General features: G+C 37.7%; 1 long non-coding RNA gene and 2 pseudogenes across 4 annotated transcripts; 1 reads left to right on the forward strand and 2 right to left on the reverse strand.

Moving 5' to 3' along the window:
• Nucleotides 1-1,678: 1,678 nt before the first annotated feature.
• LOC107978163 lies at nucleotides 1,679-237,785 on the reverse strand. 4 transcript variants are annotated; one of them, XR_003488342.2, is made up of 8 exons: nucleotides 237,649-237,785; nucleotides 166,103-166,241; nucleotides 142,176-142,372; nucleotides 141,367-141,442; nucleotides 139,529-139,665; nucleotides 125,788-125,842; nucleotides 6,537-6,670; nucleotides 1,679-5,123 (listed from the first exon to the last, which is right to left on the reverse strand). It is a non-coding gene; the product is annotated as an uncharacterized LOC107978163 (long non-coding RNA). The 4 variants fall into 4 exon arrangements; XR_004771440.1 differs by lacking the exon at nucleotides 166,103-166,241; XR_003488343.2 differs by lacking the exon at nucleotides 125,788-125,842.
• Nucleotides 157,649-159,052, reverse strand: LOC100754965 (annotated as a pseudogene).
• A 49,423-nt stretch (nucleotides 237,786-287,208) lies between the features above and the next one.
• On the forward strand, nucleotides 287,209-287,327 carry LOC113837677 (annotated as a pseudogene).
• Nucleotides 287,328-288,358: the final 1,031 nt, after the last annotated feature.

The raw sequence follows: 288,358 nt of genomic DNA on the forward strand, positions 1-288,358 counted from the left end.
TGGCACATGCCAAAAACTGGACATCCTGCTCCACAGATTGTTCAGTCATGGTCATTGCTGCTCTATTCACAGTATCTAGGAAATGGAAACAATGTCAATGTCCTACAGCTAACAAATGGATAATGAAAATCTGGTAGATAGTCCCTATGTAATACTATTCAGCAGTAAAGAAAAATGAAATTATGCACTATTCAGGTAATGGATGGAACTAGAAAAGATGATATTACATGAGATAATCCAGACCCAGAAAGACAAAGTTAAAATGTTTTCACTCATTGAAACTCCAAATCCTGCAGAAACAGGGAAAATATAAAGGGACTGATGCCAGTATAGCGACATGGGGAGAGACCATGAGGGGAACAGCAGGGTACAAGTGATTAGTTCACATAAATGGCAAAGGGGAAGGGGCCCTAATTAGGCAGAGATGGGAGATAAATATGTAATAAGGAGAAATAAGGGTAAAATCATAGTAATGGTGTCTGAAAACTTCTTTAAGGAATCATATATTAACTATCTTAAAAACCATACGTGCAAGTCTATGTATAAATATATGTATGTAATTTAAATGAAATTATAGTTTAAATTTTCTCATCTGGACTGAAAATGCTCCCTTGAAGAACCAAAGACACCTAACAAAACCCTCAACACCATACTTATGAAATCCTCTCTTAGTTTTGGTAATTGGTTGATCAGGGCTGTCCAAGAGAATCCCAATACGTGCATCCTATTGCTACTGCCTTAGTTGCCTCTAAGAGGTAGAAAGTAGGTTCTTATTGTTGTAGATACAATGCATTTCAGACTTGGAACCAAAAATGACCATGAGCTAGAACAGTCCTGAAAGTTTTCCCCCCAAAGACTTACTGTGCCAGACTCTGAACCCCCAAAATCACCAAGAAACCTGATTCAATGCAAAAGCAGAGTATTTATGATTAACGAGGTAACTGGAGTTCACTTGGGTCCTCTGTCCATCTGACACAGTGAGTGGAGCAGGAGGGATCCCGAGCAGCAGTGGGGCAGGGCATATATACGGGTAGAACAAAGGGAATGTCTGGGAGTCTGCTAGTTGGGTAGCAACAGTCTCAGGATTGGTGCACCTCCAGGTCTGGGCAATCTGTCCTGTGTTGAATGGTCAGCTGCTGTTGCAGGATGGTTGCTATGCCTAGAGGCCCTTCCAGGGCAGCTGCTACACCCTGCATTGCACAATTATCAATAAATCACATCCAGAGCCCGTCAGCTAACTTCTGATTGGTTCCTTGTCACATGGAGGGTGTAAGACCCCCCAAGAGGGAAGATCCTCACTCAAGTCTCAGGATGACTCGACCCCCCCCCAAGAACTCATGAGAGACCGTCCTTGCTTCAATCACACGAGGTTTATTGACAGGAACCAGCGCAATGGGGCCGAGACTCATATCCCACGCAGGGGTAGGAGAGTTTGACCCCAAATGGCTGGGAATAGGGGTTTTTAAAGGAAGAATCTACAACCCAAAATACAAAAAATACCAGTGAGGGAAGAAACCCCAACCCAAAATACCAAAAATACCAGTGAAAGTTCCTGGGGGAAATCACAAGGGGAAACTCCCTGTTCCTTAAGATTGTTTGTAAGATTCTAATCTAACTTTTTATGGCTAGCCTTTTCCTGGAACAGAGTTGCTGAACCGGCTAGCCACCCTATATCCTAGGCCTTATTTTGTCTGCTGAGGGGGTATTCTTTATCCTGGCCTTTCAGAGGTTATCTGGCTTCCTAGTGAATAGGGCAGGGTCAGGCAAGGTTGTGGGCTAAGAACATGTTACTGAGTCAGAGGCCTACATCTTGGTGGGTCTTTTCTGCAGCCTGTTATATCTGCCAAAGCAGGGGCTGGGTGAGGGTCTGGGCCTTTCAGACTAATTTTCATGGTATTAGAAGGTTCCAAGCAAGCTTTGAAAAGAGAGAAGCAACTGACATTCCTACTCAGCTATGATGACAATGAATCACAGCAAGCATGTCATGATAACGCTAAGGGTGTAGTAGTGGCTTGAATACCTTGGTGGTAACCAACAGCTCTCTAATTGGACTTAAGACCCACTCAACAAGAGGAAATCCATGCCCGGTACTGGAAACCTAGTGAACTACTCAGTACTAGAAAAATCATGGATTTTGAAAGAAAGCCTACAACTATCATTTTATTAAACCAGTATAATTCCTAACTAAATATTTATTCTTATATCCACAAATAAGTATAGTCAACACCCTTCATAAAAGAGATTTTTTTGCAATAGGAGATTATAACAGAAACTACACCCAAACAAAATGCAGAGTTGTGAAATCAGTCCTAATAAACACATCTACAAAACACTCCCACACCCGCAGCTCAGCAACAGTTCAGAAGAGGGGAAAGAAAGACTATAAGAGCCAGAGGATCAGGGAGTTTGGTGTGAAATTGGGTCATCTTGTGATGCCAGGAGCCACACCCATCAAGTCTCAACTTCCTAAATAAACATGAGCTAAACAAGAGCAACAACAATAGATATGCAAAAGTGCACAGGGGTGGGGAGGAAGCCATTCTGTGCAATTAACTACAAGCAGCTAAAGAATTCGGAGAGTGAGAGAAATAGTCTTTTCTTGGGAAGACCATATCAATTTATTATTAAAAACCAAGTGATTAGCATTGAAAATATGCATACTATTAACCTTATTGAAACTCATCATGTTAATTTTAGGAATGTATGCATACGTGTAACAACAACTTATAATAAAAAGATACCATGAATTTTAAAAGACATCAAGGAGAGGTGTATGGAAAAGTTTGGAGGGAAGAAAGGGAAGGGGAAAATGATGTAATTTTAATGTAGTCTTAAAAATAAAAGAAATAATTCAAAAATAAATCAGCATCTTTACAAAATAAGAGGTCTTCACTGATTTAAAGTTCAAACTTCATTGTACATGAAGATAAACACATAGTATCTATTCTCATAAATTAAATTGTTTAAAGAAGTGTTACACAAGTAAAATGTGTGATTTTCAGCAGAATACAATAGCATACATGTTTTAACAATGAGGTAATCAATTTATATTTTTATTATGTATATTACAAATATTTAATGCCTATAGTAAAAACACATTTCATAAAATCACCCATAGAATAACTTTTCAAAATACTCATAAAATGAAAATGTTCATTGTGAAATACATGAAACAGTCACAAACCATCCTCTTTCTGTATCTAAAATCCTTACCATCTCTAATATTGCAAATTGCAAACACATAAAAATGATCTCTACTTTTGAATAGTATTAAATGAAAATATTTTATGTATGAAATGAATTTGCTCTCTTCTAACTCCTCAGACCTGGATTCCACTTTATTGTTCTCTAACTTCTGGGAGCTAATTTATCTTTCCTGACATTACCTAAATCCTGTATTACTTATTCATTACCTCAACAATTAGTTCTAGTTGTTAACATATAGAAAGGCAGCTGATAAGTGCTATATTGACAAATGAATCTCTACTATCTGTCTAGTTGAGGCAGAGTGGTGTACTGTCTCTTTTTAACCATGTTAAAGAAGAGAGATGCAATACAATAGTAATAGCAGTTTTAGAATTAAATTTCTAAAGATCTAGACTACTGGAAGGGAGATAGCAGTTATTAAAGTGCCTACTGAACAAGCATGAGCACCTTAGTTAAGATCCACGACATTCAAATAATAGAGACAGAAACAAACATGAGAGTTTCTGCACATCTGTAATCTCACTGTTGATGAGTATGTTGAGAGTGTGGAAGGTGTGGACACAGGAAGATTTTTGGAGTTCGTTGGCCTATCCAAATCAATGAGCTCAAAGTTCAGTAAAAGACTCTGCTGTGAAGAACAGTAAGACAGGGAATGAATGAGGAAGACGCTCAGTGTGGATCTCTGTCCATCATGTGCACATACACACATATGCACATTTACCTATCTGAGCATATGCAAATAGCACACACATAACAAATTAATTAAATGGATTTTCATTCAGATGTCATTAAATTTTTGGCTTATTAGTATTGAACACTGTTGTTAAGCACAATATTGATTTAAATTATGTCACCTTATCAATTAGCCTAGATATGTTGTACTTTTCCTCTACATGCCATAATTATTTATATCTGCTATGCAGATAAGGTTTCAAATGTTTATTCAGATGTCTCTTACCAATAATAACAGCTTCTACCATTTTTCTTTATGTCTTTAGTAAGCAATCATTATTTAGTATCAGAAGTATATGAAAAGTATGCAAGAAATGACAAGGGATGAGAATGGAGAGCATATTGGATCCATAATAGACACATGTGAATATGTGAGTTTATCTCCCTGGTCATGGTTAACTCTATATACTATACACATGCTTAGTCAGCCAATCCTTTTCCTGGGAATTTAGAATCAGAACAAAAAAAGGTAAAATATCATCTGCAGGTGCTTACAATTGTAATATGTAAACCAAATAGCTTTACTGTAGTTATTTCAAATTAATGTCCCTGAGAGCGACAAAGAGGATAGGTAGCTCTGACTATCTTTCAATTGAATTCTTCTTTCATGCAATACATTCCAATCACAGTTTCTCCTCCCTCCACTCTTTCCCTCTCCCTCAGATCCACTTGCCCTCCATTTCTCTTCAGAAAAGAGCAGGCCTCCAAGACACAATATCCAAACATGACAAAACAAGATTCAATAAGACAAGGCAAAAGCCCTCATATAGGGGTTGAGCAAGGCAACCCAATAGGAGGAAAGGAGTCCCAAGAGCAGACAAAAGAGTCAGAGATATACCCCCTCCCACTGCCCAATGGGCATAGCATATACACAGAGGACTTGGTGCAGAGCCATGCAGGCCCCGTGCTTGCTGCTTCAATCTCTGTGAGCCCATGTGGAGACCTGCTTAGTTGGTTCTGTGGACCGTGTTCTCCCAGTATCTTCCATCCACTCTGACTCCATTCTGTTTCCTGCAATCTTTTCTTCTCCACTTCTGCAGGGTACCCTGAGTTCTTAGAGAAGGGACATGATTGAGACCTCCAATGAAGACAGTCTCTCTGCATGTCTGGCTGTGAGTCTCTGCACCTGCTCCAATCTGGTGCTGGAGGAAGCCTCTCTGACGATGATTGGACAAGACACCAATCTATGAGTACAGCAGAATACCATCAGGAAGCATTTCATTGATATTTTGCCAGTTATGTTTGTTTCTACCATCTACTAGAATGATATCTATTTAATAAGTAACCAATATTGGTGAAAATATGAAGAAATTAGAACTCCCAGGTATTACTGATCTGAATGGAAAATAGCACAGCTGTTGTAGAACAAAAATATGGTGGCCACCCATAAAAAGGAGGCAAGGAATTGTCAAATGAGAAATTCCATTAGGAGATATATACCCCATATAATTTATAGGAAATTCTTAAAGAAATGTGCACTCTGGCCGGGCGATGGTGGTGCATGCCTTTAATCCCAGCACTTGGGAGGCAGAGTCTGGAGGATCTCTGTGAGTTCAAGGCCAGCCTGGTATCCAGAGCGAGTTCCAGGACAGGCTCCAAAGCTACACAGAGAAACCCTGTCTCGAAAAAAAAACAAAAAACAACAACAAAAAAAGAAATGTGCACTCTGGTGTTCAAAACAGCATTGTTAATAAAAGGTAAAACCAAATCTGCCTTTTATCTATGGGTAAAAATGTGGAATATATGTATAAAATGGAGCATTATTCAGTCTTAAACAAAGAGGAAATTCTGACAGTTTATAAGTTGGAGGAGTCTTAAGAACATGATACTAAGAGGAGGATCCAGACACAAAACGAGTAATATTATTATATTCCAGTTTATATGAGGTACGTAAAGTAGTTATCTTTACAAACAGAATATGGAGTAAAGGCAGTAAACGGCAAAGGGGAAGGGGACTTGGGAAGTTGTTTAACTGATACAGAATTTCAGTTTTTCAAGGTGATAACACTTCTGGAGATGAACATAACATGAATGCATGCAATGCTGAGCAGTACACTTAAAATAAGCATGAAAGAGAAAGGTAAGAGAAAAACTAGAAAATCATCTTTTTCCTCACATTAAATAACACTCACAAGCCTTATGCTAGCAATTCATTTTCACAAAGTTAGTCAGTATTTTAAAAACATGAAATGGGAACGGTTCCTTGGTATTTTTTTCTATAAATTCCATGCATAAAGCTATTATGGGGTTTATGAGAATCATTTTCCCTTATCCTCATTGGTAATTTATTTTAACAATTAAATTTTAGTTTAGAATATAAGTGACTGAGTACTATTAAGATATTTCACATATTTTTTTTCATTTTTTTCTTTTTGAGATTACAATTAAAACATTTCCCCCTTCCCTTTCCTCCATTCAAACCCTCTGATATCCCCCTCCTCTCTCATGGCCTCTTTTTTCCCTAAGCACAGATTACATTTCTAAATATAACCTGCTCAATTGCTATATCATCACTAATATGTATGAATTCAGAACTGTTTAGTTTGTCCTTTTACACTGTCCTCCCCCAAATCCCTGCCTTCTCTTGCTGGTCTCACCTTTTCCCAAAGAAGCGCCTTCTGCGTTCATTGCATGTGCATCCCATCACTCTCTCTTTTCTTCATCCCCCCTTTTCTTTCCTTAATGTGTATTTCTTCCTCTTTGCAGTCCCAACTTTTGTTTCATGACCTACCTATAAACACAGAGAGAGGGTGTGGGGGGTTACTGACCAGGCTGACTCACACTTTAAAGAAATTTCAGCTTCACTGAACAGAATCTTCAGAGAAAGTACTTATAGAAACAGCATCATATTGCTTCTATGCCACCATGCTTCTTAGAAACACGTACCTAGGAGCAGAGCCACAAATTATTAAAGAAAGAATAATGGTTAGATTTTTTCTGTACAGTTTCCAGCATAGTAAGTTGTAAGATTAAGCATAATAACAATATAGTCTCTACTTGTCATGTCTTACGCAAGAATGGTGAAATCATGTTTTAAGTTTGATTCTCTGGATGTCATTTAGCACAGCATTACTTTGTTCTCCTCTGCATTCTAAATAAATGGAACTAGAGAATGAAGACATGGAAAGATCGCTCAAGAATGGTAGAGAGAAGTCTTGCTCCAACTACTACCCCAATTAAATTGCCTCAATACAAAAGTCACAGCCCCAACAAGAATAGACTTCTAAGAATCCCACAATGGTAAGTGAAGTGCTGGTTTATGAAGTTTAGAGGAGCTTAACTAATCTGAAAAAACAAACAAACAGAAACTTCTCAATTTTCAAACTTTCACTTTGATCATATAATCAAAAAAGAAACAAAAATTCACTTATGACCCTACTCTTCCCACTTGCCTGTTTCTAGACCTTCACATAGTTTCTCAATGCCTTTACTCTTTCTGTAACTGGGGGCCACTCTCATAACAACCTGCTTGTAGCCACCCTGAAGAGTAATGAATAGAAATGAGTTATAAATATAAAATGGTGTATAAATCTTTTAGCACCAGAGACTTGGGATGCTTTAAATACACAAAGGACAGGTTAATAAGACTATCAATCCTGTCTCTAAAGTATAGACATCTAAAAGTATGATCCCATCCATCTGACTGTTAAAGCCTCAGTTTAAAAGACAAAAGTCTTATGATTTCCATCAATGAATGTAGGGATGTGTGATCCTTTGCCTTTCTTTGTAGGGCCAATTAATAAATTTTCCTATGTGCCAAGACCACATCAGATAGGTTTACATTTTATCTCCAATGGAGCTGTGAACTCATTAAGGACTGCTTTCTTAGTTCAGAGGATTTACCTTTCTGCTTTTTTTATATCATCTGGATACATTACATTGGGGTGAAGGAATGTTGATTGTACAGTTGTCTGAATATTATATTAGCTAAAATACTAAAATAAACTTAATTCAAATATAAGAGACAAGGCTGACAGTTTTAAAACCTTCTGAAACAATATTTCAAATTGTGTTAATGTTAATACTGAATAATTTGGCTTTCCCTGAGGACCCAATATTTTTCATTGAAAAATTTTTTCATACACTATATTTTCATTAGTTTCCCTTTTTCTATGTCCAACATTCTCCTCAGCTCCCTATCCACTCAACTATTCTCTCTTTCTCTGTCACTTTAGAAAACAAAAGAGAACAGAAAGAAAATGCAGAAACACATACACAACACCCACAAATACACAAAATCAGAAACCATACCATACAAGCAAAAGACCAATAAGACAAAATATGCCAAAACAAAGTAATATGAGACAAATTTCTACAAAAATACCATTGAGGTTGTTTTGTGTTGGCTATCTACTGCTGGGCATGGGGCCTACCACTAAGTGTGATTAATATACTCAGTGAGACTTCATTGAAGAAAAATTTTTTTTTCTTGGCAACTGGTTGTCAATTACAGGTAGTTTCTTAGTTAGGGATGGAATCCCATGTCCACTTCTCTTCTCAATGCTGGGAGCTCGCCTGGCTTGGACACATGCAGGCCCTGTGTTTGCTGCCACAGTCTCAGTGAATTCAGAAGTGCAGCAATCCTACTGTGTCTGGAAGATACTGTTTCCTTAGAGTTATACATCACCTCTGCTTCTTAAAAATCTTTCTTCCTCCTCTTCAGTATAGCTTCCTGATCCCTGAGAGTAGCAAGCAGATGACTAAATCTCATTTAAGACTGATTCAAAAAAATCTCTCAGTCTCTGCAAATTGTCCAATTGTGGATCAACTAATGCAAGACTAATTTTCTCTCATGATGGCTGTATGGCAATGATTTATGGGTATAGCAAAATGTTAGGAATCATTTAAAATTGTATTTGGTTTTCCTCTAGGCCCATGGCCTATCCAATATTAGGATCCTGGCCACCAAACACTGTCAAGTATTGGTGCCATCTTGCTGAATGTGCCTTAAATCTAATTAGAGTGATTTGTTACTCCCACAATGTTTATGCCATTATTGTACCAGCATACCTTGCAGGGTCGTTACAGGTATAGATTGCAGCATTTTTAGCTAGGTTGATGATTATCGATTTCCTCTGGTAGCATGCAGAGTACCTTCAAGTACCACAAATGCTAGTTAATATTAGTGAAGCCTCCAGGTAGGCACCAACTCGACTTCATGGTGTTCAGTGAAATAGCTAATTAGTATCTTCAGCAAGAAGGCTTTACCACCAGATTGTGAAGAGTAACCAAAAGCCTTGGCAATAGCATGAGATGTTGGGGATGCCAACAACACAACTAGATGTAAACTGTTCCTGGCACTGGAGGCTTCATTTAGCTGTTAAAGATGTCTCCTTGGGACATCATCTCCCTTTTAGTGGCTTCATTTAGATGTTTTTACTTGTGTATATATTTTATGGGTTTTGATATGACCCCTAAAATTGCCCTTAATTTTGGTTATTCTTCCCCCATATTCACTCTGTTACCCCTGTCTTCCATAGCACTCCCCATTTAATCCTCATACTCCAGTTTTATGACTCTCCCTTCCTTGTGAGATTCTCCCATCACCAGTAGTTCCTTACTAGATACTTCAGTGGAGATATGGATTGAAATATACATATAGAAGACTTGAAATCTAGCATCCACATATAAGAGAAAACATAAAGTAGTTGTCTCTTGTAATCTGAGTTTCCTTACTCAGGATGACTTTTTTCTAGCTCCATCAATTTATCTGGAAATTACATAATTCCATTTTTAACAGCCAAATAATATCCCATTATATAAACATATCATATTTTCACTATCCACTCCTTGGCTGGTAGACAATTAGATGGTTTCCAATTTCTGGTAATTATTAACAGAATAGCAATGTACATGATAATGTAAGTGTCTCTGTAGTAGAATATACTCATTTGGGTATATGCCCAAGGGTGGCATAGTTGAATTTTGAGGTACATCAATTCTCAGTTTCCTGAAGAACTTTTAAAATGATTTCCACAGTCGCTATATAAGTTTACACTCCCACCAGAAATGAATGAGTGTTCCCCTTTCCCCACATCCTTCCCAAAATGTGCTGTAATTTATTTATTGAACTTTGTCATTCTAACTGTTGTAAGATAAAATCTCAAAGTAATCATGATTTGTATTTCCCTGGTGACTAAAGATGTTGAACATTTCTTTAAGTGTGTTTCAGCCCTTTGTGTTTCATCTTTTGTAAAGTCTGTTTAGTTTTACATCAGGTTTTAATTATGTTGTTTATTTTTCTGAGGTTCAGGATTTTTTTAGTTCTTTATATATTTCAGATACTAGCCTTCTATTGGAGGCACAATTGGTAAAGATTTTTTCCCATTCTGCAGCTTGCCACATTTTCCTAAGTTGTATAGCTGGATCGTGAGTTACATGGTGGTAGGACCGAATATTTTGAATTACATTGGTCTGGATATTCTCAAAATAAAGCAGTTTTGGATATTTTGTTTTTTTATTAGAAAGAAAATTATTTTACATGTCAATCGCAGTTCCTTCTCCCTCCCCTCCTCCCCTGCCGCCCCAAGTATCGCCCCACCCATCCCATACCCTTTGTGCTCCCAGGTAAGGTGAGGCCTTCCATAAGGGGTCTTCAAAGTCTGTCATATTCTTTGGGATAGGGTCTAGGCCAATCCCCTTGTGTCTAAGCTCAGGGAGTATCCCTCCATGTAGGATGGGCTCCTAAAGTCCATTCCTATGGCAGCCATAAGTACTGATCCACTACAAGAGGACCCATAGATTTCTAAGGTCTCCTCACTGGTTTCCCAGCTAGTAGTCTGAGGACCAAGAGTTTTCCCTTGCTCAGGTCAGCTGTTTCTGTGGGTTTCACCACCTGGTATGGACCCCTTTGCTCATCAGTCCTCCTTCTCTGCATCTGGATTTCAGTTCAGTTCAAGGTTTAACTGTGGGTGTCTGCTTCTACTTGCACCAGCTGCTGGATGAAGGCTAAACGATGGCATATGAATTAGTCACCAATCTCATTATCAGGGGAGGGCATTTAAGGTAGCCTCTCCTATGCTGCTTAGATTGTTAGTTGGTGTCATCTTTGTAGCTCTCCAGACATTTCCCTAGTGCCTGATTTCTCTTTAAACCTAAAACGTCTCCCTCTGTTACATTATCTCTTATTTTGCTCTCTTTTGTTCTTCCTCAAACTCAACCTCTCTGTCCCATTATGTTTTCCTCACCCCTCCTCTTCTCCCCTTCTCATTCTCCTAGTTCCCTCTCCCCTCCCCCATGTTCCCAATTTGCTCAGGAGATCTTGACCCTTTCCCCTTCTCCTGGGGACCATGTATGTCTCTACTAAGGTCCTCCTTAATTACCAGCCTTTCTGGGAGCCTGGGCTGCAGGCTGGAAATCATTTACTCTATGTCTAAAATCCACGTATGAGTGAGTACAAACAATGCCTGTCTTCTTGTGACTGGGTAACCTGGCCCAGAATGGTTTCTTCTAGTTCCATCCATTTGCCTGTTAATTTCAAGATGCCATTGCCTTTTTTCTGCTGAGTAGTACTCCATTGTGTAAATGTACCACATTTTCTCTATCCATTCTTCGGTTGAGGGGCATCTAGGTTGTTTCCAGGATCTGGCTATTACAAATAATGCTGCTATGGACATAGTTGAACAGATGTCCTTCTTGTAGGAATGTGCTTCTTTTGGGTATATGCCTAAGAGTGGAATTGCTGGATCTTGTGGTAGACTGATTCCCATTTTCCTGATGAATCACCATACAGATTTCCAAAGTTGCTGTATGAGTTGGCACTCCCACCAGCAGTGGAGGAGTGTTCCCCTTTCTCCACAATCTCTCGAGCATCAACTGTCATTGGTGTTTTTGATTTTAGCCATTCTGACAGATGTAAGATGATATCTCAGAGTTGTTTTGATTTGCATTTCCCTGATGTCTAAGGATGTTGAACACTTTCTTATGTGTCTTTCTGCCATTTTTGATTCCTCTATTGAGAATTGTCTCTTTAGTTCTGTACCCCACATTTCAATAGGATAATTTGGTGTTTTGGAGACTAGCTTCTTGAGTTCTTTGTAAATTTTGGAGATCAGCCCTCTGTGGGATGTGGGGTTGGTGAATATCTTTTCCAATCCGTGGGCTGTCATTTTTTCTTGTTAACTGTGTCCTTTGCCTTACAGAAGCTTCTCAGTTTCAGGAGGTCCCATTTATTAATTGTGGATCTCAGTGTCTGTGCTACTGGTATAATGGTCAGGAAGCGGTCTCCTGTATCAATTCCTTCAAGGTTATTTCCTATTTACTCTTATAATAAGTTCAGTGTGGCTGGGTTTATGTTGAGGTCTTTGATCTATTTGGACTTACATTTTGTGCATGGCAATAGAGATGGATCTATCTGCAGTCTTCTACATGCCAGCATCCAGTAATGCCAGCACCATTTGTTGAAGATGCTTTCTTCATTCCATTGTATAGCTTTGGCTTCTTTGTCAAAAATCAGGTGTTCATAGGGGTGAACATTCAAATTAACAAAATCAGAAATGAAAAGGGGGGCATGACAACGGACACTGAGGAAATCCAGAGAATCTTCAGGTCATACTTTGAAAACCTGTACTCCACAAAATTGGAAAATTTAAATGAAATGGACAATTTTCTGGACAGATATCACTTACCAAAATTGAATCAAGAACAGATAAGCAACTTAAACAGACCTATAACCGCTAAGGAAATAGAAGTAGTCATCAAACTTCTCCCAACCAAAAAAATCCCAGGGCCAGATGGCTTCAGTGCAGTATTCTACCAGAAATTCAAAGAAGAGCTAATACCAACACTCCTCAAATTGTTTCACACAATAGAAGCAGAAGGTTCATTGCCAAAGTCTTTTTACGAGGCTACAATTAACTTTGGTACCCAAGCCATACAAAGGCACAACTAAAAAAGAGAACTACAGACCAACATCCCTCATGAACATAAATGCAAAAATACTCAATAAAATACTGGCAAACTGAATCCAAGAACATATCAGAAAAATCATCCACCATGATCAAGTAGGCTTCATCCCTGGGACGCAGGGTTGGTTCAACATTCAAAAATCTGTCAATGTAATCCACCATATAAACCAACTGAAAAAGAAAAACCACGTGATCATCTCACTAGATGCTGAAAAAGCCTTTGATAAAATCCAACATCCATTCATGATAAAGGTCCTGGAGAGATCAGGAATAACAGGAACATACCTGAACATAATAAAAACAACGTATAGTAAGCCAACAGCCAACATCAAACTAAAAATAGAGAAACAATCCAATTCCTCTAAAATCAGGGACAAGACAAGGCTGTCCACACTCTCCATACTTCTTCAATATTGTCCTTGAAGTTCTAGCTAGAGCAATAAGAAAACAAAAGGAGATCAAGGGGATACAAATTGGAAAGAAAGAAGTCAAACTTTCACTGTTTGCAGATGATATGATGAAATGATAAAACTCTACTAGGGATCTCCTACAGCTGATAAACACCTACAGCAAATTGGCAGGATACAAGATTAACTCAAAAAATCAGTAGCCCTACTATATATGGATGATAAATGTGATGAGAAAGAAATCAGAGAAACATCACCCTTTACAATTGCCACAAACAACATAAAATACCTTTGAGTAATGCTAACCAAAAAAAAGTGAAAGACCTGTATCATAAGAATTTTGAGTCTTTAGAGAAAGAAATTAAACTTTTGGCTATTTTGAAATAATGAATTACCCTCAACTTTGCATAACTCTGTATATGTAATTAAAAGGAAACAATCTATTTGGTATTAACTTCTAAAACTTTCTGCATAAAAAATTTATGCTAAAAGGGGATTTACCTTTGTTTGGGACCTGGCACAGAATTATATATTTTAAAAAGCATTTAACAAGATGTCATGAAATGAAAAATGCTTGATTTTCATCAACTGGAGCATTACAAACAAATGCATTAATGATCACTTCTTAAATGTTCTCAAATGATCAGTTCAAATGAGATTTTGAAGAAATAATGGTCAGGAAACATATTGCTGTAAGTTTAGTTCCTGGAGTAAAGTTGGTTCCATTCCTCTCTAAATGCACCTCCTTCTCAATTCTCTCTCTCTCTCTCTCTCTCTCTCTCTCTCTCTCTCTCTCTCTCTCTCTCTCTCTGTGTGTGTGTGTGTGTGTGTGTGTGTGTGTGTGTCCTTCTCTGTCTCTCTCCTTCTCCCTCTCTCTTTCCTCTCTGAAAATAAAAATTTGAGGTAACAAAGGTGATTTCAAAAGGAGTAAGCTACTGTTGAATTCTCCTTTTTCTGTTCCAGGTTCATACTTCCTGGCTCCTGTAACTGGTATACTCCACAGATGTGTATAAAGATACATATTATACACTAACTGTAATTAAGTCTCAGCTTAGAGAAGCCATCATTTTTAAAGGCCAGTTTTCATTATGAGATCATGTTGAGCCACCTTCGCAATTGGGTAAAATCTATTCATAATCAGACTCAATAAAATCACAAAAGAATTAACTACAAACATTGAACTTCCTTAGGTTATCTACCAGAATTATAGAAAATTAACTTACTTGAAAAGTATCAGAGCCCATTATGAGGGAAATACACCTAGTTGTTGTTTCCATATTTCAGCACTGCCACCCAGAATGAAAAAGTGACTTAATCCCCACTGATTCATTGGGTGTTTCTTCAAAATAACAGTTCTCTCAGTATCATTTCAAAAGCAAATGAGCCTATTAAAATGCTAGTTACTTCATTATCTAGATGCATTAGATGGAGACCAGTACCAAGCAATCTCAAGTCTCTAGATCTTACTTAAGAGTTTCCATAATCCCTATAAAAATAGTCTAGTTCTTAATCATTAAAAGTAAACTTGGTATTTGCAAATCACTGCTCCTATTTCTTATTAAGATATTTTGTCTCTACTAATTCTCAACGGGAAGGGCATCAATGGAAATGCTCAGACACACATTAAAAAGATATCTTACTTGAGAGCTTATATGTGTTCTAAAGGATAAACTTTAAGGAATTTTTCTTTTAAAAAGGCAATAAACCAACCTGAAAACCTCAATATCACCTTCCAAGAGATTCTTCCTTCTTTCCTAGACAAACTAAAACATGTCAGTACCAGCTACAAAGTCTCGTCACATTCATTTTTACTAAGAACCTATCTCCTATCTTTATAACTTTGAAATGTTTTCAAGACATAATACACTAGTCCTGAGGAAGATTCCTTTGAGGGGCAATACGGTATGATTCTAAGCCAAAAACTATTTCACCTTCTGAAACCCAAGTCTTTGTGGCATCCCACAGAAATCTGGCTCTATCCCACAGCAGTTTATGGTCAGTGAAAACTGAATTAATCAATGACCTGGGCTTAGAAATGCTTCCCTCTCATTTCAGGGAGGGAAGAATGCCAGGACCACAAGTTGTCCCATTTGAAATGCTGCACATGCCACATTTTTTCATAGTAGTTAGATAATGCTGTAGGGCATAAATGCCGGTTTTGTTCTCCTTCATTTGTGATTTTGCCATACCTTTAAAACCATTTTTCTTTCCCATTTAATGTCTTTAAAAAGAACCATTCCCCTGAGTCATTCAAGAGAAGGAAGAAGTGTGTGAGCTCTAAACTACACCTAAGATCTCCCCAATCTGATTGGAGGTATGCTCTCCAATCCCCAATTACTTCCACTCACACTGTACCCCAATTTGTAAAAATGACAAATGGTCTTTGGGTATATAGCCTCAGTGTTTACTTCTGGAAATAACCAAAGACATGCCAATTTGATTATAGAAAGTATAAAAGTCATTTTGAAGGAATTTGTATGCCCTACACCCTTTTGTTCTGTTATAGAGAATAGTTAGGGAATATTATATAATACACAATACATAATATTTAGGGAATCTGAAAGAAGATGAAATCATATTGAAAGCCTGGATTCCTCCTGCATTTGATTTTATAAAAATTATCATGTAGTTAATTGTGAACTTTTCTTATCAACTATAGTGAATCTCCCTCATCTCTACTTATATACCAATCAGGCCTTTCAATCCCAATTGCCAACTTTTTTGTTTGGATTTCCTCTATTTTTAGGCTCCTTGACAGCTCAAATTTAACTTCTCTATATATACATGAGCTCAAAACCATTCTAAATCAATGCCTCCCACAACATTCTTTGACCAATCAATTTGGTATATAAAAATTCACCACCCTTGTCATTAGGGTGCAATAACTATTCTGGTGTACCTTGTGGACCTAAGCTCCAGTGGTAATAATACAGCCTTTATTTGCTATACTAAGACTACTTTGAAGGCATGCTATTTGGGGATGTGTGGTTTAAGACAGACAATGAGCATTTTTGCTCAGTGAGGCTCATGGATTCCACCCTTGTCTGTGCAGCCCTTGCTCACTTTCTTTACTGCGTTTACCTCCATTTACCTTACACACAGATTTAGCCACAATCAAATCCTGAATCCTTAGAGACAGAAAGACAGGGAGGTCTTAATATTTTTATGATATATTAGAATCCTGTAAACCTGTATCAGAAGGCTTCTAAATTCACAAAATAAAGTATGGGGTTCTCCAAGGAAAACAGTTGCAATAAAATGTACTTGAAAACATGGCTTCCAGTTGGGCATTTGTGGAACACTCCTTTAATCCCAGTACTCAGGAGGCAGTGGCAGGCAGATCTCTGTGAGTTCAAGGACAGCCTGGTCTTCAAAGAGAGTTCCAGGACAGTTCCCCAAACCTTCAGAGAATCCCTGTTTTGAAAACTCCCCACAAAATAAGAAAATATGATTTCATGTAAGACTATATTTCTATGTACTTGCATAAAGATTCAAGACAGTTCTAGTCTTCCTTTACTTCCACCAGAAGGCAGTGTGACTTGTAAGTAAATCATGGTTTTACCTAACTGCAGATGTCCAGGGTTTTTTCAGGCTTCTCAGTACCAAAATTAAAGATTCTGTATCCCATAGTGTGAATCATTATGGGACTCATAGTTTATCTAATTTTAGGTATTCTTTCATTTTATCTATTTTGTACCTAGAGACGTTCTCCTCAATTTGTGCTGATTCTAAGGAGGTGCTCAGTTGTATTTCCTGAACAGATATGAAATTTCTGCTTTCTTTGGTTACTAGGGTTTCAATCTTTTTTCAGTATTTTTTCCCGTCTGCCTCATCACATCTCTAGCCCCACTGGCTAAGGCCTTTCTTCTTATGAACACAGTATGTTAATGATGTCTATAATATTTTCCTTACACTGACATATATCATTGTCTATGGTGTTGAGCACTATAAAGACAATGTCTCTCAAGTGTATCAATCACTTTGATTACCTTCGCCATCCATATGCTCCCCTGTCTCACCCTCTTCCTCCTTCTTGTGCCTCCCTTTCCTAATCTTCCTTTTCTTTCTGATGGGGATGTCCTTCTGTATATATGTTTCTCTTATTGGTTGATGAATAAAACACTGTCTGGCCAATGAGGCAGGAAGATAGGTGGGACTAGGGCATGGGGAATTCTGGGAAAGGTAAGAAGAGAGAGCCTGCCAAAGATGGTTGCCATATGGAGACTGGAAGGATAGGATGCACCAAGCATTCTCTGGTAAAATAAGGCCATGGAGAAATACATAGATTAGTAGTTATGGGTTAATAATTAAGACAGAGCTAGCCAGTAAGAAGCCCTAGTCATTGGCCAACAGTTTATGATTAATATAGCATCTCTGTGTACTTATTTGGGGTCAAACAGTTGTGGGAAGCTACAGCTTTCAAACCATACGTGAATAGATATGTATATGTGTGTATATGTATAAGCACCTATATATGCATATAATTGTGTAGATCTATAGGTTCGACAACTAAAGAAATGATGACCTTTGTATTTCTGGTCTGGCTTATTTTTGTTAATATACTGTCAGCTGCACCTATCTTATAGAAAAATAATGTAATTTTCTGATTCTTTATAGTTAAATAAAAATCATACCTATATATAACATTTTCTTTATACATTCATCTGTTGATGGATACTCAAGCTGATTCCATAACTTAGCTATTGAGAATAGTTTTGCAATATACATGTATGTGTAGGTATCTCTGTAGTATGCTTATTTAGAATTCTTAGAGTTTGGTATATATACCCTAAAGTTTTATATTTGGGTCAAAGTAGTTTATCTTAATTTATTAAAGGAACTCCTTTCTGGTAACTCAGGAAACAATATCAAGAAATGACAAAAAAAAACCAGCCAATCAATGAATCAATAAATGGGTCAATGAAATGAAGAGAGGGCTCTCAAATGACAAAGCGTATGTCACCAATAAACATAAGAAGGAAAATGTTCAAAATCATTAGTTATCAGGAAAATGAAAACTAAAAATACAGTGAGATTCAGCTGTTTGCAAAAAAAGAAACTTCAACAAAGACTACATGATAGAAATATATTGATTTTACTCAAGCCTTAGGAGCAAAGAACGGTTGTAATCAGGAATCCATATGCATGGAATGAGGAAGAACAATTAATAAGAACTCACTCTAAGGGTGCTGTATACATGAATCTCCATTGTCTTTCTCTTCCATCAGCACTAAATCTTTGCTAATTATGTAATTAATAAAAATGAATTTATATTGGTGAAACTGTAGCTTGATAATGAGGGTTAAGAAATGTTAGAAGTGACTGCTAGTTGTTGCAGTCAGTGGTGCTTAAAATGTAAATTAGGTAAGGTACTTGAAAATCACACCTAATGTTAAATAAATAATTTAGGAAGTGTAAGAAGCTTTTTCTTTAATTTTCATTAGGTTTTGCACATTCTGTTTAGCTATTAACGAAGAACACAAAGATGTTTGGAATATTCTTTTTTGTTTTTTTTATTTAAATTAGAAAAAAGTGTGTTTTACATGCCAATCCCAATTCTCTCTCCGTCCCCTTCTCCCTTGCTCCCCACCAACGCCCTATCCCATCCCCATTCTGCTCCCCAGAGAGGGTGAGGCCTTCCATGAGGGATCTTCAAAGTCTGTCATATTGTTTAGAGCAGTGTCTAGGCTGAGAAAGTATCAATCTATGTGGAGTGGGCTCCCAAACTCCATTTGTATAATTAGGATAAATACTGATCCACTGACAGAGATCCCATAGATTGTCCAGGCCTCCTAACTGAGACCCACAGTCCTGTGCTGGTTTCCCAGCTATCAGTCTGGGGTCCATGAGAAACCCCTTGTTCATGTCAGCTGTTTCTGTGTGTTTCTCCAGCCTGGTCATGACCCCTTTGCTCATCACTCCTCCCTGTCTACAACTGGATTCTGATGTTTGGAATATTCTTGATGATATTTCTATAGTGGGTGGTTTGTCAAAGTCTACCACTACAATAACATTATACTTGCTTCAAGTAAACATTTCTTTTTTTCTTTTCTTTTTTATTTAGAAACAATCATTTCACATATCAATCCCCCATTCTCTCTCTCCCATCCTCCCATGGCCCTGCCAACCACCACAGCCCACCCACTACCCACCCTCCAAGGGTAGTGAGGCCTTTCATGGGGGATCATCAAAGTCTGTCACACCGCCCTCCTCCCTGTATCTGGAATGAAATAGTATCACTCCCTAGGGAATGAGCTCCCAAAGTCCATTTGTGCACTAGGGATAAATATTGGTGCCACTGTTAAAGGTCCTGCCCAGGTCTCCTAACTGGCACCCACATTCAGAGGGTTTGGTTCAGTCCAAACCTGGCTCCCCAGCTTTCAGACTGGGGTTCATGAGTTCCACTTTCTCAGGTCATTTATTACTGTGGATTTTCCTAGCATGGTCTTAACCCCTTTGCTCATCACTCCTCCCTCTGAAACTGGATTCCAGGAGTTGGGCTCAATGCTTAGCTATGGATCTCTGCTTCTGCTTCCAAGGCTCTAGAATGGCATTTAGGGTAGTCATCATTCTCATTAAAAGGGAAGGGCATTTAAGGTAGTCTCTCCACTATTTCTTAGGGTCCTAGTTGGGATCATCCATGTGGATCTCTGTACAATTCCATAGTGCCAGATTTCTCTTTAAAACTATAGTGGTTCCCTCTATTGATGTGTCTCTTTTCTTGCACTCCTCTATTCCTACCCCCTCTCAAGCTTCCTGATCCTTCATGTTCTCCTACCCCCTCCTCTTCTCCCTTTCTTTTTCTCTTTCTCCTCCTCCCCTGATGCTGCAAATTTGTTCAGGGACTCTTTTATCTTTTCTGCCTCACTTCGAGACCATGCATGTCTCTCATAGGTTCCTCCTTGTTCCTTGCTTCTCTGGAGTTGAGAATTATAGGCTAGCAATCCTTTGCTCTATGTCTAACATCCATATATGCATGAGTATATACCATGTTTGCCTTTCTGTGACTGGGCTACCTCACTTAGGATGGTTTCTTCTAGTTCCATCCAGTTGGAACTAGATTCTATTGGTTTTTCAAATTTCAAGATTCTACTGGTTTTTTTCTGCTGAGTAGTACTCCATTGTGTAAATGTATCCACATTTTCTCCATCCATTCTTTGGTTGAGGGGCATCTAGGTTGCTTCCAGATTCTGGCTATTATAAATAGTGCTGCTATGAACACAGTTGAACAGATGTCTTTATTGTATGAATGTGCATTTTTGGATATATCCTAGGAGTGGAATTGCTGGATCTTGAGGTAGACTGGTTCCCATTTTCCTGAGAAACCACCATACTGATTTTCAAAGTGGCTGTATAAGTTTGCACACCCACCAGCAATGAGGAAATTTTACCCTTTCTCCACATCCTATTCAGCATAAACTATTGGTGTTTTGAATTTAGCCATTCTATTTTTGTATAAGATGGTATCTCAGAGATGTTTTGATTTTCATTTTTCTTATGGCTAAGGATGTTGAGCAATTTCTTAAGTGTCTTTCAGCCTACTTTATTAAGAATTCTCTGTTTAGTTCTGTACCCCACTTTTTAATTGGATTATTTGGAGATTTGGTGACTAGCCTGTTTAGTTCTTTGTATATTTTGGAGATCAGCCCTCTGTCTGATGTGGGGTTGGTGAAGATCTTTTCCAATTCCGCAGGCTGCAATTTTGTCTTGTTGACTGTATCCTTTGCATTATATAAGCTTCTCAGTTTCATGAGGTCCCATTTATTAATTGTTGATCTAAGTGTCTGTGCTACTGGTGTTATGTTCAGGAAGTGGTCTCCTGTGTAATTTCATTCAAGGGTACATCCCACTTTCTCTTCTAAGAGGTTCAGTGTGGCTGGATTTATATTTAGGTCTTTGATCCATTTGGACTTAAGTTTTGTTCATGGTGATAGATATGGATCTATCTGAAATCTTCTATATGTCAGCACCATTTGCTGAAGATGCTTCCCTTTTTCCATTGTGTGGTTTTAGCTTCTTTGCCAAAGTCCTGGTGTTCATAGGTGTGTGGGTTAATATCAGGGTCTTCTTTTTTATTTCATTGGTCTACCTGTTTGATTTTTTGCCAATTATTATACAGGGTTGTTTTGGCTATTCTGGGTCTTTTGTTTTTCCATATAAAGTTGAATATTGTTCTTTCAAGGTCTGTGAAGAATTATTCTGGGATTTTGATAGGGATTGCATTGAATCTGCAGATTGCTTTTGATAAGATTGCCATTTTACTATATTGATCCTACCTATCCAAGAGCATGGGAGATCTTTCCATTTTCTGGTATCTTCTTTAATTTCTTTCTTTAATGACTCAAAGTTCTTGTCATATAGGTCGTTCACCTGTTTTTAGAGTTACCCTAAGATATTTTATGTTGTTTGTGGCTATTGTAAAGAGTGATGTGTCTCTGATTTTTTTTCTCAGCCCATTTATTGTCTGTATATAGCAGGGCTACTGATTTTTTTGAGTTAATCTTGTATCCTGCCACTTTGCTGAAGGTGTTTATCAGCTGTAGGAGTTCCCTGGTAGAGTTTTTCGGTTCACTTATGTAAACTATCATATCATCTGCAAACAGTGAAAGCCTGACTTCTTCATTTCCAGTTTGTATCCCCTTGATCTCCTTTTGTTGTCTTATTGCTCTATCAAGAACTTCAAGTACAATAGTAAAGAGATATGGAATGGACAACCTTGTCTTTTTCCTGATTTTAGAGGACTCACATTGAGTTTCTCTCCATTTAAATTGATGTTGGCTGTTGGTATGCTGTATACTGCCTTTATTATGTTATTGCTGAATTCTAATTTAATCCATGGTCATCTGATAAGATACAGGGGGTTATTCCATTTTTTTGTATCTGTTGAAGTTTTCTTTATTGCCAAGTATGTGGTCAATTTTAGAGAAGGCTCCATGTGGTGCTGAGAAGAATGTATGGTGATATTTTGTTTGTGCTCTAACAAATAAAGGTTGCCTGATGATCAGAGAAGTAAAGGAGCCAGCCACTAGAGGGGTTTCTTACTTCTACCAAATTCAGTCTCCACCTACCTTGTATTCCTATCTCTACCTCCCTAGTTCTGGGATTAATGATGTGTGACTCTCAAGTACTTGGATCAAAGGCATGAGACTCCAAGTGAAAGAATTAAAGGTGTGTGCCACAACTGCCTGGCCTCTATGGATAACAAGTGCTAGCTACTTCACCCTCTGATCTTCAGGCAAACTTTGTTAGAGCACAAATAATATATTACCACAGTACTACCGTATGACCAAGCTATATGATTTCTGGACATGTACCCAAAGGACTCCACAGAGATACTTGTTTATCCATGTAGATTGCTGCATTATTCATGAAAAATCAAAACTTGGCATACGTGAGCAATGGACTTTTACTCAACTATAAAGAAAAATGAATTTATGAAATTTTCAGGAAATGGGTGGGTTTCTAAAGTATTAATTTAGGTGATTTGAATTCAGAAAGATAAAGTCCCATTTTTCTCATATGCAGATGCTAGCTTATAAAATTATATATATATCAAATTATACTAGAGAGCTATGGTGAAAAAGACATCATGGTACTGTAACAGAAGTGTATGTATAGTCCCTATTTTGCATATGTGTATATATATGTATATGCAGACACATATATGCATACACACAGATAAAGAGGGGAAGAGAGAGAGAGTAGGCTATGAAACTAGATTGAAGGTCATGGGAAGAAAAACAACAAGTGTTTGTAAACGGAAAGGGAAATAGGACACATGAGACATAAAGGCAGAAAGGCAGTGGTGGGAGGGTAGAAGAGAGGGAAGAAGAGGAGACGTAGAAATAAGAAACACAAATTTTGTTTGAAAAAATGTTATGATGAAACAATTTTATTTGTATGTTAATGAATACAAATGTGAAAAAAGGAACAATAATAAAGTTTATGAACTTCTAGATCTAAAACAAGAAGTCAGAGATAAATAGAAAATCATGGGGGATTTCCCCCCATTTTTACATTTAATATTTAATACATTAATATTTATAATTAAGAATAGTTTATAACAAACCATCTTATAGTTAAAATGTTTATAGTTAAGTAGAAATATAAGCAGAAGGGCTTTGAATATTCAAAGTGGCCATGAGCATTTTGAGGTTAATTTTGTAGAGCTTGTTTTCTTTTTGGATATATGATTCTCACTATGGCTGTATTTACACTCCTATGAATAGTTGAATAGTGACTAGGAGTTCTTATTTTCTACATCCTCACCAGCATTTGTTGTCATTTTTTCCTGTTCATAGCTATTCTGATTGGGATAAGAGAGAAACTGAAAAGCTGATTTAATTTGCATTTCCATAATGACAAAGGATGTTGAACATCAAGAAAATTATTTGTCATTTGTGGTTCTTCTTTTGAGAACAGTCAGTTCATTAAATATTTTCTTTCTTTGCAGGGCTTTGGGGGAGAGTTGGTGTTTACATTTACTGTTCTTTATATATTTTAGACATCAAACCCCTGATGGAGGTACAGCTGGCAAAGATTTTCTCACATTCTGTCTGTTTACTCTGCTGATGGTTTCCCTTGATGTACAAAAACATTTAAATTGCATGTAACCCCATTTGCTGATTCTGGAGAGTATTTCCCGTGTAATTCTAATCCTGTTCAGAAAGTCCTTGCCTATACCTATAGCTTGAACTGATTCTGTATGTTCTAGCAGTTACAGGACTTCAAGTTTTTAATGAAGGTCTTTGATTAATTTTGATTTTATTTTTGTGCAGGCTGAAAGACGTGGATCTAGGTTCATGCTCCTGAAATTCTACCAGCACCATTTGCTGAGTAGGATGAATTCTTTCCAGTGTACATTCGTTATGCCTTTATCAAAAATTAGAGCCAGGCAGTGGTGGCACACACCTTTAATCCTAGCACTCAGGAGTAGAGACAGAAAGATCTCTGAGGATTCAAGGCCAGCCTGGTCTACAAAGCAAGTTCCAGGATAGGCTCCAAAACTACAGATAAACCCTGTCTTGAAAAGCCAAAAAAATAGGTGGCTCCAGCTATGTGGGTGAACTTCTGGTTCCTCCCTTTTGTTTCATTTTCATTCCATTGATTCTGCCAATCCTCTAAGAACATGGAAGGTCTATCTATAATATGGTACATTTTTAAATTCCTTTTGTTTCTTTTTGGTGTCATAATGTTTTCAATGTATAAAAGTACATCTTTCATATCCTTTATGGTAATATAACCTTCTTTTCCTAATTCCCCCAAGATTTTTATCATGAACTTTTATCATGTTGAATCTGTCAAATGCCTTTCCTGCATCTATGGGGATGACTGTGTGATTTCTATCTTTAAGTGGATCTATGCGGTGGATTGCATTTATGGTTTGCATATGCTGAACTAAGCTTACATATATAATAAGGCTACGTTATTATAGTGTATGATCTTTGTTTCTCGTTTTCATTAGTTATTTGAAAATTTTATACAATATACTTTAATCTTATTTACTCCCTTCCCACTCGTCTCAGATCCATCACCCTTTTCAACTTGTCTAACTATGTCCACTATTTATTTATTTGTTTGTTCGTTTGTTTGTTTGATTGGTTGGTTTATTGTGACAGGGTTTCTCTGTAGCTTTGGAGCCTACCTTGGAACTCACTTTGTAGACCAAGTTGGCCTTGAACTCACAGAGAAGCTTCCCAAGTGCCGGGATTAAAGGCATGTACCACCACTGGCTATGTTTATTTTTAATGTCTTTTGTTTGGTTTTTTTGAGATGGGGTTTCTCTGTGGCTTTGGAGGCTAACCTGGAACTAGCTCTTGTAGACCAGGCTGGTCTCGAACACACAGAGATCCACCTGCCTCTGCCTCCCTAGTGCTGGGATTAAAGGTGTGTGTGCCACCACCGCCTGACATGCACCGTTTATTTTTAAAAACACTATCAAGACTTATCAATCTTTCCCATATGCTCTTGTATGTGTGACCTTCACTGGAGGATGGTCAACTAACCAGGGACAACTGCTATAAATTCATATGTAAAATTTCCCTGCTGTGTGCAAAAACCAGTTTGTTTATAACCGTCTAACATCTCTGGCTCTTAGTATGTTTCCACTGCCTCTTCCACAGTGATTGTTGTGCCTCAGGAAGAGGGAATGTGATATAGATTTCTTGTTTAAGGATCAGCATTCCCTAGGGACTATGATCTGTCAACAGCCACAGGTTTTTAGCCCTTATAACATTGTCATGTAGAGGTTTCATCTTGTGAAGTAGAACTTAAATTCGAGAGTGATTGGTTATGCTAATGATACTTCTGCCATTACTGTACCGGTAGGTATATCTTGACAGGTTAGAAGTTATTGTAGCTCCCAAGATTCACAGCTGAGAAAGACTGGTGATTACTTTTCTCCTCTAGTAGCGTGAGTAACATCTTCCAGCACTATGTAAGCTAGCCAGCAGGGATGAAGCTTCTTGGTGAGTATCAGTTTGACTTTTTCCACATACTATGACTCAGATACATAGTGCCTTCAGCATTGGGATCTTGCCATCAAGTTCTAGAGGATAACCAAAGAGCACTGACAATGACCTGTAATGTTTGAGGATCTATCTCTCTGTGGGACCTTACTAACCAACAAGTCCAAAAGTAATATTCCTGCATTGGGCTTTTTATTTGTTCACCTATGTTGTACAGCAGAGGCATTGTTGCCCATCATAAGGTAATTCCATTTAATCTCTTTTTAATATGCACATATATGTATATATTTTATGAAGCTTCTACAGTAGAAAGTTCCCATTAGCTTATTTGAAGTCTTTAGTGATAGTTATCTCTCCCAGTTCTCCCTTCTCCACACATTTCCCTCTCACACCCACCCTATTTAACTCTTCTTACACCATTATTACTTTTTAACACTTTGTACTACTGAATTAAATCTTCTCAAGCTTGAAAAACCCACCAGGACACCTTATTAACTTCCTGACATCTATGTTTATTCCAAGTGAAATACAGATATCTGGAAATTCAATGTTTATATCCATAAATGTAAGAAAGCATATTATGCTTGTCTTTCTGAGTCCTGGTTACCTCACTCAGAATGACTGTCTCCAACTCTATTACCTGTGAATTTGATATTTTTTGTTTCCCTTAACAGCTAAATACTATTAAATTGCATAAATGAGCTACATTTTCATTGTCTATTCATCAGGTCATCTAACTCATCACACTATCTATTGATTATCATCTAGGCTGTTTCCTGTCCCTGGCTATTGTGACTAGAGTATAAATTAACATCAATGAGCAGGTGTCTCTATGGTAAGATATAGAGTCCTTTGAGAGTATTTCCAAGAGTATATCACTGGATCATATGGTAGATATATTTTTAAGTTTGTGAGGACCTCCAACACTGATTTCTGTAGTGGATGTACCAGTTTGCACATCATCCAGCAATGAATAAGTGTTCCACTTTCCCTGTACCCTCACCAGTATTTGTCCCCATTTGATTCTGTTGTTTGTTTTTCAACTGGTGAGGGAGAGATTTCCAGAGTCACCCTGTGGCAATTTCAGCAGTGGAGAAGACTGAAGCTAATTTGTAGGTCAAGATACAACCTTGTCTCACAGATACTGAACCTAGTGTGTGACAGGTTCAGTCAGGTGTGGAGCACTGAATATACTTCTCTTAAACTCTGCATTATATACCATTTCCACACTGCTGTGTAGCATCTATGTTGCATTTAGTGTCTAACAAAATATTCTCTTGAACCATTATTTTGTTAGTCTCTCATTTCTTAGCTGTTAGGATGATTTTGAATTTTTATTGTCATTTTAAAACTATTTTACTACATAAAACTTTTCTAGAATTTGGATTATTTCCTTAGGCTAAAGTCCCAAAAGTAAAATTATTACTCTAAAATTTTTGAATAGTTTTATAGTTATTAAAAACAAAAGCTATTTGTTTCTGTAAACTCTCTAAACTAATATTCAAGCAGCAACAGTAAAAAGACAGCACAAGATTTGATATGAATGTGCTCATATTCATTAACACTTTTTGTAAGGCTTCTTTGCTATTTCTTTTGGTTATGACTTGTCACATTTTCTCTCTTATGAATTGTCTTTCACATCTTTTTCTTTATAATTCTTTGATGTGAGAATTGCTTCATATGCTTTGACCCTTTCTGGAATGGAAATAGTCTGAGACATTTCTGCAGCAAATATTTTCCTAGAGCTCTTTTATTTCCTTTTGTACAAATTCTAAAAAGTTATTTAAATACCTTTTATTTTGTGACTACATATTTCCTGAGCTTAGTAAGTCAGCATCTTCTGCAATAATTTTGATAATATAACAAAATAATTCATTGTAAATTTTTATGTGTAGAAATGTGTTCCATTTTATTAAAAGCTTATTTGTTCAGAATGGTTTTTTCTAGTTCCATCCATTTTCCTGCAAATTTCAAGATTCCATTGTTTTTTTCCGCTGAGTAGTACTCCATTGTGTAAACGTATCACATTTTCTCTATCCATTCTTTGGTTGAGGGGCATCTAGGCTGCTTCCAGTTTCTGGCTATTACAAATACTGCTGCTATGAACATCGTTGAACAGATGTCCTTGAACCATTCTGAGTGAGGTAACCCAATCGCAAAAAGACAAACATGGTATGTACTCACTGACATGAAGATTTTAGACATAGAGTAAAGGATTACCAGTCTACAATCCACATGGCCCAAGAAGCTAATAAACAAGGAGGACCCTAAGAGAGACATACATGGTCCCCTGGAAAAGGGGAAAGGGTCAAGATCTCCTGAGCAAATTGGGAGCACGGGAAGAGGGAGGAGGGAGCTAGGAGAATGAGAAGGGGAGAAGAGGAGGGATGCAGAGGACATGAGGGAACAGAAAGTTTGAGTCAGGGGGAAGAATAGATGATAACAAGAATGGAGATACCATAATAGAGGGAGACATTTTCGTTTACAAAGAAATCAGGCACTAGGCAAATGTCTGGAGATCTACAAAGATGACACCAGCTAACAATCTAAGCAACAGAGGAGAGGCTACCTTAAATGCCCTCCCCTGATAATGAGATTGATGACTAACTTGTATGCCATCCTATAGCCTTCATCCAGCAGCTGGTGGAAGTAGAAGCAGACACCCACAACTAATCACCGAACTAAACTGGAATCCAAATGCAGAGAAGGACAAGTGAAGAGCAAAGGGGTCCAGACCAGGCTGGTGAAACCCACAGAAACAGCTGACCTGAACATCGGGGAACTCTTGCTCCCCAGACCGATAGCTGGAATACCAGCATGGGACTGATCCAGAACCCAGGAACATGGGTTTCTGTAAAGAAACCTCAGAAATCTACGGGACCTCCTGTATTAGTTCAGTACTTATCCCTAGCATAGTTGTGGACTTTGGGAGCCCATTCCATATAGAGGAATACTCCTTGAGGCAAGACACACATTGGTGGGCCTAGGCCCTATCCCAAAGGATACAATAGACTCTGATGACACCCTATGGAAGGCCTCACCATCCAGGGGGAGCAGAAAGGATATGTGATAGATAGGATTTTAGTTTGAGGGGTGGTAGAGGAGGAGGGGAGGGAGAAGGGAACTGGGATTGTCATGTAAAACAATCCTGTTTTCAATTCAAATAAAAAAAGTTGAAAAATAAATAAAAGCTTATTTGTTAATTTACTTACTGTCTTCATTTTTTAGTCAGGGTCTTGCCGTGTAGCTCTGGCTGTTCTCAACTTGTGACAACATATTTAAACTGTTTTTTGTAAGAGCTTGTATTTTTATCTACAACAATCACTACATATTAACTGTAGCATTTAGAACATTTACATACAATTTAATTATTTAATTTTAATCATTTCTTTGTTATATCTAGTATTGTTTCTTCTCTTCTTAGAATTAGTTGAATATTTTCATTGCATGTTATGTCCTTTGGGGGATTATTATCCTGCAATCATTGTTTATTTTGTTAATTACTTTGAGTTATATTACAGGCCTTCCATATATCTCTGTTTATCTTCAGCTGAATACTATGTCACATATAGTAAAAATTCCTCACTAAAATTATATATATATATATATATATCCCATCCTGGTGTTTGTGTGTACATGTGTGCTGTTGTAATATGTTGTTAATAAATTTGATAGTTCATATATTTTATTGTGGAAAATTTGCATACCATCTTAACCCTGTTTACTGCTACAAAGAAATTAGGCATATTCACAGTTTTGAGCTACTATCAATATCAACCATTTCCAAAATACTTTTATTTCTCCCTCCCAAATCTCTGTGCCCATTAAAGAGTAATTGCCAATTCTTTCACCCCAGGTTTTACTTTATGACTTTTTGAATTTCTTTAACTCATGTACTTCATCAAATCAGAGCATCCATTATGTTTTACTTTTGTGACTGACTTATTTTTCTTAGCATCCTGTTTTGGGGGCTCACTTATGTTTTAACATGTATCATATTTAGTTGATTTTTAAAGCTAGGTAATATTCTATTATGTAATATATCGCATATTTATACATTCATCTCTCTGTGGACAATTGGGTTGTTTCTCTTTAGGCTCTTGTGAATCATGTTGTGATGAACATTGGCAAGCAAACGTCTGTGAAAGTTTGTGCTCTCTACACTCTCCATTATATAGTTTATGCAGTTGTTGGTCTGTGTAGACCTTCCATGACAAATAGTCCTATAACTTTGAAAAAGTTTTCAATAAAAATTGAATTGCTGTATGTGTTCTCTTTCTATTTATAATCTGTTCTGGAGGTTGGCATTCTTTTGTGAAGATCCATATTTCCAAGTGTATTTATAAAGGTTAACTATTTGTTCTTACAGTTGACCTTTAGAATAAAATTGTCCATTTCCAGAAAAGTCATCTAGGATTAAGAATTGAATTTCAGACAGTATAAAACGTAACTCAGAGAGGAAATGTAGAAAATAGTCTTTCTATCTTATCATAGACAATACTTTTTCATTTCAATGCAGCAAGAAAATGTTTGTGATTTATGTATTCTGCTTCTATATATTTATTTGATTACATTTATGTATTGAGCAAGTGTAAATATGTATTCCATGGTGCACATGTACAGCTCAGAATCAAGTTAAAATTGATTCTCTCTTTCTACCATGTGAGTGTCTGACATTGAACTTGGGTCATCAAGCTCAACAGTGAAAAACTTTACCCACTGAGGAATATCCTGGCCCTATTTATATTTAATGTGATTTTTTTCCCTGTGGGAAAGTGTGTCACATCACTTGGGGAAGGGGCTAGGCCCTCTTCCATGTATCTGGGCTGCAATAATATCCCTCACTAGGGAAAAGGCTCCCAAAGTCCATTTGTGCACTAGGGAAAAATACTGGTTCCACTGTTAGAGGTCTCAGACTGTCCTGGCCTCCTAGCTGGAACTCACACTCAGAGGTTTCCCGGCTTTATGACTAGGGTCTCTGTGCTCTCATTAGGTCAGATCAACTGTTTCTGCAGGTTTCTCCAGCATGGTCTCGGCTCCTTTGCCTATCACTCCTCCCTCTCTACAATTGGATTCCGTGAGTATGGCTCAGTGTTTAGCTGTGGGTGCCTGCTTCTGCTTCGATCAGCAACTGGATGAAAGCTCTAGGAATGGCAACCAAGGTACAATCACATTATAGGGGAAGAGCATCAAAGGCAACCTCTATACTACTGTCTAGATTCTTAGTTGGGGTCAACTCTGTGGATACCTGAACATTTCCCTAGTGACAGACCTCTCTCTAGACCTTTACAGGCTCCCTCTATTCCCCTCAACTGAAGAATGGATAAAGAAATTGTGGTACATTTACAAATGGAGTACTACTCAGTGGAAAAAAAACAAAAACAATGAAGTCTTGAAATTAGCAGGCAAATGGATGGAACTAGAAGAAACCATCGTAAGTTAGGCAATCCAGTACAAAAAGACAAACATGGTATATTCTCACTCATATATGGATTTTAGACATAGAGCAAAGGATTACCAGTCTACAATCCATACTGCCAGAGAAACTAGGAAACAAGGAGGACACTAAGAGAGATATACATGGTCACCTGGAGAAGGGGAAATAGACAAGATCTCCTGAGCAAATTGAAAGCATGTGGGAGGGGAGAGAGAGCTAGGAGAAATAGAAGGGGAGAAGAGGGGAGAGGAGGACATGAGGGAGCAGGAAGTCTGAGTCAGGGAAAGAATAGAGAAGAGCAAGAAAAGAGATACCATAATAGAGGGAGCCATTATAGGTTTAAAGAGAATTCTGGCACTAGGAAAATGTCCAGAAATCTACAAGGATGACACCAACTAACAATCTAAGCAACAGTGGAGAGGCTACCTTAAATGCCCTTCTCCGATTATGAGATTGATGACTACCTTATATGCCATCCTACAGCCTTCATCCAGCAGCTGATGTAAGTAGAAGCAGACACCCACAGCTAAACACTAAACTGAACTCCTGGAGTCCAGTAGCAAAGAGGGAGGAATGATGAGTAAAGGGGTCAAAACCAGGCTGATGAAACCCACAGAAACAGCTGACCAGAACAAGGGGGAGTTCATGAATCCCAGAATGATAGCTGGAAAACCAGCATAGGACTGATCCAGCCCCCCTGAATGTGGGTGTCAGTGAGGAGGCCTCAGCAATCTATGTGGCTTATGGTAGTAGATCAGTATTTATCCCTAGCATACACGTAGACTTTGGGAGCCCATTCCACATAGAGTGATCGTCTCTCAGTATAGACACAGGAGGGAGGGTCTAGGCCCTGCTCCAAATGATGATAGACTTTGAAGATTCCCTCATGGAAGGCCTCACCCTCCCTAGGGAACAGTAAGGGGATGGGATATGGGGTAGGGCAAGCAGGGTAGGAGGGTAGGGAGAGGGAACTGGGATTGACATGTAAAACAATCTTGTTTCTAATTTAAATACAAAATAGAAAAAAGGTATCTCCTTTCTTGCTATCCTCTATTCTTCCCGTCTCAGTCTTCCTGGTCCCTCTTTTCCTCTTCCCTCCTCCTCTTCTCTCCTTCTCTTTTTCTTAACTCTATCCTCCCCCCCATTTTCCTAGTTTGCTCAGCGGTTCTTATCCCTTTCCCCTTTTTGGGGGGACCATGTGTTTTTCTCTTGGGATCCTCCTTGTTTCCTACTTTCTCTGGTGGTGTGGATTGTAGGCTGGTAGTCCTTTGCTCTATGTCTAACATCCATATATGAGTGAGTACATACCATGCTTGTCTTTCTGTGACTGGGTTACCTCACTCGGGATGTTTTCTTCCAGTTCCATCCATTTGCCTGCGAATTTCAAGATTTCATTTTTTTTCCGCTTAGTAATACTTCATTTTGTAAATGTACCACATTTTCTCCATCCATCCTTTGGTTGAAGGGCATCTAGTCTGCTTCCAAGTTCTGGATATTACAAACAATGCTGCTACAAACATAGTCCTTGTTGTATGAATGTGCATCCTTTGGATATATGCCCAAGAGTGTAATTTCTGGATATTGAGGTAGACTGATTCGCATTTTCCTAAGAAACCCCCATACTGATTCCGAAGTGGTCATATATTCCACCATTGCTGGTGGGAATACAAACTTGTATGACCACTTAATAATGTAATTTTTACAAATTTATTCATTTTCTTTTGTTGTATTTATCCTTCATTCTTGCTTTTAAGGGTATTTTATTTCTATGAATGCAGAGACTACCATGACTTCTGGTGTTTATCATTTGCTATTGCCATAAACAATCTTTCACAAAGACTAGCCATTGTTTTTAGCTGCATGTCTCTGATTTCTAGGTGTATAGCCATGTCACCTCATAATAATGATGCGGTATATTATTTTTATTCATTTCTTTTATATTAAGCACTTCATTCATAAAATGGTTCACCTATGATATTGCAATTAAAGTAATATACTAAAAGAAGATGGTGGAATATATGTGATATAAAAGAATAGGGGGAGAATACTGGGAACTAAACTATAAGCAGGATGGGGTTAAGGGAAAAGAAGGCTGGGGTGAGTTAAAACTAAAGTTGTATGGAAATGCCTCATGAAACTCCACTAGTTTGTAAGCAAATAAAACATAAGAAAGGTGTTTGGAGTGTGTTAGAGAGATTGCTCAATGGTTAAGAGCATTGGCTGCTCCTCAAGAGTACCTAGATTTTATATCCAGCACCCACATGCCAGCTCACAACTATCTGTAACTCCAGTTCCAGTACATCTAATGCTCTCTTCTAGGTATTGCACACATGTAATTGATATACATCTAGGCAAAATATCAATTGTGGCAGTTTGAAAGAAAATGACCACCAAGGGAAGAGGCACTATTAGGAGGTGTGGCCTTGTGGGGTAGGTGTGGTCTTTTTGGAGGAAGTGTGACTCTGTGGACCATGTAGGCTTTGAGGTCTCATATATGTTCAAAATGTCACCCAGTCTCTCAGACCACTTCCTGTTGCCTGCAAGATGCAGAACTTACAGCTACTTCTCCAACACCATGTCTGCCTGTATGCTGCCTTGTCTCATCATGATGATAGTGGATTGAACCTTTGTACTGTAAGCAAATTAAGTCACCACAATTAAATGTTTTCCTTCATAATAGTTTCTGTGGTCATGGTGCCTCTTCACAGCGATAGAAACCTGAACTAAGACACCCATACACATATATTTTCCTAACATTTGTATTAATTATTATGGAATTTCATACAATTTACCCCAATCACACTTGCTTCCCATTCCTCCCAGGTCCACTCTCCCACACTTGACAAAAAGAAGGAAGGAAGGAAGGAAGGAAGGAAGGAAGGAAGGAAGGAAGGAAGGAAGGAAGAAAGGAAGGAAAGAAGGAAGGAAGGAATGAAGGAAGGAAGGAAGGAAGGAAGAAAAAAAGAAATATACCAAGTCCAGTCCAGTTTGTTTTGCTCATATACTCATTGGTGCATGGTCAAACTCCTAGTGGCCAGTCCCTTAAAGAAAACTGAGTACTTATCCCTAGCATAGGAATGGACTTTGGGAGCCCATCCCACATGGAGGTATACTCCCTGAGCCTAGACACAAGGGGGTTGGCTTAGGCCCTATCCCAAAGGATATGACAGACTTTGAAGACCCCCTATGGAAGGGCTCACCCTCCCTGGGAGCAGAAAGAGTATGGGATAGGTAGAATGTTAGTTGGGGGGCAGGGGAGGAGGGGAGGAAGAGGGACCTAGGATTGACATGTAAAATACTCTTCTTTCTAATTAAATTTTTTTTAAAGTAACAAAAAAAGAAAACTGAGTACTTTCCCATCCCCTTACCAGAAGCCATCAACTGCAAGGAGCTATACTTCAAAATCTTTATTAGAATTTTTAAGAATTCTTTTCTATAGCTTCCTGTCTGGATTGCTTCCTTTGGGAGGCAGCAGGGGGTGGCAGGTTGTCTGTGGTCCATGCTGCAGCCAGTTGCTATGAATAAGGAAGCTTCTTTTACAGTGGTATTGATGACTATGGACTAATAACTGAGAATGAGAGACCTTGAAGGCTTTTGTCACATACATTTTAAAAATTAATTTATTTTAATTAAAATACAATGACATCTTTCCCTCCTTCCCTTTACTCCCCTCTCTAGCCTCTCCCTGATCCCTTATTGTCTTTCAAATAGATAATCTCTTTTCCTTTGATTATTTATATAATATATAGATACAATCTGCTGAATCCACTTAGTGTTGTCTGTGTGTATATGATTCCAGGGTTGGCCACTTGATATTTGTCTTAGTGTGGTGGCTTGAAAGAAAATGTCCCTAAAAAGGAGTAGCAATATTATGAGACATAGCCTTGATGAAGTAGGTATTGCCTGATTGGAGGAAGTGTGTCACTGTAGGGGTGGGCTTTGAGGTATCTTTTGCTCCAGCTTTGCTCAGCATGACAATCAGGCTACTTCAGATTGCCTTCTGATCAAGATGTAGCCAGCAACCTAATCTGCCTGCATGCCACCATGCTCCCCACCATGATGATAATGGACTAAACCTCTGAAACTGTCTTAGTTAGGGTTTCTCTTAGTATGAAGTGACACCATGATCATAATTCATATAAAGGAAAAAAAATTAATTGGAGTGACATACAGTTCAGAAGTTTAGTCCTTTATTATCACAGTGGGACATGGCAGTATGCAGGTAGACATGGTGCTGGAGAAGGAACTGAGAGTTCTACACTGATCCATAGACAACAGGAAGTGAATTTTACAACTGGGTGTAGCTTATACATAAGAGACCACCAAGCCCACCCCTACAATGACACACTTTCTCCAACAAGCCACATCTCCAACAAGCCACATCTCCTAATAGTAGCACTCTTTTGGGGGTTGATTTTCTTTTAAATCACCACAATGTTGAATAACTAGTAGGGGCTCATCCTAGAGAGAGGCTAATTTCCCTCTCTCTGCAGTCATTAGTTGTCTTTAGTTCTTTGTCCAGGGTGAGGCTCTTTTAACTGAATTTAAAGCCTGCTCCACTATTAGACATAAAGCAAAGGATAACCAGCCTACAATCAACAACCCCAGAGAAGCTAGGAAACAAGAGATATACATGGATCCCTGAGAAAGGGTAAGGGACAAAATCTCCTGAATAAATTGGGCACATGGAGGGAGGAGAAGGGAGGGTGGAGAAAGAGGAGGAGAGAAGGGGAGGGGGATGAGAGCATGAGGGATCAGGAAGGTCGAGTTAGGGGAAGAACAGAGAATAAGAGCAAGGAAAGAGATACCTTATTAGAGGGAGCCATTATGGGCTTATGGAGAAATCTGGCACTAGGCAAATCTCTAGGGATCCACAAGGATGACCGCAAATAAGAATCTAAGCAATAGTGGAGAGACTACCATAAATTCCCTTCCCCTATAATGAGATTGATGACTACCTTAAATGCCATCCTAGAGACTTCATCCAGTAGCTGATATAAGCAGAAGCAGATATTCACAGCTAAGCCCAGCTAAGCAGAACTCCTGGAATCTGGTTGTAGAGATGGAGGAGTGATGAACAAAGGGGTCAAGACCATGCTGGGAAAACCAATAGAAACAACTGACCTGAGTAAGTGGGAGCTCATAGACTCCAGACTGACAGCTGGGAAACCAGCATGGGCCCGAACCAGGCACCCTGGTGTCAGTTAGGGGGCTTGTATAGTCTATGGGGTCTCTGTCAGTGGAACCAGTATTTATCCATAGTGCACAAATGGGCTTTTGTAGCCCATTCCCTATGGAGGGCTACTCTCTCAGCCTAGATACAAGCAGGAGGGCCTAGGACCTGCCCCAAATGACGTGACAGACTTTGATGGTCCTCCATGGGAAACCTTGTCCTCTCTGAGGAGTGGATGGGAGTTGGGATGGGAGATGGTGGGGGAATGGTAGGACTGAAGGGAGAGGGAACTGGGATTGGTATGTAAAATAAGATTGTTTTTTAATTTAAATTTAAAAATTAATAAAAAGTAAAGCTGTTACGATAAATCTTTCTGCCATAAGTCGCTGAGCCCCACCACCACGTATATGCTTTACACCAGCTGCCTGCCCAAGTTAGGCCCAAATGAATACACAGAGAGACTTGTATTAGTTACAATGCTGCTTGGCCAATGACTAGGATTCTCATCTGTTAGCTCAGTCTCAATAATCATACATCTATATATTTTATAAGACTTATCTTATCGGACGCCTTATTGGCGTCCCTCCTAGCTGGTGGATCACATCGTGCCGCTGGAGCAGGAGCCGAGGGGAAAAGAGAGGGCCCTTCCTGTTTCTCTTTTGCTTAAATATGAGTCTCCTTGCTATGTCATTTCCTGCCTGGATCAGCACTTCTCTACTACATTTCCAAGAATCCTCTTTGACTCCTAGTTCAGTCTAACTTGCTGTCTCATTGGCCAAACAGTATTTTATTCAATAATCAATAAGATAAACATACACAGTAGTACATTCCCCATCATAAAGCCTGCTCCACAAGAAGGGGCTGATGCTTTTACTGTAAACATTGTCAAATCCCATTGCAAGGTCCCATAGACCACAGTAGAGAACCTACTAATGCTGATATTCTAAGTGGCCATGTTTTCAAACTGTTCTCTTGCTTCATCAGAGAAGTTTCTTATGGCAGTGGGTAGTGGTTATTCAGAAATATATTATTGTCCAAAGTGCTGAAATAGAAGGACTCTGAGTACTCAGCCATAGATAGAACATCTATGTTAACAACCAGCCCCATTGGGAAACATAACAGAAGAAATGCTAGAAAGGATGTAAAAGCTAGAGGATGAGAAGGAATATCACGAAATTGTATGTCCTAGACATGACATGGCTGTTGTACACATAGCTCATAGAAACAAACCATGGTTATCTACACAAGATATGTACCAAAAAAATAATGAAAAATTCCAACATGTCCCCATCTCTAGCTGAAAAATCTATTGGCATCTGATGGCTGGTGAAAGATGGAGAGTTAATTATCTTTGGGGTTGTGGACACTGGAATGTTGCTGATGGCCCAGTGAAAAGCTCCACATTCTTGCACAATATTGGCAGCACTCATTAGACTTGGTGCATTAAATGTAATTAACTAACTCAGTAAAATAAATGAATGAATGAATGAATGAATGAATGAATGAATGAATGAATAGTAAGGTGGACAATGAAGTTGGGAGTATATATGATGGGAGATCTTGGAGACAGCTGGAGGAGGGAGCTGAGAGGTGGATATGGTCAAGATATTTTGCATACATATATAAAATTTTCAAAGAATAACCAAATATTTTTTCAAAAACTTCAAAATGCTACTATATAAAACAGTGAATGTAAATATTTTCTATTATTCCTGAATTGACAAAATCAACTTAAAGAGATTAGACAATAACTATAATGGTGACAGGATTATAGATGTATGTGTGTTACATATGTGGAAAACTATTTTTAGAGTTCCATTAAATGCTCAGCTTTAGCAAATGTGTTTCAGTTTCTGCAGCTACTGTATTATCTATATGATTACATTAGTGTGTTTATCATTCCTGTATTTTTAAAGATAAGTCCAGTTTTACCATAGTAGGTTATTCCTGAATTGCACTGTTATACTCTTACTTAAGGTGTTAATGTGTGTGTTGTGGGAAGCAAAGAAGGAGGGAAATTTGTAATGTTCCACAAATAATAATATGGAACACAATTATCATAAAAGGGCAACAGCCTTATTAAAAAAGTGGAGAAAAAAGGTTATTCTTTGTAGGATTTTTCTTTTTACTGTAAGTCATTAAGGTATACATTCCTTAAATTTGTGATAATTAACACAACTATGGCACATAGATGATCCAGAGTAAAAAAACAAAAAAACTGGGAAATCATGTAGAATTGTAAAATGTAACATTAAATTAACTTTTTGGACAGTAGCAGGATCGCCTTTAGTAGCCATATTGACCTGTCTATACACTCTGGATAGAGTGGTAAGCAATGTCAAGAAAGCAATTTACATCTGCAGACTATGTCCTCTCTCAAAACTACGATTCATAAAATCAACTTTATTGAGAAGTTTTTCTCCAACAGCAATGTCCTAGATAATGAGATCTTTTAATGCTCTACCATATGGTGTATTTTTTCCCTTATTTTCTACTGCTTTATGGAATTTTCTAGAAAGCAGGGACCTGTGGGGTGTGTGTGTCTGTGTGTGTGTGTGTGTGTGTGTGTGTGTGTGTGTGTGTGTGTGTGTGTGTGATCTTCATAGCCTTGTGGCTAAGAACTCATTAAGTATTCTATAAATACCTGAATAAATTAAAAGAGTAATTGATTCCTAATAAGTGGTTACTAGAAATAGCAAAATAAGACTTCTGACAAAGCAGCAATAGAAACAACTGAAGGACAATTTGTTTTATCCTACAAAAAGAAATTGTTATCATTTTCTGTTCTGTGATTTTAATTTATCCATGTATATTTCATTCAGCCAGGGTTTGTGTCTATTTTTATACTGCTAATTTAGGAATACCTTTTTGATAATTGAAATTCAGTCCCTTTGGCAATCAAAGTTTCAAGGATAATATATCTTTGTTGACATTAACCATTGGAAGTTTACTTGCATGATTTCATTATCTGATTAAAGTTTTGGCTAAAATAATCTCTCAGAATGAGCACATTTTTTCTAACACACTTTATTTTGTAAAATGATTTTAGGCTCACAGAAAATCTGAGAAGAATATACAGATGTTTCCTATATACCACCAGCCACTAGACATACATAGATTCACCCATATCAATATCCCACCAGAGTAGTTAGTATATTTGTTATAATTGATTAACTGAATTGACATGTCATCATCATCAGACTCCATAGTTTACAAGGGTGTTTGCTGTTGGTGGCATTTATTTTTCACTTGCATTAGTGTGTAATGACATGTATTCATTATGATAGCATCATACAGTGTAGTTTTACTACTTTGAAATCTCCTTATGGTCATTTACTCTGTCTTCTATTTCTAACCACTGATCATTTTACTGTATTGTTTATTTTGCCATTTGAAGAATCTCATATAGTTGGAGACTGGTCTTTTACTCAATGTCAAAATTTAAGTCTTTTCATGATTTGAAAAACAGAATGAGCACTGTGGAAGAGTAATAACTCATAGGCTAAGACCAGAGTTATAGAAACAGACTTGCAAAATTATTCGTTAACCCTGACCTTTTTGTTGGATTTGCTCTGCTGTTTTCCATTAATACTTTAATTATTTTCTCATTAGGCAAGATAACATATTGGGATTGAAATTAGTTCTATGAATAAGGAATACCTTGGCTAATACTACTTGGACAGATGGCCTGTGAGTGAGCTATAGTGGATTATTTTACCTATTCTTCTACTAGGATCTATGACACCACAAGGAGTTCTGTCCTATAAGATGATCTCAAAGTAACTCTGGAATAGTCTTGTGGAAATCATCTATTTCATCATATCTTTGAAAGATTGACTGTGTTGTGCTTAGGTTGGAATGCACATTTTTTGAAGTTTATGGCAGTTGCCCCACAGTCTACATTTTTACTCTGATTCTCAAAACTAGAATAAAAATATCTTGGTAGATATTCCATACTGAACAAGTATACTATTATTGTACTTTTACTGAGATAATCTCATAGCATAAAAGTCATATTATTTGAGATACAGTCTTGCTATGTAGATCAAGATAGCCCCGAGATTATTATATCACACAGGCTGCTGGTCTTGATCCATAATCGTATTTGAATTTTTCAAATGCTAGTATCACAGGTATGTACCAACACATCTGTTTTACCCATGTAAAATTAAGAAACTGAATGCAGTTCCAGTTTAATAGTTGGCAACCATAAGCACAGTGTAATACCAAAATATTTACATCACTTTTAAAATAATTTTATAACATCAAATTTCCTATTGCCTTCATTCCCTAGCAACCACCAATCCAATTTTTCTCAAGTGATTTGCACATTTTAGACTTTAGCATAAATGGAATCTCACAAGTGGACCCTTTACATATTATTTCCTTTATTCACATGAAATATTTAAGGTTTATACATGTCACATGTATCAGGCTGTCATTTTTTTATGGCCAGAATTTTGTTTACTTATTTGTCAGTCATTTTCATTTGGATGATGTCTTATTAGATTTTCTTAACTGTAAAAACATAGATTACTCATGAAGAGAAATAACTTTATTTGGCATAGCAATGAGATAGCTGGAAGTCAAAATGACATATTGTAGGCTCAGTAGCCCTAACTATCTCTTGAGTATATCACCTCATGACATGGTTAGCAAAGGGAGGAGTAGATAGTCTTACACATTGGTAGGCCAATGTTACTTTGGGTGGAGGAAGTATAAGAAAGTATTCTCATTTCCTCAGCAGACTAGACATCAAGAGCTTGGCAGACTGTCTAGAACAGAAGTTCTCAACCTGTGGGTCATAACCCCTTTGAGGTCACACATCAGATATTTATATTACAAACTAGGAAACAAGGAGGACCCTAAGAGAGATATACATGGTCCCCTGGAGAAGGGGAATGGGACAAGATCTCCTGAGCTAAGGGGGAACATGGGGGGTGGGGAGAGGGAATTAGAAGAAAGAGAGGGGGAGAAGAGGAGGGGAGAGGAGGGCATGAGAGAGCAGGAAGAGCTAGTCAGGGGAAGAATAGAAGAGAGCAAGAAAAGAGATACCATAATAGAGGGAGCCATTATAGGTTTAAAGATAATTCCGGCACTAGGAAAATGTCCAGAGATCTACAAGTTTGACCCCATCTAACAATCTAAGCAATAGTTAAAAGGCTACCTTAAAAGCCCTTCTCTGATAATTAGATTGATGACTACCTTAAATGCCATCCTAGAGCCTTCATTCAGTAGCTGTTGAAAGCAGAAGCAGACAACCACAGCTAAACTGAGCTGAACACTGGAACTCAGTTGCAGAGAGGATGAGTTATGAGCAAGGGTCAAGACCAGGCTGAAGAAACTCACAGAAACAGCTGATGTGAACAAGTGGAAACTCTTGTCCCCAAGACTGATCACTAGAAAACCAGTATGGAACTGATCCAGACCCCCTGAATGTGGGTGTCAGTGAGGCGGCCTCAGAAATCTATGCAGCCTCTTGTAGTAGATCAGTACTTATCCCTAGCATAGGAATGGACTTTGGGAGCCCATTTCACATAGAGGGATACTCCCTCAGCTTAGACACATGGGGGAGAGCCTAGACCCTATCCCAAAGGATATGACAGACTCTGAAGACCCCCCCCCATGGAAGACCTCACTCTCCCTAGGAAGCAGAAATGGTATGGGATAGGAAGGGTGTTAGTAGGGATGAGGGGAGGGAGAGGGAACTGGGATTGACATGTAAACAATCTTGTTTCTAATTTAAATAAAAAATGGGGGAAGAAAGAGAGAGGAAAGAAAGGCTGTAGGGGTTGCTCAGTAGCTAGATGTGCATACTGCTCTTCCAGAGAACTTGTGTTCTGTTCCCAGCCTCCTTGTGGTGACTCAGAGCAACTTCTACCTTCAGGTTAAGGAGGACTGATGCTCTCTTCTTACTTTTCCAATTACACACACACACACACACACACACACACACACACACACACACACACAGAGAGAGAGAGAGAGAGAGAGAGAGAGAGAGAGAGAGAGAGAGAGAGAGAATATACATTCATGCAGGCAAACATGCATATACATAAAATAAAAAATAAATGTTTATTTAAAGGAAAAATTGACAAACCCTCAGCGGAATTAACAGAGGTGGGCGTAGACTCAAATTAATAAAATTAGAGATGAAGATGGAAACATTAAAACAGATACCAAATAAATTCAGAAAATCATAAGGACATACCTTACAAAACCTCTACTCCAGAGGTAGTTTACTTTACAAGACCAGAGGGATCAGTTCCCAGCACACATGATTGGATGCCTCCTATGTCAGTGGGAATATGTGCTCATGTACACACACACACACACACACACACACACACACACACACACACACACACCCCTAATAAAAATGAACACTTAAAAAACCTTCTCTAAATTGGAAAATCTAAAAAAAGAAAAGTATAAATTTTTAGATGCATACCACAGACCAAAATTAAACCAAGAATAAATAAATTATTTAAAGACTTAAAAACATCAATAAGATTGAAGAAGTGATAAAAGATTTCTCAGTTTAAAAGCATCCAATATCAAATGGATTTATCCTAGAGCTCTACAAGAACTTCAAAGAGGAAATTAAAGCAATATAACTCAAATCATTCCAAAAATAGAAAAGGGAAGAAGGCCCTAAACTCCTTATATGAAGTAAACAATACTAAAATAATGTAAAAGCACACTTGTCTCCTTGAACATAGATATATGTGGCTAAATTATATAATTAAATTTAAATAGAATTGAAATTTATTTTTTTAGTCAAACTAGTTACATTTTCAATGCTCAATACCCACATATGGCATGTGATTCTAATTCTTCACAATTTGATAATTTCTACTCTTGCAGACAGTTCTGTGAGGAATAAATGACAAGACATTGGGTAGTTCAAAAATTATGTGCAAATTGACTCCACCAGGCAATACAAGTGGAATATGATTATGAAGGAAACTTTGTACATCACAAATTTTGTGAAATTGCTTTTGAAATTTACCTTTGACATTTACAAATTCTGTAATTCTCAGGGAGTTTCTTAAACTTCCCAGGACTTGCTTTACTAAATGTGAAAATGTCTGTCACAAAATAGGTGTGAGCTATATGTGTATGTGTGAAAATGATTGTAGTGTCAGTAAATTTCCCAGGTCTCACCACTCATTGTCCCTTGTACTGTTGGGATCATTTGATCTATACTTGTAGCCTCACTCATTTTGAAATGAATTTGAAATTATAGCAGTATGGGTCACCTAGTCAATAGTTTCCTTGTTTATCCTTAACTTGAACCATTTATTAAAATTCTCATCATAGTAGTGAAATTCAGGAATTGATGTGGAGGATCTGGAATGTCCATGTTAAGAGGTCATTTTCCATTAGATAGGCAATACAAAGATAAAAATATTTTCAGCATATTCATATAAACAATGAGACATTTCTGGAAAGTTTAGTGAGCATTTTAGTGCAAGTTAGTTGTGATTAAAACAACTCAATAGGAAACCGGAGACCAAAATAAAGGCAGGTGAGCATATGAAATGGAAAGCCTTACATGACATGCTAAGATTGTACTTTATGCTATGAAATATGAGAAAAGAACAAGCTGCTCTAAAAAAGGGCATAACCACAACCTGGCCATCTGATTGAAGTGGGGAAAATTTTGAAGGAATTAAGGTTTGAAACAAGAAAGCTACTTAGAAACTTGCCATGGTTTGAGTCTGAAATATCACCCACACATTCAAGTGTTGAAAGACTTGGTGCCCAGATGATGTCACTGATTGAGGATGTTGTGGAACATTCAAGATCATGGACTAGCCAGTAAAAGTGGACAACTGGCAGGTGATATGAATGCTCATATCTGTCTTTGATTCTGTTCCGAGCTCTCTCTGCTTCCTGATCTGTCATGATGTGAACAAGTCACATTGCAAGCTTTATGTACCATGAGCTAAAATAAATCCTTTCTGCCATAAGTTGTTTCTGTGATGGTGTTGAGAAATATAACAAGACTATTTATTGCATTAGTCAAAGAAAACAAAATTCTGAATGGGAACAATAGTGGTAGGCTATTATGGAATTGAGGGAGTTTGAATAAATTATTATGAGGCAAAACCAACAAGATTTGGTGAGGAAACAATATGGGAAAATGAGAGAAGACTTGAATCTAAATCAAATGCTGAATGAAATGCTGTAGAAGAAAGAAGACTAGAGATCACCTTTGAACATCTTGAATCTGAAATACATGTGAATTATTCAGATAGACAGTTTTGTACGTGCATCATTTTCATATTTCAAAAGGATGTTTGTGAGTGGATATCTACTGAGCAAGTGAAAACATTGAACAGAGTTTGCCTGAATTTGTTACTTTAGAAAGCTTGGCATAGAAATAATGATAAAACTTAAAGGATGAATAATACTGACAATAATATGGATGTACTATGGAAGACAGAATATTATGAAAGAAGTATAAGTAATGATTAATGCATCAGCCAAGACAAGCCAGGTTTGAGTACTAATGGTAAAGAAATTTTTTAAGTTTTTTTTAAAGTTCATTTTGCATTCCAACCACAGTTCTCCCTCCCACCCCTCTTCTTGCCACCCCTTGCCTCCTCCCCAGTCCACCCCTATCTACTCATCACAGAGGGTAAGGGATCCCATAGGGGGTTGACAAAGCCAAGCCCATAACGTTGAGGCAGGACCAAGCCCCTCCACCCTGCAACAAGGCCAAGCATGGCATCTCACCATAGGGAATGGGATCCAACAAGCTGGGTCATGTACCATGGATAGATACTGAAAAAGTTATTTCCCACTTACACAAAGTCCCATGCAGTTTCTGTAATTCTTAGAGTTTTACTTGGGGTTTATGATGCTTCAAACAGCTAGGGCATTTTTTCATATTGTAGCTGATAAATATAATCCTCCAGCATCCCAGGGAAAAGAAATTTGGATATTGGGAGAAGTGGTTATCACTACAACATTCATTTAAGTAAATAAGAAGCAAACTATGGAAAGGTAGTTTGTAGCAGAAGAATGTAGACATGCCAAGGTAGAAGAAATGAAAAATGAAAACAATTAATGACAAAATGCTACAGTGAAAAGTTCACAATTGATTTTTGTTGTGTTTCTTTCTTTGTTTTGGGTTTAGGATTTTTGTGGTGTGGTGACTGAATCCATGGCCTTGTGTGCCCCATGCAAGCACTCTGTCTACCAACTGAGGCCTGTCTCCAGATTCCAGTAACGTTTTCTCTCCTTTTTGATTAAACTAAAAAGGAGGAGTAGCAACTGCTCCCAGTGTTGCTAGTGGCAGCCCACTGTTAACTCTTATGATTTCCCCAAGCCCCTCACAAAGCCTTACAAGCATAGGTACTTCTTTTTGCTAAACTCTCCTCTGTTATTAGGATTCTTGTCCCTTGCAGCATTGTGACTGATATGAACTCCGTACTGCAGTAAAAGTTTTGCACCCTTGATTCCCTGCCATTCACACCTTGTCAATTAATTTGCACAGGAGACTGCTTCCTGAACATAAAACCAGTAGCACAGACACTGAGATAGATAATTAATACATGGGACGTACTGAAACTGAGAAGCTTCTGTGAGGCAAAGAACACAGTCAAGAAGACAAAACAGCAGCCCACAGAATGTGAAAAGATATTCACCAACTCCACATCTGAGAGAAGGCTGATTTCCAAAATATACAAAAAACTCAAGAAGCTAATCTCCAAAACACCAACTAATCCAATTAAAAAGTGGGGTACCAAACTAAATAGAGAATTCTCAATAGAAAAATATAAAATGGCTAAAAGACACATAAGAAAGTGCTCAACATCCTTAGACATCAGGGAAATGCAAATCAAAACAACTCTGAGATACCATCTTATTTCTGTAAGAATGGTTAAAATCAATAACACAAATGACAGTTTATGCTGGAGAGGATGTGGAGAAAGGGGATCACTCCTCCACTCCTGGTGGGAGTGCAAACTGGTACAGCCACTTCTGAAATCACTCTGGTGACTCCTCAGGAAAATGGGAATCAGTCTAACACAAGATCCAGAAATTCCACTCTTAGGTATATACCCAAAAGATGCACATTCATACAACAAGGACATCTGTTAAACTATGTTCATAGCAGCATTATTTATAATAGCCAGAACATGGAAGTAACCTAGATGCTTCTCAACTGAAGAATGGATGGAGAAAATGTGGTACACTTACACAATGGAGTACTACTACTCAGCAGAAAAAAAAAAACATAAGAATCTTGAAATTCACAAGCATTTGGATGGAACTAGAAGAAACCATCCTGAGTGAGGTAACCCAGTCACAAAAAGACGAAAATAATATGTACTCACTCATATGGGGATTTTAGACCTAGGGTAAAGAAGTAGCAGCCTACAATCCACACCGCCAGAAAAGCTAGGAAACAAGGAGGACCCTAAGAGAAACATACATGTTCCACCAGAGAAGGGGAAAGCGAAAAGATCTCCTAAAGTAATTTGGAGCATGATGGAGGGAAGAGGGAGTTAGAAGAATGAGACGGGTAGAAGAGGAGGGGAGAGAAGGACATGGGGGCCAGGAAGATCTAGTAAGGGGAAGAATAGAAGAGAGCAAGAAAAGAGATACCATAATAGAGGGAGCCATGATAGTTTTAAAGAGAATTCTGGCACTAGGGAAATGTCCAGAGATCTACAAGGTTGACTCCAACTAGCAATCTAAGCAATAGTTGAGAGGCTACCTTAAATGCCCTTCTCTGATAATGAGATTGATGACTAACTTAAACACCATCCAAGAGCCTTCATCCAGTAGCTGTTGGAAACAGAAGCAGATAGCCACAGCTAAACACTGAGCTGAACTCTGGTATCCAGTTGCAGAGAGGGAGGAGTGATGAGCAAAGGGGTCAACACTAGGCTGGAGAAACCCACAGAAACAGCTGACCTGAACATGGAGTTGCTCATGGACCACAGACTGATAGCTGGGAAACCAGCACAGGACTGTTGAAGACCCCCTGAATGAGTATGTCAGTTTGGAGGTCTGGGCAATCTATGGAGCCTCTGGTAGTAGATCAGTATTTATCCCTAGCATACGAATGGACTTTGGGAGCCCATTCCACATTGAGGAATATTCTCTCAGCCTAGACACAGGAGGGAGGGTCCAGGCCCTGCTCCATATGATATGACCGACTTTGAAGATCCTTCATGGAAGGCCTCACCCTACCTGGGGAACAGAAAGAGGTTGGGATAGGGGGGTTGGTGGGGATCAGGGGAGGGAGAGGGAACTGGGATTGACATGTAAAAGAAGCTTGTTTCTAATTTAAATTAAAAAAGAAAAGAAAAAAACACACACAAAAGAGTCCTGAACCCACAGTTTTTTTTAATTTATTTTTATTGACAATAAAGTTATTTTACTACAGTATATTCTGATCATGGTCTGTCATCTCCTTCAAGATCCACCCACCCTACCAACCCCAGGCTTTCTTTCTCTCTGTCTCTCTTTTTAAAACAGGCAAATAAAAACAAACAAGCATAAAACAAAATGAAGAGACTAAGAAAATAGAAAAAAAAAAATCTATAAAAAAGCATGAGAAATTTACACACACTCTCTGTCTCACACATACACACCATAAAAACTCAAAACCAGAAACCATAATATATAACGAAAAAGCACTAAGTTTAAAAAAAATGCTCAAACCAAGAAATTTGAGACAGAAAATCTCCAAAAAGACTTTAGAGTTCATTTTGTGTTAGCCATCTCCTTCTTGGCATGATGCCTGCTCTTAAGTACGGTTTGTATACCCAGGGAGACTCTGTTGGAGAAACTAATTCCTTTGTGAACAGTTGTCATTTGGAAACAGCTCTTTGGTATGGGGTGGGTGCTCATGACTACTTTCCCATCTCAGCACTAGGATCCCATCTGGTTTGCATCTGGTGTGCATCAGTCCTCTTTTATTTGGAAAGCACTGTTTCTTTGGTATCATCCATCCCCTCCAGCTCTTACAGTCTTTCTGCCTCCTCTTCCACATAGTTCCCTGAAGCCTGAATGGAGAGATTTGATGGAGGCATCCCATTTAGAGCTGGCTGTTTCAAGGTCTCTCCCTCTTTGCACATAATCCAGTTTTGGATCTCTATATTTGTTCCCTATACTGCAAGAGGGAGAGTCTCTGATGATGGATGAACATGGCACTGACTTATGGGTATAGTAGAATGTCATTAGAAGTCATTTATTGCTATGTTCCTTTAGCATAATAATAGTATTGGTTTCCCCCTTAGGTGGATAGCCTATGTATAAAATGATAGAATCATCAGATTCAGATTTCTATAATCTTTACCGTATTTTATTAGATAGAAGCAAGTGATGAGTTCCATCCACACTTAAAGGGAGAGGATCATTACTGGTATGAACACCAGAAGACAAGGATTAGCGAAAGGTTACCTTAGGATCTCTCTACCATAGGAATTAACAAGGTGAGAATGGCAGGAATCAAAGTTACAAAAACATAGTGCAATGAAGAATTATTATTGGTCAATCAGGGTGCTGGCAGGAAATGGCTGATACTTTGAACCCCAGTAACTTAAGGGGAGTTTAGCAAAAATAAGTACCTGTGCTTGTAAGGCTTTGTGCAGGTTTTTTTTTTCAGGGTGGGGTGGGGAGACTGAACAATGAACTAGCACCAGCAACAGTGGATGCAGCTGTTACTCCTGTTGCAGTCTAGTCAGAAAAAGAGAGGATTGTAAGATCTGCAGAAGATGTGTATGGGTGCCTTTTAGGAAATCCAGGAACACAACTAACCTCTCGTGACCAAACAAAAGGAGCAGAGGGAATTTGGATCAGCATCTTATAGCAATGGAACAAAACAGAGAAGGTTGAGAAATGAGTTTATTAAGGAGAATGGCAGCTCTAAGGCATTCTCAAGTAATATCTGATCATACATTATCAGATGCAAACTGAATTCAGAATGAAAGAAGTGGGAGAAAGACAGAGAATGAAAATAGGAAGAGATTCAGAATAAATGAATGTAAAGGAGCCTCTAGGTGATTCGGTGGTGAGAATTTATAAAAGTCAGGACTTTATGAGTGATGACGATGACTCTTTATCTGTACAAGTACTAAAGAGAAATTAAATCAACTTAAATATAAATAAACACACTCGGTATTTGAGAAGGTAGGTGACATGGGCTTATTTGATTTTTAAAAAACAATTGTCAAGGAAAGAAATTCTCCAATGAAATATCCTGGGTTAGGCTTTCTAACATTAGGCTTTCTACAGGTGAATGTCAAGCACTATATAAATTGAGCTACTGGAGTTTTTTTTTTTTTTTCTAAGATGTTAAACCATCATTAGTTCTGTCTGTGTTTCTCAGCTGTTATTAAGGGAATTTTCTCCTAGAATTAGTTATCTCAGTCACAGGAAGCCAAATGCTTTCACACTGAGTGAGGGAAGATAGTCATTAATGGATGCTACCGGGGTGTGTATTAGCAAGTTGACATCTAAATATTTGTACATGGATTATCTGCCAGTAGGAGAAATGACAGCAGGTATTTAATTCCTTGAAGCCATTTCCCTCCTCCTTGAGCTGTTTCATTCCTTCAGTATCATCATTAAGTTTGCTCCCTCCCCATAATTGAGCAATGTCCTAAATTTGTATTGACTTGAAAGGAGTACTACTGAGAAGAAAATACAAAACTATAAATACCTTTAAATGGACCAAACACAAAACACAAAATTACGGGATCAGACTTCAGTCAGAATCATTTATCTCACCTCTCTTCTACTATTCAAAGGTGAGAAAACAATTATTTCTGCCTATTTTAGTCTTTTTTAAAATCTTCCTTTTTTCCCAATTTCCAAGCAGAGCTGTATGATGATGCTGTAATACACTGTACCATTTAAAAGAATGCAAAGAAGTACAGCAACCCTGACTACCAAGGGGGTGGTAATGTGAAAAGAAATCATTATTAGTTTGAGGATTACATTATTGTCTCGGTTTTAAATTAAAAGATTACTTTAGATTTAGGTAATATAGGTGCTGGAATCTGAACCCAAATATGTTGAACCAACCTACTGACTCATAGGGGTTTTATAAACAGCAAAGGAAATTTCCAACATTTTAGCTTTCAACTTGATCTTTTCCAAATTTATTTCAGCTTCTCCCAAACACTCGGCTGTTCAAGACATTCCCTGAATTATTAATGTCAGATATAGTTTCATGAATTCTAGTTGCACTTCTTGCACAGTGCAGAAGAACTCCTGGCCTTCCTTGTATTCAGCAGCAAACCAGGGGGCAGTGGATTGAAAACTACACTTCCTCCTTGCTTCCCACACAAAAATAAATACTCAGTGGAGATTACCATCTGCAAACTAATTCTCAAGTTGTTAATGACAAGATTCAGAGTAATTGGTATGTGTTGTAAAATGCGCACTTTGAGACACCTCCATTCATTTGGAAGTGCTCTGTGACTTTCTCTCTAGTGTATTATCTCTAGTGTCTTTCTGCCAAGTCTTCATTTCTGTTATTTTTACTTCCTCATGGAGTACAAGATTAACTTTCAAATAGCAAGAAGATCTGTTTCCTCTTCAAAAATGAGCAGGCCTTCAAGAGAAGACAGTCAAATGGGACAAAACAAGATGCAATTAGACAAGGAAAAAGCCCTCATTTCAACACCTGAGGAGGCAAACCAATATGAGGAAAAGAGTCCCGAGAGCAGGCAAAAGAGTCAGAGACAGCCCCTGCTCCCACTCTTAGGACTCCTACAAAACACAAAGCTAATAGCCATAACATATATGTGGAGAATATATGTTACAGATCCCTGCAGGTCCCAAACTTCCTGCTGTAGTCTCTGTGAGCCCATGTGAGCCCTGCTTAGTTGATTTAGTGGGATATGTTCTCCTGGATTTCTCCATGACCTCCAACTCCCATGATCTTTCCGCCCCCTTTACCATGGGACTCACCAATCTCTTAGGTGAGGGACCCAATGGAGACCTCCAAAATTTTTCTTGGTTTCTATCTTAGATTATTTAATATTAGCAGATAACAATACAACAACAGATAATAGATAATCATGCCTTTTGTGTATTTATTGATTTTTTTGGCTTTTCAAGACAAGGTTTCTCTGTGTAGCTTTGAAGTCTGCCCTGGAACTCAGAGAGATCTGCATGCTTCTGCCTCCAGAGTGCTGGGATTAAAGGTGTGGTACTTATTGCATTTTTACTGGTTGAAATATATTTGAGTGAGTACTGTGTGTGTGTGTGTGTGTGTGTGTGTGTGTGTGTGTGTGTGTGTGTGTGTGTATGATCATGCCATCTGAAAACAGTGATAAACTGGTAATTACTTCTCCAATTTAGGTCGCCTTTATTTTTCTTACCTAATGACTCTGGCTAACTCTTCCACAACCATATTGAACAAAAGTGGTGAAAATAGGCACTCTTGCTTTGTTACAGTGCTCACATTTTTTTTCCCATTTTCAGTATATGCTTATGTATTGACTTAGTTTTATTATCTTGAGAAGCATTTTTCTTTTCTTTTCTTTTCTTTTTTTGGTTTTTCAAGACAAGGCTTCTCTGTGTAGCTTTGAAGCCTGTCCTGGCACTCACTCTGGAGACCAGGCTGGCCTCGAACTCACAGAGATCTGCCTGCCTCTGCCTCCTGAGTGCTGGGATTAAAGGCATGCATCACCAATGCCCAAGGCTGAGAAGCATTTTTCAAAACTTAATTTGCTCAGCTTTTATCATAAAAGGATGTTGAATTTATCAAATGCTTTTGCTATATATATTGAGTTGACCATATATATGACTCACATACTTCATTCTGATTACATAGGGTATCACTTCTTTTGATTTCTCTGTACTGATCCACCTTAGTATCCCTGAGATGAATCAGCCTTAGTCACAGTGAATAATCTTTAAGTGTGCTTTTGGACTCAGTTGTCTTCTATCTTGTTGAGGATTTTTACATCTAAGTTGATCCATAATACTAGCCTGTATTCTTCTTTGAAAAACATATCATTAAGTTTTGGTATGAAAATAATTCTGGCCTCACAGAGTATGTGTGAAAAATGTATACATCTTCTCTAATGTGGAAGAAATTGAAGAGAATTTGTACCAGTTCTTTAAATATTTGCTAGAATTCATCAGTGACACCATCTTTTCCTGGGCTTTTCTTTGATGGGGGCGTTTTCTGTTTGCTGGATCTTATTCTTTGTCTTCTGATAGGTCTTCTGGTTCTTCCTGTTTCATTCTCTGGAGGTACATGTGTCTAGAAATTTGCCATATTGTTCTAGGTTGTAAAATGTGTTACCGTGTATCTATTCTCAATGATTTCCAATGTTCTTTTGTATATCTGTTTTCTCTTTCACTATCTCCCTTTCTGTCTGTAATTTCATTTGAGGTTTTCTTTTTTGTTAGTTTCGATAAGGTCTTATTTTGTTTTGATAGCACAAGCTCTTAGATGCATTCATCATTCATAGTGTTATTTAGTCAGTACTTATTTCAACTCTGAGATTTATTATTTCCATCATTGTACTAAATATGGATTTGTTTTGTCTTTGTTTTCTAGTTCTTTGAGATGTAGTAATATGGTGTAAATTTGTACTTTATTGACATGGGAGCAATGACTGCTATGAATTACCTTTTAAAATTTAAATTATTTATTGAAAATTTCATACCTTTGTACTGTATTCCTATCATTTCCACCCATCTCTCTCACTATTCCAACTTCTTTCATGCTCCCTAACTACCTCTTATGTTAATGACCTCTCCTTTACTTCTATAATTATTGTTTCATAGAGACACACACATACACAAATTCACACACAAACATAACACACTGATCACATCTAGTGTTGCTCTAATGTACCTCTGTTTAGGGCTGACCACTTGAGATTAGATAACCTAACTAATCTCCTTTTCTTTGTAGCCTGTAACTACATTGGGACCTTATGAAAGAAATTTCTGCTATCCATCTTAGTGTATCATTTTAAGTGATCATTATATTGGTCTTGTTTAGACAACCCTATTATTGAGCTTTCACAGGCACACCATTCCTGTGAAGCCTAGAAGATACCATCCAGCAGCAAGAATCCTAGTTCTTTTTTTACTCATATTTCTGGCCCTATTCTGCAAAGCTTCTCAAGCCTTAGGTATAGGACTTATATTGCAGATGTACCAATTGGGGCTGGGCATCCTATAGTCACTTACTATCTGCATTTTGGCGTATTGTAGATCTCTGTAGAAGCTTCAGTCCATTGAAAAAAGAAGCTTCTTTGATGAAGGGTTGTAGTTGTATTTAGGAGTGAGTTTAAGAACAATTATTTAGAATATAGTGAAAAATGCCATTGGCTTAGAAAAAACTGATATAATAGGTTCTAATCTAAGGTCTTTGTTTTGCTGTTTCGATATATTGTAGTCCATATCAATTTTTTCACAAAATTAAAAAAGCCTTTTTTTTTTAATTTTATTTTATTTTATTAGTTCTAGTTAGGGAACAAGCTTATTTCAAGTCCCTTCTCCCTCTCCCTCCCCTCACCCCCAAACTTTCTCCCCCACCCCCAGCCCATCCCCCCAACCCCATCCACCCACTACTCCCCAGGCAGGGTAGGGCCCTCAACGGGAGCTCAGCAAAGTCCACCAAGTCTTCCTATGCTGATCCTGGGCCCTTCCCCATGTGTCCAGGGCCAGAGTGTAACCCTTCATATGGGATGGGCTCTCAAAGTCCCTTTTTGCACCAGGGAAAAATACTAATCCACTACCAGAGGCTCCCTGGAGTGCAGAGGCCTCCTTATTGACATCCTATGTTCTGGGGTCTGGATCAGTCTTGTACAGGCCTCCTGGACAGCATCTGGGGTCGATGTGCTCTCCCTTGTTCAGGCCAACAGTTCCTGTGGGTTTCTCCATCCTAGTACAGACCCCTTCGTTCTTCATTCCTCCCTCTCTTCAACTAAATTCCCGATTTCGGCTCATTGTATATCTGTGGATGTCTGTCTCTGTTTCCATCAGCCACTGGGTGAGGGCTCTAGGATGGCATAAAGAGAAGTCATCAATCTCATTTTAGGGGGAGGGTTTTTAGGTTATCCTCTCCACCATTGCCTGGATTGTCAAATCGTGTCATCCTTGTAGGTCTCTGGAGATCTCCCTGGTTCCTGATCCCTTCTCGGGCCTACAGTGGCTCCCTCTGATATCGTTTCTCTCATCTTGCTCTCTTTCCTCTATTCTTCCCCCAACTCAATGTTTCTGCCCCTCCATTTCCTCTCCTCTTCTCCTCTTCTCTTGCTCTTATTGTAGCAGCTCCTTCCCCCCCCCCCCCTCATGCCCCCAATTAGTTCGGGAGTTCATGCCATTTCCATTCCTGGGGACCATTTAACCCTTAGAGTCCTTCATGTTTCCTAGTTTCTTTGGTGAAGAGCATTATATACTGGTAGTCTTTTGTTCTATGTCTAAAATTCATATATCAGTGAGTACATACCTTGCTTGTCTTTTTGTGACTGGGTTACCTCACTCAGGATGGTTTCCTCTAGTTCCATCCATTTGCCTGCGAATTTCAAGATTCCATTGCTTTTTTCTGCTGAGTAGTACTCCATTGTATAAATGTACCACATTTTCTCAATCCATTCTTCAATAGAGGGGCATCTAGGTTGTTTCCAGGTTCTGGCTATTACAAACAATGCTGCTATGAACATGGTTGAACATATGTCCTTGTTGTAAGTACATGCCCTATTTGGGTATATACCCAAGAGAGGAATGGCTGGATCTTGAGGTAGACTGATTCCCATTTTTCTGAGCAACCGCCATACTGATTTCCAGAGTGGTCTTACAAGATCGCACTCCCACCAGCAATGGAGGAGTGTTCCTTTTTCTCCACATCCTCTCCAGCATAGATTGTCATTGGTGTTTTTTATTTTAGCCATTCTGACAGGCGTGAGATGGTATCTCAGAGTTGTTTTGAGTTGCATTTCTCTGATGGCCAATGATTTTGAGCACTTTTTTAAGTGTCTTTCAGCCATTTCAGATTCCTCTGTTGAGAATTCCCTATTTAGTTCTGCACCCCACTTTTTAATTTCATTGTTTGGTGTTTTGGTGGCTAGCTTCTTGAGCTCCTTATATATTTTGGAAATCAGTCCTCTGTCAGATGTGGGATCGGTGAAGATCTTTTCCCATTCTGTGGGTGGTCGTTTTGTCCTACTGACTGTTTCCTTTGCCTTGCAGAAGCTTCTCAGTTTCAGGAGGTCCCATTTATTAATTGCAGACCTCAATGTCTGTGCTACTGGCGTAATGTTCAGGAAGTGGTCTCCTGTGCCAATTTGTTCAAGGGTTGTTCCCACTTTCTCTTCTAGAAGATTCAGTGTGGTTGGATTTATGCTGAGATCTTTGATCCATTTGCACTTAAGTTTTGTGCATGGTGACAGGTATGGATCTATCTGTAATTTTCTGCATGTCCGAATCCAATTGTACCAGCACCATTTGTTGAAGATGCTGTCTTTTTTCCATTGTATAGATTTAGCACCTTTGTCAAAAATAAGGTATCCATAGGTGCGTGGGTCGATATCAGGGTTTTCAATTCGATTCCATTGGTCTATCAGTCTATTTTTGTGCCAATACCAAGCTGTTTTCAGAACTATGGCTCTATAGTAGAGCTTGAAGTCGGGGATGGTGATGCCTCCAGAAGATCCTTTATTGTAAAGAGTTGTTTTGGCTATCCTGGGCTTTTTATTTTTCCATATAAAGTTGAGTATTGTTCTTTCAATGTCTGTGAAAAACTGTGTTGGGATTTTGATGGGGATTGCATTGAATCTGTAGATTGCTTTTGGCAGGATTGCCATTTTTACTATGTTAATTCTACCTATCCAAGAGCATGGGAGATCTTTCCATTTTCTGGTATCTTCTTTAATTTCTTTCTTTAAAGTCTCAAAGTTCTTATTGTACAGGTCTTTCACTTTTTTGGTTAGTGTTACCCCCAGATATTTTATGTTGCTTGTGGATATTGTGAAAGGTGATGTTTCCCTGATTTCTTTCTCATTGGATTTATCATCTGTATATAGTAGGGCTACTGATTTTTTTGAGTTAATTTTGTATCCTGCTACCTTGCTGAAGGTGTTTATCAGCCGTAGGAGTTCCCTGGTAGAGTTTTTCGGGTCACTAATGTAGACTATCATGTCATCTGCAAATAGTGAAAGTTTTACTTCATCCTTTCCAATTTGTATCCCTTTGATCCCCTTTTCTTGTCTTATTGCTATAGCCAGAACTTCAAGTACAATATTGAAGAGATATGGAGAGAGTGGACAGCCTTGTCTTGTTCCTGATTTTAGAGGAAACGCTTTGAGTTTCTCTCCATTTACTTTGATGTTGGCTATTGGTTTGGTATATATTGCCTTGATCATGTTTAGATATGTTCCTGTTATTCCTGTTCTCTCCAAGATCTTTATCATGAAGGGATGTTGGATTTTGTCAAAGGCTTTTTCAGCATCTAGTGAGATGATCATGTGGTTTTTCTTTTTAAGTTTGTTTATATAGTGGATTACATTGATGGATTTTCGTATGTTGAACCATCCTTGCATCCCTGGGATAAAGCCTACTTGATCATGGTGGATGATTTTTCTGATATGTTCTTGTATTCGGTTGGCCAATATTTTATTGAGTATTTTAGCATCGATGTTCATGAGGGATATCGGTCTGTAGTTCTCTTTCTTAGTCATATCTTTGTGAGGCTTGGGTATCAAAGTGATTGTAGCCTCATAGAAAGAGTTTGGCAATATCCCATCTGCTTCTATTGTGTGGAACAGTTTGAGGAGTACTGGAATTAGCTCTTGTTTGAATTTCTGGTAGAATTCTGCAGTGAAGCCATCTGGCCCTGGGCTTTTTTTGGTTGGGAGGCTTTTGATTACTGCTTCTATCTCATTAGGGGTTATAGTTCGATTTAAACTGTTATCTGATCTTGATTTAATTTTGGTAAGTGATATTTATCCAGAAAGTTGTCCATTTCCTTTAGGTTTTCCAATTTTGTGGAATACAGGTTTTCAAAGTATGACCTAAAGATTCTCTGGATTTCCTCAGTGTCCGTTGTTATGTCTCCCTTTTCATTTCTGATTTTGTTAATTAGCATGCTCTCTCTCTGCCTTTTGGTTAGTTTGGCTAGAGGCTTGTCTATCTTGTTGATCTTCTCAAAGAACCAACTCTTTGTTTCATTGATTCTTTGTACTGTTTTCCTAGTTTCTACTTTGTTGATTTCGGCTCTCAGGTTGATTATTTCCTGGCGTCTACTCCTCCTTGGTGAGTTTGCTTCCTCTTGCTCTAAAGCTTTCAGTTGTTCTGTCAATTCTCTAATGTGACTTTCCTCCAGTTTCTTCATGTGAGCACTTAGTGCTATGAACTTCCCTCTTAGCACTGCTTTCAGGGTGTCCCATAAGTTCGGGTATGTTGTGTCTACATTCTCATTAAATTCTAGAAAGTCTTTGATTTCTTTTTTTATTTCTTCCTCAACCAAGGAATGGTGCAATTGGGAGTTATTCATTTTCCACGTAAATGTAGGTTTTCTGCAATTCGTATTGCTGTTGAATTCTAGCTTTAATGCATGGTGGTCTGATAAGATACAGGGGGTTATTTCAATACTTTTGTACCTGTGGAGGTTTGCTTTGCTGCCAACTATGTGGTCAATTTTTGAGAAGGTTCCATGTGGCGCTGAGAAGAAGGTATATTCTTTTGTGTTTGGATGGAATGTTCTATAGATATCTGTTAAACCCAGTTGTGTCATAACTTCTTTCAGATCCTTTGTTTCTTTGTTAAGTTTCTGTCTAGTAGTTCTGTCCAGTGGTATAAGGGGGGTGTTGAAGTCTCCTACTATAAGTGTGTGTGGTTTTATGTGTGGTTTGAGCTTTAGTAATGTTTCTTTTACAAAAGTGGATGCTTTTGTATTAGGGGCATAGATGTTCAGGATTGAGACTTCATCTTGATGGACTTTTCCTGTGATGAGTATGAAATGCCCTTCTTTATCTCTTTTGATTGCTTTCAGTTTAAAGTCTAATTTGTTAGATATTAGTATTGCTACCCCAGCTTGTTTCTTGAGCCCATTTGATTGGAAAATCTTTTCCCATCCTTTTACTCTGAGGTATCGCCTGTCTTTGAATTTGAGGTGTGTTTCTTGTAAACAGCAGAAGGATGGATTCTGTCTTCGTATCCATTCTGTTAGCCTGTATCTTTTTATGGGTAAGTTAAGACCATTGACATTCAGGGATATTAACGTCCATTGTTCATTGGTTCTTCTTAGTTTTGGATTTATTGTTGGTGGTATCATTGCGTGTGGATTTTGCCCTTCTGTTTCTTTTTGTGTTTGGTGAAATTCGATTAACTACTGACAGTGTTTTTGTGAGTGTAGTTATGTTCGTTGGGTTGGAGTTTTCCTTCCAGAGCCTTCTGTAGTGCTGGATTTGTTGATATGTATTGTTTAAATCTGTTTTTGTCGTGGAATATCTTGTTTTCTCCATCTATAGTGATTGAAAGTTTTGCTGGGTACAGTAGTCTGGGTTGACATCCATGCTCCCTTAGTGCTTGTAGGGTATCTATCCAAGACCTTCTGGCTTTCAGAGTTTCCATTGAGAAGTCGGGTGTGATTCTGATTGGTTTGCCTTTATATGTTACTTGGCCTTTTTCCTTTGCTGCTCTTAATATTTTCTCTTTATTCTGTAGATTTGGTGTTTTGATTATTATGTGTCGGGGGACTTCTTTTTGTGGTCCAGTCTGTTTGGTGTCCTGTAAGCTTCTTGTACTTTCATAGGCATATCCTTCTGTAGGTTGGGGAAGTTTTCTTCTATGATTTTGTTGAATATGTTTTCTGTACCTTTGAGCAGTATTTCTTCACCTTCTTCTACACCTATTATTCTTAGGTTTGGCCTTTTTACGGTGTCCCATATTTCCTGGATATTTTGTGTTAGGGTTTTGTTGGACTTGAGGTTCTCTTTGGTGGATGAATGTATATCCTCTAGCGAGTCTTCAGTGGCTGAGATTCTCTCTTCCATCTCTTGAATCCTGTTGGATACACTTACATCTTTAGTTCCTGATCGTTTATCCAACCTTTCCATTTCCAACATGGTCTCATTCTGTGTTTTCTTTATTGTGTGTATTTCAGCTTTCATGTTTTGAACTATTTCAAGAGCTTCCTTCACTTGCTTGGATGTTTTTTCTTGGCTTTCTTTGGATTCTTTAAGAGATTTATTTATTTCTTGAATTTTTTGGTTTGTCTTTTCCTCCAATTCATTTAATTTTTTGTTTGTTTTCTCTTCTATTTCTTTAAGGGATTTTCTTGTTTCCTCTTTAAAGGTCTCTATCAACTTGCTGAGATAATTTTTGAGGTCCATCTCATCTTCATGCTCTGTGTTGGGCTTTTCAGCTCTTGCCGGAGTGGAGTCCCTAGGTTCTGGTGGTGTCATGTTGGTCTTTGTGTTGTTGAGTGAAATCTTATTCTGTCTTCTCCCCATATCCTTTTAGTGGGTGCGGGTGGGTTCTCTCTATCTCCTCTTGTGGCCCAGTGGTGTGTGGGGGCTAGGAATTCGATGTCCACAACTCTAGATGATCTCGACGCTCCTGGTGGTCTCCTCGCTAGTTCCTAGTTTCTTGGTCGTTCGGCGGAATGGAAGAGTGGGGTGCTACCAGATTTGGGGCACAGGGAGCTCCTCCCTGCCTGGGCTTGTCTGGCCCAAGCCGGCAGGCTCAGGAGGGGGTGGTGGGATGGGGGTGGTGGGGTGTTCTGGCCTGGAGTCGGGAGCGGGCAGGAGCTCACTCACCTAGTTCCAGGTCAGTCTTCGGCGGCGGAATGTAAGAATGGAGTGCTAGCAGATTGGTGGGGCAGAGGGCTCCTCCCTCTCTGGGCGTGTCTGGCCCAAGCCGGCAGGCTCAGGAGGGGGTGGTGGGATGGGGGTGGTGGGGTGTTCTGGTCTGGGGTCGGGAGCGGGCAGGAGCTCACTCACCTAGTTCCAGGTCAGTCTTCGGCGGCGGAATGTAAGAATGGAGTGCTAGCAGATTGGTGGGGCAGAGGGCTCCTCCCTCTCTGGGCGTGTCTGGCCCAAGCCGGCAGGCTCAGGAGGGGGTGGTGGGATGGGGGTGGTGGGGTGTTCTGGCCTGGAGTCGGGAGCGGGCAGGAGCTCACTCACCTAGTTCCAGGTCAGTCTGCGGCGGCGGAATGTAAGAATGGGGTGCTAGTGCTGGGCGTTTTAAAAAAGCCTTTTAAATTTCTTCCTATATCTATTGTTTTGAAGGAAATTGTTTAATTTCCATTTAATTACATAACTTACAAAATTTTCTTGGTATTGATTTCCAGATTTGTGATATTGTGATCAGGAAAGTGTGTGGTTTTAATTTTTAATTTTTTCAAACCTGTTTTTTGTCCTTCATATCATCTATCCTAGGGAATATTCTATTTACTGATGAAAAATAAAAATATATATTCAGAAGCTACTAGATGGAATAGTCCATAGATCCCTTTTAGGTTCCATTTAGCTGCTATTTCTTTCTTGATTTTCTGTTTGAACAAGCTGTCTATTGCTTACTATGGGCTATTAATAATAAATGAGAAACAAAGTGTCCAACTATTACACTAAATGTTCTATGCCCTGTAGGTTTACTAATACTTGTCCCATATATTTGGGTGATTGTGTCAGGTGCATATACACTTAAGATTGTTATTTTATTTTTCTGAGTTGACCCCTTTATCATCCTCAACTATAAGTTGGCTGTCATTCAAAAGTTGCACCTTCTAATTGTATATTTTCTTTTGAAGCATTGAGAATCTTGCTTTTTTAACCTGTTAGAAACTAATAGTAATCTGTCTTAAGGCAGATGATTATTTTCAATTTGAGTGATGACCCTTGATCTTCCCATTCCTGGATATTCACATTCTTCTCCAGGTTTCAGAAGTTTTGTTATTTCTTTTAATAAGCTTTCTAACTCTCTGCTATTCTGAAGTCCTCCTAGAATCACAATAACCTAATATTTTCTCTTTAATAGCATCCCACAATTCTGTAAGTTTTATTCATTCCTTTTGCTTTTTTTTCTTTTCATTCTTCACCAACTGTGTCTTTTCAAAGAAATTGCTTGTCCCTGAACTCACCAATTTTTCTTTCTATTTGATCTATTCTGATGTTGATGCCTTCCTTCATGTTTTAGTTTAACTGAGTATATTTCAACTCAACAATTTTCCACTTGTTTTCTCTTCTTTGTTATGTTTCTCTATTAAATTGCTGAAATATTCCTTTGCCTTTGACTCAAGCTTATTGTTTTTCCTCAGACAAGTCCTTAAAATTCTTTGAAAGTTTTTTTTTTTGTAGTGATCGTTATCACATCAGTTCCTGTCCCCTTATTTCAAGTACTAGGCAAAGTTATGGTTTCCTAAAAGTTCTTGGTGCTTGTTCACATATGACATCAGCTGGATATTTAAAAAAATGTTTATTTTAATCCCTTAACCTAACTTTTCAATGCATGTGTTTCATAGAAATTATAAGTGTCTTGTTTGTTTGTTTTGTTTTTGTTTTCTTGTTTTGCCTCTGGTCAATTCCATTATTTCAGCACTGGATAATATTCAGATCCAGATTTCCCAGAAGTCTACTGTTTGTGCATTGTCACTGTTTCAGTACCATAGGGAAGTCATATCCCATACCTTATTGCTATATTGTCCATAAAGAAACAGTAAAGTACACAGGGATTTTAGTCTATCCTCACAAGCCTATGTCTAGGTTCCCAGTGCAAGAGGGTACCCAGATGCCTGAATCAAACCAGGATCACTGTTTCATATTTCATAGTTGTGGCCACAAGTATCACCAAACTGTGTCATAAGTAGAGCCTATAGCCTGCAAATACAAGCACAACACTGGGGTATTAATGAGGCTCACATTTCTATAAGCTACCTATTGCCTCTACAACTGGAGACAGTAATGCTACTAGATATAATAGGTTCAACTTTACTGTGGTAGTGTAGCTGTTATGAAAACAGGAAGGTTGGGCATTAGAACCTGGTCAGTATTTGGCTATACCAACACAACACTGAATTCTATGGAAGAATATAGTGTTCACTACCATTTCTTAAGCATAGTAATTTGTACTTTGTGCCATCCTATGCACCCCATGTTGGAGTAGTCCTGGGAGAGGCATTCCCTTGACCATAGAAACTGATGATACACTGGGTCACACAGTGTCAAAGACTTACACTGGGTCGGGTACACTAAGGCCTGTGCTACAGTGGTGTTCACGCAGGCCAAAAGACAGCTTTATACTTCTGGCATACTATCTAGTCTCTATCTAGTACAAGAGCAGTTCTATAGCTCTGTCCAAGCACTGTACTGATAATAGCTATCCTAATGGAGGTTAGGGGTATGAGTGACAGTTCATAGTATGAGTGCATTCCTTTGGTTATAAAGGCTGATAGTGAACTGGATCATACTTGAGTCTTAGTCATTGAAGCATACAAACTCTCAATAAGAAGACATATGTCAACTGGACTCACTACAAATCTAGAAACCAAAACTCTATCCTACCTGTTTATAGGTCTCCATCTGTTGCCAGTAGAAATTTAAAGGTTTTATCTTTGAGCTATAGCTGGTGTCTGAGAACTTCATCTTGCTAATTCTTACTGCAGTGAATCTGGAAATGAATTGCAAGACAAAACCCTGTGCTATCTTATTTTGGACATGCTCTCCAGTGAGTGGATTTCTTCTTGTGAGATGTCATATACTTGAAGGAGAGGCTGTGGTAGTCTTCTGTTTGATAGTTGGCCTAACATTCCAAGAGCTTAGTTCAAAAGTACTGACCTAGTGTCATTTCTTGCAACACTGAGTTTCACTAAGGTAGGGCCAAGTAGTGAGTTTCAAGTCTAACATCTGGAGTTAATTCTCTTTTCCTTCCATAAGTGGGAGAAATTAAGCTTTATGGTGGTCTGCTTGAAGTTAGGGAAAGGGTGATATGGACAAGTCTTTCCTTTCTGCCTTTTTTGGCATCCATTTTTTGTTATACTAAATACAGATACTTATAGTTTCTTACCTAAGTCCAATAATTAATCTTGATGCACTATGGTATATCAAGGAGAATTATATTCCTTATACAGCTTTCATATAAGGAGGCTGGTGACATTTTATGACTCTACCTCAACTGATTAACTAAAATTGCTTCTCTGTAACCTAAATTCCCTTGCATTTATTCTAGTTTTTTTCTTTTCTTTTCTTTTCTTTGGTTTATTTGAGACAGTGTTTCTTTGTATAGCTTTGGAGCCTGTCCTGGAACTAGCACTTGTTGACCAGGCTGGTCTCAAACTCACAGAGATCTACCTGCCTCTGCTAGGTATAAAGGCAAACATCACCAGCACCTGGCTCTCTAGTTTTTTTTCTTTTAAGACCCGAAGAACCTGTACCAGAATGGTAAGTTCTTCTACAAAGGAAAATTTTTATTTTTCCATCTTTCTTTTAATGAGTTCAGAGAAATCTCACCTATGAGCAATTCAATAATGAAAGACATATCCAGATTTTACACAACAAGGTTTCAAAGAATAAATCCAAGCAAAACATTATGGGCTGTAAATGTCACATAAAAACTATATAAAACATTCTATCAGAGCTTTGTGACTGTTGAGGCCTGGATTTGAAAATAATTAATTATTGTTTATAATTTTCCTGCTAGGAAGACTCCGCTCACCTGCTGCAGGACTAGTTTGTTCTTAGATAACTATTGCTATAAGTGTCCTGTCAAACTGATTCAGATATTCAAAGCAAGGAAGAGATTTAATTAAATCTTTTCAATCGACTGGCCAAGCACTCATCTGCCACTAGTGATTGATAGATACAATTTGGTGGTTTCTAAAATCTCATTACCTTTTCCTTTAAAAAACAAAGTTTTAAATGAGCTTTCATGCCCCAAATACTCACTAACATACCAGAAAGTCTGGTTTTGGTACTTGGTATTGTTAAAAATGTTCCTTCATTAGGTGAGTAAGCTGTACTCACCTCAACAAGCAAACTAGATGCTTTTCTCTTTTTTTAAAAATTTTATTTATTAATTATGTATACAACATTCTACTTCCATATATATCTGCACACCAGAAGAGGGCACCAGATCATATAATGGATGGTTGTGAGCCACCATGTGGTTGCTGGGAATTGAACTCAGGACCTCTGGAAGAACAGCCAGTGCTCTTAACCTCTGAGCCATCTCTCCAGCCCTAGATGCTTTTCTTAGCAGTCAAAGTGTATGACATATATTACTCCTTCATGTTTTGGATACCAATGGCGAAGATTATATTAGCCATCAATGTAAGCAATTATATTTTATTCCCCCCACTCCCCACTAAAATTTATGGAAATGTAATTTTAGATTTCTGGGAGGGATGTGAGAGGTATGAGTTGAAAACTATGTCTAAGGAAGGGAACTCACTGAGACAATATTTGATTAATTTGGTGCTCTGCCTTTCTAGCCCTGTTTTTAGATCCCCTACCAGCCAACTGTAGCCTACAGAACTTCTCTAGGCAAATAACTTTTCTTCTTATTTTTCTCCCTGTTTATCTTTTGTTTGCCATAGTCTTGGCTTCCTACAGCTCTACCCTATTTCTTTGACCCTCTTACTCCAGCAAGGGCAGAATAAACTCCATGAGTGTGTGTTTCCATGAAAATATATGGGAAAGAATGAACTGATCACAGATTAATGTCACATGCCTACCTAGCCTCTATCATTTATACCCCCTTTAAAAACATAAAAGTCAGTGTATCAGCTTTCAACTCAAAAACAGCTCTAAATACTAAATTCATAAATAAATGAAATGGGGGTTATTTTATGAAAAGTTTTCAGGCCTTATGCTGCTGAAATCAGCAATTTTACTGTGACAGGGGGATGGCCTGCCCAGTTATGTGCAAAAGCTTTCCTAATTGAAAGGAAAAGTGTCATAAAATGCCACCATTGCCCTCAAATGATGAATTTTCCACTTGTTCAACTCCTCTGGTTATTCTGCAGAGTTACTTAGCCTCTGTGCCTCTAAAACATATTCTGAGATTGCCACTGAAATGTAGCATTTATCACTAAGCGCTACTAATGCCCCAGTAAAACCTACTCTAATGTGTGGTAAAAATGAAAAATCAGTGCCTGTAACTAGAATGTACTGAGTAGTTCCAGTGATGTGGACTAGGATAATACCAAAGAATATAAGGCTGAAGTCTTCTAATCTAGCTAAGAAAGCAAGGTATATTATAAACTCCCATTGCTGGCCTGGCCTCTTTCTTTCCTTGCTAATATCACTCCCATAAATGTGGTGAACATTTCTCACGCCTGCCAGACATTCTACAAGAAACGTGGCAAGCATCACTTTCATGAAGTGTCACAGTACAAGAAGGGCAAGGATTCTCTGTATGCCCAGGGAAAGCAGCATTATGACAGGAGACAGAGTGGCTATGGTTGTCAGACTATGCTTATTTTCTTGCAAAAAGGCTAAAACTACAAAGAATATTGTTCTGAGACTTGAGTATGTTGAGTCTAACTAACAAGTTATAAGAGAATGCTGGCTAGTAAGAGATGCAAGCATTTTGAACTGGGAGGTGATAAGAAGAGAAAGTGTTGAGTGATCCAGTTCTAATCTGATTTCATTGTGCAGACAATGAAATCATGATCCTTAACTCTCCTTTAAAAAATATGAACCCCTTTCTCTATGGAGGAATGCCTTGCTCAGCCTTTGTACAGGGATCGGGATCTTGGCCCTGCCTCAACTTGATATGCTAGACTTTGTTGACTCCCCATGGGAGGCCTTACTGAGGAGTCGATGGTCGGTTGAGTAAGGGGAAGGGGGTGCTGGGAGGAGGGGAGGGAAAACTTTGGTTGCTATGTAAAATGAAAAAAAAGCTTTTAAATAAATAAAAAAATTAAAAAGTGAATTTTATATATAGATAGAAAGCAATCAAAACTGCACAAAGAAACAAATGAAGTAATGTATGTAATAAATATCATATTAGATGGCTATTGCCACCAATGATCACAAAAGCTCAGTGGCTTACAGTGAGAAGAATTTATTATCTCTGATTCAGCTGGAGTCCAGCACACATAGACTAATCTTAACTAGGATTATCTAGGAATTAATTTTGAATCATACTCAGGCTACTTGTCTGTTAGAGATGAACAAATAGAAAAGCCACTTAGCCATGTTTTACTCAAATTGGAAGAGATCAAAATCAATCATATCATACACAATAATATGCAAGCCTATTCTTGACCTTGAAATGGCACAGATACAATGCATATTATTGACTACAATTACATAGCTAAGTCCTACATCACTGGGATGGGCGGACATACTCCTATAAGGAGAACAAGTCCATAGTTCCTGAAAAATAATCCAATCTGCAACAACAGCATTTGGTTTCAGTTCAGACACAACATAATACTGGAGTATTCAACATGATAGCTGAGTTAGAACTGGGTTTATCAGGCATATAGGAACTATAGTTACTTTCATGACAGTTACAGTTATAAACCATGACCCAAAGCCTATTAACTGTCTATGTAATATTTTATGTTTTTTTCTGTTAACAAGAAGCTATGTTACTATTTTCTCACCATCAAGAAGTTGGAGAAATTTAGTAAATTTTCTGAACTAGAACAGACTGAAGGAGAAAACATCCCCAAACATCATACAATAGTGCATAGGAATTTTTCAATGATACTTTTATGGAGAACATAGCTGATAATTTAAGGCAGTGGTTCTGAAATTTCCTAATGCTAAGACCTGGTGACCCCCATCATAAAAAATTATTTCATTCCTACTTCATTACTGCAATTTTGCTACTATTATGAATCGTAATATAAATATCTGATATGAAACAGATGTGAAATGGTCATGACCCACATGTTGAGAACCACTGATTTGAGGTCTTCAGAGTTCTCTTTACTGTGTTGAAATTTATGATATCTCACTTCTATCCCAGACCTCTACGTCTGCCCTTTCTGAAATCTGTTGTCAACGTGACACAGTTCAAATAACACATCACTGAATGGCTGTAGAGGGGAATATAAAGCATTAATCTAATTAATCTTTATCAATGAAAAAATCAGGAGTCAAATATTTGTGTACAAATGTGGAAGATCAAACAACCTGGAGCAGTTTCTAGTTACTTCCTACCTGTCTCCTCTCTCAATCCAAAATGGCTGAGATCCTGTCTCTGTCCTGACCTATCACTTCCTCTCTCTGCCTCCCCACTGCTGAGATTAAAGGCATGAGCCTACCAAATCTGGGAATGAAAGGCATGAGCCAACACTGCCCAGCTTCTATGGCTAACCAGAGGGTGGCTAGGTTTGCCCTCTGTTCTCTAGGCAAGTTTTATTTGTCGGAACATAAATAAAATATCACACAACAGGAATGCTTCTCTGGCAATCTCACATATTTAATTTATCTCAAAACACACACGCACACACACACACACACATACACACACACACACACACACACACACACACACACACACACACACACACACACACACACGCACATAGATCAACTTTGTGAACTTTAGAATCTTAGTGCTAAAATTCTTGACCTTCCAGACAGTATTATTGTATATTCTAATATCAGGTTAGCACACATACTGGGGAGCAGGTAATATAAGACAAAATATAAGAGAAAGGACCAAAATTGGGTCTCTGTCATTAAAGACAGAAACACAATATACAGAGAAAGAGCATTAAAAGAAGCAGATTCAATCACACGGGATCAAAGTTCTAGGTGAGCAGCAAGGACCACTACACAAAGTCTGTGTGGCAGTAACCCAATGCTGATCTCTAGCTTGCTCTTGGAAACTTCACTTTAGTGTCACAGACAGAAAGATATTGACTAACAAGGCTTTGCAGATGATAAATCTATTCACCTTCCACTTTGGTAGTTCATAGACTTAGATAATGTTTTAAGTTCCTGGCTATGCACATCATAGACAATATTTCTTTTCATCTACTAGAAAAAGGGTTTCTTATTCCTTCACTGTAAGATTTATTGTCTTTGACTCTACAGAGTTATTATGTTTTGTAAAGAAAGATGTAGCATGAGTTTCCTGGCCTGGGCAGGGTCCTGCTGCCCTTCTCTGCCCCAAAGAAACACATGGACACTATATTAATTATGAAACTGATGGTTGTTGTCTATGGTTTCTTATTTTTAATCACATGGTCTTATCTTACTGGAGAAAGGTTCAGGGACCTCTTACTCCTCTGGCATCTTACATCTCTACTGTTCAGCATCTCCAGAGAGAAGACAAGAGAGTGATTTCCTGTTTGTCTCTGCTTCTATACTGATTCCGCCCACTGTGTCACTTCCTGCCTATCTGTACAGACTCCTAGACCTCTATGGATAGCAAGTGGCAGTTTCTGTCCAGCTACATCACTTCCTGGGATCACATGATGACTCCTCTATGCCTATACATGCCAGAATCCTCCTCATATCCTAGCTCCACATATCTTATTGCCCTATTGGTAAACAGTGTTTATGAATTAACCAATAAGACAAACATATATACAGAAGAACATTCCCCATCAGAAAGAAGCCATCTCATAGGTTCTACTTAATCCTTGACATGACTTGGAATTAGTTCTCATTTTTATTTTTGAATATAAATGCCCTACATTTGGGAGTTGCTAGTATTCAAAATAACAGAAATTCAGATATTTGTATACAACTATTTCTCTGAAAGATAATCCAGGAGATATATCATATACAGTGGTATAGATTTCTCAAAATTTATGAGCCACTATTAATTTTGATATTTGTAAGCCATTGCTCAAGGGTTGTTATATAGAGATGTGGTAACACATTGATTTAACTTCCTATGTATTCTTTATGCAATAATGGGAGAAAAATGATCAAACACTTAAGAAACACAGATAGTTAGATTTCTTCAAGTAGAATTATATGTTTTTTGTTCCATTGAAAACATTTCTTTCCAGAAACTTAACAAAGAAACAAGGGAACTAACAGAAGTTATGACCCAATTAGGTTTAATTGACATCTATAGAACATTCCATCCAAACACAAAATAATATACCTTCTTCTCAGTGCCACATGGAACCTTCTCTAAAGTTGAGTACATACTCGGAAACATAGCAAACCTCAGCAGGTACAAAAAAAATGGAATAATTTCCTGTATCTTATCAGACCACCGTTCTTTAAAGTTAGAATTCAACAACACAGATTGCAGAAACAGTACAAACTCATGGAAATTAATAATGCACAATTACACCATCCCTGGGTCAAGGAAGAAATAAAGAAAGATACTAATGATTTCCTTGAATTCAATAAAAATAAAGAAACAACATACTCAAACTTATGGGACACTTTGAAAGCAGCACTAAGAGGAAAGTTCATAGCACTAAGTGCCCACATGAAGAAGCTGGAGAATAGTTACACTAGAGAATTAACAGCATAACTGAAAGCTCTCGAACAAAAAGAAGCAGACTCACCCCAAAGGAGTAGATGCCAAGAAATACTCAAACTGAGGGCTGAAATAAATAAAGTAGAAACAATACAAAGAATCAGTATAACGAAGAGTTGGTTCTTCAGGAAAATAAAGAAGATAGACAAACCTTTATCCAAACTAACCAAAAAGCAGAGAGACAGCATGCAAATGAACAAAATCAGAAATGAAAAGGGGGCATAACAACGGACACTGAGGAAATTCAGAGAAACTTCCAGTCATACTTTGAAAACCTGTACTCCACAAAATTGGAAAATTTAAAGAAAATGGACAATTTTCTGGACAGATATCACTTACCAAAATAAAATCAAGAGCAGATAAGCAATTTAAACAGACCTATAGCCCTGAATGAAAGAGAAACAGTCATCAAAAGTCTCCCAACCTAAAAAAAGCCCAGGGCCAGATGGCTTCAGTGCAGAATTCTACCAAAAATTCAAAGAAGAGCTAATACCAATACTCCCCAAACTGTTCCTTACAATAGAGGCAGAAGGTTCATTGCCAACCTCTTTTTATAAGGCTACAATCAACTTGGTACCCAAGCCACACAAAGACACAACTAAGAAACAGAACTACAAAGCAATATCTCTCATGAACATTGATGCAAAAATACTCAACAAAATACTGGCAAATCCAATCCAAGAACACATCAGAGAAATCATCCAACCTGACCAAGTAGGATTCATCCCAGGGATATAGGGATGGTTCAAGATATGAAAATCTATCAATGTAATTGACCATATGAACAAAATGCAAAAGAAAAACCACAGGATCATCTCACTAGATATTGAAAAATCTTTGAAAAATCCAATGCCCCTTCATGATAAAGGTCCTGGAGAGATCAGGGATAACTGGAACATACTTGAACATAATAAAATCAATACACAGTAAACCAACAGCCAACATAAAACTAAGTGAAAAGAAACTCAACGTGATTCCTCTAAAATCAGGAACAAGACAAGGCTGTCCACTCTCTGCATATCTCTGAAATATTGTCCTTGAAGATGTAGCTAGAGCAATAAGACAACAAAGGGACATCAAGCAGATACAAACTGGAAAGAAAGAATTCAAATTTTCACTATTTGCAGATAATATAGTTTACATAACTGAACCAAAAACTCTACCAGGAAACACCTACAAGTAATGAACACCTTCAGTAAAGTGGCAGGATACAAGATAAACTAAGAAAAAATAGTAGTTATACTATATACAGATGATAAATGGGCTGAGAAAGAAATCAGAGAAACATCATACTTTACAATAGCCAAAAACATCATAAAAAAATCTTGGGGTAATGCTAACCAAACAAGTAAAAGACCTGTACAGCAATAACTTTGAGTCTTTAAAGAACGAAATTAAAGAAGATACCAGAAAATGAGAATCTCTCCCATGCTCTTGGATAGAAAGGATCAACACAGTAAAAATGGCAATCTTGCCAAAAACAATCTACAGATTCAATGCAATCCCCATTAAAAATACCGAGAAAATTCTTCACAGACCTTGAAAGAACAATAACCAACTTTATATTGAAAAACAGGAGAACCAGGATAGCCAAAATAACCCTGGACAATAAAGGAACTTCTGGAGGCATCATCATCCCTCACTTCAAGCTCTATTATAGAATTATAGTCCTTAAAACAGCTTGGTATTGGCACAAAAATAGGCAGGTAGACGAATGAAATCGAATTGAAAACCCTGAAATGGACCCACACACGTACGAACACCTGACAAAGTAGCTACAATTATACTATGGAAAAAAGAAAGCATCTTCAGCAAATGATGCTGGCATAACTGGATGGTGGCATGTAGAACACTGCAGGTAGATCCAAATCTATTGGCATTCACAAAACTTGAGTTCAAATGGATCAAAGACCTCAACATAAATTCAGCCACACTGAACCTTTTTGAAGAGTAGGTAGGTGGTACCCTCCTGGTACAGGAGACTGTTTCCCGAACATTAGACCAGTAGCACAGACACTGAGATTGACAATTAATAAATAGGACCTCCTGAAACTGAGAAGCTTCTGTAAGGCAAAGGACACAGTCAATAAGATAAAAGGACAGCACACAAAATGGGAAAAGATATTCACCAACCCCACATCTGACAGAGGCCTGATTTCTAAAACATACACTCAAACATTCTGCTAGTCTCCAAAATGCCACATAATGCAATTAAAAAGTGAGGTACAGAACTATTTAGAGAAATCTCAATAGAGCAATCTAAAATGGCTGAAAGACACATAAGAAACATCCTTAGCCATTGGGGAAACGCAAATCAAAACAACTCTGAGATACCATCTTACTCCTGTCAGAATGGCTAAAATACAAAACACCAATGAAAGTTTATGCTGGAGAGGATGTGGAGAAATGGGAACACTCCTCCACTGCTGCTGGGAGTGCTAACTCGTACAGCCACTTTGGAAATCTGTATGGAGGTTCCTCAGGAAAATGGGAATCACTCTACCACAAGATCCAGCAATTCCACTCTTAGGTATGTACCCAAAAGATGAATTCATACAACAAGGACATCTATTTAACTATGTTCATAGAAGCGTCATTTATAGTAGCCAGAACCTGGAAGCAACCTAGATGGCCCTCAACTGAAGAATGGGTAAAGAAAATGTGGTACATTTACATAATGAAGTACTACTACTACGAAGAAAAAAACAACAACAACAATGGAATCTTGAAATAAGCAGCCAAATGGATGGAACTAGAAGAAACCATCTTGAGTGAGGTAACCCAGTCACAAAAAGACAAACATGGTATGTACTCATTCATATATGGATATTAGACATAGAGCAAAGGATTACCAGCCTACAATCCACTCCGCCAGAGAAGTTAGGAAACAAGGAGGACCCTAATAGAGATAAACATATTCCCCTGGAGAAGGGGGAAAGGATAAGATCTCCTGAGATAATTGAGAACATGGGGGATGGGAGTAGGAGTTACAAGAAAGAGAAGGGGTGAAGAGAAGGGGAGAGGAGAACATGAAGGAGCAGGAAGATTGAGTCAGGAAGAATAGAGGAGAGCAAGAAAAGAAACACCAATTAGAGGGAGCCATTATAGGTTTAAAGAGAAATCTGGCACCAGGGATATGCCCAGAAGTCTACAATGTTGACCCCAACTAACAATCTCAGCAATAGTGGAGAGGCTACCTTAAAAGCCCTTTTCCAATAATGAGATTGATGACTGCCTTATATGTGATCCTAGAGCCTTCATGCTGTAGCTGATATAAGCAGCAGACAGCCACAGCTAAACACTGAGTCAAAATCCTGGAATCCAGTTGCAGAAAGGAAGGAGTGATGAGCAAAGGGGTCAAGACAAGGCTGGAGAGACCCACAGAAACACCTGACATGAACCAGGGGAAGCTCATGTACCCCAGAATGATAGCTGGGAAATCAGCATAGGACCAACCCAGACCTCCTGAAAGTGGGTGTCATTTAGGAGACCTGGGCAATCTATGGGGCCTCTGGTAGTGCATCAATATTTATTCCTACTATATGAATGGACTTTGGGAATCCACTCCACACAGAGGGATACTCTCTCAGTCTAGAGACACAGGGGAAAGGCCTAGGTCCTGCTCCAAATGATATGACAGACCCTGAAGACCCCCGCCCCATGGAAGACCTCACTCTCCCTGGGGAGCAGAAAGGGTATGGGATAGGGGGTTGGTGAGGCCAAGGGAGGAGTGGAGGGAGAGGGAACTGGGATTGACATGTAAAACAAGCTTGTTTCTAATTTAAATAAAAAGATTTTCAAAAAGAAAGAAAACCTGTCTTTAAAACATGCTACATGTTAGGATCCACAACAATTAATTTAGCAACTGTGAATGTTAATTGAAGACTGTTTCAGAAAAAAATCCACACATTTGACTTTTGCTGGCTAATTAAAAGGACAAAATTCATTCCATTGTGTAAATAAAGTAAGCATTCCTTCTTCCCACTTAGATGACTACATATCATGAATGTGTGAAAAGAGAAGTCACTGGGCAAGTAAAAATAAGGTATGACGCTAACCTTAAAACTTTAAATCACATACAATATTAGGTTGTATTGAATTGTACCAGTGTATCCTTCATCTCATTCAAAATAAAGATCATAAATTATAAAAAGGGATAAAAACACTCATTGTGATTTTGTATTTAAAGTGAATACAATTCTAGTGGCAGCAGTGTTCTAGGATTCCCTCTTGCCATCACTTTTATTCTAAATAATTTATGATGTACTCTTTGCACAAACCACAATTGGTCAACCCTTGAAATCATTACTGTAATGAAGCCACACTTGTGCCTTTTGTTTGTTTGACTAGATCTATAATAAAAGAAATATTCCTCTGTTCTTTCAAATAGGATAAAACAGAAAGCATCTATAGATAGCTTACATTTGTTTTGTTTTGTTTTGTTCTGCTTTGTTTTGTTTGGGATCGGGACTCACTGGGAGCCTTGACTTGTCTGGAACTCACAGAGATCTGCTTGCCTCTGCCTCACAACTGCATTCACTGCCATGCCCAGCCAAACACTTGGATTTTCAACAATAAAATATTAATATTTTATTCAAATATTTTTCATAAGGAACACACACAAGATGAATGACTATAGGAAAATTGCCCCATATAAAGGCTCTTGTTTGCTTTCAAATTTTATTTTCCTAGAATACCATTTCCGTCCTTTCACTTTTATTCTGTTCATGTCTGTCTCCACGATGTTAATTTTTATAGGTGGATAATTATTACATCTTGTTTTCAACCAAGTAGGCCAGTCTGCACAGTTTAATTGCAGACCATTTAGATTCAAGGTTATTATTGAATATAATAATTCCTGTCACTTCAGTATTATTATTCTGATTGTTTCTAAACTGTATTCATTTCTTGCTCTTTCATTCACCTTAGAAGATTGATTGCTTACAGAATTAATATTCCTGTATTCTATGTTTGTTACTCTTGTTAGCTTATTTCTGACTATCTCATACATGTGGTGAGATTTTTTTCTCATGTTCTTTTGGTTATGCTTATCTTATCACTTCTATATAGTAATCCTTTATATTCTTTAATGATGGTTTAGTGGTAATGATTTCTTGTAGTTTGTGCTCATTTTGAAAATTATTTATTTTTCCTTCAATTATGGGGAATAAAATTATGGGAAATAGCAGTATAGGCTGCCAGTTACTTTGTTCCAGAGCTTTCAATATAGCACTCCATGCTTTTCTGGCATTTAGTGTATTCTGAAAAACCTACTGCTATTCTGATGGGTCTTAATTCATAAGTGATTAACCCTTCACTATTATAACTTTTAATATTATTCCAGAATTCTTTGACAATTTAACTGCAAAATTATAATACAACAAGGAAATGATAGCTTGGTGGTCATATCTACTTGAATTAATAAATGGATTTTGTTCATACCTATCACTGATTTGGGAAATAATTTTTGTAATGATTTTGTTTGCCTATTTATTTAACTTGTACCACTACTATTTTTTCCATACTGAAATTACATATGTTTGTATTCACCAATGTTTGCATAGAACTAGGTAAAGACTAGTTGAAATGTCAAATGAACTACAGGTGTAGCTCACTAGCAAAATCCACACAATGGGCTTGAGAGGCTGGTTTCAATACAAGAACAGTTCAAAAATAAGAAAGCAGATGTATATGATAACAGACATATATAAATAAATCAGATATACTAATACACTAATCCAATGAAAACAAAGAGACCAAATACTACAGGGGAAGAACGAGACAAAATACTACAAAATGAAGGGAAAAGATAATAATGAATAGAAATAAGAAAATCTCTAAAAGAGGGAATACAATGAGGAAATGAGAAAGAGGAAAATCAAAAGTTGTCACCATCCCCAATCTCAAATTGTACTACAGAACTATAATAATAAAAACAGCATGGTATTGGCATAAAAGCAAACATGTTGATCAATGTAATTGAATTTAAGCCCCAGACATAAGTCTACATACTCATGGACACATGTTTTTGGTAAAGAAGCCAGAAATACACATTGCAATAAACACAACCTTCAACACATGGTACTGGTCAAATTTGATGGCCACATGAAGAAGAATGCAAATAGATCCATACCTGTCACCCTTCAAACATCTCAATTCCAAATGGTTCAAAGCCCTCACAGATACACTGAATATGACTGAAGGGAAAACAAGGTAAAGTCTAGCAAGGTAAAGTCTTGAATTCATTGCAAGGAGATGATTTTCTGAACAGAATACAAATAGCAAGTCACTGAGACCAAAAACTAATAAATGGGACTTCACGAAACTGAAAAGCTTCCGTATGGCAAAGAACACCATCAATGTGGTAGCCTACAAAATGGGAAAAAATGTTATCAACTACCTCCAATAGATGGCTAATATCCAAAATATATACAAATAAAAAAACTGAACATCAAGAAATCAAATCAAATGAGGTACAGATCTCAACAAAGAATTCTCAAAAAAAAAAAAATGAAAGAAACTCAAATAGCTGAGAAACACTTTGAAATGTTCAACATCCTTAGTCATCAGGGAAATGAAAATGAAAACCACTCTGAGATTGCATCTTACACTAGTCAGAATGGTCAAGATCAATAAAACAAATGATATCTAATGCTGATGAGGATATGGAATAACGGAAATATTTATCCACTGCTGGTGGGAATGTAAAGTTCTACAACAACTACAGAAATCAGTACAGTGGTGCTCAGGGAGTCAGAACTAGATCTACCCCCAAGATCCAGCTATAAACTCCTGGGAAAATAGACAAAAATTCTTTATCCTACAACAGAGACAATTGCTCTACCATGTTCATTGTTGCTCTCTGTATGATATCCAGTAATTGGTAATAGCCTAGCTGAATGTCAATGGATGAATAGATAAGGAATGTGTTACATTTACACAATGGAGTATTATGTAGCCATTAAAAAATAAAACATTAAATTCACAGGCAAATGGATGGAGCTAGAAAAACTTCTGAGTGAGGTAACCCAAACAGGAAAATATGATATGTGTTCACTTATATGTGGAAGTTACCACTTAAGTCTTTGATAAGCAGACTACAATCCATGTAATCACAGAAATTATATATAGATGAAGGGGGTGAGAGGGAGGGATCATCCTAGTAGAGGAAAATAGATAGATAGTTGTAGATAGGGGGAACAGAAAGGGGAGAGCCAAATGGGCAGGAAGAAGGGGATGAGGGAGTGAATGTAGGGAAGGACAGCTAAAACTAAGGGTCATTTGAAGGGTCATATAGAAACCCAATAAAATAGAATCATCATTAAAAATATAGAGATGTGAAGGTGATCTAAATGGAATCATCAAATACTGGGGTGGGGGAGATGTTACCCATCTGGTCATCTTTAGTCATCTAATTAAGCCTCTGCTTCCAGAAATGTTTTACATATAATGGAGTTGTTGGTTAAAGGGGCTTAATGGGAATCCCCACACAATCCAGGCTATTGCCAGGTCTTTTGGCTGTTCTCCACAAACTAATGGTAAGGCCCATTTGCTGAAGACAACACCTACACAACTCATTGAACATGGAAAATTTAAACTGGGACCTATCTAGAGCCTTGACCCCCACTACTGTCTACTGTTCATAGTACTGGTAGGTACTCTGTATGTTACCAAAGAAGAATGTTAAACACAAACCCAGCTTTATACCCTTTGGTCTCCAGTGATGGTCAAAGTTGTGCAAAGGCATCCTTGTCACAAGATACACACACACAGACACACACACACAGAGACACACACACACACAGACACACACACACATACACACACACACACACACACACACACACACACACACACACACACATATATATATATATATTGGGGTCAAGAGTCAGGGACCTAGGGTAGCAGAAAGCCTTCAGTACTGGGAGTGGTGTGAATCTGTAAAAAACGGAGTACATCCTCAGTCACAGAGGGCAAGTTCCTTGATACCTAGGTTTTCAATGACAGTGCCAGCCACCTCCCTCTGTGTTATATACCACCCATCCCCTACAGTGTAAGGTACCACTGAACTTGAGTCTAAATCACTCTCCTACTCACCCAGCCAGTTCAGTGCATTGTCTGTGGGATCCCAGAGATGGAAATATATAACATTTTCTGACCCCAAGGCATCCAAAATTCATACAATAGTTACATTCCTTAAGACAGTTCATGGCTATAGCCCTGGATGTTTACTGGGATACAGTATAAACTCTTTTTCCAAAGACTTCTATATATTTTTGGTTAATTTACTTAAGTAGACTAAAAGCTGGTGAGGACTGGGAAACTCCCACTTACTAGAACTGCCAGCATCTGTGCTGATAGAGTTTGCTGTGACTCTTTTTCATCCTTAACCTGCAAGGCAATGCCCCCAGGTTGGGAGCTGCCATGGCAGACACTAGAGTATTTTTTTCTTTACTATGTTCTTGTCCCAGAGTTATAGGTCTTATCTAGATTCCACTACCTATTATGCTGATTTCCAGTGTTCTCTCTTGTTTCTTTGGACCTTCTTTGTGAGTGCTGAGCATGTCTATTCATCCATACTATGCTTTCCTGTCAGTTATTTTTCATGATTCAGGTAGGTGAGAAATATGAGAGAGTCTGTTGCAACGGAGAATTTCGATGTAAATAATTACAGTGAAGGTATTTTTTGTAAGGCAATACATCATAAAAGTTTCTGGGAACATATGTGAATTCACAAAACCTCTTAGGAAAGATATATCATCATTAAAGATTACATATTCAGTTTTTACTGGCTGCTTTTTGTGATTCATGAGTTATCAAAAACTACTATACAAACATTAATGCGTTCAAATTAAACACAATTTAAATAGAGGAAAAAACATAGGAACTTGTCTTTTTACCCTAAAACAACACAAAATGTAGAGCCTGCAATTGATCTCAAAATAACATATTAATGTTCATTGTTTTTAAATTTACATTGTATACACTCTGTAGAATTCCTCCTTCACACTCTAAGTTCTATAATTCTCCTTTTCTTCCAAATTATACACAAAAGTGGAAAAATCTGTAGTGTGTTTCATTCTAACCGGAAAGTACATATTCTAGCATTACACATTTCCTAAGTGTCTATATTATAGAAAATAGAAAAATAAAAATGATGAGTTTATATAATATATGGAATTAAAGAGCCTTGAACGCTACATAAAGAGGTCAAAGTAGAATTTTATTATGTTATATCCAAAGGGTAGAACCAGGAGTTCTACCTTTGGCATATCCCAACATGAATGACTTTTACAGACATCTGTAAAGCACAGAATGTCAGCACTTAAAGTGGAATAAGAAACAATGTTAAAAAATATTAAAACTAAGAAATTCAATTACTGGTAATTAGAAATTGAGTTTATAGTCCTTTTTATCTTTTGTGTTAGCCAGCAATTAATCTAACTCTTCCATCTCAAGGGTGTCTCACTGTATTTTTTTCTCTTTCAACTCAAGATTTTTAAAAACTTAATTTATGTATTTTACATCCTAACAGCAGTTTTTCCTCCCTCCTCTTCTTCCATTCCCTCAACTCTCACCTCCCTCTCCACATCACCTTGCCTCAATCCACTCCTACTCTGCTTCTTTTCAGAAAGGAGCAGGTCTCCCATGAATATCAGCAAAGCATGACATATCAAGTTGCAGTAAGACTAAGCACCTCTCCTTGTATTAAGGCAAGACAATCCAGTATGAGGAATAGGTTCCCAAGAGCCAGTCAAAGCATTAGGGACAGACCCTGCTCCCATTGCTAGGAGTCCTGCAAGAAGACCAAGCTACACAACTGTCACATATATGTAAGAGGGCTTAGGTCAGTACCATGCAGGCTCCCTAGTTGTTGGTTCAGACTCTGAGTTACTATGAGCCAGGTTAGTTGTTTCTGTGAGTTTTCTTGTGATGTTCTTCACCCCTCTGGCTCCTACAATCCTTCCTCCTTTTCTTCAGCAGGATTCCCTGACCTTGGCCTAATTTTATTATGAGCTAGGTTAGCTGTTTCTGTGATTTTTCGTGTGGTGTTCTTTAACCCTCTGGCTCCTACAATCCTTCCTCCCTTTCTTCAGCATTAGGAAGGTTGAGAACCACTGCTCTATGTAAACAAACCCTGTTTTGGCAATGGAGTCAAAGGGATAGATGTTGACCTTGGAGGCAATGGTATCTCACGTTTTTTTTCGGTTATCAACTATGTTTGTAAGTATGTGAACTGTCTTTATAGGATATATCCTCTCTCCTTTCATCTGCCTTTATCACCATTTTTTTCTATTTTCTTCTTCTCTTATGCTCAAATAACAGGGCAACTATGTTGGACAGGGCTAGGCACTAGATAGGCAACAACAAAATGTTACTCTTTAATTTCCTATTATAAATATATAACTCCCTAAACTAACATTTCTCTGAGCATCATCCGTATAATTGCTATGTTCTATCAAAAAAGCCACAAAAGGATATCTTGAGCAAGTCGCTTTTGTACTGTCACAGACACAATTTGCAATTCATATGGCCTCATCTTTCCTAGAATACCTCATTTTCTACTCTATCCCTTCCTTCAAATCTCTACCTTCTTTACATCTTTCCACTTTATTCTGTCATTTATCCCTCTGTCAGAATATGTTTGGTAAATTGGTTCTTTAGCCTCTTGAACAGCCTCTCTGCAATTTTTTCTTTCTGTATATTTTGTTCTCTCTCTCTCTCTCTCTCTCTCTCTCTCTCTCTCTCTCTCTCTCTCTCTCTCCCTCTCTCTCTCTCTCGTGTGTGTGCGTGTGTGTGTGTGTGTGTGTGTGTGTGTGTGTGTGTGTGTGTGTGTGTGTGTGTGTATTCACTCACCAATAATAAAAGTCCTCTTCTCCAGTCTGAAAAAACATGGAATACAATGCCCTTCATCCTCTCATGCTCTGATTCCTTACCACTTGTGAAGTGACCACTTGTTCCTGACCACAGGAAATGCCACTGTCCACACTAATCACACACACACACACTGCTATCCAGCATTGGTGAGACATTTTCAGTTTTATAACACAAGGAAACTTTTCAAGGGGGCTTACAAGAACTCCTGAGTCAAAAGCCTGTCCTCTTTCACCTGACCCATCATTCCAGGGCACTATTTCATAAATGAAGCTTGAGTAGGGACAGGAAGGCATGGGGTATTATTTCAATCCTCTTATAAAATAATAGTCCAGGTTTCACATGGGAATTTCTCAGTGCAGACAGGAATCAGGGTGAGTATGTAAAATAGCTACATAAATAAAATGCACACCTTGTAGGTCATATCAGGAAATTGCCTTGAAGTTTAAATAGCTGAGATCATTTCTACATTCCTCACAGATAGCCATCTATAATTAAACAGTGGCACTTGTCGGCACACATTCATCATCTCTGAAGAAAAGGAAAGTCACCTGCATAAATCTCAAAATATGGGATATTAAAAATGTGTTCCTATAAAACAATTTGTACAAACATCTAATCCAAAGTAACTTATAGGATTTTAGTGGGAGAGGGAGGAGATAAGAGAGGGTAATAGGGGGCATAAAATGACCAAAATTCATTATATGCATGGATGAAATTACCTAATAACTATTATAATTATTTTTGCATCATAACTTCTGCTATAGTTAAATCCATGTCCCAAGACATGGATTATCCAGGTAATACAATCAGCCTACTAATTTTCTTCTGATTAAAAGCAAGAGAACTAGGATCTAATAATTAAAATGCCATTGAAACAAACATGTTTATATTTTAATTAGCATTAGTGAATTCATTACATAATATAATGAGTAGCAATCAAATCTTTACAAACACTTTTAGAATATTCTGCCCTAATTCACACATTTACCTCATGCAATTCTCCCTTGAATAACTTTGATTGGCTGTTGAAAAATAACTCTCCTAAATGTAATTCCACTTCTAAGATGCTCTGTGCAATTCTATCAAATTATCATAGAATTCTCTCTCTTTGCCTTCCATTCCCTTATCCAAAGTACCAAAAGCTACTATTCAATCCTTCCATTGTTGTATAGTAGCAGACACTGACAATACAAGCATGGATGTATGCCAGTAAAGCTATTTGCAAAAATAGTCAGCAATAAATGTGGCCAGTGGGCTACAATCTGCTAGGGTTTTAAAATTATTTCTGACATCTTCTTAGACCAGTAACAAATGGATCATTCCATTAATTTTACCTATGTTTTGTTGAGCAGTGCACATAAAAATAGTACTACTTTCCAAGTACTACTGAAGACTCCAAGTCACTAAAACAAATAAGGTAGATACACTAATATTGTACATGCTCACTGCATAGAGGTGATTAGAGAGTGCACATTAGGGAGACTCAGGTACATGCCATCCACTGTAGGTCAAATGGAAATGTGATCAGAAATGGGGAAAATATTTAGTTCTGGTAATACTTGTTATTCTGTGTCAAAACTGAAATAGAGTATGCTAACTTAATCAACTTGATGTCTTTTTATTTCTAGAGAAAGGAGAGAAGGCAGGCAGGAGAAAGGAGAGAAGGAAGGGAGGTAGGAAGGGGGAGGCAGAGAGATTTAATTAAATTTTAAAGATTTGTTTATTTATATTGTATCTGTGTGCATGCTTTGTCTACATGTATGTAAGCACATTATGTATATGGCTCCTGCCGATAGAGGCCAGAATAGGTCATTCAAACTGACCTGGAACTGGAGTTATGGATATTTGTAATGAAAACCACACCCAGGGTCTCTGCAAGAGCAGCAGGCGCTTTAAACCTCCGAGTCATCTCTTCAGCCTTGAGAGATTTACTTTTAATTGTCAGCTAAAAAAAACCTTCCCCCAGTGATGAGAAATAAACCATAGAATTTACATAAACTCCACAATTCAGAAGAGTAGGAGAGGTAGTAGGGAACAAACTCAGGGGCTTGTGTATGAGTATGTACTCGTTCACTGAGCTACACCCAGCCTAGGGGTTACAGATCACTTTCTTTTCTATATTTGTAGGGGCTAGTGAGGTAATGAACTTTGTACATTCTGACACATAGAATCAACTTGTGCCATTCTTGCTGGGTAAGAGGTGGGGTCAACTTAAAGCTTCTCCTTCAGCCCAGTCTGTTACTTCTGAGGGAGAAGAACTGAGGAAGAAGGCAAGAGATGGACAAGACTATGAAATGAAAACACTCCGCTGTCTCCCTCTCTCACTCTTCTTGAACTATTATTTTGAACCTAAAGTAGTCAAATCGTATTAGCCAGAGTTAATATATTTTTGTGTCGACAGGTAAATTACTTGCATATGATAGCTTCTGGAAAGAAAGCTGCATAATGGCCTGATCAAGGGAAGAAAAATAGATGATAATACACAAACCATCAGTGGTGAAGTCAGGGGTTCAACCAAGCTAGGTTAATTGAAATCCTCATTAATTCATTCATTCCCCTGGTTCTCACATCTGTCTTGGTAAGAGCTGAAGCAGATAGCTTGACAGATTTTTCAGCTATTTCTGCTTAAATCCAGAGTGTCCCTTGTTCTTTAAGAGATCTTGATGATTATCTTGGCAGGCCATTAAGACATTACATCACAAGCTTCAACGGGGCTCCCTGGCGATTAAAAACAGTTTTGGGGTTGTATAATTTCTAGTTTTCTCACATTTGCAACAATTTTTAAGCTTCCATACTCCTCACTTGAAGAAACTTTTTAAACAACAACAACGAAAAGAATGTTCGTTGAGTTTTTATGTCACCAATAATCTTTTTCAATGAAGAAATTATAATTAATAGTGTCCAACCCTAAATAAGTCTCTGAAGTTTTGACTTTATATCCACAAGCAGACAATCTATTTGGAACAAGAGACTAAATTAAAATATAAAGTGAAGGGGAAAACCTCTCTGCAACTTTCCACTCAAAACAAAACAAACAACAACAACAAACACTTCAGTAGGGCTTTGCAGTCATATGTATCTAGATAAAGCAGGGGCACTGAAGAGAAATGGAAGACTAAGAGCATGCCTTTAGCAAAAACAGTTGCTTTGGCTTCAGAATTCTTGTCCCTCCTGTTGTAGAATGCAAATGAATATTATATGTGAGAAAATGCTAGGCAATCTCTATTTTAAATATGCTAAGTAGATCTAAAATATCTCTATAAGGTATGCCAGCCTTCACACCTTGCATTAAGAGAAAGATCCATCTTAAATCATTTTCAAGGGACTTACTAACTGAAGTACCAAAATGATGTGACTACTGTGGTGTATAAAAGCACCGTCATGTATAAAACTGCAGCTTGAGGTCTGCAAAAAGACAACCCAAGTTGCAGTAGTGCACAGTCCTTGGATACGCACTTTCTCCCTTTGACATTTTACTAAACATCCATCCTTTTGTCAGGCTGAGTTAAATATGCTTCTTAGTGCTCTTACTGAAAATTTTGTCCCCATTTTCTTCCCTTTCTCTTGAGAGTGCAAAGACCAGCAATCTAGAAAAGCATCTTCAGAGCTGTTCATTACATTGTGACAGATGCAGCGTAAAACCTGAGTGCCATATTCATACATATCATCTCTGCTGGTTCCAGTGTACTTCAGCAACTTAAAAGCACATTAAAATCATAATGTTTTTTTATATCAAGCCCAGAAATGATAATGCTTACCAAAGAACCATGTGGTTTACTAGGGACAAAGGATTCTTATTTTGCTTTTCCCTGTGTGATACACTGGGGAGTTTTTCTTGTAAGCTGAGTGAAAGAGCTGCCAGACATCATCTCCTGGAAATGCCTGGAAGAGACATGAGCTAAGAGGAAAACCGTTGACTTTAAAAGAGAGATCTGCCAGCCTGCATCAAATCAACCACCCCCAAACTGGGCTCCTCACAGTGACTCAGTAAGTTCACTTTTTTGGCAATTCATCCACCATAATTAACTGTCCTTAATTCAGATGAACATTTTATGGGCCCACGGGGTCTGGAGAGAAAACCATTAGCTTCGCTGACTAATTTTCAGTTAATCAACAACCATTCACTTGACAGAACACTAATAGGGAAGCCTTGATTAGATGTGTTTGGATATGATATTAATTGGCTTCTTCTACAGATATGAGAATGCTAAAAAAGTAAAGACCATGTGTAGCTGTGGCAAAGAAACACTTGACAAGCACTTTTGGAAGATAAAGCATAAGCCAAGAATAGGTTTCAATTTGTCTAGTCAATCTACAAAATACTTCTTTACATTTATTTTGTCATTACTAATTTGATTGTTCATTTCAAAGGCAGAAACTTCTTTCAACAACTATGGTTTAAGTGATATGTTGAAGTTGGGTGTTATTGGATTTAGAGTTTAGGACACAATTTAACTATAACTTATACACACACACACACACACACACACACACACACACACACACACACACACACACTTACCCTGGAAGAACACTGGGTACACAGATTTTCTTTGACAATATCTCTTGTTATTTTCATGACTACTATTGTTTTAAAAGTATCCTTGTTTTTAAAGCTAGAATGCAAACCCAAGGGATTTTGTTATGGTATAATACTTTTACCTCACTTTACGACACCATTTCGTCATCCCCTTACCTGCCTCCTACTAGTTCCTCTCAATAGTCGTATCAAATGTCATTATCTTCTTTCCTCAGCTTCAACTTTCTGAAGATCTCATTTTTCCTTCTCATAGTCCCCTTTCTAGTTTTAAGACCTATCTCCACTGTGTGTGTGTGTGTGTGTGTGTGTGTGTGTGTGTGTGTGTGTGTTTAAAATCTAGGATCTGCTTATGAGGGAAAAGGTAGTATTTTCATTCTGAGCATGGCTTATTTTACTTAATGATTTCCATTTCCATGCATTTTCTTGCAAGCAGCATGACTTCATTTTTCTTTATGGTTGAATAGAATTCCATTGTGTATATGTACAATATTTTCATTTCTATCCATCAGTTGATGGACAGTTAGGCTAATTCTAGCTCTTACCTATTGTGAATAGAACAAAAATAAAAACATATCTAAGTATCTCTGTGGTAAAACTTAAAGGTTCCTTTGAGTATATAACCAAGAGGCACTGAGATAATCCATAGGATAGGTCTATTTTTGGTTCTTTTGTGTAACTTCCACACTGATTTCCCCAATGGGTGCAGCATTTTATACCCTCGCTATTAGTTCATGGGGACTGCTTATTGTAGAGTTCTTCCTCCTTAGTAGTTTATTACTATGTATTTTAGTTTTTCTGAGGCTATAGTTAATGGGCATTTTTCCTTGTTTCATTCTCTACAAGCATATTATTGGTATGTAGAAAAGCTACTGATTTGGGAGTGTTGATTTAGTAGCATACAACTTTGCTGAGAGTATTATCTGACCTAACAATTTTTGGCAGAGTCTCTAAAGACTTTTAAATATGGAATTGTGATAACTATAAACAGAGATAAATTTGACTTCTCCTATTTGTATCCTTTTATTTTTTCTTTTGTCATATTGTCATAGCTAAGACTTTAAGTATACTGAATAAGATCAGAGAGCCAGGTGTTGGTGGCACACGCCTTTAATCCCAGAACTCGGGAGGCAGAGTCAAGCTGATCTCTGTGAGTTCGAGGCCAGCCTGGTCTCCAGAGCAACTGCCAGGATAGGCTCCAAAGCTACACAGAGAAACCTTGTCTTGAAAAACCAAAAAAATCAGAGAAAGTATGCATATCTTACCACATCTTACAGGCAAAGTTGTTTTGTCATCTAGAATAATGTTGGCGACAGGTTTGTTGTATATATAGTCTTTATCGTCTTGAGATATATTCCCTCTACTACTTTCATGACTTTTATCATGAAAGCATGTTGAACTTTCTTACATATCTTTCTGAATCTATGGAGATGATCATGTGATTATTGTCCTTAAGTCTATTTATTTGCTATATTATATTTGTTGACCATTAGGATGTACCTTACTTATATGTGGTTTTCTTAATGAGTGCATGATTCAATTTGCTAGTATTTAGTTGAGTTTGTGTCTATGTCCATTGGGAAAACTGCTCTATAATTTTCTTTTTTGTTGTTATTTCCTTATCTGCTTTCAGTATCATAGTAATACTGGATTGTCAGAAAATATACACTAATGTTTCAGTTCTGTGGGAAAGTTTGAAACATGTTGTTGCTACCACTTCTTTCAAAGTTTGGTGGTATTTGAGCAGGGTGTAGTGGCACATGCCTTTAATACCAGTACTTGGGAGGCAGAAGCAGGTGGATCTCTGTAAGTCTGAGGCAAGCCTGATCTACAAAGAGAGTTCCAAGACAGCCAGCGCTGTTACACAGAGAAACTCTGTCTTTAAAAACTAATAAAAATAATTTAAAATAAAGTTTGGTAGAATTCAACCAAGAAACTGTCTGATCACGGGCTTTCTTTTCAAGAGACTTAATTACTGCTTCAATCTTACAGATTGTCATGGGTGTATTTAGGTTGTTTAGTCTTGGTTTTGGTAGGTCATATATGTTTACAAACTTAATTATTTCTTTTAGTACCACTCCATCCCCACAGCTTGTCTGCTCAACCACCTCTCATGAATGACTGATTCATGGGCAATCTTGGCTGCTTCTTCCTGTGTAAGCTTATGTCTTATCTCTTTTTGTTACTTCTCTCTCATATAGGAATAGACGCTATTGTTTTTTATTATGACTATTTTCTCCATTTGGCTTAGAGGTGGCTTCCAATCCACCATCTTACCCACAAGTCTGGAAATGGCTGAAAAATATTTAAAATAGCTCAATTTAGTGTTGTAGACCTGAAATTTCATCATCTGAGATACTGAGGCAAGAAGGTAACAGGATGTCCATGAGTTATAGAACAGCCTGAGAAATAGAGTATGACCTTAGCCAGGAAGAAAGAAAGAAAGAAAAAAGAAAGAAAGAAAGAAAGAAAGAAAGAAAGAAAGAAAGAAAGAAAGAAAGAAAGAAAGGAAGGAAGGAAGGAAGGAAGGAAGGAAGGAAGGAAGGGAGCAAGGGAGAGAAAACTACAACCAAAAACCACATAATCTAAACAGCATATATTCACATGTTTGAATGAATGTAAAAAGAATTTTCTACTTAGTGAAAATGCAGTGTGGTTTTATTTACTCAAGTTAATTATCAACTAGCCAATACTAGTGTTGTGGAATATAATTTAAGATTTGTTATAATCATTTATAGTGTGGAATATTTGTTCAATGATGCAAAGATGTGTTGATCCCATTATATTGCATTTGTTTAACTCTGTAAAGCTGTGTGCTTTGCCTGCCTAAAAGACCTGATTGGTCTATTAAAGAACTGAACAGGCAATAAGCTAAGCAGGAGAGGGATAGGCAGGGCTTCCAGGCAGAGACAATAATTGGAGGAGAAATCTAGGCTTAAGATAAGGGAGGAGTGAGAAAAAGGAGAAGAGAACACCTGGAGCCAGCCACACAGCCACACAGCCAGCTATGGACTAAGAAGGAAAGAAAGATATTTAGAATTAAGAAAGGAAAAAAACCAGAGGCAAAATATAGTTAAAGAGAAACAGGATAATTTAAGTTAGAAAATCTGACTAGAAACAAGCTAGGGCTAGGCATTCATAAGTAAGAAGAAGTCTCTGTGTGCTTATTTGGGAGCTGGGTGGCTGATCCCTAAGTCAAAAAAAAAAACCTACAGACTAATGGAGAATTTACTTCATTTTATTCCATTCAGTATAGTTCTTTTTATAGATATTATGTTTCTTTAACCTAGTGAGTAGAAGAGTTATAACTGAATGCCTTGTCACTTGGTATTTTCACAGGAATGAATCACAAGATCAGCTTTCTGACCAGAATAAAATAACAGTATAAAAACAATGCTTTTCAATTGAGTTCCAATTTTGCTATACCCCATGACTGTATGTACTTCTCTCCTCTTTCACCCCTACCTCCTCTCTTAAATAAATTTCATGAATAAAGCTAATTTGTTTTCCACCTCCCCCAGCTTCTATTAGCAGACTATCATATTTTCCTTTGAAAGGTTTTTATATTTACAAAATAATCATTTTCTTGACCCTAAGGAAAGTATATCTTTTTGCAATACCACCATAAAAATATAGTTTGCACCTATTGTTCATTTGAGGCGATCAGTTCTACCACACAAAACAACTAGAATACATGATGGCATGTAACATAATGGAAATATGTAACAGAAGACATGTTTTATGTTATTTAATAGTTTCTATGACTATAATAAAGTTTATTGACACAGACTAAGATGTCTGTGAAATTACTAGAAAATTGGATTTTCTGGAATCACCATCATATACATGTCATTGAAAAAATGACATTATAGAATCCAGGAATAGAATTTGAAACCTAGTAATTTGTAACCTCTTCCTAAAAGTAGAAACCAGGATCCAGGATCAAGTACAAACTTTTCTACTTTTGTTGAGTATGATTCATGATTTCGAAACATAGATTAGGGCTTTCATTTCTGTATCGTATTCAAGAATAACTGATCTCAGCTTAGCAGTCTGACTCAGTGCTAGAGTGCTAACTTAGCTTTGATTTAGTAACATAGCATTGAATTAATATCCATATCTAACTAAAACACATGGAAAGTCTGAGTAGCAAGATAAATCTAAAATTATGTAATAATATTTAAAATAGGTATCAGAAACTAGCAAATCATAACAACATAATGAATAAATAATAGGATACATGATCTAAAATACATGCAAGACAATGCATGAAATAAATAGAGGCTATAAAATTGTTTTCAAAACACACTGGGAACTGCACATTTAAGACTCAAGACACCTAAAAAGAAATCCCTCTCTAACTCATTTAAATTTAAATTAACAATTAATGGGTAATCACAGAAGAGACTCATGTCTAGAGACTAAAATATGTACATCTTAAAATTTCAGACTCAGATAATAACAGGTATGCACTGTTTTATCTAACCAACATTCTATTTAATGATAATGAAGTTATCAGTTTATTGTTTTAATTTAAGGGAAAAATAATCCATCTTTCATAAACATAGAAAATGAAAATAATTGTTTTTATGAAGCTAATATGAAAGTAAACAAGGTAATTTCAATACAACTGAAGAAAATTATAAGCAAATCTAATTTATTAATACAGAATTAAAAATAATTACAGGGCTAGCAGGTGGATAAAGGCATTGACCACCAAGCCCATGAACTGAATAATATCCCTAGGACTCATGTGGTTAAAGGAGAAAAGCAATTCTTGCAGTTACTCTATGATTGTTACACATGTACCATGACATATACATGACCATATACATGCATAAATAACATGTAATTCTTAAAAATTTAAAAATGGCTGTGGTAGTACATTACTCAAATTTATAATAACATGTATTCTCAAAATCCAAGGATAGTTCAAGATTAAAAGTCTGGAATATCCCCAGTGTGCTGTGCCTCTGTCAGGTGGGTGCTACTATGATGAACAGGTATGTGGTGGAGAAATGGGAGAGAAGGAGAAGCAGAGTGGTCCATGCACTGTCAAGAGATGTAGAACTGAAGCTGCAAATCTAATGAGGAACTAGCTGATAGCATGGCCTATGGCACCACTTGGGGCCATGTTACATATGGGCCTGTGCTTCTGCTGAGGGCCATGTCTGGGTCCTATTGCAGCTGGGGGTTTGTGTTGAATGCCTTGGTCCATGTTACCACGGGAAGCCAGATACCCACGGTCTAAGGCCTCACCTGTGGCCATGTTGATGCCCCAGGGCCATACTAATCTGAGTCACCTGAAGTGCCACGGAGGTCATGGTGATGTCCTGGCCAGAGCTGTGACTGAAATCTATGTCTGTGTGCATGGCCTTACCACAGCTGGAGACTGTGATGATGGTCATGGCCTGTGTTCCCTCCAAAAGTCTTTTGGATGCCCGAGGTCTGGGCCACCACCTAAGGACACTTGGTGTCCAAGGGCCATACCAAACTGAGTGGTCTACACTGCCATCCAGGGACATGGTAATGTCTGGACCCAAGCTGCAGCAGAAGGCCATGTCTGGGTTCACGATCCTACTGAGGTCAGGGTCTTTGTTGATGTCCATGGCTTGTTTTTACCATTGGGGAACATGGGGGAGCTGGCCCCAGTTGCCTGGTCCCACCCCTCACTGGCCATCTCAGTAGGAGAGCTGCCTACCTCTCCTGGGAGAACTGGCCCCAATGATGTGGACACAGGAAAGCTGGCTCCAACCTTCATTGGCCCTGAGCCCTATTAAAGTGGTTTTTTCAAAAGGTTTAATTGCTGCAGTGACTTTTTTCATCCATCTGTGTGCATTCTCATACACAAAAGACATTAATTTTAGTCTATGCTTTAGAGTTGTAACCCTTGAGTTTGATCTCAAATTGGTCCACATAAGAATCTTATTTGTGGGGCTGGAGATATGGCTAAGTAGTTAAGATAGCATGCTGCTCTTGCAGAGAACCTGAATTCAGTTCCTGGCATGCACACGGATCAGTTTGCAACCACCTTTAACTCCAGCTTCAGGGGATCCAATACCTTCTACTGGGCACATGCACTCACATCACACACACACACACACACACTCATAACAAAAAGTAAAATTCAAACAAAGAATATTATTTGTGATGCTAGTACCCTCCATTGAAAGACCATTAGTAATACACCTGCAGCTTAAAAAAGTTGAATTTTGCTGGCTTGTTGTGACTAGAAAGAATATATATATATATATATATATATATATATATATATAGAGAGAGAGAGAGAGAGAGAGAGCCACCAAATTCCTAAAGTGGCAATTTGTAATCAGTGACTTCATCATCAGGTCTTCATTTGATTGTAGTTTTCAATTACTCTAATCTTTGCATTTTAATTAAATACTGTCTATTTACCTTCATTATTATTACTCTTGGGAATGGTTTATGTTCACCTTACAGTGAGTAGGGATACATATTTTTGTCAACAATATTCTTGATGTATAATTTTCAAATAACCAGATGTGTATCTACTGACATTAATACATGAATTAGTCATTCTCTGGATTCCTAAACTTCAATAGTTTACAAAGACTCTCAAAATGCATTAAGAACTTATTTTTTTCTGTAAAGTTAATAAGTGACTCATATATATTCCCAATAAATTTACTGCCGATTGTTTCTTCATAATCCTTGGTTATCATTGAATTTTTTCATTTGCAAAATGAAAACAAGTAGTTTAACCAGGAGAAGTAAATAACAGTATAGGTATTCAATGTATCACCTGTAGACTGGCCTTTGTGCATACTTTTATATGTCCACAAATTCAAGAGTACAGTGGTTAGGGCCCCATCTTACTATGTAATATGACCTCTATGGGTACAATAAACAATTCTAAACAGTCATTATAAATATACACAGTAAGCATTTGATCAACTTGCACATCTGCAGTTGCATTAAATCTAGTTAGTTCGCCCAAATATTCCAAATCTGAGATTAGGATGGGAGCCTATGAAGATCAGCTGAGCAATTCAAGATGATCAAATGATCAAAGGTCAGAATTTGATAATTTGTAGTTGTAGTATCTGTGGTAGCTTTCACACTACAAGTCTCTTTGCTGGCATTAAATGGTTTTCATCTTCCTCCTTGGAGTTGATGTAGGTATGATCTTTGTGTAGGTATGATCTTTGTGGCAGTAATAATGATAAAAAGAGGTGGGGCGTTTTTAAAAGATGCAGACTGACAATATCTATCTCACTTTACTGGCTGTAGGAAGTCAGATGGGCAAAACCACAGTAAAGTGATAAGAAAATATAATTCAACTCTTAATAAAAGGAGTGACAAAGTCACTTACCAAGGAGCATGAATAGGAAGAAATAACTTCCTGGTTGCCAAGCTCTATCTTCAACCCATTCATTTTACAGAAAATGTACTCACAAGGTCTTATTTTTGTAAATGGAGTTTCTTAACTGGTCTAGATAATAAAAAGCTGGAGTCAGATATAGAGGGAAATGCTGAGAGATCAGAGAGAAGAAGAAGCAAGCCACTACCACACTTAACTCCTTAGTGTCTCCACAAACAAGAGAGCAAGTTCCCGTTTCTCCCTGCTTTTCCTGTTTCCACCCAGCTGGTCACTTCCTGTCTGTCTGTACAGACCTCCAAATCCCTATGGTTAGCTAGTGGCAAACTCCATTCTCTGCCTTTCAGACACACTTTGTTTGTACAACCAAGATGTCACCACATATTTTCATTTGAAATAACTTTTTCAGAAGAAGAAAAAAAATAAACAGTAATTTCCAAGGTTTGGCCATGAGTCTGAAAAATACTTCTAGAATAAAACTAAAAATAGAACAGGTCTCTCAAAGCTACTGGAAAAAAGTCACTCTGACTCTACAGGTCCAACATAACTCACACTTTGCTGTGAAGAAAATATTGATTTTCTGTATTTCCAACCATTACCTTGCATGGGCAGTAACCATGGAAACAGCCTAAGGCGGGGTAAAGCCAACATGGTGAATTCATATTAAAGTAGCTAGAGGAAACAGACAAGGAGGTTGTAATAAGAATAACTATTTATGCCTGTTAACCATCTAGTGTTTAATAATCTAAAGCCTTCCTTAGCATCTTTCTCTGATCCAAAAGTTCTCAAGTTCACTGCACATTAGAATTTCTTGAGAATATTTTTGTCATATTAGTATCAATAGCAACAAATCTACTTCTGTTCTATTAGCATATAATTATACAACATAATGGGTTAATTATGACATTTTCATATGTGTATATTATATAATTGGTAATATTTCCCTGCTTTTCCCTTTCCTTCTCCTATATAGTTTCCCTTCTATGTTTGTGGCTTTATAAAATCTAAATTCAGAATATAGGAGAAATCACAATAATTTTTAAGTCTGGTTTACTTCACTTAATATGATGATTTACAATTACATTTAACTGCAAACAATGTGATTTTGTCCCTATTTATTGTTGATTAAAATTGGATTGTATTTTCATTATCCACTCAACTGTTGATAGCTATCTAAGCTGACTCCATAGTTTGGCTACCATAATTTTTGCTATAACAAAAACAATGTGCAGGTATCTCAACTGTATGATGACCCACATTCCCTCTGATAGTTATCCAGCACTGGTAAAGCTAGACGATATGGTAGTTCTAGTTTGAATTATTTTAAAGAACCTCCATGCTCATATCCATATTAGCCTAACCAACTTACATTTCCTGTGGAACTTTTTTAAAATGCCAATGCCTAAATACATAAATACAATCTCCTTCATCCATAAAACATTACTTGTATGTCTATAATTTAAAGGCTGACCATTGGCATTAGATAACCAATTAAGGGCTATATATGCAACAACAATTAAATAAAAAGAGGTCAGGGGCCATAAATTTGAGAAAAAACATGTGTGGTACATGGGAAGACTTGGAAGGAAGAAAGGGAAGGAATAAATTATTTAATTATATTTTAATTTCAAAAATTGATTTTTCATCATTTTTTGGTATATATGAAAAATGCAGTTAATTGTGTACAGAGAATCTCCTAAACATTCTAAATTTATCATTACTTATTAATTATAATAATTTATCAGCACTCATTAATTCTAATAATTTATCTTGGCTTTTGTGGATTACTGCATATACAATTAAACCACCTATAAATTTCACTTTTCTCCAGGTATTGGTAGGGCACATCTTTAATCCCAGCACTCAGGAGGCAGAGGCAGGCAGATCTTTATGAGTTAGAGGCCAGCCTGGTCTACAGAGTGAATGCCAGAATAGACCCCAAAGCCACAGAGATACCCTGTCTCAAAAAAACAAAAAATAATCACTTTTTCATCTCTAACACCTTTAATTTTTTCTTTGCCTTGCTAAAGTATCTGGGACTACTGGGGAAATGAGGGAAAATATAAGGAGATTGGGCATCTTTGTCTCATTGCTAATCTACAAATGGAGCCAATCAAGATTCACTGGATCAGAACTAATACAGAATGTTGTCAAATACTTTTTCTATGTGCAATAAGCTGATTATGTGTATTAAACTAAGAAAAAATCTTTTCTAAATATCATAGCTGAACCTGAAACATCCACTTTATTTTTTTAATTTTTTACTATTTTAATTACTCATATTTACATATCCTTCCCCCCATTCCCTTGCCCTCCCCTCCTCCCATGTTCCCCACCCAACCCACCCCAACCCACCCCCGACTCCTCTCCAAGGATAGTGAGGCCCTCTACCAAGGACCTACAAAGTCTGTCATTTTGTTTGGGGGAGGGTATAGACCCTTCTTGCTGTATCTGGGCTGCAATAGTATCTCTCCATAGGGAATAGGCTCCCAAAGTCCATTTGTGCTCTAGGGATAAAGACTGGCTCTGCTATCAGAGGATCCATAGACTGTCTTGGGCTCCTAGCTGGTACCCACATTCAGAGGGTTTAGTTTGGTCCAATCTGTTTCCCCAGCTTTATGATTGGGGTCTCCATTCTATCAATAGGTCAGATCCACTGTTGCTGCAGATCTCACCATCCCAGTCTTGGCTACTTTGCTCAACCCTCCTCCCTCTCCACAACTGACTTCCAGTAGTATGGTTCAGTGCTTAGCTACATGTGTCTGTTTCTGATTTGAACAGCAACTTCTCCCTGCCCCCAGGCTCCCACTTTGGTCAGGGGTTTTTGTCCCCATCCCCTTCTTTGAGGGACTATACAATCTTCTCATGGGGTCCTCCTTGTTCCCTAGCTCCTCTGCCAGTGTGGATTATAGACTAGTGATCTTTTCCTCTATGTCTTAAAATCAAAACTGAGTGAGTACATATCATGTTTATCTTTTTGTGATTGGTTTGCCTCACTGATGATGGTTTCTTTTAGTTCCATCCATTTGCCTGCGAATTTCAAGATTCCATTGCTTTTTTTTCCGCTGAGTAGTACTCCATTATGTAAATTTACCACATTTTCTCTATCCATTCTTCAGTTGAGGGGCATCTAGGTTGTTTCCAGGTTCTGGCAATTACAAATAATGCTGCTGTGAACATAGTTGAACATATGTCCTTATTGTATTAGTGTGCATTCTTTAGGTATATGCCCAAGAGGGGGATTGCTGGATCTTGAGGTAGACTGACTACCATTTTCCTGAGGAACCACCATACTGATTTCCTATGTGGTTGTACAAGTTTGCACTCCCACCAGCAATGGAGGAGAGTTCCTCTTTCTCTACATCCTCTCCAGCATAGATTGTCATTGGTGTTATTGATTTTAGTCATTCTGACAGGAGTAAGATGGTATCTCAGAGTGGTTTTGAGTTGCATTTCTCTGATGTCTAAGGATGTTGAGCACTTTCTCAAGTGTCTTTCAGCCATTTTGAATTCCTCTGTTAGAATTTTCTATTTAGTTCTGCACTCCATCTTTTAATTGCGTTGTTTGGTGTTTTGGTGGCTAGCTTCTTGAGTTTGTTGTATATTTTGGTGATCAGCCCTCTGTCAGACGTGGGTTTGGTGAATATCTTTTCCCATTCTGTGGGCTGGCGTTTTGTCTTGCTGACTGTGTCCATTGCTTTACAGAAGCTTCTCAGTTTCTGGAGGTCCCATTTATTAATTGTCGATCTCAATTTATGTGTTTATGTTTGCTACTGGTGTTATGTTCAGAAAGTGGTCTCCTGTACCAATTTGTTCAAGGGTGCCACCTACCTTCTCTTCTAGGATGTTCAGTGTGGCTGAATTTATGTTGAGGTCTTTGATCCATTTGTATTTAAGTTTAGTGCATGGCAATAGATATGGATCAATCTGCAATCTTCTACATGTCCAAATCCAGTTATGCCAGCACCATTTGTTGAAGATGCTTTCTTTGTTTCCATTGTATCAGTTTATCTTCTTTGTCAAAAATCAGGTGTTCATAGGTGTGTGGGTTAATATCAGGGATTTCAATTTGATTCCATTGGTCAACCTATCTATTTTTGTGCCAATACCAAGCTGTTTTCAGGACTGTGGCTCTATAATAGGACTTGAAATCAGGGATGGTGATGCCTCTGGAAGTTCCTTTGTTGTACAGGGTTGTTTTGGCTATCCTGGGTCTTTTGTTTTTCCATATGTATTTGAGTACTCTTCTTTCAAGGTCTGTGAAGAATTGTGTTGGGATGTTGATGGGAATTGCATTGAATCTGTAGATTGCTTTTGGCAAGAATGCTATTTTTACTATGTTGATCCTACCTATCAAAGAGGATGGGAGAGCTTTCCATTTTGGGGTATCTTCTTTAATTTCTTTCTTTAAAGACTCAAAGTTCTTACTATACAGGTCTTTCTCATTTTTTATTTAGTGTTACCCCAAGATATTTATTTTGTTAGTTGCTATTGTAAAGGGTGATGTTTCTCTGATTTCTTTCTCAGCACATTTATCATCCATATATAGTAGGGCTACTGATTTTTTTTAGTTAATCTTGTATACTGCTACTTTGCTGAAGGTGTTTATCAGCTGTGGTAGTTCCCTGATAGAGTTTTTCAGGTCACTCATGTATATTATCATATCATCTGCAAACAGTGAAAGCTTGACTTCTTCCTTTCCAATTGGTATCCCTTTGATCTCCTTTTCTTGTCTTATTGCTCTAGCTAGAACTTCAAGTACAATACTGAAGAGATATGGAGAGAGTGGACAGCCTTGTCTTGTTCCTGATTTTAGAGGAATAGCCTTGAGTTTCTTTCCATTTAGTTTGATGTTGGCTGTTGGTTTTCTGTATATTGCTTTTATCATGTTTAGATATGTTCCTGTTATTCCTGTTCTCGCTAAGATCTTTATCACGAATGGATGTTGGATTTTGTCAAAGGTTTTTTTAGCCTCTAGTGAGATGATCATGTGGTTTTTCTTTTTCAGTTTGTTTATTTTCGTATGTTGAACCATCCCTGCATTCCTAGGATAAACCAACTTGATCATGGTGGATGATTTCTTTGATGTGTTTTTGGATTCGATTTGCCAGTATTTTGTTGAATATTTTTGCATCGATGTTCATGAGGGATATTGGTCTGTAACTCTCTTTTCATTTTGTCTTTGTGTGGCTTGGGTACCAAGGTAATTGTAGCCTCATAGAAAAAGCTTCGCAATGTCCCTTCTGTTGCTATCGTGCGGAACAATTTGAGGAGTACTGGTATTAGCTCTCCTTTGAATTTCTAGTAGAATTCTTCAGTTGAATATCTTGTTGACTTTTTCGAATAACCAACTCTTTGTTTCATTGAATCTTTGTAGTGTTTTCCTAGTTTCTACTTTATTGATTTCAGCCCTCAGTTTGATAATTTCCTGACATTTATTCCTCCGGGGAATGTTTGCTTCCTTTTGTTCTAGAGCCTGCAGTTGCACTGTTAATTCTCTAGTGGACTATTCTCCAGTTTCCTCACTTGGACACTTAGTGCTATGAACTTTCCTCATAGCACCGCATTCAAAATGTCCCATAGGTTTGGATATGTTGAATTGAATTCTAGGAAGTCTTTAATTTCTTTTTTTATTTAGTCCTTGACCCAGGAATGGTGCAATTGCTCATTTTCCCATTTCTATGATTTTTTTTAGGTTTTCTGTAATTTGTGTTGTTGAATTTTAACTTTAAAGCATGGTGGTCTGATAAGATACAGAGAGTTATTCCAATTTTTTTTTGTATCTGTTTATGTTTGCTACATTGCCAAGTATGTGGTCAATTTTAGAGAAGTTTCCATGTGGTGCTGATAAGAAGGTATATTGTGTTCGGGTGGAATATTCTATAGATAAGAAACAATTCTTTGCTGAGAGTTGATGGCGCACACCTTTAATCCCAGCACTCAGGAAGCAGAGGCAGGAAGATCTATGTGAGTTCGAGACCAGCCTGGTCTACAAGAGCTAGTTCCAGGACGGCCTCCAAAGCCACAGAGAAACCCTGTCTGGAAAAAACAAAAACAAAACAAAAAAAACAAACAAAAACAAAACAAAACAAAACAAAACAAAAAAAAACCAAAGAAACAAATCTTTAAAGGCAAAGAGCTCATCTAAGGAAATACCTGATTTAATTGGTTTGTGATCGATCTATTATGTTTTTTAAGATTGTTTGTTTTTATTCTACATTTATGGATACTTTGCATGCATGAGTTTCTTTGCAACACTTCCATGCCTGGTGTCCATGGATACTACAGATCAAGAGCCAACATGTAAATCCTGGGAATGGAAACCAAGTCTTCTCCAAGAACAAGTTCCCTTTATCATTGCGCTATATCTCTCAAGCCAAAACATCAGCATAGTTTACAACACCCCCCCCTTAATGTGCAGCCAAAACTGACAACATTACTCTGACCAAATTTATACCTACTCATTTCTAATATCCTCCATACTACCCAAAGGTAATTATGACTGTCTTAACTAACTGTGTAAATGGTACTATGAAAGCTAAGTCATTTTGAAGTCAACAAGCTAGGGGAAGCAGTAATCTTTTCTAGAAGAATTTGACTAGCTCTAGGATCTATGGTTCTAACTTTAACACAGACACAAATATCACTGTGTTATCTTAGACCACTCTCTGCCCTTCCTGGGTTACATTTACCTCATCTACAAAGGAAGAGGATTGAAATGATGTAGAATATCTTCTAATGTTATCGAATCTCTTTCCTCTTCTATAATCCCATGTTTTCTAAACTACAGGAACATTTAACATGCTATGATCTCTCTTCTTCTCCCTTTCCCTGTCCCCCACATATTAAATTAAAAGCTCCAAGAATGGGATGTCAGTCGAAAATGCCCCCAAGTGACTCTATATTTGGCCCTAGATGCTAACATTTAAAATAAAAATCAGTAACATTGTATATATATGTTAATTAAAATCTCATTACTTTTTTCATCATTTGGTATTTTCATTCTGACCATATTCTTATGTCATGGTATAACATCTGATTTCCCTCTTCTCTCTTAAACCTACCTCATGTCTAATTGCCAAAGGATATTTCCTTTAAAAAAATTGACAATGTGAACCAGGAGGTGGTGGCACATGCCTTTAATCCCAGCACTCAGGATGCAAAGGCAGGAGGATCTCTATGAGTTCAAGACCAGCCTGGTCTACAAGAGCTAGTTTCAGCACAGGCTCCAAAGCTATACAGAGAAACCCTGTCTCAGAAAAAAATGACAAGTGATTGATGGGGAATGTTGTTCTGTGTATGTTTATCTTATTGGTTGTTGAATAAAGCACTATTTGGCCAATGAGGCAGTAAGTTAGGCGGGACTAGGAGTCAAGGAGGATTAAGGGAAATATAGTAAAGAAGTGGTGATCCAGGCAGGAAGTGACATAGCAGGGTGACTCATATATAAGTAAGGGCAAGAAGGAAGTCAGCCCCTTCTCTCTTCCTCCTCGTCTCTGCCCTGGAGTCACCATGTGAGTCTGGGAAGACAAGATGTTTCTGCTGGCTCCGATAAGTCTTATAAAATATAAAGATTTATGATAATTAAGACTGAGGTAGCAGATGAGAAATCCTAGTCATTGGCCAACCAGCATTTGTACCTAATATAAGTCTCTGTGTGTTACTTGGGACCATAACGTGGCAGTGGATGGAACTCAGGCCGCTAGCAGAAAGTGCCGACATTGTGGCAGGGTTCCGGTGGCTTTGGAGTAAAGACTTATTTTTACAAGTGATCAAAAGCAATATTATTTTTATTTATTAAATTTAGAAGCAATCTTATTTTACATATCAATCCCAGTTCCCTCTCCCTCCCATCCTCCCATGTCCCCCCAAAAGCCCCCATGCTACCTCCCATCCACACCTCAAGGAGGGTGAGGCCTCCCATGGGGGGGTCTTCAAAGTCTGTCACATGATTTGGGGGAGGGCCTAGGCCCTCCTCCATGTATCTGGGCTAAGAGAATATCCCTCCATGGGGAAGGGGCTCCCAAAGTCCATTTGTGCACTAGGATAAATATTGGTTCCACTGTTAGAGGCCCCATAGACTGCCCAGTCCTCCTAGCTGGCACCCACATTCAGGGGCGCTGGTTCAGTCTAATGCTGGTTCCCCAGCTTTACAATGGGGTCTGTGTGTTCTCACTTGGTCAGGTCAGCTGTTTCTGCGGGTTTCTCCAGAAAGCCTACTGCTAAGAGGGATGCCATCAAAACTTCAATGGCACACATTTTATTTTTATTTTTTGCAGTTGTGAGAATAGGATGTGTGTTTGCAGTAAGTGGATAGCAATCATAATTCTTTTCAAGGCTTCTAGTAACTTTAAGGAGAGAGGGGAAGATGGAGGAGGGAGCAGGAGGGTGGGCAATGAATGAAAATATACAGCAAAACAGGCTAAACTTACTTAAATACAGAGCCATGCTTTTGTTATATAAGACTATTGAAAGCATGGTAGTCATCTGAACAAAGAAGTGGATAAACAACCAGTGTCGGGCAAGGCAAGAAAAATTAAAGACACCTTTAAAGATGCATTAATTTAACCCCAACACTTGCTGATATCGTTTCATTCTTCTACTCATTTCTTTCATTGTCCACCTTGATAGAGGTGGCAGTTCTGAGAGGTCATCTCTCCTGATTGCACATCTCCGAATTCCTAATACAGTTCTGATGCCCCAAATAATAGTCACTATCCTCATTTACCCATGTAAGTTTAAACTAAAATTTAGATTTTAGGTCTTTCGTTATATAATATTTTTTCATAAATTTTATTTAAATTGGAAACAATTTTATACATTTAATACATAGAAACAATTTATACATAGAAATGATTTTGTACATTTGATTTAAATTAGAAATGATCTAATTTCCTTCTCCCTTCCATCAAAATCTGTCAAGTCATTTGGGGCAGAGCCTAGGCCCTCCCACTATGGCAACTCTTATAACACAGTTTGTGCAACAAGCCCACACCTACTCTGAAAAGGCCACACCTCCTAGTAGTGCCTCTCTAATGACCAAACAGTCAAATATGAGCCAATGGAGGCCATTCCTGGTCAAACCATCACACAGACATATCAGAAAGTCTGAATTTAACACCAAAGAAGACAGCCTTATATCTTTGTACATGGAATGCTCTAAATTCTGTGGGAACTCCTTCGACCATAAGATCAGGTAGGTGCAGCTGGGGCAGAATTTTACATACAGCAGGCATGGAGGCACAGGCTAAAGTGGCTGAAGTCTCAGGTTCGAAGCCAAGTAAGATGATCCTACTCATCCAAGAATTCTAGGAGGCTCTTAAACTCAAGAGGACGGCATCCTAGGATACACATAGGAAGCCTAGTTTCAATTCAATAATAAAATAAGTAAGTTCTAAAAGGATGTATCCCAGCCTGTGGGAGTAGGAAGTAGCAGGATAGCCATGGATTCTAGGTCATCTTTGGTGTACATAGTATCAGGCCAACCAGACTATATAGGAAGATCCAGTCTCAAAATAAAAACACCCCAACCCCCCAAAAGGTGTCAACTATGAGTCATCCTTGTTTCTAGCTTCTTTAATGGGAAGTACTAGAGGCGTTTGCGAGACCTCAAGATGGGCTCTGGAGCCAGTATATGGCAGAGTCCCAGCAACAACCAAAATGGACCATCTTATGGCCCTCAGGGGGATACTTGGAATCCTTAATGTCAGGGTACAGGCACAATTGGAATGAGGACATCACTGTTGGTATAAATGTAGTCTTCAGGTAGGATGCTGGTATGGCTTTCTGTTATATAATATTTTACACAGGCAACCATGTGTGCCTATTGACATCTTTATCAGTCATTTCTATCATTATAAAAAGTCCTAGTGGGCAGGGATCCTCTAGAACTTAGCAGTATAAAAGCCAACTATCTTTGCTATCCAGAGGTAATTAATTCTTCATTTGGAACCTTAGAAAACATTGAGATCAGTTGTCTGTGATTTACTTTTCTCATCCTAAAAAATAAATGGTTACAAAAATCATCACTGGCTCTAAAGGCCACATGATAGACTTATGTTTGTTTCTTAGGAAGCATAAGTCTGACTCTGAATTCCTGTACATGACCAGAAACTGTTAAATTTCACAATCTGGAGGAATCAGAGAGAAACAAGATGGGATTGCAAGTGATTTTCAAAATATGGCCCCCTGCCTCACTTGCTTGAAACTGTCCTGTATTACTTATTTAAAATGCATATTTCTTTGCCCAGTTTTCAGCATTACTGGATCAGAAAATTTGGAGTGGACCCCATGGCAGGATGTTTTGATAAGTTCAGTGATGATACATACACATACTATCTGGAAAATATATTTCTAGTCCTTGCCAGCAGTTTTGTACTTCCTGGTTGCACTTCAATTTGATTAATTGAATTCATCACTCCTTTGAAAATTTTGTTTTGGAACAGATTTTACAAACCTGTTTTGGAAATAATCAGTTTCTCCAACAGTGGGATTATAACCATGATCCTGCAGGGACAGTTAAATTGCAATGTATTCACATTCACTTTCCTACGACTGGGCAGCACCATTGAGTTTCACTAATGTTATTTAGTATAGCTTGCATAGATTGCTCATTTGAGGCTAGCCGAATGATTACCTAAGAAATATTTTGCACAGTTTCTGAAAGAAGCTGTTGCAATTGGAAACAGCAGGAAACCACAGCCATTAAGAGAAAGAGAATGCCTATGTTTTTACAACAAAATAATTAGAAACCATTACTGATGCTGTTTAGATTTCAGCACCCCATCTATCTTACTTTCAATTAGAAACACTGTGCCCAAGTAGGAAAAGTTTATTTGAACAGGACTGTATTTCTACTGCATACCTTAATAAAGTGTGGTCCCCATCAGTAATATATAGTCTCTGAGGCTTTTCCCAAAGTACAGCTTTTGTGAGATGATAATGCATTTTTACGTAAAGAAATGGACAACAATTTCACTAACTTATATCATTTATCCACTGTGATGAAAGATCTCAGGGATGGAATTGTTAAAGCTAAATCCAACTCTACCCAATATATGAATCTCTTGCACAACTTACAGTGGGCAATTGTCCACGCTGTATCTGAACACTTCTAAAATTGAGATCATTTCTTCCAAAGAAAGAATTTCTCACTTTGGAATAGACATAACTCATTTCAAATTCTGTCTGTTAGTATTATTTCTGCCTTCTTGGATGACAAAAGAGTAAACCTAATACCTCTTTGCATGACAACTTTTCCCATCATGGAAAATTACTAGGGTGTTTCCCTTGTCATCTCCAGAGTAGGTTCAGAGACATTTTCTTTTAATTAACATATTCTGGCTTTCATCTAATGGTGATGAAAATAGAACAAATCATTATAAATTTCTTCTACTTCAAAACACTTTCACATATTAATTCAGACAGTTAAGATCTGACAATTCACAGTTGATAATTTGAAGAGACTTAACCTAACCAACCATAGACTTTCTTGACTATTGAAGATTCTAAAGGAAATATGCAAGTCCATGTCAACTAAACTCTTTTGGTCTATACTGAATCTTCCTGACGGAACTTTAAATTTTACTCAGGAATTCAGTGTAACAGATACTCCTCAGCAATTGGGTCATATTCCCACATACCCATTTTAAGTTGAAAATATTACAAGTTGAAAATGCATATTCATTTTCCTAGTGAAGAATCAAAATATCACATAGTACCTCACAAAAAAGGTGTAGGTGTGTGTGTGACAATTTTTCTTCAGGATTTTTAATTTTTATATGACACACTTAACCTATTGAGTATCACATCATAGTGTAACTAGTCAAGTGTACCTTAGCTTGAAAAATGGGTAAAATTCCAAGTGAAACTCCTATTGAATAGGTATAGTATTCACATCATCATAAAGCTGAAAGAAATACTAAGTTTAACTATTAACAGACACTCAGCCATTGATACTTATGAAACAACAATCTACTACATATAGAGATTCAAGTGTGTATTTTTATTCTAGGGAGTAAAATGCACATATACCTGTATAAATAAAACCAAAATATTTTTCTCTTTAACATATTAGCTCTCCTTAGGGGAATGGGTGATTCAAGTGCCAAAGTATTAGACCAGTTGTTAGACAGGCAAAAATCTAGTTGTGTCAGACCAGCTTCACCTTGTAAATCTATCAGGTGCCTCATTTACCTGAATCAGCTTCAGATTTCATTTTGTTCACTGCAAGAATTTGTTGTACTTTAGTGTAGTGAGATGATGCTTGTCAAAGCTTTCTTTTTTACATATTCATTTTTTAGTTATTTTACATACCAACCACAGTTTTCCCTCCTTCCTGTCTTCCAGTTCCATCTCCCACCTCACTTCTAACTCCCCCATCCACTCCTCCTCTGTCCTCATTCAGAAGAGGTAAGGCCTCCCATGGGAATCCACAAAGCCAGGCATATCAAGTTAAGGCAAGACCAAGCCCTTCCCCCACTGCAACATGGCTGAACATGGGATCCCAACTTAGAGACAGCTTATGGTCTCCAAAGAGACAGCTCATGAATCAGGGACAGGTCCTGGACCCATTTCTAGGGGCCCCACAAAAGACCAAGCTACACAACTGTCACCAGATATAGAGAGCCTAGGTTGGTCCCATGCGGATTCCCTAGCTGTCCAACCCAGAGTCCCTGAACTCGAACAAGCTCATGTTACATGTCTCTGTGGGTTTTCCTGTCATGTTCTTGACCCTTATCCCTTGCTCATATAAACCCCCCACCCTCTCTTCAACTGGACTCCCAGAGCTTAGCCCAGTGCTTGGTTGTGGATCTCTGGATCTGCTTCCTTCAGTTACTGGATGAAGGCTCTATGATGACAACTAGGGAAGTCACCAATCTTATTACAGGTGGAGGCCAATTCAAGTCCTCTCTCTACTACTGCTAGTAGTCTTAACTGAGGTAATCTTCGTGAGTTCCTGGGAGTTTCCCTGGTACCAGGTTTCTTGCTAACCCCATAATGGCTCCCTCTATCAGGATATCTTTCATTACTCTCCCCCTCCAACCTGTCCCCAACTTGACCATCCTGCTCCTTCATGTTTTCTTCACCCCATCCCTTCCTCTCTACTCCCCCTGACCCCAGTTTACCCAGGAGATCTCATCTATATCCTCTTCCCATGGAGATCCATGAGTCCCTCTTAGGGTCCTCCTGATTACCCAGCTTCTCTGGGTTTGAGGATTCTCACTCATAAGAAGATATTATTTGTAAAGCAAAATATAACCAGTTAAATGTTTTATTCTGATTAGAGCATACACAGAGTACTAAATACAGATGCCCCCATCTGTTGCATTGCCTTACAGTCTATGCTGTGCTCCTGAAACATTATATCCTTAAGTATTTCCAAACTGTTCTAAACTCTTATACTATCTGTGATGTAAGGAAGCTGCAAAAAACAAGACAGCCACTCATTATTTAGAATTTATTACAGTGACTTGTATCATTATATTCCATACAATCATTTCCAGGTGTTTTGCTTGTTCATTATATTTCATACAACCATTTCCAGGTGTTTTGCTTGTTATTATTCAAAGAAAAATTTTATGTTCAATGTCAAATCTGCATTCCACTTTTGTATGAGTAAATGATTATATTTTCCTTTTTAAGGCCTTAAATTTTTTATTACAATAATAATCTCTTGTGAATCCCCATGGTCTTTGCCAAAATGATCAAGTAACTGAATTTATGGGCTGAGATCATTGAAACTTGTTTCCTATTTGACATCTTACCTCCTACTATTTTAAAGGTAGCTGATGAAACAAAAATACCAGAAGGAAAATGAAGATCTTCTTAGTTAATAGTTTGATCCCCTTCTATGTCAGTTCTCTTTGCCCAGAAACACACTTCGTACTGTTGAGGTAGTTGAGTTTAACTTGTCTCAAGAGGTGGTAGATCTGGAACTTCCTTGTCATCATATTTCAGATTAATAATCTTACTAGTTTTAATATTCTGCAATGTGTTTAGTCTTATTTGTTTGTACAGGTTAAATTTTTCCAAAAGCCTCTTAACACTTTAGCAAATGGAATTGTTTAATGGTCTCATGGATTTTTAATAGCCCAAATTCAAATCTTTGTTATTAGTATTTAAAACAAAAAAAAAAGGTTTTGAAATAGGTAGTTTAGCTTTCCCTAAAGTCCCCCAATGGTTATACTTGGGATCATTCCCAGCACATTTTTTGTCATTGTTGTTTTAAAAAAATTCTTTAGGCAAGAGGCATGGACTCTGTGAAGTCTTGATGTCTACTGAGAGCATGATAAATATGGTTGATAACAATATGCTATATTTTAAAAGTTGTGAGATAGTACACTTTAAGTGTTCTCAAAACAAAAATGATGAATATGTGTGATATAACATGTTAATTGGTTTAATTTAGCCATGCCATTGTGAACATACTGTATTGTGTATCATAATTGTGCACGACTTTATTTATGAGCTAAATAAATGAATGAAAAAAAAGAAGGGACTTTGAGAGCCCATCCCACGTGAAGGGATGCTCTCATCCGGGACACATGGGGGAGGGCCTAGGCCTGGCCCAGGATGATGTTGTGGAATTTGGGGAGGCCCCGTGGAGGGCTCTACCCTCTATGGGGAGTGGAGGGGGGGAAGGGGATGGTGGGGATTGGGGGGAGGGGAGAGAGGGAGAAGGGATTGACATGTGAAATTTGTAAAAATCAAATAAAAAAATTCTTCTCACCGGGCAGTGGTGGCACACACCTTTAATCCTAGCACTCGGGAGGCAGAGGCAGGCCGATCTCTGTGAGTTCGAGACCAGCCTGGTCTACAAGAGCTAGTTACAGGACAGCCTCCCAAGCCACAGGGAAACCTTGTCTCAAAAAACCAAAAAAAAAAAAAATCTTCTCATTTCTTCCCAGAAAAATGAAGCAAAAAAGAAACCCGTTTTTGTATATTCTTATAGAAGTGCCATAAAATATAACTTATAATGAGCTTCATGTTTACCATATTCCAAGTGATGACTATGTATTTCACCATGGTTCTCAAAGCTTATTGTAGAGCTGCTCTGTATACTAAAAGATATTGGTCAACAACCCTGCCATAAATCAATTATTTTCCAGTAGCACTCACCTTTCTCCAAGTTGTGACTAAGAAAAATGTCTTCACACATTGCCAGGTGTTGACAGTGGAACAAAATTGCTTATCTAAACCCCACGCCTTACATTACCACTTTTAACCCTTGCTGTATCCCAGGAAACAAATGGTTCTATTCCAGATTTACAGATGGAAAACAACAGCTAAAAGGCAATAATAATTAGTCATAACTAGCAAAAGGAGAAACCAAAATGTATAACATCCTCTTTTGAGTTTAAAGCTTTTTATACTGTTAATATAGTCTTATTTAAATAGTACTATATTTAGAGCCCTTGTTTCACATATATTTTATCACATCTCACTTGCATTATATTCTAGAGAGTGCAAATGGCCATAGAAATACACTGTGTTCCCATATCTCCTAGAAACAGATATTTTAGGAAAACCATCAAAACACCACCAAATCTAATTTGAATCCAACCCTAGTTCATATAAATGAAAAATAGGAAACAAATGACTTATACATATATGTGAAATGCATATGTATATTATTAGCTACAGTGCCAAATGCTTTCAGAATAAAAGGGGGCAAAATTTATTTATATATTTTTCCTCTTTCCCTTTGTTGGCCCATCTTTTAAGTCTAGCATTCCAAGCCACATTGTATAAACAACACTCAAACAATTAAAATTGGAAATAGTCTCAGCTCTCTCTGGTTGCCACAGTCAACCTTTTTGAGGTCAACAGACCAATCTCCAACAGAACGAGGGTTAAAAGATTTTGAAAAACATCAAAATGTCAAAGGAACAAAACTATATATGGAGTACTAGTACAAACTACCGAAGGACATATACTGAGTTTGCTTTGGAATTATAAGGGATTTTTTAATCTAATAATTTTATTCTTTGAAAATTTCATACTTAAATATGACCAGATGCTTATGTAGTATGATTTGAAAAGCTAAGTGTAATATGTGCAACTGAATTTGGAATAAAGTTCATCCAAATATTGGGGATGGGATACATTGCACAAGTTTCATTATAACATAATGGCTGAATCAAATTGTCACAAATTGCTTCTTTTGTTTGTTTTTGTTATCTGGATTATATGTGTAGGAACATTCAATTGAGTAACTGAATGCTATGGGTTAAATGGACACATTTCTCTAATGTGCCCAGAAAATCAGGACAAATGTATAGAGTAAAAGAGATAGCTTGATTTCAGTCTTTAAAAGCTTCTGCCAATTACTTTATGTATATGAAAAATAAAATCCTCAGGGATTTTAAGAAAAAGCCAATTTGAAATAGAAATATTGTAATCTCTCCAATTAGTGGGTTTTCTTTTCTGTTTTCAACTGTAGAGTGTCATGGAGATATTGGGTTGTGCTATGTTTAGAATCCAGTGAACTAATCATGTTTCTGGTCAAAATGAAGTATCTTCCAAAAAAGCTCTTGTGTTCAAGGCTTACTCTCCAGCTGGTGTCACTATTGAGCATCGATTGGATCATCATGACACTAATGAAGTAGTTCATAAATAAATTTATACTAAATGGGCTCTGGTTGAAGCAAGTATGTCACTGGGGTATTCTTTTTAAGAATGTATCTTGGCTTTGGCCCTGTTTTTGCCTTTCCTGCTTCCTGGCTGTCACAAAGTGAGCAGCTCTGCTCTACTGTGTACTTCCTGCTATGATGTGCTTCACCACAGGCTTTGGCAGTAGGGCCAGCTACCTATGAACTGAAACCTCAAAAATTGGGAGCCAAAGGTAGTCTTGGCTACTTTGAATCAATTTGTTCAGGTACTTTGTCACAGCAATGCAAATTACACGTACTGTTTTGATAAAAGTTCCATAATGGTTCATGTGCTAAAGACTTAATCTTCAAGGTGGTAATATTGTAGTATACCATGGACTTTAAGAGGTGAGGCCTGGTAGGAGATCTTTAAGTCACTGCCATCAATCATAGATCTTAAAAGGATGTTATAACTCTAGCAAACCTTGCCTCTTTCTGCTCCCTGTCTCACAATGTAAGGTGTCATATACTCTGGCTGTGATTTGTTGTCCTGCCAGAGGCTCAAGGTTTTGGGACCACTGGATCCTAGGAACTGAACTATCATTTTTCATTATAAGCTAACTGGCTCTAATATTTATTATGTAAAACAAAACTGATTACTTCTAAAATATTCCTGACTTTATTACATTCATACAAAGTGACACAAGATAGCAGAAAGTGAGTTGTTTTAAAATTTAATTATTGTACCAACTCTTATGAATAAGTATAAGTATTTCAATGCCACTGATGTGACAATCCTGTACATTGTTCAGGCATTGCCAAATTTTGCATATTATACTAGGGCTTCTTTGTGGAGTGTAATGAAATTAAGCAGATAATTCAATAAAATCATACACGGGCTGTTTGTAGGTAAACAAACCAGTATGTCTCTATATTTGAGTCAGATTCTTCGAAACTGAAATCATTGTGGCCAAACAGCTTTCAGAGGAAATGGTTCCAGCAATTACTGAAAGGAAAATGATGATACAAAACAGAAAAGGAAAGGATACAGTAGAAGCTACTTAGTAAGCATATGACTGCATAAGGGTAATTGGGTTATAATTCACTGAAAACAAATCTGGGAGACAATAGTGAGGATACCTCAGAGCTGTTCCACCTAAGGACCTTGGAAGCATTTATTATCTGACTCCTGTCATTTGTGGATGGCTTTTGTAGAAGATGCAAGTCTCTAGCATGTGCCTTCCCTATGCACAACTTAAGAAAACTCCTGTGGTTGGACACTGAGCTCTGGGATCAGAAGTGCTTGCAGGCATATAGCTTTGATGCATGAGTGAAACACTGAAAGTATCTGTGATAACAGTTATTCTCTCAAATGCCAGATGTGACCTCAATGAAAATTTCAGATAGTAGGTAATAATTTTAGTCCATAAGCCTGAGATCCAAATTCCATTACCTTCCTTCTATTTTTTCCCTAACCTAAAGAAAGAGATGCCTTTCAAAGTATGAGAAGCATACAAGACACCAAATAGGCACAACGTGACCAGCTGCTTCAAGATCCTGTTGCCCTGATGTCTCTTTAACTGTGGAGCTGCAATAAACTCTCTTTCCTTTAAAATAAAAACAAAAATCAGTCTGTTGCTAACACATTAGGGTGCTCTCCACAAACTGACAGCAAGGCCCCATTGCTGAAGACAACATATACGCAACTCACTGAACATGGTGAAGTCCAGCTAGTGCCTACCTAATGCCTTCACCACTATGTGTTACAAGACTCTAGGATGTACAAACAAGTGGGTCTCTGAGTCACATGCCTTCTCTTGGGCTGTTTTCCTTCTGTTGGTTTATCTTGTGATGGTTTTTGGTTTATGAAGCCTGATCTTTTCGAATGGGAGACAGAAAGAAAGTGGATCAAGATAGGAGGGGAGGTGGAGAGGACCTGGGAGAAGTAGAGGAAGAGGAAACCATAACCAGGGTACATGATGTGGAAAAAATTGTCTATTTTCATTAAAAAAATGTTTTTTTTTCCAGCCATGAACAAGTAGAACTCAGGACGAAGCACCATCTGTGAATAGTAACAAACATTTCTATAGAAAGAAAGAAGCCTGACCCTTCTTTGGTGTCTCTCCGAACTCTTGCAGAACCCAATTTTGATTTTGTTTAAAAAAAATGCTATGATTCAGGGTCTTGGGTAAACCAGATTGGCTGCGGACAATGATGGTTCATGAGACAGCCTAGACTCTCCTAGGAGAGAAAGCTACTTGCCATTCTTGTGGTGGATCAATGGCATACCTTTAAAATAAAATAAAATAAAATAAAATAAAATAAAATAAAATATAGTTGATATTCTGTTTTCCTCAAAACAGCTGCTAATCTAAGAAAATCTGAAGTCCTTGGGCAGAGTCTCCAGCTGTGCCAGTTGTGTGCCAACTCTGTCTAAAGATAAGCCCTCACTAGTTCTGACTTGCTTTCAGAGAATTTCCTGATGCCTGGGGTACTTCATTTGCACATGCACTTTGTAACAGAAAGAGTGGTCCTCCGAGAGGAGTCAGAGCTATCATTTTAATTAGCAGCGACTTGAAATCCGTTCTTCCCCAACCCCCAGTAACCCACATGAACCAAGAGCTAAGTGTGTAAAATTTTGCCCCAAGGGCTACTCAACTGGCAGCTGATCAAAAAGTGCATAGGCAATAATTTCGGACAACTGTTTCATATTCAGGCAGATTTTTCATCTGTTAATTACTCCCCACTAAGAGGCAAAGGAGGTCCAATAGCCACCAGAATTATCCCTAAGTTCTTACCAACAGTACTGTGTGGTCTACCCTGAACCCACAGTCTACAGAAAAAGAAAAAAAACATCCATGCAATTTAAGAAGATAAACTTTTTTTAAAAAGTAACTTGCAGTGAAGAACATAGCTTTTCAAAACTATCCATAATCCTCCTTGCCTCAAAATTGAAGAAATCCTTAAATATGTAGCTTTTTAAAAATTGAACAGTAGCAGCACAAGCATTGAAAGCAAGAAGCCCAAGCAAGCAAGATAAAATGCTAAAAACACATTCATTCCCATCTGTATACCTTTGGATCAGATTTTCATTTTAGATGAAGTTATCTCCATTTTGATCTGATTATTTTGCAGCCATGGGATGATGGGTTTTTAGTTTGCTTTCCTTCCATGTTCTTTGGACAGGACTTAAACCAATCCACTGTAAGAAAATGCCCTATGGAGGGTAGGTACTTTCTTGTTCTCTTTTTAGAGACTTAAACACCTGTACTATGGCTGGTGCAGAATAAACAGAACTGATGGTAAAAGAAAAACAGTAATAATTGAGCTCTTCCCTGCCAAATATGGGTTTCAAATGAGCTTTTTTATCATCATTCTTTTGTTTCCCAGACACACATTGTCTGCTGCTATTTTCTCAGTAACTAGTATCATTTTAAAGATGCTCTTTATACTTGCAAGTCAGATGGCACATTTTAAATCTTCTCCTCTTGTAAAATGCCACAATCAAGAACATTATATAAATTCGGGGCATGTACAATACTATTTGCAATTTGATTGAATAAAAATAGATCTGAGAGTTACATAGTTAGTGTCCACACAATTCCATAACAACCCATGAAATATGAAACACTCAAGCAGTTAAGCAAGTTGTCCCAGCTCCATTAAACCAAGAATGTAGCATAAAGATAAATCATTTAAATGCTTCATTACACAATTCCTGCATTTGCTCTGGTGACTTTGCTCCTTGGTAGTAATGCCCTTAAAACCCTCTGATTCTTGTAAAATGTTGCATGAATTTCTGAGTAACCACAGTCTCTTCAAATTGTCTTTCCTATAGCTACAAGTCGATTGGCCTAGACCTTGGCTGTTTAGCACCTACAAAGACATTGAAAACAATATTTGCAGCAAAACTTGGTAACTATTATAAAATGATATTAAATCATGCAAAACCCTGTTGACCTTGAGTTTTTCTGGAAGTACAAAATCTGTCTTGTTTTTAGAAAATAATTTAGAAAACTCTTTTGGACCATTTAATGAGATATAATGCCACAGACACTACATTCTGTACTCTTGAAAAGGTTGGGTAATTTTTCTTTTTCTTGTCCACTCCAGTTCTCTTTAAGTGTTTAAAGCCAGCATGGATTTCTTTGGCATCTCAGCATGTAGCTTTTCCAAGACAACGGTCTGATGGCACTGCTGTGAAATGTGATTAGGGAATTTGCGAGGCAAAGAAGTTGGCTGAAGGTCATTACCAATTAGATGAAAATTCAGATGAAAACTAAAGGCTACTGAGCTACTCAAATAAAGAATAATTGTCCAAACTTTTAAAATGACATTCAGGATGTAATTTCATTGTGGAATTTCAGTAAATTAAAAAATGGCAGAAGTAGCAAGTCTACGAAGATGCCCTGATAATAAAATATTAGAGACTAGGCTAAGGTTGGAGTAGGATTATGGGAAAATGTATGCCATCTTCAGTGTTTGAGAGATGCTCATGCCAAAGGATGTTCTATTACCTACTAGTACTAATAGCATTACATGCCTAAAAATGATGGAAGGGATTTTCCTATATTTTCATACTTAACTACAGAAAATAACAGAACACCCACAATTAATCACTGAACTGAACTGGAATCCAGTTGCAGAGAATGAGTGATGGACAAAGGGGTCCAGACCAGGCTGGTGAAACCCACAGAAACAGTTGACCTGAACAACAGGGAGCTCTTGGTCCCCAGATTGATAGCTGGGATACCAGAATGGGACTGATCCAGACCCCAGGAATGTGGTTTTCAGTGAGGAGACCTCGGAAATCTTCTACTACTACTTCCTGTAGTAGTACTTATCACTAGCATAGGTGTGGACTTTGGGAGCCCAATCTACATACAGGGATACTCCCTGAGCCAAGACACACGGGGATGGGCCTAGGCCCTATCCCAAAGGATATAATAGACTCTGATGACACCCTATGGAAGGCCTCACCCTCCCTGGGGAGCAGAAAGGATATGTGATAGGTAGGTTATTACTTGGGGGGGGGCGCAGGGGAGGAGGGGAGGGAGTGGGAACTGGGATTGACATGTAAAACAACCTTGTTTCTAATTCAAATAAAAAATAAAGAAAAAAAAGAACAGAATATCCATCTTCTAAGACTAGCATGTTCTTCAACCTAATGAGGGGAGATTAGATTATTTGCTTGTTTTTCTAATGGGCTGTTATAAAACACTAAATTCTCCAGCTTGAAATTATATGTCAAATATGCCCTGTGAGTATGTATGTATGTGTATAACAACAATTTAATTGTTTTGAAGGGCAAAATGCAGAATAAACAACTATTCATAAAAATGAATCCCTTTCTCATGTGTTACTTTAATTACAGTAATTTTAACAGCGTCACCAATTGCATGCCCTATTATTCTTAGAGGTATTATAATTGCATATAACTAGTCAAAACAAAGATGCAACCATGCAGATATAGAAATATGCAACTGATTCTACTGATACCAGAATGAAAAATACTATTTATTATTTCACTCAATAACTAATGATTAAAATATAATGCTGTGTTTCAACATTCAAAAGAAAATTCTTTCACCCCCAAAAGACCATAAGCAATGGAATAATAGTCAAAATTTTTAATAAAATCGCCTATTAGAAATTGGAAATGTGGAGGCCGGGTGTTGGTGGTGCATGCCTTTAATCCTGAGAGACAGAGGCAGACAGATCTCTGAGTTCAAGGCCAGCCTGCTCTACAGAGGGTGTGTCAGGATAGGCTCCAGAGCTATACAGAGAAATCCTGTCTCAAAAAAACAACAACAACAAAAAGAAAGAAATTGGAAATGTGACAATATTCAATATCTGGGCCCAAATTATGACAAATTCATTTTTACATTAGGGTTTTTAATTCCTTTAAATGACTATATACCTGTATATTTACCAAGTATTTTATAAAATTAGAATATGTTGTGTCTTGGTCAGAAATGCTTGAAGTACACAAACACATGTAGGCTGTAATGTCTAAAGAAATTACAGTAGTCAGATGTACCTACAGAAAATATAGAAACTACATTCCACAGTCATTCAGCGAAAGAAACACTTCAGCAGCTTCAAGTCAGTAACTACACATTAGTTCTGTGTTTAATTCCACGAGGACTGAAGCCAACATTTTCTAGGGTTTTTATCATGAAAGCATGTTTGATTTTTGTCAAAGATTTTTTCTGTATCTATTGAAATGATTCTGAGATTTTTGTCTTTATTTCTATGGTTTACTACATTTATTGACTTGCATGTGTTGAACCATCTCTGTATTTCAGGGCTGAAGCCAACTTGGTCATAGCAGATAATCTTTTTAATGTATGTGTGTATTCTGTTTGCTATTTTATTGAACATTATTGAATCTATGTTCATGAGGGACATTGGCCTGCAGTTTTCTTTTTAGTTGTTTTGTACCTGGTTTGGGTATTACAGTGATACTGCCTTCATAGAAGGTGGGTTAGGAATGTTCTTTATGTTTCTACTTGTTTTTTTTAAAAAAAATAGGGTAAGGAGGATTTGCTATAGATCTTCCTTGGGAATCTAGTAGAATTCTCCTATGAATCCATCTGGCCCTGAACTTTTTTTTAAACTGGAGGGCTTTTTATTAACATTTCTATCTTCTCTTTTGTTATGGGTCTATTTCAATAGTTGATTTTTTCTTGGTTTAAATTTGAAGGTTTGGCTGTATCAGAAAACTCATACATTTCTTTTAAATTTTCCAACTTAATGGAATGCAGGTGTTCAGAAATTCTTTGGTGTCTGTTGTAATGCAATATTAATTTCTGATTCTCCTATTTGGGTCCTCTCTTTCTTTTGCTTAGTTGGGCCAAGGATCTGTCAATCTTGTTTATCTTCTCAAAGAAACCCTCTTAGATCCTTTGTATTGTTTTCTTTGTTGCTATTTCTTTTTCTTTATTCTTCTCTCATACAATGCATCCCAATCACATTTTCCCTTCCCTCCACTCCTTCCAACCCGCCCCCTACTACCCTTCTCCCCCAGATCTACTCTTACATTTCCTTTCAGAAAAGAGCAGGCCTTCCAGGGATATCAACCCAACAGGGCATAACAAGATGCAATAAGACTAGGCAACTTCCCTCAGTATTAAGTCTGAACAAGACAACCCAGTAGGAAGAAAATGGTCACAAGAGCAGACAAAAGAGTCAAAGACAACCCCCACTCCCACAGTTAGGAGTCCCACAAGAATACCAAGCTACAACCATAAGAGATATGCAGAAGACCTAGAACAGACCCATGCAGGCTCCGTGATTGCCACTCCAATCTCTGTGAGCCCTGCTTGTTGATTCTGTGGGCCCTGTTCTTCTGGTGTCCTCGACCCCTCTGGCTCCTACAATATCCCTGCCCCCTACCTTCCCTGGGTTTCTCCAAGCTCTAAGGGACTTCCAAGTTGGACTCTCTCCCAGGACGTGGTCTTTTAGAAAAGTTTCCATGTGTTGCTGAGTAGAGTGCTTATTCTTGGATGTTTGGGTAGTATGATGTCTATTAATTCTGATATTTCTCTGTTTTCTGCACAAATGACCTGTCTATTGGAGAAAGTAGAGCACTGAAACCACCTACATTCTTAGGCAGTCAAAAAACAAATAAGAATATTAAACACCAAACAGAAAATATTATTAATAAGCAAAATACTAATAAACTAAAAAACAAGTATGGACTAGAGAAAAGTAATAAAACATATACTTTTCCCCCAACAATTTATGCACTTTCTTCTTTTAATCAAATCCTATTAAAACACTGAATTGGTTTTTATTTTTATAAAATAACCATTTGTTCCTATATGTGCAAGTCTCTTCTGGACTGGCTTATTCCATTTCTTTTTTTGACTATATTTATATACATTCTAGACCATTGGCCAAGTTGTATTGTTTTAATAAGTCTTGAAATTGAGTTTTAGCTCTTCAACTTTGTTCCTTTCTGAAAATCTTCTTGCCAATTTGTGATCCTTTTGCTTTTTCCAAAGACTTTTAAGATCATCTTACCAATTTGTTCAAAAGCACACATTGGTTTTTCAGTTGGGATTTGTTAAATTTATAAATCAATCAGGAAAAATGTCATAATAAGTTTTATGGTCCATAAAGAAATAGTATTTTTTAATTTGTTTAGCTCTTTAATTTTTCTCTAGAATATTTTTTCATTTCCAGTATAGAGCTCTCTCACATATTGAGTCAAATTAATATTAACGTAGTTCATATTTTATGGTATTTTACTATCTGGTATCTCTTATAGAGCTATACATAGTTAATCTTTCATATTATTTTTATACCCTACAAGTTTTGAGTTTCCCATGCACTTGTAAGCAATTCTAAATACTCAGTGATTCTTCAAGCTAGATTTAGATGGAATTGTTTCTTTAGTCTGAGAGTGTCCTCTTTATTGGTATAAATAAACTTTTCTTTACATCTCCCCAGGAAAAGTCATGCAACACCATTTCTATGAGTAAGATTTTTCATTATGTTTTCCAAATCTATAATGATGGCTTCTATATATTCCTATCTTTTGATTGTTGATGATTCATTGTGAATATTATATTCTGATCCATACTCAAGTTAATTAATCATCTATTTATATTTAATTTTTGTATTGTAAATATAAATTAGCTCCTTTTTTGCAATACTAGAGATTGAACCTATGGCCTCCCACATGCTAGTGAACTACTCCTACACTGAGCTACATCCACAGCCAAGAACTTTTATTGGAAAAATTTCCAAATTCACTAAAAATAAGAAAGTACAATGAAATTAATCTTAAAGAAATCATATATTGTCAGTTTCATAGTGTATCATTTAAAATCATATATATCATTTTATTTTCCTTTCTGCCATAACCATTTTTAGTGATACTCTGGAATTCACCCTGTAAATGATTACTTCACTATGCATCTCTGAAAATAGAAGAGTTTTTGGTTCATATTTTTTAAAAGGCCCAATTTAATCTTTCTTACTAATGAAAAATATGTGAAAGCACTATTTTTTTTCTTTGGTTTTTCGAGACAGGGTTTCTCTGTGTAGCTTTGGAGCCTATCCTGGTACTCGCTCTGGAGACCAGGCTGGCCTCGAAGTCACAGAGATCGCCTGCATCTGCTTCCCGAGTGCTGGGATTAAAGGCGTGAGCCACCAACGCCCAGCAAGAGAGCACTATCTAAAAAAAAAAAAAAAAAAAAAAAAAAAAGAATAAGCATTCAGGAGTTCTCATATAGGAATATGTTACAGAGATTGTGAAGCATTTATCTAGTTATTTATTACCAATAAAAACTCAGGAGTCAGACATTGAGGTAAGAATCTGAATAATCAGAAAACCAGTAAAGAAGTGACCAATGACTTCCTCTCTGTCTCATTTCTAGATCCAAAAGGACCGAGACCCTCTTTAAGCTCTGCCTTACAACTTCCTGTTACTGTCTATCTGTCCTCAGTCCTCCAAAACCTTTATCGCTAATTTTGGTCATCTAGTAGCTAGCCCCACCCTCTGATTCAAAGAAAACTTTATTGTCAGTCTCAGGAGCATTAGAATGTGATCAAAGTATCACTCAACAGAACTGCATATATATATATATATATATATATATATATATATATATGTATATATACATATGTATATATATGTATATATATATTGTGTATGAGTATGTGCATATATGTATATGTGTGTATATGTATCTTCACCTGCACTTGTATATGTCTGTTTATCAAATACATGTACAAAATGTTCAGAACCATCATATTCATAAAGCTATGAACTGAATAGTGCTCAGTATCCAATCAGAAGACAACACATCTACTCATGAATACAACTACTGCCACAAGCAACAACACAAACTCCACTTAAATAAAATAAGACACACAAAATATGGACTGTTTTGTTGTACTGATCCCAATTCCAAAAGCAGGATCAATCCATAGCTGAGTGGCCTAAGGAATAAAAGTAGATAATTGAATGTTTGTGTGTCACACAGGTGAGTTCAGGGCTAAAAAATCATGGTTTGTACCTTTTGCTTTGGGGGAGGTTGTTTTTGTTTTGATTTTTTAATTTCTGGAATTCCATTTTCTTTTATTTTTGAGATTATAATATACAATTTCTCCTTTCCTTTTCCCTCATCTAAACCCTTCTTTCTTCCCATTTTTTATTTGAATTAGAAACAAGATTGTTTTACATGTTAATCCCATTTTCCTCTCCCCCCTCCTCACCTAACACCCCCCCAAATAAAACCCTATCACATACACTTTCTGCTCCCCATAGAGGGTGAGGCCTTCCATAGGGGGTCATCAGAGTCTGTTATATCCTTTGGGATAGGGCCTAGGCCCACTCCTGTGTGTCCTGGTTCAGAGAATATCCCTCTATGTGGAATGGGCTCCCAAAGTCCACACCTATGTTAGGGATAAGAACTGAACTTATCTACAGGAGGCCCCATGGATTCCCGAGGTCTCCTCAACGATACCCACTTTCCTGGGGTCTAGATCAGCCCCATGCTGGTTTCCCAGCTATCAGTCTGGGGACCAAGAGCTCCCCGTTGTTCCAGTCAGCTGTTTCTGTGGGTTTCACTAGCCTGGTCTGGACCCCTTTGCTCATCACTCATCCTCTGCAACTGGATTCCAGTTGAGTTCAGTGATTAGTTGTGGGTGTCTGCTTCTACTTACACCAGATGCTTGATGAAGGCTATAGGATGACATATAAGTTAGTCATCAATCTCATTATCAGGAGAGGGCATTTAAGGTAGCCTCTCATCTATTGCTTAAATTGTTAGTTCATGTCATCTTTGTAGATCTCCAGACATTTCCCTAGTGCCATTTCTCTGTAAACCTAAAATGTCTCCCTCTATTATGGTATCTCCTTTCTTGTTTTCTTCTATTCTTCCCCCTGACTCAACCTTTCTGCTCCCTCATGTCTTCCTCACCCCTCCTCTTCTCCCCTTCTCATTCTCCTAGCTCCCTCTCCCCTCCCCGCATGCTCCCATTTTGCTCAGGAGATCTTGTCCCTTTCCCCTTCTCAAGGGAACTATATATGTCTCTTAGGGTCCTTCTTGTTTCCTAGCTTCTCTGGCGGTGTGGATTGTGGGATGGTAATCTTTTGCTCTATGTCTAAGATCCATATATGAGTAAGTACATACCCTGTTTGTTTTTTTTTTGTGACTGGGTTACCTCACCCAGAATGGTTTCTTCTAGTTCCATCCATTTGCCTGCAAATTTCAAGATTCCATTGTTTTTTCTGCTGCTCTATTACCAAACCCTTCTATATACCCCTCCCCTTCAACTTTGGAGCCACATTTTTTAACTAGGTAAATTATATACATACATATTTCTAAATAATACATATTTGGTCCATATAATGGTACTTCTATGTATGTTGTTAATGAAATATTATATCATATTTCAACAGAAAAAGAAGCCTGTAAAATAAGGAGCAGTAAGTATTCTCTAGATCACATTCGGTAACATTTTTCTAAAATGGAGCAGCACATGAGGTTTTGGCCTTTGTAAACTATAGAGACTCTGACAACTACACAGTTCTATCAATTATCTCACAAAGAATAATACTAAAAAGTAATAGGCATGACTGTGTTCCAATAAACTTCTATGCACATGGGTAAGGAGAAGGCTCACAGGGTAAATAAGATACCTAGCCGCACAAGCTTGGTGAGCTCAGTTGAATCCCTTAAACAACAGAGTATCAGTTGTAGAAGCAGATGTATATAATCCCAACATTTCCTTTAGCAGAAGTGCAGCAGAAGAAACAAGAGGGCCCCTGCCTCAACAAGACTGAAAGTAAGATTTGACTCCTTGAAAGTTGTCCTCTGACCTCTATTCATGTGCCGTGTGTGTGTGTGTGTGTGTGTGTGTGTGTGTGTGTGTGTGTGTGTGTGTGTGTGTGTGTGTGTGCATGTCTGTGTTCATACACAGAGTAAGTAAATACATACATGCATATATAAGTAAATAAATATTTCAAAAATTTTTAGACATCAATATTTAAACTTCCTTAATTTCTCCTGTTGTGACATATTCATCTTCTCTGGACTTCAATTTTTTTTAAATATCAAATTTACTCTTAGCTCATGGACATACACATGTCAAGCATGGATGAATATAAGCATCAGAATCCAAGTATTTTTAGATACCTACAAACAAAAAGAAAACTGACATTCACCAGTAAAAGATTAATTCAGGGTTTCTATGGTTGTAAGGAAGGTTTTCAATATTGAATCATGATAATAACACTGGTCAGTAACTGGAATGTATATTGTTATGTTTATACTATAATTTGCTGTCAAATGAAGTTAACTCTGAGATTTTTGTTACTACACAGATTATACCTGTTGTGTTCTTCCTTCACCTAAAAGGTTTACTACAGACCAGTGCTACTCAACCTTCCTAATGTTCTGACCCTTTAATACAGTTCCTCATGTTGGGGTGATCATCGCCCATAAAATTATTTTCATTGCTACCTCATAAATTTTGCTACTGTTATAAATCATGATGTAAGCAATATATGCAGGATACCTGATATGGGACCCCTGTGAAAGGGTCGTTTAATCCTCCAAGGAGTTTTGAAGCACAGATTGAGAACTACTATTATAGATGGTAATAAATTGGGGTTCCAGGGAGTTTATACTGTATTCAGACAGCCTATATGTAAAATATCTCACATGAACACAATCACCAGCCCCATATGCAAAGAACCCTCTTTTTTTATTGAGAATGTTTTTCTGTGGCTTGGAGGGGTTCACAAAAGTGGTGATAAGAAGAGTTGTCACTTGTAAGGTAGTGTTTTTCTCCTTTCAAAGTGCATCTCTTTACAAAAGACTCAAAAGGGTGTATTATAAGTCTATCTTCCTTTCATAGCAATAGAAGCTACAATTTTTATGTACCCTAGAATGGCTGTGCCATTTTCAAAAACATGTACTCAGTTTGCTGCCAAACAACTCTACATATGACCAATATCTTCCATAAAAAAACAATGCAGTTGCCCATTTTTATTCTATCCTTTCTGTTCTCCCATTACACAAAATGAAATTAAACACTTCTCTATCTGTATGTCAGTATTCAATCTCATAACTTAATTTCTTTCTATAACTAGGCTTACTTGAATAATTTTATTCAATATATTGTGGATGTGCTTAATCTGGACAATTTTTCCATACTGCTAAAATGTATTTCATTTCTATGTGAAAAGCACTAGAACAGTGGAAAATTAGATAAGAATTCCTCCTTTTAACTAACCTGGTCTCATAGGGGCTTACAGAGACTGAACTGACAACCAGGAAGCCTGCATGGGACTGACCTAGACCCTCTGCACATATATGTTACAGTTGTGTAGCTTGGTCTTCTTATGGGAATCCAAACAATGGGAGCAACGGCTGACTCTGACTCTGTTACCTGATTTTGGGACTCTTTCCTCCTACTGGGTTGCTTCATCCAGCCTTGATGGAAGAGAAGGTGCCTAGTATTAATGCAACTTGATATGCCATGGATAGTTGATAGGAGATCTGAACTTTTCTAAAGATAAAGGATGAGTATATGTGGGAGAGGGAAAGTTGGGGTGGATGGGAGTAGTAGTGGGACAGGAAATATGTTCAGGATGGGAAAAAGTGATAATTAATAAAAAAATAAAAAGGAATTTCTTTTGAGAGCTCATTCAACTCAACTGTGTCTTCCCTTGATGTCAGGACTGTTTATACTTAGTGGCAGTTTGAATGATAAAGGCCCACATAGGCTTACAGAGTGGAATACTAGGTCCCCAGTTGGTGGAACTGATTGGGAAGGATTATGAGGTGTGGCCTTGTTGGAGGAGTAATCACTGGGGGTCTATGAGATTTCAAAATCTCATGCCATTCCCAGTTAGCTCTCTCTCTCTGCTTCATGCTTGTGGATAAGATGTAAGCTCCCAGCTTCTGCTCCAGAACCATGCTTAACTACATTTCACTATGCTCTCACCATTATGGTCCTAAGCTCACCCTCTGGAACTGTAAGACCCGATAAACTCTTCTATAAATTGCCTGGGTCATGGTGTTTTCTCACACCTATAGAAAAGTAGATTAAGTCAGGCATTAAGGAAAAAGAGTTGTTTCATCAGTCCTAAACTCAGAGGACCATAATACCTCAACATTCCAAATGGCTAGGGAGAACATGTGCTCTTCAGATATAGATCATCTAATAGAGTTGAATAACTGCAACAGGAATACAGAAGAAGGACCAAATTTCCATGTGTGGGTATCAGTAACTGACTGGATTTAATGCTATCTGCATACAGTAAATACTCTCTATTTAAATAGAGAAAACACATCTAATGTTGCTGTTTTGTAGCCTGTGTTACTAAATTCAAACACAGAGGAAGTCAGCTTTCCTTTTTATACTATAAAAGAGTTTGAAATCTCATGGTGTAGTATTTTTTATTTGATGGTCGACTGTTAACTTCATAAATTCTAATTTTAAATGTTTAAAATCATACTGCCATAATCTTTCAGTATATGACCATTCTTGTGCTTCAACCTGAGGAAATTTTCACATCTAAAAAGTTATTTCCTTTTTCTCTCATAAAGACGAGCTACTTTTTCATTAGGCTGAGCAGAGTAGTGGAGCCAGCAAACAGAGCAACCAAAAGGTTAAGAACAGCAAGATATTCTCTTTGTGGGAATACATCAATTCAAGGTGGAAAACAATCAATGAATCTAGAGGCACATACAATATTATTCCAGCATCATTCATGTTCAGAAGCCAAGTAAAATCACAAGGACAAAAACTCACTCAACTTTGTCCATGCAGAGAAACCACACTCCCTCAGTTGCCTAGAAGGGAGTATCATCTGATAGGTATCCCTACATTTACCTTTAACAACTGTAGCCACTAAAGTTAAAGGCACATAATTCATGTACTTAGGACAGTGATACTTATCCTTCCTAATATTGCAACTATTTAATACAGTTCATCATGTTGTGGTGACCCCTGACCATAAAATTTTCATTGCCACTTCATAACCGTAATTTTGCTACTGCTATCAATCATAATGTAAATACCTGTGTTTTCAGATGGTCTTAGGCAATTCCTGTGAAAGTGTCATTCAATCCCCAAAGGGGTCATGACCCACAGGTTGAGAACCATTGGCCTAGGAAAATGTGGCTACATTTGCTTTTTTGTTGTGCTTACCTTGAAAGGAAGGTTAGAAAGTGATGTTTACCTTGTTTCCTGATAGAAAATCTTGAGTGATACGGAGTTCATAAAAGAGAATTGCATCACTGAAGCTAAAATAGACTTTGCTAAAATGAAGGGATCTAGTTCACAGCCTTGTTCAGTGAGCTATGGGATTTCTGTTACACGAATCCTAAAACTCTGAAGGTCTTCTTACCATGACTATTACTGAAAAAAAAAAACATGTCTTGGAGGCAAATAACCTCTATCTTGTCTCCCTATTATTAAATGTAAAAAGAAGAAGAAGAAGGTTCAACAAATTATAGAGTTTTTCTCAGAAACACGAAAAGTCCTCTGAAAAGGGATAATACTTCTGATGTCACCCCTTATGCTAGTTAGCTATACCATGGTAATGCTGCGTAACAAACTAGGATACAAAACAAACAAAAGCATGTAGCATAAAACAGGAATATGCATCAGTTTGGATGGGATGGACTCCAGACACTGTATTTCGGTTTCCAGATTGTTTTTAGGTGTGTTGAAATATATTTGCATTTTTCTTGGGCCAGAAAGACCTGGGATAGATGCCAATCACAAGAGCATGACTGGCAAATCCAGGCATGAAAGCAAGTTTAAAGCCTGTGCTTCTGTCAAAGCTATACACTTAATTGGCTCAAAGAAGTCACATACTTAAATCCAAGGTCAAGACCAGAGGAAATATGAAACCAGGAAATTAAGTGAATATATAATAAAGTAAATTAAGTATCATAAGGAGTGTCTGAATCTACTTTTCCCTCCAAGTAATAGGGATAGTCTCTTGCTGTAACTATAAAATGAATATTTAATTGGGAGTATCTCTCCTTGATTCCTTCAGAAAAATATATCCCGTTGCCCACCTGATTAGTCTCATTCTTTTTACTAAGTTGATAAAGACTGATTGTTTTAATGGGCAGTCAGACAATTGAGGTAGGGTAAAGAGTGAAAATTTTTCTTTTGTAGCTTCTATGAAACACAGAATTACACTGTTCAATATGGTATCTATTTGTGCCTGGCTAAATGGATTTAAATTTAAATTAATTATGACATAAAATTTTGTTCTTCTACCACACTAGCTCCATATAAAATACCCAATAGCCTATCTTGTCAGAACAAATAAAGGTATTAAAATTGCAAAATAAGAAATGGTAACATTTTCCTCCCACAATTTTTTCCCTTAAAGTTTGTTCCAACAGATGGGCCAATAACCTATTTACTTGATTGGCACAAGGCACTCGTTATAACCATTTTATATCACCCTTACATTAAATCAGGATATTCATAACACAGGGCAAGTTGCTGTCACCTTCAATGAAAGGTGTGTACTAGTGACTCTCAAGCTTGGGAGTGCCATGGAGTTGCTAGGGATGCTAAAATAGCCTTTGGGGTCTATCTTTGTCATTTATGAGCCAGTAGGGCTGAGAGGAGGCTAGAGATTCTGGTCTGGGGATGCTTTGGGGGCCTCTAAATTACACATATTCTTACCTCATTGTGGATTTGATGTCATCTACAACATATCTGTGCATATTTCTGAACATGTCTGTCATTAAAATAAAATGAGAGAACAAAATAATTGCAAAAGAAGCTAACTTGTCCTTGTTTCCAGATGACATAACCATGAAATATATAAATATAATTAAATATTCTTCTAAACAACCATTAGAACTAAAGAGTGAATTTTGTACTGTTACAATACACAAAAATCAATAGCATTCCCATTTACTAATAGCAAACAATCTGAAAAACAAAGAAAATAATCCCATGCTCAATAGCTACAACAAATAAAATACTTAGCAATAAATTTAAGGAGGCAAAACTCTACTGAAAACTATATGTCACTGGTAAAAGAAATTAAAGATATAAAAAAGCAGAAAGATTTCCATGTTCATAGACTGGAAGTATAATATTGTTAAAATGGCCATATAATTCAAAGTGATTTGCAGATTCCATACAATCTTTATCAAAATACCAATAGCCCACTTTATAGAAATAGAACAAAGAATCCCAAATGTTTGTGGAAGCAGAAAAGATCCTGAATAGATTAAATAATCTTAAACAAAAGAAGTAAAGTAATCACAAAATCTGACTCCAGAAATGTTCTACAGAGCAGCAGTAACCAGAAGAGCCTGGTACTGAAATAAACACAATATTACAAATCAATACAATGGGGAAGACAACCCAGGAACAAACTCACTCATTTAAAGTTGTATTAATTCATTGTCTGTAATCATAATGCTGGAATAAAATGTTTAATGCTCCCTATTGCCTCAGTTTTTCAGATTCAACAGCTTGATTGACATTGTCATCAGCTTCATTGTCAGTGTTATCACAATCGTAGAAGTATTTACATATATACAAAAAGACAAAAAACCCCAAAGCTTCTTTAGGTAATTCCTGAGGGAAACTCTTTAGATGAGTTCATAATTTCTCACTAGACCCATCTCATAAAGGTCCTACCACCCTTCAGCACTATCAAACTGAAATATAAATTCTCCAGATGCCGAGATCCAGAGCCAAGCACTGGGCCTAGCTATGGGAGTTCAATGGAAGAGAGGGAGTAGGGATTATATGAGCAAGGGGGAGGGTCAAGATCATGACTGGGGAACCCACAGAGACAGCTGACCTGAACTAATGGGAGTGACAGCTGGGGAGCCTGCATGGGACCGAACAAGGCCCTCTGAATATGGGTAACAGTTGTGTAGTTTGGTCTGTTTATGGGACTCCTGGTAGTGGGACCAGGATCTATCCCTGGTGCATGAGCTGGCTTTTTGGAGTCCATTCCCTATGGTGGTTTGCCCAGCCTAGATGCAGGGGAAGAGGCTTGGTCCTGCTTCAACTGAATGTGCAAGACTTTGTTGACTCCCCATGGGAGGCCTTATACTTTCTGAGGAGTGGATGGGTGGGGGGTTGTGGGAAGTGGGGGAAGCAAGAACTGGGGTTGGTATGTAAAATGAATAAAAAATTAAAAAAATAGAAATATAAGCTTCCAACTCAAGGACCCTTAAGAGAAAAATTACATCCAAAAAGAAACAGCCAACTGGGTTTCCACATACGTACCCAAACTATATAATGACAGAAGTCCAATCTACCAAAAGGAATTCAGAAAAGTGGACACAAAAAACTAAGACTTAAATTCAAAGTTGAAAACGGTAACACTACTATAGCAGTTAGGAAAATAAAAACTTCATGAAAGTGGTCTGCCTAATGATTACCTTTAATAGGATCCAAGAAGCATAGACTATAAGAGTCAAAAGAAATGAATGAAACTACACCAAACTAGAAAGTTTTTGTATAGCAAACAATCAGCAGAGGAAGGAGATGATATTAAACTGAGAGAAAATATGTACAAACCCTACATCTTTTAAAGGGGTAACACACAAAATGTGTAAGGAAGGGATGCATACAAGTCTAGAGCAAGAAAACACTAGCTTAAGTTATAAAATTGGGCAAGAGGCCTGAATAGCCAGAAAACACTCAAAAGAAAAAGCACTCACTATCACTAATCATCAAAAGAAAACAAATGAATGGCACAGTGAGATATTACAAAACACCTGCTCAATTGGCAATTATCCAAATGTCATAAAATAATTAACTGTTGCTGAGGAAGTGGAGAAAATGAGCCCTTGGACATTTTTGTGGGAATATGAACTAATACAGCCATTTTGGAAAATAGTACACAGCTTCCTCAAAACAATTTAAAATCATTACTACCATACAATCTGAAATACACTTAATTCAAGTACTTTAGGATGTATAATATCACTTTATTCCATCACTATGTATAGTTTTTATGTTTTGTGTAGTAAAAATTAATTTACTCTAACAATATTTCCAAAGTCACAAATACCATACCTAAGGAAAACATGCATTTCTTTCAGTTGCTTAGACAAGGGATATTTCAATAACAAAGCAAAGTAGGATGTTCGCAGAATTGAAGAATGGATTCCATAGAGGTTCACATTCTGTGTGAGTTAAACTTTAAATAAATTAAATTTTGATTTCAGGTACCAACACATAAATACGTAGAAAATTATTATGAAAGGGCCTGAGAGATGGTTCAATGAGTACAGTAGTTGGGGCATAAGATGGCCAACACCAGTGTAGAAGTTAAGGTAAGTGGTGAACATCTGTAACCCCAATGCTAGAGAGAGAGGACGATCTCAGGGACACTCTAGCCAGCCAGTTTAACAGAACAGGGAACTCCAGGTTCAGTGAGAGATCCTGCCTCAAAAAATAATGTTGAGAGCAACTGAGGAAGATACTTCTAGATTCCATACAAGCACACATATACACATAAATGTATGCACCATACACATAATACATATATATGTTTACATCTAAACTCATTCAGGAACATTCCTAACAATATTTTCAAGGAAGCCCAAATTAAGAAGACTCTAAGTAGACTGATGACTGTCTTATATGCCATCCTTTAGCCTTCATCCAGCAGCTGGTGGAAGTAGAAGCAGACACCCACAGCTATTCACTGAACTGAACTGGAATCCAGCTGTAGAGAAGGACGAGTGAAGAGCAAAGGGGTCCAGACCAGGCTGGTGAAACCCACATAAACAGCTGTCCTAAACAACAGGGAGCTCTTGGTCCCCAGACTGATAGCTGGGATACCAGCATGGGACTGATCCAGACCCCAGGAACATGGGTTTCAGTGAGGACACCTCAGAAATTTACAGGACCTCCTGTATTAGTTCAGTTCTTATCCCTAGCATAGGTGTGGATTTTGGGAGCCCATTCCATATAGAGGGGCCAAGACACACGGGGGTGGGCCTAGGCCCTATCCCAAAGAGTATGATAGACTCTGATGACCCCCCTATTGAAGGCCTCACCATACAGGGGGAGCAGAAAGGATATGGGATAGGTAGGGTTTTAGTTGGGGGGGATGAAAGGGGAGGAAGAGAGGGAGTGGGAACTGGGAGTGACATGCAAAACAACTTCGTTTCTAATTCAAATAAAAAAGATGGAAAAAATAAGACTCTAAGTATTGACAGCAGAGTAAATAACCAAATTTGAGTGTACTTTTACTGTATACTAGCTGATTGATGTAAAAAGGACCAATTTATTGCAATTGCACTGCATAATGACACAGATATGAAAAGCATGAAAAAGCTACTGCAGTGAATAGATATTGCAGAATTCTTAGAAGGAAACACCACCATTCATAGTTTTAAACACATTGAATGTTTATGAAGATAGTAGTTGTAAACAAATATTAAGTTGAGTAAAAGAAACCAGAAACAAAAGAGCATACCTTCTATTAAAGTTCAAAAATAGGTGGCAGGAGAGACACATCCGCAGTTAAGAATGTGTACTACTCTTCTAAAGGACTAGAGTTCAAATCTTAGCTCCCATGTTGGTGGCTTACAACTTCCACTCCAATTCCAGGTAATCAGATGCCTCTGGCCTCACATGTACATGTACCCACATAAATATACATATTTAAAAATAATATAAATAAATATTTAAATTCAAGAATAGTGAAAACTTGGCTAAATAGATTGTCAATTGGAAAACTGTGAAATTGACCAATGTGAAACCTTAGTAGAGAATATTAAAGCTGATATAGTAGAACCAATTTGAATATATAAAGCTCATAGGTGGAAAATTTTCTTTCTATGCAACCTAAGATGATGCAAACTCCTGATAAATATCTAAGAATGGCATTTATATAATACACTAAATTGTATGGGCAGGCAGTGTTACTATTTTGTCTATGGCTAGTTTAAAATAATTTGGAGATGGCACTTTGTTTGTGGATAGCATACAATTTATGCATTTAATAAAATCACCTTAAATTCAACCTCATTAAAAATGTACCTGTGCGGGCGTTGGTGGTGCACACCTTTAATCCCAACACTCGGGAGGCAGAAGCAGGCAGATCTCTGTGAGTTCGAGGCCAGCATGGTCTCCAGAGCCAGTGCCAGGACAGGCTCCAAAGCCACAGAGAAACCCTGTCTCAAAAAAACAAAACAAAAAAATGTACCTTCGATCAATGTTATAAAGACAAAAGTACACTAATATGTCTATATAACCGCCCTTTGCAAGTGGCTTTGCCACATTTACTAAGTCTACTTAGTGTCATTAAAACTCAGCTTTGTGTGAAAAAAAAAGAAACTTTGCAATTAGGATATTGGTATTACAAGTGTGAAAATGTCTAGAAATCCAAAATAAACAAACATTCTTCATTTTAGAAAGAATTCATACACCATAAATTTCAGCATTAAAAGTATACAATCCATTGATTTTTAGTATATTCACTAGGTTACTCAACTACAACCATTATCCTATTCCAGAACATTTTTATCACCTCAATAAAGAAATCCTATGCTTGTTAGTGGTCTCTTTCCAGTTCCTTCCAAGAACACAGGACATGTACCTGTTCCATTTCTGGTGAAGCACTTGTACTGTTTCAACTAATGGTTGAAAGTTCAAGGGTAAGAAGGCACACACTAAAGAGAGACATATTGCTATGGTTTTAATATGGTCTGTCTTCTCTAAAACTAATGTTGAGGTTCAGTTCCTCTGTGTGTAATATTGGAGGGTGGAGCCTAGTGGGATGTGTTTGGGTCTTGGGCAGAACTTTTGTAGTGGATAATATTTTGTGTTGGAACTAGGTTAGCTATTGTGGAAGTTTTATATTGGTGAACCAGAAAGCAGTTTCCAGTTATTGTATCAGTTAGTGACAGGAGTATTGAAGTCTCCAACTGTAACTCTTGGTTTTTTATTTTCTGTTTCCCTTTTCTGCCCTATCAGTTGCTGCCTCATTAAATTTGCAGCTCTTTTATTCGATACAACATTTACAGTTGCTATATCTTCTTAATCTAGTGACATTTTGATCATGTAATGTTCCTGCTATAGATTGCACATTAAGGGTCATGTATTGGAGGCTTAGCACTCAGGGTGATACTTTTGAGCAGTTGGGTAGACCTTGGGGTGATAAGATCTAGTGGAAGGTCCTTAGGAAATGAGCTCTCTGCCTTCAAGGAGGGATTAAGGTCATTTTTTAAAGTTAAGTTGAATTTGTTCTAGACAATTTCATATATGTATAAGAAAACATCCATTTTGATTACTCTCAGCCGACATCTTCATCTCCTCACTTCTGTCAAGCCTTCTGCACATTCATGTCTTCTTTTGTTTTATAGCCCACTGCTTTTCATTAGGGCCATCTGTGTTTCCATAAGTTTGAAACCATCCAATAGAACCTAAAGGGCCTACCAGTGTGCACTCAGCTGATTGTAACAACTCCCCCTTTCTCAGAATCCATCAGCAGCCAATAGTTCATCAGGGGAGATAGAGACCCAAGAATCACTCCTGTATCTATGTTTGGTTATGTGCAGGCCGGGAAAATACGACCATGACAGCAGAGAGTTCATGATTATAATGACTGTGTTATGCCCAGAAGATTGCATTTTGAAGCATTTTTTTTCTATCTTTTGGATCATACATTCTTTTTATCCTCTCTCCCAAGTTTCCTAAGCTTCAGAGGGGATGGTATAAATGTGCTTTTTAGGGCTGAGCACACAACAAGTACTCATTCTCAGTAGCTGCAACACCCACGAGTCTCAAGTTTTTGTCTCATTTGCCTGTCATTTTCCCAAGAGGGTTGCTTATAAAAGCTGGGTCCTGGCCTCAGCTCACTAGCCCACTTCCATTCTTGGAAGTGCTTTCCCTCTTTTTCTGTCTGTTTCTATTCCGTACCTAACTTGAAAATCATAGGATTTTTTTTTCATCTCTCCTAATGGCTGCTGGGATTTTCGCTTCGCCTGTATTATGCTCTTTATGATTTTCTCTTAATAAAACTGCCCTGGAGAGGAAGGGAGGAAAAAAGCAGGGAAAGAAAAGAGAACAGACTACAGAAATTCTGCTTCTTAAAGTTCCTATCTCAGTTCTTTCTTTTGGTTGGTTGGTTGGTTGGTTGGTTAACTGATTGATGGATTGGTTTTTCTTATTCTGTGTAACAGCCCTGGCTGTCCTGGAACTTTCTCTGCAGACCAGTCTGGTCTCAAAATTACAGAGATCCACCTGCCTCTGCCTCTCTAGTGCTAGGATTAAAGCCATGCAACACCATGCCCAGCTGATCCCAGTTAGTTTCAACATGAAGATATATGACTTCAGAGAAGCTAAGGACACTTCTGCTTAAAAGAGAAAAAAGTCTCCAAAACAAGTTCCATTCATCTTATATAAAATTGGCTAGTCCAAGTAAAGGAGGTAGAATTTTACAGAGACTCATTCCATAGATTCTTAGGAACTTTGGCAGTAACTCTGTACTAAGCATCTCAGCTTTGGAATGTACTCACAAAAAATTTCATAATTAAGGCTTAGAAGTGGTAAAAGCAAAAGAACTTAAATGTAAAATATTATAAATTTCAGAGCCCCACAGAAGTGTCTAGTTAATCTATCAAAATGGACAAGAAATTATTAGAATTATTTTAATGCCATCTTATAAGAGGAAAAACCTTAAATATGAAAATAAGAGAGCAGAGAATGTTGCTAAGGAAGAGCCATGATAAAGACATTACTACTCATTTAGCCCTGTTGGCTTTCTCAGCATTTGAGCCAAAGTTATATAACTTCAAAACTAAGATAATCCATTTAAGGATTTAATATTTCAGTTTTATTTTAAGTAATAAATTGTAGCTTAAATAGGAGAGTTTAACATGGCAATCTAGTATGCTAGCATTATCATTTGAATGAAGAAGTGGCTAGGATTGGTAGCATGACAATCAACCTACACCTTTATTTTTTAAACAGGTTAGCTAATATATCCATATGTTGCAAGCCCTCCATAATTTGTTTAAAGAGTATTAATTCAGGGGCAGATTAACAAGAAATGTTTCAAAATTCTATGGTATACAAGATTAGGAAAAGCATACCTGCCCTTGTTTTTCAAAGTAGTCTCCTAGATATTTTCTGGTTATAAAAAACATTTATTTATAAAAACATTTATTTCCATATAGCCACTGAAACCATGAATACAAAAAAATGTCCTTAAGTTTATCATTCAAAGGCAAGTGTGAATGTTGTATTAAATTTTCTTTTACTTTTTTAAAGACTAATTGATAATAACATCTCATAAATCCAATTTCATTTATATTGTAAAAAATAAATTTCCTTATTCTTTGTGTATATAATGCTAACAGAAGGATTTTTTGATAGATGTACTACAATTTATAGAGATTTATTTTATAATTGGAAACAAGTTGTATGGGTTTTTTGTTGCTTTACTTATTTTTCTTTCTCTCCATTTTTTATTTTAATTAGAAACAAGATTATTTTACATGTCAATCCCAGTTCCTTCTGTCTCCCCTCCTCCCCTGCCCCCTCAACTAACACCCTACCCATCCCATACCCTTTCTGCTCCCCAGGGAGGGTGAGGCTTTCCATCAGGGGTCTTCAGAGTCTGTCATATCCTTTAGGATCGGGCCTAGGCCCACCCCTGTGTGTCTAGCCTCAAGGAGTATCCCTCTATGTGGATTGAGCTCCCAAAGTCCATTCCTATGCTAGGGATAAGTACTGAAATACTACAAGAGGCTCCATAGATTTCTGAGGTCTCCTCATTGACACCCACGTTCATGGGGTCTGGATCAGTTCCATGCTGGTTTCCCAGCTATCAGTCTGGAACCAAGAGCTCCCCCTTGTTCAGGTCAGCTGTTTCTGTGAGTTTCATCAGCCTTGTCTTGACCCCTTGTCTCATCACTCCTCCTTCTCTGCAACTGGATTCCAGTTGAGTTCAGTGATTATCTGTGGGTGTCTGCTTCTACTTCCACCAGCTGCTGGGTAAGAAAATTGTATACATATTTCTGCCTGTAAGTGACCTTTCGACTGCAGCTCTTGGCAGCAATAGACAGTAAGTTCCAAAATGATACTAATTAACTTCCAAACTCTTGGGGAAAACCTCTTTAAAATACTGAAACTTGAACACCAGTTAACGATGTTTTAAAGAAAATGGGACTTAATATAGTCATTATTTCTTTTCTTTCAATATAACCGGACTTTTTTGCTAATTTTTCAAATCTCAAGTTTCTTTACATTTGCAATAATCTTACATAAGCATATAAAGATGCTTCTTGAGTGAATGTGCAAATTATAGTTTTACTTTAGATGTTCAGACTTAACAGAGAGCATCTACCTACATGCTACTTGGGTGGAAATGGATTTCTATTGTTTTGCATTGTTTTGAGCAGAGGCAGGTAATAACGTAGGAGTCAGATGTATGACCATGAATAGGAAAGTTTCATTATGATTTCAAATCCTTAAACAAATCTATTTGGGGCACATCTCCAGGGAAGTCCTACAGAAAATGAATTCATTTCTCCTTTAAGCCTCAAGGACAAAAATTTATAAAACTGCAAGCTGACTTTTGCCTTTAGCTCTTTAGGCAACCTCAGTAAGAAATGTGAAAGGGAAACAACTGGCCTTCACCATCTTACAAAATGTAATATGCTTTTTCTCCTGGGCTATTTGAATTAGAGAAGGTATGCATTGCAGAAGATTGAATCTTTATGCATTATGATTCCAAAATATGCATTCTATTGAATTTGCATAAATGCAAATAACTTTTAGGAAAAGATAGTTCCTCTGCAATAAACTCACATAACCATACTATGTTTTCTTGCTTAACATTGCATCACTTATGAAGAGTACAAGTCCTGACATGAGGAAGACCCCCAATAAATGCTTGTGAAATAAATTTCTAGTTGCCTTGGATTAAAAATTAAAAGAAAGACCAAAGATACTAAGATTAAGACAACCAGGATATCACTGACACAAATCTTGAATAAGAATTATGAAAGATTGCCCTGAAATTGGAGAAGACCTCGAGTAACTCCAAGTGCTTAACATACACCCACACCTACCCACCACCCCCATACAAATAATAAAATTATTAAACAAATATTTTCTTTCACCTAGTAAGCAGCTTAACCCTTCTTATCTCCCTCACTTGAAAAATAAGAATATTTGAGATCAGAAACTCAGTTATTCTTTTTTATTTTCCTTCCCTAGTCCCCAGAGCCTAGTCTGTAAACCAAAGCTTATTTAAGTCAACTATATAGTTCCTCTCAGCTTACTCTCCCAGGCTCAAGCCTCTACAGTAGACTTTTGAAGACCACCTGAATGGTCTATTTTTACTATTCCTTCATATAGAAAATAAAAGGCTCCTCTGAGCTATTCTAACCAGGTTACAGAATAATGTTTAACTTGGCAGCATACTTTTTCTGCCTTATCTTAGCCTGTCTCCCATGTGAATGAAGAAATCTTCAAGAGACTGTCCAGGACCGAGTCTGTGGCAATGCTTAGAATAAAATCTCAGAGGATTTGAATTCACATCACTGGTTGCACTAACATGGTTAAAACAAATAAATAAAACTTCAACTTAATCAGTAGCTTAAACAAATCAATTTTAAAGTAGTCTTTAAGGTGATTGCATCATCTCACTCTCCAAGGTTCATATAGAATAAATTTCCTAAATCTCATAGGAGAGACTGTTGGCTTCTCAAGCTAAGCCTAGGGGTACATGCTGTCTTATTTGTGAATATCATTGCCTACAATCTATCAATGTTAAATTCATTCATTGACTTCCAGGGAGGAATAATAGTATCCAACTTCTATTTCTGTTTCCTTATTTATAAGTTTTCCTCTCTTGCATTTGTTGTTATAACTCTTTTCCTCTCACACATACAAATTTTGATATTGTATTAAAGAAGTAACTCTGACAGCAACTATAAGAAAAGTAGAAGCAAAGAATGTATCATATAGAAATGAAAATTTTATATGGATAAAATACTATGTACTATTCCAAGGCTAGTGGCAAAAATACCATCATTCAAGAAGATCTTGACAAAGATAGAGACAACAAGATGAGTGGAATAAAATACCAATCACCATATTCTTCCCTAATGGAATCTATCAAATAATTTATGTTTCTGATTATCGCTTATGTTTATGGCATTTCTTCAAGTTTAAATAGAAGGTAAGCCAGAGGTTAGGATTATACCAATTTCACAAATCACAAAATGAAAGCCTACAGGATCCTTGTGTAAGTGATTCTACACTAAAGAACTGATTTAAAATTTAGATCTTTTAACTGAAAATTCTCATATATATCTGATGGGACAAAAACCTTGTTAAAGAGCTTGAGATGTAGCTCAGTTGAACCAGTGTTTGGCTAGCATATTTGAAATCCTAGATTCAAATCTCAGCGCTCTTTAAGATGGGCATGTGGTACAAATCTTTAATCTCAGCAATCTTGAGATAGTGACAGGAGAATCACAAGCTCAAGATTATTGTTGGCAACATATTGAGTTTGAAGCCAGCTTGAGCTACAGGTATTTGCAAATTTCATCCCTCCAAGGCCCAGGAAACTTCACTGAAGATGAGATAAAAGAGAATGTAAGATCTAGAGAATGGGAAATAGCATTGTAAAATACTGTTTTCTGGATAGGAACTCACAGCAGCAATGGCTACCTGCACAAGACTAAGGGCATTAACAATCCATCATGGATGGAGGAGGGGGGTTCATAAGACTCCACTTCCCCAAAAGTGCTACAGACAGCTGAAGGTTGCAAGACAAGTGGGAGCTATAGTCTTCAGTGCTATGGCCATTGGCACATTGTTTCTACTCAAGTGAATAACTCTCCCAACTCATGTTCATACAGGAAACCCTAATTAAATGCCCCAGGTTACAAAAAGGAACATGCATATGCACATGTAAAAGAAAGAGTCACATTTAGGAAGAAAAAGAAATTTGTTAAGAAAGAAAAGAGAAGAGAAAATAATGCAGGAACATTAATGAAAGAATATTGTGCATAATTGTAAAAATATATAAATAAAATTAAAGATCTACTAAAATCATTCTAAAGCATATTTGCAAAACTGTCTTCTGGACATAGTAGGATTGCTAATCTCATGAACTCTCAGTATCTTTAGTTGCCTACACAATAGCAACATGGTCAACAGTTCCCTAAAATCTCCAAGCCTCAATTTCTTCAGCTATAAATTGGACATAATACAATGTATCTTATCAGATTACTCAGATGATTTATATATAATATACAGAAAACAAATATAACACAATCAATATGAATTGGTCCTTAATAAAGGTAGTAAACAGTGCCTGTAACTTTTTATCATTTCAAAACTCAAATAAGAAATGAATGATAAAGTAATAGAAAGTATAAAGGGTTATAGGTAGGTGACTATTTCTAAGAATCATAAACACAGAATTCATATATATGATAATTCCTAAACCTAAATTACAAAATCCTAGATTCCATGCCTATGTCCCATTTTCTTATGGCTAAAAAATTCATTTTTCCAATATCCCACTTCACGGATCCCAAGAAGTATCCTTGTGCAGAATACCCAATGTAACATGCATTTGTTTAAAAATTAATATCAGATAGTTAAAAAATCTCTGCTGTAGTTATATATTAATTTGCCAATATCACATATGGCCTCATCTCACATGACTCTAAATAGATTCAATTAGTGTATCCCTCAAGAAAAAAACAGATGAACCATGAAGTATATGAGACTATTGACATTTCTTTTAAGAAGGCAAAAACAAAAAGAACTCTCGAGTTATCCACTTTTTCCACATCCAAAAACCACTCTGCTTCCACCTACAGCCTGATGGCTAGAAGAAAATGGACAAAAGAAAAAATATTTGTGTATATCAAGAAAAAACTATCTAACGTCTTTTGTGTGGCACATATAACCAACCTACAGCCCAGGATAGCTATGAATGAGGCCAAACACAAAATTGCAAACTTACTTAAAATTTAGAGGACATTTGTATGATTTTTAATCTCAATTGTACAGTTCTCAGACGTGAACTTTGTATGCAACAGCAACATAGCAGCATGTCAAGAGTTTGGAAACACATAGATTAAAGAATAAATCTGCCTTCTTGGTTCACTTTGAGATGTATGAAAGTACTAATTAAAGAAAGTAACTAGTTGCCACTCATAATACAAGTACAAGATAAATTGGGTATGTAAGAAATATAGTTGGGAATTATTATTTCTACTTAGTCTTTTCATATTTATTAAATGAATAATTCTCAACATGAGTAAATTTGAATGCTCACCTCAGAAGGAAATCTTATCTCTCATGAGAATGCATAATCTTGGCAATACAAATGTTTAAATCTATTTTGAAAACATCCCTAGAAGTATCAACCAACTGACTTTTCTAGAGTGTTTCAAAAAGCAAGCCAGTTAAAAATTGAACTCACAATGCCTTTAATGCATGCACTAAATCTGAACTTGGTATCTCTTCTAACAGAGCCACCTACCACATTGTTTTGTCTTCCTTGTACTTTTGTCCTTAACCTTCCTTGCATCCTGTGCTCTCTTTGATGCATTGGTCATAGTCTGTTGTTTGTGTTTCCACAACATGGTACACTGTTGAGCTTTTATATAACATTAAGGCCTGATAAAGTCTATTTTTCTTCATTTATGAGGGGAACTTGCCATTCTCTGAAACATTTAAAATGTCTGCCAATCCCTTTTGAGCTGCAAACTGTCCAGCATTTTCACTGTTGTAAGAACTATAGGTTGGGAAAGTTAGAAAACCTCATCCCATCGTAATGCTCTAATTTGTAGAATATAAGCTCATTCTCCATGGAGATACACCATTTACTTGTGCTAAGAACTCAGATGCTCAGAGTTTCCATTCTTGATGAGTAGATTCAGTGTCTTCCATTGAAGTGCCCTGCTGAGTGCACTAAAGGAACTAACTGACCAACTCCTTTCTGATATTCTTTTGCTAGTTGAAGGAAATCACATGTAAAGATTCACTACTGTAAAGTACTAAGAACAAATTATATTTTTCACAATAACTTATACAAATCTCAATAAGTAATCTGGGGGTGGGGTTTCACACCATCCCTCTGAAAGTTGAAGCAGAATTCAAGGCTAACCTGTTACACAAAGTGAACTGGGGCCCAGAAAAGGTTATGTAGCAAGACCTTGTGTCAAGAAAAACCACTAAAATTAATAAAGGGATCTGATCTCAAACTAAATATGATATGATTGTATTTATTTCCATTTTAATATAGGGGAAACAAATTCAGCATGCAGTGGTACAAGTGTGCATACCAGCCATGCTTATAGAAGAGGTGGTGAATAAATAGAATGGAATAGATAAATAGAAATAAATAAATAGAATAAATAAATAGAAAGGGCCCTCTGAGAATCTTATTTTTTCTTACCTGGATGCTGGGTACATGGAGTTTGTCTGATGAAAATTCATAGAGCACAACACCTATATATGCACTTTCTTGAATATGTACTTGTTGTACGGCAGTCTCCTCCAAGGTTAAAGCATTCCATCTCAGAAGGAAACTTCCTAAGGCACATGATATAAAAATGGAGGTGAAACTACAGGATACTTCAAGATAGGATGTTTCAGGGAAGTGAAAGACTCTATCCTACCAGAAAGCTCAAGACAGGAAGTCAACACCTTAAAATATCTCCAGTAAGTTTCTGAAACTGATCAGAGTCACTGGGGCCCCTCCCCAAACAGTAAGAAGCAGTAAGAACTTCTCAGAACCAGTCTCAGATAAGTCTATCAGCCTGAAAGAAGCAGAGACAAGTTGAGCTGCCTAGGAGAGTCTCAGACCAACTGAGGCACTTGAAAAGGACACTCTCCAACCTGCTGAATTGCTGATATATTAACAAATCATAGATAATAAACATGTTTTCCAAAATTAAAATGGAAGAAGACATTGCACCCAAAGGGAAAACAATAGGACAAAAAGAGTTATAAATTATAAAGGGAAGAATATGTTTTAAAATGATAACATTTAGTAAAGAGAATAATTATAAAATATAATTGTATCACCTTTAACTGTGAATATTTTATTATTCAAAATTCAGTTTGAGTTTATAGAACTAGACAGGTTTCTCTGAAACACTCCTTATATGTTCACTACACACATTCCTATCAGGCAGTTAGAGTCCTTCATTTACACTTCCAACCCACATTTCTTTGTTTCTGTATTAAAATGTGAGCCCTCATGTCATATAGCAGGTTATTTTTTGAATTTCCACTTCCTAGTGCAGTTGCTGGCACCTTCTGCATAATTAATACATATTTACCAAAGGTTGAATGAAGAATGTTGTCTATTTTATTTCTCCTTTTAAACTTCATTTAGAAGATATTTGTTATGACTCATTTACACCTAGGACTGACTATATGAAGTTCCACTAGGCTCCAGTGGATATTCCCAATCCAGTGGTCACACAGATGGTCCTTGTTAAACCACATGAGTACCACAACAAAACCAAAAGTCAAGAATCTAAGAAAAGAACAAGTAGGGAGGAGGGAGGTTGGCAAGGGTGATAGGGTGATAAGAGCAGGTTGGGAGAGAGAAACGAGAATAGATAATATACATATATGAAATTGTCAAAGTAACTATATAAAAATGGAACTTTATATGCCATCCAACCATTTGACTGATAAAGAAATTTAAAACAAGGAAAACTGTTTGTTCAAGCTGACATAAATGCTCAGAGGAGACACTGCGGGAAAAACTAAAGCCTCCCCATAGCTCTTTTGTAGAGGATGAAGAGACTCTACCATAATAAGGGTGGATGATATACAAGGAATGCCTACCCTTTTCTAAAGAGAAAGGAGGAGTGGATGGGAATGGGTATGGGGATAGTGGAGACTGGGGGTAGAGGCTAGGAAGGGAGGAGAGAGGGAGGGGAAACTGTGATTGGGTTAGAAAAAAATAATTTAATATTTTAAAGAAATTCAAACATGAAAGGTTAAGGTGAAAATAGATAGTTCTTCTGTAATTTGGGCATTCCAGAGCTCAAGATTTTGAGGATGTTGCAGTAGTGGCTTCCTAAAAGGTTTGAAGGACTCATTAAAAGGCTTGGGAAACAACATTAGCTTCTATGATGATCTTGGTAGAAAGGACTCCATCAACTGAATGAGAATAACACCTGATTCCAAGCTGGTTTCATTTTAAATGGCCCTCTAAATCACTAGCTAGCATTGAATGCAAAGAATAATTTCCTATTTTAGTTTCATATTGCATACCTGTTTGCCTATAAACAAAGGATGCTTTTCTGTGAGCCAAATGTCTATCTCCAAAGCACTTCTTGGTAGAATAATCCTGCAAGAACAGGAAATGTAGTAAATATAAGAAGTCATTTTCATTCCCTGTTTCCTAAGCAATGACAAGCACTAGGGAATTGAAATATATGAGATTGTGTACTGAAGAGAGTTCTTAGGGAAAGCAAGCCACACAGGTTGAAAGACTAAAATTTAGAAGGCAGAGTCAATAGAGGTGAGGTGATAAATGGTAGCAAAGAAAACTTTAAAAAAAGCAATTGGAAAGATCTCTCCAGTTACTGTGGGGGGGGCACTGCTTTTAGTCTTCTGCAACTATCATGAAATGTTAGGTCATGTCACTAAGTGTTTTGAGCAACTGTAAAATAGTGAAAAGAAGAAATCTTGGCAGTGTCTTGTAGGAAAATATTAATAAATACAACCCCTTGAACATCTGTCTCTTGAAACTCAGTCCCTACTTCATAGGTTTATTGAGTTGTGCCACAGGGTAAACCTTGGTCCTACAATGAACACTGTTTTCCAAGAATCCCTTGAAAAACTATATTTGCTATGAATATGGAGCTTCATGTGATGACTATCTGCTACTTCCCTACTTGGGGATGCATGGCTATAGTTGAGTATGGTTGTAAAATATCAGTGTGCTCAAGCCATTACTTGGGGCATCTCTTCCTTCAGAGGCTCTTCACAGTTAAAGTACTGTGCAGAATAAGTGCTCACTAAAGGTAACAGGCATCACAGTTGGAAAACATATATTTGTTAGGGTATCATGTACCTACCAAGGAATATACAAAGTGGTCAGATGCTGGTTTGAGACACAGAATCTCTCCAGGCTGGGAATCCAATATCTGAGGATACATGGGTCTCTTAACATCTGGCATCTTTGAAGGAGCAGGCCAAGTGGCTGAGTATTTCATAGTGCGGAAACACCAGTAATTAGTCTTCTATTTGCTGTGGACATGCCCAGAAGTCCTGCCTGCAAGGAGATATAAGATTCTTTTCACAAACTCAAACTCTTCATAAACTTCAGAGTTGTGACCCCTCTAAAATGTCCTAGTCAGATGAGTGTCTGTGTGCCTAATCCTTTTCCATGGACATCCTATCCCAGCGCTGCCTGGAATGTTGGCATATGGAGAGTGAGCTGTTTTTTTGTCATCAACAATGTCTGAGAGAGTGGGAGAGAGCCAAAACTGCAATTATCATGACTCTTTAAGTACACTAAGATAAATAATTCCATGCAAACTGCATCTTGTAATGATCTGGCAAAATGCTACAGCAGTGACATATACATGTGTATATCTATTCCTACTCATGACTGATGGTAATTCATTGATTATGATGTCAACACTACAATATGCTATCTACAAAACACAATATAGTCTTTTTTCTTTTCCCCAAACTCATCTCTTTTGGACAGCTTTCCTCTCTAAACAAAATCAAAAGCAATAAACACACCACCTGGAAACCATGTTTCATTCTTCCCCTATCAGCATGGCCTTAATCCAAGACATTATATCATCTGGCCGCCTTCCAAAGCTTCTGTCCACCCATTGTATGGTTGCATCACTCTAGGAATGCTATTTGCTTTCACTGGGAATCCTGCCTCTAGGCTGCCAGTTTGTCTACTTTCCAAAGATTTCTCAAATGATATGAATATTGAGATTCAATAGACAACTGGAGGGAAAATAAAAGATGAGAGTCTGCTATAAAGAGACTTAATTGATGAAGCCCATATCAAAGGAGCCAAATGGAACCAGATCTCCATATTCATTGTGTGTATATCTACACAACTGGGATACCTGAAAAAATCCAAAATGTCAGTTCTGTCACTTATTCATCAATAGCATTGCTAGGGGAACATTTTATCAACGAAATTCTTTTTTGCCTTTTTTTAACTTTATTTTTTATTTGAATTAGAAAGAAGATTGTTTTACATGTCAATCCCAGTTCCCACTTCCTCCCCTCTTACCTACCACCCCTCCAACTAATACCCTACCTATCACATATACTTTCTGCTCTCCAGGGAGGGTAAGGCCTTCCAAAGGGGGTCATCAGAGTCTATCATATCCTTTGGTATAGGGCCTAGGCCAACCCCGTGTGTCTTGGCTCAGGGAGTATCCCTCTATGTGGAATGGGCTCCCAATGTCCAGCCCTATGCTAGGGATAAGTACTGAACTACTACTATAGAAGGTCCCGTAGATTTCTGAGGTTGCCTCACTGAAACCCATGTTCCTGGGGTCTGGATGAGTCCCATGCTGGTATCCCAGCTATCAATCTAGGGACCAAGAGCTCCTCGTTGTTCAGGTCAGCTGTTTCTCTGGGTTTCACCAGCTTGGTCTGGGCCCCTGTGCATATCACTCATCCTTCTCTGCAAATGGATTCCAGTTGAGTACAGTGATTAGTTGTGGGTGTCTGCTTCTACTTCCACCAGCTGCTGGATGAAGGCTATAGGATGGCATATAAGTCAGTCATCAATCTCATTATCAGGGGAAGTCATTTAAGGTAGCCTCTCCTCTGTTGCTTAGATTGTTAGCTGGTGTCATTTTTGTAGATCTCCAGACATTTCCCTAGTGCCTGATTTCTCTGTAAACCTAAAATGTCTCCCTCTATTATGGTATCTCCTTTCTTGTTTTCTTCTATTCTTCCCCCGACTCAACTTTCTGCTCCCTCATGTCCTCCTCACCCCACCTCTTCTCCCCTTCTCATTCTCCTAGCACCCTTCTCCCTCCGCCCGTGTTCCCAATTTGCTCAGGAGATCTTGTCCCTTCCCCTTACTCCAGGTGACCATGTATGTCTCTCTTAGGGTCCTCCTTGTTTACTAGCTTCTCTGGCAGTGTGGATTGTAGGCCGTTAATCCTTTACTCTATGTCTAAAATCCACATATGAGTAAGTACATACCATGTTTGTCTTTTGTGATTGGGTTACCTCACTCAGAATGGTTTCTTCTAGTTCCATCCATTTTACTGCAAATTTCAAGATTCCATTGTTTTTTTCTGCTGAGTAGTACTCCATTGTATAAATGTACCACATTTTTTTCTATCCATTCTTCAGTTGAGGGGCATCTAGGTTGCTTCCAGGTTCTGGCTATTACAAATAGTGCTGCTATGAACATCTCAACTAAATTCTTACTGTTCTATTTTAATTGTTCCAATTGCAAAACAGAAGTGATGTATACTATCTATGACAGGAAAACACACAGAAAATAATATCTCTCCCAGGTGTCTTTGCTATTATAATTATATATCTAGATACATAGAAAGGTTTTGTCTCCTCATCCAGAAACTGTGAAGGAAGTGGAACATAAAACTTTTCTTTGGCAGCACATTTTTCCAGCGCCTCTAATGAATGCCATTTTGGTTGAGTTCTGTCTAATCTGAAGATGTGCTGGTGGCTTGCTGTAGATCTGGGGTGAGAAAATCTTGAGGGAATATTAGGATACCACAGGAAAGTCAAAGAGAACAGATTTTACAAATGACCATTTAAAGGATTTTTATTACAATGGATAATCTCATGATCTAGGAATCACACATATATAGTCATGGCTGCTCTTAAAGTTGAAAAGACAAGAACATCTACCACCTGATGGGAACTTTGGTTTTCAGTAGACATAACCAGTTCACAATGGAATGTGAGGGAAGGAGCTAGAGGAATACAAATCTTGAGTCATTTTCCTCCTCCTCATCTTAGCTTATCCTGGAGCTCCCACTGGTTGAACTAGACAATCAACTAGACATTAACTGGCAAGAGAAGCCATAGAGGCAGTCTATGAAACATAATGTGCTAGGACATAGAAGGAAAAATAGAATGTAGAGCAGGAGTGGCAAATAGAAAAGATCTGGCCCACTACTCAAATAGCTTACTGACAAGGGGTATAACTTTTATGCAATTGATAATAGGAAAAGCCCAATTCCAACCTGAAGCTCACAGAATCCTGTGTCCATCTCTAGTTTTCATAGCTCTGCACTCATAATAATGGGAGTAAGAACCTTCATGCTTCTATAACAAAACAATCATTTGGTGATTCTCTTGAAACTATGAAGAGTAACTTTTTCATGTTCACCTTTGTCTAAGGCAGTGGTTCTCAACCTGTGGGTTGTAACCCCTTTGGTAAACCTATATCTCCATAAAAGCTAAATTGTATTTACATTATGACTCATAACAGTAGCAAATTACAGTTATAAAGTAGCAATGAAAATAATTTTATGGAAAAATTTTATGGTTGGGGGGTCACCACAACATGAGTAACTGTATACTAAAGGTTGCAGCATTAGGAATGTTGAGACCCACTGGTTTAAGGTAACAGACACCATTTAAAGCCTTGATTTATGCTGAGAGTAAGAAAAGTCTCTCACTCCAAAAGTGAATGGTATGGGTAAAAGATTTGGTGTTCTTGCTTTTAGTTGTCATGCCTATAGTCATGCCATGTTCTGAATAGTGATCAAATATGCTGTTTCACAGATCCATGTTTACTATATATGCCCCTTCCCATTAAAAGATGAAGGCATCATCAAAGATTGAATTTTTTATAAAGAAGCCATTTGATGGAGAACAACAACTTCCTGTAGCATTGTACAAGTGTTGCTTGTGTGGAAGAAATACCACTGTCACCCTCCTACCCTTGAGACCCCAAGGAGGGACTTTCCAAAAACACAAACTCAAAACAACTGTTGGAACCCCAAATGCAGGTCTTTCTCCTTTTTATCTTATTTTAGTGTGGCCATGAAATATGAATCAGATTGTAGAAACTAAAGTCCCATATCAGCTTTAATGAAATCCAATTTCATTACTTATGAAATAGTTGACAGCAATGTAGTCTTGTTTACTTGCCACTGTTATTGATGTGCTACCAGATTTTATAGGAAAATAACCCTTTCAAAGAAGTTAATGTAATTTTAAAAGCCCTTTAAAATATGCCACAATAATCACAGATCCATATTAGTTAAAGACCTCAAAGATACTCTGTCCTTTATAAATGTAGTCCCCCTTGCCTGGGAACAAACTGTCAAAAAGACCACATTTTCAAAAGAAAGATGAGCTTAAGACAAGCCAGAATGATAACAGATTTTTTGGAGTCCAGATAGTTCTTTCAGACTTTTCTTTAGCTGCTTGGTTTGTGATTATATACTTTCTGAATACTAAAAAGATGTTGGTGTTAGAATAATAACTTACAACCCCAGCAATGCAATGGAATCACTATAGTAGATACATTTTAAAGCCAACCATGGACTTCACTCCAACAATCTCCCTGTCTCTGAGAGGTGAGACCCTGAAGTCCTACAAATGATGTGCTCTCACAACTCATTGACTCCAGCTGAATGGACCAAAAATGAATAGTTGATTCAGGGAAATCAACTCTGAATCTAAATTGGCAACAAACCTGTGTTTTACAGTAGAATCAGTACAGAAAATTGCCAGAAGAAATTCAGAACTTGACAAAAAACTACCATTTAGAAACAAATATGATATGTCATACATAAACTTACCAAGGCATTCAACATTGAAGGGAAAGAGAAGCATGAGGCTAATTAATTACAGAGACTAAAAGTTATAAAATAGCATGCAATCCCAAAGGGACACTTGGGTACAGACATCAGAGGTCTACCTTCACTTATATTGACTTTCTGGGTCCTTTTACCCATCACTACTAAAGTCTCAAGGAATACCCTATTCATAATACCATGTAGATAACCTTGTATCCACCCAAGAAATATTCACCTTTAGCTTAATACATTTTAGATTTTACCTAGATTAGTGGTTCTCAACCTTCCTAATGTTGCAACCCTTTTACCATAGTTCCTTATGTTGTGATGATACCCAACCATAAAATCATTTCCATTGCTAATTCATAATTGTAATTTTGCTACTGTTATGAATCATGATGTAAATATCTGATATTCAGGATATCAGATATACAATGCCTTTGAAAGGGTCCTTCACTCAGAAAATATCACACTTCACAGGTTGAGAATTGCTGACCTAGATGATCTGAGAAAACATTAACTCCGGAAGACCCCCCCCCAAAAAAAAGAATATCAATATCAGGGCTCTAGTTTCTAAAAAGTAGTGTCATATAGGAGAAAGAGTTCACTTGGGTAACAAATATCTAGACAGAGTGCATCAAAGGAATCTTCCTATGAAAAGATTGACAAACATTTAGCAGAAGGTGAGTTACACAACGTAATTCCTTGGCACTGAACAGGGGATATGTCAGGAGAAGGATTCCTTCACAGGACTCACTTCCTCCTTGTTCCACCTCTGCATATATATGAGCATGTACAAACACTCAAAAAAAGAAAGAAAGAAATGGGGAGATTAAGTGTAGAATAGAGGGAAGAAGGAAAGGGGGAGAAAGAAATAACAATGTCCTAGTTGCTAATGATATGAATATCACAGAAATGGTGTTGGTTAAATACCTTCCTCTGTCCTACTAATTGAGAGAACTGAAACTTTAAGTTTAAGCCATTTGCATGCTAACCGATTGTACCACTGGAGCATGCTAACCCATTTGCTTGAAGTCACATAGATGATAATAGTACACCTCAAATTTAAACAGGTCTATCTGATTCCAAAACCTTATGCTTTGTAGTACTCTTCTCTATCACACATCAATTGACCTGCTGCATGATCTCCATGCAAAATGCCTGGGCATTTCAACACACGAATAGTGTACTTTTCAATAGTCACATTTTGGATCACTTTGCACCAGTTTTCCACCTTGGTCCTATTCATACTACTTTTCTTATGCCTTCAGATCTCATTGGTCTGCAACAGAATCAGAAGAGGAGAATTGGGACATAGAATTCATTGGAAAAAACCTGTTGACACCGCTCTGTAGGCAAAAACAATGAAAGATGCTATGATGTTTTTCAGCAGTCCAGTCCCCTGAAATCTGGTATTTTCAGTAGACTGCAGTTTTATGAGAATTGCCTGTGTCTTCCAGAGCATATCAGCTAAGATGTATGAGCCAAAACCTCCTAGGGATTTTTCATCACTTGTTTATTGTGTCTGGATCTACTCGAATGAGTTTATTATAAACAGGATGGAGTGATGGGTTTTTTCTCCTGAATTGAGGCTTAAGTTTGTTTAAAATATTGTTTTTAGCTTCAGTATAACTATAAATGGCATTTATACCAATTGCGCTATTAATGGGTAAAAGGTGCAGAATTTTTAAGGGAGTCTAACCTGATTTAATATAATTATGAAACTTAATAACAATCAGACAACTTTGGTAGAAGAGTACAAGAAACAGCTGTTTATTTACTAATGTATAATACCCAAACCTATCCCATCACACACACAATTCCCCTTCAAAAGCTGAGAAAACAAAATGTCCCCAGAGTGTTGTGCTTATGGTATTAGCTAGCTAACCTCCACTTTCCTCCAGGACCCTTCACTTTTGCTTTACAAGTCTCAATCTCATCCATCAAATTTGTCTCATTAAACATTCAAACTTTCCTTTTCACTTGAATTCCAAAACCAGAACTACTCTAAGGCTGACACCAGTGGACTGGGCCTTTTAAGCATAAAATCTATGAAATCATATTGAATTTCACCTTTGCCATTCTTTCTTACATACCCCCAGTGACCTCCTCTCATATTGCCATTGTTCACACCATGAAAGACTGATTGGTAATTAGTTAAAATCTTTGCAAGGTACTAGATTTGGCAATGGGTCCACAAAATTTGATTGCTTAACACAAAGGGGCTTCCTGAAGCTTCTCAAGGCAAATGACATAGACACTGATCTAATCTACTGATGAGCTACATAAACAAGAACATTATTGCTTGGTCCTTATCCCCAAATCACCACAAATTCCTACCTACTTTTCAAGGCCAACTTAAAATGTTACCCATTCTGTGAGCCTCCAAGATTCTGCAGACAGAGTTAGAGGCTCCACTGTCAATGCTCCTAGGGATGTTTATGATATTATAGTGTGTTTAAGTCATTGAACAAGATGTCCCAGCAAGGAGGTAGCTTTCCAAACATCAGAATTACAACTTCTTCATCTGATCATCAGTGTTCATTGTACTACAGTGAAGTCTTTAATATATATATATATATATATATATATATATATGTATTAGGATTTTTTCTAGATGGTAACTTTTTCCAATAAAAAATATCCTCTGGCAATAGTTTAGGAAAGAATAAACATCTCAGTGCCCACAAAAGAGATAGAAGTTAGTTTGAATTCTGGCTCTAATACTTCATAAATGAATTACATGGGATCCATATTATGGAGAATCCACTTCCTTATTTGCTTAGAATTTCTACTAAAAGCCATAGTTAAGTATGGTTTCTAGGATATTATGGCACTATATTCAGAAAACTAAGAAAAACATAAAAATGATTTTTAAAGAGGCAAATAAAAATAAATAGTAAAATAAAAAGATCAAATGTAATGAAAGCTTTCATTTTGTGACTCTGTAATTACATTTCTGACCTTAATAACTCATAGTACAACTTCCATATTCTTATGATATATTAAGCATTAGATCCTGGTAATATCATTGAATGAAAACACACTCTCTGCAGTCTGCAATGAATATTTCATGCTTTGTTAGTGATGGGACTTCAGTAATAAGGACCATTTTCCAGTAATAATAATACAAGCTCAAACTTGACTAGGATTTCCCAACTTTGATTGTGGTAGTAATTTCAATAAACATATACTCCTATATACAACAAGCTGCTATTTGGTCAACCTTCCACCTCACATACATATCATAGTTACTTACAATTTCATTTTGGTTCCAAACAAGACAGATAGAAGGACCTTCCCAATTCTGTGGTCTATACTTTGGAGAGGAAAGGTGCTGACCACACCCTAGGAACTTGGGTAAATAATCAACCCACTCCTACATTTCAAGTGAGATATTAGAGAGTTTCAATGTGACTGTCATTTCCTCTACTGGCAGAGAACGATAAATGAAACATACGTTCCTATTATCTGCTCACCTTTCAAAGTGATGGATTGCCTGAATGGGAAGGGATATTGCTCCTGGGCTTCAGAGAATTATAGAGATCTCTTCATGAATGTTAATATCAAATGGGAGGGTAAAAATGCCATAGAAAAGGCAAGAACTATTTGTAATTCTTTCTCCCTTTGTTTTGTGTTCCACAAATAAGCAATGTCTTTTGCTTTCTGTCATTTTTCATATTTTTTGAAAGTAGTAATATCATCATTTCTTTACTAGTGACAACACTGGCCATAATTTTGGGCTGAAAAGTAGAATCTTGTGCTTCAAACAGTGCTTCTAGGTGTCTGAACATTAGCACTCTACTATGACTTAATGTTGATAATGATTTGCCAGTAAAAGGTTACTTCATCTGAAAGCTTTTTCAGAGACGGCCTATGATCGTTAATACTAATAACAGGACTCTAATTGCCTAAAATGCTCTGGCAACTGGGTGCTTCCAGAAAGCAATTAATGATTTGCATGAAACCCCACTTTACCACTTGCAGTTCAAAATCTGATAAATTTTAACCTTAATGAATGTCTTTATCATCTAAAGTCTAGGAAAAGTGCCCTGAAATCTTCATAGCAAAGGGGACTGTTCTTAAGATGAAGATGGGGAGGTGTAATATGTGAATAATTAGCTTTAATGGATATGACCCAGGACTAGTCCCTAGATGTTGTTTCATTAGCAAAATCTCTTACTGGCCATTGGCCTCTGTATCTTCTAAGTCATGGCCAAGGCAATTCCCATCATTTTGGTTCACTAAGACAGGGTTTATAGTAGGAGGGAAACACAATGCCACTTTGTGAACAAGACTTAGAATTCAACCTTTTAGAGAAAAATAAAGTGCAGCATTTGAGAGCAGTATTTTATATTTTGTGGTGCTAGAGAATTGGCTATGCTAATGCTATGAGCCACTGAGTAATGTTCCCCCCAAAAGAGATGTTTGAAGGAAGACATGGGGTGCTTTTATAACATATATTTGTACCATATATGTCTAGTCCAGCTGACTAATCTGGTTCATACCTGAAAAGGGGAGTGTGGATTGAAGAAAGAAACAGACTAAAGACAAAAATTAGAGTCAGGAGGGCATCCAATGAATACTGTGACTTACACCAAGTATATTTCTCAAAGTTCTTATGTACTGTAATCAAAAGGTGGGAGAAGATGAGTCTATCACAAGATCCAGAAATTGCACTCCTAGGCATATACCCCAAACAAGCACATTCATATAACAAAGACATCTGTTCAACTATGCTCATAGCAGCATTATTTGTAATAGCCAGAAACTGGAAGCAGCCTAGATGCCCCTCAACTGAAGAATGGATAGAGAAAATTACACAATGGAGTACTACTCAGCAGAACAAAACATTGGAATCTTGAAATTTGCAGGAAAATGGATGCAACTCGAAGAAACCATTCTGAGCGAGGTAACCCAATCACAAAAAGACAAACATGATATGCACTCACTCATATGTGGACCTGCTTTATGATACATAGTAGTGACCGTGCTTTATCAGAGCTGTTTTTAATGATGTTGCTCAGAATGGTTTCCTTCCAGATGTTGATTGAGAAGCTAATTTTTAAAAAAAATGGTGCCAGGTACCACAAGAGTAGCAGAACGGTGCTGTTTTCTGGGATTCTGTTTTTTTTTACTTTTTTTAAAATGGAGTGTGCTGGATGTCTCTACAATTTTGTTCAAATGACTACAGAACCTGGAAAAGATGTTGCTACTATTGATGCATAACATACTGCCTTATTGGTCTTTTAATATAAATATAAATATAAATATAAATATAAATATAAATATAAATATAAATATAAATATAAATATAAATATATACAATTTGAATTTTTGGAAACTTTAGATGTGCTATCAACTTTGGAAAAAAGTATCCCAGTTTACTGTGTTGAGTTGGAATTGTACAGAAATTAACAGCCATATTGGTCTAGAAATGTTGAACTTAATTTTTTTTCCATTTGTACAGGGATAACGCACTGTATTAAGTATGTAAGGTCTTAAAAAAAAGAAGGGATTTTGAGAGCCCATCCCATGTGAAGGGATGCTCTCTTGGCCTGGACACATGGGAAAAGGCCTAGGCCTGGCCCAGGATTATGTGGTAGACTTTGGGGAGCCCCCTTTGAGGGCCTTACCCTGGTGAGTGGAGGGGGGAATGGCTAGGGGCAGGTGGGACGCTGGGGAGAGGGGAGGGAGAGTGAGAAGGGATTGACATGTGAAACAAGCTTGTTCCTAATTTGAACTAATAAAAGAATAAAAAAAAAGTTGGGAGAAGGCAAAAGATTTCATTACCAATGATACAAGGAACAAACAGACATAATTATCTCTTCGATACCCAAAACATCAAATAGTTACACCCTGAACTAATTATTCTGTTGTTTAAGCAAGACATCCAGTGGCCACACCTTAGGCCAAACATCCTCCAGTAGTCACACCTTAGGCCAGACATCTTGTTGTATAATCTTGAAAGAGCAAGAATAGGTTTAAACTCTCTGCCCTTAAGTCAAGATAGAATGGAGTCAATTCTGTGGGCTCCTGCACATATATCCTTGATTTCTGCCCAGCCACACTTCACCTCAACTAACATGAGCGACTATGAATTTTCAGTCATCAAGGCACATTTTGCAATATGCCTAAAAGTCTGCTAAGATCATTAAAACTACAAACCAGATCAGCCACCTCCCCCACAATGCTGATCTAGGAATGCTTAGAGTCAGAACCCAGAGTTCCAAACAATTGGACAACATGAAGGGAATAAGAGTCTTTGGAATGTTCAGCCCTAAATGGGATATTGATATCATACTCTTCCCCTCAAGGCTCACGAATATAATGGAAGAGCAGGGAGGAAAATTTGTAAGAACTAGGTGTGGTGGATGATTCCAAGGAAACAGAGTTTTCTGGACAGATTAGGGCAGATACATGTGTGAACTCATAGAAACTATGACAGCATACATAAAACCCGCACAAACTCAAACCAGACAAAATCTTACCATGGAGGCTTAAAAGTGACATTAAGTCTCACCTCTAATCAAAAAGCTATTCATAATTGATAGCTGCTGGGAAAGGGACAATCCTTTTTCTCCAATGGAGTAACACTGGCTGTATCAATCAAATCTGGCCAACACAAAGCAGACTCCATGTGTTTGTTTGTTTTGAGAAAGAAAAAGAACATGAAATTGGATGTTAGGGATGTAGGGGATGATCTAGGAAAAGGGAAAAGAATATGACAAAAATATAATGTATGAAAGTCTCAAAGAACAAAGCATTGTTTTTTTAAAAAGCCTATAGACTAAAATTTAGTAAAAGCATGTTTTTCAGAGAATAATCCTGAGTAATTTCAATCTAACTTGATTGATAAGACAAATACAAATACTCTAAGTGAATACATAGAAAAACATTCTTGGCCTTAAAAGAGTACCATTTATTTGCTATGAGCTAAAATTCTCAAGATTTTTACACACAATTCAGTCTAAGAACAATCTGTTATGCAATCATTTGAAATCCCTGCTCAGGGTGCATCAGGGGTGCCCACAACAGCTGATCTGGAAGAATGCTCAAGAATAAGAAAATAAAAACAATAGGAGAACATTCCCAGTTGGATTATCAACTTCAGACTCATTCATGTGCAAGATCAAATTGTGCCTTTGGAAATGTTTCACGTTTCAGATTTCACCTCTGAAACTGTGCAGAAGATGCTACATGCATTATTTTAAACAGTCAATCAAGTTTTTTGACTTTCCAGACAGAAAGAGCCAAGCCAATGTGACACTATCAATTCCTTATGAGAAGCCAGAGGTAGAGAATTCCCAGTTCCTCAATTTTCAACCAATGCTAACTATATATATATATATATATATATATATATATATATATATTCCTGAATCTAGTGTATACTGACAGATGAGCCACTATTTGAATGACCATTCACACTGGTTGTCTACAAGAACTGGAAGCTGATGTCTACATAATGAAGGATCTAATTCACAAGAACAGCTAGCTCACCACATTAAAAATTAAAAATGCCAGTCTATTGCATCAACCTAAATTAAGCTTTAGTAAATGTTCAGACTTAGATGAATCATCTGCTGGAGCTGAAGAAAGATTTTGTAATATATGATCAGGAGTGAACTTGAATTGCTTATCTTGCACTCATTTTAAGGACTTTCTAGTCTTTGGCATGCTATATTGGGACTTTTAATATATGTTTCATAGTGTTTAATCAATGGCTATTCAATATGATGTCACATTTCTGTGAATATTTAGAATGTTTTTGTTCTTTTTGATAAAGTCTCATTGTGGTGGCTTGAAAAAAACTGGTCCCCAAAGGGAGTGGCATTATTAGGAGGTGTGGCCTTGTTGGAGTAGGCATGTCCTTGTTGGAAAAAGTGTGTCACTGTGGAGGTAGGCTTTGAGGTGTCGTATCTGCTCAAGCCAAGCCCAGTGAGACAGACTACTTCCTGTTGCCTGTGAGTCAAGATATAAGAACACTCAGTTCCTTCTGCCTGAATAGTACCTTGCTTCATGCCATGATAACAATGGATTAAACCTCTGAACTGTAATCCAGCCACCACAATTAAATATTTTTCTCATAATTGTTTCCATGGGCATGATGTCTCTTCCCAGCTATAGGAACCCTAATTAAGACACTCCTATTTTTCAATTTGCCCCTTAATTGGATATGTAACTAAGGATGTCCTGGAAATTCTGATCCTCTGCCTCCACCTCCTGATTGTAAGAATTAGACTAGATGTGTGTGCCACCACACCTGTTTCATGCAGTGCTGGGTACTGAACCCAGGACTCTGTACATGCTAAACAAGTACTCTACTGACCGAATGACATCACAAGCCTGTGCATACTCAAAATATGTCTTACCATTGTCACCTGGGTTCACAGATGCTTACTTTGTTCCTTTCATGACCTATAAGCTCCCATCAAACCAGTATTCCCAACACTTCAGTTCAGGAATTCTGAATGCTTTGTCATGTCTTCCACTGAGCAGGTTGGTGACCAACCATTTTCCTGGTGTTTCTGACTCTAAACACACTCAATTAAAATGAAATATATCCCAACAGAGCATGGTAAAGAATACCCTATTCAATGTCATAGTGTTGTACTTAGAAAGTATATGACAGTTTAATTACTTTGAGGCAAAACTGTAACCAAGGTGACATAATGGAATGGGAAGGATCCTGGAATGCAACTTTTCCATATTTCACATCATGTACTGTTTTTAGTTACAGTGTTTCCACACAGCTTGTGGAGAAACAATTCCACACACATAGACATTCAAACTCAATGGACATTTGCTTTTCAAGTAAGAAAAACAAATGCCAAGGAATTTGCCTTCTCCTTTTTGTTTATTATGAAGCATCATACACATACACATGCCTATGCAACACTACATTTATTCTCTCCTCTATCCCTACTTTTTCTTTCCTGCATTCCCACCTATCCAAGAAAGTACAGTCTATCCTGTAGCATGATAATTAAAACCCCAGAGACAGACACTGAGGTTTAAATTTCAAGATGAAGACCAGAGAAGCAAAGTAGCCAAGCCAATAGATCTTACCCCTACCATGCTTAAATGGCAGTCTTGTCTTCATGAATCTTCAGAGGCAAAAATTAATTCCTGTCTTAATTCCTGTCTCCTCCTCCTTATATTCCCTTCTCCACCCAACCATATCCTCCTATCTCCAGCTCCCTAGTGCTGGCATTAAAGGCATGTGACCCCAAGTGCTGAGATCAAAGGCATGCGCTCTGTTACTCTTCAGTCTTGTGTAGGCCAGAGATCCATCTGACTATCTCCTGAGTCCTGGTATTAAAGGTGTGTGCTACTACTACCTAGCTTCTAGAGATAATTAGTGTGGCCGGCTTTGCTTTCTGATACTTCAGGCAACTTTTATTAAACCATAAATAACACTATCCTTGTTCCAGGCTATAGAGAGCCTGACTTGAGATGTGAAGTTATAAGCTATCTCTATATCCTCAACTATTGTTTCTCAGCTAAATAATGGAACACAGTACTTCAGTACCTTGTCCATGCATTTATGATGCTTTAAGTCACCCAAACAGTAACAATCAAATTAATATGTAGTTTTAATATTTCAATGCAATGAGAAAACAATTTCACTACACTTAAACCATAAAAGACCAGTGAGAAAATAACAACCGACAGTTATCCTAAGAGGGAAGAGAATATGCTTCTATTTTGTTATATAACTTCAATATCATAATCACAATAAAAGTTATATGAACTCTAAAATCAAAATTGATGTGAGTCATCTCTGAACTCTGCTACCTACTTAACTGTGAGTCTTAAATTAATTAATCACAATAATATATACTTCATGATGTTGTAAAGCAACATTCCATGCTAGAACATTGAAAGTATTCAATATTTACTAGAAATACCCATTAACATTATTAGTTTTGAAGCTTTCCAATTAAGCAAGAAAGACAACGTTGAGTTTCCTAGTGAACTTTTAGAAGTGTTGTAATGAATTTGAGTCATGAAGATGCATTTTGCTTAAAAATAATACAGTCACTATTCAGCTTTAAATAAGAAAAGAAAATTGTTGACACCAACAGATTGTTAGTTCTGTCTTTGTAACAGCTCATATATTTTAGTCAGCCTTCTCTTACTCCACCTATCAGGTTCCCTTCTTTGTATTGGCCCATTTTCTCTAATTACAAATGCCCTCCCATTATCTACCCTACTGTGTCTAGCTTTACCTTATGCCAGCCTAGCAACCTCAGTAAAAAGGAAAACAATGATTTTTTCCTAACGTCAGTATATCAATTCTATTGAAAGGACACTAATGTTCCCTGCTAGTTTCACATGCTCACATAAACAGTTGTATGGGTACAACCATATGAGGACTGCAGGGGCAAGATCTGATCACCTGTCTATCAGGGTAGTCAAAATGACAAAATCATTTTTTTTACAATCAATCAATTATTGGTTTATTTCATCTCTACTAACACATCAGTCATTCACCATTTAAACACCTGACTTCATTAGAAACCGTTTGAACACTTTTTGCTTCCTCCTGCCATAAAAATACAGTAATTTGCTTTAAACAAACAACTATGAACAAGCATCCTGGTTCTGCCTACGTTCCAAATGCTTTGAGATAGACTTTTACAGCAAGTCAGCAGGCTGAAGCCAGAAAGCCAGACTTCTACTTGAAAGTGCTGCACTCTGGAATCTCTTCTCTACTCCCTTCTTCATGACCTACCTATGTATGCACAGCTGAAGCCACCAACTTCACACTACCACACAGTGCTCATTTCTCTCTGCTCTGTTAAAGTAAACACAACTTACCTCTAACATATTCAGAAAAATAATTAAGCCTCGAGGTCCCCAATAATTTGGAGTACTGAACTATATCCACCCTGACACTTCTGACAGAAGTAACGCATTACTTAATGAGGGGTCTCCACAACCTGCTGTTAGAACCTACGCATACACAACACTGATAGCCAGTCACTGTTCACCAGGTTTACTCTTCAGGCAGTCCTTTGCCTTTTGTCAGCTTTAACTAGGCCAGAGTCCAGCAGGAAAGTGCATGGTGCACCAGATAAACCATCTCTTAGGTTGCTACTGTTTTCTCTTCTTTACTGAAAGGTTGTACTGAGCCAGGCTTTACCCATGACAGGCCAGCAACATGAACACTTTTATTGTGTGGTTCCTCAGGCTTTTTCTGAGTCAGCATCTTCTCTCTGGCCTCCTCATGTACAGAAGGGTTCCATGGAGGAAGGCTAATTGCATAGGGGTCTTCTATTTTCTGTTGGTCAAACAAACGAGCAGTATATACTTTAACACTGTCAACCACTTTACTCTTAAAAAGCTGAATCTCTTTTTCATACAGTACTGTAGCCTCTGGGTTTAGGGGATTGTTGGGTCGATCTTGTAGAAGACTCTCCTTGCATACATTAAGACCTGCCATATATGATTATGGTTCTGCCTCCACTTTGCAAATGCTCTCTTCACATCCAGTTCACCTGAGGTGGAATCAACTATCGGGTGAAAGACAGGAATGTCAAACAGCAAGCGTGGATAGTCGCCATCTGGATAGTTATCAGGAATATATACCGTAAACTTGAACACTCCGTCCTGCTACAGCCTGTGTCTATTAATATTACACCAAATCACACCAATGCAGAGTGATACAATAGCTGTACATAGATGCTTGGTAGCTTCTTCTTCGCTATCAATGTAAATTCTACAAGAAGTGAATATTCCAGGTAGAAGGGTCCATAAGAAGCATGGGTGCCATTTGTTGACTGCGCTGTTGGGGCTGGAGATGTAGGCTTCGTTATGGGCAGAGCGTTTTGGGAATAGATGGCAACTGCTGTTTTGGTGCAGTTCGTGGAGGGCTGTTTTTCACATCCCATGCTAACGTCTTCTCTTCACCTTCAGCTCATTTTGTGCACAGAGCTTGCAGACATGCTCCACAAAGGGTTCATAATGTGTACTCCAAACAAAGAACTTCAGTGCTGTGGCATCAAACTTATCTGTCCTCAGCATTCATGCTGCCTGGACGCCCTCATTGCAGAGCTCCGGCGGCAGAGCGCCACCGCGGCCGGACAGCATCTCTGGCCACAGCGCAGGCGGTACCCTGCCACTCCCAAAACAACAAAATCTTTTGTGCAAAAAAGCAGACTAAGAATGTTTTCTTGGCATATGCATGCCTATACATGCATGTCCACATGCACCCCCAAAAGTCACTGTGTATGTAGTCACAAACCTTCCATAAGAGTAGATTGAACATGGATCAACCACTTTTTCCATAATGCTAAATAGAACACTTCTTGGGTTTTAATTGTCACATAAGCTCTCAGCTATATGTACATGTCTTTCAATTTTATTGTTGTGATGATAGGGATGGTTTTTAAGATTCTATTCAAAGAAAAATCTCCTTTGCTCACTCTCTGTACAAAATTAGTCTACAAGCCATATTTTCCCTCACCTGTATACTAAAATATAAAGCAAGAAAAATGAATATAAGTATTATCATTGAGTTAATTGTGTGTAGAATACAGGGGGAAATGCTTAGTTTTAAATACTTCTTTAATTAGTCAGCTTGTTATAGAGTGGGAATTGAATACCTGCTTTTGAAACTCTAAAACTAACAACATACCCATATATTGGGCATTGTGTTGTAGAAACACCAAGTTGTTTATATTTTATATATTGCTGTGTAATTGCAGGTAGATAGGAATATAATACATGTTCTAGGATTTTTGAAGAGGCAACAGAACAAAAGGACAAATGGAGAAGCTTTATTGGAATGTCTACCCCCTTCCCCAATAAAGTATTCTTAATATCAAATAATGAGAATACAGGCAGAGTCAAACATTTAAGCACTAATGAATTCACTTCCAAATCTGTTTTAATGTTAGACATCGTTATGAATATGTATGCTCCTCAACGTAAGTACCTAGAGAAAAGAATATTCAGAATTCCCCTCCACCCTCCACCCACACCCTCTGTCACCACTCCTATGCCCTTTTAATCTCATTTTCTATCAGTGAAAAAGAACATTGACAAGCTTAAGGTTATTGCTCAATAATAAGCAAATATAACAAAGCAGTCACCATTTAGGAGACTCCACATGACTAAGACTTCTGAAGTTTTACCTCTTAAGGTTAGGCTGGGGATTACAAAATGAGATAACAAACTTGCATATAGATGAAGTCTGTAGTTTCACTAACAGAAATTTACTCCTTCCCTGAATGCAAACATAATAGCTACAGTACACTGCACTAGATCCTAGTTATGGATTCACACGCTGTTTAAAGATCTGTCTTCTGAGTAGCTACCTGTGATATTCATTACAATATTGCTATATATAGTCCAGAGATGCTGGTTATGCCAATTATTAAAGTCTGGAATTGGCCTAGAGACCCCTGAGATGAAACTGACCAGAATGTCTCCTCCTTGAGAACTAGCTTTAATAGTACCAGACAGTGCCATACTGGCCTCCAAAGGAGGAAAGCAAACACGATTCCTACACAGCTATGATGCCTATGACCACAACAGCAACAGCATGGCACCATAAATCTAAGGGTGCAGTAGTAGTACACAAACCTTGTTAGAGGTAACCAATAACATTTTCATTGTTCTTATGGTCCACTTATCAAGAGAGAAGCCATGACTAGTACTGGAAGCCTAGCCAAATTTCATGGATCTTGGAGGGAAAGTTATAACCACCACTTTATTAAAATTCCTAACAACAGTCTAAATATTTGTCCTTATAGCCAAAGATAAATGTGGTCCTTATCCCTCATCAAGGAAGCTTCTTTTTGCAATAGATGGAGACCATTACAGAAGACCAAAACTAATCAAAATGCAGAATTATAAACCATAGTAACAATGGATACATATACAAGACACTCCCACACCTAAGAATCAGGGGGAAATGCAAAAGATGGAGAGAACAGATTGTAAGAACCAGAAGAGGAAGTTTACTATGAGACCTGTCTCCTACTGATGTCAGAGGTGACACTCATGGAGTTACATAAACATAACTGCCGAATCGTGAGCTGAATAAGGACAACAACAAAATACCTACCAAAGTATACAAAACAAAGAATATGAGGCCTTAACACTACACAAAGAACTATAGGCAACTAAGGAAATCTGGGAGCGGGGTGGGGGGATGGTTTTCCCTAGGGAAGAGCACACCAAATGGTTGTCTAATGCCAAATGGACAGCCCTGAAAATATGTATATGAGTAACATTATACAGACTGAGCATGTTATATGTAGGAATATATATATATATATATATATATATATATATTATATATATATATATATATATATGCAAGTATCAATTAATGGAGGAAAAACCATGAATTTAAAAGTGAGCAAGGAGGGGTGAATATATGGGAGGGTTTGGACAGAGGGAAAGGAAAGAGGAAATGATGCAATTATATTATAATCTCAAAAGTAAAAGAAGGAAAAAAAAGCTTTCTTAAACCTGAAATTTCTTCCTATCAAATGAACAGTAAAGATGAAAGTGACACAAAGAATGAACCTCTAATACAGTACCAATGAAGAAGACAATGCTCAGAGAACATTTACATCATTGGAGAAAGACAAAAGTCAAGACACATCTCCCTGAGTCAACAGTTTTAATGAAAGGGGTATATAAATAATATCGATAATGTTATGAAAATTCAGTGATAGACCTATAGAAGGAAACCTCAAAAAAGAAAACAGTCATGAAGAAGTTGCAATGATCATCATCTGCTTTTCTTAAATCTTCTGCCCCAAATGTTTCTATTTCCATCAGAAAAGCATCTAATACATTCATGATAACAATTACAGGCTTTCCCTCAATACAACAATTTAGTTCATTAGGAGACTGCTTCAGTTGTGTTTTTATTACTTAGTGCCTCATAAACAGCTATTTTCTATGTCATATTCAGAGATGACTTTCACTTTGGAAGTACTGGATGGGGAAAGAGAAATGAAAGTACTAAAATGTAAAATAAAATTATTCAAGGTAAGAAGACAGGTCAATCGACACAGTAAAACACATATGTCCAAATATCTCAGATACTGGGTTCACTATCAAAAACAAAAAGACTGAGATTTAAAGACACCCAAAGTAATAGAACATGTGTGTAATACAAATGTGTACAAGTAAAACCACACCAAATATGGTCCTATATTCTGTTTTAATTACTTATTTCATTTTTGAGATTATAATTATATCATCCCTCCCTCTCCCCCCTCGAAACCCTACCATATACTTCTCCTTCCTCTTCTTTTCATTAAATGTTGTTGCATGCATATACATGTATACATATACATATATTCCTAAATATATCCTATTCAGTTAGAAAATATTTTGGAAGAGTGAGCAGAAAGAATTGTAAGAGCCAGAGGACCGGGAGTCTACTATGAGATTGTGACTTTTAGTAATGTCATTAGCTATACCCATAAAGTCTCACCAATATGACTGTCCAAACATGAGCTGAACAAAGAAAACAACAGTAGACAAGCCAAAGTGGACCAGAAAGACCATAAGGGATTCAATCCTACACAAAGAACTATAAGCAACTAAGGAATACAGAGAGCAGGAGACAAAGTCTTCTCCAGTATTAAGTACAGCAATAGTTTATCCAATACTAAATGGTCAGCCCTAAAAACATACACACAAAGAACATTATACAGAGTAACCTAATTTCTGACATAGCATGTATAATTTATGTTAACATAACTTAATTTGTTCTTAATAATACTTAAATATTCAATGGAATTTTGCCTAAAATGTACCAGTTGCTGTAGTAGTTCTTGGGAGACAAGACCTCAAAACAACTTTTCTGTTCTGTATAACTTTGTTCACTCATTGGTGCTTTACTCTTCTATGTTCTATCACGTTACCACAAACTTGCTGGGTTAAACAGCATCCAGATACTATTTCATGGATTCTAGGAGTCAGGAGTCCAGGCCTACATTAGTGGGATTGTTTCTATTTTGTTTATCATATTAAAACCCTGTAATCAAAGTGTTAGCTGGGAATGGATTCTCATCTGGAGACACAAATGATAAAGGATTAATTTCCAAGCTCAATGAAGTAAGTCATAGGCAGAATTCCTTTCCTTGCAGCCACTGTCTACTTCAAAGCTATTGAAAGTTCCCAGAGAATGTTTGGTAGCAAGATACACAATGTAACATAACGTAGGAGTGGCATTCCATGTTTTCCATTTTCCATAAGTTACAGTAAGTAAGAGATCTCATGATAGAGGACAAGAAATTTTTAAGTGTATAAACATCCTGCACTGAGCATTATGGGGGCCATATTGAAGCCGTTTGCTACCATTTTGAATAAATACAAAAGGTATTTACAAAATAGTATGGAAAATACTGAAAGGGTCACGTATAAGGCTGTATATACATTATGGGTGGTTCAAGACTTTGAAGAGTAAGAACTATCAACTCAGACAAAGAAGATGTTGTAAATGTTAGGTTTGTGCTCCATACAGGGAGCCCGATAGAATGAAAAACATCCCACTGGGAAAATAAAAAATGCAAACATTCAGACTATGTTTCATTTTGTTTTTATCCTGTGAATTGTTGAAACCTGAGCAAGAGAAATATCTCTACAATAAGCCCAGCAAGACATTCAATAAGAATACATACTTTATTAAGTATTTAAAGGGAAAGGTGTTTTAAAATCATGCTCTTCATTCTTAGAGGAAAGTATTTCCAATGCATATTAAAGAAAAAACATTTAGTGTGTTCCCATCGTTATTTTAAATAGTGATCTCCTAAGATCTTGGTATATCCTTGGTCCTGAATGATTCCCAGCTCAGCTCTGAATATTTTGTCAGTCTCTGAAGTAATTATCTTCTGAGAAGAAAAGCCTCATGGGTGGGAGAGCACCAGCTGTTGTAAGCTTACTACTACATGCCAAGAGAACAGCCAATTGCCCAAATAAAAGAGGTATTGAGGCCAGGTGGAATTGTTTATTCTAATTTGCTCTCTATAGCTGGAATATGGCCAGTTAGCTTTTTAAAACGTGTTTGTAAAACAATAAACTATTATTGACTGTAGGAAAACACTCTCTTATGATACACACTGAAACTTCACTTCAAGAAGACCCCTGCAACATGAAGACTGTAGTTCAGAGTTATGCATTTTTATTTACTATTTCTAGTGAAAGAGTATGTTACCACTGTTCTGGCATAAAAAAAGAAGGGTAATTAAGTGAGATGAAGGATATATTCATCTTATTCCCTCTAGTAACCATCTTACCATATGTATTTGCCTCAAAATATATGGATAGTCACATACATACAAACATTTTTAAAGGTCATCCCTGGACTTGGTCCATTGCTAAATACCTGAAGATTGTCATATTTATCAGCTGTTCCATTTAACAGTAATTCCAGAAAATGGGGCTTGAGAGTGTTAAAGTAACAGGTTCATTTAATAATTTTTAAACAGTATGTATGAGGTAACCCATAAGAATACCCTGTGATGAGAAAAACACACATCTTCATCAAAGAAAAAAACCTGAAAATAATTTAGTGAACTGAGGAGTCCAGCGACAGTATTGGTATTTGTTAAAGATTGATCAAGTCACTTGCTCTACTGTTCTTGTCATTTCAGGACAATTTTCTTAACAATGCCTGCCCCTTTTATTCAGGCTGATTCCAAAACATGATTTCATTCAGAGTTCTACACTTCTCTGTTTACATCTAAGAGGCTGCTTCCTTCAACTGTTCAACAAAAACCCTGACAACTAAGGGAAAAATACCGTATTTGAACTAATTTATTTAGCCATTTGTTAATGGACTCCATCCAATGACTTTGCAAATGTGTATGATTCTATTGCTCCACCAGTATGTTACTTAGTATGAGGAACTGGTTGCTTAAATGAATAAGTTCTACAGACTCCCCAGCATCTGCATTTCAACATATTTTTCTTAACTTTAGTCATCACTGTGTTCATATTACAAGTGGATGTATTAACCTAGGGGGTACCTGGAAGTCTACTGAGATGCATGGGAAGGCCATAGCCCATCCTTTGGGGTTTGATAATGCACCAAATAATATGACAACTGGAAGATATCACTCTTAAGTATCTCAAATCAAAACTTTAGTTCAGCACAACTCAGAATCACAGTATCATAGCTACACAGATTTAACCTGCATGTCTCCTTAAAAATTGAACACCTATTTATAGTAATTACATGATAGGAGTAGGGGAATAACCCTATCCAGCCAGAAGCATATACTTCATCAGTTTATAGAATAATCCTGGAATGTTACTTAATCCTGCCACATCAAGAATCCCTTTCACAATATTCTTTTGCCCCTAAAATTTTCCAGGCCTTCACATATCTCGAAAGATACCATGATACTTTTAGGAGCCAACCAAGTTATACATAATGCATTTTATGTTCCTAAATTAACAGAGTGACTTTAGATCTGTGAAGGGTGTTAAAAATTATATAAGCTATGCAAGTATTTTTATTTGTTCAAACATTTCTAGGTTTCTTCAGGGTTGAAAAGTTTCAGAGAACTTTATATTCCTAAACAGACCCAGCTTGTAGTGTATGGGAAAGGGGTGTTTTTAAAACCTGCCCATTTTTCCTGAGGAGCCTCACAACTAGCTTTCATTTAACGTGTTTTTATTTTTCAAAATGCCAAACCAGAAACCGTGTAGATCTCTTTTTGCTTAGTTGTAATTATCATTCATTGAGTTCAGGTCATGATGACACAGAAATTTAAGTGCAAGCAGTTGATTTGAGAGAGAATCTCAGAAAACAAAAAACAGTAGAGAATGGGAAAAATAACAGCCAATTTAGGCATGCTGTCGGTGAACAGGTGTCTCACATGGGCTTTTATTTAATTCTGCTGCACTTTCTGGGGATGTGTATAGAATAATTATCCATGTTTACTCCTTTGGGGGGGTCAATAGCCCTGGATTTTATTATTCAAACACCTTCCATCATTGTTCGGAGGACTGTCCACACCACAAGGGGGCATTAACTCAAGAATAATCCTCCTGTGTCAATGTAAAAGCCAAGGAAAAGTCCGCAAGCAGATTTACAAGTACCTACAGAATGAAGCAGATGGAATGCATTGCTCCAATAAGCAAAGGGAATCCACACAGGGCCCCAACATAATTTCAACAATGACCAAAGGGAGAAAATGTATGCTGTCTGATAATTATCACTGGTTGGCTTTGGTTGTTACCTTATAAGAGTTTTGCAGTCAATAGAATTCCAGTTCTTGAGTGGTTACTGAAGCCATTTCTTTTATACAACAAAGTATCACAGGGTTATTGAAGCCATTTCTTTTATACAGCAAAGTATCACAGCAGAGAAAAATAGCCCTAAATTGGAATGAACAGAGTTGCTTATTAGACCAGACTCTGTAGCATTACCTACAATAATTAATAGTTCTGAACCTCAGTTTCTTTGATATAACTATGGCTCATATGCTAATAATAGCACACACACACACACATACACACACACACACACACACACACACACGCACGCACGCACGCACGCACGCACGCGCGCACGCGTGCACAAGACACGATTTGAATCCCTTCACAAGTATTAGTTCACATATCTCTCATGATATTTGATGGCATGAAAACTATTTTTATTGTCTCCATTTCACAGATATAAACATGAGTTATGAGGTGACTGAGCAATTTAAAATAGGTCCCACAGTTAATAGGAAAGAAACACAAGTAGTCTGGTTCCAAAATGTGGAACTTTTACCACCACTATGCATCTAAACACAGCTGTGGCTTTAATATAGATAGTATCTGTGTGTTAAAAACATTTTTCCCACAGGAATAATGTATGCACGTGGTAGCTGACGCTAGGCCCTCTCCAAACCTAGGGGAAGCTGAGCCTCACTAGCTACTGTAGCCCAGGCTCTTGAAGAACAGGGAAATAAAGAAGGAAAAGTAAGCCAAACACAAAAGCACACACACAGCCTCCCTGTGGAGGGACAGGCTTCCCTTACTTGGCCTCTGCAAGGTTTTGAGCTTGAACAGCTTGGTTCCCTGTGTGAGCGGCCGGATCTTGAGCACGGAGAAATCCTTGGCTAGGGCCTCAGCAGTTGGAGAAAGGAGGAGAGATCTGGTATGATTCTTGTGCTATGTGAAACCCCCCAGTGGTCTGGAGCACATGCATCACCTCAAACTGCCAAAGCCACGTACTGTCAGTAAAGCTGACGGTGTCACCTTGTGCCCCAAGTGGGCACTGCCTGTACTGTCAGATTCTCACAGCAAGATGGGCAGGTTCTGCCTGTGAAAGCTGGAGCTTAGACCAGAATCTCCTTCTACCCCCCAAGATCCCCAGGGACAACAGTACTTCCTGCACATTGGGCCAAGGTGCACATGACTTCAGGACATAATGTGTTATTTGGACAAAAACTGATACCAGGACATGATGCACTCTTGCTATATTGTTTATGGTAGGTCCATGAGGCAGCGTACTGACTGGTTTTGTGTGTCAACTTGACACAAGCTAGAGTCATCAGAGAGGGAGGAGACTCAGTCGAGGAAATGTTTCCATGAGATCCAGCTGTGAAGCATTTTCTCACTTACGGAAGGCCTAGTCTATGATGGATGGTGCCATCCCTAGGCTGGTGGTCCTGGGTTCTATAAGAAAGCAGGCAGAGCAAGCCAGGGGAAGCCAGCCAGTAAGCAGCTCTCTCCATAGCCTTTGCATCAGCTCCTGCCTCCAGGATCCTGCCCTGTTTGAGTTCCTGTTCTTCCTTTCTTCAGTGATGAACAGCAATGTAGAAGTATAAGCCAAAAAATAAACCCTTTCTTCCCCCCACCCCCAAAAAAACATTTTTCCCACAATGACACTCTTGGGATTTGGTGGAACCTTAAGAGCTACAGCATGGCAGAGTTATTTGGGCAATGGACATGTATCTTCTAAGGGGATTGGTTGTAAGACTCCAGCCTCTCTCTATCTCTTCTGCATATAATTCATAATATAAGCAATATGGCAAACCAGATGCCCATGCCATTATGTGCACCTTTTGCCTGAGACTCAAAACAACCAGACCACAAGATCTTGGAATGGAAGCTCTAGAAATACGAACTTTATCTCTTAATTATTGACCTTGTTGTCATATTATAATAACACAAAGCTGATTTATGTACACAGTAATCTCAAGATCCCTTTCATTACTAATATTAGCAATCTTGGGCTCCTGATGAAATCAAGTAGGAGAATGCCACATTGTTCTGTCGTGTATTTCAACTTCTGCTGTTTGACACAGTCCAGCTTATGCCTTTCCTCTTTTGGAGAAATTTCAAAGATGTATTTTAGAAGTTAGGGATATGCTACAATATCATGTATCTAACAGGTCTTAATATACTCCTCTAGAGCCAGGCAGTGGTGGAGCACACCTTTAATCCCAGCAGTCTGGAGGCAGAGGCAGGTGGATCTTTGTGAGTTCGAGACCAGCCTGGTCTACAAGAGCTAGTTCCGGGACAGCATGCAAAGCTACACAGAGAAACCCTCGAAAAACACTATATATATATATATATATATATATATATATATATATATATATATTCCTCTAGAAAGGGCAATCCATGTCTACACCAGAAAAAGAAAGATGTGGCTTAAATACTTTTCTTAAAATATAAGTGAAATATCTTTTCAGTATTCTTTCAAATATTTCCTCAGCCATGGAAGCTTTAGACCACCAAAATCCAATCTTCTGTCAGGTGTATTACTAGGGCATATATCTTCCAAATATAAACTATATTTGCTCAAGTAAGATGCCATGAACTAGTCATCATGAGTATCAGGGGAGAATTTTCTACTGAAATGTGGAATATATCAGTTCAGGTAATCATTAGAGGCCAATTTTATCTTCTGAACTATGATCTAAAAATAACTCTAACTATCACTTTCGGGTGCCTGAAAGTTTCTTTTAAAATCCTATCATTATGATGAAACTTATTTAATTCATCTAAAAAATGTGCTAATTTCCAGTTACATGCTTTTCTTTATGCTGGGAAATCAGATCTAGGGATATGCCCTTCAAGATGATTAAAATATAACAAGTGAGGGGTTCAATATTATGAGAAAGTGAATGCATACAAAGATATACATGAAGCTAGTCTCCAAATGGAACATGAATATGAAATTGGCCAGCATCAGGGATTACAATACTGTTTAGTAGTTTTGACTGCAGTTCATAATGCTATTGTGTGTTTATTCACTTATAAAGTACATACTGTTTACTTACTACTTGCCAAGATTTTCCTGTGAAGAAATAAATATCTTGCAACAAGTAAGATAAAATCTAGATTATGAGAGTCTGCCTTCATGGAATTTGCAGTTTATTCTGGTGTTTTACAGAGGCATTAACATATATTCTTTCCTTGACATGTCCCTGTAACTGACTTCAAGGAGCAAAACCTGGTCTCTTATACATATATCCTGATTATCTCTACTTTACACCGTCACTAAGTGATTGAACAAGGTCAATGAGGATTTTATTTATGTGCTTTAAAAAATCATAATAATAAACTTACCCTGTTGTAGAATAGAATATTTATTTAACTATGTAAAACTTTATTGCTGCCTCATTTTGCCTACCTAAGGTACCTGATGGGTCTAATAAAAAGTTGAATGCTCAAGAGCTGGCCAGAAGATGGATAGGTGGAGTTGGTGGGCAAAGAAAAAAGGGGTGTTATCCAGTCAACCAAGGGCCAGCCAACCAGATACAGAGGAAGCAGGAAAACAGTATAGACAGTACATAGATTGAAGTAAACAAGCCTCAGTGGAGCACATAGATCAATAGTAATGGATTAATTTAAGTTTCAAAAGCTTAGCTAGAAACAAGCCTAAGTCTGAGCATTAGTAATTAATAATAAGTCTCCATGTCATGATTTGGGGGCTTGCAGTTTAAGAAAGCCTGCTACATTTAGTGCCCAACATGGGGCACATATCTCCATGTGGAGCCCAACAAAGCTGAAAAGAAAAAAAAAAGACATAGCTTCCCAGTAGCCCAGTGCTCATAGCATACAGAGGTACAACTCTGACCTTAAGTGACCACTTGAGTAGCTGGCACATTAAGTATAAACAATAAGCTAAGTAAAAATGTCTGCCAGAGTGAGGGCACCAACTTCCTAGAGCCTGAAGCAGTTGAAGGCAGCTCCTTGTTAGATGCAGTTCCAAACTGAACACAGCTCTCTGCCAGTCCCACAGGCATAAGGATCTGAGGAGGGGGCAGAGCTAGCCACCAGAGTTCCAGAGGAGGGTCTAGCTGCCATTTAGCCTTTTAAGGTTTGTCTCAGTGGTCAAAAAGGCTAGAGATACACAGTAAAGCAGGTACAGACATAAAAATTCTAAACAGGTTATAGTGTGTATAAAATGTGTGTAGGTGCTTAAGAAAGAAAAGAAAATGGGTATAGACAGTCATAGGAAAAATAATTTAAAAATAATAAAGTCTTTAAAGAGAGAGTTAAGTAATATAAAGGAAAAAGTCACATGAAGATGGGAATATTCAGGGAGTCTAGATCCTGTATGGTGTTGTGTTAACTTTGAATTTATTGAATTCTGATGAGCAAATGACAGCTGCTGAGAGACATTGAATTGGAAAAGGAAATGATGAATTAAACCAGCCTAGATACTTTAGGGATGTCTTAACTTTAAAATGAAATGAGTGATGAGCAAAGGGGTCCAGACGAGGCTGGTGAAACCCACAGAAACAGCTGACCTGAACAAGAGGGAGCTCTTGGTCCCCAGACTGATAGCTGGGATACCAGCATGGGACTGATCCAGACCCCAGGAACGTGGGTTTCAGTGAGGAGACCTCAGAAATCTACGGGACTTCCTGTAGTAGTTCAGTACTTATCCCTAGCATTGGTGTGGACTTTGGGAGCCCAATACACATAGAGGGATACTCCCAGAGTCAAAACACACGGGGTTGGCCTAGGCCCTATCCCAAAGGCTATGATAGACTCTGATGACCCCCTATGGAAGGCCTCACCCTCCCTGGGGAGCAAAAGGATAGGTGATAGGTAGGGTTTTAGTTGCAGGGGTGGTAAGGGAGGAGGGTAGGGAGTGGAAACTGGGATTGTCATGTAAAATAATCTTGTTTCTAATTCAAGTAAAAAAAGAAATAAAACATGGATTGTGTTGAGGGAATGGTTATGCTTTTGTTTCCATGGGAAATGAAAGGCTGTTGATTCTTTCAAGGTTAATAGAAATTAAGCTTGATGCAGGGAGACATCCTGAAAATTTTGGCTGCAGATATAAAGAAATAAACCAAAAAAATTACAGGACATGTGACATATATGCTGATCCCTCTGCATGGGAACACTTCTGAAACCCGACAACAAATGTTACAACTAGTTTTCCCAAGACCATTGTCTCAAATTTCTCAGGGTCCCCTAGAAATTCCATCACCCCCAGACAACAGGAAGCAGTGTAGAGAATATAAAGCCCACATTCCCAAGAAGTGGGGTGAGTGGTTTTTAGTCATTCAGTGGGTTATGGATATCTGTCATCACTGGGGGGAGGAATATAGGATAACTATATAATATAAGACAACTATTAATCTCAAATATTTTACATTGGTATGGATTTTAGTATATTGATACAAATTAAAAGTTCTATTTGTTATACTATATGTATGTTTCTACTCTTGTTTGGAGTATTGTGCTTAAGCAGCTCGTTTTAAAATGTTATGTATAATTAAGAAATACAGGGTAGCAATTAGTCATCTGTAACAATCAAACTTGTAATCATATTAAGTATGTTTTCAATGTTAAAAACATACATTTTAGAGAGGTGTTATTCAAATATTTTAGAGACCTACAGAATATGTCATTTAAGATGTTTTAAAAACATAAGTCTTTTCATGACAAGACATGTCCACCCTTGGCAGCACCAATCTAATTCAAACAAGGATGATGGCATTGAAGAACATCCATATGGAGTTTGCTTTCACTGTGACAAAGCTAGCCATTTGGGCAAGAAACTGTCCTTGCCTTGACTGCTGACAGTATGCTCTACAAATTGGACAAGCTGGACACAAAGAAAAATGACTGCTGAACTTTCCCAAGATAAAGTAGGAAAGTCCTTCAAAATTCCTGCTTCATAACAATTCTGGAAGATATTCTAGGCCCATAAAACAAAGATGGGTGCCCCAACATGGCAGAGGAACCTGGGCTGAGTGTCCAGGCACCAGATGTCTCTGTTGTTTCTATAGTTTTGGAAGTAGCTTGCACTGAACTTCCTATTTATCTGGGTGATATATCCTCCTGGGGTGTTTGAACGAGTTGAAAACTAGAGAGCTATAATTATTGTTTTCCTTAGTAATGATAGAAGACAAATTGGGTATAAAATTTTGGACTCACCAAGATAGGTAAATAATGGAGTGTTTTCTCTAAATTTGTCAAGTACATATAGACTGGATATTGTAAATGTAATTCTTACTTAAAAGTTGTTCTTATTGTGTATACTTTTACTATGTTAAAGTTAAAACCTTTCCTTTTTATTGAATCAAAATAGGGGAAATGTTGTAGAACAGACTATTTGTTTAGCTATGTAAAGATGTGTAGCTGTTTTACCTTGCCTACATAAGGCACCTGATTGGTCTAATAAAAATCTGAATGGCCAATAGCCAGACAGAGCTGGTGGTCAGAGAGAAAAAGGGAGCCAGCCATCCAGCCAGCTAGCTGGGCACAGACAGACAGACATAGAGAAAGTAGGAAAGCAGGATGGACAGTACATAGATGAGGTAAATAAGCCACAGGGTAGCACAGAGATTAACAGAAATTAGTTAATTTAAGTTAAAGAAAAGTTAGCAAGAAACAAGCCTAAGCTAAGACTGAGCATTCATAATTAATAGGTCTCCATGTCATGATTGGGTGCTGGCTGTCCAAGAAATCTTGCTACATTATCCTTTAATTATTTCTTAGCACACAAGAAAAAGGTGGCAGAGAAAGGGATCAGAACCAGGCAGAGAGTGGAATGAGTATGGAATTTTCCATGCACTGAAAGATGAGGCTTAAACATTGTTTTGTGCACAATCATCAATAAACATCAAACTCTACCTTATCTGGTTTCCTTAAGGTCGCATCCTCTTTTAAACATTTGAAGGTAAATTTGTCACTATGGATATTTCTTTTCCCCATCTTTCTTATGTGAGAGAGAAAGGGGGGAAGTCCTAGGGAGAGAAAGAGGTGAGAAGAAAAAAGAGCCAATAGTGGTACAAAGTGCAAGTGAGAATCCTTCTAAATAGTTAAAGTAATATGAAGTGGTATGTGACCTTGACATTCTCCAAAACTCCTGGACATTCCCCTCACCCTTTTATGCAGGAATCGAGTTGGTTCTTTACTAACTTTATACTTAGATTTCTCACCATGTACAAACCTGAGGATATGATTTTGGCTGTGATACTATATGGTTCAAGCATGTCCCTCTGATGTAGAATATTTGTTTGCACTGTGTGAGGATGTGTCACTGTAATTGGTTTTAAAAAGAGCTAAATGGCCAATAGCTAGACAGGAGGGAATAAGCAGGATTTCTTGAGCAGGGAGAGAACTCTGAGAACTGGAAAAGTAGGGGAAATCGATGAAACTATGAAGAAGTCATACATACAGTACAAAGCAGAGGTAGCCAAGTAATATGGTAGAACATAGATGAACAGAAGCATGTTAATTTGAGTTATAACTAGTTTTGGACAAGGCTAAGTTAAGGGTCAATCTTTCAAAATTAATAATAAGTCTCCAGGTTGTTATTTGTGGGTTGGTTGTCCTGACAAAAATTATTACTACATCCTTTGAAGAACTAGTTGATTTTGACTGCCTTGTTGGCTTCAGGACAATTTATAGGATAGAGTTTAACTGTAGAGGATCCTAATTCCTATTATCCCCAAAGGCTCTCAGTGCAATGATGTTGGAATGATTCAGAGTTGGCAATTCTCACATTCCTCTTGTCTCTAGGACAATTTTTCTTGTTTCCTTTGATGTTACTTTAAAATATACTCACCTTAGGCCTTCAATAGAACTGAAATGTCCTATGTGCATATGGATAGATCTAACTGGATTAGGAAGGATGCATAAGAACTGAAATCCTCATGTACATTGTGACCTGTTCTTGTGTCAACTATTCCGGCACTCCCTCCTTTCTAAACTGCTCCTGAACATCAGAACTCTATTTATCACATTCACTCAAAACCCCAGCCATCTTAACTACAGTTATATTAGTTGTTTTACTTTATGAAGTTTATTTTATTATTTTGTTCATACCACCATTTTTCCTGCATGTATGTTGGTCCAACACATTTGTGTGCTTCTCTCAGAGGCCAGATGAAGGTTTGAATCCCTTGAAACTGGAGTTATAGATATCTGCTAATGAAATGACATGTGGGAGCTGGGGTTGGAACCCTGGGTCTTCTGGAAGAGCAGCTGATTCTCTTAACGACTAAACCATCATTCCAGCCCTTGATTTATTTATTTTTTTTAGAATTCAAGGTCTTTCTTTAAATTCAATTTGTATTGTTTCTCAAAGCTCAGAATGAAGTATGGCTTGAGAAGAACTGCATTTTGCCTGTATTCTTTTCCATTCCTTGGAGTAATCATTATTTTACACTGGATTTCTGATGGAAAGATGCCTTGAAATGTGTCTCTTGGAAATAGCACGAACATGGGGATTCAGTGAACTTGAGCTTTTTACTTACTGCTATACAACTGATAAAATTACTAATTCTTTTAGAAATTGCATCCTCATGTACAAAATGAAGATGGTACCTTTTCATAGGGCTGTTGTAAAAATTAAGTGAGAAAACCTATATAAAGAATATGTCAATATTTAATGGTTGCATTCAATTTTAATTATTGAATGATTCAAAAATTCTTTAAAAACATTTAATTTGTTCAATATTCAACTGGAATCATAAATCATAAATCCAACCATACCATAATAAAAACTTCTTTAAAGTACACAACATCTCTCTTTTCCTAAGATCTCTTTACTCCGCTGACCAAACCAGGTACAACTACCTAGCTTAAGACAGCAGTTATCAAAAGGCATTTACTAAAGACTCATTATATACTCAACATTATAGACATAGGGGAAACCAGACTCAAACACTGCAAGGCCTCATCCTACAAGGAGTTTATAGTCTAGACAGACTAAACTGCATTTGGGCAGTTAAGCAGTTTCATGCTTTTTAGCTAGGAAATCTCAAATCTAAAAACACTTCCATGTGAACTGGATTACATATTAAATACATACTTAAAAAGAATGGATCCTAGAATTTTGTATTTGTAACATACTGCTATATAATTTTGACATTTGGCCAGTTTTGAGATCTGTATTTCCTTTTAATTAGTTTTGTTTAAATTTTTCATACAGTATAGTTTGATCATATTATTTCCTCTCCTCTAGCCCCTCTCAGCTCCCCCCATATCCCTATATACCCAACTTGATGTTTTATTTCTCTTTAAAAGAAACAGGGAAAACAAAAATAAAACAAAGTAATAATCAAAATAGACAAACTAAATATAAAGAAAACCAATAAGAAAAAATACATGAACAATACAAAACAAAAAGTGTGCAAGACAAATACAAAACACAGAGTTTATTTTATGCTGGCCAGCTACTCCTTGGATGTAGCCTGACATGGAGTGTAGTTGATATTTATATCCAGTAAGACTCCATTGAAGAAAATTGATTTTCCCTTTCCCAGAAGATGTCACTTTCAAATAGCTTCTTGGTTAGGGGTGAGACTTTGTGTCCACATTATTTTTCAGTGCTGGGATGTTTTCTGGTTTGAACCTATGCAAGTCTTGTGTATCACACTCATAAAGCAGAGCATAGTTCAACAATTATCAAAGAAGTTACTTCTTGCAATATATGGGACTAACACAGAGACCCATAACTCTATAATATACAAGGAGTGAGAGACTTTGGAGCATTCGGTCCTAAATGGGATGTCTTCATCAAACCCCTCCTCTCAAGGTGCAAGGACCTATGTGGAAGAGGAGGCAGAAAGACTGTAAGAGTCAGAGGTGGTGGATGACTCCAAGGAAATAGTGTCTTTCAGACACAACTGATGGGGAATATTATTCTGTGTATATATTTGTCTTATTGGTTGATGAATAAAACACTGATTGGCCAGGCAGGATGATAGGTAGGACTAACAGGCAAGGAGAATTCTGGGAAGTATAGGCAGAGAGGAGTCATCATGTGATCCAAGTAAGTGAAGCATCTGGGCAGAAACTGCCACTAGCTAACCATAGAAGTCTGGAGGTCTGTACAGACAGGCAGGAAGTGATGTAGCTGGGAAGAATCAGCATATAAGCAGGGACAAACAGGAAATCTCTCTTTTCTCTGCAGAGATGCTGAGCCAGCCATCATCATGTAGCAGGCAAAGGAGTTGCAGATCTGGTAAGCCACGACCACGTGGAAATACAAGGATTAGTAGTTATGGGTTAATAATTAAGTCAGAGCTAGCAAATAAGAAACCATAGCCAATGGCCAACAGTTTCATAATTAATGTGTTTCTTTGGAGCAGAGAGAAGTGTGGCAGAACCAGCCTGGCCAGAAAGCCTCAAATAACACACAACAATAATGATGATGCATATATGAACTCACAGAGAGCTTTACTTTTCAAAAAATTGCTAATTACTGCACAGATAATTTTATAACTCAAATTATATCATAACTATATTTAAACTCCAGGGAGATGTGGTTGTCTAAACATTAAAAACTGTATTAATTTCTAAACACCACAATTTTTTAAGATTCCACTGCATATGAATTTAGTTTTTAAACTTGTGTTCTCTTAAAATTCCTTTTTCACTATGCAATACTGACTGGCCAGAACTCACCATGTAGACTAGGCTGGCCTCAAACTCAGACATGGAGTTCTGAGATTAAAGGCATGTGCCATCAAGCAACTTTGAAGATCCTTTAGATAAATGACATGAAGCAAATTATTTTGAAGTAAAAATAACATGCACTGAAAAGTTTTACAGATGTTTCTCAGTGGTACAACTAAATTTATGAATGAGAAAATAATTTATAAGTAACACAAAAATGATGAATAAGTAAATGTATTAATACATATGGTGTTTAAACCTTCAAACTTCTATAATGCAACCTTTGCAAATTTCCAAAGCTTCTTCCTGTAGAATGGATGGATCCCATTTAGTTAGTGTATAACATGCTCAAAAGCAAAGTATTGCCATCAGACTCTACACTGCCATCTGGTAAGGTTGTATGAAATATTTTAACCATCAAAGTAGTTACTTTTTTGGAAGATAAAAGTAATTAATTATGTTAATGTTTCACAAATTCTGCTTTAAACAAACACAGTTTCTAACACAATTTTTAGCTTGGAGTCACATAACAAAACAAAAACAAGGATAAATCTTACAAATTTCACTCACTTGGGGTGTTATTAAACCACCATTGATTGATTACCTACATTTCCTAGACATTGCCTACAACAGATGCTCCATAAGCCCTCATTCACCATCTCCTAGCTCTCACTGTGGCCTTTATTAAACAACATTGGGTTTCTTCCAGTCAGTTTCCTGAATTTCCTCACTAGAGTATTCCTAGACTAAGCTAGAGTAGAATGTGGGTCCCAGTGTTGGGAGAAAATGCCTCAGGAAGCAGTCTTCAATTAATGATAGATGAATGTTAATGAATATGTATACAAGAAGAGAAGAGGCAATACAGAAAGAGGGAACAGTATCAACAAAGCCTAGTATACTACACTTATCATCAGCCCCAACCAACTTTTACACCAACCACACACACATATGTGAATTTTTAGTATTGGGATATAGAATACACTGGGAAGAAAATAAAAAATATATTAAAACTTACAAGGGATTTCTTGCTTGATAGTCTTCCAGTGGCCTCAAATGCATTTTGCAACCACATAACAAGTTTTTTGTGCTATTCATACTCATGTTGAATTTGATCTACTCCAGTGACTTCTCTACGGCCAATAGAATACCTTATAAGTCATATGTACAGCTCATGGACTCAGTTTTAGGAAAATCAGCTGCTTGGTTTTCATTTTTAGCAGTCCTGAAATACCACATAAGAATTCTCAACAACCTGCTGCATATTCCACATAGAAAGAGGTTGAGGACAATGGGACAAGAATAAGAATGATTTAAATACTTCATCCTAGCTGCTGACTTGATATATTCATAGAGAAGCAAACTGAAGCATTCAAACTACATAATATGAGAAATAATATTAAAAAGTTTCCACTTAAAGCCAATAAATTTAGATTTGTTTTGCAGAAGAAGAGAATAAGAGCAGCTGGGGATGCAGCTAGGTTGGCAGAGTGCTGTGTCAAAGGCTCTGGATTCATTCCTTCGCACCACATAAACTAGAGTGGTGGCACACATGGGCCTATAATCCTAGACCTCCAGAGAATCAAAACAGGTGTAAAAGGCAAAGATGCTGCCTTCTACCTCAGGTGATAGATTATTATAAAATGGTGGTAACAGTATACTGTAGAATTAAAAGTAAATAGTTGGTATCCTGGCTAGTTTTATACCAACTTGACACAAGCTAGAATCATCTGAAAGGAGGGAAAATGCCTCCAGAAGATAAAGCTGTAAGTTAAGTGTGTAAGGCATTTTCTTAATTAGTGATTGATGGGGGAGGGTCCATTCTATGGTGAGTGGTACTATTCCTGGGCTGGTGGCCCTGAGCTCTATAAGAAAACAGGTTGAGCAGACCATGGAGAAGCAAGTCAGTAAGCAGTACCCCTCTTGGCCTCTGCATCACTCCAGGTTCCTGCCCTGTTTGAGTTCCTGTCCTGACTTCCTTCAATGATGAAGGAAGTGGAAGCTGAATAACTCCCAGCAACAGTAACCCTAAGACACTCGGGTAGAAAGTTTTAATTGTACAAAGAAGGGATTCAAATGAACAAGGTGATATTACTGGGTTGGTTTTGAATTTGAATAGTACTATGCAGAACTTACAATAATAAAGAAGACATGGAAAAATAAATTCTAAAAATAAGAGAAGGATTCAAAGTATTTCTAAATCAGATCTTATATTAGAGCTAGGGGAGCCTACCACAAGAATCATTGGAAAAATATTGTTTCCTTCATTACTCAAAGGAAATATTTTAAGTCTATGAGGAGCAAAAGGGAAGAGTTCAGCCAAAATATTTTAAGAAATATGGCAACACCATAAAATAGTATATTAATACCATTTGTCAAGAGCTGAAATATAAAATTGGATAGATTCACAAGAAAAAGAACAGTATCCACAAACTCACTCATTCTGAAGCACAAGAGATAGGATAAAGAATATTCCTATGAGGCCTGTGGCTACTAAGAATAAAAACATCAATCAAAGCCCTCCAAATAGTAACCCAACTTTTAGTGTATGTGTGTGGAAGAGAGAGATTAAATAAAATGCTCTAAAATTACCAGGAGGAAACACAAATGCCATTAAATATATAAGGTTTATAATGCAATCACATCTATCATTAATATAAAAGTCATTAATAAATGAGGAAAATATATAAGAAAGCTAATAAGTTAAGGCTAAGCATGGGCAGGAAGAAAAATGATAGAAGATTAGAAAAATGGAAGGACAGAATCAAGTTAAAGACCCTAATATTAACTCACGAACCTATGAACACCTGATTTTTTGACAAAGAAGCTAAGATTATACAATGGAAAAAGAGAAAACATCTTCAACAAATGGTGTTAGTATAAGTGGTTGTTGACTTGTAGAATAATGCAAATAGATCCATATGTATTTGCATGCACAAAACTCAAATCCAAATGGATCAAAGATCTCAATATAAATACAGCCACACTGAACCTCATGGAAGACCACTTCCTAAATATAACATGAGTAGCACAAACAATAAGATTGACAATTAACAAATGGAACCTACTGAAACTGAGAAGCTTCTGTAAGGCAAAGGACACAGTCAATAAGACAAAACGACAGCCTAGAGAATGCGAAAAGATCTTCACCAACCCCACATCTGACCTCCAAAATATACGAAGAACTCAAGAAACAAAACATCAAAATAACAAATAATCCAATTAAAAATGTGATACAGATCTAAACAGAGACTTCTCAACAGAACAATCTCAAGCAGCAGAAAGACACTTAAGGACTTGCTCAAAGTCCTTAGCCATCTGGGAAATGCAAATCAAAACAACTCTGAGATACCATCTTACACCTGTCAGAATGGCTATGATAAAAAACACTGATGGCAGCTTATGGTGGAGAGGATGTGGAATTAGGGGAACACTCCACCATTGCTGGTGGGAATGCAAACTTGTATAGCTGCATTGGAAATCAGTATGGTGGTTTCTCAGAACATTGAGACTCACCCTACCTCAAGACCCAGCAATACCACTCTTGGGCATATACCCAAATGATGCACATTCACACCACAAGGGCATTTGCTCAACTATGTTTATAGTAGCACTATTCATAATAGTCAGAGCCTGGAAACAATCTAGATGCACCTCAACTGAAGAATGGATAAGGAAAATGTGGTGCATTTGTACAATGGAGCACTACTCACTGGCAAAAAACAATGACATCTTGAAGTTTGCAGGCAAACAGATGGAACTAGAAAAAAATATCCTGAATGAGATAACGCAGATCCAGAAAGACAAACATGTTGTATACTCAGTCATAAGTAAACATAAAGCAAAGGATAAGCAGCCTACAGTCTACAAACCCAAGAGAAGCTAGGTAACTAGGAATACCCAAAGCGAGACATGCATGGATCACGCTGGGAAGGAGAAATAGACAAAATCTTCTGAGTAATTGGGAGCAGAAGAAGAGGAGGAAAGGGAAAGGGGATGGAAAAGGAGAGAGGGGGGAATGGGAGGAGGGGAGGGGGATAACATGAGGGAATGAGATGTTTGAGTTGAGGAGGACAAAGGAAAGCAAGGAAAGGATATCTTGATAGAGGGAGCTATTATGGGGTTATCAAGAAACCTGGTACTAAGGAAATTCCCAGGAACCCACAAGGATGACACAGCTAAGACTATAAACAATAGCAAAAAGGGTGTCTGAAATGGCATTTCCCTGTAATTAGACTGATGACTACCTTAATTGTCGTCATAGAACCTTCATCCAGTAACTGATGGAAGCAGATGCAGAGATCCACATCTAAGCACTAGGCTGAGCACCCAGAGTCCAGCTGAAGTGAAGGATGAGAGATAATATAAGCAAAGGGGTTAAGTCCATAGTGAGTAAACCCACAGAAACATCTGACCTGAGCTAGTGGGAGCTCACTGACTCCAGACTGACAGCTGAGGAACCTGAATAGGACTGAACTGGGCCCTCTGAATGTGGGTGACAGATGTGAGGCATTGGCAGTTTATGAGGCCACTGACAGTGGGACCAGGATTTATCCCTAGTGCATGAACTGGCTTTTTGGAACCCATTCCCTATGGAGGGATACTTGTTCAGCCTAGATACAGCAGGAGAGGGCCTTGTTCCTGCCTCAGTGTGATGTGACAGACTTTGTTGACTCCCCATGGGAGGTCTCACCCTCTCTGAGGAGAAGATGGAGGTGGAGGAATGGGAGGAGAGGAATTGGTGTGTAAAATAAAGATTGTTTTAAAAAAGAAAAAAAGAAAAATGGAAGGACAAGAGTTAGAAAATAAAATGTAAACAGAAGTATACATACAGAAAGAATCAAAAAGGCTCATTACTGGGGCTGGGAAAATAGATCAGCCATTAGCAGTATCATTTCTTATACTTGCAAATGACCCTGGTTCAGTTCCCAGCACACACATGGCAGCTCACAACTGTCTTTAACTACAATTGCAGATGTTCTGATCCTACCAGGGGCATCAGGCATGTGCATGCTGAACATACATGCATGAGGGAAAAAAATCATACATATAAAATAAATCTAAAAAAGGTTTTAGTGGCCATTATATGTGTACAAAAAACATGCCAAAATATGATTGAAGGCCACAACAATCATTTATTTTGGCCTACAGTTTAGAAATTGGGAAGAGTTCAGCAAGAACAGCTTATTTCTCTTCTATTCAATGTCACTTTGGGAAGCTCAATATTTGATGACTCAGTAGGTAGAAGCTGGAACCTTTGAAGGCTAGAGCACTCACATGCCTTGTAGTTGAATCTACCATTTGGGGCTGTTGGATAGAACACTTTCATAGAGCATCACCATGTGATTTGAGGTTCCATACAAACATTGAGAATAGTTTCCAAGAAAAAGTTCCCCAAAGTCAAATGGGCTTAATGCCTTTAATAGCCTAGCCCATTAATAGTCCAAGAAAGTGATCATATACCTCATCTTTCCATGGAAGAAATAAGAATCTGATATTCTTTAAAAGCATGTGTGCTTGGAAATATTTTCATCCATCTTAGAAAATTCAGTCTGCCACAGAACTCATTCACAGAATTATTCATGGAACTAAGTGAAAACCTATGCAGTGATTAAGAAATGTAACCATTTACATATAATCCACATTAAAAAGATTGGAAGAATCTTGAACCAAAGAGAAAAGTCAAAGGCACAAAGTAATACAAATAACTGGAGGTCCAGCACTGTTAACTGCCCTCAGATCTTTTGTTCTGTGATTATCAAATATTTTCAAAATGCTACTACATTCTTACAATTAGAGATACAAATGTGGTTGTCTTATTTTATTTCTTTTTGAGATTCTTTTATTTTATTTTATTAGTTCAAATTAGGAACAAGCTTGTTTCAGATGTCAATCCCTTCTCCCTCTCCCTCTCCTCCCCCCCAACATCCCACCTGCCCCTAGCCATCCCCTGCTCCACTCCCCAGGCAGGGTAAGGCCCTCAAAAGTGGCTCACCAAAGTCTACCACATTCTTTTTGAGATTCTAATTAAATTGTTCCCTTTCCGTTCTTCCTCCCAAACTCTCCCATAAACCCCTCTCCACTCTCCCTGAAAATATAGTTGTCCTTACTGGGTAATTTTGCAAATGGGCTAATAAGCTCCAGTCAAGAAAAGGACTGGATGCAGCATATAAGCTAGATTTAGCTTCTGCATAAATGTATAATAAAAACAAGATTTGAAGGAACAAAAATCATTCAATCTATACAGAAAATAGAGGAAGTAAAGCAAGGCCTTGCCACCTCTGAGCAAACATGCTTTCAAATATATGAGGCTGCCAATCACACGATCAAAATAATATTCTTTCCAGTGTGATGTGAAATGAATATCACCATCCCGAAGCAGAACTGCTACAATGACCTACAAAAACCTTAACCTTTAGTCATAACAATGAAATAATTAGAATAATTCAGCCAATAGGTAGATCCAGGATAATGGTAATGAGACTGCTAGCATTCTCTAGTGAAAACACTATGAACCCTTAGAAGACCTTCTGCAATTCCAGTTTTGACTCCCTCTTGTCACAAGTACATGAGATCTTGAGAGGGTGATTAAGTATATAGGAGACATAAGGTTTACTGAGGGCTGACCTCCAGCAGTACAGCTGGCCATGAACTGGGCTTGTTGTGGATAGGACTTTCAAGGAAGTAGCTTCCTTAGACTCACCCATGCCCCTGTAAGTAACCACAATGGACTGACTGCTTCATCAAACAAGACATAAACTCCTTACTGTGGTTTGTAAGTGCCCTCTATTTGAGGTGGATAGAAATTTGTCTTTCTAGGGGAAGTCATGCAACACCTAAAATACAACCTTTAGGAAAAAAAGTAAAATTATGTTCCCCAGGATAATACCATGCTTCAGTCAGAGCAAACTTCCTGCTCTCCCAAGCACTAACAGACTATATTGTTAGTATAGTGTTATGAACTGAATTTTCCAAACATGCCCACAAAAGTATCTCCCATATGACACAGTTTTCTGAAAAATGACCTTGACATTGACTCATTGAGAGGTAAAATATAATCGTCATCCCACAGTCTGAATTCATACTGACTATTTGCTTGTAATAATAGAATGTGGATAAAGCAATGCTGTGTATCTTGAAAAAGTAGAACTTAAAAAGGCTTGATTTTTTGGCTTTCTGCCTCTGAATGTCCTTAGTACCCAATCATCATTCTCATGGAAGTGCAATACACATTATAAGCCATAAGCAGAATATCTGATCAATAGTCAGCCTAACTCCACAGGTGACTTCTCCCAGATTTGTGTGCAAAGTCTCCCAGTCATTCAAGCCAGCAGTTCTCATGCTATTGAAAGTAATTAGATATTTTGTTATGAAGACCCAGTCATTATAGAATGACAATAATTTTTAAATATTTTTTATTTGAATTAGAAACAAGACTGTTTTTCTTGTCAATCCCAGTTCCCTCTCCCTCCCCTCCTCCCCTGCTAGCCCCCAACTAAAACCCTACCTCTGACATATCCTTTCTGTGCCCCAGGGGGGTGAGGCCTTCCATGGGAGCGTCATCAGAGTCTATCATCCTTTGGGATAGGGCCTAGGCCCACCCCCGTGTGTCTTGGCTCAGTGAGTATTCCTCTATGTGGATTGGGCTCCCAAAGTCCACACCTATGCTAGGGATAAGTACTGAACTACTACAGGAGGTCCTGTAGATTTCCGAGGTCACCTCACTGAAACCCACATTCGTGGGGTCTGGAACAGTCCCATGCTGGTATCCCTGCTATCAATCTGGGGACCAAGAGCTCCCTGTTGTTCAGAGAATGACAATAATTTTAACCCCATCCCACCATATCCTGTCCCAATTAATTACACTCACAGAATCCATAATTAGTAAAAGAAAGTACTGTTTTACACTACTATATATTGGAGATGCCCGTTACACAGTAATTGACCAACACAAAGACACCAAGCTAATATCTTCCCCTCTTACCTATCAGCATCCTACTCATACTTCCAAGTCTCCTTTTACCTAACATTTTCCTCTAGCAAGTAATGATAAGCTTTCGATGACAGCCTAATTTTAAAATAAGTTTCTACCCACTCCTTTCCTAATTCAATTGCCCTATATAGAGAAACTCTGCATCCCCCCTCCACTGTTCCCATATGTGCCCATAGAGAGAAGCAGGAATTTCAAATAACTGTGTAATATAAACCAAGGGATGGAAATTCTAAGAAAGGATCAAAGGAAATACTAAAATCAAAAACACTACGATAGAAAGGAAGAAAGTAAAAAACACTGTAACAGAAAGGAAGCATGCCTTTGATAGAGTCATTGGTAGATACAATACAACCAATAAAGCAGAAGAAAATCAATCAACTTAAAGATATGAGTGTAAAAACTTCCAAGGACATGAATAAGGTGTGCTGAATATAAGCATAAAGGCTTTAAAAAATTATAAGGTCTGCACAAATAGAACATGATATCCAAGAACTCTTGGATAACTATATTACACCTTAGGTAAAATAATAGCATTCTCATCTGTCATCTCTATTTTCCAAAAGGCTAATTACAGATGATTAATGTGTTCCACATATGTTCATTCATGGAGGAGGGAGCCTATATCATGCATCACCCAGAGAAGTTTGAAGTGTTGAAAAAAATCTCAAATTCTGAGTAATAGAAATATGTTAATACAATGCACTTGGTGTATATACTTCCATGAGTGAGAAAATCTCACTGAGAATGCTTCTGTACCTTATAAATAAAAATTTTCCTTTAGCTATACTTAGCATGAGGCACATTAGCAGGAAGAATTTGAGGTAGATTCTCAATGTAAAGCATGAAAGAGGAAACCAGAATAGGATTCTAGAGCAGGGTTATCTAACAGAAATATAACTTAGGCCACATGCTGAATTTTAAATTTTCTTCTTTAAAACACACACACACACACACACACACACACACACACACACACACACACACACACACACACACCAATGCAATACTAAATTTTATTTAATTCATTCTATCCAAAATATCAACATCTGATAATGTTAAATATTTTACATTCTTTTTCCATACTGAATCTTCCAAACCTATGTTTTAACTGCTCAATAGTTACATTTACTAAGTCTACTTGGACAGCATACCCTTAGAATCTGAAATCTGAATGTGTGGCTCCTAAACCAGGGACACTAGAATAACCCTGGGGCTTGATAAAGTGGAAAATTTTGGATTTCACCCAGACATACTAAACCAGAATTTGCATTTTAACAAGATTCCCACTCCCTGAGGTGATTCATGCACAGTAAAGTTTGAAATGCTCTGGTTTAGTATGACAGCATTCCTAGAAAAATGCAAGAGGAAAAGAGATGGCAGTGAAAATTCAAATGTGTTGTAATAAGCTCCAAGCCCATACAAATTCTTCTTGTCTTTGAACTTGATTTACATGAAAAAAGTCCTAAGCATTTACTTCAGAAGTATTCACTGAATAGTTTTCAGTTTTGTAATACCATATGAGGTCAAATACGAACTAGCCTAAGTTGAACAACCTTTGTCCACTTGGAATGACAAGACCATAAAAACCACAGCATATGAAAATATCAAAACACAACATCAATACGATTATTAGCATATCAAATCTGTGAAAATAACACAAAAATTGCTATGAGCTGCCAAGGAATATAAACAACAGAATATAGAATATAAGTCAAAGTCATCAGAGAAGGTAACTTGCCTATGCGACAGAAGTCTCAGCTAGGCTACAGAAGAGAAACAAGCATCCTTAATGAAAAGGTGAAAAAGGGAATTGGAAAGACTAGGTTCTGCCCCGTGTAATGATTCCAAACCTTCCATGCTTTCTAAAGGTGAGGAGACTCCAGATTTTTAGTGTACATTCTTGTAAAATACTTATTTATAAGTAAAATGTACTTACACTGTCAACAAGCACATTAAATGCAATTAAAATTAGCTTCTTCCTAATATATCATTTTTATTGAAACAAAATATGCATCCAAACTCATGTATTGGGTATCTGTTCCCCAAAGTTTTTGGAAGCCACATCTCTAAGCCACTGATTTTTTTCAAAAAAAAAAAAAGTACCTTAGCATTCTCCAAGCAGCACATAGCATAGAGTTATGCAATAAAAAGAGGCACAGAAGCCAAGAGGTGGTGGTGCACGCTTTTAATCCCAGCACTTGGGAGGCAGAAACAGGCAGATCTCTGTCAGTTTGAGGCCAACCTGGCATACAGAGCCAGTTCCAGGACAGGCTCCAAAGCTACAGATAAAACCCTGTCTCAAAAAACCAATAGGGGGGCCATGGAGTGGAGGAAGCCAGGACAAAATCAACCATGAAACAGAAAACAATTATGTTAACCCCATAGAGCTCGCCAGTGGACAGTGTTTGCTTCACCACAAGAGAGTTTACTGTAATCCAGTTGAACAAGTCTCAAAACAGTTTACTAAGTGATCTTCCTCTACCAAAGTCTTCAAGTTTCCTTTAGGTTTCTGTTTTAAAGTTCCACAAGGAGGCCTTCTAGGATCTCCCAATCTGATTTATGGCCTCTTATTGGTCTTGCTAGGGTTTTTGTTGTTGTTATTGTTTTAATATTGGATATTAAACCTAAGGTCTTATGCATGTTGGGTAAACATAAAAACCCCAGGACACATTTTACTTTTATTTTTTTATTATTATTTTTTACTTTTTATTTTGAGTCTTACTAACTGGCCCAAAGTGACCCAGCAGGATCTTGAACCTATAATCTTCATGCTTCAGACATTGAATAGCTGGGATTACATACATGTGCAATGAGGTCCAACACTTTCATATTTTTTCCTACATAACAATTACTAGAACTGGAAATATGTAGTTCCTTTAGTAAATCGTGATACCCTTACTAGACTGTAAACTTTAAGAGGATAATGATTTGTTCATCACTATCTACCAAGTGTACTGATTCTTGCATATAATATTACCAGCAATAAATGAATACATTGTTTTACAATGGTAGGTGGAAAAAGAAAATGAAATATAGTCATCATAGTCTTTTTCTATATGCATTTATTATTCTTTTCTACTGTTTAAACTTATGCTGATTAAACTGAGTCAAAGAAAAGTAACTGGGCCTTGTAATAACTGTAGCTCTAGTACATTCTAATTCACTAAACTGGTGTGTGTGTGTGTGTGTGTGTGTGTGTGTGTGTGTGTGTGTTTGAACCTATCATAGGCAGTGGGCTTAATGGGGAAACCTCCTTGGATCTCAAAATCACAGTTTACTACTTAAAGAAGTCTAATCAAGCATCAGATGATGATGTTTAGCTCTTCTTGCCCTAGGTTTCTACAGATCAGTAAAATATTGATGCAGTTAGTCAGAGGTTGTTGGATTTGCTGAAAGTAGTCCATATAAACTGAAATCTTTATGCCATTTTCTGTGTATATATAACAAAACATGGTCCAACTTTGAATATGGATTATGCATGAAATGCAGAACATGCCAATGGCTCAGATCCCCAGTTACCATTAAACTAAAAATTTATTCTAACACTTGCCATCTACCTCATTCAATACTGTATGTATTCACCAATGAGGTCATCATTAAGTCACTTTATAATATTAGAGTCAGGCTTCTTTGCTTCTTCGACTTTATGGAACATTATCTAATTTTAGGCAAACAAATGCAAGTCTTCATCTTGCTATTATATTTGTGTCATAATGCACTTTCTATAGCCTCATTTGGGTGGCTATCATAAATATGCAATAATTGGTCCTTATATACCTGTCTCTACTTGCTTTTTGTATACTCTTTAATAATTCTTTGCATGTATCATTTTGTCATTTTCAGTTGAGAGGCTGGGCCAAACTTGCCAGAAGCAGCAAGAATGCACATTTAGAGAATACCCTCCACTGTATTGAGATTCTTCATCTTTCATAATCTTCCTGGAAGACGTTTCTGAGAAATTTCTCAGAATACAGATACACCATTTTCTGTGACTGGTGACAATCTAACTTCACAAGTGTGCTTTTTGAGGAGTTACTAAGACTTGACAAGTTAACATCACATAACTCTCCCATGTCCTACATCTTTAAAAATATACTTCTTTCTCCCAGCCAGGGCACACAGAAATGCTTCTGCTCCTCTTAAAGAAAAACACCAACACAGACTTGCTCAATGTCTCTGATATTTTGTGTCCATACCCTATTTCTCCCTTATAGCCTTAAAGAAAACACATATAGCCATTGATCGTTCAGAAAAAAATCTTGTATATCTCCCTCTGATGTTTAATAACTCCATTATTCTTACTGGATGTAGCAGCCAGTAGAGACAGCTTGTGGAACTCAGCTCATGGGTAAATGTTCAGTCTCATGCTGTTTTAACAACATTGGCTCCATCATCAGTGCAAATAGAAACAGTGGAAAGAATGTGAGGAATGAGATATTTATTTGGAATTTCAGCTGGGATTATGGTTTCCCACTGCACTGAAGATGCATTTTCTGGGAGATGAGGAGCCAGCCCAGTACCACAGAGTCCCATGGGAGAGCTTCTCAATATTTGCTGGTAATGATTATGATGTAATTTCATGAGGCAGCTATCAGTTAACAAACTCTGTGAATCTAAACCAGACCTGATTTAACTTGCACTTCAGGAAAGGTTAAAATATGGAGAAACTCAAAGAAAGCGTTTGTAGAAATATACTGCAGTTTTAAACAAATATAGAAGCCTTTTAAAGATGGATGTTCCATTTTTCCATTTTCATTTTAGTGTCTCCTCTCTGTCTAAGCAAAATAAATTCTAGCATAATTATATACAAATGTGATTAATTCTGGAATCAAATGCAACTCTACAACATCTCAAAATAGATGGTGTTGGAGATGGGCCTGTCAACTTGGAATGTTTTCAGTAGAGGGTGGTACTTCTAATATAAGGAACTTGGTCTTCCATTCTCTGTGTTGTGTTGATTGTTTACTCAACAGGGAGACTTTCCCATCTTTCAGGGTTAGATTTGAAAATGTCTGTAGTAGTATAGCTCAACTTTGCTTTGAATGTTAGAATCATGTGGAGAGGGGTGCAAGACAGATGACTCAGTGGCCAAGAATACATAGTACACTTGTAGGGGACCTGAGTTTGGATATGAACAACAACAGGCAGCTCACAACTACCTGTGACTCTTACTCCAGGAGGATCCTATGCCTCTGGGACTCTTGTTACCTGTATTCCTACACATATACTCATAAACAGATTTAGAAATAAAATAAATCTTTTTAAAAAATAGAATCACATGGGTAGATTTGAAGCACCACCCACTAGCCTGCCTGCAGCACAGACCAACTAAAGGACAACTGGGGTGTAGCAGGGTCCAGCACCAGTATTTTCATAACTCTAAGTGATTCTCTGTGCAACTCCAACAAGAAGCACTGACCTACAGACACTTTGAACAGTTAGATATCTTACCCTACAATATGTATCCAATATGGAAGCTTCCAAATATATAAAGAAAATATTAATAAGCCTAAAAGAAGAGTTTGACTCCAGTACACAGTCATCCCACTTTCAGCAAATAACATTTTAGCCAAATGGAAAATCAATGCAGAAAACAAGAGAGTTAAAATGTACCCAAGAGCAAACAGAAGGACATCTAAAGAACATTCTATCCAACATCTGCCATGTATACATTTTTTTTCACTTGCACATGGGAATTCTCCAAGATATGGCACATGATTGGCCAGAAGTTTATCTCAACTTTTTTGCAGTGCTAGAGATTAAATCAGTAGTCCAGTAGTTTTGTAGTTGCTAGGCAGTATTCTACCACTGAGCTACATTCAAAGCCCAGGGTCAAAAAATATTTCTTTTAAGTCAAATCATGTCAGGTATTTCTTTCTGACCAAAATATAACTAGAAAGTAATAGTAAAAACAAACAAAAAATTTGCAAAGTACCCAAATACATAACAATGAAACAACTTATTCTTCAACCACTAGTGGTATAAAAAAAACTAAGTATTGTATTTATTTTTTAAATTCAAAACAAGCTTCTTTTCCATGTCAATCCCAGTTCCCTCTCCCTCCCTTCCTCCCCTACCTCTCATCGACCCCCTATCCCATCCCCTTTCTGTTCCCCAGGGAGGGTGAGGCCTTCCATGGGGGAGCTTCAAAGTCTGTCATATCATTTGGAGCAGGGCCTAGACCCTCCTTCATGTGTCTAGGTTGGGAGAGTATCCCTCTATGTGGATTGGTCTCCCAAAGTACATTAGTGTACTAGGGATAAATACGCATCAACTACCAGAGGCCACATAGTTTAACCAGACCTCCAATCCTCATTCAGGGGTCTGGAACAGTCCTATGCTGGTTTCTCAGCTATCAGTCTGGGATCCATGAGCTCCCCCTTGCTCAGGTCAGCTGTTTCTGTGAGTTTATCCAGCCTTGTCTTGACCCCATTGCTCATCCCTCCTCTCTCTCTCTGCAACTGGATTCCAGAGGTCAGCTCAGTATTTAGCTGTGGGTATCTGCTTCTGCTTCCATCAGCTACTGTATGAAGGCTTTAGGATGGAATATAAGTTAGTCATCAGTCTCATTATGGGAGAAGGGCTTGTAAGGTAGCCTCTCTGCTCTTGCTTAGATTGTTAGTGTGGGTCAACCTTGTAGATCTCTGAACATTTCCCTAGTGCCAGATTTTTCTTTAAACCTATAATGGCTCCCTCTATTATGGTATCTCTTTTCTTGATCTCCTCTAAACTTCCCCTGACTCAATCTTCCTGTTTTCTCCTGTCCTCCTCTCCCCCTCTTCTCCCCTTCTCTTTCTTCTAACTCCCTCTCCTCTTCCCCATTCTCCCTATTAGCTCAGGAGATCTTGTCCTTTTCCCCTTCTCCGGGGCACCATGTTTGTTTCTCTTAGGGTCCTCCTTGTTTCCTAGCTTCTCTGACAGTGTGGATTGTAAGCTGCTACTCCTTTGCTCTAGGTCTAAGATTCATACATGAGTGAGTACATACCATGTTTGTGTTTTTGTGACTGGGTTACCTCACTCAGGATGGTTTCTTCTAGTTCCATCCATTTGCCTGCAAATTTCAAGATTCCATTGGAAAACTAAGTATTTTTAAAGCTTAAAATTTCTTGAAACAAATTAAATGGGGATCCCAGGGTAAGAAGAAGGCTCAGTAGGTAAAATACTCTCTGTATAAGCACAAAGATTGAGTTCAGATCCCCAGAAGCCACATAAAAGCCAGGTGTGACAGTGTGTGTCTGTAATCTCAATACTAGTGGGGAGAGGGAGAGGAGGAATGCAGATCCAAAAGGCTCACTAGGAAGCTAATCTAGCTAAAACAGCAAGCTTCAGGTACAGAGAGATGGTGTCTCAAAAATATGGTGGATAATGACAGAACACACCCACTGATGACCAATGACCTTCACTTCTGTATGCATAGATATGTGCACAGAACACATCAGTATACAAACACACCATCGTCACACAACATTTTTTAATGAAAAAAGTCAAATAGGATGGGATAAAAACCCATGGGTTCTCAAACTTGTGCAAAAAACAACAGGTAACTAAGAAATGCTGAAAGCAGGAGAAATAGTCCTACTTGGGGAAGGCCATAAAATGTAGGAAGAATTATGCTCCCTGACTTCACACAGTGATGCTAGAGATTAAACCCAGAGCCTTACTCATGTTGCCCAGAACTCCACCCATGAGTTACATGCCCACTCCCTGCCATACTAAAAAACAGTTGTATTCAAAACAAGATAGAGGCATAAAATTGAAGTGGATGCTTAACCCCATTTCCATGGAGTATTACAGGTTCTGTGTTAGACAAAGCAATCCTGCTTTGCTTAAAAATATATAATGGCATATAAAGAATACATAGATCAATTGAGAGGCGCATGGAGCATATAAACAAATTTGTGCATTAAAGCTTCCTCAGTTTCAGCAAAAGTACTCACAATACAGACTGCAGAGAGGATGGCATTATTCTCAATAAACGGTTCTAGGGAGATAGGATTCTACATGCAGAAGAATAAAATTTATCCTTATACCTCACCAGTTACACAAATAAAAGGACCGAGACAGGAGCATGGGATAAAGGATTGCTAGGGATGGGTTAACCCAAACTGAGGGTATATGAAAAAGCCAAAGAAAACCCCACTAGTTTATAAGCTAAATTAAAAACTATTTTAAAGGAAGTTTGAACAGAATTACCCCCATATTGTGGAACAACACTACCTCCAAAGGAAACAGGTTGTTAAAAATGAAAATCTCTTGCCAGGCATGGAATACTATTTTTAAGGAAGGTCAACAAATACCTTTTGAAAAGGGTTTGCAAGCTGAGGTTGTACTCAGTGGTAATATCAGCTCAATCCCCAGCAATACAAAAAAGGAATCTGTAATTTTATCTTAATAGATTAGACAGTCTGCAATGACTCACACATTCTATTGCAACACAAATGCAACGATAGATACTAGGTAAATAAGTGGGTGTGGCTACATCCCAATATTTTCATTTGTGCAGACAGTAGCCCACATTTGGGACATAGGTTCTAAATTTTCAGTGTCTAGACTGATACATGCCACATGATCAGTTCAATCGTTGCTACACTTGTGAAACATGGAAAAGATTATCTCCCTGTGGTATCTGCATTTATCCTTTTCTTTCAGCTCTTCCCTAAACCCCCTCTCAAGATCACCTACTTGTAGAGTGCAGCACAGACCTACCATTTCCAAGAAAGAATAAAGTAGAAAGTCTTCCCTGTTGAGGAATATTCTGTCCCTTTGTCAAATTGGCACCATTGTCACAGCATAAAGAGAAAAGAAACCTGAGGCTAAAGCATGAGGCCAGGAGGGCACTGCTCCCAGTGGTACACCACTTTATAGGAGCAAACACCACAGACACTCAAGCCATTAGGGAAAACTGTGAATTAAACCATGAGTTGTAAGGATCTGCCAAAATTACAGAAATGCCATAAATCATTGCTGTCAACTGCTCAGCATGTGTAATAAAAAAATCAATCCACTTAGCTAGAAATGAATTTGAAAATTGTGCTTTAAACAATACTAATGTGTAAAGAAAATAAGCCAAAAAAAAGCAGTTCTACAATTTCATCTTTCCGGGAAGGACAGAGGAAAGTGATCTCAGGAGTTGATTTTCTTTTGCATCAGTGGAGCAAGAATCAATGAGGAATGGGTGTGTGAGTCAGCAGTTGAAAATGAAACTGAATGAAGTGATACACTCTTTCCTGACAATAATGAACTCTTTGCTGTTGTTATTGTTCTTTTCTTACAGGGCACATCTCAAAGGCCAATTCTTTCCCAGGGCCCTAAACTGTCCTTTGATACCTTTGAAAAGTCATCTATTCATTAATCATTTAATAAGCATCACTGACTTCCCAAATACTGTGCTTGTGGCTGGATAAGCCTTGCTGTGAAGATCTCTCAATATCTCTCAAGATCTCTCTCTCCCTTCCTCCCTCACTCTCTGTCCCTCTCCCCTCCCCCATCTGATTATACACTGATTTTGCTAATTGAAATTCCCACATTGACTAACTTATACACCTCAAAAAATTATTATCCACCAATCATAAGATTTTCTCAAATGGTTTTAAAGACCAATGCCATCACTGGATATTGTGTAACTCACTGTTGATATATTATTTAGAGTCAAGTTTAGCTATCTTCGTGTAGCTGTCAAGGACAGACATAATTTACAACTGTCTTCCTCATTAGCTCCTCTTCCATAAAATCTAAAATATCATTTTATGATAGGCAGATATATGACTTATTCAAATATGTGAACAAGCTTATGGGGGAGAAGAAAAAAAAAAGATCAGAATACCTTATAGTAAACTTCAGTTGCCATCAGCAAAACAATACAAGATTAAAAAAGAAAGTTTCAAATATCCAGATGACTTTAAGTACAATTCATGGGCATATTTGTGGTCATCATAATATGGCTTCTCCAAAGATATGCCACATCTTAAGTTCCAAGAAAAGATATTTTAATTTAGATGACATTGGCATTGTGTGATTAAATTAAGCACATTCAGATTGAAACACCATCCTGGATTGCCATTACAGAGAACTATATTCAATCAAAATGCACAGAGTTGTGGTACTAAGTACTAATGGATACATCTACAGAATACTCCCTCACCTAAGACTCAGGGAACATTATGGAAGTGGGAACAGAAAGATTATAAGAGCCAAAGGATCAGGAAGTTCTCTGTGAGATTGTGTTTCCTAGTAATGTCAGAAGCTACACCTCTAAAATCTCACCAACATGACTGCTTAAGCATGAGCTGAAAAAAGGACAATAGCAGTAGACAGGTTAAAGTGGATGGGAGAAAACCATGAGGCCTCAACCTACACAAAGAACTACAGACAACAAAGATATGCTGACAGCAGGTATCGTCTTCAGAGAAGATCACACAAATTTGCTACCCAATACTAAGCCATCATCTCTGAAAGTACCATTTTACATATATACATATACATACACAATACATATACACATATATATGTCTTAGTTAAGGTTTTTATTGCTGTGAAGAGGCACCATGACCAGGGCAACTCTTATAAAGAAAACATTTAATTGGAGTGGCTCATTTGCAGTTTCAGAGGTTCAGTCCATTACCATCATGGTGGGGAGCTTAGCAGCATGTGGGCAGACATGGTGCTGGAGGAGCTGAGAGTCCCACATCTTGCAGACAATAGGAAGTCAACTGACTATCACACTGAGAGAAGCTTGAACAAAGGAGACATTAAAGCCTGACCTCACAGTGACACACTTCCTCCAACAAGGCCAAACCTCCTAATAGTGCTACGTCCTTTGGGGGCCATTTTCTTTCAAACCACCACAATAAACACATACATATATGCATGTAACAACCATTAATGAAAAAGAGGCCATGAATTTGGAAGAAAGCAAGGAGAGGTATATGGGAGGCTTTGGCGTGGGGAAATGATATAATTGTATTACTTTCTCAAAAATAAAAGAAATAATTTTTAAAAGAAGGATTATTAAAAATATTTGATGAAACATTCCATGTTTTTCTGTTATACATTAAATAAATTAACAAGTACCTCTGTTTTACTATTTACTCTAATGATCTCTTTTCCCATGTGTCTATGTGCCAGTTATGTTTACATTGTTGCTATAGGGATCAAACTGGACCATAATCTATTTCCTGCCTTTGATGATTGCTCTTTGACACTGGGACTAGACTTCCTAGAAGATCATCCTATACTAGCATAGACTGTACTTGCCCTCATCTCAGAAATTATTTGACACATTTTAGTTCCCAAAGGAAAGAGATTTTCCTTTTCACCAGCAAATTTCATTAGCCAAAGGTACACCACCCAAGCCCCAAATGATCACTCTTCATTTTGACTACAGTTACATTTCACTTTTCATGTGACAATTTTCTCCTATGAAGGATCTTATGCTATTATTCTCTGAAATTGGGTGCCCATGGCTCTGAGTGTGCCAGAATCTTGCTACTGTTTCAAATCCATGAGTGGCTGAAGGCGTTTTCTTTTGTTCCTACCTTAGAGCTTGTAGTCTGCCTTCCCGCTGGTACATACCTCAGCATAATAACCCTGGAGTGGACTAAGAATCTGCCAATCCCCTTCATGATATTTTACAGGAGGTTGAAGTTCTCTAAATCCACGGTGAGTTGCCTATCATCACTGCGCCTCAACTTTCCTGCTTTATAAAATGCAGATAACTATACTTTACTTCTCAAAGTGTTGTAGCAAATATTACATATAAACCTCTTTTACATTTATTTAGTTTTGGGAATTTTCTTTTTGAAATATTTTAGAGAATATTAATTTTTAAACTTTTTATTCTTCTCTCACACATCCCAACCACAGTTTCCCCCTCCCTCCACTACTTCCAGCCTCCCCTCTCCCCCAGATCCACTGCTCCTCCGTTTCCCTTCAGAAAAGAGCAGGCCTCCCAGGGAGATCTACCGCACATGGCATAACAAGTTACAATAGACTAGACACAAAGCCTCATATCAAGGATGGATGAGGCAATACAGTATGAGGGAAAACATCCCAAGCACAAGCAAAAGAGTCAGAGATACCTCCCATTCTCACTGTTGAGAGTCCCACAAGAACACCAAGCTATACAACCAGAGCATATTTGCAGAAGACCTAGCTCAGACCCATGTTTGTCACCAGTCTCAGTGAGCTACTATGAGCACTGCTTAGTTGATTCTGTGTCCTTATAGTGTCTTCAAGCCCTCGGACTCCTACAATCCATCCTTTTCTTCTGCAGGGTTCCCTCTGGCTTCACCTAGTGTTTGGCTATGGGTATCTGCATCTGTTCCCATATGTTTCTGAATGACACCCCTCTGTTGACAATTGGGCCAGTCACAGATCTATGAGTATAGCAGAATACAATTAAGAGTCATTACATTGACATTTTTATTTTTTGCCAGTCATCGTTGGTTCTATCCTGGATCTCTGAGCTGTCCTGCTCCTGCTTATTGGCCATTCAGGCAGTATCAGCAATGGTCTCTCTCATGGCAGTGTGGGCCTCTAGTTGGGCCAATCATTGGTTGGCCATTCCCACAAGTCCTGCACCACCATTACCCCAGCACATCTTGCAGGCAGGAGAGATTGTAGGTCAAGGTCAAAGGTGTTTTTTTTGTTTTTTTGTTTTTGTTTTTTTTTTTTTTTTTGGTCTGGGTTGATATTGCAGTCTCACTGCTAGAAGCCTTGCCTGGTTATAGAAGATGATCAGTTCAGGTTCCATATCCCCCATTACTAGGAAACTTCGTTAGGGTCACTCTCAGATTCCAGAGAGTTTTCACTGCACTAAGTTTCTGAATTGCCTCCCAAATGTCCCATGTGTGGCATCTTTATATTATTTCTATCTAAGCTTCTCCCCACTTCAATTCCAGTGTCCCTGTCCCACTAGATCCCAAATTTATGACCTCTTTTTATTATTGCTACATATATGTGTATGTATAAAGACAACCCAATGAATTAATTTAGTGTTGCTCATCTGTTGAAGACTGACCTCTTGGAATTGGATAATCTATCATGGAGCTTAATCCTACAGAAAATTGGTTCTTCCTCTTTTAGCAGCCATTAACCGCCTATACTTCTTCATCTAGAAAGGAAGTCTTGTGACTGTTCCCCAATGTCAACTGGCATGGTTGTTGCACAGGCCTTGTGTAGGCAGTCATCTGGTTAAGATTTTATGGATTCAGTTCCTTGTCATATATAGAAGACACTATCTTGATGCAGATGACCTGATCCTCTGAATCTTCCAATCCTCTTGTCTCTTCTTCCTTGATGTTACCCAAACCTTGGGTGTACAGATTGTGCTATAGATGTTTCAACTGTGAATTGGTACCCCACAATCACTTGTTCTCTTTATTTTGATCAGTTGTGGATTTCTGTGATGATCTCTGTGTGTTGCAAATTAAAAAAAAGCTTCTTTGATCTTCTTTGTTTCTTTGTTTGATTTTTGTTTTTATCATGGTAACTTTATTTTATTTTTAATTTTTTATTTGAATTAGAAAGATTATGTTACATGTCAATCCCAGTTCCCTCTCCCTCCCATCCTCCCTGGCCCCCCAACTAACACCCTAACTATCTCACACATTTCCTGCTCCCCAGGGAGGGAGAGGCCTTAAGTAGAGGGTCTTCAAAGTCTGTCATACCCTTTGGGATAGGGACTAGGCCCACCCCCTTGTGTCTAGGCTCAAGGAGTATCGCTCCATGTGGGATGGGCTCCCAAAGTCCACTCCTATGCCAGGGATAAGTACTGATCCACTACAAGGGGCTCCATAGATTTTTTCACTGACACCCACATTCAGGAGGTCTGGATCAGTCCCATGCTGGTTTCCCAGCTATCAGTCTGGAGACCAAGAGCTCTCCCTTGTTAAGGTCAGTTGTTTCTATGAGTTCCACCAGCCTGGTCTAGAACCCTTAACTCATCAGTCCTCCTTCTCTGCAACTGGATTCAACTTCAGTTCAAGGCTTGGATGTGGGTGTCTGCTTCTATTTCTACCAGCTGCTGGATGAAGGCTATGGGATGGCATATAAGTCAGTCATCAATCTCATTATCAGGGGAGGGCACTTAAGGTAGCCTCTCCTCTGTTTCTTAGATTGTTAGTTGGTGTCATCTTTGTAGATCTCCAGACATTTCCCTAGTGCCTGATTTCTCTTTAAACCTATAATGTTTCGCTCTGTTATAGTATCTCTTATCTTGCTCTCTTCTGTTCTTCACCCCAAATCAAACTCCCTGCCCCATCATGTCTTCCTCACCCCTCCTCTTCTCCCCTTCTCATTCTCCTAGTTCCCTCTCCCCTCCCCCATGCTCCTAATTTGCTCAGGAGATCTTGTTCCTTTCCCCTTCTCCAGGGGACCCTCTCATAGGGTCCTCCTTATTTACTAGCTTCTCTGGCAGTGTGGATTGTAGGCTGGTAATCCTTTACTCTATGTCTAAAATCCACATATGAGTGAGTACATACCATTTGGATATTTGTGGCTCGGTTACCTCACTCAGAATGGTTTCTTCTAGTTGCATCCATTTGCCTGCGAATTTCAAGATTCCGTTGTTTTTTTTTTTTGTTTGTTTGTTTGTTTGCTTTTTGTTTTGTTTTTGTTTTTTTCTGCTGAGTAGTACTCCATTAGGTAAATGTACCACATTTTCTGTATCCATTCTTCAGTTGACGGGTATCTAGGTTGCTTCCAGGTTTTGGCTATTACAAATAATGCTACGATGAATATTGTTGAACAGATGTCCTTGTTGTATGAATGTGCTTCTTTGGGGTATATGCCTAGGAGTGGAATTGCTGGATCTTGTGGTAGACTCATTCCCATTTTCCTGAGGGATTGCTGGGTATAGTAGTCTGGGCTGGTATCCATGTTCTCTTAGAGTTGGTAGAATATCTATCCAGGTCCTTCTGGCTTTCAGAGTTTTCCATGGAGAAGTCCGGTGTAATTCTGAAATTTATATGTTACTTGTCCTTTTTCCTTTGCTGCTCCTAATAGTCTTTCTTTATTCTGTATGTTTGGTGTTTTAATTATTATGTGATGAAGGGACTTTCTTTTGTGGTCCACTCTATTTGGTGTTCTGTAGACTTCTTGTACTTTCATTGACATGTCTTTCTTTAGGTTGGGAAAGTTTTCTTCTATGACTTTGTTGAATATGTTTTCTGCACCTTTGAGTTGGGTTTCTTCACCTTCTTCTATACCTATTATCCTTAGGTTTGGTCTTTTCATGGTGTCCCATATTTCCTAGATATTTTGTGTTAAGGATTTGTTGGACTTAAGATTTTCATTGCTTGATGAATTTATTTCTTTTAGTTTACCTTCAGCATCTGAGATTCTGTCTTCCATCTCTTGTATTCTGCTGGTTATGCTTGCATCTGTGGTTCCTGATTGTTTACTCAGCTTTTCCACTTCCAGCATTCCCTCAGTTTGTGCTTTCTTTATTGTCTCTATTTCAGTTTTCAGGTCTTGATCTGTTTCCTTCAGCTGTTTAATTGTATTTCCTTGGCTTTCCTTGATTTCTTGGATCTTTTGGGTTGTCTTTTCTTCCATTTCTTTGAAGGATTTTCTGATTTCCTCTTTTAGGATCTCTATTATCTGCATGAAGTTGTTTTTAAGGTTGCTCTCTTCTGCTTCTCTTCTGTGTTGGAATGTTCAGATCTTGCTGGCGTAGAGTCCCTAGACTCTGGGGTCATCATATTGGTTTTTCTGTTGTTGGATGTGTTCTTATATTGTCATCTCCCCATCTCTTCTTCCAGTGGGTGCAGGTGGTGTCTCTTCCTTTCCTGGTGTATATGGGTCCAAGGTTCTCTTCCAGTGAGTGCAAGTGGGTCTGATACTCTGATGAGTCTCAAGGTGGGTGCAGGCAGGTCTGAGGCACTCTCTCTCCCAGTGGGTAGGAGCTGGACTAGCACAGAGACATGTCAAAAGACTCTGGATTGCTTGGTCCTCAGCGGCTGAGTCGACCTGCCTGCAGACCCTAGGACAGGAGTTCCCAGAGTGGGCAGGCAGAAGTTGGGCCCAAGGCAGGGGCCAAAGCAGCTCACCTCTGTCCTGAGTGGGGACAGGAATCTGATCTTTAATGAGGAGTGAAAGCTTATATTTATCTGTGGCTGTAAGGATAGGTATTTAGAATGTAGTTTTTTCATTTTAAGTTTTTTATTTAAATTAGAGATAAGATTGTTTTATGTGTCAATCCCAGTTCCCTCTCCCCCCTCCTCCCCTGTCCCTCACTAACACCATACCTATCCCATACCATTTCTGCTCACCACGGAGGGTAAAGCCTTCCATGGGGGTCTTCAGAGTCTGTCATATCCTTTGTGATAGGACCTAAGCCATCCCAGTGTGTTTTGGCTGAGGGAATATCCCTGTATGGGGAATGGGCTCCCAATGCCCTTTTCTATACTAGGAATAAGTACTGATCTATTACAAGAGGCTCCATAGATTTCCCAGGCCTCCTCACTGATACCCACATTCATGGGGTCTGGATAAGTTCCATGCTGGTTTCCCAGTGATCAGTCTGGAGACCAAGAGCACCCCTTATTCATGTCAGTTGTCTGGGTGGGCTTCACTAGCCTAGTCTTGACCCCTTTACTCATCACTCCCCCTCTGCAACTGGATTCCAGTTCAGTTCAGTGTTTATCTGTGGGTATCAGCTTCTATATCCATCAGCTGCTGGATGAAGGCTATACAATGGCACATAAGTTAGATGTCAATCTCATTATCAGGGGAGTGCATTTAAAGTAGCCTCTCCACTATTGCTTAGATGGTTAGTTGGTGTCATCCTTGTAGATCTATGGACATTTCCCTAGTGCCTGATTTCTCTTTAAACTTATAATGGATCCCTATCTTATAGTATCTCGTATTTTGCTCTACTCTATCCTTTCCCCTACACAACCTTCCTGCTACCTTACATCCTCCTCACCCCTCCTTTTCTCCCCTTCTCATTCTCCTAGCTCCCTCTCCCAATCTCCATGCTCCCAATTTGCTCAGGAGATCTTGTCCCTTTCCCCTTCTCCTGTGGACCATGTATGTCTCTCTTAGTGTCCTTCTTGTTTCCTAGCTTCTCTGGGTGGTATGGATTGTAAGAAGCTAGTTTCCAAAACACCAAACAATCCAATTACAAAGTAGAGTACAGAACTAAATAGAGAATTTTCAATAACAGAATCTAAAAAGGCTGAAAGACTTATAAGAAAGTGCTCAACATCCTTAGCCATCAGGCAAATGCAAATCAAAATAACTCTGAGATACCATCTTACTCCCCTCAGAATGGCTAAAATCAAAAACACCAATAATAATTTATTCTGGAGAGGATGTGGAGAAAGGGGAATACTCCTCCACTGCTGGTTGGAGTGCCAACTCATACACCCACTTTGGAAATCAGTATGGCAATTCCTCAGGAAAATGGGAATCAGTTTATCACAAAATCCAGCAATTCCACTCTTAGGCATATACCCAAAAGAAGCACATTCATACAAAAAGGACATCTGTTCAATGATGTTAATAGCAGCATTATTTGTAATAGCCAGAACCTGGAAGCAACCTAGATGCCCGTCAACTGAAGAATGGATACAGAAAATGTGGTACATTTACACAATGGAGTACTACTCAGTGGGGGAAAATACAATGCAATCTTGAAATTCACAGGCAAATGGATGGAACTAGAAGAAACCATTTTGAACATCATAACCCAGTCACAAAAAGACAAACATGGTATTCACTCAGTCATATATGCATTTTACACATAGAATGCAATTTTGAATTAGATTGTTTTGTGAAAGTGGCAGTAGTGGGTTCTTCTCTAGGGTTCACAGCCTCACCAGCCAACTACTTAAAGGGAGGTTTTCCATGCCTGGCACTGGAGGTTTTGTTACATAGTCTATGGCTCTTGGAATAGAATCACCTCAAGTGGTGTAACTTCATTTGTATTGTGTATGTATTTTTAAAAGAATATGTTTGTATTATGTATGTATTTTTAAAAGAATATATTTGTAAAGCAGCAAGGTACACATAAGGGTTAGAAGTTTGAAATGTCATAAAAATTCTTGTATCTTAGATATATCAAAAGTTTAATTCCATTTTGTAGTCCATACATAACCCTTAACTTGATTATTTGTGTAATTGTGTTACTGTGAAGTATTCCCATTTTGATCTAGGTATGATAGTGCACATCTGTAAGCCTCACACTTGAGAGACTGAAGAAGGCAGAATGGGAATCCTAAGCCAACTCAGACCTACATATTAAGATCCTGTATGCCAAATTCTCTTATTAGTAGAAATTTTATCATAAATGAATTATATTAAATTGGTATGTAATAAGGAATATATAATAAAATGAGACTCCTTAAATATAATTTTAAACATTTCCATTTTACTCTCAAGATGAGAGATTATTAAAATTTATCCATCAGTGTGTTTTCATGAGTCTAGAAGATCTCACAGGCTAGAAAATACTTACACCTATGGCCATGGAAACCCACAACACATAATTCTTTTCACTAAGAAAATAATTTTCTCTACTACCCCATGTGCAGTGCTTTGTTTTTTGTGTTTGCAATCACTAGTTCAACAAATAATTTGATATAAATGCCATGCTGTGACAATTGAATATAATTAGATTTCCAGCACACCATTGAAAGATCTTATTCTATTTAGAAAAGGAAAGCGGAGGTTGAAAATATAAATTGACTTGCTGATATCATGACTATGAAGAAATTAACTACAGTGACAAATTAATATCCATGAGTTAAAAGGTATCATTCATTTTATGAATCTGCTGGTAATATACCTATGTATGTATCCTTAGCTTCCTAATCTCACTGTACCAAACTATCCCAGTCCTAGGACTTAAAGTAATACGAATTTGGGCTTGTAGAGTTGTTCCAGTTAGTAAAATGCTGGCTGGGAAAATTTAAGAACCCAAGTTTAGTCTCCACATCTTTATTACCCCAAGGAAGGAAAGGAAGAGACAGGGAGATGCCTGAAGCTCATTAGCCAGCCGCCAGTCTAGCCTAATTGATGAGATCCAAGTTCAGTGAAGAGACTGCCTCTAAAAAGGTAAGATGAGAAATGACTGAGGAAGATACCTAGTACTGACCTCTGCCTTCCACTCATGCACACATGCCTATATATCCACACGCACACATACATATAACTATACATACACATCTCTTTCACAACACACTATAAATTTATTAATCATTTCTATAAATTGTCCAAAAACATGCTATAATTGAAACAAGAAAACATTTGGTTTATTTAAGATTGCATACCAAAACATATGTGTCTACATTTTGTTAGTTTTCAAATCTTGTCCAAAAATATCTTCAGAAATTAGATACACCACAAAAATTTCTTGGCGCACATATTTTTGAGTTGTAATATGGAGAAATACAGTCTTCTAAAATAATTTTGGCACATTCAGTGTCAAGATCAACAAGACTGGGAAAAGAAGATGATTCCATCAAAGCCACTGTAAACTCTAATTTTTCTCTGTGTGTGCAAATTTAATCTCTGACAGCTTGTTTGTTTGCATTTATTCTACCACAAAGTAAAGAGATGAAGCGTATGTCTATCTGACCTGGTAATCACCTAGATGCTCTGAGAACCAAGTTCATATTAGAGGCTGAAAATGCTGTCTGCAATGGAAAACAATGGCTACAATGAAGTACAGTGAAATACACCATGAAGCATGCAATACAGAAGAAAGGAAGGGAGTGAGAAGTGACGGAACACAAAGGGGAGCTTTTTTATATTGTCAATATAAACATATAATATTCTTTCATCATCTTGCTTACTAGACCAGAGTTGATAAAATAACACATCTCTCTTTTGTGAATCCTTCCAATGTCAATGTTCATAAACTTACTTTTTAATTTAAAAAACAATATATTTTGATCATGTATTCCCTTCCCCCAAATACTCCTTGCCTCCCTTCCCACTCAGCTTCATGTATTCTTCCCTCCCTCCTCCTTTTTCCTCTTTCCCAACACACACACACACACACACACACACACACACGAAAATCAAAAGAAACAATCAAAACACAATAAAACAAATATACCAAAATAAAACAAAATTCCACAGAAGAACCATGGAGGCTGCTTTTTTGCTGTCCAACCATTCTTGGGAATGGTGCTGTGTGAGCCTGGAGTATGATGTTATAGCCAGTGACACCCCATAATAGGAAACTGATTTTCCCCTTCTAAAAAGGTATCAGTTGCAAATAATTTCTTGGTTAGGAGTAGCATTTTGTGTCTATTTATCCTTCTCAGTGCTTGGATTTTTGCCTAGTTTGATCCTGTACAGATCTTGTCCATGCTATCACTGGCTTTGATTTCATATGTGCATTAGCCCCACTGTATCTGGAAGGCATTGTTTGCTTTTTAATCTTCCATCATCTCTGGATCTTCCAATCTTTCCATAGCCTCTTCTTCATAGCTTCCTAAGCCTTGAGAAGGAAGGATTTGATGAAGACATCCCATTTAGGACTGAGTGCTTAAAAGTATCTTACTCTCCACACATTGTCCTGTTGTAGGTCTCTGTGTTAGTGCCCATCTACTGCAAGACTCTTCCTCTAATGAGGAATGAGCAAGGCACTGATACATGTGTATTTTATTTCTGTGTTCATTTAACATAGTAATAGTATTGCTTTCCCCTAAGACCATGACCTGTCTAGTCTCAGGTTCTTGTCTACTTTAACAGTGTCAGATATGAGTTATCCAATCAAAACTTAGTTTGTTACTCCCATAACATTAGTGCCACTATTTCACCATTATATCTTGCAAGCAGGTCACCGTCATAGGTCTCATGAATTACCTTTCTCCCCCTGTAGTGTGCAAAGTACTTTCCAGTACCATACATACTAATCTGTAGAGTGGAAGCTTCTAGTTAGGCACCATTTCAACTTATCTGTGTTTGATGGCATATGTTAAGTGTTGTCTTCAGGAACAGGGCCTTACTATCAGGGTTTTTAGAGTAATCAGTAGCATTGGCAATGGTCTTTGATGTTTGGGGTGGGGTCTAAGTTCCAAACTTCTATGGAACTAGAAGTTTGACGTGGTATCATAAACATCTAGTAGGTGTTCTGTCTCCCCAGGATATGATGACTTCATTTAAATTCATTTCATATATGTTTATATTTCAGGAAGTTTCTACAGTAGATTTCCCTATAGTTTTTCCAAAAGCTATTAGTATTAATTAATGTTTCTAAACTTGAAAACTCATGTCTCCTGAGTCTTTGGAGAGAATGAATTAGTTGGAAAAAAATGAATTTGGAGGATGGTATAAAATGTGACCTAATCCATGTGTAGGAAAAGGTATTTACTTTGAAAAGATAATGTCACAAAAGGGAAAATATGCCTACAGGAGATTTTTACCAAGGCATTGTTTATAATAATTAATAAAATAGAAACTAAAGCAGAATGCATAAAAAGAACTATAGTATGTGGTCATTAAAAGTCCTGTTGTGAATCTGTATTTCTTGGATGAGATGATGTCCATGAAGTAATGATGAATGAACACGACAATCAAAAGCTCCAAGAAGTCATTCTATGGGCCACTTAATACATTTTGTTTACAAAATTGATAAAACTGAAATACTTTGAACCAACTAACCATAAGCAATGTGGTTTTATATTTAAAGCACAGTGCTGAGAATAAAATAAAATAGAATAAACTAAGAAAACAGCAACTGGGAAATTTAAAAATCTTTGTATATAATGCAAGATACATCTTTTCAAGAAGAGGTAAATAAAAAGACACACATCAGCATAGTTTCAATGGTGGTAACAAAGTCATCACTATAGAAGGAATGCAGACAATCTGGAATGCTATGTATGAGAGGGGTCACTGAATGGATGGATAGGAACTCTGTCCCTCTCTTTCAGTTTTCATGTGTACCTAAAAGTGCTTTTAAAAAAACTAAGTCTTGCAATAAAATATACATAAATCTCTTTGTATGTGTGGTACAGGGAATCATTGTGCATGCTAATCATATAGCATGCTATGCATGCTATTCCCAAGGGGCTATATCCCTAGCTTTTATCAATTTTAAATGACTGCCCCCAGTCAGGGCTGTGAGATAGAGAAAGGGAAAACAAAACTGAGGGAAGAATAATAAATACACTAATAAAAGGGCTAAACTGATAATAACTTGCACTGTACAATTACCCAGTTTTCTATATGTAATGTTCCCAAAGTGAAGGCACACTTTTTAAAATAGGAATGTTGCTAATATATAAACATATGTATGAAGAAATATTGACCAGATCATTTTATTAGTCCATCTTCAAACAAATGTAGAGGCACTGCATTCAGAACTATTTAGAGTTTCAAACATGCAATCTTATAATACAAATTTCAATGAAAAAAGTCCTACTGGCTTATCTGTAAAATGATTTTTCTGAAGTGTTATACAATTTTTCAGTAATGTTTTCCTTTAAAATAATTATAATAAATACACAGCCATAGCTCAGTGGTAGAGCACTTGTATAGCATGTAGGAGGTCTTAGTTCCATTCCTAACACTGCAGGGAAAAAGGTCATAATGATTCTTTGTTTAGACTCCAACATGTAGAAAGCTTGAAGGGTGTTACTCCCAGCCTTGAGAGATTAAGAAACTGGACAAACTAAATATCACAGCTTTTCTTAGCCCTATTTGAAGATTAAGTTGTCCGGGAAAATTGTCATATTGAAATCTGTAGAGACAATTGAACCCAGAAAATTATTGGCAATTTCTGCTTACCTGGAACATAAGCCATTGGAGCCACGAGCTGGAAGAGTCACAGTAATTATTGACAAATAGCTGGATGCTGAGCATGGAGTAGCCTGAGAAACCCCTGTGTATTGCTGTCTTAAGAGGGGCTCCATGATCCTAGGAAAGATCTCTCTCTAGTGATAAAGCACCAATGAATATCCACTAGAGTAGGGAAAGGTTGAATACAAGAGCCATCTTGCTACAATGTATTCAGAGCAGTCTCCAAACAAATCATTGGTCTAGTAATTCACAGGAACTTTGTGTCAGGAATCTTTTCACAACATCCCCTTTTAGCCTTTCAGTCTCACTTAATTGGCAACAGGGACAGAGCTACATATGAGAGGAAACACAGGCAATTATCACAGATCAAAAACACAGGTCTAGCAAAAGACTGAACTGTAAGTGAAAAAAACTGAATGCTTCACTTCATTCCTTCATTATTGCCATCCCACTAGATTTATAACATTAAGAACAGTATATGACAGATGCAAGAGTTGATAAGATAGATTTTTCTCTGAGAAGCATTTACAGACATGCAAACTCATTTGATGAGATGAGGCAACAGAGGCAACAGAGGAATTTGAAGGCTCTGGGATCTATAGGTACAACAAACATACTCCAAAACTCAGCTCCTAGCCAGATTAGCATTAATTCTCACAAAGGAAGCCTATTTATCTAGGGCTTATTCGCCTAATGCATATCCAAATTTCAATTAAAAAGTTCAAATTGTGCCAAAAATAAAGACAGATAAGTCTAAGGAGTGTGTGATAGATAGATAGATAGATAGATAGATAGATAGATAGACAGACAGACATGAATCAGATTCAGATATGACACCGATACTGGATTTAACAGACAGTGTATTTAAAGTAAAATGATATAATAAGGGCTCTAATATGATTATGAAGAAGTAAACAGCATGCAAGAACAGATAAAGTAAGCAAAGACAAAGGTTGTAATAAAACTCGAAACAAAATACTAAAAACCAAAAGAATTGTCACAGGAATGAAGCACCTCTTCAGTACATTCAGTATAGATGAACAAATAAAAACCACCTCAGGGCTGGAGAGATAGCAGTTAATACCATGAACTGTTCTAGCAAAAGACCCAAACTGGTTCCTAGCACCTGCACTGAGTGGCTTGCAACCATCTGTAACTCCAGCTCCAGGGGAATAGAGAGGTCCTTCTGGCTTCCTTGAGGGTACCTTCACTCACATGCAAATTAGCCTAGAATAATTTACAAAGCAATAAGGTTACAAGAGTCCTTTCAAAACCAATGCAAATAAAGCTGCAAACCTTTAATTCTAGCACTATCGAGGCATAGACAGGTCTCAATAGTGAGAACCTGTCTCTAAACAAGTAAACAAAAAATCAAACAAACAAACAAACAAATCCAAAAAACTATAAACAATATCAATGATGAGGGTCTTTCAGATGGATAAAACTACCAACTAAAAGAGAAAGGGTAATTGAGCAAATGATAATCATAATATTGGATCATCATCAAAAGAATGATACAAATACAGCACTCAGGAGGCAGAGGCAGGCAGATCTCTGTGAGTTTGAGGCCAGCCTGGTCTCCAGAGCAAGGGCCAGGATAGGGGCCAAAGCTACACAGAGAAACCCTGTCTCAAAAAAAAAGAATGATACAAATATAGATGAAATAATGATGTAAATAAATTGTCCTAATAAACACTAATTTTTGTAAATATTCTGCCTTTTAGGAGTTGAAGCATACATCATTAATCTTGAGGTGACTTTCTTCCATAGAGTCCAATATAATAAGGGAGAAGAAAAAGGAACAGACTTTTCAACATCTACAGGAATCATATTGATAGCATGGACTCACAAATATAATGAGATGAGAATAGCAATTTGGCTCTGTGACTTTCCTTCTATGTTATCCCATCCTAATCTCAAAAATGTCAATTTGAGTGACATTTTACATATAACGGTTCCATTAAAACCATAGACCATCATGTTAAGAGAAATAAGCCAAATTTCAAAACAAACAAGAAATTAAAATTAATGTTTTGTTTCACATGTGAACTCTATATTTTAAACAAATGTGAAGGGAGAGGAGAAGGAAAGAAAGGCTAGAGGGAGGGTGGAAGGGGAGAGAGGAAGGAAGAGAAGGAAGGAGGGGGAGGGAGAGAACACAAAGAGATGCATATTGTAAAGAGAAGCAAGACAAGCTAGAAGAGGGAAAAGAAACAAGGTTAAAATGGAGGTTGACTATGACCAAAATATGTGGAAGAAAATGTCCTCATGAAGCCCATCACTCTCTGTAATTAACATAGGCTACTAATTTAAAAAGATAAGGGGGGAAGTCAGTCTAAGAATGTAGTCTAAGAACTCATCACAACCTAGAGGACAAAAAGGAGACATGATGACAGTGTAAATATTGTGTCTTAGAAGAGATCATGGAATACAAAACTGACATTAGGAAAAACAGAAAGAAGTATGGAGTTTGCCTTAACTATTTGTCAATATTTATCTACTAATGAGACAAACGCATGATGCTTATAGTAGGTGAGATTGCTTCGTGTATCGATACAATGATTCTGTGAATCTTCCCTGAAAAAAATTACTGTTTTAGAATGATCACTACTATTTTAAGTTAACAAAGCTGAAAAGTCTTTCAGGAAACAATATGAACAAAAAGTATTTATCCTGTACAAGATTAACTAAAAAAATAAGTGCCCCTACTATACAGATGATAAATGGACTTAGAAAGAAATCAGAGAAACATCACCCTTTACAATAGCCACAAACAACATAAAATAGCTTGGGGTAATGCTAACCAAACAAGTGAAAGACCTGTATAACAAGAACTTTGAGCCTTTAAAGAAAACAATTAAAGAAGATACCAGAAAATGGAAAGATCTCCCTTGTTCCTTGATAGGTAGGATCAACATACTAAAAACGACAATCTTGCCAAAAGCAATTTACAGACTCAATGCAATCCCCATCAAAACACCAGGAAAATTCTTCACAGACCTTGAAAGAACAATACTCAACTTTATATGGAAAAACAAAACAAAACAAAAAAAAACAGGATAGCCAAAACAAACCTGCATAATAAAGGAACTTCCAGAGGCATCACCATCCTTGACTTCAAGCTATGGTTTAGAGCTATAATCCTGAAAACAGATTAGTATTGGCACAAAAACAGACAGGTCAAACAAAGGAATCAAATTGAAAATCCTAATATGGATCCACACACCTACAAATACCTGATTTTTGACAAAGAAGCTAAAATTATACAATAGGCAAAAGAAATCATCTTCAACAAATGGTGCTGGCATAACTGGATGCTGGCATGGAGAAGACTGCAGATAGATCCATCTCTATTGTCATGCACAAAACTTAAGTCCAAATGGATCAAAGGCCTCAACATAAATCCAGCCACACTGAAAGGCTTAGAAGAGAAAGTGGGAGCTACCCTTGAACAAATTGGTATAGGAGACTGCTTCCTGAACATAACCCCAGTAGCACAGATACTGAGATTGACAATTAATAAATGGGACTTCCTAGAACTGAGAAGTTTCTGCAAGGCAAAGGATACAGTCAACAAGACAAAAAGGCAGCCCACAGATTGGGAAAAGATATTCACCAAACCCACATCTGACAGAGGGTTGATTTCCAAAATATACAAAGAACTCCAGGAAGCTAGTCACCAAAACACTAAATAATCCAATTAAAATGTGGGGTACATAACTAAATAGAGAATTCTCAATATAGGAATATAAAATGACTGAAAGACACTTAAGAAAGTGCTCAAAATCCTTAGCCATCAGGGAAATGCAAATCAAAACAACTCTGAGATATCATCTTACTCCTGTCAGAATGGCTAACATCAAAAACAACAATGACAGTTTATGCTGGAGAGGATGTGGAGAAAAAGGAACACTCCTCCATTGCTTGTGGGAGTGCAAACTTGTAACACCACTTTGAAAATCAGTATGGCGGTTGCTCAGGAAAATGGGAATCAGTCTACCTCTAGATCCAGCAATTCCTCTCTTGGGCATATACCCAAAGGATGCACATTCCTACAACAAGGACATCTGTTCAACTATGTTCATAATAGCATTATTTGTAATAGGCAGAACCTGGAAGCAACCTAGTTGCACCTCAACTGAAAAGTGGATACTGAAAATGTAGTACCTTTACACAATGGAATACTGCTTAGCAGAAAATAAAAACCCAATGGGATCTTGAAATTAGAAGACAAATGCATGGAACTAGAAGAAACCATCCTGAGCAAGGTAACCCAGTCACAAAAAGACAAACATGGTATGTACTCGCTGATATATGGATATTAGATATACAGCAAAGGATTACCAGTCTACAATCCACACCTCCAGAGAAGCTAGGAAACAAGGTGGACCCTAAGAGAGACATACATGGTCCCCAGGAGAAGGGGAAAGGGACAAGATCTCCAGAGCGGAATGGGATGATGGGAAGGAAAGGGAATTGAGACTGATATGTAAAATAAGATTGTTTCTAATTTAAATTTTTTAAAAATGTATTTATCCTGGCCTTCCATCATAATGCCCATTCATACAGATATGTCTTCCAACAGAGCAACTTACGCACCCAGCCCCATTGATAGCTTTATCAGCTGTCTCTATTTCTGAAGAAATAGGTCGATTCAAATTTCAGACACCTCAGATAAGTCCCCTGGTTACATTTGCACACACAGTAATGTTCACTCACTAGACTGTGAAGACATTCGGTAATTATCTGATTTGGGGAGAGAAAAAATGAAATAGAAGTAAAAGCAGCAAAGTTTAAATCTTTTGTATTACGTTTAAAATTACATGGCTTTGGGCTAAGCCCTACTGCAAGACAAACTTGATTTGCAGTGTTGCTAATTAATCCTAATGAAAACTATACTGGTTAAAGATATACCAAAGGAAGCAGGTGGTGGCACATGCCTTTAATCCCAGCACTCAGGAGGAAGAGATAGGTGGATCTCTGGGCCAGCCTGCTCTACATATGAAGATCTAGGGCAGCCAAGGCTACACAGAGAAACCCAGTCTTAAATTCAAAAAAAAAAAAAAGAAAGAAAGAAAAAGGAAAGGAGAACTTCAGGAAATAGAAACTCCAGAACCTTAGCTCAAGCTTGTAAACAACTGAATTACCACAATGCCACAGCTCTGTCTTCTCACTTCCTTTGAATTTCTTTTATTTTGGTGTTTGTTTGCTTAGTTGCTTGCTTACTTTTGAGACAGAGCCCCACTCTATAGCCAAGGATGGCTTCAAATTCCCAACAATGTTCCTTCCTCAGGCTCCTAAGACCTGAGATTATAGGCATAAGCCACCACATCCAGGCAACCTTCTTACTTTTAAGTGACAATCCTAATGTTCATCAGAAATTACTTTCTGTCCTGAGTTCTGGATTTACAGACTACTGGCACTTTTAAATTATGAGAGTGGTTTACCTTTCGACTCAACAGTCTCTCAAAAAATCATTTTATTTAAAAAAAAGTAAAAGCAGGGCTAGCAGCCCATGTTATCTCTTGGCAGCATATCTTTTCAATTTTGAATTTCATCGTGACTTGTTTGCCTTGTGCCTCTGCCACCATCTACTCTAACATCGTAATAACAGCCTACAACTTGTAATTTGGGTTTTTAAAGATGAATTATTCAAACATTTTTTTCTTTCCAAATCAAAGACATCTTTCAATGTTACAAGAAGGGACAATGAGAGAAAACTCATGCAAGCACATGTGCATGCATGCATGAATGCACACACACACACACACACACACACACACACACACACACACACACACACACACACACACACACACGTTAGAGATATTGCTAAAGTTTAGCACAAGAATTGTCTGTTTTTATTTCATTTTATCATGTAGCTTCATTGACCATAAAAGAAGTCGGGATATTGATTATTTTTATTATTCACCAACCTTAGAGTTCCAACTACTACATTTTCAAGTTAATATTGGATGCATTTTGACCTTCAAGAATATGCAGTTTAAACAAATGCACATCATTCATTAATGCTTTGTCTTTACATCAACATTGTTTGTCTGTTCTATGCTCCACGCCAATAGTGATTAAGTTAATGTGAATGCAAAAACAAAATCAGAAAAGCAAGCCATAGCTGTCATATTAAAGAGAATAATAGTTTATTCTGGATCCATTTTAAGGGACAAGACCCAGGAATACAGATTTAGGTTATACAAAGTTCCAGGTTCCAATATGGAACTAATGCAATGAAATTATAATCTTATAGACAATGAAAATCATAAATCAAAGCAAATTTAAAATAAACTGGTAGGTATATTGGAAAGGTTGCTACAACAAGATGAGGGAAGCTTTTCCATAGGCCTAAGATGCAGTTTGATGACTTCTAAGCTTCTGGATTGGTGGAAACTAGTGCCATGATAAATTAATAGATACCAAAATGTTTGTATTTATTAGTCAAAAGATGTTAGTTCCAACACAGAGATGGGCAAAGAATGACTATTTGGGAACTAAGGCTAGTTCAAGATAAGGTAAGGTAAGCCTCATTAACATTCCAGTCTCTCCACAGTACTGATATTCTAAGGAGTTTCTGCAGACACAGGTTCTTTTTGGAGTTCTCATTCACATTAGGGAAATTTACTGTGCTCAGAGTATCTTCTGATAAGAGGGCAGTTTTACGTCTCACCACCCAGTTACTTCTCCTAACAAATGTTTCCACCTCTCAAGTAGAATAATTGTTGGCAATCACACACAAGGGAAAAAATGATTGTGAGTACTTGAGGGTAGCTGAAAGTAATTAGTCTAACATCTCATTTTACTTAGAAATAAACATTTATAAATATACATATATATATATATATATATCATTATTATCAAACACATGCCATAATATAAATTATCATATACTCCCTCAAGTTTGAGACTCTTAAAATTTGTGTAATTAGAGGAGGAAAAATAATTCATAATGTCCCTGCTATGTATCAAGTTATACTCTATTTTAATAGTATGAGAATTAAGTACCAAGAAACTCCATTTAGAAAATAAGCAACTATGCTGGTTAAAATTTTTAAATTTGCTAACAAAGTTATTCTACTATACACTCTTACTGTTATTTTCAACTGCTGTTAGTGACTAGAAAATTTGAACATCACAAATATTCTAACACATCCCACTAATTTCACACTTGAACTCTGTAAATGTGTGTGAATGTGTGCATGCATTTATCTTTCCTTGATTCTAAAGGACTTAAAGCTGTTTGCTCCCCCCATCCCCCAAAAGATCTGTGATACAGCAACATGAAAACAGCAAAAGTTTTAAAAGCAAAAATAAGAACAATGTGAACTAAAGGGCAAATAAGGACAGGAAAGTAAGAGGGAGTCCAAAATAAGGTTGAAACTCAATGACATTTATGACAGAGGTATACCAACATTTAAGGCTCTAATCTTTCAAAATACTGATATAGAAAATGGATATAATTTCAAGTTATACCGAACCTATGAAGAAAAAAAATAATAACATGGTCAGGAAAAGCATAACTGTTGCTAAGGCCAGAGAAACTATTTGCCAATTCTTTCTCAGAAAGGCCAGAGTTCCAAACTTCACCCTCCACCAAACAGCTATAACAACTGCCCTGCTTGTCCCCAGCCACCAAAAGTCTCCTATTAATATTTATCATTAACTGACAACTAACAAGAATGAAACGATTCCCTTAACACATGAAAATGTGAATCTATCCATCTGAACACTCATCTTGTCAAGACCTTAGATTCATTCTCAGACCTTCACACCAAAAATGAAGGCTTTGTAAATGGTAGTATAGGAATGGGAATGGAACAAATGTAGCCTGAGATTCCTCTCTTCTGTCAAAGTTCTCTTCACACTATTCTACAACATTTAAAATCTATCCTTTACATATATGGGGATAAGTAACTTTACTGTTGCTAAGGACAAGAGCAACATGTTTCAACTTTTAAAAATTACCAACTGAGACAGAAAACAGCATTCCTCTCATACTTTGTACATAGACAGACATACAGACAAAATGCGCATACACTAAAATAAAAAAAATAAATCTCAAATTAAAAGCAATGTTGCTGTGTTGAAGTGGGGCTGCGAATTTCACAGCCTTCTCTATTTGTCGTCTCTTACCACTAGTACCAGCAATATTTACTCAGGGACACCCAGCAATCAACTATGAACATAGATTACGAGCAATTCTAGAACTCACTTGTTTGTGTTCTTTTCTTTTAACATATAGACAGTTTCTAAGTATAAGTCTGGTTTGCTGTACATGCATCAGAATTACTTAGAAAACATTTGACCATGTATTTTTTGGCAGCTTTCAGGATAGTATAACCCATAGATACAAGAAGAACTAGTAACACAGTTGCACAAGAAAGTTTCTGACCCACTGAATTTAAAGTTTATAGGCTGTGGTGTTGAAACCCCTCAAAGACTCTTGTAGGGCTGACCTCTCTCTCCAATACAATTGATTAATGCCGCATATGAAAACTTCCATGCAACTCTTTTTGGTGTTCTTGGGATTTACTTGAATACTAAATTACAATATTTTTAAGAACAGATACAAACTTCGCTGTCTGTCTAGCTTTAACACCCAAACATTCTTCCCCAGAATCTGACCTTCGCCCAGCTCCTTATGCTGAAAGGTAGGAATCACCAGGCCCCAACCAGTTGCCCCAAATTTCGAAGCCCATCCAGCTCTTGGAAAGGGGCTGCCAGAACCTGATACCAAATTTCTGCAGTTTTCTTAACCACATTAATAATGTAATGGTTGACTTAAAGTCCATTGGTGGGGAGATGTGGACACAGGCAAACCAAACCCAAATAGTAGATAGAAAGAAATAATCAAAATCAGGGAAGAAATTAATCAAATAGAAACAACACCAACAACAAAAGCAATACTTAGTTCTTTGAAAAGATTTATAAACCTGTTGCTAAATAAAAGGAGAGAATACACAAATTACTAAAATAAGAATTTAAAGGGTAGACATTATAACATATATCAACAAAATTAAGAAAATAGTAAAGACATACTGTAAAAACCTATATTCCATAAAATTGGAAAATTGAAAAGAAATGAACAAAAACTACATGCATACAGCATAACAAAATTAAACAAACATGAAACAATTAATTTAAGCAAATCTATCTATAACCAGGAACAAGATTGAAACAATAATTGAAAGTCTCTTCACAAATTTTATTTTTCTGCCAACTAATAAAAGCCTGGGACCAGATGGATTCACTGCAGAATTCTAGCAGAACTTCCAAGAATAATAATACCAATACTATCCAAAATAGTTCATTTAAAAGAAAAGGAAGTAATTCTCTTAAGCTCTTTTTATGAAGTCAGTATTACCACAATACTCAAACCAAAAATAAAATCACATACCAACCTCCATAGTAAACAAAAAAGAATGTAAAGAGAAAAAATGTAGATGAAAAAATTCTCAATAAAAATACTGGCAAATTGAGTTCATGTTAATATAAAAAATTCATCATAATCAAGTTGGTTTCATTCCAGACATACAGGGATATTTAAAAATACACAAATCAATAAACATTATCCATTACACAAATAGATTCAAAAGAATAATCACATGATCAACTCAATACATACGTTCCTATATAAGTCATAAGAGTTAAGGGATGGAGAATCCATACCTCAAAATAATAAAGGCAATATACAACAAATTTATGGCCAACATCACTCTAAATGAAGCAGAAATCAAAGAGTTTCTACTAACATCAGGAACAAGGCATGGGTGTCCACTCTCTCCACTTCCATTCAAGTCTTAGCTACATCAATAAGACAATAAGAGAAGGAAATAAAAGAGATCTAAATAGGAAAAGAAGCAGTCATGATACCCTCATTTGCACAAGATACAGTTGTTTGCATGTGACTCTAAAGACTCCATCCCAAATCTCTTAGTGCTAATAAATTATTTCAGCAAAGTTGAGATAACATACAATTAACACACACACACACACACACACACACACACACACACACACACACACACACACACACGCACATACCACTCAATCTTCCTATATACCAAGGGCAAGCAGACTGAAAAGAATCACAGAAAAAATCCCATTTACAATAGTCATGAAAAAGTATTAAAGCACCTATGAATAAATCTAACTAAATAAAATGAAAGAACTCTACAATGAAAATTTTAAACACTGAAAAAATTGAGGAAGACACTAGAAAATGGAAAGACCTCTCATGCTTGTGGATTAGAAGAATTAATATTGCAGAAATGCATTTCTACAAAAAGGAATCTATAGATTCAATGCAATACCAATCAAAATTCCAATGCCACTCCTCACAGACATAGGAAAATAATCCAAAAATGTATATGGAAATACAAGAAGCCAAAGATGGGCAAAGTTATCCTGAACAAAATTAATATTGTGGGAAGTATCATCATACTTGATTTAAAATTTTTTCATTTGTATATTTTTTATTTTTATAATCATAATTAGACCAACTTTAAATTAGAAACAAGCTTCTTTAACATGTCAATCCCAGTTCCCTCTCCCTCCCCTCCTCCCCTAACCCCCCACCCCCTATCTCAACCCCTTTCTGCTCCCAAGGGAGGGTGAGGCCTTCCATGGGGGATCTTCACAGTCTGTCATATAATTAGGAGTAGGGCCTAGACCCTCCCCCTGTTCCAGACACCCTGAACAAGATGTCAGTTTGGAGGTCTGTGCAATCTATGGGTCCTCTGGTAGTGGATCAGTATTTATCCCTAGTACACAAATGGACTTTGGGATCCCACTCCACATATGGGGAGGAGGGCCTACAACTAGGAAATAAAAAAACTTAAGTCCCCTTAAACTGATGAATGGATTATAAAAATGTAGCATATGTAAACTACAGAGTACTATAGATGAAAAGAAAAATGAAATTTGCAGATAAATGTATGGAACAAGAAAGATTATATTGAATGAGGTAACTCAAACTTAAAGAAACAGTATCACACATTTGCTGTCATCTGAGACTTCTAGCTCCAAATCTTCATATATGAGTACATACTTCTTGAAATAAATGCAGAGACCAGTGAAGTAAAATGGGACCATTATGGAGACAGGGGACTAGCAGTGCACATGTGACCTGAAGGGGGCAATGGGAAATATGGAGATACTTTAATTAGGTGAGAGGAATAAACAGAGAAGGAAAAGGGAGGGGGATAAAAATCACTGTAAGGATATCTGAAGAAGTCATAAGGAATAGTACCCCAAATACCTATAAAACATCTAAGTATGTGTATACATATAGATACATAGCTTAAATGAAACTTTTCCATCCAGGCTGACAATACTCCACACAAGAGCCATATACTATTTAACAAAAATGCCAACACAAGGCATGAGAAGCTCCATTATAAATTGTTGGTCACGGTTGTTCAAGAGCCTCTCAAGACATCATACAGACCATTGTTGTTGCCCTTGGTTAACTCCCAGAAGTGGATGGTAAGTTCTTATTGTTGAAGACATCATGCACTTTACACACAGGACCCAGAGGACCTGAGCTGGATCTGATCTGAAAACCTCCTCCCTAAGAACTAGCTTCCATGGTACCAGAAAATACCTTGGAAGTTTTCAAAGGAGGAAGGTAACCACTATTTTTTTTCAGATTTTTTTAATTTGAATTAGAAACAAGATTATTTTGCATGCCAATCCCAGTTCCCTCTCCCTCCCCCCTTCCCCTACCATTCCCCCAACTAAAACCCTACCTATCACACACATACCCTTTCTGCTCCCCAGGTAGTGTGAGGCCTTCCATAGGGGGTCATCAGAGTCTATCATATCCTTTGGGATAGGGCCTAGGCCCAACCCCATGTTTCTTGGCTCAGGGAGCATCCCTCTATGTGGAATGGGCTCCCAAAGTCGACACCTATGTTAGGGATAAGTACTGAACTACTACAGGAGGTCCCATAGATTTTCAAGGTCTCCTCACTGAAACCTGGGATCCGGATCAGTCCCATTCTGGTTTCCCAGCTATCAGTCTGGGAACCAAGAGGTCTCCCTTGTTATGGTTAGCTGTTTCTGTGGGTTTCACCAGCCTAGTCTGGACCCCTTTGCTCATCAGTCCTCATTTTCTGCAACTGGATTCCAGTTCAGTACAGTGATTAGTTGTGGTGTCTGCTTCTACTTCCACCAGATGCTGGATGAAGGCTATAGGATGGCATTTAAGACAGTCATCAATCTCATTATCAGGGGAGGACATTTAAGGTAGGCTCTCCTCTGTTGCTTAGATTGTTAACTGGTGTCATCTTTGTAGATCTCCAGACCGTTCCCTAGTGCCTGATTTCCCTTTAAACATAAAATGTCTCCTTCTATTATGGTATCTCCTTTCTTGTTTTCTTCTATTCTTCCCCCAATTCAAACCTTTGGCTCCCTCATGTCCTCCTCACCCCTCCTCATCTCACCTTCTCATTCTCTTAGCTTCCTCCCCCCTCCTCCCATACCCCCAATTTGTTCAGGAGATCTTGTGCTCCTTGTTTGCTAGTTTCTCCAGTGGTGTGGATTGTAGGCTGGTAATCCTTTACTCTATGTCTAAAATCCACATATGAGTGAGTACATACCATGTTTGTCTTTTTGTGTTTGGGTTACCTTGCTCAGAATGGTTTCTTCTAGTTCCATCCATTTTCCTGCAAATTTCAAGATTCCATTGTTTTTTTCTGCTGAGTAGTATTCCATTGTGTAAATGTACCACATTTTCTCTATCCATTCTTCCATTGAGGGGCATCTACGTTTCTTCCAGGTTCTGCCTATTACAAATAATGCTGCGATGAATATTGTTGAACAGATGTTCTTGTTGTAGGAATGTAGTTCTTTTGGGTATATGCCTAAGAGAGGAATTGCTGGATCTTGTGGTGGACTGATTCCCATTTTCCTGAGGAGTCGCCATACTGATTTCCAAAGTGGCTGTACAAGTTGGCACTCCCACCAGCAGTGGAGGAGTGTTCCCCTTTCTCCACATCATCTCCAGCATAAACTGTCATTGGTAGGTAACCACTATTTCTATTCTTCTATGATGCCTATGACCACAATGACCAGCATTTCACAATAACTCTAAGTATTCAGTCCTAACTCACATAATTTGATGAGAACTAACAGCTGTCTAATTGGATTTAAGGCCCTCCCAACAAGAGGGAAATTATGCCTTGTTCTGGAAATCTAGCCAAGAACCTGGGGCTAGCATAAATGTAGATCTTGCAGGAGAACTTACAACTACCACTTTACTAAACCAGCATAATCCCTAACTACATTCTAAATATTTGTCTTTATGCCCACAGATAAGTACACTCACAACCCTCATCAAAGAACCTTCACCTTGCAACAAATGGATATCATTACGGAAAACCCACACAAATCAAAATGCAGAGTTGTGGAAACTGTCCAAATTGATACATCTACAACACAAATCCTGGGCCTAATGTCTCAGGGATCATTTTAGAAGAGCGAGAATGGGTGGAAAGATTGCAAGAACCAGAGAAACAAGAAATTTGCTATGAGAGCATATCTCCCATAAAATAAGAACATACACCAATAAAGTCTCACCAACATGGTTGCCCAAATGTGAGCTGAATAAAATGACACCAACAGACATCCTAATGGGAAAGGGGGAAACCTCATGAGGTCTCAACCACAGGCAGAACAACAGGCAACCAAATACAACTGAGAGCTGGAGAAACAGCCTTCCTTAGGGAAAAGGACATCAATTGGTTATCCAAAAACAAATGGTCATCCTGAAGGCATACATACAAGTAATATTGGATGTACTGAGCAGCTTGTGTTTATATATTGTGTGTAACAATAATTAAAGAAAAAGGCAGTGAATTTGAGGGAAAGCATGGGGTTGCATGGGAGGTGTTGGGGGGAAGAAATAGAAAGTGCAAATTAATTAATATCCTAAAAGTTTACTTAAAAATTAAAATGTGGTACATACACATAATAGATTATTACTTAATTATAAAAAAAACATAGAGTAAGATTTGCAGCTAAATAGATGGAACTTGAAAAATTATACTCAGTGAGGAAACTCAGGCCCAGAAACACAACCCCCTATGTTCTTTCTATTGCAGATCCCAACCTGCAATCATTAGTCTCACATGTTTATCTTGGAGCAGAAGTGAAAGTCAGGAAACCCAAAATAGGGGTCTTCTTGTAGGAGACACATTAGGGAGGGGTAATAATTATGAGTTTTAAAAAAGTAGTGAGGAAGAGCACTGGGGTAGAAGGCTTAAGCAGTGAAAGGCAGGGGAGTATGAAAGAAATGGGAGTAATGAAGTAAAGGGAGGGTTAGCTGAAAGGGAGAGGGTATGAAAAGTCATGTGGAATCCTGCTATCTCACAACCCAACTTTAAAATAAAAGTAAATGTAGGTATATATAACACATGAAAAATGATAGAAGATTGGGGATATTTAAGGTTAAAGGATTAGGCAGGAGTGAGTTCAAAAAAGGCTCAAATGGAATTACTCTTCATAAGCAGGCAAAGTTACTCTCAGATTTATTAAATGAAAATTGGAGTGCAAGATGCAGGATACCTTTCCATGTGTTATTGGTCAAGGAAACCCAAGAAGTCTCTAAACCAACACAGGCTTTGTCACTGTCCTTGGTTACCAACTCTAATTATAATTATACAGTACATCTCTATTGCTGAAGACATCACACATTTTGGCTGCAGGACATAGAGAAATTCAACCAGACCTGAAAATTTCCTCCCCGACGGTTTGCTTTCATGGTGTTGGAAGGTAATATGTAGGCTGCTTGGAAAGAAGATACAGTTGTCTTGCCCAGCCTTAGACACTATGATGGGATGCTACCCTGCTAAACAAAATGTGCCTACTCGTTCAATAGTGGTACAACTATTATGAGGTAATTAGTCATTTCCTGATTGGAGTTGAGGCTTGCTCCACAGGAAGAAAGTTCATGTTTGGTATTATAATCCTGATCAAAACCCAATTGGGTGGTCATAGACCCTATTGTTACCTTACTAAATGGTCAAATTGCTATCTAAATATTTATATTATATCCATAGACGTGGCCTGTTCCCATCATTGGTCAGAGAGGCATCTCTTAGATGCAGATAGCAGTCAGTAGAGAGATGCATAATTGGTCAGAGTGCTAAAAACAAGAAATTTAAGTGCTCAGCCTTAAAAATAACATTCCCAACCACTTCCACCACAATCAAGGCTTATGGAAGAATATCAGGGGAGTAGGAAAGAATGTAAAACCTAGAGGGAGGAGAAAAGTGCCGTCAAATGCTGTCTTGTGGTCATAACAGGGCTACTGTATTCATGACCTCACAGCAGCTGTGATTACCTGCACAGACATACACAAGATCAAGCCAGCCAAATGGAGCATAGATAGGGTAAATGGTTTCCAGGCCCCACTAACTGAGGAGCTATCAGAAGTTAACAGTTGTTGAGTGTGTGGGGGTCATTCTCTTTTGAAGATGTAGTCACAAGGAGGTTATCCATGTTCCATTGGATAGCAGTATACCCATGAACATATGGGCAATACTAACTGGGCTTAGTGGGTTATCAGAGAAGGGAGGTTAGAAGCAGGCATATTGGTGGATATGGGGAGAGTTTGAGTAGCAAAGTAGTGAATAGATATGATAATATTTTATTGCATATTTATATCTAAAATTTAAATAACAAAATAAACAAAAAAATTAAATAACATATTAGTCTTGTTTGGCCTCCACCATATTGTCAAAATAAGTATATGATGTGTTTCTCATATTTTGTTTTTCATTTCATCCTATAGGAATTGGAATATATATTATATAGCACTCAAAAACTTTTGCCTATGTTAATCATATAGAATTGCTATCCTTTGATGCTTCTGTTATAGTAATGATTAGCACAAGGATTTTTCTAAATGAAACAATTCAGAAAGGCTTTTCCCGAAGGTTCTTTAAGATATATTGTCTTCAAAGATGTCATGGCTTGAAGCAGGCTTTGAAGTAAATGACCTCGTTAATCAAGCACAAATGCTACTACAGCAGTTTGAAACTTTATGGATGAAAATGTATTCTGGAAATATTTTGTCAAGGATTTCCAGAAGAATTATTTTATTTAAATTTCAATCAACCATTATATACTGAAGAGTGTGTTCTAAGACCTCCATTGAAACCATGAACAGTTCAAAACCTTCTATACATATTGTTTCTTTTACCTTTATATACACATCTATGATACTGTTTCATTTATACTATAAGGACAGTAGAAAGATAGCAATATCTAGCATTATAATAGAATGATTATTACTAAAACAACCTGTAGAAGAAAAGTCATTTGGATGGGGTTTCTCTGGTTGACCATTGGAAAGCAAAACTGCAAAAATGAACTTGAAGATAGGTGGGGATCACTGTACCTATACTTTTCTTCATAGGCTTCTGTTCTTTTTAATATAGGCAACATTTATCATTCATATGGCAAAAGGAGGAAAATATGTTGACAAATAGCTTGTGTTTATATCAATGATATTATGGTAAATGCAGCACACCACAATGAAAGCAGATACATTAATTTTGGGCAAACCTTAACCACAATAGCACAATAAGTGACTATTGTCTTTGGCCACTGCTTTGTGGTTCTCCTATCATTCCATCAATATTTCACAGCCCAGTGCCTCAGAATTACTCAATCCCAACAAAGTCAATCCCCACAGCTCAGCATCCTTATTCCCTAGAAGCTTTCTCTAACATGGCAATCTCCTGCCCCAGCTCTACAACCCTGCCTATTCTGACATCCTGTTTTATTTTCTTCATAGCAGTGTCACCTCTTGTTTATTGTTGATCTCCTCTACTGGAATGGAAAATGAGAAACCAGGATCCTGTCTGTCTTGTTCTCATGGTATGATCAGAGCCAAGGCTGCCATATCACAGGCACTCAAAAAATATTTGTTGAATTTAATAGAAGCAGCTCAGTGTGTTGCAAATCAATTTGCCAAATATCTGGCTCTCCAAATAGAAGCTGATTCACTGCTTGAAATTTTAATGAAGAAGTCCTAAAAATGGTAAGTAAAAGACAAAATGGCATGCCAAAATATCCAAAAGAATTCAATGAAAATGGAAAAGAATCTCATTTGCACTTCCAAAATGTTTTATAAAAGGAAATTTTCTTCTTACTAAATGCATTTGTAAAATATACAGCTACTCTACCAGTCTTAGTTTGCAACAAATTGAATATCCCTCAAGATGCTGTCAGGGAGACAGAATGAAAATTTTTATGCAAAGCTTTATAGAAGTCTTCTGAAGATGTTAGGATCATCTCCTTCAATATTAATCTCAGCCAGCTTTAGATTTAATGAGGATACAAATGTTGGTAGGTAGACATATTTGGTAAGTTGGGCCAATGGATCCTTTGAGAATATTACTACTTAAGAAAATGACTGTTCGGCTAATTGATTCATCAATTAAGGAAAATCTTATTGTAGACTTAGAACTCCTTAGTCCCATACTGTATTGTGTGAACTTGAAGTCCAATAACTTGCCTAGGGAAACATGGGTAGTAACTACAGAGCTAAGCCTTGAGATTCACACATTTAAATTTAGAGTTATAACTTTTAACAGCAAAGTTTCCTTCCTGCTCAGAAGTCCCTCAGTAGTCTAAGATTTTGTATATAAGGTTCTAATATGTCTAGAATGCCATATAAAGTATCTAGTAATTTAAATAAAGCAGGAATTGAATAATTAATGTCCTTAGTGAGCAAAGAAAGTAATGAGAATAGATAGTTGAGGCTATGTTTTGCTCAGGCTTGCTCAGGAATATGTTTCACAAAGGCTGAATTTTGTAGAGGGATTATAGTGATTTACAAAAGTTAGATGTGAAAACTTCATCATGTATATTCAGCATCTATGGAAGTCAGTGTGAAGGTCATAATGGGTAGGAATAGAGTAAACTTTACAGAGGAAACCTTAAATGTTCCTAAGTTTCCAATATTGGCGCATAGTGACCTCTGTAATTTTTGAACTGAGATAAAGAAATAACAGCTTAGTGCTATGTGCTACATGAGACATGTCTAAGACAAAGTGTGTTCCTTCATGTCCATCACCTGGTATGGACATTCTATACTGACAGTTCCTTTTTAAATATTCAGCTGTGTCCTGGGAGTATAGGTTCATATAAGTCATTCTGTTTCATTTGGTTTTTTATTTTAAAAATTGTAATAATACTAACAATTCTCTCTCAGATCTCTGATTTGAACTGGCCCTCACAAGTTTTTAGACTATCTTTTAGTTGTTTTCTTTACTAGAAAATAGATTCTTCTCTCATACATCCTGACCAGTTTCCTTTCCCTTTAGTCCTCCCATCCCCCCAACCTCCCAACTCCTCCAGAACCACTGCCCCTCTGTCTCCTTCCAGAATAGAGCAGGCCTCCAAGAGACAGCAACCAAACTTTACAAAACAAAATACACTAGAACAAGGCAAAACTCTTCATGCCAAGGCTGGACAAGGCAACCCAACAGGAGGAAAAAAGTCCTAAGAGCAGACAAAATAGTCAAGTACACACTCACTTTCACAATTAGGAGTCCCAGAAAAACACCAAGGTAATCACCACAATGTATATGCCACATCACTGCCTGGGAGTACATGTGAACCCCAGTGGCCTATGTTCTCCTGATATCCTCCACCCCCTCTGATTGTTACAATCTTTCTGCCGGCTCTTCAGTGGTATTTGTTGACTCCCTAGGGGAGCTATCTGATGGAAAATTCCAATTTAGTCTCTCTCTCTGGATAACATCTGGCTGTGCTTCTCTGTATCTGCTCCCATCTGCTGCCAGAGGAAGCCTCTCTGATGATGACTGGACAAGGCAATGAATTGGTAAATATAGCAGAATATTATGCAGAAACATTTCATTGATTTTTTTGGCCAGTTATTTTTGTTCCCCTGTAGGTCTGTAGATTATTCAGCCTCTTGGTGCTAGCCATCTATGCAGTGTCAGGCATGGGCTCCGTCTCAAGGTGAGGGACTCAAGTTAGACTTGTGGTTGGACATTCCCACAAGTTCTGCATCACCATTACCCCAGCATAGATTTTGGTCAGGACAGATGGTAGGTCGAATATTTTGTGGTTGGATTGATGTCCCAGTTCTACCACTGGAAGCTTTGCCTGGTTACAGAGGATGACAGGTTCAGACTCCAGTTCCTTTATTGGAGTCCTCACTAGGATCACCCTTAGAGATTCCAGGAAGTTTCCATTGCAGTAAGTTTCCACAGCAAACCCCAAATGCCCCCCAATTCCAGGCATTTCTCCCCACACTCTCTCTCTCCATTCCATTTCCCTGCACACTTAATCCCTTCCATTTCTGTCCCCACATGCCTCTACTCCATGTACACAATCTGTACTATTTTTCCTTCCCAGGGAGATTCATCCTCTCTGCTGGAGCCTTCCTCTTTACCCCTTCAATGTTATGTATATGGGTGTTTTCCTTGCATATGTGTCTGTACCACACAGGTGCCTGATGCCTACAGAGGAGGTCAGAAGAGGTGTCAGATCTCAAAGATCGAGAGTCACAGACAGTTGCAAGCCACCATATCAGTGCTGGAAACCAAACCTAGGTCCTCTAAGCACTAACAAGTGCTCTTAACCAATGAGCCATCTCTTCAGTCCCTGAACCCCCAAAATTTTAAATGATTTTCTCCAGGCCACTGAGTTGATTACTGTGTAGTTACACACATGAAACTAAGTGTCCACTTTCTAAGTCCAGACTTCTCTTATTATTATCAGTGGTTTTACTCATTTTAACACTAGAACTATTTTTTTTCTCCTGAGTCAGATTTTTTGTAACATCAATACTTGGGAATTGACAAAAGCTACCTTTCATTAATATAAATTTATTTTCTGAGTACCATATGCAACACCTGTTGAGACCATTGATTAAAAAGAAAAAATACCTTTTTCAGAATTATTTTAATTGGATGTTATAAATGACAAATCAGTTTCAGCATCATTTTTTACAAAGTACTGAGGAATACTTGATTATCTGTGGAAAGTAGTTGCAAGTGTTTAACAGGTTTTTGTTTGTTTTTTTTGGGTTTGGGGGGGTTGTTTGGGTTTTGGTTTTTTGAGACAGAGTTTCTCTGTCTAGCCTTGGCTGCCCCAGTACTTGATTTGTAGACCAGACTGGCCTTGAACTCAGAGATCTGCCTGCCTCTGCATCCTGAGTGCTGGGATTGAAGGTGTGCATCACCATTGCCCAGGTGGTTATCAGTTTTTAATAATTCTCCTTGTATCCCCAATATAACTAAATCAAATTTCTGTTCTTAAGCCAAAGTTTAGAAGCTACAGTGCTTAAAAAACTATGTTATTCTTTCCACCGCCTATACATTTCTGGCTGCTACTTAATTTAACTTAAAAGAAATCAGCAACTAATAAACTAGATTAAGGTCTATGAAAAAGAGGCAACGGAAGGGAGAAGACAGAGGAGGAATATGGGAGAAAGTGACTGTTAGAGAATGGAAAGAAGGAAAGAAATAAAAAACTTCCAATTTTACCTGGACACATGGGGAAGGGTCTAGGCCTGGCCCAGGATGATGTGGTAGACTTTGGGGAGCCCCTTTTGAGGGCCTTACCCTGCCTGGGGAGTGGAGGGGGGTGGCTAGGGGCAGGTGGGATGCTGGGGGGAGGAGAGGGAGAGGGAGAAGGGATTGACATCTGAAGCAAGCTTGTTCCTAATTTGAACTAATAAAATAAAATAAAACAAATACTTCAATTTAAAGCCTAGTGCAATTCATTCTAAATTAACTCAGCAAATAAGCAAATTTATTGGTTTATAAAAATATATTTATGATCCTGAAGTTCAAAGCATTTCATCCTGAAGGCGATGCTTTTAAGAGCTTTGTGAGGACTTCCAAATCTGAGTTGAGTGATTTTCATTTTATCTTCAACGCAGTGTTTTAAGAAAACTAAAATTGACTTTGCTCAATCAACCTAAAACTCAAGGTCAGGGACAACGACTTTTAAGATTACAAAAAGCACTTCCGTAACTGCCCACCTCAGACAGAGGTGGCTAAGGGGCAGAGAGGGATGCGATTAAGCCAGAGAAAGGAGAGACCAGAAAAGATGAAGAGCAGAAAGCATGAAAACTCAGGGATAGCATGAGGAAAGAATAAAAAGGGAAGAGACAAGAAAACAAGAGATCTGTCCTCTGAAGGCCTGAGCTTCCTGGGACATTCTTGCTATTCTGAGTCTTCCTTGTGTGAGTAGATACCAACTTTATGCAAAACCCAGCTTAAGAATTTTGTTAAATGCCATATTGCATTTCTAGACTATTTAGAGAAAAATAAATACGTTATCAAATCCAAACCTGAAATACAGGAAGTAAACATAACAGGAAATGAGGAAAGTGGGCCTGAGATGAGAAAGTGGCATTTGCACAATTCCACCTAAAGGCAAACCTTGAGTTTAAATGCAGACCTTCTGATCATTTGGTATGTGTCTGGCTTATTGCTTTATGTAGCTTCATAGGGTACTGCCTGTTTGGACATTAACTTTTGCTTGCATTGAGAGATTTCTCCAGCAAACTATATAAAAGCAAACTGAAAACAAAATACCATTATCCAAGTTAATGAAGCATGTTTTTTAGATGACTAAATCAATAAATTGGCTAGAGCTTAAAAATCAACACAAAAGAAATAGCCCTTGTAAAAATGAAGCTTTTCTTAAACATTAATTGAGTCACCAGGGTTTTAGAGACTTTTGTTTAAACAGGCCTCGTTTTGCTGGTTTAGACGTATTTATGCTTTTTTTTTTTTATTCTTTAAGGATTTCCCATAAATGAGACATGCAGTCATTTTATAAAGAAGATAAATTGGGCTGTTAAAAGTAGCCCAGAATCCTATTCTTCATGTCTGTTTGCCCTCTCATGCCATATCACTTCCTGGAAGTATTAATAGTTGCATTTCATTTTCCTATATAAATATTTAAGAACTGTAATTTTGCCCAGTTGACATTGGCAGTGCCTATGTACAGGGATGTTTCATTATCTGCTCCTTGAATCAACATAATCTTGTCAAACTTTGTCTCCAATAAATAGGGCAGGCTGTATTTGGAATATTTTAATAACCAAGCATAGTCATATTGCTTTCAATCATAGCCTGCTTGCAAATCCCCAACTAAGAGTTGCAGTTACATGGAACAATAACCGTGAGAAGTGTGCCAATATATTTTCATTAGTCAATGACACCCAGCTGCAGAGAGACATTAGGCTGTGTACTTTAAAACCTAACGCTCCCTTGTGGCAGTACCACAGCAGGCCAGATTGGCTTCACCAAACCTTCCTGCCATTGTTCATTGAATGCTCCAGCTGGGTTGAGTTCATCATAAACAGTAAGTCTGCAATTTTTCAATTCCACATTAGGCTTGGATTCAAAGCCTATTGTAATGTTACTGGGAAAGGAGACAAAGAGAATGTCATCGGGTAGCTATTGTTTAAAGTGCTTCCTCTCCCCCTGTTATTATGGGTCATTTGTAAAAAGATAATTGATCTATGGAAACTTTGGAAACAATGATCAGTTTGGCATTGCTTTGGGTTTTCCCTTGGTCTTTTAATTTTTTAACTACACTCTCAAAGAAAAGTCAGTTTTTAAATGTTCCAGATCAAAGTAAGCCAAATGGGAACACTTGGATGGAAACAAACACTTCAAATCCGAAGCAGCTGCATTTTATAGGTTTGTCTTCATTAGCTTACCAGTTTTTCTTAAGCTCCTTCCTCAGTCATCTTTTTTGGGTTGGCCTGATTCTTCTTTCTTTTCAATTTGGTTTGAGACAGAGTTTTACTCTGTAGTCCAGGCTAGCCTTTAACCCTGTGCTTCTTTCTTCCCATGTCTTCTAAGCATTGAGATTGAAGGAATGTGCCATCATATCATCTTCTATTCTTCTTAAAAAGCAAAGATACTGAAATGACCCTTTTCCATGTTAGATGAATCACCATCTTTTAGGAAAATACCGGTACCCCATCTCTCCACATCTCTCTGCATCTCTCCCATTGTGTTTGTTTCTTTGTTTATTTTAATTGGTTCTCAGCACCTCATTTAGGTTTCTTCCCATTCCTGTCCCACTCCATACCCTTACAAGACCATAAAGACAGCAATGACTAAATGGCCTGTGCTGGAAGAACATCAGTGTTACCCACTGTGGTGGAAATCCCAGCCAGATGGGCATCCCAGCTTCTGAGGAAGGAGGCTATTCCAGGAACAATACATAAACATGGTTTTACTGATACTATACCAGGATATAAAGCTAGCCACAAATGACTTCCCAGAACTTCAAGGTTTGCCTAGCCTGATGACATCATTCTTTCGTGTCAGGTCTACAGTTTATATGTCAGCATTTCTTGTCTCTAACCAAATATTAAAACATATAGTTTAAAACGTGCACACACACATGCATGCACACACATGTGCATGCACACATGTGTACACATGCACACATTCACAGACACACTCATGCACAAGAGTAGACCTGCCCAATGCATGCACACACACAGAGCTCTCTTCCCCACAGATATTAATGTAATTTTTCTAGAGCGAATCTAGGAATGGGTATTTATTTTTAAGGCTGCCACAGACATCTCCCATGTATCCCTAGGATTGAAACACTGGTAGGAAACATTTATAGAAATCTTAACTAAAGACAGCTAAATCCTGGTCCCTTAATTTGTCTAGTCCTTGTAGATAATGCTTTCAACAATTACAAAAGCAGTCTCAGAAAAAGAGAGGAAGAGAAAAGAAGACAGGAGGAAATGAGGGAATAATAGGGGGAGCAAGGGATTGAGAGGAAAGATGAGAGGTAGGGGAAGAACAAAGGGAATGAGACTGGCCAATTTTGCTACACACCTGGACAGAGTTTCCTTGCATTGCATTTTCTCATGGAACATTCCCAACTTGGATCATTGTGAGAGATTGTGAATATAAGGAGTGTGCAGAACTTGAAATTGTTTAGAATCATGAAAGAATTAGCTAGGTACCAGACTCCAAGCTAAAAGGGAGCAGTTGCTGCTAAGAATTAGATAATCAGTGCTCTGAAGGAATGCTAAGCCAATTTGGTAAAATACCTTGAATTTTCAAAGAAACTTAAAACTTAAAAATTTTTAAACTCTCCCAAGTTTGGAACATGGGGTCATTTAATTTCTGAAAATTAAAAAATACATTATCACTGGCCTCAGACTCTGGCCAATATGTAGTATACAAATTCTATGGAACATAATTTAAATGAACAAATCAAGCACATTCTAAGTATTAAATCATTGCTAGAAATACAGTAGATAAATAACTAAAGGAACGCTCAATAAAAAAATCCAGTTTAATCAGGTTATTTTTAAATAATGGGGTGGGGAGATGAAAGAAACAGAAGCCTTCGAAGACCATAGGAACATTCTACTGATACAGCAAATAGTTAGGATTCTGAATTCCATATCCAGGTTCTACACTGGCACCAAAGCAAAACCAGCATTGTCTCTGAAGTTCAAAATATTTGTATGCTTGATAGCAAAAGCTATACCTTGGATAACAAAAGCAATGGCAGGTAAAGTGATGATGTCACATAACTTAAATGGTGAACATTAAATGGCCATAATAAATAATTTTAGGGGTTTTTGTTTGATTTTTTCACTCTTTGTGGGCTCACCACCCAACTCCCAGATAAATACACAGAGAGTTATTCTTTCTTATGGATGCCTAGCCTTAGTTTGGTTTGATCCTAGCTAGCTTTCTATCTTAAATTATCCCATTTCTCTTTAACTATGCTTGCCTCTGGGCTTTTTGCATATATATATATATATATATATGTATATATATATATATATAATATATATATATATATATATTTCTTTTCTTCTTACTCTGTGGCTAGCTGTGTGGCTGAGTGGCTGGCCCCTGGAATCCTCCTCTCTCATTTTTCTCATTCCACCCTCCTCTTTTGAGCCCAGATTTCTCCTCCCATTATTCTCTCTTCCTGGCAGCCCTGCCTATCCCTCTCCCGACTAGCTATTGGCCATTCATCTCTTTATTAGACCAATCAGGTGTTTAGGGCAGGCAAAGAAACACAGCTTTTAAAGTTAAACAATGCAACAGAAAAGAATGCAACACATCTTTGATTCATTAAACAAATATTCCACAGCATAAATGAATGTAACATATCTTAAACTAATATTCTATGACAATATTTAAAATACTCTGGATTTGTGACTCAGGCTGAGGAATGAAACTGTGTCATAGAAACCACTGAATTCCTGTGATGAATGGCACACTGATCAAAGAGCTGTAGGTGAAGAAAGACATGGCTCTACTATTTAAAATCAACTGAAACAGAACCTAATCAGATGAAATTTTTCAGGAGCTTCCCTTGGCTTTAAAACAAAACTAAAGATAATAAATATTTAGTGAAAGAAATATAGCAAACTAAACATACAAAGAGAACTCAAGAAGGGAGGGCATTATGATTGTGAAAAAACATTCATTCCCCCAAACCATATATGTAAAAGTCAACTTTTCAAATCAACTGTATATTACATGAAACCATACAAAACTGTCAATGTTTTTACATTCTTAAATACAAATTAAAAACACAAATAGATGTTTATTATTCAGTTCACTGTTTCCATGACATTGCTTTTCTAGTCCTATTCCCTATCTCTCCCCATTCATTGGACTATATTCTAGTTCCTTTGCTGGTCATTCCATCTCTACCAGACCTCTGAATGTTAATTCCCTAAGGTCTGGGTTCTGCCTCTCTTTCCTAAGTATTTACATAAAACTTATATAGAAATATCTTATACATAATGCTCAAATTTATATCTCCATCCCAAATTGTAGGGGAAATGCTGGCCACGCCTACTTGGAGGCTATCACAGGTGACACAGACCGTGCACAATTGGGCATGGTCAGAGTGACGTATCAAGACTTTATATATGAGGGTCGCACACATGCAGCTCTCTCTGTTCCCTGACCTGCCTGGTTGTACAGGACTGAGTCCATCGAGTGAGTGCTTTCCTAATAAACATCTGCTCATCAAACTTGCTCTGACTCCATTTTGATCTGCATTAATTGCGTTTCACCATACCAAATTTTCTAATTACTAGTTTTAGGTATATAATTGATAACTTGTTTTTCTTGTCAGCCAACTTATCCCAGTCATACCAAACATATTGCATTATGACTCAAGGCCTTGGTCATTCTATAAATCTACCTTTCTCTCTTTACCATTTTAACAAATGCTAATTCAAGCCACAACTCATTAAGTCAAAATCTATGAGTCATCCTCAACACCCTTCAAACTGTGACCAATTTCTGGTGACTCTAGAGCAGTGGTTCTCAACCTTCCTGATGCTGTGACCCCTTAATAGAGGTTCTCATATTGTGGTGACCTCCAAGCATAAAATTATTTTTCTTGCTAACCCATATATGGCTACAATTTTGCTACCTTTATGAATCATGATGTAAATATCATTGTTTTCCACTGGTCTTAGGCAATCCCTGTGAAAGGGTTTCTTGCGGTCATGGCCCATAGGCCGAGAACCACTGCTCTAGAGCATTGGTACTTCTGCTTGCTTTTAATTACTAATGCTCAATTGAACTAAAACTCTTGAGACTGGAATACTCCAGGAAATCCAAAGATATGGCCTCCCATGCTTCAGATTTATTATTTATTATCATAATTGCTTTATTTTCAAAAGAATGTTTACAAGTTACTATATTTTAAGACAGTACAGTATACATCAGAGACTAAATATTGGATATAAACCTCCAATAAAGTTGAAATGAATCAATACTGGGTCAAGATACTTTTTATTTGTGTATGCATTTATGTGGGAGATGTGATGTGTGTGTGTCTGAGAATATGTGTCTGTGCACTCAGAGACCAAAGTGTATGTCTGTTGTGGGATATTTACACACTGTGTGAGAGTTTATTGCTGTGATTTGTGTAATAAAAAGCTGGATGGCCAATAGTTAGGCAGGAGGTAGATGAGAAACTTCTGGGCAGAGAGAGAGAGCAAGTGAGAAAGAGGAGATGAACCTAGGTGCACAGGAGAAGTGAGGAAACACTGAGAGGAAATAGGATGTGCAAGATGGAAGATAAGTAACACCTCATGATAGAACATAGATTAATATAAGCAGGTTAATTTAAGTTATAAGAACTAGTGGGACAACTGCATGATAGAACATATATTAATATAAGCAGGTTAATTTAAATTATAAGAACTAGTGGGACAAACCTAAGCTAAGGTCAAGCTTTCATAACTAATAAGTCACTGTGTCATTATTTGTGAGCTGGTAGCCCAAAGAAAAAAATTGACTACATGTGTCCTACCCTGTCACTCTATAACTTATTCCTTTGAGACAGGGTCTTTCATTGTACTTTTGGTTAGGCTAGTTAGCTACAGAGTTCCCAGGCTTTGTCTCTGCTCTCAACTCTGACCCAGTACTGAGGTTACAGTTAGACATAGCCACGGTTAACTTTTATCTTGATCCTAGGAATTAAAACTCAGATTCTCGTGCTTATTCAACAAATGCTATTACCAGCTGAGTCAATCCACCAGCCTACATGATACTTCATTAGTTGGAACTTTTCAATGACTTCTTGCCCCACACTGAAAATGATATAAGCTCCTTGATATTATCAAAAGTCAAAGATGGGACAGATGGCTCTTGGTTAACTCTTGTACTATTCTCTATATCTGCACTATGGTCATGTTGGCTCTCTTCTTATTCTTCCAATAAGGCAATGTCTTTCCTGCTTTTAGTCCTTTCTTCAAAATAATTTGTCTGACTGGGAAGCATTTTCTCCAACATTCACCTCAATTCTTCACCATCTCACACTTTAATGACAGAACTTGGAGACACTCAATTTATGTCTTAGTGAATTACAAAAAAATTATCTTTGAAATCCCAAATGACATCAAGAGCCTTATGATAATGCCCTGAGTCTGTGGAAGATTGTTAGGTATTTTTTCCATTAATAAAGTAAAGGGTGAACGAACTCCACTGTCATGTACTGACTTTAAAGGTAATATATTCTATGTCTAGTGATGAGGACACTAAGATCTAAAAATAACTAAGTTAATTTGCCACATCACAATAAACAACATATAGCGTTTAATTTTCACTAATCCTCTTTTTCAAACAGGATGCAGAGGTTGTTGGCTTTTGAAATACAACAAGCTGGATTGTTTCAAGGAGGCAAAGATAAACATTTAGTCAAGAAAGTAATTCAAAATGCATATATTAGTAGGTAGGCAGATGACAACAACAAATGAGAATCTGAGCTATAGAATACTAATTTTTCCTTTTATGTTTTGAGATTACAATCATTTCTCCTTCTGTTTCCTCCCTCCAAACTTTCAAATGTACCTCCCCTTGCTCTCTTTCAAATTAATGGCTTCTTTTCTTTAATAGTTGTTGTTTCTCTCTCTCTCTCTCTCTCTCTCTCTCTCTCTCTCTCACACACACACACACACACACAAACACACACACATATGCAATCACACACATATATATAGATAGATACATACATACACACATACAGTGGTGTAAAGATCAAATACTGGTATACTAGTAATACAGATAATACTGATCTTATAACAGCAACATGGAGCTGTTCATCCCTTTTGCATTTTGAAGAATAATTTGAGGATAAATGTATTGTGTTCTTTGGAGGCATTTTACAATTCTCCACTGAGTCTTTTTTGCCCTGTGAATTTTACATATATATATGAATACATGTTTTCAAGGATGATCATTGGGTATTGGATAACTAATTGGTGTACTCGTCCCTGGGAAAGACTATGATTTTAGGTATATTTACATTCAGTACCGCAGATGGGAAGACACTATTCATGAAAATCACTTCTTTTGATTCATAAACCCTAGGTCTTGCAATGTCACAGTATTTTTGTTAGTAAATTGGCTCAGTATCCAATAGAACGAACAAAATGGTCATCCCCCAAGGACATAGTGAAACAGCTGCTGCATGTAGGTTCTAGAGTAAATCTTGACAGAAAGACCTCAAACTAAAGAACCTTTTTCCCCAATTCAAACCAAGCTATTAAGCTGAAATAAATAAGGAAGTCACTATAGGACAAGAAACAGCTGGCTGAGAATAGTGGCTAAGATTTAGACTAAATAAACTACTTCCCAAGAGACCCTAAAAATTAATGTTTGACAGTCTGGGGGTTAAATGGATAATACAGCAAGTAGTTTGGTGGACATGTTCATTTAATTTCTGGGGCAGGAATCTGAGGATTTTCCCAGGAGTCTCCAAAAAAGACTGTAATAAAGAGAACCTAATATTTATATTGTCAACATACCTTATTTAATACCTTCACCATAAATAGAAATAGAACTATTTTAGTTTAAAAAAACATTCAAAACTAGAAAGTCAACAGTAGAAAGTTCAGGAAACATTCATTTATATAGCCTAATTAGGACCAAGTCTGAAAATTTAAATTTCATTCTCATTTCATAATTAGGCTATGTAGAAACCAGCAGATGTCATAAGTACAAGATACCTTATTCAGCACACAGAGGATACAACTGAGTAAGAATCTTTTAAGAAGAAAGCTGAAAGAGAATGGTGATTTAACTCTAATAAAAATCGTGCTTATGGAACATTTGCTAAATGGGACAATATGTAATAATGCTTCCAACTCTCAAAACATCATGAAGAATATCAAGCTATCCTCTTTAATAAAAATAGTCAAAAATAGTCAAGACAAAAAGAATCCTTTTTCAAAAGTTATTTCAGTATAATTGATTTTACCTAAAATGACCTCAATCTCTTCTAAGCTAAATTAAATCTCTTGTCATTCAAAAACCCCAAAACCAAAGCATCCAGTTTCAGTCATAAAGGAGAATGAAGTCACATTGTAGAAAAATGAATGCAGGTGGAGATAACAATAGTAAGTAAATTAAAACAGTCTCAGACAGAGAAATATCACATTTTTTTCTTTCACATGTAGATCCTAGATACACACACACACACACACACACACACACACACACACACACTTATTTGTGTTGTATTGGTCACTGTTTTATTGCTGTGAAGAGATAACATGACCAAGGTAATTCTTATAAAAGGAAGCATTTAATTGTATTTCATTGGGGACTTACTCACAGTTTCAGAGGTATAGTTCATTATCTGTTACCATCATGGCAGAGAACATAGTAACATGCAGACAGTCACTGGATCAATAGCTGAGAAAGACATCCTGATCTAAAGACAGAGAGAGGCATGGCATGAGCTTTAAAACCTCAAAAGTACACCCCTAGTGATTCACTTCCTCCAACAAGGCTATGTCTCTGGATCCTTCTAATCCTATCAGAGTTCCATTCATGATGACTAAGCATGCAAATATATGAGCCTGAGCATGCCATTTTTATTCAAACCACATTTGTACACTGAATTTGAAAATATAAGCAAAACGTGTAGTGGAATAAAGAAGACTATTGGAAGGGTGAAGGGAGAAAAAGCAAAGGGTTTGGGGGAAGATATGTTTAAAGTACATCATATTCTTGTATAAAAGCATCCTTCGGAAACCTAATTCTGGATACAATGAATAAGTGCTAAGAAAAAAGTAATAAAACCAAACTAGGCAAAAGTACATCACTGGGATAAATTGTGGATTTAAAAAGATAATGTCAAAAAAGCTTTAAAATTTCATAACTTTCAAGAGGGAGCTAGGAGAATGCGAAGGGGAGAAGAGGAGGTGTGAGGAGGATATGAGGGAGCAGGAAGTTTGAGTTGGGGGAAGAATAGAGGAGAGCAAGATAAGAGATATCATAATACAGGGAGCCATTATAGGTTTAAAAAGAATTCAGGCACTAGGGAAATATCTGTAGATCAGGAAATATCTGTAGATCTACAATGATGACACCAACTAACAATCTAAACAAAAGAGAGGTTACCTTAAATGCCCTCCCCTGGTAATGAGATTGATGACTGACTTATATGCCATCGTATAGCCTTCACCCAGCAGCTGGTGGAAGTGGAAGAAGACACCCACAGGTGAACACTGAACTGAACTGGAATCCAGTTGCAGAGAAGGAGGAGTGATGAGCAAAGTGGTCAAGACCAGGCTGGTGAAACCCACAGAAGCAGCTGACCTGAACAAGGGAGAGCTCTTGGTTCCCAGACTGATAGCTGGGGAAACAGCATGGGACTGATCTGACCCCATGAACATGGGTGTCAGTGAGGAGACCTCAGAAATCTATGAGGCCTTTTGTAGTAGATCAGTACTTATCCCTACAATAGGAATAGACTTTGGGAGCCCATTCCACATAGAGGGATACTCCCTGAGCCTAGACACAATAGGGTGGGCTTGGCCCTATCCCAAAGGATATGACAGATTCTGAAGACCTCTATGGAAGGCCTCCCCTCCCTGGGGAGCAGAAAGGGTATGGGATAGGTAGGGTGTTAGTTTGGGGGGGGGCAGTGGAGTAGGGGAGACAGAGGGAACTGGGATTGATGTGTAAAATAATCTTGTTTCTAATTTAAATAAAAATGGAGAGAAAGAAAAAATTCATAACTTTCAGCTCACTGTAGTTGGGTAGATTCTATTTCATTCTTAGGTAGAAATCTATCCAAAACCACATAACCAGAAATAAAGAGAAAGCTTTTGGGGTCAGTGTTTATTTCTATGTTCTATTATTTCTATATAAAAAATTTAGATAATTGGTCTGACAAGAGGGGAGTAAATATTATGATATATCAGCAACTGTTATTTTTTAATTTTTCTCCCTAGATTTTACGTTTTAAATTCTGATGTTGGGATGCATTACTGAGTGTATATGTCTGTGCAGCACGTGTGTGTGTGTGTGTGTGTGTGTGTGTGTGTGTGTGTGTGTGTGTGTGTGTGTGTGTGTATGCACGCAAGGGGAGCGATTGTTGTACATGCACTTCACCACTAATCTTCATACCCAGTCCTATTGGCTATTTTTAGTGGTACATGTCTTTTACATTGTTGAATTACCTCTTTCTAGGTTATTTCCCTTCAGGGAAGATCTAGGTGAGATTTAAGAAAACTGTAAAGCAATAGTCTCCTGGTAGGAGAGAGCTGTAATCAAAATCTCAGCCATTAAGTGAACAAATAACAAATTCTAGAAAGATTGGGGACAAAAAGGATCCACCAGTTTTTTATACATTCGCATAACTAAACAATATGCATACATATATACTTTTAAATATAATAATTGCCTCTCCTAAGAATGCTCATTTGCATTGCAACACCTGATAATGCATGGTCTCCAGAGACATCACTGTTCCTATATTGGTACCATTCATTTTTTCAATCTATTTGGTAGACTAAATTTCCTTTTTTAAAACCTCTAAATTCAGATCTGACTGTTGGTATTGTTACCAAAGAAAGTAGAATGGGATTATTTTTGAGAGAAATTAACCAGTGGATGATTCAAATATCTCAAAAACTGCTGGGCTCTTACCCAGATCTGACAAGCATTCACCATTGGGAATGTCAGAAGGGAAAAATTCAAAAATTTATTACATCCTGCCAAGAAGTAGAGAATTTAAGCAGATCTGACCACAGAGAAATTTCATCCCTTAGATTCTGGTAGCAAGTGATGGATTCCTAAAGGGCTATAGGAGTAGATAAGAAAAGGTAAAGCAGTAAGAACTTAAAAGAAAGAAAAGTCTGAGAATTGCTATGATTGCTTATACAGGAAAACTAAAATATCAACTAGCATGTTAATAGCCTTAATGAGAGTGCACCAAGAGTGGAACCATATTACAATATACTAGTAACAAAGAACATATGTTACCATATAAAGATACTGTTTAAAATAGCAACAAAGCACATGAGATATGTGGTAGGAAACTTGTACTATATTCTAATAAAATTACAAAATACAGCTATATGAAGACACTAATAAAAAGATAAATAAATGGATAGCAGTACAGTCTGTCTTTTGTCATTAAGTCAATCTACAGATTCAATTGAATCTTCATTTTAAAAGTCCAAGTAAGTTTTTAAAAATATCTAACAAATTGTGAGGGTAGAGTTGTGACGTGGCAGAACAAAACTAGCCATGATACTTATGATAAAAGACAAAGTATAGAAACTCAAAAGACATGTTAAAATCTTATATATAACATCACATTTAACATATTATAGATAACGATATGAAGAGGGATAGGCCAAATGCTACAGTAAAACAGAGAGCCTAAAACAGATTCATGCTTAAATAGAAACTCAGTATACAGCCACAGTCACTAGAATTGGGGAAGTATTTGGATGATTGAAAACATATACAGAAATAATTGGTTAGCCATATAAAGAAGTGTATTCCTTTTTTCTGTCTTAGTTTGTTTCCTGATGCTGTGATTTAAAAAAAAAGACATTGACCAAAATCAACTTGGGGAGAAAAGGGTTATTTTGGCTTGAATATCTTCAGACATAGCCCAGTGCAGGAGGCCAAGGCTGGAGCTGATGCAGAGTCCATGGAAGACTTCAACTTACTGGCTTGCTCTTTGTGGTTTACTCATCCTGCTTTCTTATACACCCTAGGTCCAGGTGCTCAGAGATGGTACCACTACCCACAGTGGATGCCTTGCACATCATCATCAATCAAGAAAACGTCCCACAGGCTTGCTTACAGACCGATCTGACTGGGGCATTTTCTCACTTGAGGTTCCTGTTCTCAGATGACTCTAGCTAGGATCAAGTTGAGAACAAACTAATCAACATGTCTTCCTTAACACACCTTAAAGATCAACTCTACAGAATTTAAGGATTTAAATGAAAGAGAAATTATCTTGAAATACCTTTGAAAAATAAGAGAGATTGGGCTGGGGCTCAGTAACAGAACACTTGACTGCCATGGATGAATAACTGAGTTCCCTCACTCCAAAGTTCTATATACCTACAAATAAAAATATGAACATGACTAAGTAAAGCAAGTATCCCCTTTTTTGAACACTAATAGGAACAATAAAATAATGGTTGTAAGAATTGGGATTGTGTAAGTTTGAATTTTTGCAATAAGCATGATTTATACTGCACATAATAATTACCCTAAAATATGAAATTACACAAATGTTTGGAAGTCTTTAAGTGTGTTGGCAAATATATACATAGATGACCATTTATCTCCAGGCTCCACTCATCTTCTGAGATGGAAGGAATTCTCTGGGTTTTGAGGCATGCATAAATTCCTGTCCCTGCCATTTCATCTTTTTAGAGCTGCTGGGGAGTTCTAACCCTTGGTAGATTTTGACTCTTGGTTGATATATCCATAAGCAAGGTTACTTTTCCCTGTCAAGTCATTCTACCTCAAAACATGTTCTAGATCTTAACAAGTTCAAACAGAACTATTTCTTCTTACAAATTGTGCCCAGTCATCTTAGTTCTTCTTTGAGTAACATTTCTACTTAAAATCTTTCACAGATATGAAAATATGTAATAATATACATACTTCAAAATATGACAGGGTCTGGGAGTTATTGTTGTATAGATAGTAATTATTGATATGACTTTTTTTCAGTGGTTTTGGACCATCTGGAAACATACATAGAGGTTGGGCATCATCACTTACAGGTCAGTATGATTGTAAATAAAATTAGGACAATGACTGGACACCATTATGTGACTTTAACTATTTAGCTATGAAATATGTGTTTCCTGCCCTACCTGATGAGTTTCAATCTTGTGTTCTCATCATTATCCTATTAGGTTCTCAACTACAAGGGAGCTTTGAAAAACAAGCTGCTTGGAGATGTTTCCCATGTATGAAATACACACACACACACACACACACACACACACACACACACACACACACACACACATCTGTTAATAAGAAATTAGTCTTTTCCTCTACATTTTGAGCCTCATTTTAAATAAATTTCATGTTTCTAACACTCACAAATTGCCTCAGTCTTAGAGCCCATTTCAGGGGCTTTAACCTTCAAAGGAGATCCAAAAAGTATTTCAAAAGTCCAACAACCCTAAGAGAAACAGTTTAAAATAAGCCAAATGAAAACTACCCTACCACCTCTTTAAGGGACAAGAGAAAATAAATAAATAAATACACATACATATGTATCTGTATACATATCCACATTGATACATGTATTCACTATTAATGACATTGACATCCAAAATCATTTGCCAGGGTTGAAGTGGAATTATTAGTGTCACTATTGTCAAATAAACCAGATCCCTATGGTGTGAGTCAGGCAAAACTCAAGACTATCCCAAGAGTACAGCCTTCTCAGTCAATTTCTCAGAGAATTTAAGAACTGAAAGAAAACCCAAAGTACATCAGCTTTCCCCATCTGTTTTGAGCCCCAGTAATCTTTTAGTATTTTAGAGATCTCATTGTGTAGCAACAGTAGGAACAAAAACTCCTGCTAAATTTGTACAATCAATCTCAGGAACCTGAACATATCCTTGAACCCATCCTTTCAAGCAATTTCTCTGGTTTTGACAGTCCTCAGGCTGTTTCAGTACCCAAACCCAATGATTAGACTGCCAAGACCATTATTTTGTTGAAATTAAAAGGGAAGCCTTCCATTTTTTTCTACTTTGTATTCAGTGTTTGCTGCCACATTCTCAATGTCTTCATTGCCTATCACAGACTTCTTTCAAGTTGAAAGTGAGAAAGAAATGAAATTCAAGAACAACATAAACAGAGTCTTATTCCTGAGGAAAAATGTGGTCCTTCTTTTTGCCTAAGATTGAAAACATTAACTCTGTTCTTGGAAAATGTGCTGCTAGGCCATCTCCATCATCCTTTTTATTTTATTCTTGGTAAAATAAGAACTATATGGAGAAGTGCAAAGCACAGTACCAATATAAGGGGAAGTTATGCTGAGATGCAGGCTGCTGCTCCATTGCATGATTCACTTCCAATGTGACTCAAAAGCTGATAAGTGTTCTTACAAAAGATCCAAAACAGTAATTAGTAACTGACAATGCCCTTCTTCTGGCTTTAAATTGGGGAACAGAGCAGGGTAGAGACTTAAAACTAATATAATGCTTCATGATTTTCACCTCCTATTTTAGGCCAAACCAGGTCCTGAACATTCCTGGGCATGTGTTATAATCAAATTTAAAGCTAGAAGGTATCTCCTTTAACTTTCTCACTTTTACAATTGGGACATAGGAATTCAAAGACAAAGTATTGCACAGTGACTCAGCAACAAGCAGAAAGTTTCTCAGCCCACAGACAACATAAATCACAGAATCATTGTGATGCTAGGCACAGTGATTAGTAAAGAGGCAGACATATTGTTCCAGGATGTACTTAAGTATGAGAATCAGAAACAGGTTTGAACATGGAGGATTTTGTTGACAATAACTTATGAAAATCAAAGTCCTACAGAGTATTTCCATCTGTGGTAAAGAAACCTTCAAACTCGTTAATTATTCACAATAGCATAGCAAATGGAGCGAGAACAAGCTTAGTCATTAGTTGGAAATACTGTTGTCAGCATTAATAAAGGTAATGGACATCAATGTTTAAGTTTTTGTTTACTGAGTAAATGGCAAGAGGGTTTTTTGTTTGTTTTATTGCTTTTGTTTTTGTTTTATGAATGTGTGAGGGAATTAACCAGTGGTCCCAGAACCCCAGACTTTCATTTCATTATTTCATACATCTTAATTGCCAAGGAAATTAAACCACCCCAAAATGAAAGAAATACGTTGGGAACTCTGGGAGGGTGGTCCATCACTTTCCACATTAACATACATGTTTCATTTTTAATGATATGAATAAAATAGCTGTGTTGTCTGCAAGATTATATATAGTTGGCAAATAACACTGTAGACATCTCCATAATATGCTTAGAAAAGGTGGCTATGCTGTCTTTTAAACAGACACATTTTCTTTAGCTACCTTGCTTGGAATTTATACAAGCTTATAAAATCACAACAGATGTTTCCTGTGAGTACTAGGTACCAAATAAATTATATATCAGTTTCCTGGGTTTTTTCCCTTTCTTAGCAGTCATCAGATTCTTTTGAGCTCAAAATTGGGTAAGACAAAAACAATTCTATTTTCTCAAACTTCTGTATGGAGAATAAAAAGCCAAGCCAGCATTCTGGATGTTTAAAACACTTTTAAAGCAAAAGAAGCAATGTGAATACCTATTCACCTCCCATTACATCAAAGTTTAAAAACTAGAATAGAATATACAAACAAGAATTTACTTTGTATTGAATTCCAAATGAGACACAATGCAGACTACAGAATAAGACCTCCATCTCTAACATCAGTAGACAAACATCAAATAAACCAGCTAAGTACAAGAGCAATACTTTGAACAGGACCAAGAAATTCCTCTCTCCAGGGATATGAAAGTATTTTCTGTAACTGCAGATTTATCAATATGATCTGTCCCCATTGCTGCTCAAATTTCCTGAAGACCTAGAAGTGAAGCCTGGCCAGTTAAAACACAGGAGGATTAAATTTAAAAGAACAAAATTTATTAGTGATTAACAAGTTAAAACAGGCATCTTTGTGATGAGTCAGCCATTAGCATGCACCACTCATATCCTCTGGTATACACTATCATTTGTATAGAGAAAAAGAACATAAGTAGGGAACTAGGACAAAAAATATCAGTGACCCTCCAAGAGTCAAATATAATGGTGCAAAGAAAAGGGTCTCTAGGAATTGATTGATATCCTAAAAATGAAAGTCCAGATGATCTAGTTGCTCTAGAAGAATGTTGTATCATCTCTAGTTCCTGATTTCTAGGGAATAATTATAATAAACAGCACTCAGATGTTTCAAGGAAAAAATAAACTAGGGATGACCATGTAACTAAATTAAAAAGCATTTATTTGTTTCCTTTCCTTGACTGAGGGAGCCAATATGGGGCTAGCCAGAAACCTGGAACTAAGAAAATTCCCAGGAATCTACAAGGATGACCTCAGCTAAGACTATAAGCAATAGTGGAGACGGTGCCTGAACTGGCCCTCCCCTGTACAGGTTGATAACTGCCTTAAATATCATCATAAAACCTTCATCCAGTAACTGATGGAAGCAGATGCAGAGATCCACAGCTCCCAGAGTCCAGTCAAAGAAAGGGAGGAGCCATAATATGTGCAAAGAGGGCAAGACCATTTTGGGGATACCAACAGAAACAGCTGACCTGAGCTTGTAGGACCTCACTGGCTCCAAAATGACATCTGGGGAACCTACATAGGACCAAACTAGGCCCTCTAAATGTGGGTGACAGTTGTGTGGTTTGAGTAGTATGTGAGGCCACTGGCAGTGGGATCAGAATTTATCTCTAATGCTTGAACTGGCTTTTTGGAGTCCATTCTCTTTGTAGGGATACCTTGCTCAGTCTAGATTATAGGGGGGAGGGCCTTAGTCCTGTCTCAAAGTGATGTGCCACACTTTGTTGACTCCTCATGGGAAGTCTTACCCTCTCTGAGGAGTGGAGGGGGGATGGGGTTGGAGGGAAGATGGGGGATCAAGAGGAGGGGAGTAATTGGAAACTGGGATTGGTATGTAAAATGAGAAAGGAATGTTTTAAAATTAAAATTATAAAAAAGAATAAATAAAAATATCATTCACTTGTAATGTAATTATATGCAAAGCAAAACACTGGATAGCTACAGAAGGTAAAATAGACAGGAAATAGTAAACTCAGCCAAGGACAGTCCAAGATTGGGTCAAAATTATACCTAAAATGATGCAGAAAGTGGCATGTACCTTTAGTGAGCAGATGTCCAAAGAGAAAATCATGAGACTATAGACATCTCATTGTCTGCTCTTGCTAATTACTCTAGCCTTTAAAGGCTTATGATTCCCAGTTTGTAGAGATGTAAGGATAGTTTACACACACTGACAAGCTATGAATTAAAAACTTATCTTATATGTGCCTTTGTTATCCAAGAATCCTTAGTGTTTACAATGTAATGTATGCCTTTACAGCTGTCTGCACCTTAGTCCAGGAAATGTATATGGTTATTGCTTTTCCACTTCACTGTTTGGACAACTCCCTCCCCAAATCTAAGGAGCTATTATCACTGTTATTTATTACTATGAAAATAGTGATAATGCGAGAGCCTAGAAATTATCATTGTTAGCCTGATCTTGGTTTTGCAAGGATGGCTATAGCTGGTTCCTGTCACTTCTGAAATTGCCTGTCACTATTCAGAGAAATGTGTAAATTGTAGCAGCTGTAAGTGGAGCAAAGAATCTCTTGGCATACATTATGAAAATTGTTTATTCTAATGCATGTTCTGCAAAACATTTTTTATTAAATGGCCCATTATTTCTTGAATTTTAACTAATTTTTCCCAATAAGTCAAAGGACCAACAGGTCAAGGAGTGGCTATATTAAGAGCAGATAACAGCCTGACTTCATTCCTGTGACCTTACATGCTCTCCATAGTTCACCAGAGGAATCATTGAGGCTTTCACTAGTTTCTGACACATGACGTAACTTGAAATGTGTAGACCCATATAAAAGATCTAGCATTCCAGGTAACAACTTAGGTTTTCCTGGCTATGAATCATTCTTGTGATTTAGTGCCTTGTCCCACCAAGACTACATGTCAACAATCCTTGAACACACCCCTAACCTGATTGGCAGTTTTCTTGCCATCATGCTTATTTTTGATAGTCTAGTTTATCTTACTGAGCTTTCAAACTGAACCATACTCATTCTAGAAAAGAAGGCCAAAACCAAGCTAAGTGGACTGTCAAGCACTGGGAGTAAGTACAGTGTTTAAGAGTGGCATGACCTGCTACAAAAGTTAAAGAACCACTTACTCTCCTAATCCTAAGGGTATGGTTCCATTAAATATTGTAACCTAGTACTTCCTCTACCCAGTCATGACCATGATATCTCTCACATGACACCAAACATCTCTGTGGGCCCAGGACAAGGCAACTATGGCTACCAAAATGAGGTTGTAAGTCTTCCAAATGTAACATGTGTGATCCTAGTAATACTGCAGAAGAAATCACCCTTCTTTAATAGCCAAAAATGGTGTCCTAAGTCTGTAACTAGTAAGGAATATCCCACTGTGAGTTGCATTGGATGAAGCAGCTCTGCTCCATGTCTTTCATCTTTCTTCTGAAACTTCAATGGCAGTGATAGACTTGTTAGAGAAGAGACTCCATTAAGAACCATGCTATAAGTCATGCCAGTGATGAAAGTAAGTTATATGGTCAAGTCCACAGACAACAAACAAGGGACACCACACTTTATTCACAATGAGACAATGGGAAAAGTTTACAAAGAGTAGTAAAATTAAAGATAACTTTCTGTCAAACATGGTAATTTTAACTATGCAGACAGTGTTTAAGGTTCCTTCTGCTCAGCTTTCAACTATCCCACCCACCCAGACTTCCTACCTCCTTCTCCATGGTCTAGTCTAGTAAGTTTCCCATACTTTCTGATGCACACCTTCTTTTCAGTCCTCCAGATCTAGCCCAGGCCCCACATCCAGTGCCACGACCTACTTTGACCACCCCTGCTAGAAGCACAAATAACCTCTAGACTTCCACAAAACATTTTTTTTACTTATCACACAACCCATAGGCCCCTTCCACACTATATACAACATTTCAACCCAGCCAGATCTAACCATTCACTTCAGGCTTAGATCAGGAATCACATCCTCTACACCTAGCATGTCCCTTCTGTCCACGTGACTTCATTCCACCCAAGCCATTTCCAACCTCTAGGGCAAATGAGTCATGTATTCCCTCTTTTGTTCCAACTAACTCTGATCATAGCAGACTCAGAACTAACAAAATAAGTCCATATGCCCGGATCTCATTGCAAAAGTATCAAAAAGATGAAAGATCAAGCCAGAATCTTCTCTCCAACACCTACCAGCCATGTTAAAATGTTTGGTAATAAGAACTACTTAAATGAGTCCCATGACACAGAATTTCACAGAACAATATAAACTTCATCAAATAATAAAAGGAGTTCAAACAAGCCACAAAGAAACAGTTCAATTAAACTAAGGAGAAAGACCTTAAAGAGAATGAAAATCCACATGAGGCCCAAGAAAGCACAAACAGAAGGCTGATGTAAACATTGAAAACAATCTAGTACTTCAGAATGGAACCCAGTAAGGAGACAGAAACATTGAAGAGGACTCAAGATGAAATAATAATGGAATTCAAAAGTTTGGTGACTCAACTTAAAAACTCTAAGGAAATCCTTACAAGTAAAATGAATCAAACATAAAATCAGAAAATAGAATATCAAGACTCGATGATAGGGTAGAGGAACTAGACCAAATAAGCAAGGAATGTGAAAACAACTATAAATAGGAGAAGACCGTGGGATATTATGACAAAACCAAACCTTTTAATTTTAAGCATAAGTGAGAGAGAAAATTCCAAAGTCAATAGCATAGAACATACTTTAACAAGATCATAGAGAAAATCTTCCCATTCTAAGGAAACACAGAGAAGAAGAAGAAGAAGAAGAAGAAGAAGAAGAAGAAGAAGAAGAAGAAGAAGAAGAAGAAGAAGAAGAAGAAAAAGAAAAAGAAAAAGAAACACAAAGGACAACAAATAGACAGGACCCATAAAGAAAATACCCATGACATATAATTAAAACATTAAGTATGCAGAACAAAGTAAGTGTATTGGAAGCTGAAAGAGAAAAAATAAAAGTCACATCCAAAGGAAAACCCATCAGAATAACAGCTAATTTCCCAATGGAAACTTAGAAAGCCAGAAGAACCTACATCAATGGATACCAAGTCCTTAAAGACCATGACAGCAAGCCTAGAATAATATGCAGCAAAACTATGCCACAATTAAAGAAGAAAATGTTCCAGTGACATAAACAGCCTTAAAAATGTTGTACCCCAGCCGGCCATTGGTGGCACATGCCCTTAATGCCAGCACTTGGGAGGCAGAGACAAGTGGATCTCTGTGAGTTCGAGGCCAGCCTGGTCTACAGAGAGAGTTTCAGGAAGCCTCCAAAATAATACAGAGAAATTCTGTCTCGAAAAAAAATTGTAACCCTAAAGAAAATATACATGAAACATAATTTTGGAGAGGGATGATTACAGCAGAGAGACTATGGAAAGAAATACTAAGGCATAAGTACTAAAACACAAAATAAGCCTCAGAACACAAACACCACTAAAAATCAACATATATGACCACAATTAACACACACATTTCAACAGTAACGTTAAATATCAATGGTCTCAATTCAATAATTAAAAACAAAAGCTGACTTAATGGATCAAGAAACAATATCCACCTCTCTCTTGTCTACAAAGAATACATCTGAGCTTGAAATATAGGCATCATCTCAAAGTAAAAAGATGGGTAAAAGTATTTCAATCAAAATGGATCATCAAGCAGATACTGCAGTCTTAACATCTGAATTTATAGACTTCAAATTGAAACTAATTAGAAGACATAAAGAATGATACTTCCTTCTAATCAAGAGAACAACCTAGTCTATTAAAAAAACAATAATAAATTATTATCCCAAACATATATGCACCGAACTCTCAGGCATCCAATTTTATAAAATTGTACTACTGGAGCTAGAGTTTATAGACACAGATCAATATCAATAAATTAACAGTAGATGACTTTAATAACCCCACTTTCTCCAGTAAACAGACTATCAGGACAAAAAGAAACGGAGAAACATCAGAACCAATTGACATCGTACATCAAATGGACATCGTACATCAAATGGATTCAACAGATATCCACCACAGGATACCCTACCCAAACACTAAAGAATACACATTGTGCTCAGCAGCTCATGGAACCTTTTATAAAATAGACCATATCCTGGGAAATAAAACAAATCATTAGAAACTCAAAAGGACTGAAATAGTTTCATGTATACTATTTGACCACAGTACAATGAACTCGTGGAGATGTAAATCAAAAATTTGGAAAAACAAGACAAACCAAATAAAAACCCAGTTGAAGGCAAGAAATAATGAAAATCAGAACAGAAATCAACAACAACATCAAAACAAATATAAGAACTTGTACTTTAAGAAGATAAACAAGATTAACAGACCCTTGGCCAAAATAATCAAAAGAAAGAAAAAAAGGTCCCAAATGAACAGAATCAGAAAGGAAGAGGGAAACATTACTACAGACACCAAAGAAATCCAGAATAGTATTAAGGGACTATTTAAAAAAAAACAAACAAATGATGTGACAGACTTTGATGAATCCCTCATGGAAGGTCTCACCCTCCCTGGGGAGTGGATGTGGGTGGGTGGGGGGCATGAGAGAATGAGAGGGAGAGGGAACAGGGAATGATATGTAAAATAAGATTGTTTCTAAATAAAAAACAAAGAAAAATGTACTCTATTAAGCTGGAAAACCTTAAAAAATTTAAGAAATAGATTCCGCCAACCAACCCAGGAACTAGGTGAGTGAGTTTCTGCCCTTTCCCAACTCTCGCCCAAAACATCACTCACCCCGACCACCCCCACCCGCTCACCCCTGCCTGCGCCTGAGGGCTTGGAGTAGACACACCCAGGAAGGGAGGAGCTCCCTGCTCCCTGAATCTGCTAGCACTCCACTCTTCCATTCCGTCAACCGACCCAGGAACTAGTGAGGAGACTACCACGAGAGTCAAAACTACCCAGAGTTGTGGACATTGAATCCGTGGCCCCCACACACCACTGGTCACAAGAGGAGATAGAGAGACCCCACCTGTACCCACTAAAAGAAGATATGGAAAGAAGACAGAATAAGATTTCACTCAACAACAGAAAGTCCAATATGACACCACCAGAATCTAGGGACTCCACTCCAGCAAGATCTGAAAAGCCCAACACAGAACATGAAGATGAGATGGACCTCAAAAATTATCTCAGCAAGATGATAGAGACCTTTAAAGAGGAAACAAGAAAATCCCTTAAAGAAATAGAAGAAAAAGCAAACAAAAAATTAAACAAAATGGAGGAAAAGACAAACCAAAAAATTCAAGAAATAAATAAATCTCTTAAAGAATCTAAAGAAAGCCAAGAAAAAACATCCAAACAAGTGAAGGAAGCTCTTGAAACAGTTCAAAGCATGAAAGCTGAAATAGACACAATAAAGAAAACACAGAATGAGACCATGCTGGAAATGGAAAGTCTGGATAAACGATCAGGAACTAAAGATGTGAGTATAACCAATAGAATTCAAGAGATGGAAGAGAGAATTTCAGCTACTGAAGACTCGCTAGAGGATATACATTCATCAACCAAAGAAAACCTCAAGTTCAACAAATCCCTAACACAAAATATCCAGGAAATATGGGACACCATAAAAAGGCCAAACCTAAGAATAATAGGTGTAGAAGAAGGTGAAGAAACACTGCTCAAAGGTACAGAAAACATATTCAACAAAATCATAGAAGAAAACTTCCCCAACCTACAGAAGGATATGCCTATGAAAGTACAAGAAGCTTACAGGACACCAAACAGACTGGACCACAAAAAGAAGTCCCCCCGACACATAATAATCAAAACACCAAATCTACAGAATAAAGAGAAAATATTAAGAGCAGCAAAGGAAAAAGGCCAAGTAACATATAAAGGCAAACCAATCAGAATCACACCCGACTTCTCAATGGAAACTCTGAAAGCTAGAAGGTCTTGGATAGATACCCTACAAGCACTAAGGGAGCGTGGATGTCAACCCAGACTACTGTACCCAGCAAAACTTTCAATCACTATACATGGAGAAAACAAGATATTTCATGACAAAAACAGATTTAAACAATACATATCCACAAATCCAGCACTACATAAGGTTCTGGAAGAAAAACTCCAACCCAACGTACATAACTACACTCACAAAAACACTGGCAATAGATAATCTAATTTTACCAAACACAAAAAGGAACAGGAGGGCAAAATCCACATGCAATGACACCACCAACAATAAATCCAAAACAAAGAAGAACCAATGAACAATGGACATTAATATCACTAAATGTCAATGGTCTTAACTTACCCATAAAAAGATATAGGCTAACTGAATGGATATGAAGACAGAATCCATCCTTCTACTGTTTACAAGAAACACACCTCAATTTCAAAGACAGGCGATACCTCAGAATAAAAGGATGGGAAAAAATTTTCCAATCAAATGGGCTCAAGAAACAAGCTGGTGTAGCAATCCTAATATCTAACAAATTAGACTTTAAACTGAAAGCAATCAAAAGAGATAAAGAAGGGCATTTCATACTCATCACAGGAAAAGTCCATCAAGATGAAGTCTCAATCCTGAACATCTATGCCCCTAATACGAAAGCACCCACATTTGTAAAAGAAATATTACTAAAGCTCAAACCACACATAAAACCACACACACTTATAGTAGGAGACTTCAACACCCCCTTACACCACTAGACAGGACCACTAGACAGAAATTTAACAAAGAAACAAAGGATCTGACAGAAGTTATGACCCAACTGGGTTTAACAGATATCTATAGAACATTCCATCCAAACACAAAAGAATATACCTTCTTCTCAGCGCCACATGGAACCTTCTCAAAAATTGACCACATAGTTGGCAGCAAAGCAAACCTCCACAGTTACAAAAGAATTGAAATAACCCCCTGTATCTTATCAGACCAACATGCATTAAAGCTGGAATTCAACAGCAATATGAATTGCAGAAAACCTACATTTGCGTGGAAAATGAATAACACCCAATTGCACTATTCCTGGGTTGAGGAAGAAATAAAAAAAGAAATTAAAGACTTCCTAGAATTTAATGAGAATGTAGACACAACATACCCAAACTTATGGGACAATCTGAAAGCAGTGCTAAGAGGAAAGTTCATAGCATTAAGTGCCCACATGAAAAAACTGGAAGAAAGTCACATTAGAGAATTGACAGAACACCTGAAAGCTTCAGAGCAAAAAGAAGCAAACACACCAAGGAGGAGTAGATGCCAGGAAATAATCAACCTGAGAGCCAAAATCAACAAAGTAGAAACTAGGAACACAGTACAAAGAATCAATGAAACAAAGAGTTGGTTCTTTGAGAAGATCAATAAGATAGACAAACCTCTAGCCAAACTAACCAAAAGGCAGAGAGAGAGCATGCTAATTAACAAAATCAGAAATGAAAAGGGGGATATAACAACGGACACTGAGGAAATCCAGAGAATTGTCAGGTCATACTTTGAAAACCTGTAATCCACAAAATTGGAAAATCTAAAGGAAATGGACAGCTTTCTGGATAAATAGCAGTTACTAAAATTAAATCAAGATCAGATAAACTGTTTAAATCTACCTATAACCCCTAATAAAATAGAAGCAGTCATCAAAAGCCTCCCAACCAAAAAAAGCCCAGGGCCAGATGGCTTCACTGCAGAATTCTACCAGAAATTCAAACAAAAGCTAATTCGAGTACTCCTCAAACTGTTCCTCACAATAGAAGCAGATGGGATATTGCCAAACTCTTTCTATGAGGCTACAATCACTTTGATACCCAAGCCACACAAAGATAAGACTAAGAAAGAGAACTACAGACCAATATCCCTCATGAACATCGATGCTAAAATACTCAATAAAATATTGGCCAACCGAATCCAAGAACATATCAGAAAAATCATCCACCATGATCAAGTAGGCTTCATCCCAGGGATGCAAGGATGGTTCAACATAAGAAAATCCATCAATGTAATCCACCATATAAACAAACTGAAAAAGAAAAACCACATGATCATCTCACTAGACTCTGAAAAAGCCTTTGACAAAATCCAACATCCCTTCATGATAAAGATCTTGGAGAGAACAGGAATAACAGGAACATATCTAAACATGATAAACGCAATATACACCAAACCAATAGCCAACATCAAACTAAATGGAGAGAAACTCAAAGCGTTTCCTCTAAAATCAGGAACAAGACAAGGCTGTCCACTCTCTCCATACATCTTCAATATTGTACTTGAAGTTCTGGCTATAGCAATAAGACAAGAAAGGGGGATCAAATGGATACAAATTGGAAAGGATAAAGTCAAACTTTCACTATTTGCAGAAGACATGATAGTCTACATTAGTGACTTGAAAAACTCTACCAGGGAACTCCTACGGCTGATAAACACCTTCAGCAAGGTAGCAGGATACAAAATTAACTCAAAAAATCAGTAGCCCTACTATATACAGATGATAAATCCAATGAGAAAGAAATCAGGGAAACATCACCTTTCACAATATCCACCAAAACACCAAACAATGAAATTAAAAAGTGGGGTGCAGAACTAAATAGAGAATTCTCAGCAGAGGAATCTGAAATGGCTGAAAGACACTTAAGAAAGTGATCAAAATCATTGGCCATCAGAGAAATGCAACTCAAATCAACGCTGAGATACCACCTCACACCTGTCAGAATGGCTAAAATAAAAAATACCAATGGTAATCTATGCTGAAGAGGATGTGGAGAAAAAGGAACACTCCTCCATTGCTGGTGGGACTGCGAACTTGTAAGATCACTCTGGAAATCAGTATGGCAGTTGCTCAGAAAAATGGGAATCAGTCTACCTCAATATCCAGCCATTCCTCTCTTGGGTATATACCCAAATAGTGCATGTTCATACAACAAGGACATATGTTCAACCATGTTCATAGCAGCATTTTTTGTAATAGCCAGAACCTGGAAGCAACCTAGATGCCCCTCAACTGAAGAATGGATAGAGAAAATGTGGTACATTTATACAATGGAGTACTACTCAGCAGAAAAAAGCAATGGAATCTTGAAATTCGCAGGCAAATGGATGGAACTAGAAGAAACCATCCTGAGTGAGGTAACCCAGTCACAAAAAGACAAACATGGTATGTACTCACTCATATATGAATTTTAGACATAGAGCAAAGGATTATCAGCCTATAATTCTCTTCACCAAAGAAACTAGGAAACATGAAGGTCTCTAAGGGATAAATGGTCCCCAGGAATGGAAGTGGCATGAACTCCTGAACTAATTGGGAGCATGAGGGTAGGGGGGAAGGAGCTGCTACAATAAGAGCAAGAGAAGCCGAGTAGAGGAGAGGAAATTGAGGGGCAGAAATATTGAGTTGGGGGAAGAATAGAGGAAAGGGAGCAGGATGAGAGATAGCATATCAGAGCGAGCCACTATAGGTCCAAGAAGAGATCTGGAACCAGGGAGATCTCCAGAGACCTACAAGGATGACACGATCTGACAATCCAGGCAATGGTGGAGAGGATAACCTAAAAGCCCTTCCCCTAAAATGAGATTGATGACTTCTCTTTATGCCATCCTAGAGCCCTCACCCAGTGGCTGATGGAAGCAGAGACAGACATCCACAGATATACACTGAGCTGAAATCGGGAATTTAGTTGAAGAGAGGGAGGAATGAAGAGCGAAGGGGTCTGTACCAGGTTGGAGAAACCCACAGAAACAGTTGGCCTGAACAAGGGAGAGCACATCGACCCCAGATGCTGTCGGGGAGGCCAGTACAAGACTGATCCAGACCCCTGAACATGGATGTCAATAAGGAGGCCTCTGCACTCCAGGGAGCCTCTGGTAGTGGATTAGTATTTTTCCCTGGTGCAAGAAGGGACTTTGAGAGCCCATCCCACGTGAAGGGTTACACTCTGGCCCTGGACACATGGGGAAGGGCCCAGGACCAGCACAGGAAGATTTGGTGGACTTTGCAGAGCCCCCGTTGAGGGCCCTACCCTGCCTGGGGAGTGGTGGGTGGATGGGGTGGGGGGTGGGCTGGGGATGGGGGAGAAGGATGAGGGGGAGGGGAGGGAGATGGAGAAGGGACTTGAAACAAGCTTGTTCCCTAACTAGAAATAATAAATAAAATTTAAAAAAATAAATAAAATGAAATGAAATACGTTCATATAAAAAATAAGAAATAAACAAACTAGATTTCTAGATTTAACCATATCAAGAAAATTAAACACAAGATCCAGCAATTCCACTCTTAGGCATATACCCAAAATGAAGCATATTCATACAACAACGACATCTGTTCAGTTATGTTCATAGCAGCATTATTTGTAATAGCCAGAACCTGAAAACAACCTAGATGCCCTTCAACTAAATAATGGATAGAGAAAATGTGGTTCATTTATACAATGGAGTACTACTCAATGGAAAAAAAAACAATGGAATCTTGAAATTCTCAGGCAAATGGATGGAACTAGAAGAAACCATTCTGAGCAAGGCAAACCAGTCACAAAAAGACAAACAGGGTATATACTCACTCATATATGGATTTTAGAAGTAGAGCAAAGGATTACCAGCCCACAATCCATACCACCAGAGAAGCTAGGAAACAAGGAGGACTCTAAGAGAGTATTGCAGTGAAATTCTTGAAAAAATAAGTTAAACTACATTACTTCTTGAAAATATTATAAAAAGCTACTTGTCTATTCTTTGGAATAAATTACAAAAAAATAAATTATGATGTTTAAAATAAAAAACAATGACATGAAGTATGCTAGCAAAATCACCCTGAAGGAAATAATCTAGTCCCTGAAAGACAAACATGGCAGTACTCACTCTTAAGTGGATATTAGTAGTAAGTCAAGGAGAACCATGCTACAATCCACAGACCCAGAGAAACTAAGTAACAAGGAGGGCTCAAGGGGCAAATGCATGAATCTCACTGTTAAGGAGAAATAGAATGGACATTGCCAGAGATGGTGGAGGACCTGCCATGGATGGGAACTTAAGGGATTGGGTCAGGGAAGGTAGAGGGGGACAGTACTGGGAGAGACAACTGGTATCTGGAGGCATCTCTGAGATAAGCTAGAGTCCTACTGCAATGGAAACTCCCAAGAATCTATGAAGGTAACTCTTAACTAAGACTCCTAGCAATGGAGGAGCCTGAACTGGCCATCTCCTGTAACCAGGCAAGACTTTCAGTGGAGAAACTGGGACACCAATCCAGCCACAAATCCTTAGACCTACAATTTGTCTTGCCTACAAGATGTGCTGGGGATAAAGATGGTTCAGAAATTGTGAGAGTAGCCAACTAAAGATTGGACCATCTAGAGACCCATACCCTAAGAAGGAACTTACTCCTGAGGGCCAGGACCCAGAAGTGAGATTCCCCCAGAGACCTAGGATAGAACAAATTATGACTGAAAAAAAGCCAACAAAATGATTCCTACTGGTAGTCTGCTATACTCACATATTGGTGCCTAGCCCACCTGTCATCAGAGAGGCATCACCCAGGAAACAGATGCAGAGACCCACAGTCAAACTTTAGGCAGAGCTTGGGGAATCTGAGAAAGAGGGTAAGGATTGTAGGAGCCAGTGCAGTAAAAGGCACCAAAAGAAAATTCACAGAATCAAATAATCTGGGCTCATAGGGGCTCACAGAGACTGAACTGATAACCAGGGAGCCTGCATGGGACTGACCTAGTAGGTCCTCTGCCATATATGTTACAGTTGCATAACTTGGTCTTCTTGTGAGACTCCTAAGAGTAAGAGTAAGAGCTGTCTCTTGACTCTGTTGCCTGCTTTTGGAATACTTTCCTCCTACCAGATTGTCTCATTCAGCCTCAATAAGAGAGGAAGTGCATAGTCTCACTGCAACTTGATATACCATGGCTAGACTGCCCTTTTCTGAAAAGAAACAGGAGGAATGGGTGGAGGGAGGGGGAAGGTTAGGGGGACAAAGTGGGAGAAGAGGAGGGAACGGGAGAAACTTTGGTTGGGATATAAAAAATGAAAAATAAATGAATAAACAAAAAGAAAAGGCGAATAATTTGTTACCACACTCAAATGTCAAGTCTGTGGCTATGAATAGGTGAATCAGAGGTTAGAAGTGACTGTACAGGAGGTGACATAAAATATAGATATAGATATAGATACAGTCAGGGTACTCTAGGCTAGCTTCTATAATGAATGTTTGAAAAACTAACAGTTCAACAGAGTGCAAGTTCATTTCTCTTCTTTGTATCATATTATATGGAAAATACATGTATCTGCAAAGTGAAATAGAGACTACTCTACATCAGACAATTATTTGGGCTCTGGAGTAACCTTAGATATCTGTCATCATGTCTGTCCATTGAAAGACTATCATTGAGATATGTATGTAGAATTTATTGAGCTATACTCATTACTTTGATCATAATTCTGCCACCTGACTGCCAAATTTCAAGGACAACTAGGAGACGCATCAAAGTAAATTTCCAATAAGTAAATAATAGAATTTAGTGAACAGCTAATGGCTTCTGCTCCTGAAGGACAGACAACAACATGTGTCTTGCTTGGGGCTGAGTCACTCAGCATTTCCCGCCTAACTGAGATTAAACCCATGATCAAAGCAGACATGTAGCTTCTCCATGTGGTAAATTGCTATTTGGTCTCAATTCATCACAACTCTCTGCATCTACATATTTGTTGAACTTTTATCATGGATAGAACATATTTCTCTGTTCCCTGACTATCATTTTAACCATAGGGTTTTCTTTGATCAATATAATGAGACAGAAGTGACAGTCTCCCAGTCCAGGGCACAGGCTTCTGGAGAGCCTGTTTTTTATCTCTTGTGTGTTTCCTATCACAAGAAAAAGAACATGCCTACATTGACCTCAGAAGGAAGGTGAGAAACATACAGCCAACTGTATTTTCCCATCTCAATGCAGGCTGGATCAGTCCATCCTAAGGCAATTCAGATTTGTGGGGCATATACTTTATTTTGGTTGTTTGCTGGTGTGCTTTTTGCTATTGTGTTATTTGATATTATAGTTATTTGACATACAGAATTGCTGCAGCCACTCAGGCTCATCTGACCACAGGTAATTGTTTTACTAGTTCCCTCAGACATTAGAAGTTGTAATATAGCTGGAAAGTTTCCATGGAAAGCCTTACATTCTAGAATCAATGGATTCCCAAGAAGAAAGACAAACTCCTCCTTGGCAGCTGATTAAGTACATGATGCTGCTCACTATGTCATATTTAAAACCTCATGACTCCTGATATGTTCCACTGAAGAAGCAGATGTCATCTTGACAGGATTTCTTTGTTTCTCAATAGATGCTACAAGAGCTGCCCATGCTCTCTAGAGCAGGCAATTTATCAAGAGATCAAGATTATTCACTGTTTTTAGTAATACATTTTATGCAGTCATGCTGATTTCAAACAAAAGTGTCTTCTGTCTAATTGTTTTTGCTTTTCATTTGACAGGAACGTGATTTTAGAACAAATGTATCAGTCCCAAAGTTATCTTGAGTATAAAATGAAGACTACACAAAGTGATTTTACCTATAATGAAATGTCAAAAACTTCCCCAATCTGTCAGCTTTACCTAGAAACTGAAAATAACATTTACCTTTTCCCTTTCTGTAATATTGCTTTTTTTCTTTTTTCAATAGGAAGACATTTGATGCCAGAGAATTCTCAGAAAAGTAAAACCAACCACAAATCAACTTAATATGTTTAAGCAGTAAAATGGCATTTTCAGATGTTTCCAACGTGATCAGCTCAAATTGCCCTCACTTGCTCATTCTTAACAAAGTCCTTTCTTTATGAAACTTGTTCGTCAAATCACTTGCTAAATGTACTAAGCAGAAGCCTGGGTGAGATTTCAAAACTCATTCACACAACTGAAGAAAATAAAATGAACCCATAGACCTTCAGCTACTACACACTGAAATCCATTGCAGCATTTTCATGAAACTACACTTCCATTCACACATACATGGTTACTAATCAATGAACATGGCTTGGTATTTCATCAAGCAGGTTCATTCATAAGTCATACAGAATACCACCAATGAATGAGCAAAGTTATCTGGGGCACTAGCTCACAGCCTTGACAACTTTCCCTTTGCTGTGTGTCAGTCAATGGTGCTGCCACCCAGCCTCTGGTTCATCTCTTTACACAGGACATATTTATATTGCAGTCTGATGGCTCCTTTGGGTGGATTTCTTGACACCAGTTTATTCCCCATCTTAATCTCAAAGATATTTTGATTAATAAAAGCCATGAACATTTCTCCTTGTATTCATAACTATATATCTGAGGATTCAATACAGGTGTGCAAACTAGAAGAGGCTTTGGAAACAAACAGTAGAAATAGTGGAGAGTGTAGAATGTGGGGAGACATGGAACATATCATTCATAGCAAGCAGTAAGTAAGTCTTACATATACCAAATCTCAATAGATGTGCAACTGATATTTCAGTTATCTAGGTCATAATTCTAGATGATATCCTATTAAGAAATTTCATTGAGGTGGCTTCTAGACTTTGCTGCCAGACAAGCCAATATTAGAATATGGCTTATATTATAATATTATAATATGGCAGTGCTGCTCTGAAATTTGCTGTCTTTCATTAACTGATAATGCATTCATATATAAACATACATATTTACTATATATAGCATATTCATTCTATATAATGCAACTTTTATATATGTTTTCAGAGCTGAACATTTGGTGTCAGATAGCCAATTGGTGTGCTTTTCTGAGGAAGAATATTTCTCCCATTCTCAGTATTCCTTAATTGCCAATAGCAGACATGTGAAACCGCCTTCTGGGTTTTAGTCGGAGTTGTCAAAGGAACTCCTGAACATACGGCCTGCTGCTATTGGCCTTGATTGCCCCTCAGATGTAGAAGGTGAGTCCCTATTGCTGAAGACACCATGTACTTCAGAAACGGAGCCCAGGGGCCCTTGAGCTGGAATTGACCTTGAATGCCTCCTCCTTGAGGACTAGCTTTCAATTTATTCTTAAATTCTCTTTGTTTTGGAGCCTGCATCAAATTGTTTCTCTACTCAGTGCTCAGCACATAGAGCAACATGACACCATTCCAAGTTAGAGACCACCTATTATGGTGTGAAATAGGTTAGAATTAGGCAGAAATTAGAATGAAATTGGGATATGAGGCTTTGATGCCAGGGATTTGCAGCATTGGCTAATTCCTTCCATAGAACCTTACCAACCAACAGTAAAAGTCCTGCAGAATCTTTAAGGCTCAAGAACCACCCAAGCCATCTGCAAATGAAACCTCAGCAGAGTTTGTGCCTGGACCTATCAGGCAGCAAAAAGATTATTCAGGGAAGAATTTCTTCACCAGAACCTTTAGTAAAGAAATATATTTCTCCAGAATGTGATCCATTGAAAAGTAGTTCCATAAGTGATTAAGATATGAAATATAAAAGAACCTATTTCCAAGGTCAAATAACTCAGGGAAACTGGCTTAAACAAAGCTATGTAATTTTCTTCACTACAGGACTTCTTAGAGTCTTACTATACTAATAGGAATCATGAATCACCAAAAAGTAAATGCAGAACATTGCAGGTTTCAAACTTATTTTGGTCATGGAAGCTGCCCTTTTTAATGAAGATACATCAATATCTTATATATTCCTGTGTTCAGAAAATCATGGTTTGGGAAACACTAACCAAAAATAATGTGTCTCAGTCACAGGTTACTTAAGGGAGTAAAATGATGGAAGACAGTTTCTGAAAAGTCATGTTCTTTCCTTACCCCGAGTGACCCAAACAGTCTTTCTTCCACATGGGAAATTGATATTACTCTGGATTTTCACACTTCTGGCAATTCAGCTTGGCTTAAATGACCTTGAGAAAGTTACAAACCTATCTCGGGCATAGTTCTTCCATTTATGACAGCTAGACATAAAGATGTATCTTCCCACCAGAGTTCCCTAAGCTATAAGAATTAATGGAGCCTTTCTTAAGGAGTGATGTGAACTCCTTGAGGAAAGTCTCTATGTAAATACAAGGTCTTGTCATCTTAAATGCTGTGGATTTATGTTCTGAACTACAGTGACAACCACAGTGAGAGTGTACCTCCATTGCTTTTTAGAAATCTTATCAACCCATGGCCTTTGGCCATTGTCATTTATAAATAGCATCCTCCGAAACCTTGCCCTTTCACATCAAATTCATGCTTCTTCTTCCATGAACTTATAAGATGTGGCATCAGTATACACATGAAATAAGAAGTTTTAGTATTTGATCATTAATAATGTCATGGGTAGAAAAAGCAAGACTTGTGATGTGTGTGACAAGGATATTATAACTAGTTACACAATCGAAGGGAGGGCCAGCATGGAAAATCAAGAATAAGGTTTCTCAGTATTTATGTAAATTAGCCGGAGAGACCTAATTTTATGGTGTTTAATTGCATTATGGGAAATTAAAGCAAGATTTCAAATTAATTTAGAATAAAGGCACACTAATTACATCAAGGAATAAAGAATGCTTTGCTGATTGGATGAGTGGTATTTGAAACACTGGGTTCAAACTGACTCAGATTCTTTTCACCCCACAGGTCAGGATCTTTTTTTCTTTTCATTTTAAATCATTGAATGATATTGTGTATATTTATGGACCACAATGCAATTTCTTAGTACATGGTTACCATGTAGGTGAGTAAGTCAAACTAATTAACAATCCATCACCACGTGTACTTATTTTTACATTGTAAATATTTAAAAGGTAACTTCTCCTTTAAATTTTATTTTTGCTTATATGGATTGTTATGCCTGCTTGTCTACATGTGCACAGACATGCACAGTACCCATGAGTACCAGAAAAGGTTTCCATACCCCCTTGGAACTAGAGATATGTAGATATAAATATATAGATAGATGATGATTGATAGATAGACAGACAGACAGACAGACAGATATCATCTAGTTGTGATCTACCAGATGGGGGTGCTGGAACTGAGCCCAGGTCTTCTGCAAAAGTAGTAAGCACACTTAACTGCAGAACTGTCTCTACATCCCCTAAAATCTAATTTCCAAAGCAATTTGAAATACACAGTGTTTGCCATAGCTTCCATTCTGTGCAACAGATCACTAACCATACAAAGTTTCATCTAGATTTTTTTCGCAGATGTTTAACAGTGAGCCAGGGAAAGAAGTGCAAATAGTAAAATAATCCAAAACATGAACAAGCTGTCTTTTTTCCTAAATAGCTGCAGCAGTGATAGACAACACATGGTATTGATTTAGTAAACTTGACTAATGTTTCGGTTATGGGTGATCACTAGCTAAGTGGAAATGGTCCATGGGGTTCAGAGAAAACAGCTGGTTACATTCACATTACAATTTTTCTGGGATTCTTGAGCTTTGTACCTAATTTGTTCTCATGTCTCACCTGCCGCAGGGAGTTCTTTGTTAGCACTGAGTTCTTTTTCTATATAAATGTACCCTTCCCACCTGGAGATCTGCTATCTCCATTATTGTGACGCTTCTTCTGCCTTTATCTCTTAACCTATAATTTTCCTTTTGCTCCCACTCTACCTCAAGAAGAACTCCTCAATCCCTTAGAGATAAAATGACAAATGAAAAGTTTTTCGAATCCTTGCTGTCCACTCAGTTTTTATTCAAAACTCTCACCCAATTTAGACTCCTGGCTGAGTCTTAGACTTTGCCTTGTCACTTCTGCTTGAACCTCAAAGTATTGATCTTACTCTATAATTATGTTACCCCTTTGGAATGAATGGCAACTTATAGCAGTTATCCTCTCACTCCTCTGCTTCCCATTAAATAGTCCCATGGGTCTGGAAGAACCCAAGAGATTATTCAAGTAGAAATACTGAGTATTTAAGGAACGTATATTCTTCAAGAAATGTCTTACTGATATGCACTAACTAAAAGTATGTATGTTACAATGGTGAAGCATATCTTCCTATTCCATCACTTGATTCAGTAACTGACATAGTAATAGCCCATGTCTTGCTAAAGGATACACTTCTGTTCTTTTTTATGTATTTTTTGCTTGAAAATATTTTAATGACTACTTGATGTTTCATAGCATGACTATACTATAATTATCTAAACATATCCCCAGTTGTAAGGTGTGGTACATTTTAAAGTTCTTTGTTTGATATATGAACAATATGATATGATATTATAAGATATGATATATATATATATGTCTATACATATATAAATTCCAAAAGTCTGACCATTTTCTTAGTGTCCTCTCCTTTTGAAATTTAGCTTTATGTACAAAGTGATCAGTTTCATTATAGAACTTTCATACATATACGTCATTATATTTAGTTTTTATTTGTTACCTGCACTCAGAATCCCCATGTCCACTTCTTATTGGTATCCTCCCTCACTTCAGTATTTTAATTTACTTATTTCAATTTGCATTCCTCACAAACTTCAAATATGCAGCCTATGATTAATACAACTAAACCAATTATAATACAAGGACAGTAGTTATGGGTACCTCTATTCAGTCCAAAAGGAACCAATTTTTTTTTATTTAGAGAATACTTTATTAGTTTTTGTAATCAAACCCACGTAGATAAGACCTTACATATTTAATACGGTGTGTTGCCCCTGTACAAATGGAAACAATTAAGTTCAACATTTCTAGACCAATATGGCTGTTAATTTCTGTACAATGCCAACTCAACACGGTAAACTGGGATACATTTTCCAAAGTTGACAGCACAGCTAAAATTTCCAAAAATTCAATAGATAGATAGATAGATAGATAGATAGATAGATAGATAGATAGATAGATAGATATAGATATAGATATAGATATATGTATCAATAGTAGCAGTATGTTATGCATCAATAGCAGCAACAGCTTTTCCAGGTTCCGTAGTCATTTGAACAAAATTGTAGAGACATCCAGCATACTCCATTTAAAATAACAACAACAACAACAACAACAAAATGTAAAAAAACAAAATCCCAGAAAACAGCACCATTCTGTTACTCTTGTGGTACCTGGCACCATTTTTTTTTAATTAGCTTCTCAATCATCATCTGGAAGGAAACCATTCTGAGCAACATCATTAAAAACAGCTCTGATAAAGCATGGTCACTACTATGTATCATAAAGCAGGTCCACATATGAGTGAGTACATATCATGTTTGTCTTTTTGTGATTGGGTTACCTCGCTCAGAATGGTTTCTTCTAGTTCCATCCATTTTCCTGCAAATTTCAAGATTCCATTGTTTTTTCTGCTGAGTAGTACTCCTTGTGTAAATGTACCACTTTTTCTCTATCCATTCTTCAGTGGAGGGGCATCCAGGCTGCTTCCAGTTTCTGGCTATTACAAATAATGCTACTATGAACATGGTTGAACAGATGTCCTTGTTATATGAATGTGCTTCTTTTGGGTATAATACTAGGAGTGGAATTGCTGGATCTTGTGGTAGACTCATTCCCATTTTCTTGAGGAGTTGCCATACTGATTTCCAAAGTGGCTGTATAAGTTGGCACTCCCACCAGCAGTGGAGGAGTGAAGGAACCAAATTTTTGACATGAAAAAAATAGAAGAAAACCAAATAGACACTTTTTCCTTGTACATAATGTTTCTCTGCAATATAACTATTTATCTCAAAATAATGTAATATAATATAAATAATTGTTCTATATTGATATATTATAGTTTTTACCTTAATTTCCTAGATAATCTTATGTTGCTTCTTTAAACCACAAAATCAAAGGTCTTCCATTCTGCATTTTACTTGTAATATAGAAAGTTTTGCAAAGTATTCTTCTTGTGGTTACATTGAAATACATTAACTTCAGATCTATATCTCTCCCTAAACTTTTCAGAAAGTTGACATCACAGAGAAGCTGAGTAACAATGGCAGAGATGCAGAGCATCCAGGACCTTCATATACTGCTGGTTGGATTGTACAACAGTAGACTTCTTTGGATAGTAGTTTCATGGTTTCTGATAAAGTTAAATATTTACTTGCCATGCATCACACCAACACATTCCTTGAAATACAGTTACTTATACTTATGAAAAACTATACATAAATGCTTATGACACAGTTTTTCATAATCACAAAAGGTAGAAATAACCCACATGCTTCAACCAGTGACCAAACAAACTGTGTGGTCCCACCTATACCATTGAAATAAAAATAAAGGAAATGAAAATAAAGGAACTACTGGGTTATGAAACAGTATGGATGGATCTTAAGTGCACTTTATAGAATGAAAGAAGCCAGAACCAAAAGACTGTATATTGTGTGGTTGGATTTACTCTAGAAAATATTTTTGGAAAACTGTAAGGAATTCAAAACATTCATGGATACAGGACAAGTGACCATAAAGGGGCAACCAGAGGAAAAGTTTGAAGTGATGGTATTATTTGATATAGGACTGTGAGTGTGGATACATAACTCTACCCATTTGTCAAAGAACATATGTACTCTTCTGAAAGTATTATTATATGCAAAGTAGTCACATATGTATGTAAGTCAGGATGTAGAAAAAAAGATGGAGTGTACATAATCCGTGGCAAACTCAGTTGTATAGGAAGTTAATTTCTATAATCCTTCAGTAAGAAGAAAAAAGACTGACCTAAGTTATCTTTGAAAACAGTGTTTGGAAGGATAACATGAAACTAAAGGCAAAGCAGCTGGAGAGATGACTTAGTAGTTAGAAGTGCTGTTGCAGTGGACCCCAACTCTGTTGGCAAAATCCACTTGATGTCTCACAGCTGCCTGTAACTCCAGTTCCATGGGATCCAGCAAACTCTTCCAGCTTTCAGGAGCTCCTGTACACATGTCATGCACATTAACTCACACAAGCATAGGCACGCCTGTACATGCACACACACACACACACACACACACACACACACACACACACACACACACACAATTTTAATTAACTTTTAAAAAACTTTACTAAACCAGCATAATTCCTAAGTGCATTCTAAATACTTAAGCTTACACCCACATATAACTACAGCTCTCACTCCTCATCAAGGAAGTTTCTCTTTGCAACAGAAGGGGACCGTTACAGGTCAAGACTATGACTAGTCAAAATGCAGAAAACAATAGATTGTTGAGTACCCAGCCCCAGATGATACATCTACAATACAATTAGTGTACCAGTTGGGCCTAGGGAACATCACAGAACAGAAAGCAAAAAAAAAAATATTGTGACAGCCAGAGGACCAAGAAATCTACTTTGAGATTGTGTCTCCTAGAGATGACAATAAACCTCACCCATGATACTACAACAATATTGATGCCTAAACAAGACCTGAAGAAGCATATGACCAATAAACATGCTGACATAGAAAGGGGCAATTTCACAGGACCACACTCAGAGACAATGAGCTGCGGGGAAACTAAGGGATGCTGATTAGGAGAAATAATCTTCTCCATGGATGAGCCCCTAATTGATTATGCAATAGCAAATGGTCACCCCTGAACTCACATACACACAAGTAACACTAAATGGACTGAGGCAGTTGTATTTATATACTTAGGGGTGTGTGTGTGTGTGTGTGTGTGTGTGTGTGTGTGTGTGTGTCTGTCTGTCTGTCTGTCTGTCTGTCTGTCTGTCTGTCTGTCTGTAACACAATAATAATTAAAGGAAAATCAGCCATGATTTTGAGAGGAAACATGGGAGACAGAAATGGAGGGTATAATGGAGAAATTGGAGGGAGAAAATGGAAAGAGGACATGCTGTATTTATATTTTTAAATTATTTTTAAAAGATTAAAAGCAACAAAAATACACAAACATTATACTATATTAGACTAATTCAATTGCCACAGGGTTATGTGTTAATTCCTACAAATTATTTGTATTCCAGTAATGAAATAAAAGAAGACATTGGGATTCTCATTGTCGGAAAAACTACAAAGAAATAGGAAGCTAGGGATATTGCATGATAGTGCAGAGCTTGCCTGCATGCACAAGGCCCTAGGTACAATACCTAACAAAGCATGAAAAATTATCTCTTTGTGGTATTAAATAGAAAAGGAACTTTAACTTAATGGTATAGACTTAGAATTCCAGCTACTCAGAGGCTGAGTTAGAAAAACCACAAGTTCAAGGCCAGCCTGGGCCACATAGTGAGCTGTTGTCTCAAAATAAAAAGTAAAAGGAGAGGAGTGTATCTCGGTGGTATAGCACTTTCAATCCCCAGCATTAGAAAAATAAAGTTCTAAATGAAAGTAAAAAGTAAACCCTGTGATGCTACACTGAGGTCAAAGATACCCATATAGACTTATGATATTCAAAATACATTGATACAGATAGACACATGAATAAATATGCATATCACCTTATAGCAATGTTTAGATCTAAGCAAATCCTGGTTTCTGGAGACTATTTCCAAATAGAAGGAACCCAGGGTTTCTTGATGAACTGTCTGATTCCCAGGCCAAGTTAGAAGAATTAAAGATGAGCCCAAAGGAAGTTTCAGTGCCACAAAAATAAAAAGTCACAGGAAATGAAGCCTTCTAAACAAAGCCAGACCAAAGTGCATATGAACTCACAGAGATTTTGACAGAATGCATGCATCTGTGTCAAGTGGTGTCCCAGGGCTGCTAGGAGGTAGTGGGAACAAGCCCCCATCCATAATCCAGAAGCTATCTCAAATTTATAACCACTGGAAAACTAAAATTTAGTGTTTACCAATGGAGTTTCACAAGGGATACAAAAGGATTCCTAAGTGCAGGCCCCACCCCTAGCAGTAGATGGACAACACAAACTAAACTCAGTGACATCTTTGGAGGTTCTCTTTCTCGCAATGATTTCTCAGGACTTTTTTGTTTTGCTTTATAGCTAGATTAACACAGCCAGTGAAACAAACATTTGCCAAGGAGCTTGAGAGAGAGAGAGAGAGAGAGAGAGAGAGAGAGAGAGAGAGAGAGAGACTTGAGAATCCACAGAATTTGATATCTATAAGCATCCTGGAACCAGCCCTCCATGGACAGCAAAGAATGACTGTGGCCAAAGGTACTAATAGAGGGTCTGGAGAGAGCATGGAGTGGTCAAGTACACATGCTGCTGTCCAGAGGATCTGAATTCAATTCCCAGCACCCACATCAGGTAGCTCATGACTGTCTGCAATTCCAGCTGCATAGGAGCTGGTGTCTCTGATTTCTGTGGGCACCTGCACCCATGTGTACAAACCAACATGCAGACACACACACCTACACATAATTAAAAATTAAAAAAACATTTTTTAATTTTTGAGATTATAATACAATTACAACTTTTCTCCCTTACTTTTCCCCCATCTAAACCCTCACATATCCTGCTCCCCACTCTCCTTCGAATTCATAGTCTCTTTTCTTAAACCAATTACTGTATATATGTATATACATATGTATTCCTAAATGTAACTTTTTCAGTCAGTATAATTTCGTGTGCATATGTTTTCAGGGCCGACTTTTTAGCAGTGAACAAAAATGCTAGTAGAGCCAGGTTTGGTGTGATACATTATAATCCTGACACTCAGGAGATAAAAACAATAGGATCATGAATTCAAGGTCAGTCTGGGACCCTATGTCAATAAGTCAAAACAGAACATTAACCAATTACAAGGAGACACAATTTGGCAGATTAGCTAGGTGTCCAAGACTCTTATCAGCTGTAATACATATTAACAACATGATACTGTGATATGGTGTACCTCCAGAGTAACCTTGCAAGAATGCCTAACCTCTGACTGATTGTGAGAAAGAGCAGATAAGCCCAAATGCAGGCATATGATACAAAATGACTGACCAGTACCGTTTGCCCATGCCAAAGCTATGACAGGCAAAGAAGCATGAGAAAATGTCACAGATTGGAGGAGTTCAAGGACACACATCTAAAGGTAATACATAATCCTGACTTATACTCTAAAATAGAATAGGCATATTTGTGTGAAAATTAGTGAAATGCAAATAATTTTGAAGTTTATCAACAGTATCATACAAAGTTCAATGTTTTTATTGTTTAGTCTTTGTCTGATGGTATACTATATAACATAAGCAGGGACTGAGCAAGAGGAATATGGACCTTTTTTCCTATCTAGTAGCTTATCTGTAAGTTTAAAAAGTACTCCTTTAAAACTTCTCCATTAGAAAAAAACAGCAATTCAAAAATCAAGCATAATTCTTCAGCTCCAATGGCTACCCATGTTCCAACTTGCTCTTCCTAAAACTTTATTTCTGCCACATTAAAAGATGTATTCTGCTTTCCTTCTCTTGAAACCTAGGGAAGAATTGGCTAGGACAACATTGTTGTGCAGAGTAGATATTGCATGACTTGTGAATCCAGGTTTTAAAAACTACTTCCAATGCACCAACAGCTTGGCAACATGATAGGATACTGGGGTCAGCTAGTGCATGCTCACTTGTGCTCATTCATATTTATTTATTCATTCACATTCTGTTTCCCTCCTCCCTCTTCACTCCTGGCTTCTCCCCTCCCTCATCCTCCATCCTTGAATTTCAAATGTAATGTTGTAAAGCCATACCACAGGAACAAGTCATATATGGGATGAGTGATTCAGCTGAAAGGCTTGACTAATTTCTGAGCCAACAACCAAATTGCCAAAGGCACACACCTTCATGAAATTCTAAACCATGGCCCTCAAGCATTCATCAGTCACTGAACAGGATAGGAATATGCTGCACTCACTGAGCCTTGCCCAAATTGCCGATTTATGAGTATAATTGTCATTTAAAATACATTAAGTATTGTTGTGATTTGTTAGTCAGGGAAAGATAACTATGGCAGCTTCCCTAAAGTAATGCAATTCACTGTCATTAAAATATTATGTGCACATATTTCATTCTTTAGAACAAACTTGGACTCATAATGGTAAAACAGAATTCAAAGTTGATGAGTCCAGTAGGTGGTTTTTGTTTTGCACTGTGTCCCTAAAGTGATTCGTTTTCCAATGCTATATCCCTTTTGAAGAAATCAATATTAAACTGAGTTATTGGGACAAGTCCCAAAGGAGTGTTAGGCTTGAATTTTGCTAGTTCTCATTCTAAACACATCCATATTAATATCTAACTGCTTGGTGTCAAAATTAAGTCATCCTGCTCATCAACGGATAAGGAGCAAAATGACCAGGAGCCTCAGTCTCCCACTCTCCTCCACGCACTGCACTTACTCACTCTTTGCATTTGAGCCTTTAATCTCCTAGTTGATAAAGAGTTTTGGCTTCTCTGTAGAACTGGAACCACACAAATAGCCACCATTTATATCTGAAAATATTTTTATAATATCAAGCTGGAATTTTTTTAGTTTGTCACTTGTACCCTAGGTATAATAATGAAAGTGGAAACCAAGGAGAGCAACCTATCAGGAAATATGCTTAATAAAGACCTATGGATAACCATCTTACCAATATTTGAGAATCTCTTCCTTACATAGTTCCTAACTCTTAATTTTCACAATTAAGCTAAATTACCACCTTGATTGTGGTAAATTTGCTAAAGAAATAGAAGAATAAATTATACTACCTTTGAGGTGTTAACACTGAGGGAATAAAATAGGGAATTCTCAGTGTCTTTTCTCTTCTTGCGACACAATTAAGAGACAAACTACATTTCTAGGAATATAAAATTATTATTTTCTTACTTACCAAGTTAAACTGAAATACATTTCAATGTACCTTCTCTGAAATCACCTTTACTGTCTGAAATCACATCAATTGCTTCTCAAAGCATACCAAATACCCATTGAATTTTCAGTCTAAAACATTTGAGTTTAAATACTACTTTATAAATAATCATTATTTTAATTGCATAAGTTTTGGGCACATAGTATGATGATTCAGTATATGTGTACTATGTACAATAATCAAATTGGGATAGATAATAGTTTCATGTCCTTAAACATTCTTAAATTTTTGATTAACATAATAATCATACATATTTATAAAGCACCATAACATATTCAATACATGTATACAATATGTTCTGAGAAAATCAAGATAATTATTGTTTACATCTTTTTTGTTTTGGTGCCTTTGAGTTTCCCTGGCCTATTTGCTGGATCAGTGGGTTCAAAATAAAAGAATAACTATGAGAAAAAATAGGAATGTTAATTTGCTTGACAATGTTAACAATTTCATTATATTTACCTAAACACTTGAAACATAACTAAAATAGCCACACTAAGACATTTTAGATACAAGTATAGTGGCTAATTCTTACAATACCAGGCAGGAGAATTTCCATGAGTTCAAGACCAGCTTCAGCTTGGATTACATGGTGAATTTCGGTCAAGCCTGGGTTACACAATAAGACACTGCCTCAAAAAATTAGCAGGTGATTACATGTTAATTAAAATATATTAAATGAGTAAAAAAGAATTACTATGCATTAGAATTTCTCCAGATGGTTTATTAAAACACGTTACTAGGCACTAACACAAATATTTTTTATTCAAATATGTATTGGCTGGGACTTGAGATTGACTTGTCTTGCAAGTTTTGCAAAGATGACAATTTGTAGGTATTTAAATAACTTACCCCCTGTTGTTTATTTAAATTAGAAACAATCTTATTTTACATATCAATCCCAGTTCCCTCCCATCCTCCCATGCCCTGCACTGACCCTCCATCCATCCTCCTTCTGCTTTCCAGGGAGGGTGAGGCTACATGGGGGATCATCAAAGTCCTTCACATCATTTGGGGAAGGGCCTAGGCTCTCCCCTGTGTGTCTAGACTGAGAGAGTATCCCTCCATGGGGAATGGGCTCCCAAAGTCCATTCATACATTAGGGATAAATACTGATCCACTTACCAGAGGTCCCATATACTTCCCAGTCCTTCTAACTAAAACCCATGCTCAGGGGGCCTAGTTTGGTCCTACACTGGTTTCTAAGTGCCAGTCTGGGGTCCATGAGCTTCCCCTTGTTCAGGTCAGCTGTTTCTATGGGTTTCCCCAGCCTGCTCTTGACCCCTTTGCTCATCCTTCCTCCCTCTCTACAACTGGATTCCAGGAGTTCAGTTCAGTGTTTATCTGTGGGTGTCTGCTTCTGCTTCCATCAGTTACTGGATGAAGGCTCTAGAATGGCATATAAGGTAGTCACCAATTGCATTATCGGGAAAGGGCATTTAAGGTAGCTTCTCCACTATTGCTTAGATTGTTAGTTGGTATCATCCTTATAGATCTCTGGACATTTCCCTAGTGCCAGATTTCTCTTTAAACCTTCAATGGCTCCCTCTCTTATAGTATCTCTTTTCTTGTTCTCCTCTATTCTTCCCCCTACTCAATCTTCTTACTCCCTCATATCCTGCTTTTATCTCTTATCTTCCCTCTCACCCCTTGGCCAACTACAGAGAGCTCTCAAGGCCAATGTGCAACTGAAACAGCTATTGTCCAAACAGCCATTGTATGGCCACTGATACTGGTGAATACTCCTTAGTCTTTATCTTGCTTATCTTGAACTACAGTTGATACAATTAAAAGTTTCTGTCAATGCCCAGTTTCTAACCTTACTCAGCACAAGACCACTTCTGAATTTCTTTCTATTTTTTGGATAGCTCTCTCTAAATTGCTTTACTAATCTTCTTCCTAAAGTGTTGTTAACCATCACCATGTTCTCTCAGCTCCAAATCAAATTCCCTTTTTATTTTACTTTTCTCACTGATCATCATCTATATCCCAGTGACTCTAACATCTATTCCCATTACTATAATTATAAGATCCCAAATTACGATAATTGCCTCCACTGGTTTCTCACAATTAATTCAAAATCAATATGCAAAAAAATGAAGTTTAGTCACTGTTTTCCTCATCATTCAAATCCTTTTCTTTTTCATGTTCTCTTTCTGGGACATTGAACCCATATCTTAGACATAATTACTGACTAACTCAATAGTTCTACACTCAGGCAAATTTTGAGACCCAAGAACATTACTTTATAACTAAAAGACACTTTGGGTTGATATACATGGGCAAAGAATACCGTTTGTATTTATTTTAAGTCAGCAATGATGCTAAACATCCCACAATGACACAGAAAGATCCTCCACAACCAAAAAATTATCTAGTCTAAAATGTCAGTAGCACAATGCTAAGGTTAAGAGTCCCTAGACTTATTCTTCAATGGAATCACCCATATTCTAAAAATTCTCTATCCTAACTCTTCAGTATCCCTTGAGCCATCTAATATCTTTAGTCCTATGGTCATCACTCTATGACAAGGTACCATACCCTTTATCAATATTCTTAACTCTCTCTTAACTCTTCACTCTGTTTATAGTATTATCCATTCTCCTATTATCATTAAAATTAGATTTTTGTTTGGTTTTATTAGAGACAGGGTTTCTCTGTGTAGCTTTGGTAAAATTAGATTTTAAAGATATAAGTCTCATCTTGTTGCTACCCAAATTGAAAATATTCTGTACTTTTTCAAAGCAATTAGGATAAAGTCAAGATATAGATTATCCATAAAAGAAATACAAATAGCAAGTAAATATATGAAAGAATTCAGTTCAGCTAGTAAACAAGGAGGAACCTAAGAGAGACATGCATGGTACCCTGGAGAAGGGGAAAGGGTCAAGATCCCCTGAGCAAATTGAGAGCACGGGAAGAGGGGGGAGGGAACTAGGAGAATGAGAAGGGGAGAAGAGGAAGGATGCAGAAGTCATAAGGGAGCAGAAAGGTTGAGTCGGGGGAAGAATAGAAGAAAGGATATGTGATAGGTAGGGTTTTAGTTGGGGGGTGGTGGTAAAACAATCTTGTTTCTAATTCAAATTTTAAAAAAGTTGGAATTAATAAAAAAAGAAAGAAAGAATTCAGTTCTACAAATCAACATTATAAAACTTCGAATTATTGCAAATAACTTAAGAGATTAATACAGGGACCTATAATTACAAAGATACACTAGATGATTGTAAAAGGTGCTATTGATAATTTTAAGAGAATAAATAGTTAATATGCTGTTTTATACCACTTCAATAAATATATATTATAAAATATGAACTCTAGTGTTAATAGTGTTTATTTTGCAGAAATAGAGGTTATAATTTTCTCCTTTATGATTTTCTGTACTGTCTAAACCATGACAAAGTGTATCGATAGTATTTGAAATGTAAATCATACTACTCAAAATATTAGCATATGAATGAACCATGTTTGAATGTACACATATGTGCATGTAAGAGATAAACAGATGATGAAAGTAAGCATGCTGTGCAAAAAGGAACACAGGCACTGTGACTTGCAGCATAAGAGCCATGGGAAGCTGACAGATTCCATTTGCAATAAAAGAAACACAATTGAACTGGCAAGCAGAGTAAGGACAGCCAACAAGGGCCACTTACAGAATCACAAAGATGCTGCAAGGGCCTGGACTCTAAACCAGAAGGCAAGCTTTGATATGCATCTAGACCATCTGAGGAGTAGGACAATAGGGCTTGCTTATTCATATGCGCTTCATTGACCAAATACATAGTTAGAGGTTTTTGTCCCCCAGAGTATTAAGTTCACTTCTGAATCTGACAACCCCAATAAAGAAAAAGTAATATTATGAAAATGTAGAAACAGTGCCCAAACAAATCACAATCTCATCATAACTGGTCCATTAGATATGATCAAGAATTTTACATGTCATTGGTTATACTGGGCCACAGGACCTTTTCTCTAAATATATGAAGTGCATCAGTGGGTTTTCAAATTAACAGTTATTAAAATTTGGAATCACCCTCTTTTTCTTAATTTGTTCCTATGAAATGTACTGACCTTCACAGCTAGTATTCTGAGCAGTATATATTCATGAAAAGGCATATAATCTTGATATCTCTGCCTCCCAAGTGCTGGGGTTAAAGGCATGTGCCACCACCACCTAGCAATAAAAGCCCTCTTTAGAACAAAGAGAGATCATTACAGAAAGCTACAACTTGCCATAATGCAGGGATTAATAGATGATTGAGATATCTACAACACAAATCACTTACCAAGAGCTCAGCAAACACCACAGAAGGGGAGATGGAAAAATTGTAGAGTCACAGATCCAGGAAGTCTTTCTAGAAATTGTATCTTCTAGAAGTAACAAGGAAGCTAAATTCATGATACCTCAACAAATAAGTCATGACCAAATAAGACATGAACAAAGACAATATCAATAAACATTTTAACACAGAAGAAGAAAATCTCATGGAGTCCCACACCTAGATGAAGAACTATATGGAACTAAAGACTTCTAAAGGAGAAAAAATAGATTTTCCCAAGGATAATCCCCCTAACTGGTTATCCAATACAAAGTGGCCAGCCCTGAAATCAAATACACACAAGCCACCCTAAATGGACTCAGTAGATTGCATTTGTATATTTATGCACATATACATATGTAATAATCAAAACATCATTCATAAATTTGAAAGTGAGCTTTGGTGGTGGTGCATAAGAGAGGTTGGAGGTAGGGTACAATGCAGGTATTCAGGCATCTGTACTGGCCTGCTCTTGGGGTCCTGACAGGATAAGTCCTCAGCTGCAGCCTCTAAGAGCACCACCTGTACACATTCACTTCATTCCCTTTTAGAAGATGGGCCTTGCCCACCTTCTGTCTCTCTCTCTCTCTCTCTCTCTCTCTCTCTCTCTCTCTCTCTTCTCTCTCTCTCTCTCTCCCTCTCTCTCTCTCCCTTCATCCCTCTCCCTCCATCTCCCTCCCTCCCTCCCTCCTTCCTGCCCTCCCTCTATCTCTCTTTCTCTTCTGCTCTCTGCCCTCCTCTCTGGCCCCCTCTCTGGCCCCTTCTGTCTCCTTTTAAAATAAACTTTCAATGTGAGCCTTGTTGCTTGGCATGACTTTTCTTCATGATGTTTTTAAATAAATTATAACATTGGTTCCCTGACCAGGAAAGACTATCCTGACCCTATCCCCTGCCCCCCTCACAGGTATTATGAGGCACACTGGGACCCTGGAGCCCAATCCACATATGACAGCTTCACTTCTATGGATTGCTGAGTCCCCCTATCCAACAACAGCATGATTGGTGAGATCCTTCCCCCTCCCCCCCCCCGGCCATTTCCCACAAGTGAGCACTTGTCCCTTTACTGTGGTTCCTTGCCTCTTGAACAAAACCTGGTACCGAGCAACCATGGGTCTCTTGGGCTCAGAGTCCTTGGCCACTGCCCTTTGTGTGATGACTCACTGGGCAGCTTGTGCCTTTCTCATTTCTCAGACCCTCAGGTCCTTCAGCCCAAGCTCCTTGAGTAGTCATCACCAAGTTGCTTGGGCCTTTCTCGTTTGATCCTCGATTGACAAAAAGCCATTGGATCTTGTTCTGCCTCACTCATGGGGAATAAGCCTACCAAAAATCCACTTTCCTAGCACTCTATATCCTGATATTTTATGTGACCTTTCAACATTCCACCAGTGATCAGAAAGATGAAAGGAGGCATCACTCTTTTACTCTTTCACTCTTCCACTTTTCTCCCTTCCCCAATAAACCTTTCATACTAAATCTGTCGCATGCTGCATGTTTACTTGGTGGCAGGGCCCACCGGAAGGTAATCACTTCATGCTGAGACCCTACCCACCTGCTCTACTCTCAACAGATCCACTCTGTTCCATCAGGAAAAAAAAAGTGCTTTTTCGTTCACTGGTGCCTTTTCCTTCCATTTGATACCAGCTTCTGACCATTCCCCTGGATGTGAGGCTTTATTTCTTGAGCACAGTCCTCAATTTACCTTCTGGATTTTTGCAAAGTCCTGGTACCAGAGACTGTGTCTCTCTCAGGCTCAGAGCCCTTGGCCCCTGCTCTGTATTTGACAAATCACTGTGCAGCCTGTGCCTTCTCAAAATCTACCCTCTCTGAATTCCTGGGATGCTAGGAATTGCAAACCCTTGGGTCTTCTCTGCCTCATTCATTGGAGCTGTGTCATCATCTATACCTCCTTGCTCCCATTGGAATATTATTTGGAGACCCACTGACCACTCCTAATCAGCTATTGTTACAGGAAGACTAACTATTAGCCACAAAGCTGGAGTCCTTAGACTACCAGACACATCCAAGTGATGAGAACCAACAACACTCCAGAGAACCTGTACAGTGAAGTGAAACATCCAGCTACTCCAGGAGGTGGAGTAGGTCCCCCAAAGAAGAATAACACCCCCAGGTCAGCATAAACCAGTCTGGAGAACACTGTGTCCTCATTCCAACCTCACTTGATACCCCTTTCTAACTTCTCACCTTTTTATAACAAACAAAAGGGAGGAATGTTAGTATTCAGGCACCTGCACTGGCCTGCCCTTGGGCTCCTGACAAGATATGTCCTCAGCTGTAGCCACTAAGAGCACGACCTGAGCACATTTGCTTCATTCCCTTGTAAAAGGTGGGCCTTGCCCACCTCCTCTCTCTCCCTCTCCCTCTCACTCTTCTGCCACTTTTGTCCCCAGGGACCAGTCTCTGCCCCCCTCTGTGCCTCCTTCTCTCTCCTCTTTAAATAAACCTCATGTGTGAGAGCTTTGTTGCATGTTATGACTTTTCTTCACAGCATTTTTAAATAAATTACAATATACGTGAGAAGGGTTGGAGGAAGGAAAGGGAAAGCGAATGATGCAATTTTTTAAAACTTCTAATTAAAAGAAAATAGCTGGAGTCATTAGCACAAGACTCCATGATCCAGTGACCCTTAAGAGGAGCTGGAAAGCTGAGGTAAGAAAATGGGCCAGAATCTCATGAAACAGGCAACTGTATACAATAACAATGAGAAACTTCATCTCAATAAAGTAGAAGGTGAGAACTAAATCCCTAAAGTTTTCCTCTTTTATCTACATATCTTCACATACTTACATATACCATTTTTAAAATAGTTGTCTAAAACTGTGTTGTTAAAGTGTCAAACACTACATAAGGTCCCCACTCATTTTCCTTTTAGACTGTAAGTCAAACGACTGTTTGTTTACTTTCTCAAAGAATTCTTCAACCCCATGACACTGAGCAAAAGCCCCAGGTCACCCCCGTGGTATCACAGCAAGTACCCTGGTGCCCATGGACTATTAAAAGCCCACAGTGCCATTTTTATTTATTTCTTCATTTCATGAGTGAGGCTAGACTGCTTCCAATTTTGTCACTTGACAATTTGGTTTGTGTCAGTGTCAGTGTCTATCACCTCAGGGAGAAGGAAAAGAGGAAGAGAAGCAGCAACAACTTATTTTTCTTGATTTTCCTCTGAATATATATGTTTTCTGACACTCCACTTTCAGGTAGGTGAAAACTAAATCCTTGCCAAGACCTCAGAATGAAATACGTGTTGTCACTCCCAGATAGAATAAATTGGGTGGCAGTTGTCACCTCTAGCTGATTACCACATTTATGGAGGAGGACAGCACTTTAAAGCACTTATTTTCAGGCCTATTGACCTAGAAGCCCTACACACAGTTTTGATTAACATAATGAATAGTAGGGTGCTAGAAGTCTCTACTGGACAGACACCAGAGATTTAGCTAACTATCCCATAATATATAGGAGAGTTTCCTGTCCCTGTATTTTGTGTGTGTGTGTGTGTGTGTGTGTGTGTGTGTGTGTGTGTGTGTGTGTGTGTGTATCCCCAAGGAATTTGTGAAACTAACTTGAGAATATAATTATATTTTCTTCTTCCTGTACAACATTTGCAAATGTACTACATGATATATGTATATATAATCATTCTTACATATTATAAATGCATATGGCATATAGTCTTGTACTTTATTGGAATTTTGAGAAAGCACAATTGCAAACAAGGGATATGCTTACCTGTGGCTCATGGCATATTTGGGGGAAAATAATATTAACAATGGAGCCACAGAAAGATTACCTCTGGTTTCATATATTCATAGTGCATACTGACATCATTATTAACTCAATTAGCAGAAACAAACTGTCTTCCATACTTAGACTAATGAAGGTTTCTACTAATGATATTGAAAGCATTTTTAATATTGTTATGTTCTAACATCAGTTGCTAGTAAAGAAAAGTAATGCCCACAAGCTTAAAGATAGACTTGGAAAGTCTACCGTCTGCTTGAGAGTGTTGAACAAACATGGAATTCCTCTTTTGGTGGTAGGAATACACACACACACACACACACACACACACACACACACACACACATACACACACACACACACACACACACACACACACACACAATGCTACTATGTATATAATTCATTAAGTGATGTGGGAAGAACAGAAGCAGGGGAAAGGAAAGTGAAAGTGTCACAAGAGCAAGAGCCAAATTGTCATGAAAGGCCGTCTTAAGAATGGCACTTGGAAAAAGAGCTGAAGGAAGCAAGGGAACAGAGCCACACCAGGGAATATCTGAAAGAAAATCCTAAGAGTTCACAGGAACAAATGCAAAGGTCTTAAGGTGACAGTTCATGTCTGTAGCAGAGACAATGAGGGCTGGTGGAGCTAGTGGATCTCAGCACTTTAAAATTTGTTTTTGGGGTCCCTGCAAAAGTTCTAAGACTAAATTCACAGTGTGATTCTATTTTCTTCTCCCTGAATTTATACTTTGCATCTTTATCTAAATGGAAAACAGGATGTGATGCATGGCTAAGAAACCTCTATGGTTTTTGGATAGGCAGATAGTGAGGGAACATAGCCACTTCAAACTTTGCAAATGATTAAGGGCTTTGGAAGGAAGAAAGGCGTGGCTGGATCCAGAGCTTGTTATAAAAGATGCAAGTATAAAAACAGAAACACTAACCTAGGATTTGGAGCTTGCTGCATAGAAGGATTATCATCACTACTAGAAAGTTATTCATGCTTGAGAAAAGGATGAGGAAAAAACAGCAAGCGTGACTATTAAAATGAGGATTGTGCTCAATGCTTACCAAGACACTAAATTAAAAAGTGCAGATATCTGTTCAAGGTGAATCAATGAACAGGCACAGGAAAGAGGAAGCTCCGAGAGATGGATAAAATCACACCACAGGAAGAGGTTCTGTTTAAGAGGTCTGTGTAAAATATCTGAAAAGTTACCAAGAGAACATAAGACCACTTCTAGCCCCTCAGAAAATCATAACATGACCAAAGTCTTCCCCTTCCCTGGTAAGACGTACCTCTTCTCAGATGTAGCCTTTGATTCTTCAGAAGTCGCAGCCAACTCAGTCTCCTTATGCTAATGGTCCCCAAATAGCCATGCTTTCTTTTCTTTTTTTTTCTTTCTTTACTTCTGTCTGTCTTTCACTGTAACAAACAAATTTTCTCTGAGATTCACATATTGTCCAAAAGTTCTGACTTTCTGAGAAATATGTGAGAAGTGGTCACACATATTGAAATGTTTAGGTCAGTTGTTCTTAACCTCATAACTATGAGTTATTCTGGTACTAGTATCTCCAGTCTTCTACTCTATGTTACATGTATGTCTAGGAAAATTCACAAAAAATTCACTTACATAGATGTGCCAAGCCATTTCAAGGACTATCAGTCAAATGTTCTTACTAGGGAAAACACTAGTCCACTTGCACCCCTAAATACAAGTGTGCATGCACTCTCTCTCTCTCTCTCTCTCTCTCTCTCTCTCTCTCTCTCTCTCTCTCTCTCTCTCTTTCTCTCTCTCTCTCTCTCTCTCTCTCTCTCTCTCTCTCTGTGTGTGTGGTGTGCGTGCGTGCGTGCGTGCGTGCGTGCGTGCGTGCGCGTGTGTGTGTGTGTGTGTGTGTGTGTGTGTGTGTGTGTGTGTGTGTGTGTGTGTGTGTGTCTAGATCTATCTATCTCCTTTTGCTCACTGTTAAAATAAGGCTATTTGGGGAAAAGTAAGGATGACATATAAGACATAGAATTTGCTTCCTATATATTTTAATTGTCCTAAATTATAATTCTGCATCAAAGAAAGTTTGGATACCAAACTTTTGGATATCCAGGCCCAAATTCAGTTATTTCTTGACCCAGTATATAGCTGGGGACATCTCATGAGATGAAAATGAATGGTGGATGTGCCTACCCCAAATTGTTATTCCTAATGGCTCTCCTAGAAATGTGTATTATCTGCCAAGTCATAGAAACCCCTCTAACAGGACGTTAAGCTAGATCAGCAATGATTTACTACCGAGTAAGACCCTTCGGCAAACACTAAAGAATGCCATCCTAATAAACAGAACTTTCATAACAACCTAGAACACAGAAGCACAGAGCTGGCAAGGTATCTCAATAAAATTGATCAATGTGTCACCCTGGTGATTTAAGTTCAGGCCCTAGGCCCCCAAAAAGAACTGACTTTACAAAGCACAAAGTTGTCCTCTGGCCTCAACATGCATACCCTGGCATGTATGCATGTGCTTCCTTCTCAGTCTGTCTGTCTATCTGTCTGTCTGTCATATATCTGTCATCCATATATTTGCTTATCTGTCTATCTCTATTCCCTCTATCTATATATTGCTATCTATCTCCCCCGACACGCACAAATAATTCTTTTCTTTAAAAACTTGAGAAGTGTATTATCATATCTCTATTCAGACACAGTCACCCAATGTGATGCATGCCCTTAGCATTAACACAAAGAGAAAAGAGATTTATATAGGGACAATGGGGCCACAGTCCCCAAAGCAGATTCTGAGTAGCTGTACCATCTTTGCAAAGTCACTAGTATTTGTAGACCAGGGTAGCCTAAAACTCAAGAGATCTGGCAGCCTCTTTCTTCTGAGTCCTGGGATTAAAGGTGTGTCCCACCACACATAGACCAGACCTGTTCTTTAATTCCTTTTCAAAAATTGGAAGCATAGCTGAGTGGAGTCTTGTACTGAGGTCACCTCTCCCTTTATTCCATTTCTTAATCTGTTTATCTCTTTGCAAACATGGCTCCATTCCACTTCCTAGTGCCCCTTTTCTCAACCTGTACATTTTGTATTTTTATTTGTTCAGCTTCCTCCATTTCATTATAAATCTTCAAAAGAGTCAACACTAGTCACCACACTACAGATTCTGTACTAGGCTGTTTTGAGATTTCCTTTGCTAATGCAATGAATCTAAAACTCTGTAGTATCAGGCAGACTTTTCAGACAAGGGCAAAAAGCAGCCATATTCTTCACCAAAATATCACAAGAACAATCTCTAGACAACATACTAAAATTCTTCTCCTCTGAAACCACTTGAGCCAGGCCCTCACAGTTTAAATCATGCTCAGCACCACTGTCTTCCATGCTCCTACAAGTATGACCCATTAAGCAGCATTTAAAGCATTCAACTGCTTTCCTAAACTAAACTCCAAAAATCCAAATACCTCAAAACAAAATCATGGTCAGGCCTATCACAGCAATAACCCCATCCCTGCTACCAACTTCTGTCTTAGTTTGGGTTTCTATTGTTGTGAAGAGACACCATGACTATGGCAACTCTTATAAAGAAAGCATTTAATTGGGGCTGACTTACAGTTTCAGAGATTTATTCTATTATCATCATGGTGGGAAGCATGGCAGTGTGGAGGCAAACATGGTTCTGGAACATTCTGAAAGTTCTACCTACATCTTGATCTGCAGGCAACAGGAATTGAACTGTGTTCCACACTGGGCGTAACTTGAGCATATGAGACCTTAAAGCCTGCCAAGGCAGTGTTATACTCCCTCCAACAAGGTAACATCTACTCCCACATGGACACCTCCTAATAGTGTCACTTCTTATGGGCCATTACATGAGTCTATAGGGGCCATACTAATTCAAACCACCACATATCCCTTCCCCATTCCCACCTCTAACAAGTCAGAAAATAAATAAATAAATAAATAAATAAATAAATAAATACTGTAGAAACTGAGAAAGTAAACCCATTTAAGGAAGACAAAAGGGGGCAGAAAACAGTACCAAACCTTAGATGACTTAGGACTCCTGGTACAGATTCAAAGAGTGAGAAGTGTTGCAGATGAAGGGAAGGGGAAGAAACTTGAGCCTATAAAAGAAGGAGAATATAATACTGCATGTATATAGTCATACCTGGATATGTGTTGGAGTAAATGTGTGGGGTAAAAATGGATGTTAACATGTATGTGAGTGTTAAACAGATTTCACAGGGTAGAGACAAAAATGTCTTATTACAAAGTCAAGAGGAAAGGGACAAAGAGGTACCATCTGAACACATGAGTATCAACATGCCATCTCAAGCAGGTGGAAATCGATGGAAGCAAAGAGGTAATGTCTGACACATGATTGGCAGCAGGAAGTAGGACAACAACATGCTTACTGCACAAATAGAATGGGACTGTCACTGTCATTAACCCTACCATTCAATCTTTTGGGGCCCACTGAGTATACATTGAGGGTCCAGTAAGAACCAGGCATTGTGTTGTCATTTTTCAGAAGCATAAATATCAAACAACCCTCACTCTAACATCAAGAAGACTCAAGCAATCAGGTCAACTTATTGAAGAATAAATGAATTCATTCTGGAAGAGAGGAAACAAACTGAGACTCTCAGCCCTTGTTGCTTAGGCTATGAAGCAGCATAATCAGGAAAGAAAAGCAACTTCTAGCACACTCTCTGCCATCATTGGTTGGCTTTTAAAACAGCAACAGAGATTTTAAAAAAAAAAGTCTTACATAAGGTTGTATATGAGTTCCAGAAAACCTCTAGCCTCCCCTCCCTTTGAAGAGCAAAGCTCTGATTTACAGCTCTGATTTACAGGGAGACCCTCTTACTGTCCAGTCAGCTGAATTTCTTCGAATTTTAGATGCCCAAGGTTTGAATTGCTGTTTTGAATTAGTTCCTCTTGCCAAGGGATATAAGAAAAGGCTCCCGAAGGAAGCCTGCAAAAACAGCTCATTACTGTGCAATCCATTCCCCCGCCACCTCACAGAAGACTCAGGAAGAAATGCTTTGTTGCCACTGTCTGATAACAGAGGTGGTGGCCTGCATACTAACCAGAAAGCAGTATCGAAGGAAACATTTTCCCAGAAAATGTGTCTCTTCTGCAAGTAGAAAGACAACAAGACAAAAACACACAGGTCTCCATTCACAAATCTCAAGTGGGTAGAGCTGCAAATTTCTTAGGGAAAGATTGAGAAGGTTAGGTCCTGGTGTCTGGTTTGGTATAAGCTGTTTTCAATGCCTCCCTTTTGCAAGCTCATACACACTGCAGTTGGTTTGCTCAAATGAGTGCAAACAAAGGAATAAATTTGTTTGAAAGGGCAGGCTTCATTATACTCTAATTAATGTAAATCTCACCCACAGAGAGGAACCAAAATAAATAGCTATAGTAATTAAAGTTTAGAGGGTTTTTGTTTTTGTTTGGTTTGGTTAGGGTGGGGAGGGGGGCAGTTCAGGAGTGCCTGAAAAGGATTCAGAGTTGATGGGGGATTTCAGGGATGATTTTTGTTGTTGTTGTTGTTGTTGTTGTTGTTGTTGTTGAATAATTTTTAGAAAAAAAAAGCTACCCAAAAGAGTGGAATTGGTAGTCTCTAAACCAGGTCAGCAAAATCCTTCCTTTGAATGAAGAAAACACAGTATATTTTCTCAAAAGGGCTTGAGAAAACCAAGAAATAGTAAAGTTCCAAAATGTCTTCAAAAGTTGTTTTTAACCTAAAACAATAAAAGAGAAGAAAATGAAATCATTAAGCACTGTCGTATTGAAATACACAGACCAGTAGAGCTGAAAAATCAAAGCTGACATTATTGTTCAGCAAACAGTGGAAAATTGTGTGATGCTGAAGTAAGTCCATGGAGTATCCTCAAGTTTCCCCATGTAGAAAGGCTAGATGGGGTCAGAAAACAAAGGCACTGTTGTCAAATAAGGGAAGATTCTGAAATACACTATTTGATTGGTTAGGGAGGGCACTGTAAAGTCTCTAGGGATTGGTCACTCTGATTTATGTTACAAAACACTGGTTAAGTTCTGGGAGGGGGCCAAGAAGTGTTACATAGAAATTCCACAAAGCTCATGGCCATGTAGCAGTCATTTGAATAATAAAAACTTTAGCAATAAATTAGCAAGTGTCCACTTTTATTTTTCAAGTTTCCGTGATGATCCAACATGGGTTGTAACCACAAGTTTGAGGAACACAAATATTACTGATAGTGGGGCAACCAATACCATGCTGGCTTTTACTTGTGACATGTCTACACTGCCTTGTGAGAGAGCTAAATATGTAGAAATCCCAGGCGCTGAGGCCTTCGAAAGCATAAGGACAGGCCAAGGGCTAAAATGGTCCATTGTACCTGATGACTAGCAAGAAGGCCAGTGTAGATAGAAAATAATGAAGATTTTTCCTATTTATTTCTTAATATTTACTTATTTATTTACAAGGAAGAAAGAGATTAGGTCACATGTTTATCAGAACTCTCCACAGAACAGAGCTAATAGGAGACAGATGGATAGATCTCTTTGTTTATCTCAGTTAAATAGACACACCAAATTAACCATCAGAGACAGGGATTAGTACAGCCTAGAATATGATAGCACATGGAATTTTGCTCACATTTGATGGAAATTTGAACAAGAAGTCATAAAGTCTTATTTACAATTTTAAATTCTTACATGTGTGAAGATAACTCTAGGGGACTAAAATTCAAAGGAGGGAAAGAAGCCAAGAGGGTTACCATGGCAGTCCAAGGGGACAACGGTACCTTAGAGTAAAGGGATGGATAATAGTCTGATACATGATTTGCTTTGATGCTGGAGTTTTTAAGACTCAAGGACAACTGTAGGGTAGGGAGGCAAATAAGGAACCCCACATGGCCATTGATCTCTTACCTCAAGTAATTTCTTTTTTCAGTTTTTCAAGACAGAGTTTTTCTGTGTAACAGCTCTGACTGTCCTGGAACTAAATTTGTAGACCAGGCTGGCCTGGATCTCCCTAAGATCCACCTGCCGCAGCCTCCCAAGTGCTGAGATTAAAGGCGAGCACCACCACTGCCTGGCTCCTTAAGGACATTTTTAAAGCTACAAGAAGGGTAACCACTTGAAAAGTATAGGCTTTGGGAGGAAAATTTCAATGAGGGCATTTCAAGTCAAAAGTGCTGGCAAAACTTTAGGTCAATGGCAGATGGATATGAGAATATGAAGCTCGAGGAAAAAATATGGTTATAAATTGGAATTATAATACGTACCTGGAAGGGAAGATACCAGGATCATGAAGGTGGTTTTTCCAGAGGGAGGCTTACCCACTGCACTCTGGGTGAGCTGACCCCTGGGATTTCCTGAGGGGAAACTCAGCAGGTGTCAGCCAGAGAAACAAAAGGCAAAGAAGTAAGAATGAAGCTTGGTTTTGATTGACTTCATTAACCTGGATCATGACTTTGGGGAGTCTGATACCAGGCATTTTATTACCAACAAATTTCAACCCAGTATAATTTGAGAAAGAATGTTTCCTGGTATAATACATTCAGTGGTGCAAAAGGAAGCGTAATTACATTGAAAATCAACCCAAGGTACATGCCATTTCTTCCAGGAAGGTGGGTTTTGAATATAGGCTACCTGTACTACCTTAAAAGCCTCAGGAAGGATATGGCCTGATCTCAGTCATGCAGATAGAGGTCATCTGAACTGTTAGCCACCTCTGGTTCTGGTTGTGGGGGCTTGGTGAAGCCCCTGACTATACAGATAATGTGAGAGTCATATCGGAGATTCCTGGTTGTGGGAGCGTGGGGGAGACCCTGGCTGTATAGGCAATGTAATGGTCATTTAGATTACTAGCCACCGCTGGTCCTGGTTCTAGGATCTTGATATGATATGGCCCAACAGATAATGCAGATGATCGGGCTGTTAATTACCTCCAATTCCCTGCTTCCTGGGTGGAAGGAAATGGTTTTAGGCCCATCCCCCTGAGAGGACAATCCTGTGTGCTTAACATTCCTGGTTTCCTCTAGAGGTCTGTGGGCAACAGGACCTTTTCACATCCCCAATGTGTGAAATATGACTGCATAATTTGTGGTGGTTGAAGGGGGACTGTGCTTCTGCTTTCCCCTGAAAAAAAAAGTAAAACATGGGATATTTCAGACTACTTAGAGAGCAAATGCAGTAAAGAAGGCAAAGAAGGAGGGAAGGGAAGAGGGAGAGAGCTGAGAGATGACACTATATCATCGTGCTGTGGTTGTTCAGATGGGAGATACGATAGTGTATCTATATGCTGCTGGTAGAGAGCAAAAACAGGTGTTCAATAAAGCTCAATAAGTAAAGAAGGAAGTGCTTGGGTAATTGAAAAGGGCTGAGGGAGATTCACTTGTTTAGTGCTTGTCTCCAGAGAGGACTG

Source organism: Cricetulus griseus, chromosome X (genome assembly GCF_003668045.3).
Source record: "Cricetulus griseus strain 17A/GY chromosome X, alternate assembly CriGri-PICRH-1.0, whole genome shotgun sequence".
In the NCBI taxonomy this organism is placed as follows: domain Eukaryota; kingdom Metazoa; phylum Chordata; class Mammalia; order Rodentia; family Cricetidae; genus Cricetulus; species Cricetulus griseus.